The sequence below is a fragment of the Cavia porcellus genome, unplaced genomic scaffold (genome assembly GCF_034190915.1).
Source record: "Cavia porcellus strain 051 isolate PalLab524CR breed Dunkin Hartley unplaced genomic scaffold, mCavPor4.1 scaffold_28, whole genome shotgun sequence".
NCBI lineage: Eukaryota > Metazoa > Chordata > Mammalia > Rodentia > Caviidae > Cavia > Cavia porcellus.
In genome coordinates, this window is record NW_026947511.1 from 4,570,212 (window position 1) to 4,780,192 (window position 209,981).

At 42.4% G+C, this 209,981-nt stretch overlaps 2 protein-coding genes and 2 long non-coding RNA genes across 9 annotated transcripts in view; 2 read left to right on the top strand and 2 right to left on the bottom strand.

Annotated features, from left to right (window-relative positions):
• The window catches only part of LOC134473804 (uncharacterized), a 12,633-nt gene extending 774 nt beyond the window's left edge, over positions 1–11,859 (bottom strand). The window contains exons 1-3 of the long non-coding RNA XR_010044232.1: positions 11,771–11,859; positions 11,280–11,436; positions 1–262 (exon numbers count right to left, since the gene is read on the bottom strand). The exon at positions 1–262 is cut by the window's left edge and continues 774 nt beyond it. This is a non-coding gene — a long non-coding RNA (uncharacterized LOC134473804). The remainder of the gene's footprint in view (positions 263–11,279; positions 11,437–11,770) is intronic.
• A 13,047-nt stretch (positions 11,860–24,906) lies between these two features.
• Positions 24,907–158,592, bottom strand: Myof (myoferlin). 3 transcript variants are annotated; one of them, XM_063239370.1, is made up of 54 exons: positions 158,197–158,590; positions 139,622–139,677; positions 137,285–137,376; positions 128,478–128,586; positions 126,448–126,535; positions 114,828–114,994; positions 114,145–114,273; positions 110,942–111,004; positions 110,814–110,864; positions 109,691–109,721; positions 109,113–109,228; positions 108,326–108,452; positions 106,970–107,073; positions 104,507–104,575; positions 104,349–104,392; positions 101,994–102,076; positions 99,903–99,941; positions 96,830–96,954; positions 96,037–96,153; positions 88,046–88,223; positions 87,593–87,717; positions 83,367–83,473; positions 81,014–81,206; positions 78,942–79,097; positions 77,142–77,273; positions 73,621–73,784; positions 71,948–72,062; positions 70,348–70,453; positions 68,878–69,023; positions 67,432–67,605; positions 66,352–66,460; positions 64,476–64,553; positions 62,372–62,553; positions 62,116–62,274; positions 61,897–61,995; positions 60,760–60,921; positions 58,611–58,776; positions 55,429–55,505; positions 52,133–52,144; positions 50,565–50,663; positions 48,632–48,757; positions 46,310–46,465; positions 45,738–45,829; positions 42,062–42,232; positions 41,188–41,336; positions 39,708–39,847; positions 37,339–37,427; positions 37,157–37,252; positions 33,985–34,126; positions 31,705–31,804; positions 29,599–29,789; positions 27,407–27,516; positions 26,887–27,034; positions 24,907–25,487 (listed from the first exon to the last, which is right to left on the bottom strand). In XM_063239370.1, exons 1-54 carry the CDS (start codon positions 158,282–158,284, stop codon positions 25,449–25,451), a joined length of 6,186 nt encoding a protein of 2,061 aa, XP_063095440.1. In that variant the 5' UTR covers positions 158,285–158,590; the 3' UTR covers positions 24,907–25,448. The 3 variants fall into 3 exon arrangements, with proteins under 3 accessions (XP_063095440.1, XP_063095442.1, XP_063095441.1); XM_063239372.1 differs by lacking the exon at positions 42,062–42,232 and having other exon boundaries at positions 158,197–158,592; XM_063239371.1 differs by lacking the exon at positions 99,903–99,941 and having other exon boundaries at positions 158,197–158,591.
• Positions 107,527–111,197, top strand: LOC134473799 (uncharacterized). The gene is made up of 2 exons (XR_010044225.1): positions 107,527–107,720; positions 108,062–111,197. It is a non-coding gene; the product is annotated as an uncharacterized LOC134473799 (long non-coding RNA).
• Positions 157,328–196,785, top strand: Cep55 (centrosomal protein 55). 4 transcript variants are annotated; one of them, XM_063239374.1, is made up of 10 exons: positions 157,328–157,548; positions 157,706–157,829; positions 178,552–178,725; positions 180,986–181,261; positions 183,646–183,705; positions 189,899–190,049; positions 191,690–192,003; positions 193,303–193,374; positions 194,040–194,165; positions 195,699–196,785. In XM_063239374.1, the coding sequence occupies exons 3-10, from the start codon at positions 178,564–178,566 to the stop codon at positions 195,900–195,902; spliced, it is 1,365 nt and encodes a 454-aa protein (XP_063095444.1). In that variant the 5' UTR covers positions 157,328–157,548; positions 157,706–157,829; positions 178,552–178,563; the 3' UTR covers positions 195,903–196,785. The 4 variants fall into 4 exon arrangements, with proteins under 4 accessions (XP_063095444.1, XP_063095443.1, XP_012999313.2 ...); XM_063239373.1 differs by lacking the exon at positions 157,328–157,548 and having other exon boundaries at positions 157,566–157,829; XM_013143859.2 differs by lacking the exons at positions 157,328–157,548; positions 157,706–157,829 and adding an exon at positions 175,859–176,123.
• Positions 196,786–209,981: the final 13,196 nt, after the last annotated feature.

Here is a 209,981-nt window from a genome sequence, read left to right on the forward strand (position 1 = left end):
CAGCTGGTGGCTTTGCCTGTTCCCAACTCCTCTCCTCTGAGGCCGTGGGGGATGGTGAGCTGACTCCTGGGAGCTTCCCTGGGGGGACGTCATACCTCCTCCAGGTGTGCTCAGGCTTTGTGAAGCCAAACACCCAGCAGGGGTTCTTTTCTGCCTCCGCGGTTGTTCTGCTTGGATTTCTTTGCTTGCAGACTTGTTTGTGATGGAGATAGTGACCAGGAGGGAGCCACAGGAGTCACCTCTTCCCGTCCTGCCTATATTGCTGAAGAATAGGGGTAGGGAGAGGATTAGGGAGGTGTCCTCACCTCCACCCTGGACACTCACCTCGGGCCCAGGGTCCCACCAGGCTGTCTTCCTCTCCCAGCCCTGCCCAGGAAAAAGGTGGAAACAATTAACACCTAAGTGGAAAGGCTTTCACCCGGGCAACAAACCCTGAGGAATTTGCATTTTAAAGCCCACTTGCTAATTGTGGAATGTGAACCTTTGTCTTCCCTTAAAGGAAAAGCAAGCATTGGAAATTGGGTGAAGAGGGGAGGGGTCCTCTTTGTGCTGGCCCCCAAACGTGCCACAGTACTTCCAAGCCTTCTGCAGATGAAAAAGCTGAATTGGGGGTGGGGGTGTCGCCTCCAACAATTGATTTCCTCCTCAGCCACTATAAGGTTTCCGAAAGTGAGCCTGCTTGCTTCAGTGTCACCTGGAGCCCTGCCCTCTCCTTCCCCAAGCAGACTGTGCTCAGCCTGGTACCCAGCCTGTGCACCCAGACTGTGCTCAGCCTGGGACAGGCTGAGTACACTGAACCACCTCTGAGCCCGCTTATAGGCAAGGGGACTCTGGGGAGAATCACTCAATTAGTGTGTTAATTTTTTAATGAGTAAAACATGCGCAAGGTATTAAAATTCTTCTGCAGTGGAAAGCATGTGTCTCTTACCTTTTGCTCCTGAGTTCCTCTCTCTCGCTCTGTAAGTATCTATGTCGCTATACATACATGTAAATAAATATGTGGTATGTTTCATTCATGGTGAGCCACTTGCTCCCCCACCCCCAACTAATATTTTTCAGGCCTGTGCTTGCTTGTGAGACCTGGGGTTTATTTTCTTGTGCCCAATGCGCTCTGTAAAATGGTAGGTGAAAGAGTTTTGGCCCAGACAGGACACTATAGCTGGTAAAGCCAAGGGGCTCTATCTCCCCCACCCCTAGGAATCTACCTCTGGCGCCAAACTAGTGCCAATGGGCTACCTGTGCACCCCTAATGCCCCCTCAGGCACCACCCCTAACCTAAGCTACATATAGGCCCCCACTCCACGTGTTCCACGGAGAGATTCCCCCACCCCGGGGTAGAGATGCTGCGCCCCAGGGTGTCGGGGGGGGGGGGTCCTCTCCCTGCATGCTCGAAATAAAGGTCATTTATATTTCATACTTCTTATCTTTTCAGCCGCCGCTGGTCCCCCAAAGTTCTATCAGTAGGTAGTAAAAATACCTCCCCATTGTGCTGTGGTGGGGATTAAGTGAGTTCATTCATGTGGTCGCTAGACAAATGCTGGACGTGCGCTGGAGCACTTGAAAAGTGTTAACCGCTGGTGTCATAGGGATTGAAAATTACTGAAGAATTTAAGCCTAAAGAAACTCCAAGATCTGGACTCTCTGATGACTTAATCTTGTAAGAAAATAGGCAGACGACCAGAGATATAGTTTAGCAGCACAAGTGCCTACCTGCCTGGCAAGCATGAGGTCATGAGTTCAATCTCCAGTACCAAAAACATAGCAGACAAACAAACAAAAACAGGAAAGATGAAGAAACAATAGGCAAGGGTTGGGGACACAGGTAAGTAGGACATCTCCCGCTAGCATCACGAAGCCCTGGTTGATCCTCAGTGCCGGTGCAGGGTGGGGGTGGCCCCAGATCCTGGAAACTGGAATGTGAACACCATGAAAGTGCAATGCCAACTCCCCTTTGTCACATGCCAGGTGCTTCCGGCCCTTGACAATCGTACTTGATGTTTTCAGTACAGCTTTGGAAGTTGGGTTTTTTATTCCTAGCGTCAAATTAGGAAACTGAGACTTTGGTTAATTTGTAAAAGGAAAAGTTTTTAGGCATAAGTAAAAGGAATGAGTGAAGAGAAAGTCATCCGACTTACAGTTTAAACCACATATATTTTGGTAACTATTTGAGGTTCGATGCCTAGAAGGAAGATCAGAATTGAGAAGAACAAGGAAATTTGTGCCAATGTCCAGCAATACACTGGTTTTTACCTCATGTCAAGATTACTCTAAATAGGTCTCTATCCCCTGAGGAAGCCAGGAGTCACTAACCCAGCCCCTGCTGCTCTTTATGTATGCGTGCTTTATGTTTGTAAGCTAGGTGACTCGATTCCCCATTTGTCCTCCATTTAATCAATTGTACCTGAGCAGTTAGTCTCACTGGTTGGCCACAATTTTGTTCCATCTCATGTCCACCTTGCGAGCTCCCACCTTAGACCTGCCTCACTTGGTGGTTTTACTTTATAAAAGTCCCTAAAATAGAGAGTCTTTGGCAACCCATTTGGGACCCCTTCTGTCTCTCTCCCAGGGCAGAAGCTTTCTTCCTCTCAATAAATATATTCTGCTGTAAATAAATGAACAAATGGACATTAGCAGAAGGAGTGTACACTTGGACTTTTGATTCTGTTTTTGATACCAACCACGTAGTACAACAGTGATTGTGTTTTAGAGCAGATCTGTGCCATCTACAGGCTGCATTTGGTCACGCGTTATTACCATTGTCCTTGTGGCACCGTCTAGGCCTAAAACAAACAAAAATAAATGAGTAGGGGACCCGGAGTGTCATCACTACCTCCCTGATTGACATTCCATAGTATGTGGTTTTCAGGCAGTCACGCAAGCTGACCCCCTCCACGGTAAAACGACAATTTACTCTGCAAAAATGACACAGAGTTGTGCTTCTTAAACCCGACACAAGAAACTTCATTTGGTCTTTTCTTTTTATGTGTCTCTGAGTCCTCAGCTCAGTATCGCCCTTGGCTTCCTGTGCCTTGGACCGAGCTTTCCGCCATCAGCCAGTGTTCCGTGACAGACCCCCAGGCCGCAGTCTTCATCCTGCCGCACTCTGAGGAACACACTTGGAAAGGTTTGTTTTTGTTCTTTTGCACTGCTGGGGAGCAAAACCAGAGCCTGGCACATGTGTGCCAGGCAAGCGCTCAGTCGTGGAGCCACATCTCCAGCCTTGCATCATCTGTCCTGACAGAACTGTACATAAAACCAGAAATGATGAGGGTCAAGGGAAGACAATCCCATGTCTAGAGTGACAATTGTTTGAGAGGCATTTTTATTTATGGGTTCTCTAAGTTCTGAGTAATTGGAAATTGTAGGAGCCTAACTCCATGCTGAGCATTAACAGACCATTTCATATTTATGAGGGGCAAAAGGTGTCAGGCATTAGCAGGTATAGCACTACAGCACAAGGAAACCTGCAGGCCGTGGTGACGCAGCCTGTAATCCCAGTGCTCAAAAAGGTGAGGCTGGAGGACATTGAAGTTGAGGCTAGTCTGGGCTACCTACCAACATTCTGTCTCAAACAAAAACAAAAATACGGCACAAATAGCAATAGCAATAATGTTCATAAGCAAATATACAACTAAAAATTCCACTGATGGATTATCTGATGAAAATAAGCCACGAGACAGACCAGCTGGAGTGGTACCATTGTCACGTCTGCTGGCTCCTTTGTTCCACAAGCTGCCCAGTTACATCCCTCTTGCTTATTCTTCTGTTGAGGTGTACATGTAGATCTGGGTAATGAGTGTGAGTTTTTTGTAAAATAGGAAACTAAATCTTTTCTCAGTGATAGATTGCAAATCGTTTTCTTCAGTGGTTTTCTTTTCTCTATTATTATTTTCTTTTTTGGTTTTATTTTGTTCATAGCATTCATTTTGCCGCATAGAAACTAAATTTTTAAGTATAAATTCTTTCTTTGGCCTTCGGAGTCTCACAGTTTACTTCGAAAGCTCATGTCTACTTTTAGGTCATAAAGTTGATGTTTTCTTTGAGATATTTTGTGGTTCCATTTTAAAAACTTATATATTTGCTCCAACCAAAATTTATTTTGATGTTAACGATTGAAGTAGGATCCTGACTTCATTATTTTTTCCAACTGATTATTGATAGTTCCCAGATGTTCTCTCTTTTATCAAAAAATAAATTTTATTGCATATTCAGTCCCCCCCGTTATGCTGCTTTTCCCACAATAAGCTTTACAGTGCATTTTGGTTTATTTTGTATTTTGATATCTGGTAGGAATATAGTCCTTCTTCATTATTCTTTTTTAAACTTTTACTAGCCATTTTCACATGTTTATTTTTCCAGGTAAATTTTAATAATGTTCTCGCAAGTCCCTCCATTTTTAAATATTTTAATTGAAAATGCATTGATCTGTAAGTTAATATAGGGAGAATAACATCCAGCAGCAGGGCATGTTTTTTTTTTTTCATTTACTTCAGTCTTCTTCTATGAACATTAGAACTTTATTTAGGGTTTTTAAACTTTATTTTTTATTTGTACATATTGATCACATTAATCACTGGGAATTTGTACCTCTACAAACTGTATCCTGACTCTCCCTTTTCCCCTTTCCCTTCCCTTCCCTTCAATCTTTCCATTAAAATTTTCTTGTTTCCATTTTTTCCTCCTAGTCTCACTTTTCCTTTTTCCTTCCTTCCTGTCCTCTTCTCTTTTGATTATGTTTTCCCTCTTCCCAATGTCTTTCTTCCTATAGATCCTACCAACTCTGTTTGATTTATCCCTTTTCAGCTACTTCAGCGAATGAAATACATGCTGTTCATGGTTTCCTTTACTTGTAGAACCAAGCACCTTGCACGTGCGAGGCAAACAGTCTACCACTGAGCTGCACCTCAGCCTAGCTAACGCCTTCCATTCTAACTAAACGCGGGTCTTAGGCAAAGCATTCACCTCTTCTCCATCTTTGTTTCCTAGTTTGTGAAGGATGGAGTGTATCTTCACAATCTTGCCACCTAAAGCTGAAGATTTTCTGAAGCAGTTTTGGGACTTTCGGTGGCAAAATGTTGGGATTTCCAGGGGCAGCTTTGCCCTCATTGCATTTTCATGAGAAAGACCCAGGGTCAGCTCAATTTCTCTGGTCCCAGCTGTACAAACAAATACCTGAGTCAGCCCTAATTGGAGCCCTCTGTGAGTCCCACCCCCCGCAACGATTCACTGGGACTGCACCCCCACCCCCACCGTTCTCCTTGAAGCCTGGCTATGCAGCCCTATTCGACACCAGGTATGGGGCATCTACTGCATGCTCTCTGGATGGGATCATTGGCTGTTTATCTGATGCGAGCAGACAACTGCTTTGGAGCATTCAAGCTTCCAAATGTAATTTGTGTTTTGGGGTTGACTGTGTGATAGTTTTGGCTTCCACAGACTCAGAGCCAAAGAAAGTTAAATAGCTTTTCTCCAGGGTGCATTGAAGACCAGTTGGGGCGTGTTTTGAGATGCAAAGTGTTATTTGGTAATGCTGGAAGAAGAAGATGCTTAGACAGATAGTTTTTCTTAGAGAGACTGAGATGCTTGGATTGACCATCGGGGCTGGCAGCGCAGGGTCACCAGTTCAACCTTCCACTCAAGGTGGGGTCTTCTCCTTGCTTTCCTGCAGCCTGGGCACCCCACCGTGTTGAGGACTGGGTGAGAGGTTTGCACTCCCATCCAATTCCAGCAAAGATACATTCAGCATTTAGCCTAATTGTTTCTTTAATTGAAAGCCAGCAGATAAGCACCAGTTTCTTTTCCATGCAAAAGAAGCTTGAACTAGAAGAAACAAACCAATGGCATAAGAAAGCAAGGGCTGCCCTGAACCCCTTTGTAGAAGGGCGGTTTGTGCCTCTGTGTTCTTGCATCATAATGTATTTGAATTAACTTGACTGGTGGTGGTGCTTAGTTACCCAAACACTTTAATAGGATTGAAGTGGGCTACTCTCAAGCCTTGCAAGGATAAGAATGGGCTGGCTAAGCCCTCTTTTCTTTAAGAAAACAGCTCTCACACTTGTACAGGCCAAAATAATTAAGTAATTAGCAAAGGCATTTGTCAAAATGCCCACTGGGGCTGACGAAAATGACAGCTTTGAGAAGGATGAAGAGCTTGAAAATAGCATTTTCTCCAAGCTCCAGGCTGGGGTCAGGCCTCGAGCCTGTAGGGAAACCTGCCTGGGACTCCGGGGGTCCCCGTTCAACCTCTGGGGTTCAAGTTCACTTCCCCATGGCAAAAGCCAAGCTCCTATTTCTAAGGAGGCAGCCTTGAAAGGCCTTTGGAACATCAAAGGGCTCTCCCTCCCGCAGCAAATCAGTGAAAAATAAGGGAGTCATTTTCCTTTCAAAGGATGGAAACCGTTAAGCAGCCATCTCCATGGCAGAAAAAGCACTTGTGGTTTATTAAAATTAAAAAACAAGAACTAGCTAAAGTTTACAAGGCAGTCAGCAGTGACTTCTGTACCTACTAAGTGCAAAGCAAATTCCTGGGTTTTCCGAGGGTCAAAAGGGTCCCTGCCCTAAAGAGGCTTCAGTGATTGCCGTTTTAGAATAGATTAAAAGCTGATAAATCAAGAAAGATTCTCTTAGAACAAGAAAGAAAAGCAACCCTAAAAACACTACAGTTAATGTGCCCTTGAACATGTCTGGCAAGTGGCATCTCATTCAAGGCTCACAGCAACTGTAATGGAGAGATGTGGCATCTTTCTTCTTCATCCATCATAAATGTCCCAGCTGACACTCAAAACAGGTTAATGAGAGAAAAGCATACATGCACTGAATCAAAGTTTTACATGACACAGAAGCCTTAGGAAATGAAGACCCAAAACTTCAGGGAAAATACTCTTTTTATATCCCTTAATTTGATACAGAATGCATAGGCACGTAGAAGTGTGCCTGGACTCAGAGACTATGACTTAAAGGTAGCAGTAGACTAAAGGGAGAAGCTCGACAAGCTCTGCCCGTTCGGATTCTTGTGGCTTCTCTGAGTGGCACTCCTTCCAGGTGCAGAGCTGGACCCTTTGGGAATGAGGGTTTTATGGCCTCCCATCCTACAGGACAGGCTGGAGAATTGCTTTGTGGTCCATTCTCACACAGAAAGGCAGGGGAAAGATAGAGTAATATATCTAGATTTTATAGCTGGCTTTTGGAGAAAAAAGGGGGTTCTCGTTTCCGTGGCATGTCTTAGAGAAATTCTAGCTTCTGTGGCCTGTCTCTGGGTGGGAGGAGCAGGAGAAAGAAGGGCTGCCTTTGATCTCCCTTCCTTTGGTTCTAAATACTTAGCATGCCGGAGCCTTGTGCTTCAGGTTATACTTTTCTAAATTCCAATTTGTTTTCTTGCTTTAGTGGATAGAGAAAATGAGGCTCAGCAAACTCAGAAAACTTGGAACTGAGAGACGATGGAGAGGAGGGGTCAAGAGCTCTGGATTTGACAGCAGATTCTACTTGTGTAGGTTACTAGGAATGAGAACAGGGGAAGAGCATTAGATTTAGAAACTAGGAGTTGTGGGGGCTGGAGCAGTGTCTTGGTGGAGTGAAATGGGAGGCAGATACTGTGAGAATCATCATACAGAATAAGTCTTCCAAAAACAGCCACAGGGAAGGAGAGGACAGTCACCAGCAGTGCACTGGCTGGTATGTTGGTGGCAGCATGTCCCAGGCTGGAGGAAACCTAGGTAGCTTTGCAGGCTGAGGACAGTGGTTTGAGGAAACAGAGTTTGAAGATGGCAGAAAGAGAATGGATGTTTGAGAAAGACAGGTCCTTCCTGGGGGACATGCAGCTTGAAAGGAGGCAGGCTGAAAAGGACAGATAGAGTGGACAGCTCCTGAGAAAAAGGATGAGAAGAATAAGTCACTGAAATTACAATGGTACCTGAAGTTGGAAGAGGCAAAGTTGATCCAGATATGTTTTGGGCAGGAGAGAAGAGCTGAGAGGACTCAAGGGAGGAGAAATGGCTGACACTGGTACAGTCTATCCAGGAAGTCAAAGAATCGAAGACTAGAGTGGCTGAGTGGGTGGGGGGCTTGGAGGAGGGCAATTTAAGGTTGAGATGCAGCTGGGAAGCAAGCTCTGCAGGGCTGAAGATGGTGGGCTGTTCGGAGCTTGCAGCACCATGCCTTGGAGGTGAAGTTTTTCATAGATTATAGTAGTTTCTGGGCAGGGATTAGGAGGTTCCTTGAACAGGGCATGATTGAAAACTACAAGACGTTAGAAGGCCATCGTTCAAGGGGTTGGGAGACATTGACCGTGACAGGCAAGAGCAGTCAGGTCTGAAGTCCTTTGCTGGAACAAAGCCAAGGAAAGGAGAAGAGGATGGTGAGTTGTGCACATGGTTGTGAGGGCTTCCGGTGGGAGAGGAGGGTAGGCAGCATTGCCAAATGACTTGGAAGACCAAGGAGGAGACTTGGCCTCTTCTTTTTAGAGGCAGTGAATAAGGAGGCTTTGTGAGCCTGTATTTGTGTCCTTTTAAATTGGTGCATTGAATCTTGGTTTGAGGGTATTTAAGTGGGTTTTTTGGTATAGAACTCCTTTCCTGGACCTTGTTATAGTTTGGTGAAGTTTGCATTTGTAATCTCAAGGGAAAGTTATTGGAATTCTAATGAGTTAATTACAATTTACCACTTCCAGGGCAACCCATGGCACAAATGAAAACGCAAATACGCATCTAAAATGGTGGAGGTGTCAAGGGATCCTAGGTCCAGTCAGAGCAATGGCTAACTGGAAGAAAGCCCTCAATCCAGGGCTGAACCCAGTTTTTATTAATTCCTGAACAGAGGAGTGTCTGGGGAGAGTACTGAGAGAAAGGCAGGACCTATGTGAGTGCTGTGAGCTGGGCTAGCTGGGAGGCCTGAACTCACCTCTGCAATACACAGAGAAGCATATGCAAAAAAGTAATCTGTGTAGCTCAGGTGGGGTTAATACCTTGTGTCTTGGGGTTGGTGCTTCAGTTTTGGTGTATAATCTATCATGCCCTGGGATGTCATAACCTCTTTTCTTGAGGCTTGATCTCAGTTGACAGTGTGACATCTCTTGGCCTAGGTCATACTGGGTTATACCAGGTCATACTTCGAGTTACGGGTGGATATCACTGACCTGTCACATTACTTTAAAGAGTACACATCAACAACTTGGCCCGACCCATTGCATTGCTAAAAGCATTCCAGGAGATAAGGAAATATCCTAGCCAGCTTGGAACCTATGCAGACATCAAGGTAGGAATAATGATCTTGTTTCAAGGAGAACCATCAAAGTGGTCCACTACACCTGGCGAAGTTTTGGCCCTCATGAAACAGATTAGTTTCCTTAGGAAAAAGGCTTCCGAGAGCTCTCTCTTCCTTTCAACCATGTGAGGATACAATGAAGATAGCTATCTATGAGCTGGGAAATAGGTCCTCTTCAGACACTGAATCTGTGGGTGCCTTGATCTTGGATTTCCAGCATCCAGAACTGTCTGTGAGAAATAAATTTATGCTGCCTGAGTTAGGGTATTTAATTATAGCAGCCTGAAAGGACCAAGATAGTCAGATCAACCTAACTTCTAATCCTGGCTTTCAATTTGCATGGACTTGGAGAAGTCATTTCACTTAACTCTAAGTTTTTTTTTTTTTTCTTTACCTACAATACTTGTCTGTATATGAGGATGGAAAAAAGTGAGATTTGTTTGTATCAGTCAATTTTCCTGTTTGTGGGAAACAATACCCAATACTCACAATTCAAAGGAAGAGAGATTTAATTTGACTCATGTTCAGGGGATTTAGTCTACTCTTGGCTGTCTCCAAGGCTGAAACAGCTTGATTTCAGCCTTGGAGCCAAAGGGCATGGTGGCATGGTGGCATGGTGGCATGGTGGCATGGTGGGAGACAGCGGCTCATCTCATGGCAGAGGGGCAGCAGAGAGAGCAAGGAGGAAGTGTATCTTCCTCAGAGCCCCACACCCCAGCCACGCATCTGTTCCGCCCAGTGTCCATCTCCTACCAGCACGCGTGGCTATGGGCTGACGAGCACAGTACCTCATGAACCAGTCACCTTCCAAAAGCCCTATCATTGGACATATGAGGCTTTTAGGGGGACATTCCAGATCTAAACCATAACAGACTGTGAAGAATTTAGATTAGCCCCTGCCACACAGTGGACAAGCCACAAATTACACCTTTAGGAGATTTCAGGTCATCTGGTCTGACATACAGAAAAAGAGACAGACAAGGATAAAGAGATCCAGAGAGGTCACACAGTGGAGGACACTGGAAGAAACCACACAAGGCAGGAATGCAGGACAAGAGAGACTGTAGACTCCAGAACTTGCAAGGTGTCCAGCCAGGCCTCACATCGAGAATAAACGTGTGTGTGTGTGTGTGTGTGTGTGTGTGTGTGTGGTATGGAGGAGGTAGCCATATCTCTTTCCAGGTGACTAGTGTACCCAGGGACATGAAGTTTACTCTCTTAAGTGTGTGTGACATTTTAAGTAGCCAATGGAGCAAGTACTTTGTCCAAGCATTGCCCTCTTTCCTTTGTGGACAGGGCATGCAGGGCCCGTTTACCTCTCTGTTCTCCAAACTTGGATGTGGCAGCCCTCTGTATGACAATCACTTTACTCCATGGGTACAGCATTTACCTTCACATGCCTGATGTCTGTCATAGCACAGGTACTATGTGAACACTCATGAGGCCAGTGATGAACGAACCTTTGTCCACTGTGGTGAGGACAAGGTCTTCTATCTGCCTCTGCAGTTGGAGTGCGGTGTGGAGGGTTAGCAGTCAGGAGTTTGACAAATGAGGACTTGAATCCCAGCTCTAGAACTTTCTACTGCTGACCTTCACTTGAATCCCAGCTTTAGAACTTTCTACTGCTGACCTTCTCCCGTCTACTAACCTTTGCAGAGCCTCCAATTCTTTTGCCTATAATATATCTCTGCAATGCTAACACTGTGTCTGCCTAGTCTTTCAGTAATAAGGGGTGTTTTATATTAGCATCGTGCTGGGTATGGACACACACACGGGTTTTCCTTGTCTCCTTTGTTTACAGCTGAGTACCTTTTTGCCTTACGTTCTAGAAAATGATAGAAGGAAGCCCAAGAACTGAAGAAGACAGGCCCCTTGCTTCCCACCTTCAGGCCTCACTAATGCTCACTTGGTTGGGTGCTTCGGTGAGAGAAACCGTCCTGATTCCAATCCTGAGGTGCCTTCAAGCAGGGCAGCCAGGTCAAGGCTTGCCACAAATAGACCTGGTGTTTTGGGGTACTCACCGCCAGCAGGAGAAACCCTCTGCGTGGAAATTACTTTAATTTGCTGTTGACAAAAGGAAAATTGCTGGCATTTTCGCTTGGAGCCTGGAATGTAACCTTGTGAGGCTGCCCCAGACATTCCAGGGGGCAGCTTGCATTAGTCGGCCCAGATTTCTAGCTGTAAAGGAGGAAGAAAGGAACTTCAGTAAACTCTCAGCCAGTATTTAGTACCACCACCTCTTATCACTTAACATTCCCCGCTGCCCTTGTCGGCAGTTAGAGCAGAGTCCTTGTGGACGGCCCAGCACGCGGTCCGTTTTTCTTTGCTTAACCTTCAATCCTGTGTTGTGCAGGCTTGCAGTTGTCTGCAGGACTGCTATGTCTAGTTGGAGGAAAGACGCCTCGTCAGAATCTGCCACTATTTTGTTCATGTGGGAATGGCTCTGAGGTCACACGAAGCCCTCTGCATTATTCCTTTGCAGTAAGCTTGGGATCCAGCAAGGTTTTGGTACCTGTCTGTTGCAGGAATGAATGAATCGATGGATGGTTTCCCATTTTTCACAAGGCCAGAGTGTTTTCTGTCTGTCTAGTCAGACTTCCAGAGCATCCAGAAGAAAGGGCATAATTTAACTGCGGTGCTGGTCACCTTCCACTTAAAATATGTCCCCAAAATGCCTGTCTGGGGTGGGGTTCCCTGGAATGCACCCTGAATGGAATGCTTTTCAGCCAAGTGAGAACCTGAGGCCACTGCTGCCATCCTGTGGACAGTATTCAACACACAAGGCAAGTGACACTTGCCTTTCTCTGGAAGAAATCTTGGCTGAGGATGTATGAAGAAATATTTGCCTTTGCAATGCTTGAGGGTTTGTCCAAAAACCACCCTTCTGTTCTGCTGTTCAGTTAGTAATAATAATAATAATAGAAAACCACATTTATTGAGTTTTTTATTATATCTGAATAAGAGAATTGAGGTATAACCCCAGCCTCTCTGTTAGCACCCAGCTCTTGATCATTATATTGCTCTTTTTTTTCTATTTTAGTTGCATCGTTCCTTTACCTTCCTGGTCATTGTATGGTTCAAAGCTACTGAGTACAGAGATTCCTTCCTTCCTTCCTCCCTTCCTTCCTTCCTTCCTTCCTTCCTTCCTTTTCCTCCCTTCCTTCCTTCTGTTTTTCTTGTGTAGTGCTGGGGATCAAACCTATGGTGTCACATGTGCTAGCAGAGCACCCCACCACTGAGCCCCACCCCCAGCCCCTGAAACACTGATGCCACCCATCTGTGTGCACCAACTATGCACGTGGCAATGGACTCAAGGAGATTATAAACATCTGCCAAACAGGTTTAGGTATCTGCAGTGTGTGTGTGCCAGGGATGTGTAAAGTCACGGGAGACGTGCACAATATGTATTGTAACTGAAGACTGACAAAATGGTGAATGGAGAGATTAATGATTTTGCAGAACCTTTATTTTTATGTGAACCAGCTTCCCAGTACCACTCAGGTGAACTGTAACCATTGCTACGTTTACATCTATACACATTTCCAGAGTTGCCCATGCCTCTAGCTGGCAGAGGGGAGCAATAACCTTTCCTCAGGGCGGAGGGCACACAGTGTCACCCATGTGCCATAGGGCTGATATTTTGAGTCGGATTGTCCCAATCCAACTCAACATCGTTTGCATTTGCTAAAATCTTATACGTGGGTTTCATTCTTTGTAGTACTAGACAGAAGCAAGAGGTGATGAAAATAAAAAGCTTGTGAAATGGAAAACAAAGTTATAATAAAAAAGTTACAATCATTTTATTAAGACATTCAAAGAGCTTTAAACAGCTAGACCCTTTGGAATTTAAGTTTGTTTCTCTATGTATGAGAGAACGTTTGAGTAACAGTTCCCAAAGTGCCCATGTGTCAGTCTTTTATAGGAAGACAGTGTCACATAGAATGACTGAACTCAGGACAGCTTTGCTTTATTCAGGAACCCAGTATGACACACTCATCAACAAGCAGGGACAAGGCCATATGCTCAAGGACACGGAGATAGAAGGAAAGAGAGTCTGCTCTCATCAGGGGTGGTAGATTTCCCAGTTCTGGGTACCAGCACTGCCTGGACCAGAAATAGTAACTAGAGGGGCTGCAGACAAATGGCGAGACAGAAGTTAAGGAGAGGTAGGGAGACAGCAAGAAAGAACTAGAGGGGGAAGAGCAAAATACAGAGACTCCGAGGAAGCGGTAGAGCTGACTCCCAAGCACGTCTCAGGACCCTCGAGAGGTCCCCAGAGGGCTGGCTCAGCTCTCGGGGACTTTCAGACACGCCTGGCAGCAGCTTATCTCCCACAACCTTCCCAAAGCTGCCCCAGAGTGAGTTCTCGGAATTACCGCGGCGATGTCTGACCAGCTGTCCCCGTCTCTGGTACTGGCATCTTGGTTCTGATGTCAAGAGTGCTGTTGAGAAAGTAGTGGCACTAGGATTAGCATTTCTGAATTACCACACTGTCCCAGGTGGTAGGCTTTGGGACAGCACACTGGGGCTTGCACCCGGGTCTGGAGTCAGAATGGGGTGTGAAGGGGAACAAGCCAAGTGAGACCCAACTTCTGAAATAGGATGACAGTCAGAGGACGGCAGGGGGTGAGGCCTGGGCTCTGTCTACGGCCCACTTTTGCTCGAGGGGCTGGCTTCCTTCCAGTGCAGTCCCTAAATGCTGTTCCCAACTGCAGCTAGAGCTCAAGGGACAGCCCCAGTCAGCAGCAAGGGAATGAAGACAGCAAAGCTTTGATCTGTTCACCACAAGATCAAAATTAAAATCTAGTGGAAAGGAATCACATTTGGGAAAGAGTGTAAAAGCTGTACCCCTCACAGTCGGCACCTGCCAGCCACGCCAGTGTAAACCTTCAAAGGGCTGCGCACGTCGACTTTATGCTCTTTTATTTTTAAAATGTTATAAGAGGCACTTCTGCACGATACAAAAAATAGCGACGTCAGTACCAGCTAGCACTGATTGTGGATTAGCAACTGTAGACGCCCTACTCACATCGTGAAGAAACATTCTTCTTATCATTTTTTGGTCAAAGAAATAACTGCTTCTTTCTGAGAACGTGTATGCTTTTATCAGAATAAATGCAACCATAGAATAATTTTCTTTTTATGTTAGTTTCCTGAAATATCCGAGTCATTTTTTAAACCTAACTCTGTAATTATATTGACTCTAGGAATGGACATGTTACCTTTTCTTCTCTTATCCTTTTTTTTAACCTTGTTTTATCTATATTTTATGGTTTGATTCTGGTGTGTGTGTGTGTGTGAACTCAAAGCACTCTCTCTCTTCTTTGTAAAAAGAATACAAAAATTGGTACAGCTTTATGGCAGGCTGGTAGGCTTCATGTGGTGGCCAGAGACTCTTACTTTGACCTGTGGTAAGTGCATTAATGGCTCTTTAGGAGAAATCACATTTTTAGGTGCAAGACTGCAAGTACATGCATGGCTTTGAGGGGTGTTATAGAGGGTTTCTCTGCCTCTGCAGGCGCAGTGGGGAGACTCTTGTCCCCACAGGATGTCCTCAGCAGAGATCCACAGCAGCAGTTCTGCCTACAGCTGCGCTTGAGTCCTGCAATAGGTGTTGGGGAGAGGCCTACAGGGACGGAGAGAGGCTAAGGAGAGGCCGTCGGGTTGGCCTAGACCCTCTCAGACTCTGCTGGGGGTGCTGTGTCAACGGGTTTTACATTTTAAAGAAACAATTGGCAATATGACTCCATGGTATTAAACTGTTCATATCCTTTGACTGAGGCATTTCCCTTCTGAGGATTTAATTTAAGAATAATAAGAAATTAATACACTCATTAGCTGCTCAGTCTCATGTATAAGGCTGAGTGAACTAAACAAAAATCCCTTTTTTATGATGTTTAGAGTTTAATGGATTCGAAGGCCCCAAAACATAAGCAAAGGTCTTTGTCCATGGATATTCAAAGCAGCACTGTAAACAGTAAAGAATTGGAAACATATGTCCACTGCCAGGGGGTTAAATTATAGTAGGTCAATATGATGGGATTATTACTGGGGGTGTTTTAGTGACAAAGTTTCTCTGTGTTACCCAAGCCAGCCTGAAACTTATGATCTTCCTGCCTTGGTCTCTTGAGTAGCTGGGGTTACAGGTACACAGCACCAAGGCCAGCTTGTTTTCAAAGATTCTTCTTCTTTGTCTTTGTCTTCGTGTGTGTCTGCATCAGTGTCTGCTTCTACTCCTCCTCTTCCTCTGCCCCTGCTCCTCCTCCTCCGTCTCTGGGTACTGAAGTGCACTGAACAACATCCCCAGCCCCTTTCTGTGTTATTTTGAGACAGGTTCTAAGTCACTAAATATCCTAGGGTGGGCTTGAACTTGTGATCTTCTGCCTCATCCTCCCAGAGCTCCAGGGTTAAAGTCATGTATCACCATGGTTGGCCAATTTTAAAACTTAAAGGCAACAAGAAGGACAAGCAGTGGGTAATTCCCTGAAAATGTGCTCAGGCTTTCTATTCTGTGGATGTAGGGAGGACACTGTCCCAGATTTTCCTGACTAAAGCATTACTCCTAGAATTTCCCTGCAGAACCTAAATGAGCCCACTAAGGGCTTGTACAGTACTCAGTGCCTGAGTAAGTGGAGCCAGGCACACGTGGAATTGATATGTCAAGGCAATAGGCTTTGCTTTGGAAGTCCTGCCCCTCACCCCATTCACTGAGACAAATGTGATACAGGATTGATCGAAATAAATGTAAATTATGCTAAAAGTAAAACTATAGTCTTTTGGGGAAAAGGAGATCCTCATTAAGTATTTAATTTAATCTGGTCTTTATGTATTTGGCCCTTTAGTTTGATTTTTGTAATATTTCATCTGGCCCGGATCATTCGGGCAGGCCCTCAGGATGTGGGATTGGCTGATCAGAGTGGCTTTGGAGTCAGATTGTCGAGGTCCAAATCCAGGCTCCACCACTAAATTGCTCTGAAATTTTGGGTTGGTTACTTAACTTCGCTGAGGCTTCCTCATATGTCAATACAGAAATAAAATTAAATTAAGCCACGTACACTGAAGTTGCCGGAGGCACGACTCCTCTGTGACTCTCCTTCCATGTGTGTGCTCGGAGCCATCCCACCCTTCTCTGCCTCCTTCTGAACTGCAAAGGGCAAACAGCTTCTCAGACTTAATTTGGTGAACAGGAGACCTGCCAGGAGGGTTAGGGTTAGGGAGGGAGGGAATAAGCAGGGCTTGGGCACTGTTGCAAGCTTCTGAAATCTCTGTTCCCATTGGGCAGCCTACCACTGCCTCTGAGGCTTTCTCTGTAGGTACTTTTTATTTTTGTTTTTTTAAAGTACTGGGGATTGAGCCCAGGGCCTTTGTACCGAGCAGCAGCCCCTGCCTATTTTTATTATTATTATTATTATTATTATTGTTATTATTATTATTATGAGACAGAGTCTCGCTAAGTTGTTAAGTTGCCCAGCCTGGCCTCAAACTTGTGATCCTCCTGCTTCAGCCTCCTAGAGTGCTGGAATTAAAGGTATGCACCACCATGCCCAGCTAAGAGGAGATGCCTTTTATAATCAATTCCTTCTGTTGAAATGCCTGGTAGAACCTTTTCCTGTCTAGACCCTGACACTCTCTGATCTTCTAGCTACCTGCTGCTTTGAGCAATCACACTGGGTAATGTTTACAAGATTTCCTGTGCATTTGTTCTTAGTTAACCTTTGCAACCCATTTGCTTGCATGAACAAGAAGCTCTTAATTTTCAACCTCAGTACATTGTCTAAGGATCCAACCATTTTGAGAGACAATGCAACTTCTAAGTTTTTTCAGACTTAAACGTTGAATACAAAAGAACATCAATATATGATCTTTGTAATTCAAGTAATTCTGATGCAATGAATGGAAATCTGTATCTTCAGCAGCAACAACAACAACAAAATTACCTTTATCTTCGGGTCCTCTTCCCTGAGACCCTCCCCAATTCCATCTTCCTGTTTCTCTTCCCAAATTTCTCCACTCTTCTGAGTCTGTCCTTCTTTTATTTTTCTTTACAGATTTATCATGTCTTTATCCCTAAACAAAACATTTAATTGCTTTTGCTTGCTAATTTGTTTTTTGTGGTACTGAGGAATGAGTCCAGGGTTTGCCTGAACTACATCTCTAACCCATTTTTTAAGATTTTACTTCAGGACAGCATCTTGCCCAGTTGCCAAGTTACCCAGGTTGGAGTTATCTTCCTGACTCATCCTCCCAGAGTTCTGGGATTACAGGCATGCATCACTGTACTGAGCTATTTCTGTAAATTTTTATATGGAAGTAATGATCCTGCAACTCTTCCCTCCAGTCACTCTTTCACTGAGCCACTGTTTTGAGAGGCTTCCCATGCTGTGATATTTAGCTGCAACGTATTCACGTGTACTGCATTCACAGTTGTTATGACTGTGAATGATCCAATCGACTGCTAATGAACATGGGCATCGCCTAGCATTTAGCGATTTCAGATATTCTTACATTTGCCCCTAGATGTGCAAATGCCAGTATTTCTCTAGGGTACAAACTTATATTGAGGATCTGCTGGGGCACAGAGCAAAGGCTGTCACCTTTACCGTATAATGACAAATCTTTTTCCACTGCATGTTTACCAATGTATGCTCCTTCCAGCTACATATAAAAAAAATTGATGGATCTGACTCTTTATGATGTCAGACTTTTACATTTTTCTGCCAATCTGGGGGATGTGAAATCATTTCATTGTGGTTTTAACTTATGTTTTTCCCCTCATCAGTGAGCCTGAACTTCCTGCCATATTGGCATATTTTCATTTTTGAGAGGCTCCTGTTTGAGATGAACTAATTGAGCTTCCCTAGAACCTGGGGGTCATGGCTGTCAGGAAGGAGGAAGGTGGTGCTGCCCTGGAGTCCTGACCGTGTGTGTGTTTGCACAAGCTTGTGTGCACATGTGTGTGGAAGATGTGGAAGGCTGCAGTGGCAGAGATGGGCTGAGAGCCACCGGGGCTGGGGATTCTGGGTGACTCAATGTCTTCAGTAGAGGCCACTAGTCTGGTGACTTAGACAACCAAATGCAACAGAGTTCCACATTCAGAATTCTGCAAGAGATTGGTAGGAAATGTCCCTGGAACATGCAGAGGTGTGTGGTGACCTGGCAGGCACGTGGCTTCAGCCCATTTCTGCACTAAGCATAGCAGACGGTCAGTATGTCGAGAGAAAGGCAAAACATGACTGTTAACTATGACTTTCCCCTCGAGTGACAGGACTCACTCTGGACTACCAGCAGGTATTCTTTACCTTTCCTGGGGCCCAGGGAGCTGCTTTACTGCTGGGTCCCAGACTTAGAAGGAACTTTCGTTCACATAGCACATTTCAATGGCAAAATGAATATAATATACAGTTTACCTTTTAGATGTATAGTTCAGTGATATTAAGTGTATTCACATTGTACAACTCTGACAACCATCTATCTACAGAGCTCTTTCCGTTTTCAAAACTGAAACACTATACCTGTTAAATAGCTCTCCACCCCAGCCCCCTCATTACCATCATTCTATTTTCTGTCTCATGAATTTGACTACCTCATTCAAATAGAGACATATAATATTTGTTCTTTTGTGTCTGGCTTATTTACATAGCAAATGTCTTCAAGTTTCAACCATGTTTTTGTAGCGTGTATTAGAATTTTCCTCCAGGCTCAGTGACACCCCGCTGTATGTACAGGTCACCTCTCGTCCATCAGTAAACACTCAGGTGACGTCAGTCCATGTGGGATGCTGCACCACCACACCGTAGACTGAGTGGCTTATAAATAGCGAAGTGTGTGTGCCACAGTCCCAGCAGCTGGGAAGTCTGTACAGATTCCCTGTTTTGTAAATGCCCATTTCTGGATTTACCCTCTTACTTACTGTGTCCTCATGTGGGGAAAAGTAAAGGACCACTCTTGGGCCCCTTTTATAAGGACATTAATCACAAGCCTCCCAGCGCCGTCCTCATGGACCACTCAGCTCCCAAAGGGCCCATCTCCTCGTTACCATAGGGCTTACAATTTCAGTGAATTTTGTTTTATATAATTTTTTGTTGGTCTTGGGATTCAACTTAGGGCCTCATACATGACAGGCAAACATTCTAACACTGACCTATACAGCCAGCCCTTTTTATTTTATTTTGAGACAGAGTCTCATTAAGTTATCCAGGCCAGCTTCAAACTTCAAACCTCCTGCTTCAGCCTCCCAAGTAGCTAGGGTTATAGATGTATCACCATCCCCAGCTTTACACATAGATTTTGACAGAGAAGGTACACATACTCAGTCTACACCAGGTCACTGCTACCTTTTGATTGTTGTGAATGATCCTACTCTGAATGTAGTGTGTGAAAGTCTCTGTCTGCTTCATGTTTAGAGTGGGCATACACTACCTTAGCATTGCTTCCTCCTTTCCTTGCCTTCTGGTGCTGGGGGTTAAACCCAGGCCCTTCTGCTTGCTACGCGGCACTCTGCCTCTGAGCAATACTCCAGCCCCTACCTGCTTTCTTTATTTCGGATCATGCATTTAGTCTTTGGGGTGGGGATCAGCCTCATTTGGTGCTTTGTGTCCCTTTCTAAGACTGCACTTCAAAGGAGGGACCTGTCAGCTTTTCACCTGTATCTACTTGGCAGCTCTTGTAATGATAATGATAATTTGGGATGATTAGGATGACAACTAAAAGATATTGAAGTCTTACTTTGTCCTGAACACTCTTCTGGATACCTTTGTCTATTTTATATCACTTCATGTTCACGATCTAGGAGGTTCCATGAAGATTATTTTGCAATCTTCTACATGAGGAAACTGAGTCACAGACAAGTAACAAGAAGGAAGGATGAGATCATTTATTTAATTCAGTGCTTGCTTTCACAAATGAAGGAAAGGAGTCTTTTCAAGGAGATGCCTGCCCTAAGGCCCGAGGTTACACTGTGATCAAGCCAGGGTGAGTTCAGATGTTTGGAATCCCCAGGCTCCCTGCTCTTCCGGCTCAAAGACAGGATTCCATCCATTTATTTTGTTTATCCCATTGACCCAGGTGAAACCTCATCTGTGAGGCTGCCGGGCTACATCTGGATCCAGCTGGATATGCCTGGTCCTCCTCCTGATAATTACCGGGGCAGGACTTTACTGAAATATGATGGGAGAGGATTACAGGTTTGGCTCTAGGATTTTGTGAAAACACATTGGCAGTAGCACATTAATACTGATCAGGGACTAGAAGAGCCTTTTTAAGAAGTGGAGATAAATTCTGACAAAACTGGGTTTCTCTAAGAAGCATTTAGTACACCAGGAGAGAGTTGCCCAAAATTTTGATTTATTTTTTTACTTGTGTGATTTATTCAAGTAGTGAAATCCTGAAGTCTGCCTCTCTGAAAAACTTGCACTCACCCTTGAGTCACAAGTGAACCCAGGTACACGGTGGGCCTGTGTTTTTCATTACGTTCCATTACTTGTTAGGTTTTGTCGTTAGTCCATGTTACACGTTTCTTTCGTGTTTTTCCTGAACTTTATGAACTCTGGCATTTCATTTCATGGATGTATATCCAAGGGAAAACTAGCCTCCTTTGATCTTCCTTGGGACCTCATCATGTTTAACCTAAGAAAGATTAGGGGGTTTTCTTTCAATGCTGAACAAACACAGAACTCAGCTGCAAAGATGGTGGGAGCTTAATCTGTTTACAAGGTTGACTCCATTGTGAACTCCTGTACCTCAAGCTGACTTTAGAAAGCATTCCTCTGAATGGATTTCATCTGCCTTCAGAGGCAATACACACACATGGCCCAGAATTCTGGATGTATTGGCCTCACTGGGAAATCTATGCAGAAGGAATACTTTGGCTGTAGAGAGTTTTTAAATCTCCCAAATCACTGGCATGTTGGTTCTTCATTTGGTAGGCAAGTTGTACTTCTTGTTAGTTCTGTCTTCTGGAACTGAACCGATTGTCTCAGGAAAGCACTCTCACCTTCTGGTATTTGTAACAACATCTGCTCCATGAGCGACATGAGTCAGCTACAAATAATCCTCTGAGCTGGAGTGAACACAGAGGGACAAAGAGCTGCCACTCGGCCAGCACTTGGAAAACCATCACCTCAGTGTCCCCTATGCACTGTTTTTGAAGTCTGTAATCTTTTATGAATAACCCTTTAAAGCAATATATAAGTCTAATTGTGACACATTGCCTCTGCTAGCCTCAAAATAACGAAAGAACGAAACAAAATCAAATGTTACGTCCTATGGCATTGATGGAAATTTATTTTCCTAATGAAGGCTCCATCATTAATGGGGGCACTTGCTGCAATCAGTTAGGCTTAAGTGTTATTTAATTCACAATGAAGCAGCAATCTGACTGGACTATGATTAGTTCCAGCTTTTAGCTATTATTTATAGGTCGCCAGCGGCTAATAACCTCAATTGAGAGACCATTATCTTTTGACAAGATGAAGCTTTTTCTGGGGGAGGGGAGGTCTATCCAAAAATCCCAGTTCAATACTCCCCACGGGAGTGATTTTGTTCCTGATAGAGCTTTACTGCCATTTACTGGAAGGAACTACACTAGTGCATTCCAGTTAGGTGTGGTGAAAGGACTCTTCTCCCAGCCAGCCATTCATTCCTCTGTCCACTCAGTAGCTGTTCCCTAGGCTGTGTGAGGCACTGTGTCAAAAGCATTTGTAGGGCTCCCTGGAATGAAAGCTGATACTCCACTTGCTCATGCTGGCATGGTTGTTTTCGTTCTTACAGACTTCGGCCATCTAATGTGTTGAAGCAGCCATTCTGATTGGTCCATGCCGGTGTCATAGTGATTGTGAACATTTTCAAACAACATCTTTCCTTGAACAATGTTCTTTTGTGAAGCTACTTGTTTTCTAAGAGAATGCTATTAAAAAAACTACTGCCTCCCTTTCCTCATTAGAATGTCCTCTAAATTAGATAAAAGCTGTAGACCTACAGTTCCGATCCAAGAAACAGGGCATGGTTTTGTTAGAAAGCATTAGTTAGGGTATAGGAACAATATGACTTGAACGGGCTGGAAGGTTTTATCTGTGTTTGGCAGCCTACACTGTGGACCTAGCTGTCCACTCTTCATGAGACCGATTCAGCCCTATAATGGGGATGGGTCTATTGGGGTAGCCTGATCCAACAAACGGGGGCATATACCTTCTATCATTGAACCACTGCCACCAAACAGAGTAACCATCAGAGCAGTGTAAACTGGCAAGAGTTGACCCTCTTTTCCTACCCTTTGGATGTGGGATCCTCCTTCCTAGGTTTTGGGAACTGAGACAGACTTTCATTTTGTTTTTGCTTTCCTCCTGCTTAGCAAGTCTGTCTCCTAGGTAGAGGTCACCTGGCCAGAAGAAGTAGAATCTATTCTTAGTTCTGTTTTTGGAACTAGGATACCTCAGATCAACCTGTCTAAATGCAGTACCTAAACTATTACATACTGAGTACCTGCTGGGCACTGGATGTGAAGGCACTTACAAACAGATTTCATCCAGCCCTCACTCGATCCAGTGAGGAAGTATTATTTCTTCTAAATGGCAGAGGAATCTGAAGTCTGGCCTACGCTGAAAACCAGGCCTGCTACTGCATGGCGGCCCTGGCGCGCAGACACTGCAGGCATTGCTTTTGCCTTCATGGAGCTTAGAGCCTGATTTGATGATAGCCCACACGTACACAGCTGCCAACCAAGGAAAAAGTTAGCAAGATTGTCAAACCTGAACTAATGGTTTTATAGGAAAAAAATTAGCCTCTAATGTTGACTAATATTTATAATTATCATATAGATAATTATAAATATAAATTTGTATAAATATGAACTTTGCACAATTCTTTATACTACTACCATTTTGAAGAACTTTCTTGTATACATGCATAGGCATTCGAGTATTTTATGTGGGATTTGCATAATGCTTTTCTAAAAGTTTTTCATATCAGCACATTCTATGCTGGTAACAAAGTTAGAAAAATTGGTTTTCTAAATTCATAAACCAATGTATGAGATTTTACCATGTCTTCAGTCATTCCCCTTTTGGTCATTTAGGCATGTCATTATGAAGAACTTTAAATACACATTTTTTTTTTCTTTTTTTGAGACTGAGTCTTGTTGTGCAGTTCAGGCTAGCCTTGAGCTCATTTTGTAGCCCAGGCTGGTCTCGAACTTGCAATAGTCCTCCTGCTTCAGCCTCCTGAGTACAGGGATTACAGGCATGAGCCACCACGCCTGGCAATAAGGACAAGGAATTTGTTTTTTTTTTTTTTTTTTTTTTTTTTTAAATTGGTACCAGGGATCGAACTTACAACTCTGTGCTTGCAAGGCAGGCGCTTATGCAGCTGAGCTAAATCCCCAGCCTAATACACATTTTTATACATTTTGGCTGCCTGGTTACTTTGTTAGATTTAATGAGCAGAATTATTTAGCAAAAAGGCACAAACATTTTTAAGGTTATATATATATAATCCAAATATATATATATTTCTCCAGAAAATTTGTACTAGTTTGTTTTCCTTTGAGATTTAAGGATCCCTTTGGGGCCCAACAGATGTGAGGGAGAGCCTGGCCATGAGACGGAACTTCGTGATGGGCAAGAGTCCTGCTCAGGAGAGTGAGGATGGTGGCCTTCCTTGTAGGTGGAGATGTGAGGAAGGAGGGTACAAAGTGCCTGGGGATCAGCAAGTCTGCGGATTCAGCCAAAGTCTCTTGGTGTTTTTATGACTGACCACACTGACTGCTGGGAATATTTTGCCAGAATATTTAAAGGAATTAAAATAACAAAATCATGGATCAGAGATGTAGCTCAGTTGTAGAGCACTTGCCTACCAAGTATGAGGTCCTAAGTTGTTTGATGGCCAGCACAGAAAACAATAGTAATTTCCTCTTCCCAAACCATGGAACATGTCAGCAGTAATGCCCACACAGACTCTGTGCATAACTTTGTAAATAGCACTGGGCTACTGGACCACTCCTTGCTCCCTTCAGTCCTAAGCTGCTGTGTAAATAGGACTGTATATTGATCTCGCACATTCTAGAAGGCATGCTGTCTTTGGTGTTGGCATGCAGGCACAGCATATGGTTCCTCTTAAGAGATCTCCCACTGGTGATGTACCACTGTTGCTGAGACATATTAAGAAACCAGAATCCATGGGTTCAAATTCCAGCTCCATCATTTGCTGGTTGTGTGGCCTTGGGCAAGTTACTTAACCTCTTTGTCTTCAATTTTTTACTGTAAAATGGGGTTAATAATAATAATAATAATGGTAACTACCTAAATTTATAGGGCAATTCTGAAGGTCCAATTAGTTAATGCACATAAAGCACTGACAATAGTGCTGTGCACAGAATAAGTACCTTTAATAATTGTCCGTTTTTATCTTTTGTGGTGCCAGGGATTGAACTCAGGGTCTCGAGTATGCTGGTCAAATGTGTTGCCACTGAGTTACACATTGAACCAAATAAGTGTTGATATTTGTTAATATTAGTGTTAGTGGGACCCACCGCCCGATTTAGCAGCACACTTATAAAGGGTTTATGGTCAGGTGACAAGCTGGGTATTCCATCCCCAGATCAGGGATCTAGAAGCTGCTTCCATCCCAATTAGGCCCACAGTCACAACCAATGGCTATGGGTAAAAAGGGAAACATTTTAATTGAGTTCTCAATAGAGGTTGAATAGAGTTTCATGATATTTACCCATACAAAATATCATAAAAATGGCTGCAGACATAAATAATAATAACTCTATTCTGTTTTTATAATGCATGCTCTATTTTTTCTTAGTTACAAATAGGAAGTATGTGTTGTCAGGATAGAGAAATTTTTAAATTCTGTTTCAGCAATTTTCAAACCTGCATCACACACTAGAGGAAACAGAAGATGAGTTTTAAATGGAACCAGCCACTTTGAAAAATATTCTGAAAAACATGTTTAAAACTCTAGAAAATAAAACTTTCAATACTTCAAAAGGTAATAAGATAAAAATGTTGCTCATTGGCCTCACTTTCCAAGATTTAGACATTCTGGGAATGGATGGGCCTTGGTAAAATATACTTGGTAATATAGCCCCAAACTATAGTCTCAAACACAGAATCACATTTAAATTTTATCCACAAAAAGGCAGAATAATTCATTGCTTGATGACTCTTGAAAGGAAGTCTTTGTTCTCATTATACGTTTGGCTTCACGATTTTCATTGACAAATAGTTCTGAAAAGGAAACAGAAACAGTGTGTGTCAGTATATGTCAGTGTGTCTCCATAGCTATCCTAAGTTAGGGCTTCTCAGTATCAGCAGTACGGATGTTGATGGCTAGATGATTCTTTGAGTGGGGTTGTTTTGTGCACTGCAGGAAGCTTAATAACAGCACCCCTGGCCTCCACCCACCAACTGGCAGAAAATTCCTTTATTTCTAGCAACCAGAATGTCTCCAGAATTTGACAAATGTCCTCTGGAGGAATAGTGTCCTTCATCACCCTGATTTACATCAGTAGAAACTAAGCCAGGAAAAAGAAATAATGATGTTGAGTTTTAAATGGTCAAAGCAGACTGGACTACCTACAAAAGGAAAACTGGAAGTAATAGTTTACAAACAATGAAAACTAAAAGTGTACCAGCCTGGGAGTGCAGCTCAGGGTAGAGCATGTGCCTGGCATGCACCAGGACTGGGTACCATCAACAGCACCAGCACAAACAGCACTGCTACTGCGGCTCTGTGACCGTGCTACTAGACACAGAATTATCTCTAGTATCTGTATGACGACTGATATGATTGAGGTAAGAACTTATGAAGTCTTCTGTGGCACGTGGTGCCACCCGCCTTGCTTCTGGCCAGTTTTCTCTGCCTGGACCATCTTTTCTTCACTTGTCAAACTGAGTTTCAATGCCACCCCCTTTGAGCATGTCTTTGTCTGTGGATTCCTACTGTCATTTGTTCCTACCTCTGTAACAGTTGGCCTCCCTCAGTATGTATTTGGTCAAAAGCCTACATGTTCCCAGACTGTGAACTGTTCATGGGTAGAAATCATGCTGTGGTCATGTATACATCCTAATTCTAGCCTACAGTAGATGCTCAATGAATTCACAATGGAAGAATAAAGGCAGGACTTCTAGGCAGATGGCCAAATCTCCTATTTGGGTGATTATGGGGGAAATTAAAAAGAGGTTAGGTGTGCTGTGGGCCTTTGACAATAAGATCTTGATAGAGAAAATGTGAGCAAAGCTATCTGGACAAGTAAAGCAATAAATAGTACGGGCAAAAGAATCAACTCTCTGGCTTGGGTGAGTGTGGGGTTGGAGAGCTCCATTACGAGCTCAGGCTGGGGACCCCAGAGTGCAGGAATGCAGTGTACTGGTCTGTACCTGGGTGCCACATTCCCGAAGCCAGCGACTTTTTAGACCATAAAGTATTGCCTGTAACTTGTGAAATCCTAGGTATGTAATTTTAATCACTGGACACATCACAACACATTTTCCAAATGTGTAAGGGTGGCAACACCAAGATGCTAAGTGGGTCACTCTTCTGAATAGGAGCACCAGCAAATACAGGTAAACACTTCAGTACACAGTGACCCAGAGAGAGTCCAGACAAGAGACTCGGGCTTCCTACCGGCAAGGAGTAGAGGAGCACAGCCAGGAAGAGCAGCAGGACGAGCAGGATCAGCAGACCTATGATGACCCACTTGAACCGGCGCCACACGATGAAGCGCATGGTCTTGCATGGGTTGGTGAACCAGAGGAAGGAGGTTTCTGGTCGGCTGCAGTGCAAAGAAATGGCATTACCTCCCCAACTTGGGGAAAAGTACTGTCACTTATCTCAGCATATAACACGGGGTAAAGAGTGTCCTGTGACATCTATCAACTCAGGAAAAGCTACTATTCTCTGCAGTGGCCAAGAAGGGCTCAGCTACCCATTATAGCATCCTGAGATGCTGAGAACCCTGAACTTAGGTTTCCCCAGGAAGGAAAATGGTCAAAGTGAAGCCAGAGCACCCACTTCTTCACCCCCACAGATCACTACCAAGTACTAAATTTGAAGGACAGAGGCTAATCCATCCCGTGAAGCCAACTGGAAGGGCGTTTTCAAACTGCAGGTGTTTGGGGGTCAGAGAACACAGCGGGCCTCTCACTTTGGTGGGTCCAGCTTGGGGTTCATGTTGGGTTCATCCCGCCCCTTTCCTGCTGGCCTTTCGTCGGCTTCCTTCTCGTTGAGGACCTCCAGTGTCATCTCGACTTTCCCCTTCGGTAAAGCAGAACAGGTTAAACACATGACATCACGTTTCACAAATATTTTGACTTCAATCCACAGAGTATTCCCTGAGCAATGATTTTGATTCTTGTAAAACAATCCTTAGATTGCCTTAAATTTTCCTCAAGAGACTTCACATTTCCTCTTCATGTGTTTCTGAACCGACTCCATGTGGGAAATCAAGAGGACAAATTGCTTCCCTCCCTTCCTGTTTTTCACTCTCCATGTCCCTGTCACTGTAACGGTCTCACATCAATCAGCAGCCTGCACACACACACACACACTTTTCTTTGTAATGCTACATGGACCCAGACCTCGCTGCTCCAAATAATACCTGACACGTTTGGAGCAGCAGTGCAGGCTCCGATAGAGCGAGCCCATTCCTCTCACGCTGCTCTCTGCTGTACGCAGCTGTACCAACACTTAGTAGGTATTTTATGAGTATTAGCTGAATCAGTGAGAGAATGAATGAGTGGATAGGTGCTGCTGCCTCTGACAAGTTCCTGGAGGACGTGCCACTGCTGCTCAGGCCCTCTACAGAGGAACCATGTGTAATGCTCCTAGCAACCCTGGAAGGTGCCTATTACTGTCCTCCTGTGTGGCACTGAGGCAGATGGAGATCTAGATATGTCCCCGCTTTGATTGGCTGTCTTAACAGATTTTCCAGGACCTAGGAAAGCCCACTACATCCCCAAAGGACTTGAGGAGCCTTGACGTTCACTTAGGCAGAGGAGTGCTGGTGGTCCATCCGCTTATAATCCAAAGAAAACTGGGCGTTCGATTTTGGCAGGAATTTCTCCAAGTCTGCTTTTGGAGGATGTAAAATGGAGATAATATCTACTTCATGGGATTGTCAACAGAATTAAATACGATTATGTGCAAACTAACCTACAGTGACAGAAAGCAGATCAGTGACATCCTTGGGCAGGGGTAGACGAAGCTCTATTCTAGGATGACAGAAAGGTGCTGGCTCTTAATTATGGGGGTGGTCTCATGGGTACACACCTTGTTCAAAATTCACTGAAGTGGGCAGTTTGAAGAAGTATGAAAATTACACATCAGCCGGGTGAGGTGGCTCACGCCTGTAATCCCAGCACTCAGGAGGCTGAGGTGGGAGGATCGTTGCAAGTTGGAGACCAGCCTGGGCTACAAAAAGTGAGCTCAAGGTCAGCCTGAACTGCATAGCAAGACCCCGTCTCAAAAACAACAACAACAACAACAACAACAAAAAAAACAAAAAAAAAAGAAAGAAAGAAAATTACACATCAATGTTGTGTTAAAAAGAAGATTATGAACATTACGTGGTTAATAACTGATACTGTTAGTTGATCAACAATGATGAATCAGGTAGTGTTTTATGACATGGCATGGTAAACTGCTTTTTTTTGGTCTTTTTGGGACAGGCCCTTGTTATGTAGTTCAGGCTGGCCTTGTGCTCACTTTGTAGCCCAGCTAATCTCAAACTTGCAACAATCCTCCTACCTCAGTCGCCCGAGTGCTGGGATTACAGGTGTGTGCCACCACGCCTGGCTTTGCACTTCTGCTTCTATGACAAAAAAAAAAAAATCTGGTATTCCCCAAATGCACTTATGGGTTATGGCTTTCTTAGCTGCTACCTGTTTCCTCTACTTTTTTTTTTTTTTTAATAGAAAAGCTCGAATTTTAAGTCTCCTTTTCTATACTGAATTGTACTGGAAGCTCAGTATAAATTAATCTTCTTGATAAAGGAGGACCAGAGCATTCTAAAAAATATAATACAACCACTTGGACTCCTATCCCCTCCTCCCACTCGGTGCCACAGATCAAACTCATGACAGACAGACAGACAGACAGGTGCTTGTGTGCTGAGCTAAATCCCTGGCCTTTTTGTTTTCTTTTCAGTGTTTCAACCTCTTCACCTCCCAATTCCAAACACATGCTCAGAGTATCTCCCAGATATTCTTATAGTCCCAGATACAAACTGTTTTCAACCAATTTAACACTTTCCTATCTTATACTGGGGAATTTGTTGATATAGGGAAGGACCTAAATAATGGAAGGAATGCATGATCCCCAGTCAAGAAATACTCATACAGCCATCACGCGACAGCCGTCCTTATCTGTGTAGCATGGCCACCATCCTTTCATGGACTTCTGCTCGAAGAGGGAGGCAGTCTTAGCTTTAAGAGGGTTTGTGGCTTTCCAGTCTGGAATCATGTCTAAATTGCATTTCTCTGATGATTTTGCTGGGATGATTGTGTGATGCAAATCAAGTTCCAGAAAACCTACGCAAGAAAACAGCATTAAGTCCAAATACGCTTCAAGTGGGTTGGCCATTGTTAATGAATGCACAGAATGCTCTTTTCAGAGGAGAAGCAGACAGTGACTTTGAACAGGTGATAGGTGAGCTAAAGAAAGGAATAATAATAGAATTTAAGTTCTTTCTAGATAGGATGGGAAATGGGAGAAGAAATAGTTCTCCACTGTTCAGCGTCTCATAGAGGTCTGCATTTTCTTTTTCAAAGACATGAGCATAAACAGAGTTCTTCTATAACCTCAAAGCAATTAAATACCTATAGCCAAAGTTTCCACTGAAATAGGGACCCTTGCATTTGAAATTTGTTCATTTTGGTTCTGAGCTACCCTGAACAGAGGTCATCTGGCTTTGTGTATAGACAACTTATGCTTGCAACACGGGAAGCTGCATGGAATATTTATTCACATAACCTCAGAAGTAGGAGCTTGAAGCCACATAGCAGAAAGTCTTCACCAGAAACTATGAATCCTAGTCAGGATTCTGGCGTCTGGAGAAGCATACTTTCTCTTCTGTGATGGAAGGCATTAACTCTTTAGTATCTCTGAGAACTCGTATGGATCCTGTCCTTAGGAAAGTGGTGTCTGTGATGTGTAGTTAAGTCAATCCTCTAATGGCACAAGAGTCTGATCAAGAGTAGCAGTAAGAGGGAAGTGGCAGCAGATCCTTTAGAAATACTTAGCTCACGGACCGCCCTTCACCGCGAGCACGGCTTACCTTAGCTCTCCTTGAGCCTACACCTGCTTTCGGCTTATCTTTCCTTCCAGTGACTGATTCACTAGCCATTTTGAAATTCAGTGATTAGATGACAGCTATTCACTAGTCACATCATTTGCTGTAGATTATTTCATTTAAATTCTAAGTGGAAAATACTCTACTGTCTGGAATTTTCTATCCACATGCTTTAACAGTTGTGCACTTGCACACTCATTTGTTTGTTGCACTCTCATTAAGTAGCGACTAGGTGGACAGACTTGTGAGGGTGAAGGGAGTACTCAGACAGTCCCTGGGAGGCCTTTCCTTGGCCAGGAGCATCCTCTGGGAAGCACAGAGATGCTTCAAGGGCTACTGCGACAGTGAATTAAGGCAAAATGGGGTCCAAATTGGCATGTAGGGAGAGCAGGCACGACGTGGGGGAAAATACTGAGATAGATTCACTCATGATACATTCAAGGTGCCAGCAGAGTATCAGGTGAAACATGGGACTGGGAATAATCACTGGAGCGGTTTCTTGTGACTATATACCAGGCACTGAGAGAGGTCAGGCTACAATCCTGGCTCAGATGCCATACTTGGTTAAGAAGTGAAAGTCTAAGCTTCACCTTCCACTGAGATCTCTGGTTGTGGGGAGAGGGTTCTGGAGAAGAGCCGGGAAGCTTCAGGGAAGGCCTGGCTTAAAGAGTGGGAGGAAAGGAGAGCCAGGTAAGGGGGCCCAGGTGGGATGCCTTGAACTAGTGCCTTTAGTGAGAAGAGGACAGGTCTAGGAGAACAAGCAATGTCTGCAGGGCGTGGAGGGGGTTTTTGCAGACCTTACTGACTTTTAAGAACAGAGGGGAGAATGGAAAGTTGAGATGTTTTGGATAACGGAGGCAGGCTATGGCATTTCCTTGTGGAACATGAGTCTTTTCAGAGAGACAAGCTGGTACAAACTCTTCTGTGAGAGTCTTAAGAGTGGGCAACGCCACAGAAAGGGGTGACAATCACTGTCAGGCCATGCTGCCCAGAGGACAACCCAGAAGTGGACTTGCCCTGACTGCTTAATGCCTCTCCCCCATCACTGACAAGCTTACAGATTTAAGGAATTGCTTAAGGAACTGATTAAGGAATTGCTTTCTCCAATACCAGCTACAGTTTCTTAGAGAAAAGTATCTGTATGGAAGCCATACCCAAGTAGTCATCCAGAGAAAACTTGTCATTGTCCCATATCTGAATAATTAGCCGGGGTGGGACACGAAATTCCGTTTGGTCGATACTCCAGAAATGCTCCTAAAATGACAAGACACAGGGACAAATTCAATTACCCTGAGAAGAGGACTCTGAAAAGCGCACCCCTGATCCCCGAAAATAGCTCAATAGTACGGGGCATTTTATCTCCTCCATACTCCCCCGGACACCTCTTCCCTTTGGCCCCATGCTCTCACTCTGTGTATGGAAAGCCATCAGCTGCCCCAGGAAGTTTCAAGGCCACCAGCTGGGTGATGAAAAGCATGTCCCAGGCTACTCCTCAACAGCAGGTTTCCTGTCAGTGTGATTTCCTGCTGCCACCCCTGGGAGTTGAGGAGAGACTAATCTCCTCCTGAAGCCACCACTCCTTAGATCATCCTCCTAAAGCCAGGCCCACAGTGTCATCTGCTGTGGCGTCACCTTTGTTCAGCAAACGCGGGCCCGTGCCACCTCAATGAGTGTGCACTCAGTTTACATGGGGTGGAGGCTGGTGCCTGGATTCTGCTCTCAAAAGGTCCTAGCATTTTTAGCTTTTAAAAAATATCTTGGCTTTTATATGCTTCTGATTACTGAGGTCCTTCAGATCCCTCAGACCAGCAGTAGGCAGAGGAAGGACTAGGAAAGGATCCTTCACGTTCTCACTTTTGGTTCCTGCCTCTGTCTAGGCACTGTTAGCAAAGTAACTCCACAGGCCAACTATACCTCACTTCCTCTGGCCCCGGCAGACAGGAACTCCCCCAAAGTGCTGTGAATTTGAAGGAAAATCATGGGGTTGTGCTCTTGTTTTTCATGACCTGGGCATGCTGGCCTTTGCAGGGCCCAGGGGGCTTAGCTCTGAGGGGCTGGGAAGCCTGCTCTGCTATTCTCATAATCCCTGTCTGACTGCTGTATGTGAAATCATGCTCCAAGTACCACTCAGGGAATGGGGAAGCCTAGGTTTTGATGTAAGTAAACAAGAATGCTTACTTTACCTAAAGACCAGCCTGATCCCAAATCTCTCCTCATCTGAAAGTTTGCATGATGTGGTATCATGGCAAGCCTCTGTGCCTCAAAAGACCCCTTTGAGGCCATCCACCCCACCTGGCATGGAAAAACCCCCTCACAGAATCAGCACTAAGTCAACAGAGGGAAGTGCCTGCCTCAGTGGGACACGGGCAAATGCATTTCAACTGGGTTTGAAACCAGGAGGTGTCAAGGCAGAGGCTGGAAAAGCTCACAGAATGTGGAATAAGAATGGGACAAGGATTCTACTGAAGATATCTATTATTGTTTACCCAGGTTTTAGGTCCTTTTCAGAGGCAAAAAACACCCAGATATTTTTGGGGGACAACTCCTTACCCAGATGGTGCAATCTAGGGAGATCAGTCTGTAACTCCAGAGTCTGGCCAATCAGAGCACTGGATTCCTGGACAACAAAGAGCCCCTGGGCGGGACACATGACTCTAAATGGGCAGAGACTCTGAGGCAAAAGCTAGCAGCTTAGCAGAGCTCCTTTCTTCTCTGCCTGCTGAGGTTTGCTGAGAGGGCAGAACGGGCCAAGGTTTCTGGCTACCATCTCCTCTCCACCAGGGAAGAGCCCTCTGGGAAGTGAGGCCCAGAGAGGGAAGCAGAGAAGAGTGTGGAGAACATGAGGCCCATTTTGAAAGACACCACTTCCACATCAGATCCAGATGTTCCTAAAACCAGCCAACCCTGGACTTTTTTGGAATGTGGACCAATAAATTACTTTTTTGATCTAAGACAGTTGAGTTGAATTCTATATCTGAAAGTTTTACTAATTAAGACCAGGGGGAGTGTGGAGGCTCTGGAAGTGCTTCTGAAGGAGGTAACACAGATGATGCGCAGCTAGGGAGAGGAACAGGGAGCCATGCTTTCCTGTTTGGTGCTGCCCATCACAGGAAAACCAGCCTCTCCATCCCACATGAGACACAGTGTGCTGTACATTGATACACGACCCTTACTTCTGCCCTTATCCTCTACCCAGTGGCCAACGTGTTAGGAGAAAGAGCATTCTCTTGGCTTCCTAATTATACAGATCACTGTCACTGTTTTGTGGCTGTGAGCAAGTTTTACACCTTTGTGGATCTCAGTTGCCCCATCTGTACTAAGAGGGAATTAGATTCAGTGTCCTCAAGGTCCTATGAAGCTCTGACCTCCTCTGAGTTTCTAAGCTGAAGAACCCCCATGATGGCCACTTCCCACGGACATGGTTTGGAGCTTACTTTTTTAGAAACAATACAAAGTTGTTCAGCAGGGAGGTAGTCAAATGGGAAGACAAATCTCCAGTTAAAATTCCCTTCACCATCCAAGGACCGGTAATGCACATCTGTTTTCTGTTTGTTTTCTTCATTACCAGGAATCCACCTGAAAAGCAGAGGCAAACAGACTTAGCTTGATGTGACTGACAAGTAATCTAGCTGCAAAACTGTGCACTGTTTAGGGAAGTGAAGAGCAGAAGAATTAATGCACTGTTCTTGGGCAACTTCCAGTTATCTCAGGAGTTGGAGGGTGATTTATGAAGGAGAGGTGCTCTACTGCATCCAATACAGGCTAGAGCCAAATAAAATATAATCCTCTAAGACCAAAGCAGGAAACCCTTTAGACTGCAGTTAACAGGGTGAAGGGGAAATTTTCTGGAAAATATCAACAATGTAGCTTCTATTTTGGGTCCCTTGAAGCTTGCTGGCTCTGATTTTAGTCTTCACAACTATGACTCACTAGTGTCTGTCATCACTGATGATGGGCTTAATGAATAGCAAGTTAGCTCAAAATTTTAGCATTTCCTTTTCCCATATTTAATACGCAAACAAAAAAGGCACCAGCCAAGTAATCTTGCAACTTCCTTTTTCCATTGTTCTTAAATTCACTCTGATCTTACGATTGAGACTGGCAAGAAAGATGTAAGCTGTTATTTTCACATGGCTGCCTCTGAGCATTCATCTCAGAAACAGCATCTTAACTTTTAACAGTTGAAACTCTTTTCCTTTTGCTTGTGTCTGACCCACAGTAGGGACTATATAAACATCTGTCGAATGAATGAATGTGCCAGGAAGACAGTTGTCACGTTTGCTGCTGGGAAGACTCGGGGAACCAGGGAGCAACATTCGGTTTGAGAGTGGCAACGTGGTACAGTGCAGGCTTCTCGACACTGCACACTGTGTTAGAAGCCCACGAGGACTTTTAAAAATACAGACACTTGAACCCCGTAGGCAGAGATTCTAGGTAGGAGGCAGGCCTGGTCTGTGAAGTCATCTGAGTTTCATTTCCCACTTGTGTTTCCTGGAACATCGTCAGTGTCACAGAATAATTATGGCTTGAAGGGACAGAAGGAAAGGGGACAATCTTTAACTCAGGCTTATGATCATCATCTATGAACTGGGTGCTTATTATGCATTATTTTTTTATTTCTACCAATTGTCTATCTACCTCCATTTCCCAGGTGGAGTTTCAGAGAGGCTGTATTAACTTGTATCAAGTCATGTAGCCAGTCACGGTGGGATTCAGCATGCCTCCCAGCTTATTAAACCCAGTGATGTACATGAGTGATGTAACACCTGTTACACTGCCTCACGGGACCACGGTGATGATGGTGTCATTTGTGGACATTAAATCCTGTTAGTAGTGGTATTAGCATCAATCAACTTAACTGACTAGAGAAATTAGTCAAAAGATTTTTTTGACTGTAAACTTTTTAAGTAACTCACTGCAGAAAGCTAACATTGTCTTGGCTATGAGCCTTGTGGCTTCACCTCCTGACCTGTCCCTAAAGTGCCACAATCATCTATCCTAGGTGCTTATGTCCTGTAGCTCTTCCTCTTTTCTGGTGAATACTTCTATGTTTAATTTTCAGATAAACAAATATTCCATTTGTCTTGTGTGTGCTTATGTGGTTTGTAAGCAACAGCCAAACAAGTGCGGTGCTAAAACAGTGCCTTGCTTTTCCATCTTTTCACAGATAGTATGTACATTTCCTCTGTGTCTGTCTCTGGCAGAGCTGAACCCAGCACCCCAAGAAGGCTAGGCACGTGCTCTACCACTGAGCTACAACTCCAGCCCTAGTATTTGGATTTGAATTCCAGATTTTACATGATAACTTTAAGTTGAGCTTTATTTTTACTTATTTAGTTTTTCAGCAGGGATCGAACTCATGACCTCACGCTTGCCAGGCAGGTGCTTGGGCACTGTGCTAAATCCCTGGCCAGCTTTATTTTTAAACTAGAAAGTCTTTTTACAGTGCAGTATTACTTGAGTTTGTTTGCTTGATTAAAAAATAAACAATGCTTATGGTAGTCAAACAAATTTGCATATATGTGATGAGATGGGATTAGTTTTCCTTGGGGAATGGTAATGAGATCTTAAATGAGAAAGAACAATGAGGGACTTGATGAAACATTCCCTGTTGACAGTGAACCTAAATAATAGTAATTGTGGCTTTAACCAAGTTTTGACTGAAGGCTACTTAGGATCAAAGTGAAACTTTGTTCTCACTTTAAAATATATTACATTTCAGTGAGTCTTATCACCTATAAATCAAAGAACCAAACTCAGTCCAGTGGAATATCAATAATTCTAGCTAACATCCATGTATTGCATACCATCTGCCAGATAGCTCCTAAATGCACCAAGTAACTGGATCTTCTGGATATTCGGGAAGTAGGTATTATCATCGTCTCAATTCTACAGAGAAGGGACAGTGAACCTGTGACCTCGCCCAGATAGCTGGGAAAATGCAAACTTTCAGCCTAGGGAGTTTACTACAATATATGGTTTCTTGATTACTAAACGCAATATTGCACTCATCCTTTATGATCAAGGCATAGCAAGAGACTAACACTGCCATGGATTATCTGAAACTGAATTATGCAAGTAAGAGGATAATGAATAACTATGACACTTTACATGGTGGATATGGACACTCAGTTAATGTGGGTGGAATAAATACTTTTCAAAACCTGTGAGCATATCTTCTCTTTCATAGACATTAATTGCTGGTAATAAAATACATAGAAAAATAAGTTTTGGAAGCTTGTGTTTCTAAACTTAGTTATTTAAAATATCAAAGAGGAATAGAAATAAATAATGTGACTAATAGTCCCAGAAGTAACAAATATGCTGAAGAAATCTGAAATAAGCTGAAGAAAATCTACAGTTAAAAGAGAAATGAAGCCTTATTCATAAGTTCTTCTGTCACTAACGACTCCTGTTCATGTCTTTCTCTTTTCTTTCGGCTCCTGCCTTTGTTTTCTTGGAGCTACCTAAGCAGATTCCATTAACGGGATAAGATTAGCTTCAAATCACCAAGAACCCCATACTAGTCATCTAAAAGAATGACAATTAATGACAAATAGAGTCTGCTTCATTCCCTGAATGGTGGGCTCCCACATCTAGCCTCACCCTTTGACGTAGATGTCACTCATTTCCTCCCCTGTGATGCTTTTCTCATCCAAGATAACGTCCTTCGTGTTCCAGATGATGACACGCAGGTAGTACCTGAAAGAAGCACATTTTGAAAGTACTTTTTTCTGTCCCTGAATCAAGTTCCCAGTCCCGAGTAGCAGAGTCTCAAGATTACTTACTTCTTGGATTTCCGGGGTGTGATGTTGAAAGGAGGGCCTGGTGGTCCCAAACTCTTGGGGAAAACATCCACCCACATCTGAAGCTTTCCCTAAACCATCCACAAGATGAAAAGAGGGCTAACGTTATATTACGGAGGGTAGAAACCATCATCTTCTATATTTCTTAATGGAAACTATTTCTTCAGGCTTGCTAACTTAGTAGCCTATATGGAAGGCAGGCAGTGCAGGAGGAGAATAAGAAGAGATTCACCTTTCATCTGTGACGTTACTCAGGCCATCCACTTTCCATCTTAACCTAGGGGCTCTGATGGCCGCGTGCACTTGTTTGTATCATAGTCTGAGTTTTCCCTGGTTAATAAAATGGAGGATTTCCACTCTCCCCGCTTCATGTGCCCTGCTATATGGTTTAAAATTGGGTCCTTTCCTTTCCAACAGTTCTCGTACTGTTACTCTATTAATCACCACATTGCCTACTGGATATTTGTCCCAGTTTTGTAACACACAAGAGATTCTCCACTTATCTCAAAATGCAGAACCAGAGTAGTATAAATGGTATTTAATTTTGTAAAAGAAAAACATGCAACATTGCTGTCTCAAGGGAAGGACTCAAACAATAACATGAACATTAGCATTCCCAATAGCTAAGCACTCCCTGACCAATGCCAACCACCAGTAGGAGGCTCACAGAAGGGAAGGGGAAAGGCCCAAAGTAACATTTTTGCTTCCGGTTTTTTTTTTTTTTTTTTTTTTTTTTTGTTTGTTTGTAATGGGAATCAAACTCATAACCTTGCACTTGCCAGGCAGGTGTTTATGCCACTGAGCTAAATCCTCAGCCCCTTTGCCGCTGTTTTGATGAGGTCCTACTTAGCTCTTTGCCACAGTCTGTGTCCAGTGATCTGACTGAAATGTTCTTCCAGACAGGCTAGGAACACCATTAAAAGAATATATCAAGCATAAAAACTAATTTATAATCTCCAAACTATTTTGGGATGTTCTATAGCCCCTGTTTTCAGGCAAAAACAGACTGGTCTTCAAGAAAATTCCAGAGAAACCACTAGATTGGCTTCCTAATGTGCTGTAATCAAAATGAATTACCTAGTTCTCTAGAAAATGGATATATTTTCCTACGATCCTGACTCTCTTCCAACTGATCTCTGGTGCTTAGGGCTCTATAACACATCAAGCAAACTGCAGAACTTTAGGGATCCAGATGTCTCCTAAGTCCTATCACAGGCTGTGTCAAATCCTGTGGGTTAGCACATTCCCAGAGAGAAATCTGTCATACCTAGTCATTTCTTGAGACTACTTGTATAACTGAGATTTCTAAGGGAAGAGAGGAAGTCCTGCCAGGCTGTCAGGCTTTTTGTTGAGCAAAGAAAAATAACCTTTCTCCTCCTCCTTCAGCTCTCACTCCTCTTCCTTTTCTTCTTCCTCTTCTTCACAAGTACTCTACCACCCAGCAACAGCACTGGTCCGTATTACTACTATTCTTTAAATGTGACCCAGGGGCTGGGGATTTAGCTCAGTGGAATAAGCGCCTGCCTTACAAGTGTGCGGTTGTGAGTTTGACACTCGGCACAGACACACACAAAAAATAATAATAATGATGTGACCTTTTAACCACTTTGCAGGTACTTAGTGAAATTCAGATTCTTGGTCACAACCCAAACTTATAAGAGCCACATCTCTGCAGATGTAGTCTTGAAATGTTCACTATAACTAGCTTCCACATACAATACTATTTTCTTTACCAACGCTTTGCTTTGCTTCTTTGGAAGGGGTCCCCCAGGGTTTAGGAGCTGACCTGTCTCATTACTATGCATGGTTCTTGTGACCTGGCATCCCATACACTGCAGACCTGCTTCCCTAACTCTTCAATCTCATATAGTAATTGCTCCCCAAGCAGGGCCAACACCTCTGCCCTCATCCCAGACCTTACCCTCTTGATTACAGCTGAGTGGTTCATTAATAGACAATTGGACCAAGTTGGGGCAAACAATCCCTATACATTTTGAAGTAGATGGGGTTACATTATGACACAAAAATTCTCAGGAACTGTCCATATATCTAGACTCAGAGAAAGGAGATCACAGCAAAGAGCAGGTTAAATAGATTTGTAGGGAGGAACAGACAAGAGATAAAGGAGACTCTGATTCAAGTTTGTTCTGTGTTATAGAAAATATCTATTAATATTTAGTGAGCTGACAATTCTTCAATAAATTCCCTCTGAAATGACGCTAATTTGAGTTTTACTTGTACATCTGTATGTAAAAGTATTCAAACACCATACAAGGGGCAAAACTGTGTCAGCTATTGTTGCTGCATTTGGGATGTAGAGACCAGTCTTCAAAAACGGAAATTCCTTTCACCTGAGAAATGTTGGGCTGGAAAGTGCTATGCAAAGTTCTTGTTTCCACGTGCTCAGGGACCAGCCCCTGAGTCCGGAGGATGTGAAGGGCGAGACGCTCTTCAGGGGCTCCGAGGTGCTGGTGCAGAACTTTGTTGACTTCTGGAATGGAAAGTGGATTTAAACAAGAATAGGCATTTGAGATCAGGATAGCCAGACCATCTCAAGCTGCTTGTGGCACTTCATTCCAAATTGTGCCAAAATGGACGGGCACTGCTAACATGTAAGTTTTGACTTGAAGGAATAGTGAACAGAAATAACTCTTGACCAGGGGCCTTGTCTGACCTATGCTCACAGCCAACTTGCAGACTGCCAAGAGCAAACAGAATACAACACATTAAAACGAGACTGCATTTTTGTAGTATAGATTCACAGGCACCTCCTTTGTCATTATGGCAGGCAAATCACCTCTGGACTGGGCTTGTAAATCTGTGCCATGTAGGATCCTCCACATGCCTTTCTCTTCTGAATGTGGCTATGCTGAAGAATAGCAGAGCTACAAATGGAAGGGCCCTGAGTCCATGAGGCATTGCTTGAAACAGGCCTGCCCACCTACAGAAATGCCCATTCTGAATTAATGAGAAAAATAGATGTTCAAGGTGTACAGCCACTAACATTGGGAAGTTCAAATTTTTACAGCAGCTAGCATCACTGTAGCATTCGAAAACAATGTTCCCTGGCTCTCAAATACGTCTCCCACTGAGAAGTGGGTTCTGTGTCCTTTTCTTTTGGACACAAACTATAACACTGAATTAATTATAGGGGAAGGATGCTGTGTGACTTCTGAGGTAGATAGAAAAGGCCACAAAGCTCTTGCTTGGTTTTCTTGGGACCCTTGGGAGAAACTATTCATCTGTAAAGACCCTGAGTAACCCTCTTCCTTTCTGAAGTAAAGAAGCATATCATAGTTCTGTGCTCCATGAAGCTCATTTCAGTTTTGGTCACAGTGGGCTAACTGTTCACATGTCAAGATGGATTGGCTGTTTACACATCACTGCTTGGGGAGGAGTAACCCCCCAAGCTTGGATGTGAGCCAGATGGGAACTCAGTAGGCTCTTCCAAGTGCCTCCTGCATCCCTGAAGCTTTTGGAGAAGGGCTGAAATAAAATGAAGGAGTAAACTTGGACAAAAAATTCTTACACTACAATCTGAAAATTTTTTGAACTAATTAAGTATAACATGGAAATTAGTTAATTACTAGAGCTTCATGTTCAAAGCTTAAATGGTTATGATGTGGAAAGGGCAAGCAAAATATAAGACAGATGAGAAAATGTGTTCACTTTGGCATTTGACAAGACAGCAGAACTGCAATGTAAGGTGACTTCTGTTAGAGTCAGGTGTACAGTGTTTCCTATAGTATAAATAGGGTATGGCCCCTCCTCGGACCCAGCAGTACCAAAGGGTAATTGTACTTTGCTTACAGTCCACAACTATGTGCTCACCAAACTCTTCCAAACTATAGTCTTGTCCTCCATATCTGATCCTACTTCCATCTTCGGAGAGGATGGGTGGAGGGAAGCCTTTAAATCTGGCTACATTTTGAAGCAACTGTGTCGGTCTCAGTTGATCTCTCCAGGTATTTATTCCAGAACTGTGAACAACAGCATACATCGGAGAGATTTATCAGGGTTCTTCTTGGTTTTACACACACACACACACACACACACACACACACACACAGATACATTTTTAGGTGCTCCAAAATAATGTCTAGAAATCTATTTCAAAAGCTAAAATCCACATGTCCGTTTGGCCTCTGCCAACCCATCATTTTATTTATTATTATTTTTTTGCCTCCAGCTTTCCTCTTCTGTAACGCTGAGGAGTCTGAGAGCGTGGTGGCCGTGATAGGCAAATTCATTTCCTGGAATGGGAAGCACTAACTGATGAGATACCACAGAAGACACTGGAAAGCAGGCAAGGAAGGCAGACATCACAACACTGATCAGTTGATGGGGAGGGATCCCTATTTCCAAACAACAGGGAATCCCTGCTGTCCAGCATCACCAGCCCTCCACCCCCAACACCTACGGCCAAGCTCAAAGAAGAGAAAAGAGCACTGATTTTGTGAGTGCTGTCCCCTATGTCACTTGGTATTCTTCTAGCCACCACTATGTTTCATAGACTACTATGTGAATTAGGCAGCAGAGTGACCCGAATTCTCCCTAAGAGGACCCATCAGTAGAAATGGTACTTTACTGATGGAAAGGAACAGTAGCATAGTGAGAGAGACACCAGGCAGAGGACCGAAGCCTCCCTCCAGATGTTAGAGTTGGCTGGCACACAGGGCCTCCATTCCTCGCCAAAGCAACTTACACACAGTACTGCTCAGGTATGCCACAGTGGGCCCCAAACTGGGAAAGGAACCGATTTTCCAGATCAATGATTGTTTCCCCTACTTTTTCATCACGGGTAAAGGTGTCATAATCGTAGACTGAGATTTTCAGGTCCTTTTCCTGAGGTAAGTAGCAATTCAGTTCATACATTCTAAATACAGAAACGAGGGTTAGAATCTCCACATCTCATATTGACATCTTACAAAAAACCAGGAGCCCTCAAAGAATACCCAGGAGGCATCTATGACTACCGGAGGACAAGGACAGATTAGGACAACTAAGGTGGCCAAGGAGACTTGATAAATAGTAAATACTATTAATAAGACTGTAAGAGTATATACTGGATGGGGAGGAAAGCATGGGCTCACACACAGATGTGCAGACCCTAGCTCTGCTGCTTACTGCCTGTGGATTCTAGGCCATTGACTTAACCTCTCTCTACTCAGTTTTCTCACCTATAACATGGTTTATTCACCACCTGCATGGTTATAAGGGACAAGTAAGGAAGTGTTTAGAAAGCATTTGGCAAAAGTGCATTGATTAACACCTAGTAATAAAGTGAACAAGAAATATTATATCATTAACTTGATCATTATCATGTACCTATTAACTGGGGCACCTGAGCGCCCTCCCCCACAGGAAGATCATAGAAGCCCAAGAACTCCCATTTCGAGCCCTTTACACGTGCCCCCCCATACTAACTTCCTCTGGTGAAGCCCCACCTGAGACCTGTGCTGCGTGGGACATCTGTGACCCAGAAGAGCACAAGGGACGGGCACGAGTGGAATTCACCAATACAGTGTGGGGTGCATGAGCTTTGGTTCTTTAAGGCTTTTCTGTAGAATCTACATTACATGAAGAAAAATAACTAACAGTTGTTTGTGTGGCAGATGGGCAGTGTGGCCCAGGGGTGCTGAAGTATACACATCTGCTCCATGAGGGCAGGGTTTGCTCTGTATTTGCACCGTCCACAAAAGTCCTGGTCTCATAGTCGGTGTTTAATAATACACTGTATTGAAAGGAAAACGGAAAGACCCTTCCCTCTCTTCTTCCTCCCTTTCTCGTTATATTCTAGTGTGTAGTCCTGCCCAAAGAGCCGAGGACTTAATCCACCTGAGCAGAAAGGTGTGCCAAAGAGCTGTGGAGTAACTCACTCCAGACGCCCGGTAGATAAATCTCAGGGACTTTTCAAGACTGCAGTAGCTACCTAGAGGCAGTGGAAGGCAGGTAAGCATGTGAGAAAAAGCACTTCCGTCATGATCATAAATAAAGCACTGAACCACACACACCTATAACAACATCACATTTCTGATCCTGGATTCCAAGGGACAGGTAATATGTGTCCTTTGAGAAAAAGATTTTTTTTTTTTTTTTTTTGGTCAAATAAGTTTGAGAACCACTTCTTTCGGTGTTCTGCTGAGCCAATTAAAGACCTTGAGGCATCCCCAACGGTTGTCTTTTTTTTTTTTTTTTTAACGTGGATGTCTTGTTTTCACTAGCCAGTACTTTTTCCCCTTGTAATCTCAGTTAATATCTTACGGAATACACTAAATGTAACCTTGAGAATGCCAACAAACACACAGGAAAGGTCGCTGCTGCCTGAATTCCAGTCTCGGGGGCCCCGAAAGTCTCTGTTGAGAAGAAAATCACCTCCTAAGACAGAGACTGCGAGCAGGCACAGTTCAAGGGGCAGGAAAGCTGCCTCTCCCTGGCTCCACCCTGCTGGGGGGGAAAGTCTGCACACCCGGGCACAGCAACTGGCTGAGTGCAGCCTGATGCATCACTTCCACCCAGAGAGGCTTCAAGCAGGACCTTTCCTGCACTTCAAGCCTGTGTGTGGCTCCTCTGAGATGAGTGTGTAGGCCAGGCTGCCTTTCTTCTTTCAAAGCTGATTTTCCCTGCTTCCTGGTCTCCTGCACATGAGCCCTCCTTCCTTCCCTGCGTGCCTTTTCCTGTCTAGACCTTGGGGCTGGATCAGCAGAAGAAAAGGAAAACGATCACATTGCTGTGCCAGAGGATTACTCCCACTCCCTGGCTCCAGCACAGAGCCTTGGGGTGTGCAGCACAGGGCATGCATGTGTGGGAGTGTTGGTGTGCATGTGCATATGTGTGCTTGTGCCTGGGGCTGAGTGTGGTCTTCTGCATATGTCTTTTAGCCTAGGTGAAAGAACAGTGTGTTTGGGTCTGCCAGATTCTGAGTAAGGAAGAGATGTACACGTGTGTGTGTGTGTGTGTGTGTGTGTGTGTGTGAGAGAGAGAGAGAGAGAGAGAGAGAGAGAGAGAGAGAGAGAGAGAAATAGAGAGAAGAGAGAGACAGAGAGAGAGAGGGAGAGAGAGAGAGCTTCAAAATACAGGAGAGGGGAGTGGAGGGAGTCAGCTGAATACATAAGGTCATAAACCAATAAACATAGTCCATGTGGCCATCTTCCACTCAGCAAGGTTCTAGAAAAATAACACCATTTTCACAAATGTTTTACACAACAACATTTTTCTACAGGTGATGGCTTTGCCGTGATTATAAAGTCCTACCGAGGGCATGGGGGAAGCTTGGTATGGAGTCAGGAGCTTCCACCCACATCTGGGCTCTGTCACTATATGTCTCCACTTGTGAGCCAGGCTGCTCAGCCGTGCCCTGTCCTGCTGATGGATTTGGCAGGATGAACACTGGGCCAGGGACGCAGCAGTGGGGTGTGGGCACCTTGCTGATGCCGGGTCTGATGGCTTAGGTTCTAGGCCTGCCTCTGCCTCTTACCAGGCATGTACCCTGATACTCCCTAAGCATCAGTTTTCTTTGTTGTAAAACAGAGACACAAGTCAGCTCAGATTTTTGAGCTGTTTTGAACTGTGGGATCTTTGAGGTGTTTTACATAAATATCTTGGTAAGTACACAGTAAGTGCCTAGTACAGACTGGCTATCATTATATGCGGAAGTGGTTTACAGGTGGAAAATGCTGCTCCTACTTAGAGGTCACTTAGATTTGATCACTTGTGATGGTTCTTTCCTTTTTTCTTTTTCTTTGAGACAAAGTCTCACTCTATAGTGCTGGTTGGCCTTGAACTCACAGTAATCCTCCTGCCTCAGCCTCCTGAGCACCAGGATTACAGGCATGTGCCATCACATGCAGCCAGGGATGGTTCTGCTGAGAAAAATCAGAACCATCTGAAACAAGTTCTAGATTGTGGTTATGAGGAAAATGGTGTTATTTCAAGAAACTTTGAGAATGGAAGATGAATGGAGCAGGGCATATGATCTCATTACTTCCTGTCCCCTCGTTGGTTTGAATAACAGAGTCAATAATAAATTATGGATCAAAATGGTGGAACCAAAGTGTCACAGAAAACAGAACCTGACTTGGACTCTGGAAGTAAAAGCAGCATCTCACTCCAGCTCAATCCCCTCACCAATCCATGTGCTTACGGGTCCCCCACCCCGTCCAATGTCCCCCTCTCACCACACTCTCCGAGCTGCTCCCTCCTCACACAAGACCACTGCGTAACTTATTTCCTGGATGGCACTTTCTGCTCTTACAAATCCTTTTGCTTGTGCATCTACCTATTTATTATATGACTAGAATATTCATCAAATTTGCGATCAATTTCAGTTCCTAAAACAGGGCTCCTTATTATATAGTCCATGAAAGAAAAATATTTGTTACCTGCCAAAAACTGGGTTGAGAGTGTTGGGGATGTAGTGGTCTCGGTCTTCAATGACTTTTTTGCCCAGAGTTATTTTTATGTAAGGGTCACACTGTGAGAGAAACAGACAAGATGAAATGTTATGTCATCATAGGGTGCACGTTGAAGTCAGTTTCAGGGATAGACTGCTTGTTTCCACACTTACTCCCAGCTGATGATAAGGTGGCTCTGTCACACCCGTGCACTTAAGACGGGCTCTGGGCAGCATTCCCCTTTGGGTGGCAGGCAGCCAGGGTGCCTTCAGAGCAGCCATGAGGGTGAAGAGGCCGTTCTGGCTCTGCTCATGCTGGCCCTGTCACATCTCCTCCCTGGTCACATCAGTCAAATGAGAAGGATGAACCAGAAGCCTTAAGCCCCTGCAAGCTCTTAGGTAAATCCCCATGGGGACAGTCCTCCTAAATACACTGTTTTGATAGAGTATCTTTCCCCCAGTGAGATAACAGACGCCCAGAAAGAATGAACATGACAATTATTGTGGCTGATGACTGTAATTATCTTGTTACAGGAGAAGTCCCCACACCCAAACTCTTACCAGGCCATTGTTGTCCTGAGGCTGGAGCTCTAAGCCTCGAACAATGTAAATCCTAACCGTGCATTCCTGTGGGACGCTGTCAGGTAATTCCCGAAACTGCCTGGGAGGAGCCGGCAGGCTGGGGTCATCCGACAGCGGGTAGATTCGAAAAGAACCCTAAGAGAAGACATACTGGTGACTCACAGGGACCTGGGCACTGACAGAGGCTTCTGAGCAGTGCCTTCTTCACCCAGGGCACTGGGACAGCTGTGGGGTTGAAGGGCTGAGCCACAAAGGGCTGCCTTTTGGGAAAGAAGAAACTACATTTGTCTTTGCAAGTTTGCAATAAGGAAAGTGAAATAATCATAAGGTAATTATTTGAGAGATCACAAGAGGAAAGGAAGGGCAGGGAAGACCAGGAAATCAAGCAGCAGCTTGGCAGGAGTTGGAGGTGATTCTGGGCAGCATGCAGGGAGGTGGTGGCCAGAAGAGGTGAAATGTTTCACATACTTTGGGGAGCAGAAAAAACCCAGTGACTGACCAATGGTGGTTTCCCTTCTCCAGGATCACTCTGCTACACACCATCCCACTCCCAGGAAGTCTCCATTCAGTCTTCAGCTGAAAGGGGCCACCTCTTCCAGGACACCTCCCTGGCCACCTTGGGAGCGGTTGAGTCCTGCCTGTCTCCCTCCATCCCCACATGTACCCCTAGTATGGCACTGACCTCCACACTGAAATGAGCTGTCTACTGTCTATATCCTCCCCTAGACTGTGGGCCTCCTCAGGTGGGACTTTAGGTCTTGTTCATCAGCCCCTTACAGGGTTTAACACAGGGCTGTGCATCTGGCAGGGACATGAGAAATGTGCTTGGAGTGAATGTACCAGCTAGCCCACTGGAGAGATGAAATGAGTTATGATATGATAGTAGTTTTACATCTTGAAACCAGCTCAAGTACAGGGGAAGCACTGCGATTGGAATCAGAGCCTGAGGGTCTTAGTTTGGGCCATCTTCATTTAAGGAAGCATCATGAGGGAAACAACTACTATGTGCTTGGGATCATAGACTAAAGGAATTCTGTGTGCACAAGGATGTTAGCTTAGCTGAAATCTCGTGCTTTCGGTAACTGCTGCAATGAGAAAGATTTGGGACACTGTGTTATGGCTTGATTCGGGATGTCCCCCAAAAGCCTCATGCATCATGGGGACAGGCTTCTAGAGTTTGTGATTGATTCACGGTCCAGCGCTGAGATTGTGTGTGTGAATGCTACACCTACCCTAGGGTGGGTAGCCTACATATAATATAAGGGACAGAGAGAGTCTTCTCTCCTGCTTCTCCTTTTTTTTCTCTTGTTGCTTTTGCTGTCTTCTGCCATTATCAACTGTTGTTCCTCTGCCACGCCACTTTGCCTTGGAGCCAGCAGATTATGGACTGAAACAACCACACACTGTGAGCTAAATAAACCTTTCCTCCTTAACTTTGGGTATCTGGTATTTTATCTCAGCAATGAGAGAAAAGTGACGAAGACACACTGTATAGGATATAATTCCCTGTCCGCGATTGGCAAAGGATTAGGAAGAGGCAGTATATTTGCCCTGGCTTTGCCAAGTGTGACTGGAGGGAGTGGCGGCCATAAACACCAAGGCAAAGTGAAAGGTATTTTCAAAGTGCCATGAAGCCAGACCTTTGGGAGCCCTGAGCAGAGTGACTCATGCTGCCCGAAGCAATCAGAGAACTCTCGACAAAGAGTGTGACATTTGAGCTGGCACTTATAGTGAGCAGGACTTTGTTAGACCTGAAGAAGGCAGGAAGAGCTTCCAGGGAAGGAAGAAGAGCCTGTCCCGAGGCCCTGAGCTGTGAGAGGACAAGGTATGTTTCGGCTTGGGAGAGGTTCTCATGGGAAGAGGGTGGGGCACGTGAAGGAGGGGAGGGGAGGGATACACTACGTGTGAGAGGCCAGCTCTGCTTTTGGAAGGAGTTGAGACTTGATCCTAAACCCAAGCAATGTTTAAGCCATCAAGACTCAGGATCAGATTTGTTTACGTGGGGGATGAACTGGTTGGGAGGAGACACAGGCCAAGGATGACTGGGTAGGAAATTGTCACAGTGATTCTGCTGAGAGCCTGGGGGCAGTGGGCCATGGAGAAGGAACTCAGTACGGGAAAAGTTTGAATGTGTAGGGTTCACAAGCGGGGAGAAAGGGATGTCAAGAATCACTTCGAGCAGTCTGGCTCCTCATTGCCTTTTCCTGCTTAGCAGCTTCTGTTTCTTTCAGAGGTTGGAAGACATGGCTCTGTCCAGGTCAACTGGATTTTAAGCAAGTTGAACCCTTGCATTTTACATACCTTAAACTCTCCTACCACAGATGGATCTTCATTCTCTTCTGATTTTCCTCGGTACAATTTGAAGGTATCTGAGAAGTCTGTCAGGCCTTCAAAGTCAGCAACATCCTCAAGTTCACAATCATATATCTAGAAACCATCAACAAGTTCTTAATTTCTTATTAAAATGCAGGTAGAGTTCAAAATCCAAAGGACTGACAATACCAAATGGGCATGAGGACACAGATGTAGCAGCCAAACTCTGCTAGTACTGGCAGGACTGCAGAATGTTACAGGGAGAAGCTGATGGAGTTAAGTATCTACCTCTCCTAGTACCCAGAAATTCCATTCCTAGATACTTACTGAGGATAACTGAAAATATGTCCCTGTGATACAAAAGTATCCTTAGCAGCTTCATCATTAGAACAGATAAATTGTGGCACACTCACAGAATGAAATATTACCCAGTAATGAAAACGGAAAATCACTGACATGAAGAATTACAAGGATGCAACATGGGGTTAAAAAAGGCAAATCCATACAGAATGCTGTGTGAGTACATTTATATGGAGACAAAAATCCAAACAAGTAAGAAGAATCTATGACATTAGAAATCAGATCAGGCAGGGAGGTGTACACCTCTAACCCCAGCTGAGGCAGGATTGCAAATTCAAGGGAGCCTGGGAAATTTGGAGAGGCTCTGTCTCAAAATACAAATCATGAATAAATATAAATAATAATGAATGTATGCATGGAGCTGGCGATATAGTTTAGCATTTTCTGAATTCAGTTCCCAGTAGTGAAGCAAAGAAAATCAGATCAGCTGCCCTTGGAAAGGTGAGAGTTACGGGGAGCTGGCAGGAAAGGAGCACAGAGGCACTGCTTTCCGTGGTGGAGGGAACGCTCTTTGGCTTGGGTGGTGGCTTAATGAATAAAACCTATTTTATGGCAGGTAAAAACCTCCATAAAGAATGGGAAGAGGAGGAAAGATGACTGAAGAGTAATGAAAGGAAGGGAAGAGAAGGAAGGAGGGAGAAAGAAAGGAGGGAGAGAGGAAGAAAGGAGATGAATGGATGCAGGGAGAGAGGAGGGGTGGTGTGAGAGTGACCCGCCCGCGTAGTGCAATCTGTTTTCTTTCTTTGAATGCTGGTGTTTCTTAAGCTACAGTAGGATATTATGATAATCATACATAAGGATGTAGGTCGTGGGGGCTGCGGATTTAGCTCAGCGGCATAAGTGCCTGCTTGGCGAGTGCAAGGTTTGCGAGTTCGATCCCCCGGTACCACACACACACACACACACACACACACAATAAATAAATAAATAAAAATAAGATAAAAATAAAAAATGTTTTTCTGCTTTGAAGGGAAAATTATTTGAATACTTGTTTTTTCATTTAAAAATTTTCTCCTGTAAATTTCTAGTATTTACTTCTCCTTGAAGCTACTGAAAAACTGAAGAATTGCAGAACCCAGGACATTAGAAGCATAATCAGAGAGAATTATACCTGCCTATCTCAAGAACTTGTCTTGCTGGACACATGTATGGAATTAACTTTACAGCTAGCAAAACCCATCCCTTTTAGTCAACAGAAAGAAGCATGTTGATATCTAGTGTTCTGCAAAGAACATCATAACTTCACGATCTCCCTGAGTTAAACCGGATAATTGTTGGCTTAATTAGTGTGGTGCCAACCCAGTCCCAAATCCCCTGCCAGATGGCCCCAAGTCCAAAGTGGCAGTCAAACAACCATAACTCAACACTGTCCTTCAACCCTGGAAACTTGGCAAAGCCAAGTTTGTTGAAATAGGGCCTTCCAGGAGTGCTGAAGGTACACCTGACCTCCCCCTGCCCCCAACTGTACCCATCACGGGGTATTTTGATTTTCTTAGCTCAGCCTGCGGTCAATTTTAATAGGTGTTGCTTTCCCCACCCACAACAGCATAGGTCCAGATACCTTGAGTTTGGAATAGCCTTTCTGAATGTATTGTCCACATTTTTCATGTTCTCCTGATGAAGCATAAAATTTACTCCACCAGTCAACAACTTCTTCCTCCTATAGACATGTCAAAATGAAAACAATTTTAGCCTTAAACTGGATTTCCAATTTACACAGCAAACCTTCTATGTAATAGGAGAGAGACGTAGGTACTTCCATTCCTACTATCAATGAGATTATATCTCTTTATTTACCCACACCATGGACTAAACATTCACAGTTGTTCTGCTTAGAAGATGGAGAAGGAATGATCGTATCTTAGTCAAAGAAATGTGTTTGACTTTAATGTCTATAATTATGTTAGATGATTTTCTTATGTGTACACACAGTCTATTAATTTTCCTGGCTTTTTTTATCATATTGAGTTATAACTCTCAACAGAATTTTTAAAAAGTAAAATTTACATATACAAATTAATTAAAACGAAACTTCCAATATGTTTTCTGCTAGCTCCTTTGCTTACCCTTTTAGCCAATATTATAATACAAAACTCATTAAGCTAAGAGTTGAAACTCCAGTTCCAATTTAAATTCCATCTTTATTATAAGCCATATCTTTTTTGGGAGGGGTACTGGGAATCAAACTTAGGACCTTGTACTTGCCAAGCAGGTGCTGTGCCACTGAGCTACATCCCGGACCGAAGCCATACTCTTATGTTAAAAAGCACACTAGTTTGGGTTAGTTGTTCAACCTCTCTGAACATCCATGTCTTCATCCATTGAAAGGAATAATAAAACCTATCTCTGTCTACCTCAGAGAGTTGGTTTGGAAACCAATAAGATCATTAAGAGAAAGAGCATGGGAAAGGTTGAAGTTCAAAACAAGTGTGAGGATGTGCAATGGTTCATCTGGCTAGAGCTTTCAATGATCCGAACAGCCCTATGTGCACGCATGCCATAGGTTTGCCACCACTGCACCAATGGCTGCCACCTATCCTTGCATATTCTGACTCAATCAGTCTGGGCTGGGACCTGCCCAGTAAGTTCTCCAAGTTCCTCAGGTGATGACAATGTGTGGCCAGGGTTGAGAACCTCTAGTTTACATAGGAAGTTCTTGGCCAGGTTGAAGGCACACTATAAAGTCACTTACGGAACATTTTCAAGTTACAGAAACCCTCTTACTCAGATTTCTAAAAGGAATAGTTCTTCATCCTATCGGATTAATACTGATTTTAACCTGCCTTGGAAATTGTGATGTTGCCAAAAGTACAAGTATTACCTGTAATTTAGCTCTCTATTCGATCTTGGAGTGAGAAACAAGGAACTTAAAAGGATTATTCCTTATTCACATGTATGTACACATTCACTTAAGTATACACATAGGTGTATGTTAACTTACAGGTATATGAGTATTTGTACATATGTTATCATGCACACATACTTATGCATGAGTTACGCACAGTTCCAAAGAGTTCCTTCCCTTTAGTGCATCAGCATTCCTCCCCCAGACTTAGAAAAACACTTATTTATATATCACTTATAGGCAAGAAATACACGCCTCTTAAATGCTGTATGTGTAATACCTACCTTTTCTGTCAGCTGCACGTGTACACGTGTGACCAGGAAGAGAACATACCACACGATCACACAGGCATGAGGTTAAGACCCCGTGAACATTAAAAAAAGAGGAGAAATTATTTTTCAGATATATTTTATATTATCAGTATTTTCATGGATTAATTTATATTAGTCAAGATGATCTCATCATTGAACACACCCTTTTTATTCTCTGAAATATGTAAGCATTTTCTCTGAAAACATGTAAGAGACTTACCCACAACACTCACATGAAAGGCTTAGAGGCGTCACCTAGGTGGTGTGTCATTAGTGGTTGGGATAGACTCACGGTTGCTAACTCAGTGGTCGGTCAGGAGGGTTATGTGGAGCTGCTCATCTTCCTTCCTGAAACCTTTCACCTAAGCTGGATCACCAGCTGTACCCGATTCTCAACCCTTCCAAAACTGTCACCCAATGTTATCAGGTAGGTACCTAGAGCTCCCCTCCTCTATGTTATAGCACCGAATAAATGCTCATTTACCAAAATTCTTCTCCTGCAAGGACGCTGAGTTTCTCTTTGGCCAAATCCTTCTATCTGAACTTTTCCATAGTACATCTGTGCCATCTCAGGGCATCTCCAGAAGTGAGCGAAGGGACAGCTAGGATGTTAGGGCTTGAATTTTTTCTTCATACCCACTGGAACATTAACCAAGCTCATCCTTGGAGCAATTTAAAGAAATTCTCAGACCCCCTTTTGGAAACCCTAAGTTCGAGGTCACTTCTAGGGCAAGGAGAGAGTGTCACCTCCCGCGGACCCCTCAAACAGGTGCTGCAGGAGAGGCCCGCGCTTCCTCAGTGTCTCGGACTGAGCGCTGCTAACAGAGGCAGAGAGACAGGCAGATGCGCCAATTCTTTCTGTTACATTCATTCCGAAGAAGGATCCAAAGCCAAACCATCACAGCTCAACTGAGATTTTGGAGAGAGGAATTTTTTTAAAAATCAAAAGTACTTTCACATTCTCAGTGGTTTCTGACTTTAGATACCAAACTTAGTCTGTTTGTTCACATCTATTTTCAGCTATATGAAACTGCTTCCAAGAAAAGAACACTTCATGCTTCCAAAAGCACTTTTAGGAGAAGTTGCTGGTTTTAAAAGTTAGAGTTAGTGTGGGAGAATTCACTTGTGCCCACTTGTTCATCGTTTTGCAAGGAAAAAGAATTGAAGCAATTGATGTGACTTGCTTTTCTAATCATGAACTTGCTATGGGAGTCAAATTGTTAAATGGAACAAAAGATTCTTCCTTTAGGTTCAAAACCATTTATTTGTTTAAAAGTCACTTTTCACTCCAAAATCTACTAGTAGAAAAGATCTGAAAGAAGAATTCATGTAGACCACTGTCCCCGGCCCCAGGCAGGTCACACACTTTCTTATCATACATACATGCACTGTCCTTGGAGAAGCCATCCTGCTGAGTGCTGTTGACACACTGCTTAAGCACTGGAATTGGAAGGTAGTCGTTGAGATGGCCATGTAAGGATGCCTGTGTTGTCTGGCTAGCACTTGCTTAATTTGTCCCAGATACTTATTTCTCACTTCCCTCATGGTAGCACTGAGCCCATTTGTTAAGAGCCCATGTCATAAGTTTCTGAAGCATGATGCTGTCACCTAGCGACACAGCCTCCAGCTCCCAGCAATAGCAGTTAGTTTTGACCCCTTGCCTCAGCTGAGCCAGCAACAAGGCCTACATTGAGTTAGTGATCATTTATGCACATTACATATGCAGTATATGTAATAAGGAGATCAGCAAACTTGTCACTGGCTTTTCCAAAGCTTAATATTCCTCATTGGACTTTGCAGAGTTGTACTGTGTTCACTGTGATAACGAGTGGACTCAAGGTTTTTCAATCGGGCTTCTTATTAATATGGTGTACTTCAATTCTATGTGAGAACAAGTTGATTAAAATTATTTAATCGTGTGCTGGAAATACCTGGCATTACCATCATCCCTGAACCTGTCAGCTTTCCAGGTTGAAGTCTCTGGTGCAGACCGACTGTTTTATAAGGCATTCCACAGCAGCCTCATTGTCTGTTAACTGCTGTTAAGAAATGAGTGACAATACTGGTCCAGATGATGGGTTTATTTTTCTGCTGATTCTCCAGGACTATCGAGAACTTCCTGCTGCTGAGTACATAGAGGGCATGTGATAAGAACTGACTGGCAGTGGCAGTGGCCAAGCGGGAGGGCGGTCACCGCACAGAACCTGACACTGCCTTTTAGAGTAATGAAAGTCTACATAAAGAAGCTTAAGTGTACCGTACTTGTCTTCTCCCGAGGCCACTGATGTCTTACTGAGACTAACTGTGGCTGTTTACACAGTAGAAAACAGTCGTTTTACCGTATGGATGGAGAATTTGATATTGTCATTTGTGGTCATATAGAGTTTCCAGATAGGAGAATCAAACACGTTGCTCCACAGCGCGGACTATAAAGCCCATGTGTAACATGATCTAATTTTTAATGAGTTTAATGCAGTGGGAAGGAAATGGATTCTTTTTAAGGCACTGTTTTTGGACCTAACATATTAAAGTGCAATCATGTGCATTTTTTGGCCAGTTTGCACATTAGAACATGCTGTGAAAGTTTATCTTAAATGCCAAAAGAAACAGAGTATTTGGTGTTTTCCTTTTGCTGGGATGAGACACCCCTCTCTTCATGCCCCTTTCCTTCTTGTAGAAATGACTTGAATAGTTTTAAAATAGGGTCCTGAGTGAATATTTGTGTCCACTCCTTCACTTCAAAACCACAGCATATATAAAACCCTGGGATGTTCCGTGTGCTGACAAGTAGGACCATTAAAAATCGTGACATCTTTGCTGCGTGCAGGGAAGAAAATCTAGCATGGCTCTGCATCCCTGTTCTGAAGTTTTAGAGCTGTAAATTTCCTCCTGAAAATTTTCTTCCCAACAAATAACACCACTTGGACTGTCAGCACCAGTAGCTGTCCGACTTGCACATACATATTGGAATCACTTCTGTGTGTGAAAATAGATTGATGTCTGGACCGATCTGCCTCTTGGTAGCTGGGAATAAACCCTGAGTATGGATAAGACTTCCACTGTCCTAGACGACTAGTTAGCTAGGACTCAGGGACTCTAGAATATACAATGTCATTGTAACCACTAATGAGTGAAAGATTTAAATTCTTGTCCCAGTCTTCAAAATCTGGTTTAATATCTATTTATTTTGATTGTTTGGTTGAATTTACCAAATGCTTAGACATCTAGAAGACAAAACTGATGACATCCATTGATGTTTTGAAGCTTACCTTGGAAGCCAGTAACGGTTTGGTGTCTTCTACTTCGATAACAACATCCCGGCAGGGGGACACAGACATAAGGGAGGCTGTAAGGCAAAGAATGTCATAATCTGAGATAGTTAGGAAAATAAAATGGAGATCATTCCACTCCATATCCAAGTTGAACATATAGGGTGGATTGTAAAGTTCATGACTGGGTGACACCCCTGAATGTAGAAAATAATCCAACCACTTGTTCCCTTGCCCAAAATATAATAAGGCTGTAGACATTTTCAAGGGGGCTACATGGCCCATTTTTTTTGTTTTAGACTATTAATACAATGTCTATACATAAGAAGTCCTGAAAGTGAGTCACGTCGATTATGTCAATATATGTCTTTATAGGATGCAAGAGAGGGGAAGAAGCTGAGAAACCTACAAATAAAGGAGCCTCCTGTTCTTAGGATTTGTTCTCAGGAAAAAAAAATATAAAGAAATAGAGAGGACAGGAGGTGGGAAGTGAATGGACAATGGGTGAAGGGGAGAAGACAGAAGAGGCAGGGAGCAGAGTGGACGGCTGCATATTTTGCACCTGGAGCTGCAGTGACCTGTCCGCTCTTGTCTTCTCGGTGTATGGAGAAGGAGAAGGCACAACCCTTAGTTTTATGCATAACTCCCCTGATATTTCTGACTCATGATTTTGGGGTTAGAGAAGAGGCCCAGAAAATGCCTCTCCTGAGCTCATCAGGTTGGGTCAGCTGAATGAACTGTTAAAGGCTCAACCCAGGATGGGGCAGGATGACAGTACAACCGCCTTTTAATGAAGAAGGCACCAGGAAGCCAGAAACGTACCGGGAGGCTGGAACCTGAGCAGAGTAAATTCTGCTAAACCAAAAGAACTTTCTGTTTAACTCAGCTGGGAAATTGACACTTTTTTCCTGTATGATATTTAGAATATCATGAAGGAAGAGGGGACACTTCTTTAGTTACCAACCATGTGTCAGGCATTGGGTTAAGCACTTTACTTACATGATCTCATAAGGAGGCTCCTCGATAATCCTTTACAATATGAGCTATTATCTCCATTGAACAACAAGATTTAACAACAAGCTGAGGCTAAGAGAAAGCAAGTCATTTGCTTCAGTTTAAACAATTAGTAGTAATTGAAAGGAAATAAGGTGCCTTGGTGTATCACCTTATTAAAACACAATGTGTTTTAATCATCACACCAGAGCTCAGAGAACAGCAAATGCTCAATTAATGCTGGAGAAGTGTTTAGAGGGTATCAAGGACACAGAGGAGACTGATATTTATTGATCATCTATGATATACAGTTGCTTAGTAGGTAGTTTTACACCCTACGAGCAGACCTATACGCAGTTGCTATGCTTCCAAGCCATGTTTGCCTGCAGTTCCAGAGAGCTGCAACAACAGAGCAAGAGATGCAGACGGGCAGGGATGCCCGAACACCACTGCATGCACGTTCCCCTCCTCGTTACATTCTGCTCTCCATTTCTGTTCTGTTTCCTTTACTGTGTTCCTGTAAACAAAACTAACACAAGGAGTGGCATTCTGTGTTTCCAGCATTAGGCCAGAGATTTAATTTTCAACTTTTACCCTACCCCTGGTTCTAAGAAAGTACCAGGACTTCCTCTTCTGGGCTTCCCTAAAGTCTTGCATGTTCTGCACCTTAATGATACAGCGTCACTAATCAGGAGGCCTCTGCCTTGGACCTTTCCCTCGTCCTGACCAACAGAGGCAAACAAGTCCACACAAGCCATTCGGAGGCCAGAATTTGTAGCTTCCTAATGCTTTCTCATGTTTGGACCAGGAAACTTTCTCCTGTGAAAATTACAGGGATAATGTTTTCTTTCCATTTCCAGCAAGGCAGAGTATCTGGGGAATTGTACATAAAAACAGGGCTTGTGCCTTCTCCTTTTCCGTACTTTCTGAGAACAAGAGCTGGACTGGTCACTGCAGCTCCTGGCCCCAAACAGGCAGCCATCCTCTCTGCTTTCCCTTACTTCTTCTCCATATGAAATAAAAATAATTCCTGCACTTATAGTAATTCTTGCTGTCATAAAAATGACTATTTTAGGCACCATTAGTTCAGCCCTTTCAATTTTTTTAAGGCAGGCTCTCACTATGTAGTTGGTGCAGGCTGGCCTTGAACTCACTTAGGTAGCCCAGGTTGGCTTTGAATTCACAGCAATCCTCCAACCTCAGCCTCCTGAGTGCGAGACTACAGACATGCCCCATCATATCTGGTAGTACAAAATGTTTTGTGTGTGATACTTTTAAAATAAACACATATAGGGTTTTGCTCAAATAGGACTAGAATTTTTTCTCCTTTTATGCATGAGGGAAGCATCCTACAGGGCAGCTGAAGAACTGTAAAGCCGCTGAGTTTCAGAGGTCTGTAAAATCAAGACCAAACCTTATGGAAGCTTAAATAGGACTGCATCATGGCACAGCTTCTCAACAGATGTCTGCTCCAGTCTTGAAGCTGGCTGAACAGGGTATCATGGTCCTTCATCAGGTCTAACCCTATGAAGCCAGGAATCTTGGGATCTTGTGCACTGGAGTGACTGGCCCTCATCCCCTAACATATTGCATGGCAAGCTAAAAATCAGAAACTACTTAAGTAGTAGAAAAATGCTATATGATTACATTATTTATTATGGAAATTTAAAGTATTAAGCTCCTTTTCTATCATTTACATAATTAATTGTTTTGAAGCTTTTCCTGTATGGACAAAAATGAACTATCTCTTAAATTACATTACAACATTGCTGTTACGCATTAACGAGGCAGGTCACAGATGGAAAGTAATTTAAGATAAAAATCTCATCTTCTTTCAGGGCTCATGGAGGGGGTGGTTCCTGCTGCTTCTTAAAAGGCAAACAGGAAAGTTCATGAAGCACTTGACATTTCCTCAAATAACACGTTCACCTAGAAGCAGGACATTTCAGAAGAAAATTGCTCGGATGTTGCTCCCTCTACCCCCAACCCAGCAAGGATTCCAGCCTTGGCCCACCACTCACTGGCTGCATTTCCTTAGGAAAGTCACTCAACCCCCTGTAAATCAGGCCGGTGTGGCTCGTCTCTGTAGAAGCCAGATGATGAGTACTAAACCTTCAGAGGCTGTGTAAATATTACATCAAATCATGCATGAAAAACCCAAAAATGTTATTTATAGATTTGTGTTTTACCTTTTAGCTGTGGCACAATGTCCTCCTTGCCTGCATAAGGGTCACAGCGAAAGCGGTCCAGGTGGTCAATGGTGCACTGGCCAACAACAGGCTTACGCCCAAACTGCCTGTGGTCGATGACCTTGATCACCAGGGGAGGCATGTACAGTTCCTCCTTAGGCAAGAACTGAGGTATAAAGAAGGGGGTCATTTCTCTTAACAGGACCAGACAAAGACAATGTTTCTGATAATGTTCTCCAAGGGACCAATTCAGAATCTGTTCCCTGGGAGCTTGTAATAAGCAGTCCAGTAACTTACACGGTAGGCAAGAGGCTGAGTGCCACAATCATTAGATCTCGACTAGGCTGCTCAGATCAAGTTCTGGATCTGTCACCATGAACTGCATGACAGGAACTTTTCCAAGCCCTCTGTGTCCCAGTTATTTCATCAATAATGGCAGAGTTGTGGAATACTGGTGAGAGGCCCAGAACACTACCTGATCCACACAGGGTGCTCTGTAAGTACCATGATGTGGAACAGGTACTGTTTACTGCAGACCTGCATTTCCTCTGCACACTCTGCCTCTCCCAAGGGGACCTGCAGAAGGCTAGCAAGCCCAGAGCTTTGACAGTCTGCTAGCCAAGTCCTGAGCAGGATTTAGAAATAGTCAAAACAAAATTAAACCTCCACGAAAAAGAACTGTGGCTGGGAGTCTATTAGCCATAGAATTTCAGTACCAAAATAGGATAGTCAAGTTTTCCTTCACGGCTCCTGTAATTTGGGGACCTTAACAGGCTGCCTGTTCAGAGAGTCACAGGCTGGAATGGGAGCCTGTTTGTGGCTTAGTGAAATTTGTATTGCTGGCTTCGCATGAAAATGGAAGCTGGGGTTCACTCAGTGGCCTTCCTCATCTCTGCAGACAGAAACTAGATTCCACTCTAGAAGTGGAAAAGTAGAGGAGGGTTGGGAAGTGGTCAAGGATGCATGAAGTGGCTCTGCGGCAGCCCACTAGGGGTGCTGAGCTTCTGGCTTTGAGCACTCTTAAAGCTCTCATCTGCACACTACAGGGGAGGAATGCGGCCTTAGGAGCCGGAGGGCCTTGAGTCCAAACTCTGGCCACTCGCTTGTCAGCTATGTTCCCCTGTGCACATTAGTTTGCCTCTTTCTTTCTCCGAAGAGACAGTAAGAAGGTGGAAATGTGCACGCTGCAGAATTAAGATGAAATGTCCTGGACGAATGCACCGGCATTGAGAAGGCTGCAGCTGGAACTGAACGAGGCCCCTGCAGCTCGGAAGGGGAAGCCCAGCACTCAGTGGAGTGTGACCTAGGCCCCCCACCCCCCAGGCCCTGGTCTCAGTTTCCTCATCTGTAAAGTGTGAGGTTAAACCACACGGTCCTAGGGTTCAAGCGCAGTGTGTTGGAGACCTCCAGGACAGGAAAACGATAGGTGGGGAAAGGAAAGGAAGGGAAGGTTCTAAGCCACAACTTTAATTTAAAGAAATGCCCTAGTTTACCTCTTTCATATAGGAAAGTAAAGTGAAAAAGGTTTTTTTTTTTTTTTTTTCGTCTTGTAAAGCTTAGGTTTTATCTGCTTTAACAATAGAAAGACTGCTGACTTCTTTTTGTCCTAAGTATTATGGGGTGTTTGGTGGAGGACCATGAACCCTATCCAATGTTTCATACTTCCAATAATTGGGGATAACTTCAGTGGAACAAGGGGGCCACTGTAGCAGGGACAGTCGTGGGCTCTTAGGGCTGTGGCTCACCACGCTCTGTGGCTCCCTCCACCTCTGCCCCTTCCCCCAGAGAGCCGGGCCCTATCTCGTGGGCCCCGGCCCACGTGCTTCGGGAGTATGACTAGGCATTAAGATTCTGCCCTCAGCAGGCTGACCAGGGGCTTCTAGCAGTAGCTGAAATGATGGAAAGTTTACTAGAGAAATACGTATTACTCAGAGATACTTCTGTATCACTGGAGGAGTTTGAGAAGTCATCACTACCGTGTAAGAATCTGGCAGGATAGGGGCTTAAGGAGCCAAGTATCAGGCAAAGTTCTCTAGTTGTCAGATTTTGGAAATAAATAAATTCTCTCCTTGTGTGGGCTACGTATTCATGATTCAAATGGAGTTCAGCTACTCAGCACACATAGACTATTACAGGCAGGATACTGTACCACTTTCATGAAGAGAACAGAACTTGGAAAGTTGGGCGTCTTCTTCAGGTTTTTGATCACCACTGATTCTACTCTTTCCCCTCCACACTCCACAACAAGACTGGGGGATGTGACAGAAGCCATCTGGTAGTTTTTCATATTCCTTAAGCCCCAAGCTAGAATCTAGGAAAATTAAAGAGAGGAAAGGAAACACAACGTATTAAAAATACTATTCAAAAGGAAAAATCCTACAGTCACTGGCAAAGTCTTTACGACCAATTGGTGCAGATTTGCTTAAAACGCTGGTGAAGGTTATGCTAGAATCCTGTAGGTCATACAGAGAAAGTGGTTTTCCCCGCTTCCTTCTACCTGAACCACTAAGAAAGAAGAGCTGTTAAGACCGTAGAAACCACATACTGGCTGTGCCATGTATCGCCAGGTGAGTGTTAGCCAGTTAGTTAACTTTCCCTGTGTCATCTACAAACAGGACTGAGGGTGCCGTCTATCACAGGATTACTCTGAAGATCAAGCGTTAACTTCTTACCACAGCGTCTGACAGGCGAGTATCCAAAAGTGACAGCTATCTGCCTCAGTCCTTAAGAACCTCTAGCAAGACACTTGGAGAACAGAAATCTTGGAGCAACAGCTGCAAGGAGACGCTGTGAAAGCAGGCCTGTGCCACCAGAGTCGCTCCGTCAGCTTGCATCTGTCACCCCAGATACCTAGGGTGTCGCCTCTGCCCACCCCTCCCTTCCCTGCCTACCACCACTTCCCTCTCAGGGCCCTCTCTGCACACCTACACACACACACACACACACACACACACACACACGCACACACACACACACACAGGCACTATCTTTTAGGCCATCTTCTCTCTCTCAGCTCTCTAGTTGACTGGAAAAGCTCAGAAATCGGCTGGCTCGCAGTAAGCGAGGTTTTAGATCCTCCAGAGATATGAGATGCTGGAATTCACTTCTGCTTATTGCTCCAACACATCTTCTATTTCCACGAATATTTCAAGTTTCGGGACAGATTCCATAGGAAGTTACAGATAGCATGAAAACAGGCAGCAGGACGTCTTTCTCTAAGGGAAAGACTCTTATTCTGTGGCCGCATCCATTTAACTTAATCAGTGAAACACAGAGATCAGGATACCTCAATAGCTGTGAGTTGAACCACTGGCCTGATTCCCTGAGGGACCATGTACAGGTTTGGTGCTCTCTGAGAGGGAAGAATGGGAAGGTTGGATCCATCCTGCAAAGCAAACATAGAATGTCAAATGCCTTCCTTTTCAAGGAACGTGTGCCTAGGGTTATTAACAATTTTTCAACCCGCTGAAAGCATAATTATATGCATGAAAATGCAGCAATGTACCTTGTCCCTCAGAATGAGCTCTGCAGTCACAAGGACATCCCCACAGGGTTTATCTCCATTCATGACTGGGTGCCAGAGAAGCTTGGGTGTGATGTCCATTTCTGAGTTTAGTTTCACCAGAGGAGAACAGATGCTTCGTCCTAAAAATTCATCTTTACCCTATAAAAAAAAATAATCCTCAAATCTCCAAACAAACTTTGCTTTGAAACTTTCTTTATCATCCCCCAAATCATCTTAGAAATTCCCAACTACCTACCACTTGGTCATTGTCGAAAAGTTCTATGATAACTTTGGGTGGGTTCTGTAGAATAGTTTGGGGTTCCCCATAGATTTCAATTTCATCAAATATAATTGTTTGGTCCCACGTGGGGTTCAGGGTGGAGTGGATGATCTCAGTGGTTTTGCTTCGATGGAGGAAAGAGACATGAGCATATGGATCTGTGGAGAAAGAACAGAATGGAGCTGTGGTGAAAGTTAGCTTCCCAGAGTCCTGCATTTCATCTGAATACTTTTCCTCTGGATACAGCCATCGTGGACTCTCATCATCCACCTGGAGAAGGGTTTTACAGACCAGGGTGTGGAAGAGGCAGGTGACATGGTGCCGCAGGAGCACCTGAAGTGAGGCAGGGGATTCTCGCTCGAGAGTGCGCACCCGCCGCGGCTGACTGGACACCTGATCTGTCATCTCATGATGAGAATGCAGCTCTCCGGAAGTATCACCTGCTTCCTAACATGCAGAGAATGAGATGAACACAAAGACTGTGATGGGCTTAGGATGAGCCTATCATCTGTGCTGTGGTTGACAAATGCTGCCTTCACTGTTTCTACTATCCTGGTCATCTGTTTACCCAGCAAGTATTTACTGAGTGCCAGGTCTGAAGAGCACAGTAGGAAACAAGGAAGGCTCAGATACTTAGTGTTTGTTATTTGTGATAGTAGAAAATTTCCCCAAAACTTCTCTGTACTAGAGAACAGAGTGAAAGAAATCTTATATGCTAAGAAGTAATCCATGTGTTTCTACATGATAAATAATTATCCCAAACTTTCTTCAGTTGTTTGGGGGGGGGTTTGCTTTATTTGAGCTACAGCAAGCCAGTATTTAAGGCATGCTGGTGAATGCTTGCAGTCTCAGCCATCTGGGAGGCTGAGACACGAGGATCACTTCAGTTCAGGAGTTTGAGACTATGCTACACAACCCCCATCTCAATACATACATACACACATACACATATACACATAATGTCTATCCCGAAGCTTTTACATATGTAAAGTAGCGCTTAGGTTTTAACATTTCAGGTAGCTATAATATGAAAGGAATACAGTAACTGCTGTTCTTTGCTTATGCCTGATGATATAACTCAAACTGCAAGAAATATACTTAGAGTATTACTAAATTTTAGTAAAAAATTTGGAAGAATTTTGACTTTCAATGGTGGAGTGCCCTCTGGTGGAGGATATTTGAAAATGTTTCCTTTTTTTTTTTTTTTTTTTCCAGTGCCATCTCATTTTGGAGATACATATTTCAGAACAGAGATAACCCTGAATCCGGTATAATTTGTAGGAGGAAACCATTCACAAATACTGGTTAACGTTAGTGCTTGGGACATCCTTTATATAACTGAAGCTAGTACCCTGAAGTGTCAGGGAAATGCTTTAAGAGCTGTTTCATAGAAGGTCCAGGGAAGTTCTGGTTGTTTTCAAGGCCAAAAGTGGAATATCCCTAGATACCCTGAAACAGCCTGAATTAACCAGGTTTCCACAGGCAAAAACACAAATCCCAGGTAGGCAGGTGTCCCTCAGCCTTCCCCATTCCCCGCCCATGACCTTCTCAGAAGCCCTCCAAAGACAACACAGCCATCTGGGTGTCAGTGTGAAGACCGCAAAGCTTTGTGGTTTTATGGGGCTGAGAATGAGGGGACAAGCAGCTGAGGAGGGAAAAGTGTACTCCAAGCTACTCAGAGTCCAGCATATGGGAAGATCTGTGAACTTGTGATCTTTTTGTTGTCTTGAGAGAGCTGCCAAAGACGTAAAAAAATAACAATATATCAATCTACCCAGGCCCAGGAATAAGAACCAAATCACGCATAATTAGAGACAGAAACTCTTCTTGGTACTATTATTTACTTGATGATAATTTAAGGGCCATGTGTCTTCTATGTATTTTTAGAACCCAGCAACAGTGCTAGAAGCATTTAATAATTCTTTAGCTAGCAACTAAGCAGTTTACTTCAAATACATAAACTAGTTTCAACATGAAAAAAGTGGTTGTTGTTAGAAATGACAAGAAAGAATCCACTTAGTGGAAAGAAGGGTCAAGCTAGCCACATAATAGCGTACAGCACGGGAATTTTCCCCTTTACCTGAAAAGCTATCCTTGTCTAGAGCTGTGAGGTTTCTGGCTTGGTAGATGTAACAGCGCAAATGATAGATGTAGACTCCTGCAAAGAACAAGGAGAGGTTTCATGCAAGAAACATAATACTGTATCCTGATATTTCTCTGGATATTTAGGAAGAATATATGCCCCAGATATAACAGAGAATCCATATACAGTGGTACCACAGTTCATGAATGCTTTTATTTGCAAACAATTTGGTTTGCAAACAGAAGCAGTTGACAAAGTTTGATTTTTTGTTTACAAATTCTGCACTGGGTGACAAACACAACCATCTTTTCCAAAATCATAGAACAAATTAAATTTGTGAACAGTGGTATCACTGTAAGAGTAATGCTGTATCCTCCCAAAGTTGTTTAATTCTTGTAAAATGCAACTTAAAGGTAGTTCTCCCTTATCCATAGTCTTCTTGCTACAGTTTCAACTGCTGTCTGAAAATATGAAATGGGATATTCTAGAAACAAATAATTTACAAGCTTTAAGTTGCATGTCATTCTAAGTAGCATGCGATTCTAAGCAGCGTTAAGAAATCTTGGACCATTCTGTTCCATCCCCCGTGATGTGACTCAACCTTTTGTCCAGTGTATCCATACTATATATGCTACCCACTCAGTCACTTTGTAGCTACTCACTTATCAGATTGATTGACATGGTGTCAGTACTTCAGTGCTTGTGAAAAGGTAATTCTTATTCTACTTAATAATGGTTCCAAGTGCAACAGTAGTGGTACTGGCAATTTTATGACATTCAATGCATTGTTATAATTGTTCTACATTTTATTATTGTTATCAACTTCTTGCTGAACTTACTTTATAAATTAAACTTTAACCTAGGTACATAGGTATAAACAAAAAGTATATATAGAGAGCTTGGTATTATTTTCAATTTCAATCATTTACTAAAAGTCTGGACTACATCTTCCACAGATAAGGGGGGGGGATTATGAGGTTTTTTTGTTTGCTTGTTTTTTAAAAATACTATAGTAAGCTCAGTACAAAGTGTGACAACCAGAGAATATTATTCCCATTGTAAAATACAAGGATTTAGGGTACTATTTGTCACATGGACCTTTAAAATGAGACTAGGTCACCAGCAGTTAGAGAAATAGGGCAGTCTACAGTACCAAACCTGGAGTACAGCTATCTGCTAACCAGTTCTTTGACATTTCAAAACCTTTCCACTGCTTCTCTTTATTAGTGTATCATTGCACACACCGCTTTTTCACTCACACACATACACATAAATTGAGAGATCGGGCAAATTGTGAATGAACACAGATTCTGGAAACCCTGGCTGCTTGTACTTAAATCTTGTCTTTAGTGTTTACAAACCCTAATACACTGAGAAAAGTTACTGAATGCCTTTGTGCCTTGATTCCCTCGTCTGTAAAGTGGAATCAATTACAGCACCTACCTTAAAGGGTGGTTATGAGGATTAAATGAGTTGCTTGTATGTACAGTACCTGATACATGTTAAGATCTATGTGAGTATTTGCTGTTATTATTATTGTTTTTGAGGAGTATTGTTTTTTAGTATTTCTGAAATTCCTGAAAATATCATAAAATCCATAGAGTTAAACTCTGATTAAACAGTCTTTGGAGCTTACCGGATAGAATGAGTATGTACTCATGTGTTAAATAGATTCCATTAAAATCAATGACTTAATCATCTTTTACCCCAAATATGGTACAGTTTTATAAACTGTATTTACAAATCTTCACCGAGTTATGAAATGAAAAGTCATGTTCATATGAGGAGTTCTTTACTGTATTTGGGGACTCAAAGGGTTCCCTTAGCATAAAAGTCATGGAAGTTAAATTCACAAAGACACACTCAAACTCACTGCTGAAGCTGCAGGAGACGATGGGAGTGTTGGCCCCGAACACGGTGGTGGCGCTGTGTTTCTGCGTCTCCGGGCTCTTCTCCTCCGCGTCCTCAGAAGTGTCTGCACCCTACAGCGGGCCAGACACAGCACCCAAGCAAACAGGCCAGGAGGTAAGAAGCACAAACAAATGGAGCGGTGGCTTTTAAGAGACAGTTTGTAACCCAACCACCCATTTTTCAAGATGAGCAAGGCCAGTCACAGAGCTGGAGAGCAGCAGAGGGAGGCAGAAGCCAACCCTTCTGCTCAAGGCCAAGTCTACCAGATCCTGCTGCTGAAAGAAAAGGAAAATATAAAGATACAAATAAAAAGATGGAAAGGGTGGACGGAGAAAGCAGGGCAACGGAAGAGTACGGCCAAGTGTGGAAATGCGAAAGCTGCCCGCCGACGGCTTGGCTTGGCTTGGTTTGGTGTCTAGAGACAGGGTCTCACTATGTAGTTCAGGCTGATCGTGAGCTCACTGTGCAGCCCGGGCTGGCCTGGACCTTGCAGCTTCTCAGCCTCCCTCCTACTAAGGTTACGGCCGTGTGCCGCTGCGCCAGCCACATGGTTTTAGGTCACGCGTGGTCGTGCGCTCATCCTCTCCCTCCTCCACAGCCTGCGTCTCCCTGCCCCAGCTCCTTCCCTGTGCTTCTGTCTGGACGCTTCTCTAGGTTTGTGAGTCATCCTTCTGCTCTCCTCTCTCACATCTCTACACTCGGCTCTCCCAGTCTGCTGAACGGTTGCAGTTTCCACGGGCTGATCAAGGAACCTGTGCCGGGAATGCTGACACCTGAAACCTAAGTGCTCGGATGGACTTGCTTGGAAAAATACTGGGGACAATGGGTGTGCCCGCAGGAGTAGTTCTTGGCTCTATTCATACGGAATGTTCTATGCATCTTACAAGAATTGTTAAATACCTAGGATGGATACGTTTGCTCAACCTGTTTATAATCTTGTAGCACTGGGGTTACAAGGATCTCCACGGAATGGGCAGTTTTGCATCCAACATGTGTTTTCTCCAAATCAATATTATTTCCTCTTTGGCTTCTGATTACTTACAAGGGCACCTTCTAGTTTAAAGATGGCAGCTGCACCATGTGTCTCTGAAGGAGCCATTTTTCTTCTCCAGCGTCTACGGCGAAAAGTGTCAGAACTACGCTGTTGCCAGTGAAATTTCCAGCCAATTAAAGAAGCATATTCCCATCCCTCACGGTCTTCAAATTCTTCCATGGCCTAAAACAGAGGTAAAACTTTTAGTGGTAATAATTTCTTTATATTGAAAAAACAGGTTACGGGGTCCATCAACAAATAATATAGCAAGACAAATCTATCCTGTGCCAAAAACTACGCTGGGAACAAGAGACACAGCAAAAACAAAATGGGAGGCTCCCTGCCTTTGCAGAGCTAGTGGGCTGTGGAAGCACAGAACTCCTCAGTTGGTGGGAGATGGATCCTAGGCGGGGCGTCTCATTCGGGGTAAGGATGGGATGACGTGAGGAGACTTGCTCGGATTGCTTTGTTTTCTCATTTATTACCATTGTGATATACCTGAAAAGCATTATTTCTACTTTATATATGGAATCAAAGATTATACCTCCGCCTGAGGGATGAAATGTCTTGCTTAAGCTAATGCCTGCCAAACTGATCATTGGGAGACAGTCACAGGCCTCTGGGAACTTCTCATCCATCAGGCAGGGAGCGTAAGCACTCACTCATTTTTATCAGCTCATTCATTGTACTATCCTCTTTCTGGAAGTATGTTCCTGAGTTAGCAAGAAGTTGCACAGACAATCATGTCTCTGTTTTTACTTCTACTGAATTAAAAACAAAATAAAACAAAACACATCTCATAGCAACTATTGGAGTTAGGCCTTTAGAGCACTTGACACAATTGCTGTTTGGAATTAACCAACCAAATCCAAACAGCAGCCCTGTCACTTGTTCTAGAATACATCCATCTCATCTGTGAGCTCTATCTGTCAGAAATTACAGGCTGCACATAACGCATATGCTACAGCTGACACTGTAGCCCAGAAACCATGTCACTCACTAAATCTCTGGATATTCCGTTAGCACTTATTATTCCGTTTGAAGTCTTGAAATACATTAATTAGATAAATATTACTCTCATTTTAAAGCAAGACAGAAAGCATACCCAGGATTTGAATCTTTCAGTATCTCTTTTGAAGTTCCAAGATACTGCCTCTAATATATTACCTCCCAGAACAGTTTCAGTGATCTCTTACCTCTTCTATAGTGGTTCTAACATTTAACCTGCCTCAGAATCACAAGGAGGCTTTGTTGAAATATGCACCGCCACGCCATCCCCAGAATTTCTAAATGAGTAGGACTGGGATAAAGAAACGTTTCTCACAAGTCCTCAGGTGACGGTCACAGCGGTGGTGGCAGTGTGTAGACTTCGAGAACCTCTGAGAACATGATTAAACACTTGACCTGCAACAGTCTGCAGAAATATCTCTGTAAGTGGAACTCTGCTCCTCTTACCCTTGCGGTGCTTGAAGGAGTTTGCGTTAAATCTTTCTTGCGTTTCCGGACCAGCCTTCGCCGGCGATGAGTGTGATACATTTTCTCTGCTGGGACCCAGGATTTGGGCTTATTATCTGGAGGGATGGTAATTCCGTACTCCCAACCTGGAACAGGATTTGTGAAAAAAGATGCATTTGCCAGACCAGTAAATACTTTCTAGAAAAAATTTAGTCTGAATTTTATGTACTGTATCATGACTGTTACAGGTTATCCCTTATTTGAAAGCCACTCTAAATCTAAAGCTGTTTGAATGCCATTATGTCACAAGTGGAAAATTCCACACCTGACCTCATGCCATTAGGGGCTCTAAAATGTAGGGGCTCTAAAAACGCAGCATAAAATTACTTCTGAGTTATAGGCACGAGGTATATATTAAACCTAAATAAATTTTGTGTTTAGATATCTCCAAGGTAGTTCATTACCTATATATTAAATATTCCAACATTCCAAAATTGAACACACACCGGTCCCAAGCACTTGTTATACTTTAGCCAAACTAAATACAGCTTCACTCCCTAGATCCCTCCTCCAAAAGCTTTTTTGTGACAGTGAGTAAGAGGATGGTATGTACTCACGGGCCATGTTCAGTTCCAAAACCACCAAAACTGGTACTTTTCTAAATAAATTTGCCTATGGCTCAATTTCCCCATTACAGAAGTAAAACATACCTTTTTATAGGATTACTTTAAAATAAAATAATGGATGAAAAACACTAGGGCATGCTTAGCACATAGTTACTGCTCAATCAGTGGTATTATTATTATTATTATTAGGTACCTGGGATCAAACTCATGACCTCGCGCTTGGCAGGCAGGCGCTTATGCCACTGAGCTAAATGCCAGGCCCAGTGGTATTATTATAAGACCTGGTGTGTGCTTCGAGGTTGATTTGAAATCTTCTGCATCAGTACTGGTCTTTTCTATGCACTATTCCCTCATAAGGAAAGAAAAGTCAGATTTTCTCTTTGACAGCTCCAAATACTATAAACATTTCACTTTAGATTACTATTCATAGACAAGGATAAATACCATTACTAACAGGAACTATGTCAGTAATCTACATTATTGTTAAATAGGATTTTACAGGTATTTACAGTTCTCCTTTTTGAGCTAGAAAGTGATGTTCCCAGGGAGATTATGGAGTGTGATGATGACAGAGAAGCTAGCTCCCTCCTAAATTCTCATTTTGGATCCCCAAACATCTCAAAGCCCAAATAGTTGGTCCCATATACCTGCTATTTTCCACTCTTAATATCCCCAAAGAGAACCTGTCCCAGCACTTACTTATGCTTTAGACTGTACATTTGAATAGTCTTGGGTGACAACCTCTGACTCATAGATCAGCTGTCATAGATCTTTCTTCCCAAGGGACGGTAAACCAAGGCCTGCCTGCAGGGCTAACAGTGGGGCAGGAGATATGAAACATTACCGTTCTCATCCACAGCTCGGTTTATGTCATACACCCATGCGTCATCTTCCCACTCCCAGCCTGGAGGACAGGTCAGCTCAGCAGGTGATGAGGTTTTATCACCATTCTTAAAAAAGAAAGGAAGAAGTAGGGGTTAATGAACGCTAGTGTTAATAAGCCAAAATCTGAGGAAAGTTTCTGCATATTTACGTATGGTGTCCATAGGTTGACATAGATACTAAGAGATACATTTTGGCCAGAAAAATGTACAAATGTACAAATAAATTGATTTTTTTTTTTTTTTTGGCACCAGAGATTGAACTCACAACCTTGCGCTTGCCAGGCAGGTGTGTAATGCCACTGAGCCAAATTCTTAGCCCAAGTAAATTGATTTTTAAAATTAGCCTATTTTTACTACTAGGGAATTGTATTAGAAATAGCTTTTTTTGTAGGGCAAAGTGATTAAATATATGGTTCAACTTCGTATTACATAACATGCATCTTATTTTTATGAGGGATTATGCAGGAAATAACCCAACAGAGATTGGATCAAACATTAAAAGCACATGTTTCCAAGTGTTGGGAAATGTTCCTGGAGGTTCGTGATGCTAATTATGTAAGATTGAGCACAGTTTATATAAAATATTGGCTTAAGTTTACATAAGAACTGAGAGTTATGAAAAGAAAATTAGTAATTAAAGGAAATAGAGGGGACCTGTAGCATCAAAAAACATTCAGCTTCATTTTAAATTAAAAAAGTAGAAATGGAAATAATGACAGGGTACCACTTGTTCTACTGTTGGAAAAGATAATACAATGGGGTGCTAAGTGTTCAGGCAAAAAATCTTCCCAGACAATGTTACTGGAAATAGAAATTCACAGACCTCTTTGAAAAGAAATGGTAACATTTATCAAAATTTAAATGAACTTAAATTTTGACCCAGCAAATCCAAGGATCTTTCCTAGCCACAAATTGTCACAGTAAATAAACATGTATGTATAAAATGTTCACTCTAACTTTGATCATGTGACATAACAACAACCCCCAAACCAAACTTTAAATACCTATGAGATGAGTTAAGTAAATTATAGTAGGTACCTATAAAAATACTCTGCAGGCATTTTTTAAAAAACTCATACAGCTGTCAATATGCATTGATATCGAAAGAGGTCCAAGATATATTATTGGATCAAGTCTACAAGTTGTAGAATTATGTATGCAATGTAATTCTGCTCGGCTAAGAAAAAAGAAGTTACATACTTGTATATGAACACGAAATTATCAATGGGAAGTGAAATATCAGTCAGGGAGAATTACTTTTCATTTATCGTAACATTATTTGGGATTATAAAGAGCCTGAGCCTTTCATTTTTTATGATTTTAAAGACTAGTTAGATAATCAATATTTACCCTAGAAAAGTTGCACACCTTAAACTTTACCCTGCAGCAACATCCAGTTACACAGGCCCATTTTCTTTTTAGGAAAGTAATAATTATGCTTTTGTGTGGCCTGAATTAGGAATGGAAGGAAGGCTATTTGGAACAGAAGTGGGGGGAGGGTAATGGTGAGTTTTCAGAAGGTCACGATTCACAGCGGTGACACAGGAGGGCTCCTCTCACCGCATCTGTGTAGGTATCCTCAGCTGGTTTCCACTCGCCCCCAGGGTAGCGACTCTCATTCTGGTAGACTTCATCCGTGAACTCTGTGTGGCCCGCATCTGCCTCAGTCAACAAGCTGCAGGCAAGCGAGCGGGGCACAGTTAGCTGGGGTGAAACACCTGCCATCAACCCCAGCTCTCTCCAGCGCTTGGGAGGCACCTGCACCCTGGGAAAAGTACCCGTTCTCTCCTGCTGGATCCCAAACCCCTCTTTCTAACAACAGTTTTTGGCACTGCTTTGAGAAAGGGCCTGCTGGAACAATGAGACCTAAATTATAGAGAACGCTCCTAATGAGTGAGGTTGGTCTTTTCCTGTAGCGAGCGTGGGTGGCAGGGAAAACGGTCCTGTGGGCAGCTTCTCAGGGAGAGTACCAAAAGCCCCTCCATATTTGTTTCAGCAAAGGGCTGTTCAGTGTCTTTTTGAAAACTCGTGGCTAACGGTTCAAAGAATAGGGACTCATGTTCTGCAGCCCTCCTATTTAAAAAGTGAAGCCTCAAAGCCAAGTGCGAAAATGTCTACTAATGGGTTGCTTGGTCTGTGCAGCCACCGCTGAAGGGGGCTCAAAGGTTCTGGATAGTTCCCAGGCAGCAGCCAGACAATGTCATTTAAGACTCCAGACTCTAGTTGGGTACTTGAGAAACACTGACTGTGGCTTGCTAATTTTCCTCTTGGGTTTGAAAATCCACAGAGAAAAGTCCACAGGGTCTAACACTGGCTTAATATTTCTGTTAGGTTCCCATTCAAACGAGGGTTCTGTTTTATCATCTCTGCACCTTTTCCCTGATGCATCTTCCCTAGAACGGAAAATCATCAAAAAATAAATGTCTTCAACTGTTTATATCAATTGAGCTCACACATCATTTTCTGGGCTCCAGAGAAGAATAAAAACTGCTGGCTGCCATCTGATCCGAGGATTCGCCCAGCCCTGATGCGCTCTGACCTTGTGCTTTTCCAATCACAACTCCCCCTACCTTCCTCTGGCCTCAGTAGTCCTCCTTCCTTGTGTCTCATTCAAGCTCTAGTAAATTTAATTCTCTAACAGAACTAGAGCAAAGGTTAGTATCTGCTATTGTATTTCTATGAGCAGTAAAGTTCTTTTCTCTAAACCAAGAGTCATGTGCCTCCAGCCAGCATCCTGCGGCAGTCAACTTTGTTAATATAAATAGGATAAAATCTCAGATCCACAAAATATTCTTTTGCTGTTTTGTTTTTTGAGAAAGGTCTCATTACATAGCTCAGACAAGCCTTCCACTGTGTATCCCAGGATTCATAATAACCCCAAATTCATAATAACTCTCCTGTCTAAGCCTCCCGAAGGCTGAGGTCAGGAGCAAGAGGCATCAAGCCTGGCTTCCGCTGTTTGTCTGGCTGAGCTGTGGTTAGCATAAATAAGATGATGCTGATGTTCACTGCTTGGCTCATTCACATATAATAAGTTCTCAGTAACCGCCAGTTATCAGCTGCTGTTTACAGTCATCTGCCTCATGGGATACTGAGGACACCTTTCAGCTTCCATGAATTTCTATAGCATTTACAAATGTTATCAAGAATGATGATGAAGATGATTCATTTAGAAAATTCTAAAGACATTTCATTGACATATTTTTTTGTTTCTCAGAATATGAAAAACTTACCTTCTTTCAGGGTCAACTATCCAATCTCCTTCCCATTCCCAGCCTTTTGGAGGCAAAAAGAATTCCCTCTTGAGCTTTATTTTTCCTGTGACATCAGAAAATTTATGACGTCTCACTAGTCCAGAGGTGCCCCATTTTCCAAACACGAGAGCTTGATTTTCATACTACCAGGAAACAAATAAAATTAAAGAAACACCATCAGAGAGCCAGAAATAAATTTTCAAATTCACTTAGGACTTAGGCTAGATAACTGTAGAAAGTGAAAAGGTTTTACATTCAGAAAGTATGAACCAAATTTGGAAAGTTGTTGACTATAAAACATTGGATAAGTCATTTGTCTTTCTAAGATTCAGTGTTACCGTCTGTAAACTAGAGACAATACTACGTCTTTTATGGAGTTATTTTGGAGTCCAAATTAGCAATTATGAATGTGCTTTGCAAACAATGATATATAATGTTAGTTCCTTTGATTATTATTTTGAGTAACTCCAAACAGTTCTCTGAGCCTCATTTTCTTTTTCTTTTCTTTTTTTTTTTTTTTACTGGTACTAGGGATCGAACTCACAACCACAGGCTTGCAAGGTAGGTGCTTATGCCGCTGAGCTAAATCCCCAGCCCCCGAGCCTCATTTTCTAAACACCTATAAAAATTCTCAATTTATGAATGTGAAGATTGCATAAAGTTTATTTGTAAATTAACATCTTAGAACTTGGGGCACATTTACCCACAGAACAATATATAATTGATGTGTATTTCCTAGGCAGTCTACCAAGAATACAATTGAAACCTGGTGTTTTTTTTAGCATCCAGTCCTCATGGGGTTTAAGAATTTGAACCTTAATTCTCTCAGAAGTGGGCCAGTAGACCAAGTCCTTCGTGGGAAGAAGGTTCCGTGGCAGCGGCAGACAGTGGTCCAGAGGGCACCCCTTCCTAAGTTCACACTTTACAAATCCATAGTGTGTGCTCTTCACACTCACATTTGTGGAAGTGTTGAGATTTGTCAGTGTGGTAAATGTCCCTGTTTAGTCCCAAACTGTAATTTCCATTTTCCGCTAATGACTCAACCAAGAAGAAGGTTAGCAGAAGCCATAGAAAAGTTTTTGGTTGAAGAAGAAGGGAGGCAGTTGGAGCAGTGGCCTTCGGGGAAATAGGAACAAGCACACGCAGCCAGAATGCTGTAGGGTGGCCTCAAATATTGCCTCTGAGCCTGGGAGGAAGATGAGCTTTAGGCAGAAGTTAAAGGAGCTCTGGTCCCCAAGTATAATGAGTTAGAAGCACGTGACAAGGCACAGGACGGAGGAACAAGGCATGCCTGCTGCTTCTGCTTTGAAGCCAGCACGGTCCCTGTAACATAGTACAACCTGAGCAAGCCCTACCACACGGATAAAGGGCATCAGCGGCAGCGGAGGTGGAGGTTACTACTGGCTTTGAGCACTGTGCTCTTTGGCCAGCAGCTCCGGGCAGGGCAGTAAGAAAAAAGTATGTGTGAACAAGCACATGTGCAAGTCCCTAGAAATTTTCAGGAGAAGTTTTTATAGCGAACCAAGGTCTGGTATTAGCCCTTGAAGGCAAGGCCAGTAAAATTCCCATTATTTTTATTAATATGCCAATCCCAGTCCTGACAGGCGGTGAGAATGTGGAGAAACTATAGAGTCCCGGAATGACTAGAGTAGGTGGATCTTCTCACTACGTGAGTTGAAGCTTGAGTTCAGCTCTATGAAGTGAAGGATGCAGAAGTGGGAAGAGTGGAAGCAAGCCCTAGGCTGGTTGACTGCTGCTCAGCAGCGCCCTCCCGGCTTAGTCCCTGCCACGGAGCTGAGGGCAGGCGGATGAAATCCAGCCAGGCAGCGGGAGCCAGCCTCTCTGGCATGTGTGCCCACACAGCTGGATGTCAGCAGCCTCTGCTCAGGGCCTCCCCAGCGGCCTCCAGCAAAGCCTCTATTTACCTCCACCCACACTTCCAAGTCTGAGTTGCAAGGACTTGTGTGTCCCATGTGTCCCTACTATTTCTTAAAGTGGTCCACAGATGCCCATATCCATTTACCTAAAATAGAATCATCTCTAGTGGTAATTCCTAGCTCAAATATAGAATCCAAATCCCCAGGATGGTCCTGGGAGCCTACATGTTCAACCAGAGACTCAGTTTTACGATAATTGCAATAGGCATGAGATCCTTGAGCCCGAGGCTTGGCTTCATCATTTTCATCATAAATACTCAGTGAGTATTTATAGGGCCCTCCTGTGTTCCAGGTATCACTGAATGAGCAAAAGGTAAAAGTAAAATATGGCCACGGGTTCTTTTGTCTGGCTGTTACAAGCTCAAAAACCCAAAATGTGCTACACTCACTATAACTTGTTCTCTTCCTATAAGATTTGTGTACTTGCCAGTTAAGCTGCAACTTTGTAACCCCCTCACCACCACCATGTAACCCCTCCCTGCCTCCCGGTTCCTGTGACTGCTTGTTCCACCTCCCTCCTTCCTTTTACGGGGACAAACTGATCCTAAGACCCTGACCCATCCCCTTGCGATTCCCTGCAGCCCCTGGCTCAGATGCACCCTTCCCTAACTGTTTTTCTGGGACAGTGCTGCCGCTGAGCTCAGCTAATAAAGCACTTTTTAAAATTTTTTGGAGTCCATCATTTTTCTGCCTATATCACTGGCAAGTAGATCAGAACTACAATGCTGAGTGAGGGAAACATTGATAGATTAGCAGAATGGAAACAGTCTTCTTGATTTGAGCAGAAGGCTGATTGGTTGAATGGAGTTCATCTGAAAATTATCAGAAAAACCCTCCAATACACCCAGCAAATTTAAGTCAATAAACACTTTAAGTTAAAAATAGTGTATGAAAGAATCAAAGTGATTCTTTTGGCTGTAAAAATTTGTGAAAATTGTTTTCAATATAGTGAGACTTTTAATTAATGAAGTGGTTTTAAAATTCAGTGAATATTTTACAAATTATCTCTACTGTTTTCAGTTAGAATGTTCTCACCCTTAAGCCTTTTCCTAAGTGTGCAATGTGTCTTTGGTGATTGGCAGACCCCAGCCCCATGCAAAATTCTCAGGCTCTGGACATCTCAAGCATTTCTTTGCCTGGATTTGGGGGAATGTGTGTGTGTACACTTAGTGTCCCACCATCAGAGACCAATGTGACTCGCTATTACTGAGTTCTAGTGCTAAGAGCTGGAAAAGCACCATGTCAGTGTGGCTGGCTGGAGTTACCACACAAAGCTGCTAACCATCCTGGTGTGTTCCAGGGCTGATGCACCTCCAGAGGATCGGTGCAGTGATGTGAGCCTGTTAGCACTTTCAATGACAACAAAGAGCCAGCGCAGCACACATGCCATAGGTTCCCCTCCACTGGGGTGTGAGTTAAAATCACTGGAAGAGGTTTTATGTGGTAGACAGCTGTGGCTGTTTTTTGTAAGTGAATATTTTCCCTAAAATGAAACAAACAAACAAAAAACAAACACCTTCTTCCTTGCCAAAAAGGAAAAGATAGTGATGCCATTAAACGTACCATTTCAGCAAAGACAGTGAAGTTCCCTTCTGCGAAGCTGTTGAATCTCTTCTCCACAGCACTTAAGCCCAGCCAGATGTTCACTCGCAATTCTGCAGGAACCCTGGGCCCATTCGCTTTCTCCTGTGGATACTGAGAGATGAGAAATAACGTGTTACATCACACCGAACACCATGTGGACTGTGATGTTAAGCTAAACTCAAACACAGCCTGACCATCTAACCGTTGCTCTCGCCAGTCTAGTTAAAGTATCTCCTAACGATCCCGTAATAGACGAGAATAACAATTTAAGCAGTGGGTCTCAGATAGGTTCTTGCCTCTCCCACAGACCTATTCAGGAAGTCCACAAAGTCAAAACAATTTTCATTAGAGGATTTCACATAATATTTATCTTCCTCGTGGTACTGACATTTGCACTAACGGGGCCAGAGCTGTGGTGGGTAAAGCTGGTAATACAGCAGGAATCAGGGTAGTGACACCGAAACGTACCCAAGGGTGTGACAGTAACCGGCCTCATGGCCATGTGCTCTCAAACAAAAAAAATGAACTTCCGACTTCACTAAAGAGTTCTCTTAAACCCTAACAACTTTACCAAGTTAAAAAATTTAGTAAAAATCACTAGCATTATTAAGTCTCTCTCTCTCTCTCTCTCTCTCTATATATATATATATATGCATAGGCCTTAATACTTAGCGTGATGAAAAGTATGCACAAAGCACCTCAGTTACATGTTACTGTATGATAGTTGTCTTAGGAAAAGCTCTTGAGCAATCTTTAAAAAATTTTGTTTTTGATTTTTGGTTTTCTGGAGACAGTCTTGCCATGTAGTTCAGGGTGGTCTTGAACTCACTATGTGGCCTATGCTACCCTCAAACTTGTGATCTTTCTGTCTCCTCCTCTTGAGTGTGCTACCATGTCCAGCTTGAGCAGTCTTTTGCGTTGTGAACTGAACTGTAGTTTTCAAAGAAATATTTTTATTTACCATAGCAATTGACAGACTAATTAGATTTGGAATGGAGTGGACATTTTCTTAATTATAAACAAAGCAGCCTATCGCTACAAGGAAAATAAGTATATTTGTTGCCAATGACAAAATTGAAGCTTTCAAGTAAAAAATATAGTTTTGGAAAACTTGTATCTGTTACAGTGAGCTTACAAGTCTCCCAATACATAAAGATTTTTCTAATAAGATAAATGAGATTTTTTCCAATTTGTTTCATATTGTACAATGAAATGTGCCAACTTGAGGAATTTCCTCCCAGTGACCATGCTTTTGTTATGTGAATAGATAAAAGAGCCACTCAAACTTAAGAAAGACTAATGGATTTTTATGTAGCTGATTATCTGAAAAGGCATCCTCCCTTTTCCAAATAATTTTCTCAAAATGTTCAGAACCCCTGCCCTGAGGCAGCAATTATCATGTATTTTAAGGCGGAGGCCCCATTTGGCTAGAGCAGTAGATCCCATGGGCTCACTATACCACTTTCTCTTTCCTTGCACACCCTCACTAGAACTGAAGGAAAGAGAGGCATACCTTTGCATGAGAAGGAAGTAGAAAATTTGTACCATGTTATAATACTATGTTAGAATTACTGTCACAGTGTCATCAAGGAAGGTGTCTGTGATGAATGCCAACTCACTACAGATGACTCTAAGAATTACCACCCTAGAATGAGGTGTTAAATGGGCTAGCACTGATCAGTCACCCTGGCCATTCAGTGGCAGGTAAATGATAAAGCAAGCCTTTCCCCAGAACACAAGTTTGCATATAAATACTTCACATCCCATGAAGACACACACCTTCAGAAAGATGGTTTGGGTTTTCCCACAGTATTTCCCAGATGCTTTCTCCCCACTGGTGGAGTACAAAACATGATGTGCAGGAACTCGTGCATAGGCCAACCTTTTCTCTCCGCGGATCATCCAGATGATAACGTCAGGCATGCTGTTCTGCGGCTGGGCGTGTAGGTAGGAAGGAAAGGTTAGATTAGTCTACATGCAGAGGGACGGGAGATGGTGCAGGCTGGCCTGTCTGGGTTCCGCTAAGCAAAGGGACGCTGTGACTAGGGGTCTGTCTCAAAGTCCCTGGGACCTGCATCTTCTCACAAGACCACATGGTGAACGTGAAGGGTTGGGAGACTGACTGAAACTGGCCAAGTGGAAGAAAGAGGGGAAGGGGACAGATCAGAACCACTGCGAACACCTGACTGAATCTTGTCTTGGGCTTTTAGGAAATACTTCCTCTTAGCTCAACCTAAGGAAGACGTCAGCATAGTCAAAGGGCTAGAACTCGCGTATGTTTTACAAACCACATGGAATGCACCTGTCTCCCCAATCCAATGCTTGCCAATTCTGAAATATTAATTTAGTTTTAGAAAATATTCTTTTCTCTGATTATGAGTTATATGTTCACTAAAAGAAAACTCAAAAAGTACCAATGCATGCAAAGCATAAATAGCTATTACCTATGTATACATATATAGGTATATTATGTATATATTTTCAAAAGTGTTTTTGCCTGAAAACATATTACCACCCACGTGTGATGTTTGAATGTGTCCTTTCAAGGTTCGTGTGTTGCAAACTTTATCCCCAGTGCAACAATATTAGGTGGTGTGGCCTGGTAAGAAGTAATTAGGTCAGGAGGGAGGAGAGCCATGTCTTTATGAATAGGTGCACTTTGTTATCAAGGAAGTGAGTAATTTATCATGAGAGTGGGCTTGTTACAAATTCAATTCCCTCTTTCTTGCTTGCTCTGTTGCCTTCTCTGTGCTATCTGCCTTATGCCATAGCCCTCCAAAGGCACAGGTCCCTCAAGTTTGTACTTCCTAGCTTCTAGAATGTAAGAAGTAAATATGTCTTCTTTATAAATTACCCAGACTTTGGCATTCTGTTATAGTACTGACAGAAACTAAAACATTACTCCCTTAACATTGGAAGGAAAGGTTGTTCTTGCTTCCTTGTTCTTCCAGTCCACTAAACAATGTAACAGACAACATTTACCCAGTGCTCACCAAATGCCCTGCACTGTGCTAAGCATTTTACACTCATCATCTCCTTTAAATCTCCATAATCAGTGCAGTCAAGTACTGTTTATTTCCATTTCTGAAGCTTAGATCAAACAACTTTTCTAAAAGTAACACATATCAGATCTAGGATTTAAATCTAGGTCTTTCCAACCCTAATCAAAGCTAACATTTTAATTCTCTGTGACACACAGCTCTGTTACTTCATCACTCAATATATTTCAAATTTTTGGAAAATGACAATGATTGGCCCATTTTGGAAACCTTTCCAGGACCCAACTAAAACTAAAAATTCTTCTCTTGCCTTGTGTTATGATTTGTGTCTGGATGTCCCCTCAAAACCTCATGCAGTCATGGCGGGGAGCCAGGCATTTTGAAAGTGGCTGAATCTAGAGTTTGTGATTGATTCATGGCCCAGTGCTACGATTAAGGCTGTGAGTGCTACACTCACCCTAGGGAGGGGTGCCTGCACACAATATAAGGGACAGAAAGAGTGCTGTTGCTTGGTTGTTGCTTTTGTTACCCTGCTCCCCACATGAACTGTTGTCTTTCTGCCATGGAGGCAGTCTGCCTTGAGCCAGTCATTCATGGACTGAAACTTCTACAAACCTTTCCTCCCTTAATTTGTGGGTGTTGGTCATTTTGTATCAGCAATGAGAAAAGTGACTAAAACACCTTGACTTTAGTGGCTTTTGCCCCGCCATCATCCTCAGCCCAGTAACTCCTTGATTTCTATCTTTGCTCAGACAATGTGTTAGATATTCCATCTACCACTCTGTCCTCAGTACCATTCCACAGAATCCTTCCTCCCTATTGTGGGACATTTGGGTGGTTTAAAGTTCTTACCTCTTCAGTCAGTTGCATCAACCTATCAAACCAGTCCTCAATTTCTAACAATGTGGACTTCACGTCTGTGGTTTCCGACCTCATTCTCACAGCTGCCTCATGTATCTGGGAGAGAGATCTGGACCGTAACTTTTGGATCTGAGTATCAAGAATTGTGATGTTAGGTTTTCCTTCTGCAAGAGGCAAAGTGTGTCTAAAAAAGAGAGAGAGAGAAAGTACTTTCTAAGCCTCGAAACTCTCAAGTTCAAGTTATGTTTGGTTTCCATCTTGCAAATCACACCAATCTCCTAGCTGATTCTACAAATATTGCCTGGTTTAAAATGCATTTGAGTGTATCCGGTACTAGCAGAACAAAAAGGGATCCCCCAAATAATGCCTTAAGTTAGACCAAGGCCATTGAGTCACTGGGAAGAAGATGGAAATTGCAGCAGCCGGGAGACACTGGCCTGCCCTTGGTGGGCATCTTACAGTCCCTGTATGGATGCACACCATGATTGGGGTGGGGGCAGAGATCACATAGCTGACGTGCTAACTTTAGGACTCTGAGGTGGGCCTCAGGAGATCTGTGAAGCCCCGTAACCTATAAGGAAAGGCACATATGTCTGTGTCAAGATGCAGGCTGACCTAATGATGAAGAACAGGCTTTGCAGGCAACTACTGAGGTCAAAGTGTGGCTCCACCATTGAAAATCTGTGACCCTAACCGATTACTCACCCTCTTGCTTTCCTATCTCCAAGTGTGGGAAAATGATGCTCACTTTTTAGAGTTGCTGTGAAAAGTGAACAGAGAATACAGCCCTTGCACAGTAAGGTCTGAGTAATGCTGGCATCATTGTCATCCTCCTCCTCCTCATCTCCGTCACATCAGATTCTCAAAGGGCAGTGAGCTCCAAAAGGAGTAAGAAGCAGTTTGTACAGGCCAAGAGCCCCTTCGGGACAAGGCCCTGGAAGTCTAGTGACAGACCCGAAGGCCTCGCAGACAGTGGCTGGGCTGGGCCAAAGCCCTTTCCTCTGGCTACAGCGCCTGCTGGGAGTCCAGCAGGGGCCGTCACCAGTTCCAGGAAGTTCTATTCACATTGTGCCCACCTAGAATTTCCACTTATTTGAATTCACCCAATTGCTTGAATGAAGGAAATCCTAGAATTCCCTCAAACACTGAATTTCCTGTTCATAAAGTTAAAAAAGACCGTATCTGATTCTTCAAAAACAGCTGATGTCAGGAGTATAAGTAGATACATCTGTGTTTTGCTAAACAAATCTGAAGATTCACATGGATTTTCTACATGAAAGTTACTACTAAATGTTTCTGTGCCATTTCATTATTGTGGCAATACGTGTGAATAGTTAAGGTGATTCTGTGAGGCAAAAATACACTTGAAAACTTAGTTCAAAAAACACACTGAGACTTCTCAGTAGACAGATGTTGACTGCACCATGAAGTGGTAGCCCTAACTCCAGGCATTACTTCCCCTCGTCAGCTGCTGTGTTCTCATCGTTAAGATAAGGAAGCTCAGCGATGTTGCCTCAGGACCCCATCCTCACAGCCTCTCAGCAGGGACACGCCCAGCAGCACCTTGATTTCAGCTGCTTTTCAATGTCCTGGCCACACCACTAGAAGGCACAAGAAGACAGGGAGATTCGGGTGGCACCGCGGGGGCGGGGAAGAAGCTACATCCAGGGCTTCTGCTGCTCAGGGAAAGTACTGTTTTCTTGCTGAACTTCCCAGTCCGCCTCTTTATTAGCCAGTATTTAAAGCAGTCTTGGAATGACTCACTTCCCTTCTTGGTTTCCAAATGCCAAAAGATCTGAGCTGTTTTCCTACATCACAGCTCTGGAAGGTCTTCTGGCACAAGACATATTTACTGGCTTTGCCTAACAGGTTTGGCCACGGTTCCTCGGGCACTCGGTAGAAGAATGAGTTCAAAGGACATTTCTAAAAATACGTTAGGAACACTGTTCTAAATGGTAAAGCACAGCTTCACTCTCAGACCCCATTCCTGTAGGATCCAGGAGTCACCTCTTCAGGCAGTGGACACCCACGGATTGCTGAGAAGAGGAAGCACCAGCCTGCTCCCCGCAACCCCATGTCCCACCCCACTCGCCCAGGCAGCCCTCGGTCTGTTTCCTGGAGCGCAGCCTTGGCCTCTGCTGGCTATGTTAGCACTGGCACCAAACCAACAAGCAGAGATTTTCCTGACAGTGATTCAGAGATTCCTCCTCCTGAGGGCTGTTAAGAGGTCCAAGTAGTTCGAACTCATCTTTCAAACAAATACTTGAGATGATTCTAGAGCCTCTTTCGTCAGAATTAAGGGAGGAGGGCACGGCTGGGAGTGCTGAAAATAAGATCACTGTACCTTGTGTCTTCTATGACTTCATCTATCAGCTTCAACCACAGTTTGGCTGACTCATTTGCAGGAATATTGCCTTGTATCCCTGATTTTAGAGCCTCTATGTTCGATTGCTAAAGAATTTGGAAAGAAAAAAATAAATGGTAACTTTGCATTATATCATTATACCTGGCAAAGGTTTTACTGCTGACGAAAGAAAAATAGAGACTTAATCACATAAAATCTAGAGAAATTTTTACATCTAATAATACTATCGCTTAGCACTATTTATTTTTTTCAAGTTGTAATAAATATGAGTGTGTTTCAGCAATAGAACAACTTTATATAGTCTGACCTTTAAACCCATGCAAATATTTTCTGTATTCAACAATAAATACAAAGAAACCAGGTAGGATAGGGGAGAGAACCCTAAAACAGAATATAAACTAAAACAAAATGGATCTAATTATATTTCTTTTCTTTAACTTTTAAAAAGAATTTTATTAGTACATGTTTGCAGTACATGCAGTTTACAGCTGGGTTTTTTGACGTTTTCCCTTTAATTCCCCCTCCCTTCCACCTCCTCTAATTCTCTTACCCAGTTTTCATTCTTGTTGGCTTAGTCATACTAGGCCCCTAACGCTTACATTCACCGTGGGTATCAGGCTCCGCGCAGGGCACGGCTCTAGTCTACTCACTTCTCCTTCCTTCGTCCTCATCCTTCACCCTTTCCTTGCATCTCTTCCCTGTTGCAGGAGATCCGTCCCCTTGTCTTCTATCCATGCTTGATTACTGTCTTTGTTTTTCTTTTGCCTCCCACAAATAAGAGACACTACCCAGTATTTAACCTTGTGTGCCTGACTTCCTTATTCACTGTTCTGTTCTCTAGGTGCATCCATTTCCCCACAAATTTCTCAAATCTGTCATTATTTATAGCTAAGTAGCATTTTATTATACGTTGATACCACATTTTCTTTATCCAGTCTTCTGTGGGTGGGTATATAGGCTGTTTCCAGGATTTAGCTGTTACAGCTGGTGCTGTTATGAACATAGGTACATGCGTATAGCCACGGTATGATTTAAGCTTTTGGGGTAAGATGTAGCAAAGGGATAACTGAGTCACATGGAATTTCTAATTTCAATTCTTTGTGAACTCCATGCTGATTTCCATGGTGACTATGCTAGTTTACACTCCCATCACCAGTGTGGGAAGGTTTCTTTTTCATCACACCATTGCCCACATTTGCTCTTGTTTGATTTCTTGTCATTCCTTTCAGAGCAAGATGGAATCTTAGCATTCATTAAATCTGAATTTCTTTAAGGGACATAGAGATGTTGAACATTTTTTCATGTTTGTTGACTATTTGTATTTCTTCCTCTGTAAAGTGTTCATTTCTATTGCTTGTTTATTTGTCTTTCTTTCTTTCTTTCTTTCTTTCTTTCTTTTTTGAGACATGGTCTCACTATGTAGTTCAGGCTGTCCTTGAACTCACTATGTAGCCCACACTGGCTTTGAACTTATGGTGATCTTTCTGCCTCAGTCTCTTGAGTGCTAGAATTATAGTTGTGGGTCACCATGCCTAGTTCTCACCCATTTCCTGATGGGTTCTTTAATTTTAGGTGGTTTAATTTTATGAGGTTTTTATATATTCTAGACAGCAGATAATTATATTTCAAATAAATAATATAATTACACTAAACCAACCTAAGTAACATCTGAGCATATTTTGATTATACAACCTTAGTCACAAGGCAACAATAATCATAAACATCTGGTTGTTTATGATTAAACAAGAAGGCTTGTTTTTCACAGTTGTTTATAAGAATTTTAAGTTTGAAAATGAGTGACTACATTGAGGATAATGGAGGTTTTACCCTGTTAGAAAGCACAGAAAAAACTAGAATAAACATTTGTGTTGATATTATTTTTATAAACTAATGGCCCCTAGGATATCAACATAGATATAAATGCACATATCTTTGTGCAAGTGTGCAAGTCTATCTGCTGACAGAGCCTAGAAATAATGATGTGTTAGTAGCAGTGAGAACTCCAGGGCCCAAATCTTGTTTTTTAAATGCCATTTCCTACTGAAGGAACCAGAGCTCCTTCAAGAAATGCTAGTTCCTGGGCTAGGCAGAGAGAGCACAAGATAAGCCTAGATCATATTGTTGTGTCATACTGAGCATTTGCCAGCAGAGAGGTTGGGGAGGCCCCACCCTGAGTATTCAGAGTCCTGGCCATAGGAAGTCACCTTTCATCTGAACATAGCATGGAATCAGAGCAGCTTGATCAGGGGAGAGAAAACAGGTAAGAAGAAGTGAAAAAAAGCTGAGGAATATTCAAGAGGTAACTAAAAAAGAGTTGTGATTAATTCTCCATCAATTTCCCTAGAAAGGAGATTTAAAAATTAATATTATAACTACATTGCAAACCAATAGCAGCTTTACTGCATGAACAATTATATTTAATCTGAGTGTATGTTTATCCTTCCATATTGTCCTTATTAAATATTATTTTTAGATTTTCTGTTGCATCTCAGATCAAGCATGATCCTGTAAACCTTGGTTCAGTCCTGGTAAACATTAATATAATTTTAAAATATTTCCTTATTTATTTGGAGACAGGGTCTTGCTATGTAGTTCAGGCTGGCCTTGAACTCACTGTGTAGCCCAGGCTGGCTTCAAACTTACAGCGATCCTACTGCCTCAGCCCCCAACACTGGGATTGCAGATGTGTGCCGCCACATATGGTTTAAATTTTTATTTTTATTGACACAATACACATCAATTGTACATATCAATGGGTTTCAATGTGTAATGGTTGATACACTGTGTCAATCTGAGAAGTTCAGAAGCTTAACTAAGTGACTCGGCAGTTCTCTATCTTAGGGTAGAGAGGACATTCCCTAGAGTGGCTGTTATGCCCTAGGATGTTACAATGGTTAATTCATTGTGTCAACCTGAGAAGTTTAGAAGCTTAACCAAGTGACTTAACATGGGGTCAGGGTCTTCACTTCATAAATATCCTCAGACTGTGCAAGAGGAGGGCATGGAGATGGTGTGAGTGTCACACCTGCCCCATTGCAGGTAGCCTGCTTAAAAATAGTAAGGCAGGAAAAGAGGATCGCTGTCCTTTTTGCTCTTTGTTGCTTTTTCTGTGTTCTACCATCATGAACTTTTGCTCCTCTGCCACGCCACCTGCCTTGGTGCCAACTGACTATGGACTGAAACCTCCACAAACTATGAACTAAATAAATTTTTTCTTCCTTAATTTTGAGCATCAGGCATTTTGTCTCAGCAATGAGAGAAAATGAACTGAGATAGAGTGTGACTATATATATATGTAGCATTATTTCTATCCCGTCAACCTTTTTCCTAGCAGACCCCTCTGATACCTGACATTAATTAATATAATGTGGAAATCAAAGCACTAATACCAGACAGATTTTATCCATAAGTGATAGAGATAATTTAGCATTGCTTATTTAATCAGAAATATCCCAAACATGTCTCCTTTTTCCTCATCAATCTAGTTGAGCAATATCAAGATGGATAATCATGGTCATCCTGCCTATACAGTTCCACCAGTAGAAACCAGCCTGTAACCACCAAACAAGGGAAGTTCTTCACTGTAGCAAGAGTGGGAAATCCCAGACACTGGTTCCTCTGAGGCACTTCTTATCACAGTGGAGGTTTTTATTACAGCACTAACAGCAGACCCGAAGGGCTCCATAATGCTACTGGAATAAAGCACTCTTCATATGCAAATTATGACAGAAATTATGAATCCTCTCTTTTCTCAGCCCCCACTTTTTGCATCCTCTATTCTTCTTTTATCTAGCCATATGCCTGCTCAGGAATAATACTGCATTCTACAACTTCCTTGACATTAAATACAGTGGTGAGAATGGATCCTGCCAATGGAAAGTGACTAGAAGTAGACAATGTTTCTTGTGGTCTTCCTTATCACGGTTTCTCCTCCTTTCATGAGGGATGTTGAGTGTTGCTGTAAGTGGCCTCTACCGGGCCGACAAAGGTGATTCCTTAGTTGCAGCAGAACAAGGAGAGGCAAAGTGATCCACAGCACCACTGCAGCGCCTGCTAGCTTTGGTCCACTTAGCTCAGCTGTCACTACAGAAAAGGTGCTTATGCTACTGACCATTGTGTTTTGAGATCTTGTGTTATGGGGGGTAGCCTGTATTCTGATACGTAATTTACCCTGGTGAAATGAAATGTAAGAAAGATAAACTTACCAGCCTCTCTGCCATGACTAGGAGAGTGTTCACCGCATCCAGGCGATGACTAATATCCTCCCAGTACGAAGTCAGGGTAACGACTGGCTTTGTGTGGGCCCAGGGTAAATAGTAGTAGTGGTTTCCTGGTGTGGGACATCAGGAGACAGTGAGCACTGGACACTTAGACAACAGGTTTACTAAGGAGATGTGAAGACTGAACTACTGAGTCATCTACATGCTCGTGGAAGGGTCTGGGTAATCCATTCTGTAATTTTATTCAAATAAGCAACAAAGGAGCAAATAGTTCTTATTCTTTCAGCATTGTGAAAATCTCTCTTTCACCTTTTCCTTCCTCTGCCAATACGCAGGGATCAGGGCTGCCAGAGTGAGCAGACGCACCCACCATAAGCTAATGCTAATGCGCACCCACCGTAAGCTCACAGAGGAGAGAAAGGTCTGTGTCAATCTTACCGTCAAAAACAGCACGGCTGTACTGAGTTGTCGATGCCAAAGGCTTACAGGTTGTGTCAAACTTGTTGCCGTAGTTCCCAATGCTGACTTCAAACTGAATGGCCTCGCCAACATCTTGCAACATAGTGGCTGAATGAAACACTGCAGAAAGACTGTACTTTCGCCTTCGCTGATATTTCTGTGAAGGACAAATAGTTAAAAAAATTCTTCTGCCCTTATTTACACATGGATTTCTAGCCGATGTGATTATAAATCTTAATTAGTGCTGAACTAAACACCAGAGGTTGCCCTGATACTCACAAGTGGGAAGACAGATGTTGACTGCATCATTGATTGAAACCAAGGGGGAAAAATACAAATGGCCATCTGTAGGTGTAGGTCACTGCTTAAACAAATTTTGTTACAGCCATGTAACAGAATGAAAGCTCACAGTGACTTAAGTGGATCCATATGTGGGAACAGAAAACATCTTATTTTACTTTCCTAGTATTATTTTGTGGTTTTAGAGATCAAACACAGGGCCTCGTGCATGTTAGGCAAGAACTCTATGGCTGAGCTTCATCTTTGGCCCCTAAAATGGTATATTTTAAATGAATTCATTAAGTGGATGTTTAACAGAGGCGTATGCATGAAGAAGGAATGGAAGAAAAGGACTCAGGTTGTTAACACAGTACACAGAAAAGGTTGAGAGATTATGGCAAATTTTGTTTTCTATCTTATATGTGCTTAATTTTTTGAATTGCTTTATGTGTTCATTTTCTAATCAGAAAATGTATTTTAGTGTCAAATTTAAAAATAAGCAGAATTAGGTCTCCATCCTTCGTTCCCTTTTTTATGTCACGGTTTACTGAGGATATGTTGTGAGGCACAGGGCTAAAATTAGGGCTCTGAGTCACCATGCTGAGGTCTATCAGCTAGCAGAAATGAGCCTGAGCCCTTCAGTCCTCCTCTATGGGCCTGAATACACAAAACCTCTTGAATTCGTATCCTGACCCAAACCTTGGCTGGGATGGCGTTTCTCCCTGTGGTCCACAGCGCCCTGACCTTCAGCCCTTTTGTCTTCTCTAGTCAAACAGGCACACAATGGCCTGAGCAGCTGTGCTCTGTTACGTGCTAGGCACTCCAGTACTTAGTACTGTGCACACTCGGGGCCTGTTCTGGAACCTGATGGGATCGTTCTGTGTACACTTACACTTCTCCCCGAAGGAGGTGAGAGCGCTGCTGTGTATCGCAGGCGTCACATTGCTTACGTGCGCCACTAATTAACTTACAAACCCACAAATAATTACATAAAATTGCATGACAAATTTCTCACCAGAGCACCTTTAGTTCAAAAGCCGCTTGAGAAGTCCCTGAACCCTGTACTCCTGTGAGAGCCTCGTGGTCACGGGGACGTCGCACTTCGGCATATGATGCCTTTTGTTGTATTTATTTTCTTCTAATTGCTACCTCACTACCAATTTGATAGCGCAGTCCAGCAGTAAAACAGCAGTGTCGTTCACTTCTGGAACTGTAGTAAAAGTTATTTTTATGGCTATCATGTTCAGTGAAATTAGCCAGACACAGAAAGATAAGTACCGCAAGTTTTCTGTGGAAACGAACAGTAAGAACAACAGAAAAGATGAGCTGAAAGCAGAGGGCGGATTGAGTGGCAGAAGTCAGGCAGGGCAGGCAGGTGGGCTGCAGGGCGTGCAGGAGGGTCCAGTCAGCTGGGCCCAGCACACACGTGGACGGAAGTGTCGGGGGAAACCTATTAATGTGCGCATTTCATACGATGGGATAAATATGAATGGAATACACACAAAAATACTTGGTCCTTGGAGGACGCTTACTACATAATTATCTTTTCCTTCACTGTCCATCCACATTATGGCTCTTACTGAATAAAACGAACCATAGTTATGGGCGAATCTTTAGGCTTGTGTGAGGCAAGGATGTGGTCACATTTTTAGAGAAGTACTCAGATGAGCATTTTGAAAACCTTTGAAAAAATTGTGGACAGTAACAGATTTTACCATTTTAGGGTGTGAGTCTGTGGTTTTAGGTCCATTCACACTGCTGTGCTAGTATTACCAAGCGCCATCCACAGAACCTTTTCATCTTTCAAAACCGACACTCTACGCTCATTAAGTAACGCCTCACTTCCCCTGCCCAACTCCACTGTACTTTCTGTTTCTATGAATTTGGCTTTCCGAAGTACCCAGTTTAACTGGAATCACACAGCTTTTGTCATTCTGAGTCTGGTTCAGCTCCCTCATAAGCTCTCAGTATCATCCACGCTGTAGCACTGTCAGAATTTCCTCCTTTTTCCAGGCCAAATAACATTCCAGTATAGTAATACACCTCATTTTGTTTATTCACTTATCCACTAATGGACATGTGGGTTGCTTTCACCTTTTAGCTAACGTGAATAACACTGCTTTGCATATGGGTATACCAATATCTAAGTCCATGTTCCCAATTCTCTTGGGTCTATATTCAGGAGTAGAATTACTGTATTATATGGTGACTCTAATTTTCTGAGAATTATTGTGAGAATTTCTGACTATGAAATCACTTGTGGTCTTAGGTGCACAGGCTGTACAGTGTCCTATACATTCCATAATTATAAAGTCTTCATTTTAGTTAAAGGAATTTTTGACATGGTCTAAAAAAATCTCCAATAATGTTTTGTCAGAAATCTCTCAGCATCCATCTTTTTGGAAGACTTTTTAAAACACTGGTTTATACCCTACACATTGGCTGCACACTGAGTCATGTAGGGAACATTAAGTTGGGTGTCGTGAGTTTAAAGCTTCCCTACATTCGTCCAGTCTCACTTTGGTAGAGAAACTCGTCAGGATCTCTGGTTAACTACTCACCACCAAGTCCAGGAATTCTGTGGAAATTTTGTGTTTTCAATTGGATTGTGTAAGAATCAAAAAGTAGGAATTTATTGGTATTAGTCAGAACTTATATATTCAGTGTAACTTCTTTGTAAACCTCTCAGGATGATATAAGGAAGGGAAGGAGCCAAAAATAGGAAGCATAATTTGGGACCCACGTCAGGACTCAGAAGAAAATGAGCAGTATGTAAGCTAGAGGCATCTCGTAAGCCAGGAGCTGCAGAAGACAGAGAAAGTTCCTGAGGTGGCCAGGGAGGGACAGGGACATCGCTTCTGGCTGGGTCTTGTCTGCCTTGCCAACCTCCACTTGAGCCAGAATCTCGTTTGGCCTCCTTGGTGTTCCCACACAGCACATGCATAATCTCCCACAGAAGCCCTGATAGGATCCTCACGCTGCAGAGAATGAACTTCGAAAAGAATAATTTGGGTTCTGGCCGTGACTCAACTCCCAGCAGACTGGTGCACTCTGGGAGGATGCTGCTGAAGGTGGCACGTCCCGGGGACCACATGCAAGTCTGAGCTGCTGGACAGTGGTCATCTGCTCACCTGCCCCCGAGCCCCACTGTACCAGACTAGGGCAGCTGAGGATTCCGCCTCTCCTCAGCTCCTCCCCACTTCCCCTGTGCCTTCAGGCCACAGAGGTAGCAAGAGGAAGGAGCAAGAAACATCATGTAGAGAAGTTGTTTCCAGTGTTTATTCCGTCCCCCCCACCCCCCGCCACACACTTAGAGCAAAACTGCCCACACTGGTCAACTATCATGTGTTGGACACAGGGACGTTTCTTTGCTGGGGCAGAAACTTGGGCTCTCCTGCTTGTCAGTGATCAGTGAGGACTGTGGACGAGGTGACCCAGGCAGAATTTCAGAAGTAGATTTGGGGAAAAGACGAATTTTTGTCAAGCAGGATACTCACACAGGGTAATGGTTCTTGAAAGTGGCTGTGGGCACACAGGCACAGGACATGGACATTAAAGGGAGATATGCACCAAAGAAATTGCCCAACTTATCCCCTTCACTGAGGATGACTGACAGGAATGGAGCTGATGGAAAATGGGGACCTATTTTTTTCAGCAATGTTTAATGAGCCTAACCAAAAAGAGGTCATATGGTTCCAGGTGAGAAGGGTCAAGATTTCAGGTTCATGAAATGTTAGGTCACACACAGGAAGGCTGGGAAGGAGGACAGGGGAACACAATTCAAGAACAGACCTTAGATCACAAGGACAAAAGCAGGGCTCCTGTGGCAAAGCAGAGGTTTCAGAAGCCAGGAGGTGCAGGAATAATGCTGGATCCTCTCCTGTCCTGCTGGCTCCTTTCATGGAAGTAGCTAGGACTCTGCTGTCCCTTCATGCTGGAGCAAAGCCAACCTGTGCTCCAAAGAGAGAGGGGGGAGCTCTGGGAAACCATGTTGTCTTTTTGTTGCAGCTCCTCAGCTCCTCCAAAAGCTTTTGTTATTTGCTTATGGCCCAGGCCATGGGAACTTTTTAAGAGGGACAGAATCATAGCCATGTTCGAGGTTGACTGCAACCACTTACTCCCAGCAGGTGGCACAAATATTTTCTCATTTTTATGTGGGGCGCCTCATTTGCTTCTCATAGCAACAGGACCTTAGAATCTCAGCTCCTCTCCTGACTTTTACTGCTCTTGTTTCACTTCATTTTTCTATTTAATTTTGGTTTTTATTAAATTTATTCCACAAGCTATTTAGTTGCCTGTATTTCATTATCTGGAACAAACAAAACAAGTTCTGTTTTACATACCAGTCAATAAAACATTATTTTCTTACACTGTTGACATATATTGTAAGCAATGTATATTATTTGCTGTCTTATTTTTGCTTTTTTTTTTTGTCTTTTTCTTTTTTATCCGTACCGGGGACCAAACTCATGACATCACACTTGCAAGGCAGGCGCTTATGCCGCTGAGCTAAATCCCCAGCCCCTTTTTGCTTTTATTTTTACCAATGAATAAAACAAACTTCTTAGTTTATATGTTTGTTATTTTCAGTAAAGGAAACTAATTTGCTTTTGCATTTCTGTTAGTAAAAGATTTTTTGTTTTGTTTTGTTGGGTCACTTTTCTCGATCCTGCCTTAATAGTTGTTTAAAAATAAACAAAGAAAAGGAGCTTAGACTTAAATTATGTTTTGGTGATGAGCAAATTAAACAGGCAAAATAGGCCAGACATGGCACACACCTGTAATGCTAGCACTCGGGAGACTGAAGCAGGAGGATTGCTGTGAGGTTGAGATCAGCTTGGGCTACATTGTGAGTTCAAGGCCAGTCTGAACTGTATAGTGAGACTGTCTCAAAAAACCAAAATAAATGAATAAATTGAATTAAATTTAAAAATAAGCAAGCATAATAACAATTGGACATCTGTCCATTATGGTATTTTTTAAAATTCTCGATTCCAACTGACATCATTAAGAGTCAAGCACAATCTGTAATCACTCAAGTCTAGAATCACCACACCACTGCCATGGATTTCCTTGGAGGCCAGCAGCGGATTCTAGGCACCTTCCTGTGTGATCCTGGCAGTAGATACCACATAAAAACTGCTTCATTCTTCCCTCTCCTCTTTTTCCTTTTTCTGAATATATCCTCAAGGTCTGTTATGATTCCTGAACTTTATATACCGCTGAGTGTTGTGGAGTGGATAGAAAGACACTGGCTGGGATATTTTTGACAGGGGATTCTGTGCATTTGGTTTTGTCTTTTACACAAGTAAAAAGCAACACAAATGGCCTTGCCTTACATGATCTCAGTGTAAACCCCTAATATATCTATCAAGGCTCTTCTTGATTTATAGCCTATCTTGCAGGATTCAGCTTGAAAGGCAAAATAAATCCAGCATTCTAGGTCTTCGGTAGTTTAATCTTTTTTCGCTATTGTATTATGGTAGACTCATCATTTGTAGCTTAGTAAATTTGAGCTGCTATCACAAAATGAAAGTTGATGACTTACGAATAACAGTATTTCTTTCTCATAGCTCTAGGGAGTGGGCAGTTCAAGATCTGAATGCCAGCAGATTTGAGGCTGACCAGGGCCATCTTCTAGGTGTGTCCTCATATGGCAGAAGGTGCAAAGATGTTCTCTAGGGCCTCTTTTATGAAGGCACTAATCTTACTAATGGGAATAGGACTCCTGTGACCTAACTGCCTGCCCAAGTCTTTACCTCATAATACCATCACCAGGGCAGTTAGGTGTCAACATAAGAATTTTAGGGGGACACAAACACCCAGATCATGCCACTACGGAAAGAACCTTTTCTTGAAATAAAAGTAACTCTCAAAATTTGAAAGTATCATCACAATCTATAATTTCTCCATGAACTATAACAATGTAACCAAACGTTTGGAGGGGGTCTCTTTCCCATGCTAAATGAGAGTTGCTGCACCAGTGTGAGGAAGAGTAAACCACACAGCCTCGTCCTTAGTCCACGCACTCCACGGCTGGCTAGGTGCACTTACTAGCAGCCCCATGCCTCCTCTCAGAGCATCTGCTTTAAAACTGCTTAAAAATCCTGGGATGACTCAAGAGTAGCCAAACCCTTAATGTTATACTCAAGAATGCTATCATGGTGCTAACTGCACAATGGTATAAGTTATCAGAAGGGAGCACGAGGATTAGGGTGGTGGAGCCGAACTTGATTTATTGAGCAGCATCCCCCAGTACATTATTGTAAAAACCTGGCCTTTGTAAGAATTTGGCCCAGCAAAACTCAAATAAATAACCTAATTTTTAAAAAGTCACAGTAAGACTTTTAAAGTTGCAACATTAATGTGCTAAAACTGGAAAAGTTGCCACGTAAAAGTCACAAGCAACTTCTGACTCTAGAGGCAGCAACATGAGTTCACATCCAAGAATTTGTTTTAGGAAAATTCTTTTGCTGCATTCCTAACTATAATGAAAAGCAAGTACCTACCATAATTCTTTCACAATTTAAATAACCGGACTTGAACAGTTACATGTGGGCATGTTTCAGCCAGAGCTATGTTACAGGGCTTAGTGACTTGGAAAACTGAAGAATCTAAACATACTGCTTTGGCTATTGACCTAATATAATTGCCTTCTTGGAAGTCAGTGAGCAAAGCTACATTCTTCTGTGGGAGAAGGGACAGTTTCTGCTAGGAGGAGTGGATATTTACCCTTTCAATCATACCGAAAAGGGGCAGACATTAGACTACTAGAAGGAAGAAGCAGTCCTTGGATGGATGATAATTGTGGCGGTTGGACCTGGGTTCTGAGATGAAGGAAGATGGGTTAGGTCTGGAGAGGAGGAGAAACTAGTCCCACCAAGTAAGACACACTGAAGTAGACAGGAAGGCTCTTCTGAGGGACTTGGAAAGCTCATCTGAGCTCTAGAGTTCACAGAATAGGTTCTTTGTGTAACCCATTTCACTGCTTCCTTACTCCTGTGCCAGAGTTGAAAGTTTATTAAAAGTTGTTGTTTGATTTCTCCATAATGAGTGCAAACAAGAGAAAGGCCTGTCTTTGCCCAGAATGGAAGATACAAGCAGCCCAAGGACGGGAAAGAAAGGACCAGAGCAGAGAAGCATCAGTGACTGTTTTTCTTGCAGATAATCCAGACTTGTGGGGCCCAAAAGCATACACTTGGGATTCTCAGAAGTAGGGAAGTAACCATGGAAAACTGCTTGTCTTCAAGGAGAAAGGGGAGCTCAGAGCAATTACAACAGGCACCCTAAGTAAACATGCCCTGAAAGCTCTGCAGCCTGACATACACACCTGTCTGTGAAAACACGAATAACTAGTGGCAGTGCTTATAACGTTGAGTGGCAACCTTTATGGTTAGCTCCTCACAACACCTATGTCCAGTTAGCAAATAGAGTGTTTGTTCTTGCCAGTTTTTGGTAAGGTGACATCTCAAAGAATGCAGCAGGTTTCGCTGCACCCACCCAGGGCTGCTGCAGATACAAGAAGTTACTGGAAGCACTTGCTGGAAGACAGGTCTTTGTCCAACTCTACCACTGCTGACTGTTTACCCCTGGGGACCCCTCTAGGTGTGCTCGCCCAAGCCGACAGTGGCCACCTCCAGTCCTTTAACTGCCCTTCCCATGCCATGTCCGACTCACAGTCTAACATTTACCTCAACAACCAGCAGGTCGTCATTTGAAATGCGCTCAAGTTTCTTATCTGGTGGGGTCTTTTCTAGCAAAGTGCTTAATTCAACCAAGATCCTGCCTCTGTAGGCAACTCCTTCTCCCTGAAAGGCAAGCATACAGGATTAGGCCCCTACTCATGGAAAACAGCAAAAAGAATGGTTTTTTTGGACTGTCTATGGTGGGAAGAGCTTTTCTCATCTCTGCCCTTGGTGTTCTCATGCATGAAATTAAAAGATTGAACCAGATTAGGAATAGCAGAGGGCTTTAGCAGGTACATCAGTACCAACTATGTGGAAAATTTCTAGAGTATGATAAGGAAAAGTATTCCAAGGAAACTGAACCCAGGGCTAGTGCACGCTGGGCCAGCGCTCTACTGCTGAGACACACTCCAGCCCAGCATGAATTATGATGCTTTCTGTAAGTGTAAAACTTGAATATGTAGTCTATTAAGCAGTGATTTGTTTATTTTTTTTTAATTCTGTATTACTTGTACCCTTTTACTGTTTTTTTTCTTTAAATAAAATTTTAAAAAAACTTGAAGGAAGGAAATGCCATTTGCCACCACCAATTTAGATAATCTCCATGATCCTTGTCTATTTTTGCACTCTAAGACTCAAGGAGTACAAGATTTCTAGCCTTAAAAACCTATCAGCAGTACAGTAGGTCTCAAAATGAATTAGGAGGATGCTCCTAAATACCACACTTAATTATCACCATTTTAAGAAGGAATCACATTGGCCAGTGCTCATTAATGGCAATTTTAATTGAAAAACCAACCTTTCCAGTATTTAGATCATCGTAGGGGTCTGGGAATCCTGTGTACTCTCTGGGACTTCCATAAAGGTTCAGATAACAAGGTCCAAACGTTGGAACAAACCCCACCTCTGTTTCTCCTGTATTTGCTAAGAAATAAATATCATCATTAAATTTTTGGCTTCTAAATTGGACTTGTTGAAACAAATATTAATTATTAGCTAGTTAGATGAGATGATTTTCCTCTATTTTTTAAGTTAGTTGTATTAGTGTAAGTTACAAGCACTCACAAGAATTTCCATATTTACCCTTTATTGTTGCTGAAAATATGTGAGAAAAATGTTTTAGGGATATCTTGGTTAAATATATTGTTACAAAAATACTATTTAAAATGAGAGAATAATAAGCTCTTTAAGTTGCCTTTCACATTTTTTGCAAGTTTATAACGTATTAAACATTGTATTGGCAATTGAGGTAAAAGATTATATTGCTTTGAGAAATCATTTAAATGATATATCACATTAATTTTATTTGTCCCCAAAAGTTATAATTTGACCTCAGGTAGTTCATATAAATCTGGCAGATGCTATTAAAACATATATTTGAAACTTGTGTATGTAACGACAAACTACCTGCCTATGGTGAGAGAGCCATACGGTGATCAGCAGTGATAAGAACATTACCATTCATTACTTTCTGTTTCTGATGATCATCTAGTAAACTCTGTATTTCTTCCACTTGGACTCATCAGTGAAAGGCACTGAGGGCAGTGTAAGGAGATAGCTATATTAAGGAGAAATTGGGGCTGAGGGAGAATGTAAGAGCTGACTTCAGTAGTCTGCACGGTTCCATATGGAAAAGAAACACATTCGTCTGCCAGAAGCAGAGTGAACACTGCTGCTGGAGACACACGAAAGCCAACTTTGATTCGTTCAGTGTAAAGAAGAGCTTTCTATGAACTACTGATGCTAAACGATGGGACACTTTATATTAGGCGTAATCAAAAGATACTTTAAAGCAAAACACATCATATCTGTTTTAAAAATCTCTTGTGATTCATATGGGGATCAATATTTTTCCCAGCAGAAATTTTATTATATTCCAGATAATTGGGCAGGCAGAAAAAAGACTAATATATCTGAAAATATAAACTGGTTAGGCTTCATCCACTCTGCAAAATTAACTAACTGATCATTAAGAATATAATTTTTTTCCTTGTGTTAAAATATTTGATATAAGAGAGGGATACTGAGTAGGAATAAATGGTTAAAGTAGAAACACACAGAGAAGAAAAGAAGTAATTTTAGAAGTTCAGTCACAGAATGTTTAAGTTAGGTGGGACGTTCCAGCTAGTGCACCTGGTTGCGTCACATTGTAGATGGGGAAAACACAGCCCACAAAAATGAGGGGACTTGTGAAAGATCTTACCATTTTGTAGACTTAGGCTCAGACCTTGAGATTCAAAGCTCGGACAAGGTTGCCTTTCACTCGGCCGTGCATCCCTCTGGTCTAATCCCACCTCACCCTACCAGCCCAGTGACCGAGTGGGCGGCCGTATTTGCCTTTCATTAAAGATTCCCAGGCACTGAAACACGGACGACTGGACTCTGCTACCAAGGGATTTATTCCTTTTGTTCAACCAAATCTCTTTTCCAGTTTAAAATACTTAACATGCCCTTTGATTTGTTTGGTTGAGCATTAACGTGAAGAACTGTCCTTCCATATGCTCATGTCTCAACATGGTTGCCTGGGAAAATCTATTCTCTCACAAGGCAAGTGTCTTTCTTTCTCCAGACATTCATAACCCATTTTATGTACAGTTGCTGCATCAAGCTTCCCAGTGTTCTTCCTGAAGAGCCAGCACAAAATAAAATAACATGTCTTTCGTCTGACTACTAGGGTTTCCTGTAATCTAGGTAGGACCCATTTTTGAAAACAGTATTTTCATGCTTCCCTCAGCTCTTTGAAATCCTTGGCATCTTGGAAATCGATGAAACACTTTCAATTTTAGTCTTCATATTTGTTTATTTACTGTGCTGTTAGGGATCGAACTCAGGGCCTTGTGCATGCGCAGCAAGAGCTCTACCACTGAGCCCCAGCCCCAGCACTACATTGTTGTTTTTAGAACCTCAAATAGCAGCTTGTTTCTGTGACTAGAGTACCAAATCCTTCAGAGGAAGTGACAGAATTTAAGTATGTTTTATTTTGTTTCCCTAAATATGCAGTACTGGTTCTATCATAAATATTGATCAATTGACTGCACAAATAAATGAAGAAATAAAGCATTTCCAGATCTGCCATGTCAGTCACAAACCTAAGGACTACTTTGTATTTATATGGAGTCTGATAAGATAATGAGACTGATTTTTTTTAAAACAAGTAAGAATTGGGCATTTACAATTACGTAAAAAGCAGATTATATCACCTTCCATTTGCACATAGCTTGAGAGTTTGCAAAGCTTTCCGACATGCCCTCGCTTATCCCTCTCACTACAACCCTGGACAGTTACCACCACACAGATTTACTTGGCAGAGGATCTCTATATCTCTGAATCCTCATCTATTTGGGGAACAATAATATCTGCCTCAGGAGAATTATGACAGTCACAATAAGCAAACTTGCAAAAAATGCTGAATGCTGTACAAACCAAAGATGCTGCTTCATACTTGGAAGCTGACCTTCAGGGCAAAAAGTGGAAAATGCTCATATCTTACAACCTAGATATCCATGCTGAAAGTGAGAGAAAGAGACTTCATACATTGCAGGACAGTTGATTTAGTGCTTCATATCTCTGCTTACTGAATATAAAAAAATACCAATGCTATGTCTCACAAAGAATTATTTGCAATGAAGCCAGATGGGATGGTGTGTATCCAGGTAAAAACCGAAATCATGTAACACAGCCTTGTTAGTATGTTTGTTTTAAGCTTAGCTATGCAGGATAAACATACAATGTCCACAAAAAAATTACTACTTGCAAAACTATTTGTGAGCTAGCAAAATGTCAAAAAAAGATTCTAGAGACAATCAATTAATATATTTAGTAAGATCATAGATAGGAAGCTCTAATAGACAGCAAAATTACAAAGCATAAACCTGTGTATGATGCAGCCCCAGTTCCTGAAGATGAGAAATCTATGTAGTAAAAACATGATTGGTTAAAAAACAAGAGAAACATGAGCATTATAAAACAGACACTGAAAAGTTAATCAAATCCTGTGCTAGGTAAGTGGTTTAGCAACATCAGAAAAATTCAAAATTTACACCCAAATCACATGACCCTTTTGTAAATGTAAAATGGCTCAAAACTTTGTGACAACTGGCAGTATCCTCACACAAACAACCCAAATTTGTCAGTCCCAAGGAACCAGGTACTTAACTGGAAGAGTTAGCTTTCCATAGCCAAAGGAGGCCCAGTGAACTGACACTTTCAGTAAAACATTTACTTGTCTTGGGGCCGACTTATTTGGGACTGAGGCCAGAAAATCCAGATTAATTTAGACTGAAGCTGTGTAAGCAAATGCCTGTGGTTAATTGTACATCATTTCATTTGTTTCTTGTGAGGGGTATGGCACTTCATTTTATTCTGCAAACCTGTGACAGACTGCTTGCAGTGAGAGCTCTCAGAGACAGGGAATGAAAGTCTGGTTTTAGTTCCTGTGGATGTTATCATCCTATCACTAAGTTAAATACTTACACAAATATTCTTTGAATAATTATCTTTAGATAATTTAAGTCACTTCCTAACATTAAGTGGATGTTTTGCACATGATTTTTGTTCCAGTGAGGGAATCAAGCACAGCATGATTTCAAATCCCGCTGCTGGTTCTCTCGGTGGTTTAGGCCGCAGTCCTTTCTCCTTTCACATCGGGACCGCTTACTCGGTGGGAAGAGGCTCCTAGTACTACTTCTGGGCACTAAATCCCAGGAATGGGTTCTGGATATCCTCTGTGCATGCAGATGTATCTAGACTACACGTGAAGGCCTTTAGCTTCCATCAGTTACACAGCCACCTGGCTCTCTTGCTCTCCACCTTCATTCTCTTTCCTCTTTCACTTCCGAAACCTAGTTTTGGGACCTTTACATTATAGCGGGTGATGACATTTACACTTTGTTCAATGACTAGGCCACGAATTTAATAAAAACGAAATAAGTAGTATTTTGCCTTAGCAACTGTTTAAATATTGTTCTCTGCGAGATAAGGAAAGGCTGAGATGATATTCCCCTCCCTGCACCCCCAGCATCATGTTCCCGGTGGCACTCAGTAGAAAATGTTCAAATGGGATCTTCACTTCTACCATTTGCTTAAAATGGCTTCATATTTGAACCTGTTTTGTTACTTGTTTTTCAATAGATTTATAGCAGCCTGTCTTTCTTGAGATAGGAAACTGATAACTTCTTTGCCCCACCTCTAATCTTCCAAATTCTTATTCATACTATTGCTTGGGTTAACACTATTTTAAGAAAGCCTATAGAGTCATCCCTTAAAATGAGACAAGAGGAAACCTGAGTTTTTTAAGATAAAATTTTGTCTCAAATTCTCTTCTTTTACTCTGTATATTTGGTCTATCAGCAATTATAAGAATTTTTGCTTTGGTAATAAAATTGAAGATGCTAGTATTAATGTGTTACCATTAAATATTTTCCCTTATCACCCTTCGTTCCTCCATTATCTACTGCAATTTCTGATATACGCACTAAATGTCAGACACAGATATTTCTCCAGTATGCAAAATTATGAAAAGAAAATGTATGGGTTTTAATTACTTGTTAAAATGAAAACAAAACGCACATTACATAGGTCATTGTCATCTGGTCTCTGTTTCTATCAAGGGAATCACTTGAGAGGGGAATGTTATTTTATGTTTAGGTGGACTTGTATCAGTGCCATTCTTTAAAAAAGTAATGTGTTAGAATTCTATGTTTACAATAAAAAATTAATAAAATAGCTACCGGCAAAGGAGTTTTAGATGTGAGCAGCAAAGCTAAAATTGGTAAACTGTTAGTTGCTTCTATTTTTAATTATTTTGCTGGATACCACCAAAACATCATTGAAATTGTTCACTAGGTTCCTCAATTTTAAGAAACTTTAAAGAAACTAAGCCTATTGCGAGGTGATTCCCCAAGTTGATGTTTTCCCTGAAAGTTCTGTAACCTGTATTGTTTTAGGTCTGCTAAGAGACTCACCTTCTACTTCTCCACCAGAGGCAGCAATTTTAGAGAGGTACAGATATGTTGTTCCAACTACATCATTTTTGGTAAGACGATCCCTGTGTAAAAGAACAGGTTAAGGTCTCTGTCTATGAAATATGTCTTCATTTCAACAATCAAACTGAAAGATCTGGAAAATATCACAGACCTCCAAGGTCATCCTGTTCAGGGATCCTTGGGCTTTACTGTTCTCAAAATCACCTGGCAACTCCCCACCCTCATCTCCTGCTCAAGGTTTTAACTCTCTCAAAAAGCCTGGGTTAAGGATCAAGAGCATACATTTATAATAGTATATCCTAATGCAGATGGGTCTCTAACCACCTGTTAGAAACACTATCCAGTTGGATAAGTTATTCTGCAGTTGTAACTTGAAATTTTACTGAACGATCAAAGGATGTGTCTATAATCACACTTAATGCCACTGCCATAAAATGAGTTGACCAGTTTAGGCAAAGTACAAATATAACGCAATCCTATTACTAAAACAGTTGTGTGGAACGGGTGAGTAAATGATACAGTAAATGTTTAAATTGAAAAATATTATTGCAGTCAAATGCACATTATCATTAATCCTCTTCCAAATACTCTCCCTCGTTTTCTGCACACTTAACCTATCATTCCTGCCACTCTCTGAAGCAGACCCTCCTCTGTGAGTATCTTTAGGAGGTGCGATCAGAAACGTGCAGACTGCTGCTGCCGGCTGCCATCCAGTAGAAAGGCAGACGTGTGGAAACATCACGGGGTGTCCTTATCCACCTTCTTCATCAGATCCAGCACTACACAACTTCTGGCTCTTGCTCAAGTGAAAACGACAGTTACAAGTGAGTATTTTAAATCAATTCAGGACGTCAAAGCAGTCTGAAGTGCAAATAAAGCCCAAAAACTCCTCCCAGAACCGCATTAGGAAGTGAGGATAATGATGGAATGAGCGTGCCTTGCAGGGAGGGCATTATTCTGAGAGGCATTAACAACATTGTATCCTTTTACAGCAATAAAATGTATTGTAAATTGAAATATTCACTGTATTTTTGCACCACACCGTATATCTTATTTGACCATGTTCATACTAATGACTATGATGACTTTTTTTGTGTGTATGTGTAGTGCTGATGATTGAATATTGAATATTTTCTATCTGTTTCATTCCTCTTATTTTGTTATTCTTACCTAGTAGCATACCCACTCTGAGGCCTAAAACCCAATGAGAAATAGCAAAGGCTCAGCTTAGGGGAAAAGATTAGAACATACTATGTTAGATTATAAGGAGTGACTAATTAAACACAATTTGCCTAAGAAAAGTATTATTTATGGGCATTAAATCACACACCTGAGTTTTGGATATTTTCTTTGCATCCAGGTGAATCTGGACTACAAAGAACCCTTAGCTTTCCCTCAGTTACACTACTGCAAGGTACGCAAGCCACGGTGCCGCTCCAAGCACTGTCCATTAAACAGAGCCTCTCTGTGCACCCTAATCTCTCCTACGGCATTGAGGACAGAAGATGAAGTGAGGTCAGAAAAGCAAACCTCCACTTGTAGTGACAACAGGTAATGCAGCCCATTGCAGAATTTATAGTTCAGAGTCGTCGTCCAAGCTAAGTCCCAAGGGACCTGAGATCCCTAAAGCACAGTTAATATACAGCCTGAGGTGCTTACATGCCTTAGCACAATTTTTTCCTGTGGTATTGAGAATAAAACCCAAGACCTCGCACATTCTAGACAAGGAAAACTCTTCCACTAAGCTACAGCTCCCGACCTTGAAACTTTTCACACTAAAGGAAGGAATATTTTGTCCTTGTAGCCCCACTTTAGTTCTCAATTAATGATGATATGGTCATCAAATAGAATAAGACCCATTCTTCTCCCAACATGTCCTCTTCCCATAACACCAACAGGGTACTAACATGCCAGTCAAGCGCCTTTGTCCTAAGGAGAAACCTTCAGTCGGGTGGCTTATCCATTTTTCTTTCTAGTAATAACAAAGACTTGCTCTTGAAATATTTTATTTTTTTCTGAGAAATAATTCTATTTTCAAGTCCATTTTGGACAGCCTAATGATGTTTAAATCCTTGATTTCTTATCTTTGAGCATTTTCAAATAATTTTCCCCTTCTGTTGCTATGAAAAATGGAACCAAGCTATCCAAGCCATTTCCACCACCACCACCACCATCTAGGAAACCCCCTATTTCCAGCAGAGATTTATTGGAATGAAGTAATTTCTTCCTGTGGAAGGCAAACTAAAAAGTAAGAGACTAGCAAGAGTAATGTATAAAAAACCCAAATGTTTAATTCTTTCAAGTACAACTAGACAGATTCTATTTTCAACTCACCAGTCAAATACAGTTAGTTTTATTTTTTCACACATTGAAGGAAACTGTTAAAAGGAAATAGAAAACAGTAATTATTTCTCCAGTTATTTATTAAGCACTCCAGTTATTAGTAAGTACTAAAGTAGCTGACTTTTATGAAAGAAAAAAAAAAATCAAACCTTGATCTGAAGATTGATAACTTGATTCCACTCAGGGTTTGCATTTTTCTCGATTATATTTGTGCAAACCTGCAATATCACCAAAGCAAAATTACAGATGCTCAGATTTCTAATTTCTAACAGTTCACAATATGTGCATACTCTATAGAGATTTTATCAGTTTACTTACTGTTTATATATTTAGTAACCTATTTAAACTCTACTTTTTTTTTCTTTCATGCTGGAGATTGAACTCAGAGCCCTAAATATGCAAGTGTGTGTGCTTCATCACTTGCTACGAACTCACCACTGAGCCTTCAGCTTTATTTCTTAGTATAATTTAGTACAATATGACATGAGTTTAATATTGATCTTAGTTGTTCTATGCACAAAAAGTTTTTTTATAAAAAAAAACCCCATGTCTTCATCAGTTTCCAATTGGCAGATGTCTAATAATAGATTAAGGTAATAAAAGAAGAGTTTAAAAGTTTATTGAGCACTTATTACACACTGCTTGATAAGCCTCCACTCCCTCTGTCCAATTGCATCTTTGGAGAGCTGCCCACCAACTTCCTCCCTATCTCCACGATTCTTGTCCCAGCATTTCTGCCTACATTTACACAATTGCTTGAGCAAAGAACCAGAGTTGGTGTGGCATCCTCTTGCCCCTGATGTTCCCCACCCAGTCCATTAGTAAATCCTGATCCCTTTATCTTCACACAGATACTGAAACATTTCTCCCTCCACACCTGCAGTTGCTCCTGGGGAATCCCCACCTGCATTGTGTAACATCATCAGTAAGATCACAAAGAGGGCCTGTCCCCCACCGAAGACCTCTCCCCTCTGGACCCGGCCTGCTAGTGTCCTCCTGCTCTTTCTCCCTCAGCCACACAGATGTTCCTGTGCTGCCAGTGAGCTTCTGCTTTGTTTCCCTCCACTGCTCTTCTCTTTACCTGAAGCCTCTGTAACCCAGATCTCTGCACGTCAAGGTCTCTGCTTACCTGTCTCTTCCAGAAAGGCGGCCCACCAGGTGACTTCCCTGAGCACGCCTCCTCACACCAGTCATCCCAATCACCTGCTTTGTTTTCAGTGTAGTTCTTATTACTGTCTAAAATTATTCAGTTTCTTGTTTCTTTGTTTATTGTCAGTCATGTGGTTTCAATACGTTTCCCAGAAACTCATGTGTTGGAAACTTAAGACCTAAACTCATGTATTATTTGTGTTTTGAGGTGAGACCTTTGGGAGGTAATTAGGATGAGATGAGGTCAAGAGGATGGGACCCCTCTTAGATGATGGCAGTGGTGGGATTGTTGGAAAAGGAAGGAACACTTAAGCTAGCATCTGCTCTGTCTCCTCATGTGATGCCCACGCCGGTTAGGATGCAGTGAGAGGGCCCTCACCAGATGCCAAGTAGATGCCAGTGCCATGCTTTTGGAATTCCTAGTCTCCAAAGGCACAAGCTAAATAAACATTTATTCTTTATAAGTAACCCGATCTCAGGTACTTTGTCACAGTGACAGAAAACTGAACTAAATCTGGCTCTTTTTCTAGGCTCCACATGAACCTGCAGGAAACAATGGCTGTCCTGCGTGCTCATTTCTGCATTTCCAGAAAATAAGGCAGTACCTGGCACTTAGTAGGCTAACAATAATTTCTTCTCAAGTTAATTAATCCCCTCAAAAATTCTACAAGATTAGCACTTATAGTTTAAGCAATGGCAACGTGGAGGTTAAGGAACATGTCTGCCTTGGAGTGGGATGAAGCCTGAGTTTAAATCAGAGGTCTCACCCCAGAAGTGAGAGCTTTTCCATCACCCCTCTGATGGCCATCCTAGGAAACAGAATCCAGTAAGTGTGTGTGGTTTGTTAAATCCTGCTTTCATAAGTCAATGGCCCAAACACATGGGGGAGAGTGGCTGTGTGTGGACACAACTGTCCATGGGTATGTTCTTATTCTGAGAGATAAAACTCCCAGTTCGGGCCATCTCTGTGGTGGCCACAGTGTCTACACCAAGAGTCTGCCAGCTTTTCCCAGGAGCTGAGGCTGAGGTGTCCAGGCCAACTCTCCATTTCAACTGCTCCCTGGAGCAAGGCAGGCAGAATCATACCAGGAAGGGGCAGCTGGAAACTGTGGGTGGGTGGGGTTTCACATCCTATTATATTTAGCAAGGTTGTTTCTGATTTGCTTGCCTAAGATTAAGATAATGCTTGAATCTAGGAAGTAATCTCAATACTTCAGTGGTAGTTTTGACTACTAATGCTTCAAAAGACTGAATTTTTTAATTGAGTCATGTATATTTTTTACTCTAATTTAAAGCCGCGGAGAAGCTAGCATGATCATATCCTGATAACATGAGCTCCTACAGAACAGCCTGCTCATCAGGGAGCTATTTGAACGAAGAATAAGCAGACATCTGTTCCAAAGAAAGCACAGTGCTTTAAGTATTTAATCCAAGAGGCACCAGCATTTAGATGACCTACCAACCTTTTTTCCGGCAAAGGAAACTTCTACAAAAGGGTCCACAAGATTTTTCTTATCAGCAGTGCCACCAAATATTTCCTTTACCGTCTGTGAGAAGGCGTCATCCACTGGAAAGTAATATGTCACAAAGCAAAAATGAAAATTGATTCACTTAGAGGAATGGAAAATATTCAGCAAAATTTAAAGAGGTCTCCTATAAAGCAGGAAAACCAGAATTGTTCTCTAGGGCAGCAAGCAACAGGAGGTGAAATTCTTTTTATCCCATTTGAGTGAGAAAAAAATGTCTTCTCCCTACAAAGTTTTGAAATTAATAGGAGCACCTTAAAAATAAACAAATAAGTTATCATGCTCAGAACTGATCACTTGTGGAAGAAAAAAGCAGAAGTTTAAAAGCCAATTCAGTCAGAGCCAATTCTCAAATTCAAGCATGGTTTTGATTTGCAAAAAGGAACTTCAGCTCCAGCTCCTTTTTCCAAAAATCATATAGGCTCAGTCCTACTTTTCAGAGAAACTCAATGAAATGTGGCATATTCATAAATATCATAGTTGTAAACACAGAAACCACTAAAAATATAGGACTCTCGGTTTCACCGAATTCCAACATAGACTGAGGTCAATTGAACAAGTCAACATACGAAGTATAACACGAAGCTTAATTTACTTTATTAAAGGTGCTTCTGACAAAACCCAGTATGAGGCACTCCAGGGCCTTAACGGAGACACATTTTCTGAAGAAAAGTGGCCAACTGCCTCGGTGTGTGCGTGGGTGTTGCCTCCTGGGAAGTGGGGAACGGTCTGGGCCCCGGGAGTGGCGGGTAGGAGGGGGAGCTAGACTGGTCCCTTTACAAGGAACAGCCAAGCCGCCCCCTTAAGTGTGTCCAGCCTCTTGCTGAAGTGGAGACTGTGTTATAAGACAGAGTATTATAAAACCGCAAGATTAGACTTCTAGTTGCTAGGACTTTCGTGCCCTTTGCTTGGATACTTTTAATAGTCTAATAGCAAGCACACTAATTTGATGATAAAATTTTACATTTGCATTTGCATCAAAAAATGATTAGAAGTTCTAACTGCTCACCTCTCTTTCATATTGTCTAGAAGGAGAAGACAGAATGCTGATGGAAGAAAGGATAGAGCAGAACGGGCCAAAGGCGGGTACTCAGCTAGGAACAAGAACCAACAACCAACTGGCTTCCCCTGGGAGCCTGCCCAGGAAGCTTCCATTGGGCAAGAGGAGTGAAAAGAAGTCCATGCAGTCCTTTCAGGAGAAAACCTATGGCAGGGAGCATCAGAGTGTGGCTGTAACACATCACATCAAGCAGATATCTGACCATTTTCATGCAAAACGAAATCCGTACGTACTCTGGGGGATGTCCTCAGCCCGGTAGATCTTCAGCATGAAGGTCACCCACCGGAGAGCAATGCCAGCTGGGAGAAGCAGGTTACTTTCCACATCGTCACTGTCATTATCACGGTCCCGTTTCTCAGGCTTTTGGAGACATGTGATTAAAATTGTACACATGCAAAGGAGCACTTAAAAAAAATCCAAGCGACACTTGCAAAATGAAGCAACTGAAACTGTTCCACTGGGATTTTCTGTGTTTGGGGCTTAAGGATTTCCTTCAACCTCAAAACTGTTCTACAGAGTGACTGCTCGTATGTTTCTATGTCCTTGTGTAGTCATGAATATTAAATGGTCAGGGGAACGGGAACAGAGAGGCCGAGACAAAAACAGAGTCAGAGAGAAAACACATGTGGATGTGCTTTTAACTTCTCTCTGGTCCCTTTCCCAGTGTACTGCCCAAATTCCCACAATAATCACAAACCCTTTAAGTAATGGTACCGAATTCTGAAAGGAAGTCATGCTCTGGCAGATAGAATCAGTCTTTCTAATAATGCAAGAAATCATGAAAACACACATGTTCTCTGAGTTGCTCACTCGTGGACATCAGGGTGCAGGTGAGTCAGGGTGATGACCTACGATGGTGGAAAGGTACCTTTTTGAGAATCGGAGGAAGTGGAGGCTGAGGGTGGCTGACTGGATGAAAGCTACGCTCCCTTCCACAACTATTGGTGCCAAGTTGCTTAAGCCCTAATCCTTTTTTTTGTGTGTGTGTGAAAAGAATAAGTTCAGAATCCAGGGACTCACAGGAGGCTCATCTCCAGTTCCCAGGACAAACATGCTGACTTTCATGTAACCTTTAGCACCGGAGCTAGCATCTTCCGGGTCATTGAGAAGAAGCCACTTTCTCATGACAGCATGACCTAAAACAAAGAAAGCAACAGGACAGAGACACTCTACGGCTGTGCTGGTGGGGCTGCGATTTCCTCTGTCCTAAGCAGATGTCTCTGGCAGCTTCATACTGGCAGCCCAGATTCCCCAGAGAAGTCCTTGTGTTAGCCTCCTCTGTTCTCATCCTCCTTCTCTCTCCATCCCTCCCAGGGTGACTTAAACAAAAGGCTCTAATCTTTACTAATTGACTTCATAATCTCTTCTTGATAAGGTAGAAATTATTGTCATAAAACACAGAAATTACTTATTTATAAATGTCAAATGGACATTCACACTAAGCTACTGTTACTCATTTTAACCAAATACTCTCCCCCAACAAGAAAAAAGCTTTTTATCCTTTGACTTTGACTCCTTGACCTCCTGAAGGATTCTTAGAATCAGGATAAGAGGAATGAACTCCAGACTTCAAATTGATGGGGGTGAACATTACTCACCAGGCTCATCATAAACAAATCCAACATCAATCTGGAAAAACAATTTACAGTAGGTTCAGTAGGTTTTTAAGTCAGTCCCATCACTTCAATGAAAGCATCATCATTACATTTAAACACAGTGCTCCTGGCTAGACTTAAATCTCTTCAATTAAATAGGAATTTCCATCTTATTCTTTCTGTGCCTTCCCTGATGCATGAGGTATAGACAGCTCCCAGTCAATCACTGCTGACGAATGATTTAGTCTTAAAGCTAGAGGGGCTGGAGATTTAGCTCAGCGGCATAAGCGCCTGCCTTGCAATCAGGCAGTCGTGAGTTCGATCCCCGGTACCGATAAAAACGAAAAAGACAAAAAAAAAAAAAGCTAGAACAGACCATGAAAGTAGAGGTGACCAACTTGTCTCAGTTTCTTGACTCTCTCCCAGTTCTGGCACTAAAGTCCAAAGCCAACTGTGACCATTAACCACCCTCAAATTCATCTAGCTCAGCTTCCTACCCAACAATCCTCCTCCTCCAATCACTACTAATGCTAATATTACTGTCACCATCAATCAGGCACCTTCATGTGCCAGGTGCTGGGCTGGATGTTTACACACACAGGTCTACGTGACCGGGATCATCCTTCAGGACTTTCACTGACTGAAGTTTCTTCCTTCAAGAAGCAGCTGCCCATTCCCTGGAGAGCTGCTGAGCAGCCAACCAAGTCTATCTGTCTGTTACTTCCAGTGTAAGTTTCTTAGAAAACCAGACTGACTGCTTTACCTCCTCGGCTTTCCTTTCACGTTCCAAATTTACAGCAATTGGTTTTATGGGAGGAGCTCTGGGGCCGTGGTTAAATGCAGCTGAGTGATGGTTTCTCACCAATGAGGCACCCCTGCCCTTTGAAGGAATAAGCGGGCTTCTATCCATGGGGCAGGCTAGCAGCAGCTGGAGGGCACCTTGCTTTGAGGGACTGTTAGTGTGATATTTTGGAAGAAGACAGGAACCAGATAGCCCTCTGCAAAGACCACATGACCCTAAGATGTCACCAAGACAAGCGCTCCTAGACTGCGCATGAATCAATTTCTCTATTATGAGAGTTCTGATTTTTATGTCAATTGAAGGAAGCAGATTGTTGTCACCTACCTTAAACTCCCCCATTAGACAGTCTGCTCTCAAAGAATGGGAATTGTAAACCTGAGAGAGAGAAGAATGGTGAAGGCCAGCCACCTTGGCGGGGGGGGGGAGCCCTCCCCTCCTACCCCCCCCCGTACCCGGATGCTGATGATCTCATCCATCAGTTCAGAAGGGGTCATGTGAACGTTGTAGAAAAACAGCTGTAAGACAGTGAAGAACACGTTTAAACATTAGCAGGGCTTCCGGGCTAGTGGGAATCTGTGTTAGAGTTGTGAATTTTATGATTTAGAATTAAGCATAGAAATGTTTTTGAATCATATATTTATAATACATACACTCCACAACAGATAAATTCTTAAATTCCAAAAATAAATAAATAAATAAAATGAACTACACAGTGAGTCCTTGTCTCAAAATAAAAAAGTACGAAATAGATTCAAAACAGGTTTGATTCAGTGGTGTGAATACCCCCTAAACTTCATGAGAAAGCCACTAGAGAAAAGTAATAAATATTGCATTTACTTAACTAAATAAAGGTTTTGGGGAGTAGACATTTGTTAACTAAATGAAGTAAAGATCTGGGGTCATTTCATGTTGCCGCTTCTTTTGTTTGTACGGGGAATTGACCGCAGGGCCTTGTGCTGCCAGGCAGGTTTATGCTGCTGGGCTACATCCCTGGCACTCACGTGGCCACTCCTACTCAAGTGGGTCCTTAGGGCTGATGTGACCAAGCATCCATGTAATTCACTAACATCTTTAGCTCTAGCATCTTGTCTAGTGACTTCGATTTTACTTTCTCTAACAAAACAGCCTAAAGGAAAATTTTGTCCATTAGAGTATATTAATGTCTTTCAGAGTCAGTTTTAACATATAACAAGAGCTAAGTTTAAGAAAGTTGATTACTGGGAGATCAGTATCAGGTATATAGAGGTAGCAGCATGTCCAATAAATGTGAATTCTCAAAGAAAAGCACTTATTCAAACAAAAACACTTTACTCCAAACTCTTAGGGATATTTCAAACCTACAGGCAAATGGTGACAATGGTAGACTAAACACTGTCTTTTTTACCTGTGTTTATCAATTGTTACCATTTTGAGACATTTGCTTCAGCTTTCTCTTTTCAACTAAACTACTTCAAAACAATTCTGAGTATCACAGAGTTCACCTTTTCAAAATACATTTGCATGTATCACCTAAGGTCAAGGACATCTCCTACATAATCACAAGACCGTCATCATACTGAAGAATCTTAACATCTATATATGTAGTCATTTTTTAAATTTCTCCATTACTTCCTGCTTCCTGAAAAAAGCTCTTTAGCATTCTTTTTGGAAAAAAAGTCTCGGATTCATGGAGGAGTCATACAGCATTTAGTTGTTACATCTCTGTGAAAGGTTCTTGCCCTAGCATAAATTACTGTTGGGTTATGGTGCTGGTCTAACGTGCCGGAGGGCCAGCGCGGGAACCCCACCACTTCCTGCTTCTTCTCCAGCCCTATTTGCAGCTCCCCTTTCTGTTTGCAGGCACAGAAAATTCCAGTCAGCTCCTCTCGCATCATCAACGTCTGCCCCACGTGCCACTTGGATCAGGGGCCACATAACCCTCTGCTTGTCTGTATCTGGTCAAAGGAGACCGCCTGGCCGCCACAGGCTGTGCTCCTTTCCGCATCCTCAATAAACCAGTTCTTTTCGTTTGGTACTTTTTGCTTCTCTGTCGTGCCAGAAAACTAATACTGTGCATTTCCCTTTATCTAGAATAGTACTACTGACTTTTTCTTTGGCTTGTGTCTTGATTTTCCTGCAGGAACTAGTTGTTCTGTGAAACACACACACTCTGGATCCACGTGAATGCCTCTTCACTGATGCAGCTTAGCCATGTGACAGCAGTGACTTCCCAGGTGTCACATCCACACGCCCTCCTCACTGTGCACCACTCTCAGTGACAGCAAGTTCAACCCCTTGGCGAAGAAGATGAATATAAACTAGGAGATTTTTAGCAATCTTCTTTTAGTGATTTATGAATTCGTCTGTTTAGAAGTTCAATAATTTGGTTTCTCTGTTTGCTAAGTGATATAATCTCAAAACAATTCATTAAAATGACAATTCTGAAGAAGGAGATTCTTGCTTTGCTCCCCAGAGTGACCACGGAGCCTGCGTTGTAACTGTTCTCGGACAGCTGGACAGCTGTCAGGCCTCAGGGCGAGTCATCTGACAGCCTGCTCCAGGTGACTGGGCAGTCCCCCAGAGCCCCTCAGGTGCCCCATCTCAGCAGCTCCAGCCTCTTGGGCGTGTCCCCATTGCCTGTGACTCCGTGTAAGGTGAAGTAGAGGTGAGAAGTCAACGGGACGGAGGAGGAGACTGAGGAAGGATAATTCATGCAAACTGGTACAAAGTGAGTTCAAGGCCAGCCTGAACTGCACAGTGAGACCGGTCTCAAAAAAATAAATAAGGAAGTGAAGAAATAAAGAACAGGGCCACCGGCAAAGCCTACAGAGGACAAGAAGCAGGAGCACAGAAGAAACCGGTTTCTTTTGTGAGTGAAGGAACAAAACAAATGACCAAAAAGGGGCTGGAATTAACAGCTATAAGGAGGGAAGAGAGACTGTGGACTCCGAGAACACAGCACAGGATCCAGGCCCGGGGATCGCAGAAGTGTGCCCGGGCAGAGAGAGGCCAGACCCGGAGCAGTCCCCGGGCGTACGCTCCTGCGTGCCCATGCACAGCTTTGTGACGGGGTGAGAACTGTCAAGGTATGTTTGAGGAGTGTCACAGAGGAGGCCAACACAACCAGGCAGCATCCTCAGGATGGGGGAAAAGCCCTGTTTACTCAAAATTGCTTTCCTTTAACATACTTTTTAATAGCAAGTCATTCTCACACCTCTTAAAAATGAATTACATGGCCATGCAGGGTCATGCACTGGAGACGTTCTGTAACTAAAGCACTGTAGCTGCTGGTGACATGTGCTCTGTCACTGGTGTGAAGAGGACCGTGAAGAAGTTGCCGTGGAAACAGCAGAAGGACATAGACCCCTCTGAGAACCAATGCAAAGCCAACCAGGTGACTCAAGGCCAGTGGTTCTGAACTCCTATGTTTCATGTTTAATGCTGAAACTCTGCATTGTCTTGTCCTTACCAGTTGGTTGCTCACAGAAAGGCTGGGCATGTGACACACTCCTATAATCCTAGCACTTAGGAGGCTGAGGCAGGAGGATCATTGCAAGTTCAAGACTAGACTAGGTTACAAAGTCAGTCCAAGGTCAGCCTGAACTGCATAGCAACACTGTCTCAAAAAGAAAGGCAGAGGTGGCAGGAGCTGAGAGTCCCTATGAACAATCCTTACCTCATCAAAAAATGGGTTGTTCCCTCTCTTGATTCTTGTTCGGTGTGTCTGGCCACAGACGTGGACCTTGACCACAGGCTTTATGTTGTTGCCACTTAACTGTCGGCCCTCAATCACCCTGACACGGATCTGTAAGTGCAAAGGGGGTGTTGTTACTGACCCTTCCCAGCATGAGGGTGTCAAGGTGTCCTCAGTGTCACTTCAGTTCTGTGGCGTGTAAAGATGTCTGAAACTGGGCTGAGGCTGCTGCGTAGCGGGCTGGCGCTCAAGGCAGGGTCATTCCTAAGATGGGCACCAAGCTTCCTGGAGCAGCTAAAGGGGTGAATAGTTCAGAGCTGGCCCAGGAAAGGACAGGGCTGCAGTCACTGATCTACCCCCTGTCCTTGCCCTGGGCTTCATGAGCCCTGATCACATACTCACTGCAGGGCTGCCTCCCAAGTCCAAGGCGTGCCGGAAAACCCGTGATTCTATTTTTTCATTATCCCAAAGGGAAGGGAGATTCTAGTTTTACTCCCAGGAGGGACCTCCTCTAACCAGACCTACTCCCACATGCAGAAGGAAAAACCAGGAGGTCTTTCGTGGAGTACATTTCCTAACATCCCTTTCTCCGAGAAGAGCTGCCGCCCAGAAGAGCAGGGGATACTGTGGCCACTGGGCAGGACGCGGAGCCCGGCAGTTTGTACCTGGAAGTCCTGTGGCTTGTTGGACAGCATCCGCCGGCTGCTCTTTCCCTTGGTCACTCTCCTGGCAAGCTGTGTTTCCGACGCTGTCCCCACTGGCATCTTGGGCCCAGAGGTTCTGACAGTCCCGTCCAACCTCTCTGCAGTGTCCTGGTCTTCTTCCTCGTCTCCTGACACATGAAAGAGACCCAGCGGGTTAGAGACAGTCTTGGTCTGTCTGGACCCTCCAGGGTTTTGCCTGATGTTACACTGTCAACGTCCCCAGGGGAAGGGATGTTCTTGGTGACACTGACTGGGACTTGGTGCTCAGACACAGTTTCTTTACAAAATGCATCGGGGAAGTGAGGAGCCCAGAGTCTGCTCAGCCTGCTCCTGCTGCGGGCTCCCGGAGGCGGAGACGGAGGAGGTGTGCACTGCTGCTTCTGCTCACCGTCCTCACTCTCTCTGCCTGCTCCACTCCCCCGGCAGAGAAGAAACTCGCCCTCTTTTTTTTTTTTTATTTAAAGAAAAGGAAACAAAAGAATACATGGAGATAAAAAAGGGTAGAAATAATACAAACTTACAGAAAAACAAACGGTAAGAAATTGCTGGTTGATAAGTTACACATTGTCACCTTAGAAATAGCTGTTCATGTTATAGAATTAAAGTATTTAGAATGATATTCATAAAGTGACACTACAAACCCTTCTGCTCTATGATCGAACAAGAGCTCAGTAATACGGTTATCAGTCCTACACATTTGTTTTACATCTCAAAGAGGGTAAGATTAAACATATCAAAACAGAACAAAGCAGTTAAAAAAACAATTTAAAGAAATACAGATTTCGCAGCAAGCCCATTGGAGATCTTCATTGTCTATCTAATTGTTTCTAGTTTCTTACAAATAGTTGTCCCCATCTTCACCCACCTTATATACTTATTGCATATTATAGAACTAATCAAATCATTGGAGGCTTTTTAGGTCCTCAAGTTCCAAATTAGGGAAGACAATAGTAACTACCATCGCATCTCTCATTCTCTTTGTGATAGCCATCCCCATCTCTACATATGCTGAAATTGAACTCAAGAAACCAGTCCAATGTCATTCTAATCAGTGAACAATAGTATTGCTAAAATTTCTATCATAATGCTACAAAATTAGCCTCGGGTTTCTTAGCGTCTCTTCCTCAGAGTATCTGTTCATTACATCTTGCATTATATAATCTGTTCCCGTAAATAATTAAAAAGAAGAAGAAAAAAAAGACCCATGTGTGAATTTCTACATATATATATATATATATATATATATATATATATATATATATATCCTCTCTGTATTATAGGGAATACCAAGTCATAGCAAGACAGCAAAACAATTTCCTAGCAAAACATGCAATGGATAAGATATATAAGACCACAATAGAGATGATCTTCCATAGTTACTATGTTTTCTCTTGTTATTTTCAATAGATTTGATCACCACACTGGCTTATTATAGTTAAATATAGTATCACCTATTTTTATAAAAACTTTTTTCTTTTTTTTTGGCTTTTTCGTTTTTATCAGTACCAGGGATCGAACTCACGACTGCCTGCTTTCAAGGCAGGCAATTATGCCACTGAGCTAAATCCCCAGCTATTTTTATAAAAACTTAACTTTGACAGCATTGTAGGATTTGAGAGCTGTTAATAGTTAATACCAGTATGGATATCCTTTACATCTTGTCATCCTCAGAGTAGTTGCCTCTACTTTTAGGGTTGATACCAACAAGCATACCAATTTCAAATAAAATCAGCCAAGGCCAACCCATAGTCTTATGATTCAGATTCAATTAAGTTCAGTCACAGTAAGACAATGTAAGTATTGTAGGATTTCAGTTTAAGTTAATAGGAAAGTAAGGATAGTTACCATGGTATAACCTGCTATTTTTGGGTCAAGATGTCTGTGCCCTCAAATCTGACATGAGTGGACAGACCAGAACAAATTAAATTCAAACTAAATATGGCGATAAGACTACTATGTCTTTTAAATCCTTATACACCATTAACAATGACCTCTGCCTTTTTCTTTTTTTTATAGAGTTTCAGAGCTGTCTATACTAAAGACTATAGCTTTCTGTCTCTGCCTCATGCCTGCTACTCCACTTTCCTGCTATAATTTGTCCACCTTATTCCCTCATTCCACTGTCTGCCCTGTTCACTGAGGCCTCTCTGCCACTGTTGCTGGAATCCTGGTATCTCTTCCTCTCTTTCTCTGGAATGTCCTTCAGCACTCTCTGTAGGCTTGGATTGGTGGCCACGAACTCCCACAGTTCCTCCTTATCTTGGAAGCATCTTATTTCTCCATTAATTTTGAGAGAGAGTTTTGATGGGTATATGAGCTTTGGTTGCATATTATTTTCTTTCAGGACTTGGAATATTTCTCCCCACTCCCTCCTTGACTTAAGAGTTTGTGTTGATAAGTCTGCTGTTATTTTGATAGTTTTCCCATTGTAGGTAATCTGCATCTTTTCTCTGGCTGCTTTTAATATTCTGTTCTTTTGGTGGATTTCTGGAATCTTGATTATTATATGTCTAGGCGTAGATCTGTTTTGGTTGTAGGTAGCTGGTGTTCTGTATGCCTCTTTTTTCTGGATATCATTTCTTTTTGCTATACATGGGAAATTTTGCTTTAATATATCTGTGAATATTCTTTGTATTTCATTTTTGGTTGCTCCTGCTTCCTCACTCACATTCTTTATTCTTAAGTTATGTATCCTTTTGTCATCTTCTAGTTTTTGAATTGCTTCTTTCTGGTTCCTTGTTATTTTTAAGAGGCTTTTTCTTTCACGATCATATGCCATAAATCTCTCTTCAAGTTTCAGAAGGCTGGCTTTAGTTTCTGTCAAGGCATTTTGCCAGTGTTCAATGGAGTTTTTAGTTTCCTGGTATTCTCTTTGGATCTGTTTCATGTATTCTAAGTTATGCTTAAATTCTTCTTCAGATGCTTCTCTTTCTTTTCTGATTTCCTCAGTTCTTCCATCTGTGTTCTCTTGGGCGGGGCTTGTCATTTCTTTAATTAATCTCTTTATATCTTGCCTCACTTGGATCAGGAGTACAGGTTTAAATTCCTCTATGAGATCATGTAGGTACTTTTTAATTTCGGCTGATGCTGTGTCGAGCAATGGATGCTTACTGTGCTTGTTCTCTTCAGTGTTTAGTTCTCCTGGGCTTATTTTCTCATGTTGGGCAGCTGGAGATTTTTTTTTATTTTTATCTCTTGTCATGTTTCTGGTTTCTTTCAGACTGTCCTGGGGTTCTCTGGCCCTCTCCGAATTGCTTAGGGCCTTTCAGAAGCGTGCTGACTTGAGTTTTTGCTGTCCTCCCCAATTTACTGTTATCTGGGGTAGGCTGGGATGCAGGGGCGGTACAGGCTAGTCTCCAGCCTCTGCGCCAGTCAATCCGTAAATTAGGCTGTACTTTCTGGATGTCACTGAGTTGTGACTATTTTGTATCTGCTTGTTGGGCCCCAAGCAGAGGCTTGGTTCAGCCCCAGCAGATCCTGCCAGTTCTCTCTGTGCCAGAAGCAGCTGACTAATGTCACTATGGCACAGGGTCCTGCCCAAATCCCGGCTGTTCTCTTCCAGACCTCTCTGTGACAGGAGCACCAGAACGGCAGAACTGCCCAAATTCAAGATGTCTCCCACTAGTTCTCTGTATGACGCTGAAGCCAACACGTACTCAGGCTCTGCCCAATTTCAAGATGTCTTCCACCAGACCTCCCTACAAGGGGGCTCAGTGACGCCATGGAGCTGTAGGTTCTGCCCAACTGTAAGATGGCTGCCACCAGACTCTGTGTTATTGATATCCCCGTGGTAGCGGGCACTGCCCAGTTCCAAGGTGTTCTCTGGCCAACCCCAGCAGCCTTGGGGTTCCCAGGACTCACCAGGGTCCACGCCACCAACCTTTCCCATGCTCCCGGCATGGCGCGGAGTGGTCAGGAATCCATGCTGCGTGCACTCCCGGCACAGTGCGGAATGGTCAGAAATGTGCTCAGTTTTCGGCTTTGGAGCTCGAGAGCCTTTCACGATCTCCTGCAGTCCTGGCTGCTTCTCGGGATCTCAGGTCTCAGTTTCCAGCAGTCACCAAAAGCCAACACAGCTTTTCCTGTTGGGTCCACGGGTCAAATTGTTGATTTAAAGGCACGGGATTTGCAGCCTCCCGTTTTCAGCCTTCGCAGTCTTAGCACGACTTTAAATCCTCCAGCTGCACTGTCTTGGTTAATAAGAATCGTTACCATTTGTCTGGCCCTCCCCATGTTGTCATGGTCTAGCTTCTAATATGATTTCTCCGGAGAGACTCTCCGCCCGATCCCCTACCAAGCCGCCATTTTCTGGTCTCCATAATTCAAAAACCCCTCCTCGCCCTCTTTTCCTGCTGAACAACCCTGGCTGTCCCTTCCACACACACGTCTGAGCCCTCACTTTACCCCAGCCCACCTCAGCGTCCTTTCAGGCTCAAAGGGAAACGCTTTCCTGACGCCCCCACTCCCGCTGCCCACCAAGCCACGGGTTCTATTTCCTCCTCAGCCTTCGGGGACTCTGAATATCCCCTCTCTCTCCTGGGGACTCCAGGGGTTCTCCACTGGGACCTTCCCTCTGCTTTCACTATGTAGAAATCTTCCTTAGGAGGAAAGAAAAACCGCTCTGCCTGCTAGCTCTCCCCTTTCCTTTATTTACCTTAAAGTAAACTCAAACCTTAGGGGTTTTTTCTTCCTAGAAAAAGAAATGATCATGCTTTTGATAACCTATGCAATATATAATTTAAGAAAGCCTGGAAGAGTAACCATCTTGTCTAGAAAATATCAGGATTCATTCACTCTATCTTTGGATTCCAAACTCTTCCTTCAAAATGCAAAATCATGTAAGATATTTAATTTCAACATCTAGCCACCAGTAGTCATTCACACCCTAGTATGAATTAGTTCAACCAGCCTGCAGTGCAGCACAGCTCTTTAAGCTTGGGCTTTGGAGCCATGCTGTCTGTACTCAAAGCCCAGTTTTTAAGTATGAGTCTAAGTGAGCTTCTTAACTCTTCTAAGCTTCAGTTTCCTTGTCTGTAAAAAGGAGGAAACAATAGTATTTACTACAGGGCTAACAGAAGGGTAAAATTAATCTCTATGTAAACCCTTTCCCACAGGGTCTGACACAAATCAACTATTCTTTAAGTTTTGCTAAGCTAGATTTTGGTTGGTGTTTAAAGCCTCGAGGCCCTGCCGGACACACCCTCCATACAAGTGGGGGGCGTTACCAAAGTGTCAGTGGCTGTGCTGGCATGCCCTGCCCCAGGGAGCCAGCTGCTCACGGCAAGTGGATCTGCAAAGAGTGACTCTTACATGACCACAGAGGGCACCGCTAAGCTGGGAGCTACTAACTGATGGGAATCAGCTGCTTTTAACACCTTTCTAGGGCTGCCGTGGTGAGGACCCACAACCAGAGTAGCTCAGAACAATAGACGTTTATTCTCTGGCCGTTTCAAATTCTAGAGGTCCAAATGAAGGCGTTGGCAGGCACACACTCCCTCTGAATCCCCCAGAGAAGGATTCTGTCCCTGCCTCTTCCTGGCTGGTGGTTTCTGGCCCTCTGTAGCGTGCCTCGGCTTGTAGCTCTACTGCAATACTCGACTCTCTCTCTGGAGTGACATAGCCTTCCCCCTTGTCTGTGTGTCTTTGGCTCTTCTAAAAAGGACGCAGGCCATAAGACTTAAAGCCTCTACTAATGTAGTATCTAACTTTATCTGAGCCGATTACACACGCAAAGATCCCATTTCCAGATAAGGTTATATTCTGAGTTTCACGTACACATGAATTTTTGAGGGACATCATTCAGCGCGTTGAAGAGGCCATTTCCTGAGTGTCTCCAACTTCACGGTTTGCGCTGTTATTCCAGCCTCACAGGGAGCCTCCGCCTCCTGGCCGCACCCTGCCCCTGCTGCTTCACCCCACCACTCGTTTCCGAGCCCGTGCCTGGCTTCACTCCCCGCTTTCTCCGGCTTTGCACCCGGCCAGCTGAGCTCTGCTGAGACCGAATACCCCGACAGGTCGCGCTTTGATTTTAGAAGCACACACCTCAGGTGGATGCACCGGACTGCTCCATCGAGCTACCGCAATTCTAAGTCACCTCTCAGAGCTTTCCTGGGTCCTGACCTGAGATGGCCCGTGAGGTTTAATTACTTTCTCTTTCCCAACGTCCAATTATTTTTTAACCTTGAAAGCGTCTAACATTCTCTTTGTCTTCTCATTATCTGCTAACGACTTTGCTTCTTAGGGTAGCATTTTTTCCATTTAGTCTCTGAAACGTTTCCGCTCTTCGATTCAGCCTGTTAAACGAATGGCTCTTCCTGCTGCCGCACTGCAGGTCCAGGAACCACCACACAGCTTCCAGCTGCCGCCTTCTTACTTGCACATGAATTCCGGCTTTGACCGAGCCATTTTAATAGAATCCTGTAACTCCAGAGCTGGAGGGACCCTGTGCATTATTTAATAGTCTTTTAGTGTTTTAAGTGAGGAATTTGAGTATTAGAGACATTAAATGACAACTGGCTGCCGAATCCAGTGCTCAAGTTCAGCTCTGCTGCCTCATGAGGGTTCGGGGTCCTCGTGGCTCGTCTGGAGTTGTGACAAACTCTTCACACTTCTCTTGTACCAATGCCATCCCGCCTCCCCAAAATTACAGCATCGTTTAAACTCCTACCAAGTTTGACCACGCCAACACAGACCTGTCCCTTCCCAAATGTCAGTGACTCCTTAGGTAATCCTCCCTTGGTTACAACTGGTGCTCCAATTAACACCGAGGAATGGCTCTTCATCTCAGCTCCAGAAACTCAACACAAGTCTCTGCATGTCCTGAGACTCCTTCTAGAAGCTCTACAGAAACGTGCCTCAACACTGCCCTGTGTGCAGTTTTCACCTGGGACAGTGACCTTTCTAGGTAGCTTCTGTTTGCCCCCTAAGGGACTGAAGACTTGACCACATGAGGACACCTTATGCAACCACATTTGCCTTTGGTGTCACCAACTCTGCCTTTCCCACGTGGATATCAAGTTCTCCACCCTTCTGCCAGGCTCCCATTCTCTTCTCTTCCAACACTCCTCCCTCTCAAGCAGAAGCAAGACATGGTTGTCGTCAGGTCTGCAGCCCGTCCTCTCCTTCCTCCATCATCCCGGTCTGTCTACACCAGCCAGCAAGAGACAGCCTGGTAGGGATTCCCAGTGGAGAGAAGGAGCCACAGCCACAGCTCCCCTGGGATCCGGGACCCAGAACACCTGCCTTGCCAGAAGGCTGCCTATCCAAACCCGCTCCCCCATCCACTTCATCCTGTCTACTCCCACCTAGATTAAGAGGCTCTTTCTATAATATCTTACTTGTTTCTCTCTTGGTCAATATTTACTATTCCTCCACAGTGCCCTGTTTTTCTAGAGCCTTGAAATGCCTCTCTCTGCTTGTGATATGTACTCTGTTTCTCAAGACGAAAGTCTTGTCAAGTGGTAGGACTGGTCAAGGCGGACTTTTATTACTTTGGGCCAAAGGTCACTGGAAAGTCATAACAAAGGTCTGGTACAATATTATCTTTGGTGTAAGTTAAAGAGCAGAACACAGAACAGGAGAACGTAGGTTTTGAAGCATAAAAACATGTGATGTTTTTGGTATAACACGATGACTTGGCTGGAATGTGGATTTATAATTTTTATGCGTTTGCAAAATGTTAGAAGTTAAATAAATAAATGTGTCTGGTTATAATCCATTCATCATACCTCTACCCCAATTCTTATACAAATAGCACACCATGTGCCCTAAGCGTGGTCCTACTACACAGACTAGATAAAGGTATCTCAGACTGTGCTGGCAGCTCCTGTCTTTCGTAACCCTGGGCCTGGACCCAGTCTAAGAAACACCACCCACAAGCCCCGCCGAGTCGGGGCCACATATGCTAACCATGGGAGCACACAATAATTTGCTTGGTATAATTCAGTATGGTATTCAATTCTAGGCTACTGTGATTCACATTTGTATCTTGTATCCTACCAACCGGAAACTGCTTGGTGGCCAATCGGTGTCTTTTTCACCCTGCATGTGGCATAAACAGGTGTGTTTTATGAAACAGACCAAATTTAATTTCAAGCAAAAGGTGCCTCAGTGTTCATGGGCTCAAATGCATTTGAAGCGAGGAAGTCTGGCTATGAATGAATTGTTGCATTTCGGAAGTTGGATGGAGCGCAAATTTGACAGATGGCTCTTTAGGAATAGATCAAAATTTTAAAAATAATTCATTCCTACTTCAGGAATGTAGTTGCTAGTCAGGCTGACTGGCAGCTGGTGAGTCAGTCACCATGGTAACAAGTTTTCAGGGGGTCAAGCCTATTGCCTGGGTCAGTCACCCCTTTGTCATGAGATCAGTTCCAAGGTGGCCAATGAAAGCGACATCTTTGACATCGCCCACCTCCAGTCACCCACCAGTGTCCTATGTAGTACATCTTCTGTCATCTGACATCAGGGTCGAAGAAGGAACTCCTTAAAAATAACCCCTGAGGCATTTCATTCCTTCATCTATTGCCAGGTTCCTTAATGTGCAGTGGTTAATTTTTCTGAAAATCGCACTGTTTTGTTTTCTCATTAATATTTTACATTTCTACTTGGTGAGAACCACTTTGTAAATCAGGATTAATGGTTGCTCAGGGAGATGGGCAGCGCAAGTTGTTACTCTGGTTTTATGGTGTCTTTTCTGTGATGCTTACGTTTTAGTAATCACAAAATTCTTTTGTATTCAAAGAAAAAATAAGCAAGCTAGAATTTAAAAACTGGAAAACATGAAAGTTACAGGAAGCAGGCATTTCTTTCTTTTTTTTTAACCAGGAATTGAACTCAGGACCACACACTTGCCAGGCAGGCGGCACTAGGCCTCTGAGCTGTTATCCTTGGCCCCAGACATTTCTTTAATACAAAACAGTAAATTTTCTGAGTCAGTCAAAGGTAAAAGAACAAATTCTGGACCAGGTGCCCCCTGTATGCCACTAAGGCAGGACCGCCTTCCTTTTCTTCTCTGTCTCATAATTATTGATCTTATCTTCCCCCAAACAATGTTGATTCATTGATTTATTTATTTTGATGTTATCCTTAGCGTGGATGTGGTCCTCACAGCAAAGTTTCTTTTCATCTGAATGTGATGCCAATCCTCCGAATACCGCCCATGACTCAGCCTTGCTGAATATTTGTTTTACTGAACAAAGAGCATTTCCAGTACAGACAGCCCTATTTAGTTGTTTTTTTCTTTTTGATATTTTGTTTTTCTAATCAAGAAATTTTATTTTGTTGTTTCATACTTGAAACTCACTTGCCAGGAAAAAAAAATAAGAAAGAAAGAAAACAAAGAATTTACACTCTCCTGTAGGTACAGCCAGTCCACTTGCAGGTCAGCATTCTTCCTTTCCAATGCAAATGCAAAGAACCCCCATTCCAGCTCCCTCCTCCTCAGGCCGGCAGGCTCAGGGATTCTGATGTCTTCCGGAAGGCCTGGGCTGTGCTTGCCGGTGGCCTGCCTCGGTGCCTGCTGGGAGTCCGCTTCTCCAGCCCAGGCAGACTTTCCAGCCACGGTACTGGGCTCCAAGGCTGACCGCCCCTTGAGTGGTAAGGGTTCTCCCAGTGGGGTAAAATGTTCGAGACTGGTGCTTTGCCAATTCCAAGGAGGCAGAAATTTGTTCCAGAGAAATGCTTGTGATACTAGAGTTTCTGGGTTTGGGCTCATAAAGGTCCTCAGAGAAGATAAAATCCCCTCACTGTGCTTCTGAATACCTGAATAAACTGATGTTCTCAGCAACTTTATGCTCCACTGAGACAAAATTTTTTAAAGATATTTATCCAGCCAGACATGGTGACCCATGCCCATAATCTTAGCATTCGGGAGGTTGAGGCAGGAGTGTCACTGTTAGTTTGAGATCAGCCTGGGTGGGCTACACAAGCAAGTTCAAGGCCAGCCTGCACCACACAGTGAGACCCTGTTCATTTCTTTCTCAACAAAGAGATAAAAAGATATTTATAATGAAAGCAGGACTCAAATCAGGTCGCACTTTTTTCAAAGCTCCTTTTTTTAGAAGAAACAATCTAAATGCCTTACAAACCATGCTACTTGATTAGCTAAGGTTATAGGCTATATAGATTTGCTTTTGTACTAATAGCAATAATAATAAATAATAATAAAATACTAATAGCAGTAGTAATAATAATAAAAACAGAAGCTAGCATTATATAGATATACATAGCATTACATAGACTGTGTGCCAGGCACTAGTCTAAATACTTTCTAAACAATTTCTCTCAATCCATACAAGGTGTAGTGCTGCTACCATTCTTGCTTTCCATGAAGAAAAACTTTCCTGAGGTCACAGAGCTGACTAACAATAGACACAGTAGCCAGCCAACGCCAGACTGACCCTGAAGCTCTTCGTATTGTGAAAGAGTCTTGCCATGAAACCTGCTCAGGGGCTGGGGATTTAGCTCAGCAGCATAAGCGCCTGCCTTGCAAGCAGGCAGTCGTGAGTTCAGAAAAAAGAAAAAAAAAAAACTGCTCAGAAAGTTTCTTTAGCGCAGGACCTGTATCCTAAAGCATGTGTCACCCCCCAGTACAACAACAACCAGCAATGACACCCAAGAAACCACAACAATCTTTTTTTTTTTACTCCATGTACACTAATACAGAGTGGCACCAACACTTACAGGTTTGCTCTTTACTTGACTGCACCACAGTGTTATGTATTCCCTAAAGGCTTGGCTGAAGGCATACTGTAAAGGGCCCCACTTAATTTTTGGCTCTTGAAATAGAGTATACTTTATGAAACTAATCTTTTATCTGCCAATGTACTTGGTTGAATGCTATTCCTCCAAAATTCATGCCATCTAGAACCTGAGAGCATGTTAAATTATTCCAAACCAGGGTCTTCATAGTCAAGTCATGGTGAGGTCACACTGGATTGCAGTAGACTCCAGTGACCACTGTCTTTAAAGGAAGTGAGAAATCTGAACACGGTCACGTGCAGAGAGAATATCATGTGACAACAAAGACAGAGATTGGAGGAATACATCCACATGCCAAGGGATGCCACAGGCAGCTGGCACCACCAGAAGCTAGGAGAGAGCATGGAACAGCTCCTCCCCCAGGGACTCCAGAAGGAACCAGAGCTGCTGACACCTGCTTCAGAATTCCAGGTCCCAGAACTGTGAGATGACACATTTCTGCAGTTTAAGCTGTGCAGTTTGTGGCGCAGCAGCCAGAGCAAACTCTTACTCAAGGTCTATCTGGGGAAATCACCATGTACTGGAGCACAAAGCTGAAGAAAGATGATGCTTGGGATATTCTTTCGGAGCCTGGAGTGTGGAGGGTTCACTGTGGGCTTGTTATGCAAAGGTCTCTTTCACTTTGCCCTCTACCTGGAAGGCATTTCCTAGCAACTGCCATGTCCCAATTCAGTCTGCTCCACCTGCTTACAGAGCCCCAGTCTGGGGGGCAGAGAGCAACAAATGGTGTACTGACAGGGCTGGACCTCTCTGCGAGGTCCACTTGGGTGTCTCAGCGAGTCCTCTCAGGCTGACTGGGCCTTCAGAAGGGCCAGCTTACCTCCCATTCCCGGAACACTGGTCCCACTTGTGTCACTTGGATGTGGAGCTGAAGGTGGGTCATAGCCAATCACCAAGTCAATGGTGGCCTGGATAGAAATAAGTAATGGGAGGAAGAATTAACGAGGGTGCTGGAACACTGCAGACTCAAGGCAAAGCCGGTCAGCGGGAGCAGGTGTGCAAAGCAGGAGGCAAGTGAGATTGGCACTGAGAAGGCTGAGGACGAGCGCTGGACTGCTGTCCCCACAAGGGAGCCACCGGGGAGCCTGGGAGGACCAGTTGCTGCAGGCTGCAGTACAGTTGTAACATACAGATCGGTAACCAGTAACCAGTCTCTGCCCTTGAGGCCTCCTCTTACCGGATGACAATGACAGACAGCACTTTAAATGGTTGACTGATTTGTGGCTCACTGACTTAGTTTGTTATAATTGCTGAGGTTTATTTGCATGTTTTTCTCTAAACTAGTTTTCATTCGAAATGTATACGGTTTGCTAGCAAATATCAACAAGAGCTGCTGGTTTTGGCCACATACATGCCCACATCCACCATTTATTACCATCACTTCACAAGAGAAAGACATTTTAATGTCAAAAGTGAGGAAAGCCAAACCTCAAAGACGTCCTTAGCAAGTAAGGATGGCACATATGCACACACACAAATATATGCACACACACACAAGCACACATACCAAGTTAACAGAGAAAATGCAGGACATGCTACTATTTAGGATGAGTTTAGACTAAAAACGCATACGTTGTTTACTTGAAATGTAAATTTAAATGAGCATCCTGTACTTTCACCTGCTACTTTGGTCACCGCTAACATGCACACATACACAGACACCCACATCCTGCATCATCCGTTTTTTCCCTTTGTGTGCTCACGACGGTATACACCCTCCAGGATCAGCAACACTGCACACTGAGACCTTCCAGCTGCCTGCCAAAGACCACGCTGCAGTACAAAGGTCAAATGCAGGGAGCCACGTGGGGGCCAACTGCTGAACTTAATCTGACAGCCCAGAACAACACATAGGTGGCTCATCCTGTGGGCCAGTGGTTTTCATGCACTGTGTCCAAAGAACTTCAAGATTCTCAGAGGTGCTGAGGGGGCCCCACAGGGCTGGGGAGGAAAAGGGCAGAGCCCGGGCCTTTGCTTCCCACTCAGTCCCAGCACCTCTTCAACTTTAGGGCTCTCCGTGTGCTTTCTTCTGTACTGTAAAAATGTAGCAATCAGAAAATACTTACAAACCATCTTTTCTCAATATTGCTTCTCTCATTCAGGTTTTGGGTAGACGATAAATGACATTTTAAATTTGTGTTTTATACTCAGGATACTGATTCATAGCAAATAGATATTTGTAGAGACTTGATCAGCAAAATTGGCATTCCCTCTGTTATATTCAGAAGGCTCACCTCTATGCTTGTCTGCAGGGATGTCCTCTCTTAATGTAAGTTTTTGTTCCCTTTTCTCAGGTTCTGAAGCAGCTAAAAGTTGTGGGCCAACCATGGTAGCTTCTTAAGTGTTTGTTGGTAGTTATATAAAATCTAGAAGCTCAGAAGCTTGAGGTGAATTTTTAAAAAGTACACCTGAATTCTGTTCTTATATCAGACAATATGTACTTACTTATAGATTCTATGATCAGAAAACATTAATCTGCTAGTGCAGTGATAAAGATATGGTATTAACATCTTGATATTCAAGGTATTCCCATGAAGGAGCTTCTAATTCACGGAGCTATCCACAATCACACAGGCATGAATTCCATATAACTGAGCAAAGAACTACACTAGTGTGTTCTTTCCGTTCTATAGCATTCTGCAATGCAAGAATCAAATCTCGATTTTGCTAGTTCTGTAACTGAAAGTATAGAATAAGGCCCGTATCATATGCACATAGATCCACTTATCTCAAAGCCAGATTTCTGCTTTTTACGCAGTGAGCTAATAATTGGTCCAAACTCTTTTCTAAATGAACTTTTGCTTCAGCATCTCACTTCCACATCATTTCAACACGAGGGAAAATCCTTACCCCAGTGTCTTGTCCCCTCTCGTTTAGCAGGGAGATGAGTTTGTAAGGCAGTGATCTACTCTGGTCGCCAGTGAGGTCCTTCAGAGCGACAGTTGCAGTGCCAATTAATCTGCAGGAGAAACAGAAAAGACAGCAGCCTAAGTGGGGGCTCTAGTAACAAGCTGTGGGCTGGCATATTCTGGAAGTAAAAATGGAACACCTGCCACGACTTCTCCAAGATAAACTATAATGCCTGTGGATTCCAACCATCATGCATGCCAGGAGGAAAGACTAAAGGCAGACCCCACTCCCCAGAATCCAAGCAGAGAGAAATGTAGGACAAAACTCAGTAAGAATGACATTCTCCATAATGGAAATTTTTAAAGGACCCATAAAATTTTGCCCTGTAAAAACATCCTCTCAGGTGGACCCTAAAGTGTCTCCTTTGAGAATACATTGTTAGATTATTGATGGGGCTACCTCGCTCCCCCATATATTCTGATTTAAATGAAGGCGTGTGCAGCGTTACCTCCTCCTCGGCCTTGGGGTCCTATCATGTCCCCTGCGGCACATGACAGAAGCTCACTGTACGGAGTCACACTTGTGTCCCTGTCACAGTGCAATGAACCTAGAGGCCAGTGTACTCCTACTGTGTTCACTCCTGTGCTCTATGAGCCCAAAACACTACAGGACTTAAAAGACCTTTACTGAATAAAGGAAAGAATAAACGAGTCTATGTAGATTGAGAATAAATACCTAAACTATCTTTATAGCTAAAAGAAATGATCCAAAATACTTATAGAACACACATCATTAGGGAGTTAGGAAACATACAAATGTAATCCATGGAAAAGTAGTCTGTAATTTAGGGAACAGAACACGGAACATGAATGAGAGCAGGGGAACCGAAGAAGTTCTCTTTGTGAAATGCAGTTGGAGAGGAGGAAAGCCCACGGGCTGCCTTCACCTCAGTAGACAGTGAGACAGGAAAAGAGAAATAGTAGTATGTTTAAGGATTACTTATATTTTGCCTACAGTTGCAGCCACTTATACTAACATGCAGCAGATGTGATAGGACAGAAAATTATCAGCATTAAAACAGAAAACTCAGCGTCAAGCCCTTAAAGTTAAAACAGATTATTTACAGTATTTCAGAACACCCACAGTGAGGAAAGCAAGAGTGGAGTATTTTTATGTAACTCTCAGCTATGGAGGGAAAATAATAATAATCAGGAAGTTTCATTTTGTAGAGAAATTATTTTATCTGAAAACTTGGTATGGTATCCTTAAAAATCAGGAAAAGTTGAAGTCAATGTAGGGCTATCATTTTTTAAGTGACTATAAACATATTCTTCTCCACCACTCAAACCTAGAAACAGAGCGAGGTCACAGAACTGGAATCTATGATCCGAGTCCTCTGTGAACAGACACGTTGCACAAGACCAGGAAGCCGGGAGCCTCCTGTCTCATCACCAGTTTACTCAATGATATGGATAGTTTGCATAGGATTTCTTGGAAAAGCACAATTCTCATACAAAGCACTGCCCACAATGCCCCAAAACCATGATAGATTCTCATTTTTTCTTAATACCATGAACAGTCTGTAGTTGGTAAGAGAAAATACAAATTTGCCTCCAAGAGATGACTGAAGTCTTCATCTCTTTCAGGTCAATATGAAGATTAGATCTACCAATCAATGCTGCAAATTGATTGGAATTTTACAGAACGTTGCTTAGATGAGTATGTTCACACAACATACTTACTAGAGTATTTTTCTATTGCTGGGTTTTATTCCCCTAACCTGTTGAGGACAGAGGTCTATGTCTCATTCTAACTCTATCACACAAAATAGTGACTCCCTAACATAAAGTAAGAGCCCTGTCCTTTTCCCAATTCCTTAGCCCTCAGAATGCTTGAGCAAAATTTCTTACCATATTTTTAAAAATAGAACAGTTAACTAGAAGATTGACTAATTGCATTTTAAAGAAGAACAAAATGTGCAAAGTACGTTTTTAAAGTGATCTGACTGGTGATAAACTTCAAAATGAGATTCCCACTTTGCAAGACATGGAAACAAACGACACTTTACTCCTCACAGTTACACGCTTCGTAGCCCAGATCCTATCCAGATAATAACGCCGTACGCGTAAACATGCATTGTTACTGCTAAACTCAGAATAGCCTCAACCTCTACCTGTAGTAAACGTTAGCGAAACCAGTGCACCGTCCTGAGACACTGTGAGCTGTGAAGAGGCCTGGCCAGCACTTCTCCACCTCTTCACGGCTGAATGTTTTGATCCCATAAATGTTTCTGTTGAGGGGGCTGCCCTGTGCTCAGTCAGAGCTCAGTAACACCTGGTCCTTACCCATGGATGTGTCTCCACACGGTGCCAGTTGTCCCCTGGAAGGCAGGACTACCCAGTGGAGGCTAATTCCTATACAACTGTCTCACGTTAAGTATTTCCTTTTTCTTAAATTCATTGCTTTCTAACTTCTGGGAAAAGCTATCTAGAATATGATTGTATTGGAAAATCCAAAATGATAGGCAAGGGTTATGTCTTCAAGGATGCTGGCTTATAAGGCATGGATCAAAATTAATTCACCTAAGATATCTGGAGAAAGATTGGGCAGTGAAGGGAAACGGCGATTGCTAGGCTATGTGACGGGGAACGGGGCGACCAAGGCCAGCTGCCTGACACGCAAAGCCCTTCCACTCACCTTTTACTGTCTTGAATGGTTTTACAACCTCCATTCTGACTCAACCATTATTTCACTTCCCTAAGAGGGTAGAAACAGTTCACTGACCAGAAAGGGAACAAAATAAAAGAAGTCAATAATGAAGCCTAACCTCAGATCCTTGTTTTATAAACCTCTAGTCCCAGTTCTACGACCCACTTTCTTACCATAATATCCTGTTACTTTTGCTCGTCGGGGACATACGAAGAAGATATGGGGGTTTTTTCCCCTTGAAGTAAAAATAGTGATTACATGATTGTAATCCCAAAGTTATTTTTACGGCTATGTTGAGTTGAAGAAAAATGAAAATAGTTAACAACTTCTGGAGTTTTAAGGGATCAATGGAAGGCTGTGGTCCTGAGGATAAGTCTGAACTCCACAGTGACGCCTAGGCCTGCCTTCCCTGGCCTGTTTGCTATGACGTTGCCTGGATACAGAATGCTGAGAAAAACTGGGGATGGTGACTTGGCCTCCTACACAGGACATCAGGACAGCTCAGTGTGACCACAAGACATGTTCCTTTAAGGGGGGTGACACTGAGCCAAAACCCTTTTTCCTTTTGTGTCACTATTGCTACAAATAGGCCAAAAAAAAACATCACAGTAACAGGGAAGCTGCTCTTGTGGAAAAATAGGTCTTCCCTTGGAATCCACTCAATACTAAAACAGACAAACCACAGGCTCAGAAGAAAACTCCAGGGAAAGTATCACAAGAGCCTTTGGCTCTCCTGCCTTAGTTGTGAAATTAATAAGCTACAGATGTATTTTAAAGTGAAAAACAAAACTAGTCATGCTCCTTTTTCTTTCCATCCTTGAAAGTCTGAGCTGGGTATCAACTTGACAAACAACTACTAAGCACAGAAACTACAGGACAAATGCTCTAATGGGGGGAGTAAGAGTTTAATGGTAAAGTAGTCAATTTGTTTATCCAAGTAGCAGTTAAGAACTTCTTTAACTCTTTGGCCCTCTCTTAAAGTGGATTAAATGTGCTTTTTTTTAAAAAAAAAAAAAAAAAGGAATGGAAAATGTTCTCTGTTAGCACTGGTTCACTTGTGAACAGCTACATGCCTCTGCAGTGAGTAAGGGCTTTGCTACTGGGTTGTTAAGCAGGGGCGCTCACGTCTATGCAGTCAAGACACAGCCCACATGGATTACTGGAGGGGAGCTTACTGGAAATTCTTCCATGGAGCTAAGGATAAATATGTTGGAGTTTGGAAAATAAATCACATATGCAATGTTTTTGCCTCTGGGGACTATATCGGAGTCTCAATGTGCCATCCGTAGGGGATAACAATCTGCAGCTGGGCTGGGACAGACTCCCTATCAGGGCCCTGAAGCGATTATGACCTGCTATCCCTTCAAGCACAGGGATGGTCCTGCAGCTGGCTGAGCCTTGCCATGTTAGCCAGGCCTGAAGGGTGATAGGGTTCCCAGGTTGGAGCCCATTTCCCTTCCCCACAGTGATCCATTCCTTGGCAGTATCCACCAAGTTCCTCCCTGGTCACAAGCCAACACGTAGGAGAGCCCAGCATGCCCCTGACTGTAAGCCAGACTTGTGGAGAGAGGCAGCTGACAAATGCTCCTTGCTTAACCAAAGCTTAGTCACCCTCTCGAGCCTTCTCCTCGGTCAGTTAGGCGCTTCCTTATAAAGTCAGCTTTAACAAAGGGCCTGGCTGAGTTTAGCAAGACATGCCCCCATACCTAATCAGCCTTCATATCTGATCAGATTCTTCATCCTCGGCTGTCTCCCAGCAAGGGTCTGACCACACTGGGCTGCTTCCGCAGGAATCCTGCTGGGGCTGTTTAACCAGAACCCCCTTCTCCTCAGGTTTCCTCCTAGGAATTTTCCTCCCACTGACTCCCACCCTGCTCCTCGGCTCTAAATTTGCACCCACCCCTGCTGCATGTGGTGTTTGTCCCCATTTCCCCCCACTGCAAGACCGGGTTACAGTGACCCCTCTCCCTTGGCAGATGCTGGATAAAGTCTTTCTTTCCATGACTCAGCAAGGATTCCTGAATGTACTGTAGCACAGGGACCCCTGGCTGGGCACTTCTAGGTTCTCCGGGGCCCTGCACACCCACAGCTCCCGCTGCCCACCCTCACTCGGCCTCTGGATTACCTCCCAAGTTGCTTCTCGGAAGCTGCCTCCCCAGAGTTCTTTGCATCAGAGTCACTGGGGCTTCACAGGTTCCTAAGACCCCAAGTCAGACAGTTTTTAGTTAGTTCGTACACCCAGCAGCTGTGCGAGAAATGTGCAGAACGGTGACTCTCAGTGAAAGGAAGTTAGAGGCTGGGTACAGCGCTGGGGTAGGAGGCTTTTAAAAATATGCACTACAGCGACACAGGTCCACACCTAATGGACGGTAATTAATTATTAATTATCTATAGACTGTAGCCCGTAAAACTCCATCTGTGTCTCCTCGGCAGGTGCTGGCTTCCCTTTCTCATTCCACACAGGACTTTTTTTTTTTTTTTTTTTTTTTTTGTCTTTTTCATTTTTACCGGTACCAGGGATCAAACTCACGACCGCCTGCTTGCAAGGCAGGCGCTTATGCCGCTGAGCTAAATCCCCAGCCCCTCCACACAGGAATTGTCAGAGCCTTTTTTTCTGTTCAACCAAGGGTGGCCTGGGCTTTGAAAAAGCAGAATAAGGAGCCAGGTATGGTGGTACACGCTCGTGCCTCAGCACTTCGGAAGGCTGAGGCAGGACAGTGAGCTTGACCCCAGATTAGGCAAGTCAGTGAATCAGCCAGACACTGTCTAAAACAATGATGATAACAATCAGGCTGGGGATGGAGCTTGCTGTAAAGGCCTGGACTCAGTCCCCAGCACCAGCACCACCAATTCAAACCAAAAAAAAAAAAAAAAAAAACCCTGAAAAACCTCTACCACCACCTGCTGCTAACTGAGTGTTACAGGGATTAGAAGGATGGTGTGGCACCTTTAGAAGTCACTCAGTCTTAAATTCCATGTCTATCTCCAACAGGATGTGACCTTTGTGAGAGGCATTGCTTCTCTTGGATCCTGAGTCTTTTATGTCTTGAGCCTTTTGCAATTTAAGTCCAAGCTGAAATCAAAGAACTATTCCAGACAACTGAAGTGGACAGAGCCCCATAAACAACCATTAGTAGTTTAACATGACAGGCACAGGTGATGTGCAAATTTTAAATTTCATTCATGTAGAAATATCATAAACTCACTTGTTTGCCCATTCATTCATCAAACACTCACTGAGCGGGCCTGTGTACCAGGTAGTGAGCTCACTGGTGTTACAGATGGGAAAGGAGGGCAGATGGTGACACCTAGAAAAGCACTGCTTGGTGGTGAGTACTGAGCTATACACAGCAGAGCAGCACTTAGACTGCCTAACACCCACCCTACCACATGGACCCGTCCTCCACTCTGATACTTATTAGCGCTTTGTAACTAGAGAAGCTCTGAAGAAATCAAACGTGCTCACGAGGCAGCCACTGCGGAAGCTGCTGCATGCTGGGTGACCACAGTGCCGGGCCCAGCACAAGGCTCAGCCTGCTGCACCTCCAGACGACGCCCGCCCACGAGGGAGGAGCGGCGGAGGCCGAGGTCCTGCTTGGCGTCTCGTCTCTTCCCCTGGGCCTGTTGGCTGTGCACGTGCGCGCGCGCGCGCACACACACACACACACACACACACACACACACCTGAGGATGTGCGGTACCCCTCATTCCTGCACATCCGGACCTCTGAAGGGGGAGGACGGCAGGTCAGGGTGCTCCACCACCACAGTCCCAACGCAGCCCCGACCAAGTCAAGTCTTGTCCCCACTTCTCCAGGTCACGGCACAAGGGCGCAGGCCAGGACACATGCCTGCTGTCCTTGACAGCTTACTAAGCCTCCCTGAGGAAGAAAGGCTCTGCTCCCCCGTGTCTGCGAGGATGAAGCGGGACGCCGAGCGCAGACCGTGGCCCATGCCACGTTCAGGGACAGCCGCTGCTGAGATCTCAGGTAAAAGTACCATTTTGGTGCATCACGTGACCAGGAGGTCCCTCTGGTTTTCTATCACCCACATTTACTCTGGGTGACTGGTTGGATGAAGACGAAGAGAAAGACAAGGCCTAGCCCAGGCAGCTCCCAGGCAGGAGGAGGGCTGCGAGGTGTGCACGGTCACTCCCAGCCCGTCTGTAGGGCGAGGCCACGGCCCAAGGCCTACCCAGGCTGCAGGGTTGCTGAGCCCAGGGCAGAGGACGCGGAGACAGGGCGGTGTTGGCACAGCCGATCTCCATGGCAACAGGCAAGTCGGCTAGCAGGACATTCCTCCACAGCACAGAAAAGTCCTCTGCCCACTCCCTAAGCTTCCAGGTGATGGAAGCAGTCCCACACGGGCAGCAGGCTGCTCCCCAACCCGGATCTCTAGAGAAAACGTTAAGCAGAAAATCCACCGCCCAAATGTACGCATACTTCACTCAAATAGTTTATTACCAGATTCCTCCCTGCTAAAATGTGCAAGTAGTTCAATCGACTACCCGTTAGTGGAGGCAAGCATCTTAGTACAGTGAGCACAGAGGCCATGCACGGATGCTATCATAAGGCCCTGCTTGTTACAGAGCTGACTCCAAGCGAGCCACAAGACAATAAACCACCCCAGAGAAATCTATAGAGCAAATTAGCAGTCTCTTCATCAAAAATAAAAGCACCTGCCCAGTGACCTGCCCTACGACCCCAAAGCCCCACTTTGTTCATGGCTTCAGTAAATCCCTGGTCCCAGGGCCCCAAATGAGGGTTTCTGGAAAGATCACGCAGTAAACTATTGTCAGCAGTTACGCCTGCACTCGGGGCAGTTTCTCAGAAAGCACAGTAAACCACGAGCCTGAAGTATTGAGCTGCAGGCCAGGTAAATCTTATTGGGAGAAAGAAGGTCCACCTGGTCCACATGGGAGCCCTGGAACACAGTCCCTTGGGGCCTGGAGAAGTCAATGCCAGGAAGATGAGAGGGAAGGGAAAGACCGAAAGAGTGATAAAGACCAGATTCATATTTTGCTTAGATTTTACTTTTCTTCTATTATGCGTATATAGGCCCCTGATGTCATTTGACCATGGTGACCGCAAGCTCATTTGGTTTTTATATCTAGCAGGCATCAAAATACCAATTGTCACATATCTCATCAAGATCCAGATTTCAGCAAGATCTCAGACGGAACTTCTGTAAATCTATCGTATGCTCATTCAGAATTAAATAGAAATATGATTACATTCAAATCAACTGCCTGCCCAAAAGCATGTATGGAGTATTTGAAATGTAGGGTGCCTGAGCCGAGAGGTGCTGTGCGTGTAAAATACATTTCAGACTCCAAAGACTTGAAAAGATGCAACCATCTTGATGATTTCAACATTACATGCTGAAATAACATTTTAGATTTTCTTGATTAATTTTCACCAGGTGATTGTATTGGAAAATGGCAAGTAGAAATTTTGGTTTTAAGCTATATTCTCTTGTAAACTTAGTTACTTTAACTGGTAATGCAAGAATGAGTTAGTTCTGAGTCTACAAGAGCAAATCCCAGATTCAGCACTGGCGTGAATTTACTGAGGTTATTCTGTCGCATGAAAATTTGTTTGAAGCCCGCTCCCTGCTCCAGGTTTACCCAGAAAGCAATCCTCCCTCAGTGTGGACACCACCACGATGCCAACCCTTGTGAAGGGGAGGAAGCAGGAAAGTGGCTTACAAGGTGACTGAGACATTGAGATGAATTCGGGATGAAGGTGAACTTTAATGAGCACATTAAAGCACAAGAGTAAGCACAAGAAAAGATGTTGGTGTGTCTGCTACAGCTACAGCTCACATAAACCACCGAAGCTAGGGAGCGACTACTTGCAGGTAATGAAGAAGTTACCAGACAGCCTAGTGCTGGTTTGTGGTTTTCAGCCTCTCTGGACTACTACAGTCATTAGGAAAAAGTGCCATAATTCATTAGCTATGTCCGATATTGGCTCATAAGGGGGTAGGAATTAAAGCACAATTATATTCAAAGTGTTACATTAGTACAGATGTATTCTTTAATGAAACAAACATCACAAGATAATACATAAAAAAGAAAAATCACTGAAAGCAACTTACTTGTTTTGTCCAATTGTCTCAAAATCTTTCACAATGATCTCAAGAGAAGACGAGAAGTCCAGGGGTGCACCCCTCAAGTCGAACTCCAAAATCTGTTCTCACAAAGGTCATGAAAACAAACAAGGTGTTAAATGGATGCAGGAATATAATTAAAATGCACCGTGCTGCATATTGGAAAATTACTTCACCAAGGACAATCTCCAAGTTACTCAATTCTATAGTTAGAAATTATTAAATTCTAAGCCTGAAGGCAGCTGAGGATTATGAGAAAACAAACCCCAGAAAAATATGAAGGATGCCTACTTCCCATTTTCTGGGTTCTGGGTTCAGTGGCTTTTTCTAGGTCCTCAAAACTCTGACTCAGTCAGAGGAACTGACCTAACATCTACCTCAACTGTTGCAAGAATACAGTGAAGTGTATCTGTGAAAATGCTTTCTTCAATGGGTATTTCAAAACTGCTCGCTCTTCTTAATTGTATTCCTATCAAACAAAGGGGAATAATCTAAGAAACCATTTTCTAAAATACATTAGCCTACTATTTTAAGTTCCGCTGGGGTCAGTTTTGTAGTCAGATGACCTTTCTGAGTTTTTCATTTTAATGTAATAAATTGCTTTCTAGTACTAAATGGAAAAAAACCCCTTCACACCACTGTTGCCTTTGACTGATTGGGTAATACATGAATTAAATAAATCAAGTAATGTTTTGAGGCTCTTTGCAGTGGGTTGGGAATGGAATGAAAACTTGTCCCATAGCTCGTATAAGAAAACACTCACCCATCCCAGTAGGTTTGGGGTTTGTATTTCACTTAGATTTGGTCTCAGTTATACAACGGAAGTTGAGATAAACACATTTACAGTGGGAGAAACAAGCCATACAGGAAACACAATGACATTGGAAGCCCTGCTGAAGGCAGGCCAGCTCATGTCAGAGCATACCTGCCTGCCAGGTAGAAGTTATAAAAACATGCAGAATAAATGCACTTTTCTTTGTTTTATTCTTGGAACTCTGTGTCAGGTGCAAGGACTCCACAGTGATCAGTCAGTCAGGTTTCCTGTTCTCCTGCTGCTGGGGTGTAGCTGGCTGCTCTGGGTTCCAGGGAAATCACAAAGAAGTGAACTTTCCTCAAGGCCTGCGTGAGACCAGCAGGACTTCTCAAAGGCAATAAGAAGCTTTTCATTTCACCTCACTCAAAATTAAGGCTCAGCCCTTATCTTATGAAAGGATTTGCAGGGGGTGGAAAGGAACTCTTCATAGCCTGATAACTCAGTGTATCAATTATTGTCCTTGTCTTCAGAGGTTTCACCAGCTTTTGAAATAAACAGTGGGACTAATCATCAACTTTTAAATAATTAGTCAGTATATCACAATTTTTTAATGTGAAGAACTAAAATTTTCATGTATCTATGAAAATACTAAATACAGAACCACTTATAAAATAGGTATAGAGTCAACAGCAGGGGAAGTAAGTTACATTGCCTTCTTTCAGTGGAATATTACACAGTCATTAAAATACTTTTGAACTGAATGATACAGGTATATGCTCAGGATATAGTAGAAAGGAAAAATAGAATAATAAATTATATTTCCTATTTGGTGCTAGTGTGTATTTTAGACCTCATATTTTATTATTTATTCAATAAACATTCAGTGTTATACAATAGTTGCATTCAGAGAATGGATCAAAATTGCTTTGATAGTATTTAAAGTTTTCAGAATCTCTATGTTAAGTATATATATTTTTGTCTACATAAAAAAAGTCACAACTCAACTAGAAGTATCATGTAATATGGTCCTAATCAATCACACTTAATTGTATGCAGTTTGGATCCTTTGTTTTACTACTCCGTTGTTTTGTCTCGTTCTATGGGTCTCTCCCCCTTACTAGGGATGGAATCCAGGGCCTCCCGCATGCTAGGAAAGGGCTGTAGCTGCACCACCCAGCACCATCTCCAGCTGCAGATGTGTTTTACCTGTGGAGCTTCCCTCCTGGGACTTGGAAGACAATCTAACCTTTCCCTTGTCCATGGATGTTCCCTAGACATGTCATAATGGTGGACCAAGGCACTCAGTGAGCCGGGACTGAGCTGGGGGAGTCTCGGTCCTCCTCCCTGAGGTCCTGGCTCTGCTCACCACACTGCTGCTCTACTGCAGGCTGTCATTTGTGGGTTTCTCTTCTTCAGCTGCACTGCTCTCTTGGTGGGATAATGAGAGACGGAGGACAGAGGTGAAACACAGAAATTCCCTTTCCAAAGAGAAGAGTTAACCTCTGACCAAAGAGGGACGATCAGACCCATCTTATCCTTTAAAAATAAAGTTGGAAAAACAATGCAGTCACCTCATTCCAGACAGGATTGAGTTCATTATCAATTTTCTTTGTTTTCTTCTTCTCATCTGCAAACAAAAATAAGAGATTCAATCAACTAGAGATAAAGTGCGTATAAAATGCATTCACTCTCTCAAAGCACGTTTTCTGAGAGCCTATATTATGCGCCCACATTTCCCCACTTATCAGCCTGCAGTGGGGCTGGATTTCCCCAGCAGAAGGGCATTTGTTGGCCTGTAGCATTTTCCCCATCCCTGAGTGTACAGGGTGTTAAAAGATGGGATCTGAAATCATGGGAGTGCCGTAGTGCTCTGCCCATCTCTTACCCAGCTCGCCCAGGACCTCTGTGTCTCCAACTTACTGCTGAAAGAAGCCGGTCGCGCTGACCTTTAAGGTGCTGGTACCCCATCTTACAGGTAAGAATGCCATTCAGAGCTATGCGATGTGGCTGAGTTACGGGTGGTGGTGGAGCCCTGATAGGAACCTGGCATCTCAGCTCTAAAGCCCTCACTGCCTCCGAATTTGTTAAAACCCAAACACAGTACAGGTGAGGCTGAACTTTCTCTCTGAGGCCTTAGACAAAGGCATGAGGAGAGGACACTACCTGGGAGCAGCCTGCTGCTTACTCCTGGCCTTTTTGAAAGGCCTGGTCTTTTGCCTTTGTCTGAGCCTGGGTGGTCCACCTGTGCTAGGGAGCCAAGGAGTCCAGCCAGCCCGTGCTTCAACTTGCCCTGTAGCAAAGTCGAAAGAGCAGGGCCTTTCTTGGGTCCTTGTCCTCAGATGCTTACCAAATGAAAGCTAACCTTTGAGCACCGAACGCTGGTAAGAGTTACCTCACTTCCTTAGAAACAGTGGGTATTTCTATTGCCATCCCCCTTCACAGCTAAGGAAACTGAGGAGAAATGTATTTAAAGTCACCCACTCAAAGCATGAGGCTTTGAACCCAGGCAGTTTCTTACTTTGGGGGCAACACCGTGAACCACACCTCAGCTTTATTCCCCTCTACTGCTATGGAATGTAGGAGGCAGTGGGCTTTGTTTAGCCAAAAGTCTCACTGCTCCCAGCACAGAGCCGCTGTGTGTCTAGCTACCTCATTCCTCCAGACCACAGCATAGCAAAGCTCTGAGTCATGGCCCTTATGCGGCTAAGCACTGATTTTTTCGCCTGAGTGGGCATCACATAATCTAACTGGCTTCGTTTCCCCTCCTGCAAGACGGGACAGCTGGGAATAACAAGCAGCCAGCTCAAGCCAAGGGATCTCCCAGCTTAACCTACAGAGATGGTCCATAAATGAGTTCTTCACAAGCATTCATCAACTTCATTTTCCCACACAAATATTTTTGAAATACTATTTGGCAGCCTTACAGAGAGCTGTGAGAGACATGGTTCCTGCCTCAAGAGACAGATGTATGTCTGATAGAGAAAGCGTTTCAGTCAGCACCACAGGGACATGGATGAAAAGGCAAACTCACAGGCAAGAAAGCTGACTTTAAGCCTGAGTACCATGAAGGGCTCACGTGGGAACAGGGGCAGCACTGGGGATGGAAGGATCAGGAGGAACTGCAAGCAAGGGGCTGAGAAGACAGCTCACTCCAGGGAGAAGCAGTGAGGAGGGTGATCGGCCTCAGAGCAGGGGCCAGCTGGCCAGGGCTGAGACTCCAGAGGCCAACCGGCTGGCACTAAGGGGCACAGCACCCACTAACGGGCTGTGTGGGAAGCTCATGGTCAGACTGCGAATCTTTGACCACCAGGCTAAGCTTCCTATGGCTGATATAAGGCATTTTACAAAAAGCATATTAGAAGCCAGACTTAAGTTATAATCCAATGAGAATAACAAGCTGCTCCACAGCTCTGCCAGTGAATGGTTCAGTTGTGTATTAAGAACAAAAGGGAACAGCTAAATCCATGCAAAAAGCAGTTCACCACAGACCAGGTAGAAGGACTCAGGTTCACCTTCCTGCAGGTCCCAGCACCACCCATGATGCCAGTGCTTTGTGTGGAACCCTGGGGGGTGCTTCCTGCACTCCAGGCATTGCAAGCCAGTTACCTGTGTCACCATATTTATTTCTCCTAGCTAGCCTATGAGGTAGATAAAACTATTACATCCAGTTTGCAAATAAACAGAGTCCAGAACGATTAGGCAATTGGCCCAAGATCACAGAGCTAGGAAGAAACCCACCAAGCAGTCCGCTCTGATTCCAGGCCCTTACAGCTAACCCTGCACTCTCTTGTTTTTGGCTAAGTCGGCTGGCACTCACCTCTGCCCTTCTCAATAAACCCAGCTCAATGTCTTCTAAAAACAGGGGTTCTGATTCGTATGACAAAGTGAATGTTATATTTGATTGAAATCTTATTCTCACATATAAATATGTCAGTCCAAAAAAGATGAATTATTTTATTATCAGCAATCAGAGTTAAATATATTATTCAATTATTTGAGTTTACCTCTTTTTTTAAAGAGCAAAGTTTCAGGCATTGTTGTGGTTTGTGTCTGAATGTCCCCCAAAGCCTCATGCAGTGTTAGAGAGGGCTTCTTCAGAGGGGGCTGAATCCAAAGTGTGGGAGCGCTTTGTGATACAGTCCTGGGACTAGGGCACTGGGACTAAGGGTGGGTGACTGTGGGCAGTCCACTGATTGAATTGGCACCGCCCTACTCTCGGTAGACCAGATACAGCAAAGGGAAGAAAGAGGCTGGTCGCTCCCTTCCCTTGCTTGCTGTTGCTGACTTCCGCTGCCATGAACTATTTCTCCTCTCCCTGCCCCTCTCCCAAGCCTTGACCCACTGACTGAAATCTCTACAAACTGTGAGCTAACCCTCCCCTTTAACTTTGGGTGTGGAATATTTTGTCTTAGCAATGAGAAAAGTAACTAAGACAGGCACTAACCACTCAAATAAATTATAGGACATTCCCTCTCTTGCTCTCTGATTTTTCCTTCCTATGGAAAAGAATTAAATGCTTTAAGCCTAGAACAAAACAACTGACTCAAATACAGAACACTTTGGACTTGAAGGCATTATTCAGAATGTTTCCTGTTTTCTGATTAGCTGTGCCTGCCTCTCCCTAGTTCTGTGAAGGTCACCATTGAAGTTCTAACTCAAATGCCAGCCTCTTGACAAAGTTCCCCGGCCTGGACAGCCACCTTCCTCTTCACAGAACTATTTCCTTTCTGGTCACCTACCAGACAGTGTGCCAAAGCCTGGTTGAAAGGATATGCGGACTCCTAGATAACCTACAACACCTAGGCCAAATCCTCACCCTGAGACATAAGCAGGACTCATGTTTTACAGTCAGTTGACTGTAAGTAAAGTGGACTTGCCCTCCAGAATGTAGATGGGCCTCTTCTAATTAGGGAAGGCCATAGGCACACAACCGAAGCTTCCCAGAGGAGAAATTCTACTTCAAAATCCATAAGGCAGAAACTCGGTCTGAGTTTCTGAGTTTCTAGCCTGTTGGCCTCCCCAAGAGATTTCAGACACAGGACCACAGCATCAACTAGTACCTCAGTTTCCAGTCCAACCTGCATCCGGCACTCAGCTCTGCACACGTTACCCCGGCCAGTCTCTGCCATGATGTGAACCAGGTCCTTAATCCTTCCCCCCACTTCATTGGTTGTTTCTCTGGAGGAACCAGATAATCAATTCCAGAGGAACAACCACCCATAGCAGGTGCCTCTGACAGTAAAAACACCCACACTATAACACATTTTTAAACCCTTCCAAGCATATACCATCTCACTGTTCCTGATAAATCTGCAGGAAAGGAAACTGATGGCCCAGCTCTTCTGACTAGACTTTCATAGTGAAATTTCCATTGTTCACTGTTATCTCCAAAACACACAAGGTTCAACCACCTCACTCAGAATCCTCACGTGTGAGTTGATGAATTCAGTCACAGTAATTTTTAAATTTTCCTCCAGTGCCAGCAGAGCGTGAGGCTTAGGAAGAAATCCCAAGTCCCAAGCAGTCAGCTGGTTATACCTTTCTGAAATGGCCCAGGAGAGGTAGGGGTGCTGTTCACAGTGTTTTTCTCATTAACTGTTTTTTTGGTGAGGAAAGTAAATAATAAGATCTCTAGGTTCAACCATGCAGTTAAACCGGACCCCTTAAAAGTACTTGTGCATTTTTAGGGGGCCCCCCTTTTCCCCAGAAATGAACAATAACCCACAAATTTATCGACTACTTGCCTAAAGCTTCACTGAAGCTAATTCACACGTGGTTAATATTTATTATGCTCCCAGCAGTTCGCATGAGCTCTCTGTTGTAATTTTCAGAATGACTCTGAGAGGTGACTTGTATTCCCGCCCTCTCAGCCACAGAGAGAAACCTGAAACGGGAGGTTCATCAGCCAGGAAGGGGTGCAGCAGGGATCCAAGTGAGGGCAGACAGCCACAGGCCTTCCTGAACCCGGAGGATCAAGACCTCAGAGGGACTCCTGAAAGTCTGCAAGCATTTTATTAATAATTTGAGTGAACTGAATTTCATTCATTTGCAAAGTGTTATGTGAAAGGTTGCTTTAATAATTAAATGAGAGCATGAATACAAAATGCCCAGCACTGGACCTGGCACACAGTAAACACTAATCAAGTAGGAACTGTCCTGTCACTCCTTTTGGCAACAGGGCAGTGTGCCCTGCATGGTCCAGGGTGGTCCAGGGCTTTGAAGCCCTGCAGGGCAGGATTCCAGTAAACACAGGAAGTGCCCGTGAGGCTGGGGACACCCGGGTAGAACGGCTCTTCCACGTGGCTCCACTGTAGGTCTCAGAGGCCTCCTGGGGCAGCTGCCATGTGGGCAGTGACGGTTCTCCCCTGCAGCCACAAGCAGTAGGTGCCCTTAGGAGCCAGTGAAGGCTCCAACAAGGGCCAGCAGACTTCTCAGCCCTCAGGACTTGAGCAGGACTGGGGAGCTGCCCTGGGAGTGTTCTCTGGAGGAGTGGCCCTCACTTTAGGCTTTCTGATTCCTGCTGCCCTGGTCTTCAAGAAGGATGTTGCCAAACAGGTTTCAGAAAGAAATGTCCTGGGGCCAAGCAGCAGCTGCGGTTCAAAGGCAGGCTGAAGCAGCTCCGGATAGCACTGCCCAGTCCAGGCAAGGGCAGCCGGCCCACTCCCTTTTCTGTGCTCTGTGTATCCCTGGCTTCTGAGGTGCCCTTTCAGGCCTGCATATCTCCAGTCAAACCCACATTCTCAAAGAGAACTGCAGTCAAGCCTGTAACTTTGAGGGGCTCCTCAGAAGCTCCTCTCTAAAAGCCACCCCCAGAGTGGTTTTGTCCATCTTTGCCAATTACCAGGAGCCGGATGATAAGAGCCAGAACTGACTGTCTTGGTATTGATTTTGTGAGTTAGCATCCACTTTTAACCCACCCATATTCAGTCTTTACACAGGGAAGAGCTTCCACACTATGCCCATTTTATGGGTGGGCAATCTGAGATGAAGTGATGCTAACTGGCTTAGCCCAAGTCTCAGAGCTGGTGAGTGCCAAGCTTCAGCCCAAGTCTACTTCCTGTTCAGACTGCTCTCCTAGCTACACCTCAAATGCAGGGCAGCCTTCCCTGCCATGACCAGGGACATCTTGAGCTACTAACTTTCACTACCTAGAGTTCTTCATTTAAAAACATGTATCTAATACCTAGCAAAAATAGCTACCACTCATAGAATTGAGACTTGCCAGCATGCTCCCTAAGGCTTGCTAGACTGTAACCATTTTCAGGTTCCACAAAGGAAAGTAAGGAATAAAGCCAGGGTTTGAACGGGGGTGTTCTGGGTCCTGGGCCTTGACTGCTATAGCTTCTGACTGGAACGCTTCAGTGACATAAATTGCTGTAGAATGAATTAATCCTGGTACCCAGCAAATCCACTTCCAACCCAGGAGGAGGGTTGGGCCAAGAGGGTCTTGTAAAAGGGGATGAAAGAGTCCGCACAGCAGAGTGGCAGAAGGACCAGCGAGGAAGAGTGGGGCTGCCCAGAGCATTACTGCATTTGAGTTAGAATCAGCAACTGCTCCCCGCAGACCAGCCCTGGGAGGATCAATCCGCTGCTTACCATACTCCTGAAAGACAGTATCAAGAGAAAATAGAGCAGTCACATACAGGAATTTTAAACACAAAAGCAAAGCTTGGAATCAAAATCTTGATAAATAGATCCTATCACTTCCAGCCAAAAAGTGATGATTGAATTTACTCTGGACCTCAGATTCTGGTGTTCTGTAAGCAGTTATCTTACTCCATAGTTAGCCGTCCCTTTTGGTGGGATTGACTCCACGGCCGGCAGCTTTAAGTCACTTTGCTTGGCCATCCAGCCTTTAAATGACTTTGAGCTCTGGGCTCTTTAGTGAGCAATTTGATTGTTTGCTGAGGATGTGAGCTCTGGGAAAATTGGAAATAGGAGTGTTTGTGGACTATTGTTTGTCAGTGAAGCCTGGGACAAGGAAATGGTATTAAAGCAAGAAACATGTCAAGTACAAGGAAATGAGCCATGCATTTTTCAAGGAATGAGAACATACATGGCACTAAGAGTCTTGTGATCCAGGTTCTATTCCTACCCTGCCTCTTCCTGACTACACATCTTTGGCCCCGCTTGATCTGAGTCTCAATATATTCATCTGAAAAATGGGTATAAATGTCCCTCTAGTGTTGTGAAGAATAAATGAAATCAAGCCAAGGAAAGGGCTATCTCCACTGAAAGCTCCCTGGGAGATCCCTTCTCCAAGGCGCATTGTACGTGAAAAGTCATTATTAGGTGACCAGCACCCCATGGTAGGCTGGAAGGCAAAAGGCATCAGTGCCCCAGACCCCCAGACTGAATTGGGGAGGAAGTACCAACAGCCCAAAAGTGACAGGGTGCTGTACTGTCTTGTGAGGAGCAAAGCTTCAGAAGTGCAGTGGGCAGATTGCCGGCCACACGCGGACGACATAAAGACTGAGTACGCGGCACTGCTAAGGGACAGCAAAGGGAGATCACAGCCTCAGCTGACAGTGAGTGTACAGCTGCGACCTGCCTGGACTTTCAGGAAGGTGTCTACCTCACTCTGCCCAGGACCAGTCTCTTCAAGGATAAAAGAAGTAATTATGTATTTATTAATTTCTGATGAGTGAATTAAAATTAATAAGTAAATGCACGAAGCAGTGCTAGGCCCCTGTTACCATCAGTACAATTTGCAAATGATTTAAAGTGGGCTTTTTAGGGCTTGAGACGCTTTGCCCTCTTCATTCATTACACCCCGCCTCCGTCTGAGGCATGGACTGAGCTCCGTGCAGGCAGGGCTCACACACCGCCTGTCCTCCACCCTCTCCACACAGCCACGGGCTGGATTCAGGTTTCCGAGGAGGGAGAAGGACAGGGAGTGCCCAGGGGCGAGTGCGGTCAGTAGCGAAGGACAAGCAAAACGTAATTTTTATATTACTTGCTGAAAGAAAGAAGGACAAGAGATTTTTTTCTAAGTCATAAACCATGATGTAGGGATGAAAAAGATGGCAATAAACCAAGGAACGGGGATGAAATGAAATGCAGCCTCACCCTGGCAGTTAAAATCACATCTTTAACACTTATAAATTAGGGCTTTAAGTTGCACAAATGAAATGGTTCAAACTTGGTTATCAGTGGAACTGATTCACCACTAAACTATGTCACCTCTGGTCCTCTGAGTCATCAAGATTTTTATTACCCTAGGGAGGCTCAGCCAGGAGGTCTTGCTTGCTTGGTCTTGTCTTGTCTTTTCTTTTTCGTTTCTTTCCTTTCCTTTTCTTCTGTTCTCCTCCTCCTCCTCTCTATCTTCTGTCTCTCTCTGTCTTTATCTCTCTCTAATTCCTTTGTGCTCAGTGTACTTTCTTCCTTTCTCAGGCTGAGCCAACAGAACCCAGCACACAAAACAACTTAGTCCGTCCCGGGGCAGAAGCTTCAGTTGACGGGGGTCAGGCCTGCACGGAGGGCTGCTGCCTTGTGGCACCCGGACCACTGCGTGTCCGCATGACGGGGGAGCGGGAGGAGCCCACCCTGCTCCTGCCTCAGTCCTCCCACAGGGAAAGTAAGTGAGGAACAGCATTTCTTTCCTCCGACTGAAATGAGGCTGAATAACACACACAAGTGGGGTGCGGCATAGGACTGAATAAAAGGTGGAGAGCAGGAGCTGTTAAATACTCAGTCTGTCTGTCTGCGCCAAAACCTACCGGGGACCTCAGCAGCAACTTGGAGCCCTTTCCACGTGCTGCCTTCACTAACAGTGAAGATTAGGAAGCCTGTGATGGCACTTTCTGGGATATCCAAGGCCATCAGTAACCATGTGCGATCATGTACATTTAAAGTAATTCAAATTAATGTCAGCATTTCAACTCCTCAGCCACGTGGCCACATTGTGGTGGTGTGGCTGGTTACTAGCATAGTGGACATGGTAGATCTGGACTATTTCCTTCACCGTAGAAAGTGTGCTTGGACAATACTGCGCTAAATAATCTGCCATACTGAAGACTCAAAAATTTCTTATAAAACATTCTAAAAATTAATTAAATGATCTGTTCTATTTTCATCAACCCGACTTATTATTTTGATAAAATATGAACACAGTCTAGTTCTTTTTTCCCGACTCACAGCTTTTCCTTTCAGAGGAGAGCTTACAAGGTCTATGTCAGCTGTCTTCACTTGATTGACAAGCAATACGAATTTCTTCAGTCAACCAGCCCAGTATGTTTTCACTTGGCAATGTGCAAAGAAAGTCAGACTTTAAGAGACGAAGTGAGAGTAAGCACCTATCGTAATTCCTGGCACCTTAAATATACCGTCTCATTTGATTTTTCTAATCCTCAGATGCAGGTGATATCTTTCATTAGATTACTGAAAAAACTGAGATTACAGAGTTTTCTTGCCATTACTGAGAGCAAAACCCCGCATCAACATCAGGGGTAGTCTGGGGCTCCCCTGTTTTCTTTGGGTTACAGTTTCATGGATCCCAATCAACTTGTGGAAATTTTGAAATCTTAAATACAAAAGACCAGTTATGTAGTTTATGGGCACAGAGATCTGGTCCCACATAGTCTGTCTGGTTTGAAAGTCATTGATTCAAATGAATGGAGGAGCCAGAATCATTCATTCAATAATTATTCAATTAACTATTCACAAGGCACCGAGCTAGACACCAGGGGAAGAGATCTGGGCCTGATAAACTTTACTGTCCCGAGGAGAAGAAGATAGCCAACAAACATACAATCGCACCTTTCAACAGGCACCGTGAACGGGTGAGGCCTTTCACCAAGTGACGATTTCAGGTCATGCTGATTTTGGAGAGCTCAGGCCAGCCAGATGACTAGGGAGGGTCCCTGATAGTGCAGGGGCCCAAGTCTTTTTCCCACATGACTTTAGCATTGCTGTGGCTCCCAGCACAAGTCTGTTATAACCACTGTCACTCTGAGCTTAACAAGCAAGTGTGAGGTGAGAGTTCAGGTCCATGGAGAAATCCTAAGAACCTACCAGGCCCCCACTCATTAGGATGGCTCTTAACAAAACATCAAAACATAACAATTGCTATCAAGGACATAGAAAATTAGAGCTCCTGCTCTGCTGGTGGGCACGTAAAATGTACAGCCACTGTGAAAGCCCTACAGAGGTTCCTCAGAAAGTGAGAAATAAGATTATGCTCTATCCAGCAATTCCACTTCTGGGAATATTCCCTAAGAAAATAGGACGCAGATATACAAAGAGATTCTTGGACACCATTGTTCACAGCAGCATTATTCACCATCGCCAAGGCGACAACCAACCCAAGTGTCTATCAGTAAGTAGACACACCGAACATGCTACACACATGTGCTGGAATATTATTCATTGTTAAAGATAATTCTGATAGACATCACAACATGAATGAACCTTTAAAGACATTATGCTAAGTGGAATAAATCTGGCACAAAAGGACAAATACTCTTTCATTCCACTTCTATGCAGTTCTTGAAGTAATCAAATACAAAGACAGCAGAATAGTCATTTCTGAAGGTTTCGGTCTTACTAGATGAAGAGTTCCATGGATAGATGGTGTCGATGGCTGCACAACATTATGGGTGCAAGGGAACTTTACGCTTTGAAATGGTTAAGATGATAAATACACTGCATTTCACCACAGTTAAAAATAAAGGACCTGCTACGTGCCTCTTGAGAGGTAATAGTGCACTCTCCCCGAGAAGTCAGATACAGACTGTGGCATCATGCTGCTTGTGCAGACATGGTCAAAAGGCATCCAGTTTATTTCGGACAGCTCAGCCTGCTGACCCGCAGAAATGTCTCTGAGGATATCTTTATGTTCCCCAGTGAGGATGCCACTAAAGGAGTCCAATAAAGGTGCCCTAAAAAAGTTATCTGTCCAATACCACGATAAATGCTTTAGACATTTTATCACTATTGGTCCTTATAATATCATAATTAGATGTATCTCATTCTCCCCATTTTATAGATGAGGAAATAAAGGCTCAGACATAGTTGCTCAAAGTTCCTAGTGATAAAGCTGCCTAATCCAAAGATCAGACCTTTCAATATACTGTGTAGATTTTATAAAGAAAAGGGTTTTTAGCCAGGAGTGTTGACATACACTGTAGACCCAACACTCTGGAAGGTTGCCAAGTTTGGTACAGTCTGGGCAAGTTAGGGACTTAGCAAGACACTGTCTCAAAATAAAATAAAAAAAGGACAGGGGATATTGTACAGGGCAAAGGCCGTAGGTTTAATATCTAGTTTAGCAAAGTGGTAGAAGATTTTGGTGAAGAAATAGGTTACATAACAAATTAAAGATGAGAACGAACAGGTCTCATCTGCAAACTGGAAAGAGACAGGCTTAGTGGTCAGTGTTTAGGTCCTCAGAAATTTGCCTATGTAGTAAACACATCTGGTATCCCCATTTTGATCGATCTGGGGCTTCATGCCTTCTGGTCACAGCCGACTGGACCTGTGGTGAACATCTGACTCAAACAGAGCCAACTGGAGTCTTCTCTCAAAGACTGTCAATTAGGAGACACTGATATTGCACTTAGATATAGAGCTTGCAGTAAGGCATCTGGTGGTGACCCGAACTCCACGAGAGGCCTCAGGAAGGTGGCCGTGTATGGGAAGGAAATGGCTGCTGTGCAGAGACATGGAGGACAGAGGCGACACCGACCCTGGGGACGACAGAAAGCAAGTGATTCCTTCCTGACGTGATTCTGACTCCCGAGAGGCCCACAGTGTGGATTTTGGAGGTTTCTCTCAAGTTTAGAAAAACTTTTCCCAATATTTCCTCAAGCAAGCCTGAATGAGTATTTTTTCCATGCAATTAAAGAATTCCTAACCATGACGCTCTACACCACCAGGTCAGACCCTGGCGTGGAGAAGAATCTTGCGTGAGTGACACTCACGTATTAGTTTGACTGAGGACATGCTCCCCATTTGACCTTTCGGAAAATAACAGTGTTTGCAAAGATCACTTTGAATTTCTAGGTCTTTCTTCTGTCCCTGAGGGGTCTCCCTCCCTTTCACCTCAGATGCTAATGCCGTCATGATGACCTCTTCCATGATGACCCCACCCAGCCCTGTACTTACCCTGGGCAAGTACTCTGACCGGGAGGAGGACACTAGTCTGATGTTCCTTTAGCCTCCCCCCCACCCAGTGTGGTTTTCTTAAGAATGTAATTAAATCAGCCTACTTCCTTAGGTTTTTTTTTTTTTTTTTTTTTTTTTTTTTGGTAGTTTTCGTTTTTTACCGGTACCAGGGATCGAACTCACAACCGCACACTTGCAAGGCAGGCGCATATGCCGCTGAGCCCCAGCCCCTTCCTTAGTATTTTCATTAGTTCTTTCTTCTGATTCTGGTCCTGAAATGAGCTCTGTCCACTCTGGGAACCACTTGCCTCAACTAGTAAACCTTCTAACTAGTCGGTCTGGCTATTACTAATCTGTCATGTTCATTACTGCCTGCAGGCTTGTGAGTAAAGTGCAGTCTCCAGTCATGCCAGATCCTGCGTCTGTCCGCCCTGTGACAGGCCCATAGCCCCTGCGACCTCACGTAGTTCTCAGTCCTGGAATGTCTTCCCATTCTTTCTGTTGGGTTTCTCCTTGTCCTTTACGATCAAATCAAACACCTTTTTCACAGACCTTTCCATTCTCCTATCTACACTCACACTGAGCTTTTGCATGTCTATTCTGGTCTGTGGTCATCCTAGCGTTCTAGTCATTTTCTTGTGCCTAGAAGATCAATCAAACTTTGTTTAACAGTTTTCTTTTTTGTCTTTTTCCTTTTTATCAGTACCGGGGATCGAACTCACGACTGCCTGCTTTACAAGGCAGGCGCTTATACCGCTGAGCTAAATCCCCAGCCCCAAGATCAATCAAACTTTGTTATAAATACTTTTCTAGTCTTGATTCTTGACATGCTGTCTGGTGCTTTGCAGGGCTCTATGAAAGTCATTATTATCAAATGAGGAAACAAATTATTATCCAATGAGGAAACAAATTCAGACAATCCACGTATAGCCAGGAGATATTACTAAAAACACTGAGGCTGGAGATTTTATTTGCTTATGAATAATTAGGGAGTAAATAATAGGTGGCAATTGAAATTCTCAATTGTAATGCACACTCCAAAGCCCAGGGATTTTGCTTCCTAATAAACAATAGGAAGTTACCTGACAACACTTAGGATACCAGACGTCCCCCAGCTATTTCTGAATGAAAACTGCGTTCAAAGTGCACCTGTGTTCACTAGAACAGCTGCTCATAGGAAGTACACAGCGAGAAAGGTGACAGTTGCTACACCACAGCCTTCTAAGTAGTACAGATCATGGAACCTCACATATGAACTTCCACACAAAAATAGGTACCTTTGCACTTTTCTTGCCGTGAACAAGAATGCAAACGGCCTCAGACGCCAGTTTTGCCCCTGCACAGCAAGGGTCAGAATGCGTGACGGAGCTCCTTGTCAAGCCTCATCCAATAAGCACCTCCAAGAATATTAAGTATAATTCTTCCTAAACAAAAGGAGGTTGATTAATTTTCCATGGTCCCCTCAGGACTAAGAATCAATGATTTTACTGTACCAAGATGTCTTTAATCTCCTGCCAGCTCTTGGCTTCCATGGTCCACATTGGAAATGTATATTCAGCTTCAGTGATGTGTTAGATGTTGCACAAGACAGAAAATATTGTCAAGTCCTAGGTGGTCAAACCCTAGGGGGATGGAGAAATTCACCAATAATCTGAAAAGAAACTGAAACCAAAAAATATCCCAAACCCTGGCTGATGGCATGCAGATAAGATATGCTGTAGGAGAAAGGCAAGCCAAGGCACACTAATTAACTTCTGCAAGGCATTTGTGGCTTTTATAAACACCTGGCAGCCACAGAATGTGCCTTTGGGGAGTGTCCCTGTGTGAGTCCCTCTGCTGTGATAAGGTGGGGCCACTGTCCTCCAGCAATTCCAGGCCCTGTTCTCCAGGAAGTAACAGAAATGACTCAGTAGATTAAACACTTAGGCCTTTCTGAGTTTGGTCAACACAATACCCACAAGACCCGACCATCATCTGAGCGGGTGAGACGTTACTGGACTAGTCTGAGGCTGTACCTGGGTGAGTCAAGTTTATGTCTGGACAGGCCACATGGTGCCTTCAGAGCCCACAGGAAGTGAGACCCAGGAGAACTTCCTCCCGTCCCAATTCATCACTCTGTAGTGGGGTCGCACAGTTTTTGTGTTCATTTGAATGATTCTTTTTTTCAGATTATTTTCTTTATTAGTATGTGTTTCTGGTACATAACATTTACATTCCTTGGGGAGAGCTGGTACAGGAATATAACACACATTAAAGGTTTTTTCATCTTCTTTCCTTTTTCTCTCCCCCCCTCTTCATCTCTTGACCCCCTTAGGTTTTTCTCAGTACATGTTTGCAGTATATAATGTTCACATTACCTGTGAGGCGTTGGTACGTGTATGGAATACATCCTAATTCCTTTTTACATCTCCCGTTCTCCTTCCCTCCATCCTTTGATCCCTTCCCTTTTGAAAAAGATCTATCTCCCTATCTCCTATGATCCATCTTGTATTTTGCTATTTATTTATACTTTCGGTTTCTTTTTTTGTTGTTGTTGTTTTTTGGGGTTTTTTGTGGAGGAGTCTCATATAAGCAAAACTATGAGAAAGAAAGCTAGTTTAACCACTATGGAAATCAGAAGAGAGATTCTTCAAAATTCCATGTCTAGGTATCTTCTTGAAAAAGTCAAAGACATTATATTACAGTGATACATGCATGGCCATGTTTACAGCAGCATAATTCATAATTACCATATTGGAAGCAGCCTATATGTCCATCGACAGATGGATACAATATTTACACACAACAGAGTATTACTACTCTGCCATAAAATTGAGTCATTTTAGGAAAACTGATGCATCTTGAGACTGTAATGTTAATCAGATACACACGCTTGAATCTTTCTTTCTTTCTTTCTTTCTTTTTTTTTTTTTTTTTTTTGGTACCAGGGATCAAACTCGAGACTTTGCACTTGCCAGGCAGGCATTTGTGCCACTGAGCTAAATCTCTGGCCCACAAGCCTGAATCTTTTAAAAAGTGTTCATGAAATTTTGAATGTTCCTGAAGTGATAGATATATCAATGACTCTAATTTGATCATTACATATTACATATATGTATTGAAATGTCACACTGTATCAATAAATAAATATACACAATTACTGTGTCATTTAAAAATTAAAACCCCAACTTGCAATTAACTATATATGTACATGCATATAATATTCTCAGCATTAATGTCTCCCCCTCCAAAAAAACTCCAAGTAGTAGAGCAATTCTTGCTAAAAATAAGCAGGTTTCTATTGCATAGAGGAAAGCTTTGGGATTACCCACAGATTTACTGCCTTTCAAATAAGCTACTCTGGCATCATTATTTGAAAGAAGAAAAATTCTAAGGGAAGTGACATAGTTATGCAAAAGCTGCAAAGTTTGTTATGCCACATGGAAGGAATCGCTAGGAAGGAATCCTAGCAATATATAGGCTTGTACTCCAAAACCCCGCCCAGATGAAAGAATAAGATCTAGAACATTAGACATGGTTATTTGGACTGTGGCAGTAACCATTCCACAAAGAAAAGATCTGCAAATAAATAAATGAATAAATAAAATCTCCATAGAAAGGTTAAAAAGGGTTAACCATAGAACGAATATAATGGTTAAAAACATCAAAGGCAAATTACATTAGGTGCTCATCCTTAACCAGGATATTTTCTTAGCTTGGGCTGTCATATAAAGTGCTTTATAAACTGGTTACCACCTTCCCATGATCAATGTATTTATAATGCATTGCAAACATGTACTAATAAAAAGTATATAAAAAGAATATTAAAGCATGAAAAAAACAAAAAAGAGAAGATCTGCATGAGGCAGAATGACAGTGAATTTTGGCAGACAGAATGGATGTCGAAATCAGGAGGAAACTGCTACAGTGGCGACAGCTGTGCCCGGCTGGAACTGATGTTCTGTAGGAATGTAACGTTGTCACACTGTAAAGGCACAATATGAAAGCATAAAAGAACTTAGCCTTTGCAAGAAATTTAATACGAAGGCAATGAAAGTGTTCAAGGTGGTGATGTGTAGGTAGTAAGAGAGAAGGAGCAGGAAGGCGGGGCGGATGTTTTGACTTTTTAGTCGTGTATTTCTTATAGATTGTTTTAATTTTACATGCACTACTTTTTATTTTTAAATACTATATTACTTAAATTTTTAAATTAAAGAAGTGGTTATGTTTTATTATAACACCTCAGCGTGGAGAGAGGGCTCAGAGGTCTGTGTGGTTTAATTCCTGCTGGACCCGGTCTCAGTTTGGCTGTCTGTGGAACACAACGGGGTTGCTTATCTGACTCGTAGGTCCCTGGCCTCGAGATTCAGAACTGGTTCCCGGAGCTGCATGTACTCCAAGAGTGAAAAATTACGTAAAGCTCTGTGGCTTCTACAACCTACCCCTGCACTGCTGAATACCAATGATAGGTGCGCCGTAGCCCAAATCCTCCAGGCTCGCGCCAGGTCCTGGGGTCACTGACAGCCTTGGGAAGGGTTTGGATGTAGCACACTCCAGGGCAGCACCACTGCGGATTGGGGAAGTGTCTCCACTGGCCCAGCTGTTAAGGGCCGTTGCGGCTCTACTGGGATGTGATGGAAACTGTCAGAGATGGAGTCTGGTAGGAGGTTTTGAATCACTTGAGGTGTGTCCTGGACAGGGATTACGAGACCCTGAAACATCCTCCTTTTCTTCGTGACCATGATGTAAGCAAGTGTGCTCTGCCATGTGCTCTGCCACCCCTTCTTGCCACTAGAGGCTAAAAAGCAGCAAGTCTGCCCAACTGAGTGTCCAAGACTGGGATAAGCCTTTGTTCATGATAAGCTGGTTCCCCCGTGCAGCTGTGACAAGTAACAGAAAGCTAACAAATCCAGCCTCACGGTGTCCACAGAGGCATCATGGTTCCTACACCCTGCTCTTGGCGGACTTCCTGCTAGTCCACAGTGTGAGAAGAGCTGCGACTGCTCTGATCTTACTGTTTTAGACATCAAGAAACAAAATGTTGACACATTCCAGTCAACACAGAGACTTTCTGTGGTAGCACCTTGATCTTCTGTGAGGGCTTTTACACCTTCCCAACCACACCTGACCCACAGCAGAAGTACAAGGGGCTTTGCTCCACGTTCCGCTGATGATCGTTAGCATGGTACAAGGACCTTGGTTCTATCAAAACTTACTGTTACTTAATTTTACATGGTACTCAAAACTGGGCACATGACTGGGAAGGATTTGCTATCACCAGTGTTTTAAGATGCTGGAAAAGATTGCAAATAAGAAAAATGCCATACTCATTAATATAATCAATCCCCTCTGCTATCTAAGGCATTGCCTTCTATATCTGGATGACAGCAGATATTTAATACATAGAACTAGAAAATCCTAAAATCACAAAGGACAAAAGCAATCAGTCCCCCATATTCCATAGCTGAGAATCTAAGACCCAAGTGGTTAAAATTGGGTTAGTCAAGGTCATCGGCTATTTAGCTAATATCAGCTAGAGTCCAAATATTCCTACACCAAATTCAGTGTTCTTCCTTGTGCCTGTTGGATGGATGAATGAATGACTTCACCAACTTTCTGCAACCAACAATCAGAAAAAAAGGCTAAAAAATATCTAGTAAGTGTAATTGGTTGGATAGATTGTGTTTGTCAATTTAATTGATTCTAGTTTCTAGTAAGCATTTTCTCTATAGATTTAGATATATTTTTAATATCTTAAAATTTTCAATTAATGTTTACAGGACCAGATAAATCAGATTTCAATAGTGTAATTCCAGTCCACTTATAATATATATGACCTGCTTCAAGTAATAACATCAGCAGAATGAACCCATATGTTTTTACTTGTCTTTACATGACAATGCAAAGGATGCAAGCACTTCATGTTATGCCCCTGTTGTGCAACTTCTTGAAGAACAAAAAGATTAAAAGAAAACTAATACGTGCACATAAATTCTGAGGTAATACGACTCCCAGATATTCACTCGCCAGATTCTTAAACCACATCTTTATAAACACAAATCTTAACCTCCAGATCCCTCTTTTTAAAAACCAAACAACCATTTGACAGCTTTGGAATTCATTCCTTTCATTTTCTTGCTCACCTTAAGAAAGAGAGGTTTGAGAAGAGAAATAGGGGGGGAAAATGAAAATGAGAATGGAGAAAGGGATAGATTATCCAGAAACCAAAAGGCACAAGTAGCCAGGTTCCCGGAAGAAAGAAAAAATGTGTCAAGGCGTGGCCAGGAAATGTGCCTGCAGAGGTTCCCACTCTCCCTGCCATGCTCCCTGCCAGAGTGAGCTGGCAGACTTGCCAATCACCCCGGACAGACAGAAAAATGGATAGAGCGCCCAAACCCATATTTAGACGCACCGTGTAGGTCAAAACTGAAACGCTTAGGGGCCTGGCAGGGTGCAGCCCCTGCACTGCCTCCAAGGCAATCACAATCAGATGTCATAAAAGTAACTGCTTGGAATTACAATGGGTTTTTAAAGGCCAATTAAAGTCTAAACCTTTCTCACTTACTTTACAGGAGAAAACTGACATATACAGAAATGAAATCAAGGCACAGAGTAACTGGATAACAAAACTAATTGAGAATACTAATTTCGCGGCCAGAACCCAATGCCAACAAAGCCCACCTCAATGGAGCAATAGTAAGTATGTTAGTAGATATTGGTGCTTCCACACTTTACCTGCTCTTTTATTCACTTCTCACAGGTAGAGAAAACTTTAAATACGAACAAGACTATCCAGACACTCCCTTTGGGCCAACACAAACCTTCCTGCTACCTAAATTAAATAGATTAGTGATGCATGTTTTCCTTTAGCCATCTACAGAAGCCATGTTACAGCTCATCAGGTCTTTGAAGGAGTCGCAGAGGTCTGAGGGCCCTGAAGCCCGTCCGCGGCCGCCCTGGCCGGGTGACCAGGAGCTGGACAGGCTTGGCGGTACCAGTGAACGTGACCCGAGCAACTAACATGCCAAAGCAGGACTTCAGAAAAGAGGAAAACTGCTCTTACCCTTAAAAATAACAGAAACAATAGGATCCGGTTTTCCAAATTTCGTCTTAGGGATGTTGCTGGCGGCCTCCACAATCACTCGGAGCATGGCTGTCCGCTGAGGCCAGTTTCAGCAGCCCGGGTTCCGAGACGCCCAGCCGAGCTCCGGCCTCGCTGCAGCGTCCTCCCGGACCCGGAGGAGGGCAGGGCAGGGCCGGGCAGGGCGGTGGGTGGGCCTCCGGCGACTGCGCCCTGCGGGCGCCCTGTAAACTGACACCCCGGCTAGGTGAGCTCCACAGGGCCGCGGGCTCCGACTGACCAACTCAGAAAACGTGGGAGCCAAGAGAAGGTTTTGACCTCCGCGAAAAATTAGTTTGTGCAACAAGTGAGTTAATACTGATTTAGAGCTCACACATGCAGGCAGGTCAGCAAACCACTGAAACCACTTGTGAAATCAAGATAATTGGTTTTCTGTCGCCTTTTTTGTTTTTACTGAGTTTCCTGGTGCTTAAAATTTTAACTTGATTTTTTTTTAATTTTACTTTTGTCATTTCTTCTCATGCTGTTGGACACACCCACTCAGCAACCATTCAGAGGCAATGTTTAAAAGCAGTTGCCAGACGCCCTCTACTGTATGGCTTTATTATCTCATTCTGCGGATGAGGGGCATTTGGACGGTTCAAAGCTTGGGGCTACTATTTGAACACTGCTTAGAACATTCTTATGCACGTTTACTGATACACATTGCATGAGTGTATGTAGTATCTAACCTATGGGTGGAATTGCTGGAGTGTTTGCATTTCTTCACCCGTGTTAGGTAGGTAATTCAAAATTGTACTCCACAGTGTAATATAATTTGCGCTTTCAGCAGCAGTGGGTGCCGCTTCTTTCCTGTACCCCTACATTCATTTCTTTTCTTTCTTTCTTTCTTTTCTTTTCTTTCTTTTTTTTTTTTAGACAGGGTTCATTATGTAGTGTAGGTTGGACTTGAGTTTGGTTATGTAGCCAAATTAACCTGGAACTCACAGAGATCCTCCCGACTCAATCTCCTGAATGCAGAGATTATAGGCATATGCTCTGTACCGCTAATTCTTGTAACATTTAGCAGTGTTACTGGAGTTTTAATTTGCATTCTACCTATTCATGTGAGAAAACTGAAACATGACCTCCAACCTTACGTGATAGATTACAATTATAGTGAGAGTTTAAATCTAAATAAGATAACAAAAAATTAAAAGATAAATAGAAGAACATCTTTATGACTCAGGATAAAAAAGGATTTCTTAATAGAAAAAAGTATGCAAATCAAAAAGGAAATATTGCCAAATTTAGTTATATTAAATTCACAACCTACAGAGAATTAATAGAGCATAAATTTTTCTCAAGAAAATATGTAAAAGATTTAAACAGGCCGCTTTACAAATTCACAAATGTAAATTAAAAAGTACATGACCTCATTAATACATTCATATCTCAATGCTGGGCAACTCTGACCAACCAGTGGCATAGCACGATTGTCCCATTGGGCAGCGTGGGCCAATCCCATTGGATGGTGGAAGTCACTCAACAGGACAGTCATGCTTATCCCACTGGTGGTTCCAGCCAGCAAGAACATGTCAATAATCAAAAAACACAAATTATATCTCCAGAGAGATACTATTACATGCTCACCAGGTGGGCTAATACAGGGGTGCTAGACCAATGGCTCATGTACCCCAACAAGCTCAGAGAGTCCTCTCTGTCTGCCCACAAGCCATGGTGCTCCGGGAAAGCTGTGGCAAATTATCGGCATGTATACAATAGCACAGATCACAAGAATTGTGCAAAAGTAGGCTAAATGCAAACTTTTACCTTTCATTAAAAAACCATTTGTATCCTTGAAAGCTCTGTTATTTTGCTTTTCTTTTATGACAAAAGATGCTATAGTGTTAATTGATTTTTTCTCAACTAAAACCTCAATATTCAAGTTTAATTGCAGTGTTGGCACTTTTAGATAAATAAGTGGGGTTTTAGGTTGCAGTTTGGGCGCTTGATCTCTAAAAAATTGCCATCAGTGGGCTACTGTGTAAAAGTTGAACACTGCCAAGTGTGATAAGGATGTAGATGTAGGTATGATGTCACTTGCTTATAATGCCAGCACTCAGGAGGCTAAGGCTCCAGGCTAAGGATCAAGAGTTTGAGGTCAGCCTAGACTTCATGTCAAGATTCTATCTCAATAAAAAAAATAAAAACAAAGCAAGTATGGAAATCTTTAACTGCTAATGACAACATAATCAGTAGTATATTACTGTAGATTTTCTCTCATGACAATCATATAATCTCCTAATTCTATTTCCTAAATCTATTTTCCTTTTTATTTCTATTTTGGTTAGAATTTTCATTACAAAATTGACTAGAGGTAGTGATAACAGGCATCCGTACTTTTTTCATGAGTCAAAGGTAAAGATTTCCATATTTCACCATTAAGCATGTTTGCTATAGGTTTTCCATAACTAGTCTTTTTAAGATTAAGGGTATTCTCTTTATTCCAAGATTGCTGAACATTTGTTTAATAACAATAATATATTGATAGTAATTTTTCAGGTTGTTTTCATTTATTGTATAATTATATGATGTTTATGCTTAATGTGGTGAATTACATTTATTTTCCAATATTAAACTACCTTACTTATCTTATGTGATCAGAATTTTGATCATAAAGTTTTGCCCACATCTATGTCTTTAAAGTCCTACCTGTTATCTCTTCCTGTTGACTTAGTGTTTCTGTTTTGATATTTAGATCTTGGATCCATTTTTGTTAGTTTAGAGTACGGTGAGAGGCATAGCTCTAGTTTTGGTCTTCAGCATGTGGAGAGCCAGTTTTCCCAGCACCACTGATTAAAGAGGACATCTTTCTCCCAGTGAAAGTGTTTGTCAAAGATCAAGTGGCTGGGTGTGTTCAGAGTCATTTCTGTATCTTTTAATATGTCTGTTAATCTTTGTTTTCCTGCCAGCATCATGCTGTTTATCATAGTATCTCTGCAGTATAATTTCAAGTCAGGGAATGTGATACCACTTCCCTGTCCCTTGCCCAGAATTATTTTTGCTATTTTTAGGTCTCTTCTGATTCCAAATGAATTTTAGGGATGTTTTCTCTGGTTTTGCGTGACATGCTAATGGTATTTTGATTAGGATTGCATTAAATCTGTGCAACAATTTTGGGAGTAAGAACATTTTCATTATGTTGGTCCTGCCTATCCAAAATCAAGGGATATCTTTCCATTTTTTCATATCCTCTTTAACTTCCATTTTCAGAGTACTGTATTTTTCATTGTAAATGACTTATACTTCCTTTGTTAAATTGATTCCTAACTATTTCATTTTTTTGAATGCTATTGTGAAAGGTGTTTCTCTAATTTCTCTCTGTGGATTTGGTATTGATGTTTGAATATTGACTTTGTATCCAGCTATGCAACTAAATTTGGTTATTAAATCTCAAAGTCGTTTGGTGGAGTTTTTGAGCTCTGCTATGTAGAGTACCGTGTCATCTGCAAATAATAATTTAACTTCTTCCTTTCCTATTCCTTTTATTTTTTTCTCTCGTCTAATTGCCCTTGTTATTGTTTCCAGAATTATATTGAATAGGAATGGTGATAGTGGAAATCCTCATCTTATCCCTGATTTTAGAGTGAAAGCTTTCAAGGTTTTGTCCATCTAGTATTATATGTTGGCTGTTGGCTTGCTCTGCATGTCTTTTATCAGATTGAGATAAAGACCATATAATCCAACTTTCTATATGGCTTTTTATCATGACTGGGTTTTGGATTTTGTTATATGCTTTTTCTACATCTATTGAGATGATCATATGATTTTTCTCTTTGGTCCTGTTGATATGATGTACTGCATTTATTGATTTGCATATATTGAGCCATCCTTACATCCCTGGGATAAATCCCACTTGGTCATTCTGTATAATCTTTTTGATGATTTGCTGTATCCTGTTTGCCAGTATCTTATTGAGGATTTTTGCATTTATGTTCAAGGAGAATGGCTATAGTTCTTTTTTTGGTTAGGTCTTTCTCTGGTTTTGCTATCAAAGTAATACTCGCAACCCCAAATTACTTTGAGTAAATTACTTCCCTTTTAATACTGTTGAAGAGTTTGAGGTGTCATAGCATTAGATCATCTCTAAATTTCTTGTTGAAGCCATCAAAAACTGTGCTTTTGTTGATAATTTTTTAAAATTACTTCTACAATTTCACTGATTGATATTGGGTTATTTTAGAATTTTTATATTTTCTTGGTTGAGCTTTGGTAATTCATACACATCCAGGAATATATCCATTTCTTCTGCATTTGCCATCTTATTATAATAAAGCTTCTTGAAGTAGGTATTGATGATTTTCTGGATTTCCACAGGATTCATCATGATTTCACCCTTTATATTCCAAAATGAATGGATTTAGGCTTTTCCTTTTTTTTTTTTTTTTTTGAATAAGATTGGCTAAGGGTTTATCAGCTTTCTTTAATCTTTCAAAGAAGAAATGGAACTTCATTATTTACTGTGATCAGAAAAGCAAATATAACAAATATTTAATTTATGTAACATGTGCAAAATTACTTCATGGTTACCTGTGGTTGCAGTAAATGAAATATAATGAATTAGCCTCTCTTCCACCTTATGTCATCATATGTGGTTTGAACTGTGGAACAGAAAACAGAAAAATTTGACAAAACAGCTGGATAATTCTTTGCTCGGTGATCAAGAATCTTGTTCTCTCATTTGTTTGATTGCTTTTTGATTCTTCTGTGTTTTTTCTTTAAATAAAGGATCATGTTTTTACAAAAAAAAAAAATAATCTTTCAAAGAACCAACTCTTCTTTGGGGGTCGTTAAAATTGGAAATTGATCACACATTCAAGGCTGCAGCATGACCCTCCCAAGAACAAGAGTGTCTGGGGTAAGCCACTTGAAGAAGCTGGTTCAGTCCAGAGAACACCTATCCCCAAGACAATATGAACAGTGGGTTGGAAGGACAACAGGGTGTCATGTGATATTAAGTTGCTAAAATGTATAAATAAATGCCCCAACACTGAAGGCCCTGTTCCTTTCTTCCCATTAGATGGGTAAGAGTTCCAACTGACCCCACCTTGTCTTTTTTTTATTTTCTCATCCTCTTGTGGTCTTTTACCCCAAGAATCTCCAGGGCCTCATGGGTCATGGCACTCTTCCATTCATTGATTCTTTGTATTGTTTTCTTAGTCTCAATTGCATTCAGTTCTGCTCTGATCTTTATAATTTCCTCCCTTCTTTTGGCTTTGAGTTTGACTTGTTCTTTTTCTAGAAGTTTGAGGTTCAACATTAGGTTGTTCATTTGAGTTCATTCTGTGTTCCTGATTTGAGAACTCATCACTATAAATTCCCCTCTTAGGGCGGCTTTCATTTTGTCATGTAAGCTCCAGCATCCTATATTGGTTTTATCATTTAATTGTTTATATTCTTTAATTTCTTCTTTGATTTCATCTGTGACTCATTGGGTGTTCAGTAGGGTGTTATTTACTTTCCATGAGTTTATGGAGTTTTTATGGTTTCTTTTGACATTGACTTCCAATTTCATTGCACCATGACTTGATAATATTCATGGGATAATTTCAGTTCCTTTGCATTTACTTAAGCTTGTTCTATGGACTAGTATGTGGTCTATTTTGGAGAATGTCCCAAGTGCAGCTGAGAAAAATATGTTTTCTGATGTTATGCAGTGGAACAGTCTTTAGACATCTACTAAGTCCATTTGTCCACAGGTTTGGTTCACTTTGATGTTTCTTTGTTGATTTTTTTTTGTCTAGTACATCTATTTGTGATTGTGGGGTATTAAGGTTCTCGCAATTGAAATCATGTTAGTGCTTATCTGATTTTTCATGTCCATTTGTATTTGTTTTCTATACCTGGGTATACCAGTATTTGGTGCATAGATATTTACAATCATTACCTTTTCCTTTTGGGGTCTTCTGCTAACAAGTATGTTGTGACCTTTTTTGTCTCTTTTGATCAGACTTGGCTTGAAATTCACATTGTCTGCAAATTAGCTATCCCTGCTTTTTCTGGGTTCCTGTTGCATAAAATATTGTTTTCCTTATTTTTACTTTAAGTTCATGAATTTCTTTTTGAGTTAAATGTGTTTCTTGGATGCAGCATATTGTTGGATCCTGTTTCTTGATCCACCTGTCAGTCTGTTGCTGTTGATTGTTGAATTGAGACTGTTTACCTTGATGTTAAAACTGATATGTGTTTGCTTATTGTCATCATATTATTCTGTTGTTTCCCTCTGTTAAATTGTTTGCCCTACCTGCTGACTTCTTTCTATTGATATTCTTGAAGTTGTGTTCTTCATTATCTATTTCTAAAGTATCCTCACCTTGGTTCAGTTGCATATACTTTCAATAGAATTTTTAATCTCTTTTATAGCTGAATCTGTTTCATGGATTCCATCAATTTCCTAAGCTCCTCTATTTTTTAATCTGTGTCCACTCTAGATTCACTGAGCAAGTCCTTCATTTTAATCATTTCTTTTTTTACCTGACAGATTATTTCTAATGTGACTTTCTCTGTAGCCTCATTCATGTTATTATTTTTTAAACTTTTGCTGTTATCATTTCAGAAAATTCCACTTTTCTCTGTATCATTGTCCCTGGAGCTGTGTTGGGTGGGCTGGAGATCTGGGGTTGCATTTTGCTTCTGTCTTATCATTTTATATTTTTAAATTTTGTTTTCTGTGTTAATGCTTATAAATTTCTTATGGTAGGTAGTTTTATTAATAGTATTGAAGTTTCCACAGGAAATGTCTATTCATCAGAAAAAGTCTTCTAGCTAAGTTGTTCTTGGTCTTCGCATCTGTCCCAAAATCATATCTGCTCAATTTATTAGAGATGAGAAGTTGCTATTTGGCTCAGAACCCAGTCCTTTAGTACTGGAGTAAGGTAATGATTATGACCCTAAACAATTACAGTTGTTGTCATACAAGGGAGAACAATTGAGTACAACAGTGTGACATCCTGGCTAAAGTAGTACCATTAGCAATGACAATAGCATGAAACACAGCCTAGAAAATGACAAATGGTAATAACTATTAATTAGTTATCTTTAACCATAGGAGCAAGATCTAGTTATATAACAAAATCCAACATAAACAGGAACTTGTGTGCAATGAATTTCCCCTTAGTGGAGTTTTTTAATCCTGTGTATTGGGAGGCGGGTTAACACAGACAGATTAATGAAGAGATATATAGTAGAAGCAAAGCTGCAGGAAAAAGGATAATCACCTAAGTTTAACATTTTATTCATTTATTTTTTGTCTTTTTCGTTTTTATCGGTACCAGGGATCAAACTCACAACCACACATTTGCAAGGCAGGCGCTTATGCTGCTGAGCTAAATCCCCAGCCCCAATCACCTAAGTTTGAAATTCTGGAGCAGAGAATAGGAGAGAAAAAGTGAAGGAGAAAGCAAAAGAATATCAAAGCGAACCAGAAAGATGAGACAATGTTCACTCTCTTGAAGCTATCATATAAGATCAAGAAAGACCATTGAAGAAAGAGAAAAAGACAATGAACGGAACAAAACAAACCTAGAAGTAACACTCTGTGTTTACAGCTGGTTCTCTGAGTAGCTCCAGTGTCGCTGCTCCTCTGTTCAGCCAGGTTTCTTCTCCTGCAACTCTGATTATGTGTAAGGCCGGTGTCATTGCTCCTCTGTCTTTTATCTTTGTTAGGTTTTGATATCGATGAGTATGCTGGAATCACAAAATGAGTTGGGACATAGTGCTCCTTTTTCTATTTTTTAAGAGAGCTTATGAATTTGGAATGCTTTTTTTCTGATAAGCTGCTTTTTATAAAAGTCATACTTCTGTTTGTTTTAAAGTATCAAGAAATCCACTGGGCTTGTTCTCACAAGCCTCCCTCACTCAGAAGGCAGACACAGGAGAACCAAGAGTTCAAGGCCCATCTGGACAGCCAAACCCTGTCTCAAAATAATAAAGGCTAAGGGTATAATTCAGAGACAAAGTAGTCCTGAATTTGATTTCCAGTGCTGTAAAAACCCAAACCAAATCAAAACAAAAGCTGACGAAATCTCCCAGTCCATTACAAAGTTAATATTCCTCTCTCCTTACCTCGAGCATGTTCCTAATAACATGCCCACTCTCAGAGGTCCCCACTTTTTACCTATTTGGTGTTTATAGCCAAGTAACACGTATCTACTTCTACTTCTTTATTTTTCTGTTCAAGGCTCATCTATTTGTTTTCCAGCAAGGAATACGAAGGTTTCACTTTCATTCTCCTCCTCCTCAGCTACTCACCTATGCATATTTTTTCTTCCAGGTAGATACTTTTAATTTGGTATCGTGACATTTCTATTATTTGAAATTCTGTATCTTTCTCTTTCTTGTATTGCTGAAGAATAGCTGGTCCTTGTCTGAACAGCTTATTTTATTTTCATATTTGACTGACAGTTTCATTGGTAGAAATCCTACAACCCAAAGCATTTTCTCCCAGCATTTGAAAGCACTGCTCTGTTGTTTTCTGGCTTTCCATGCAGCTGTCCTGTCCCTGTCTCTTCACCTGTTACCCCATGACTTGTAGCAATTTATAATGCTTTTCTATGAGAAGCACATTGTCCTTCATCTCATAATGGCAGAGCTGGCCCTGGGACTGGCCTTAGTAGGATACGAGAGTATGGTGGATGCTTCAGTGCACCATCAGCATCCCCCTCCAGGAATGGAGAATTTATTGCCTCAGCTGTTGCCAGAAAACATCCCTCAGCCATCAACCCTTTTTGGAAACTACCCACACTGAAGAATCATATTTCTGTCCACGAGCAGCCTATTTTCCATAATTAAAAAAGCAGGGATATAAAGATTTGCCCTTCTTCTCCTAAGTGGTGACAATCAGCAGGTCATCCTTCACACTGACTGGGCTCTCTACGAGGTCTGCTGAGCCCAGTGACAGGACTGCATCATTGCAAACCCTGCTTCCTTCTCCACCCTTCTATGGCATCAATCTTAAGAATACTTCCTAAGAAATACCTTGAATATTTATCTCAGAATTTCCCCTGAGAAACCCAGTCTGTCACAGTTGATGTCAGGAATAATTCAAAAAAGTGGATCCTCACCTAAGATTTAGGATTTGACCACCTGTCAACCAGCTGGCAATGGAGACCCTGCCATTGGCAGTAGATATATCACTGAAAATCTAGGGCACCGTACAGTGGTAAAAAGTGTCATCAATGAAAAGAGCTGATATTCTAATAGAAGGGACTATGTTGGCATTGGTAAGTTGGTATGATATTCCTGGCATAGTGCAGTTTGTATCTAGAATGTCCTCCCAGTTCTCACGTGTTTGGATTGTGAGGGTCCTACATTCATCAATAGATTCATCCACTGGTGAGTTCAGTAGTGAAATGTGCTGTTAGGAGGTGGGACATGGTGGGAGGTGGGTCAGTGAGGTTGTGACTTGGATGGATATATTCTTGTCCCTTTTCTCTCTCTGCTTCTTGGCTACCATAAGTTGAATGCCTTTTCCTCTATCATTCTGCTTCTGCCTTAGAGTGCACTAACTATAAACTGAAACCATGAATCAAAATAAACTTTTCTTCCTTTCAGTTGTGTCAGATGCTTTGTCCCAGCACTGGGAAAGTGGTTAAAACAAAGCAGTTGAAGTTTATGGAACAAATAGTAATGCGAAGGGTTTGGATTTGAATGATGAGGGCTGGACTCAGTTGACACCCTGGAAAAGAGTAACAGAAGACTTACAATGATTAATCAGCAACCAGAAAACCATGAATGAAAGCCAGAAGGCTTCCCCTCCCCCACTAGAGAGATGATGAACACTCAAGACTAGCGTAAGAACTTAGTTATGAAAGAAGCTTCAATGAAGATTGAGCTCCCAACCCAGGCAAGGCTCCCATAACAAGATCAAGGTTCTTTTGGGGGAAAGAATGGAACTCTGAGATATGCGATGGGGATATCTAACTGATACCCTTAAAAATCTTAAATTTCCAGATTACCCCGAAGCCTCTGACCCTTTAGGAGTGGCATGTTCCCTTTGAATAAGGACCACCAGCTCTCCACCTTGTTCAGGAATAATTCACAGCCTTTTCTCCTGCATGAAAATATGCCCTTCTCTCAGCATCAGCCTATACCTCCCCTGCTGGTTACCAGGGTGATAACTAGGGTTGCGTCCCAGCACACCTCCACTGGGGATGTGCTACTTCCTGAAGATAGAAGGGAACAACACCCTGAACACATTTCAGGACACAGTGTGCACTGGCAGGAGCTGGAAGAGTGCACGTGGCTGTATTTTAAGTGTGCTAGATCAAGGGGCAACACAGACATAAATTTGGATAAAGGAGAACTTGTGGAGCCATATTCTCCTAAGATATTAAATGTCATATGCCACAAGACTCTGGAAATCTTCTGAGCATACTAATAGGATAACTCCTGGAGCATGGAGAAGATAATAGCCCATCTCAAGTTAGGAAAAAAGATCTGGATTGCTCTGGCAGGCAGTAGAGAGTAAGATTTAAAATGCCTAATAAAATGGGCATGATAGAGTGGATATACTATGAAAGACAGATAACCAGATGACTGTATTTTGTGTAATGAGCCCTAGAGGACATACCATTTTTAAAGCAATAGAAAACAGGCTGGTTGAGGTGTACCAGAGTTCTTGGTTACTTTTTCATTTCTGGGACAAAATACTGAACACCCACAAGTTAAATGATGACAGGTTTATTTTAGCTCACAGTTTGTAGGCTTCAGTCTCTAGTCAGCTGGTTCCAAGAGAGGGTACTATGACAGAGGCGTAGAGGAGAAACAGCCCACAGTAGGGCAGGAAGGAAGCAGCACGCAGTGAGCCTCCTGGACTCTTATCCCATTCAGGGTACAAGCCTTTTGGGTGATGCTACCCACTCAAAGGTGGGCCTTTCCATTATCTATACCCAGAACTATGTTAAATCAATTAGTGGACCTATCCAGTACTAAATACCCTAGATTTAGCCCTCTCTGAAAATTCCTATATAAGGCTTTGGTGGGACATCTAGATACAGACCATAACAACTAGCTTCACTAAGACGTTCAGTGTAGAGTTTGGCTGAGGTCAAAACTGCACTAATAGCAAGTAGATGATAAAACTCCAGGATAAGAGAGAGCAGAGGAGCGATGCATAACTGTAAGAGCAATTATCATGATGAACATCCAGGCTGGAATAGCAGCCAGTGTAACACACATAGAGTTATGGAGACAATTAACACAGAAAAAATTGTGAATCGCAAACAAGGGCCCTGCTCAGTCAACATAATCCAAATAAATTAGAAGACCAAAACCAACTATCCCTCTAAAAATTTTTCTTCCTTTACTCAGTTTCCAGATCTGAGTTCGCCACAGACATGGAGGCCACTGACTTGTCATCAGATCCCCATGAGGAAGGCCTTCTGTCTTCTCAGCAAGTATACTGATAATGACTTTCTAGCTCTTCTTCAAAGAGATGTATGGTCATTTACTTTGGTAACTTGTATAGTGGAAAAAGGGACTATCAAGACATTTTGAGGATTATTGGATAAGACTCAAGTTGATATTGACACTTGGAGACCTAAAACTTCATCATGACCCCTTTCATTGCAATGGGAGCAAATGGAGCCCTGTATTAAGCATGCTGTTGGCCTAGAATTGGTTCATTGAGGATTTATTGGTCCCCAGACACACAGGTGGGCATTTCTTCAGTACCTGGATATCCACTTGCAACAGGCATACTTGGTTGTTGGCATAACCCCTACGGACCTTGACCTACGGGGAAATGCCTTGGCGTGAGGGATGTTTCCTTCCCTTTTACAGAAAAACTCCTTTCTAAGAGTACTCCCTAATAAATATCTTAGAGGAATGAATACACGAACCATGATACATCTAGAAAATGGGATACTATTCAGTACTAAAAAGAAGTGAGCTATCAATCCAAGAGAAAACATGGAGGAATCTATAAGGCATATGATTAAGGGAAAGACGTGAATCTGAAAATTCTGCATACTGTAGGACTGTAACTAGAAAAGGCAAAACTAAGGGCACAATACAAAGACATTGGGGCATATATGTAGAACAAAGGATTTCTAGAACAATGAAATATGATATTATGTTTATCTGCATTTGTCCAAACTCATGGGATGTAGAATATTAATACTCACATTGTTAAGTAATGCTAATGTAAACTACAGACTTAAGGTGCTGATGTGTTAATGTATGTTCATTAATTGTAATAAATATGCTACTTTGGTCAAGAATGCTTAGGGAGGGATGGGTGTATATGGAAACTTTATTTTCTGCTCAATTTTTCAGTGAAATGTAAAACTGCACTAAAAAATAGCCTTTTTAAAAAAATCTATGACAAAAACAAAGCAGGGATGTTTGCTACATGAATACAGGGGTTTTTGGTATTTATAAAATGTTGATTTCACTTAACCAATTTTTGTACTAAGAAAGAAGTTGTGAATATGCATGATAAATGCCAAGAAACTGCAGCTTATTATAAGTGATTTAAAATTTCAACAATGTAATTATTTGAAATCCTGTCAAATTTTTTACAGCAAAAATATTATTTTAAATGCAGCCTAAAATAAATTTAATTATGTTTAATGAGATACATCCAAAGGAAGGATCCTGTCAAATTGTTAAGTAAGCCTTGACAAAGATTCATTCTCAATCTCTAGCATTTCCTGGAGTCTTCTCTCTGGCACCAATTTATCTGATTCTGAATTAAAAGGTAGGAGAGGAGCTAAATTGTCACATAAGTCAAACAACCTCAACCCTGTACAGCTTCAATGGCTGTGCTATGGCAGAAACATCACTGTCATTCTCCGGAATAAATATAAGAGGAGAAGACAGGATCCTTGGAAAGTAGGGACTTACAGATAATGGGTAGAAAACATGACCCTGAGGGGTGTGGCCAGGAGCCAGAGTTTCTGTCCCAAGGACCTAAGGGAGAGATCAGTATAAAGAGGCTTGAGGCTTAGACGCCAGGAGGAGCTGAGTTGTGTTTCATTGAGAATAGGAAAGGGTGAGCATTATGACAGGCAAAGTTAGAATTAGGCTATGTGGTCTTTATGGAAAGGGAGAGGTCCTCAGAGACTGCCAATCAAAATACTTCCTTTTGGAAAAACTGACAGTAGCAAAGTCAAGTGTGGTGCACACCTGTAATCCCAGCACTTGGGAAGCCGAGGCAAAAGAATCCCTGAGAGTTCAAGGCCAGTCTGAGCTACCTAGTGAGTTCAAGACCAGCCTGAACTACTTAGTGAGACTCCGTGTCAAAAATGAACAAAAAACAAAAGAAAACCAAGACCAGACAATCATTTATTCATGAATAATGTGCTCATTTGTTCAACAAATTTTTTAACCAGACCCTGAGTTAGATACTAGGGCTTTCACAGACTCATCCTGCCTAGGTGGCACTCCTTCAATAGTGGAGACCATGTATCATGCTTACACATTTAATGTTTTCAACAATGCCATGAGCTAGGATTCCGATGCACTTCTTTAAAGGTGAAGAAGTTTGGTCCCAGAAGAATTAAAATCTCGAGCCAGGATTCAAATGTGGTGTCTTCTGAGTTCAACTCCCTGTCCAGTTACATCTTAGCTAAGATTGCATATTTCTGTTTCACGATTCCTTACTTCACTCATTAAGCGAACCCCTTGTGGGGCATGGAGAAAAAACATATGCAGGGGGAAAAAAGGGAGAATTAACAATAGCAACAAAAAAATCTAGACATGTGGAGCAAAGAGAATTTAGCAGAAGATGGAGTCATAACATCCTATTCTAATTCCACTTTTACAGAACCTTAGGACACATTACTTAGCAATTTTTAAATGGCAACACACAAAGATGTTTGCCCATTGTTAAAATCCATTTGCTGAAATACTTATTCAATACTTATTTAAGTTGATACCTAAAATGCCTTCTAGAACTAAAATGCTATTTTAAGTAGCTTAATTACAGGGTTTTGCACATCAATAAACACTATTTTAAAGTAATGATGTAGTCATCTTTCAGTATCCTTGGGGGAAATTGGTTCCAAGATCCACCTCAAATACCAAAATTTGTGAAAGCTCAAATTCCTAATATAAAACAGTAGTATTTGCATATAACCAATGCATATCCTCCAGTAAATCATCTCTAGATCACTTATAATACCTAAAACAATGTAAATACTATGTAAATAGTCATTATACTGTATTGTTTAGGGAATACACACAAAGAAAAATGTCTGTACATGTTCAGTACAAATGTATTTTTCTTCAAATATTTTTGATCCTCAGTTGATTAAATCCATAGATTTGGAACACATGAATATAGAGGCTCAATTGTGGGTAGTATACTTGAATTTCATTTCTTTAAAAAGCGATTGGCAAATTCATGTTGGAGACTGGAGGAAATAAAGTATTTCATAACATTTGGTATTACCATATTGAGATTATACAAAACTAAAGGTGCTAAAAATAAGAGGAATGAATATGACCTTCTCTAGGAAAATATAGTATTAATATATATTCTCTTTGTGTGTTGTTGGTGGTGATAGTGGCAGTGTTGGTGTGGTGCTAGGGACTGAATGCAGTGTCTTGTGCATACTAGAAAAATGCTCAGCCACTGAGCTATATCCCTTCCAGATTTTTCTTTTCTGAAATCCAAATAAACCTAGAAAAAAAAATGTGCTGTATTTAAAGAAACTTTATTGTGTGCTGTTCAACAGAAATGCAATATGAGCCACATTTATAACTTTGAATTTTCTAGCAGTCACATTAGAAAAGTAAAACACAACAGGTGAGACTAATTTTAATGTTTTACTTAGAAATCCAAGATATTATGATTATATCCAATGTATATGGTGACATTAGTATACCATGTTATATTCTTTTTTATATGAAGTCTTTGAAATCTTCTGTATATATCACACATGTCAATTTGGACACAAAATTTTTATCAGAAACATTCAATCTATATTTAGACTTCATAAAATTTGCAATTGAAAAAAAGTAAGTGTGGATACTCAGGTTGTCCCTGACATATTTAAAAGTTCTCTAATAACTGAACCAACAATCAGGTTTTAAAAAAACTTATTTTAAATGTGAAACTCAGGTCTTTAATCATGGTGGCCACATTTCAAGCACTCAGCCATATGTGGTTAGGGCTCCCATATTAAATATAGCTTGGGGGGAGGTTTCCATTGCGGCAGAAAGTTCTGTTGGACATGCATGTTTATTAAGTGGAGAGACCCTGTATTTTCATCGACATCTCTTTGGAAGATGTCACCCTTCAAGGTGACGGACATTGTTAATTACAACAGCCTCCTTATTTCCACTTAAAATCTCTAAAGTCACGCAACAGCCTTTTGATACTGTTTTGGTTTCCCAAGAACATTTTCCTACTGTGAAGAAAATGAGCTTACCTGCTGAGATAGACTCCTTGTTCTCTCTCCATGAATAAAGATGAGTTTTGAATTCTCCTCCTAGGTTATCCCTCAGTGGACCATCAACATTAAAGTATTATCACCTTGTGAGACCTTATGGAAACCCCACAGCTTCATGACCCGTAGCACCTATCTACAGAAGAACAAATACAGATTTGTCAGGTCTGGCAATGACAATTAAAATATTAAACAAGCCTCCCACTCCACGGAGCCTCCTGGCTGTTTCACCTTTTCAGGGTTCCTGTTCACAAAGGAATGAGCCCCACGAAAAAGAAGATCCTGTGGAATTAGAATGTCAGGGCCGGTGGGTGGGTCTTTCTTCCACCCTAATCCCATCCGATATTTTAACATAACTATTATGAATAGACTCGAGACTGTTTAACTTTTCCACCAGAAACATGAGCTCCTTGGAAGTGGGTACCAGACACCTAGCATTTAAATTTTTATTCTTTAAAATTCACTTTGTGATTTCGCGTTCATTCTTTTCAGTAATATGTTTGCTACCCTTTAAAAAACAGTTTCTAAATCGGGAGTGGTGGCACACACCTATAATCCCAGCACTCTGGGGGGATCACTGCAAGTTCAAGGTCAGCCTGGACTACAAAATGAATTTGATATGGGGGAAAGAAACTCCCAGCCTACTAGATGTCTGGTAAAGGTCACGTTTTCAAAAATCGAAGAACGAATTTTAGGAACAACAGAGGTCAAAAGCAGAATATATTTACTGAGAAAATGAAAGCTTCTGTCTGAGAGACAGAAGGGGCTCCTAGTGAGTTGCCAAGAACCCTTCCTTTTCTGGGATTTTTATAGAGCAAAACCACGAGGTGAGGCTGGTCTAAAGTGGGGGAAAAAAATGGGAATTTGCAAAGCAGGGGGGCCTGAGATGGGACAGAACTATGGCTAACCAGTATGATGACAATTGTAATTACTCAGGTTAAACTGATTAAATCGGGATCAAATGGGGAGGCCAGTCTTGTAGCTGTTGGGGGCTGCATGAGTGACTCTTGGTTTCCTCAGGGTGATAGAGACCTATTTAGAATATCAATCCTTAGGATGTGGGTGTATTTGTTTGATCTTCTGTCTTGGGGTCTGGCCCACACAGCAGGAGGTGGCTGTTTCCTTCAAGGTCACAAAATATCTGGCCTTCTGCACTGGCTCCTTTGATGGCCTAACCCTGTCTGACTGTCTATAATATTTCTAATTAACTCAGCTACCTATAGCAAGCTCAAGGCCCCAGCCTGAACTGCACAGCGAAACCGTTTCAAAGATTTTTTTAAAAATCCCAATAACAATTGAGCATTTCTTAAATGCCAAGTACTTTGCATTGATTCTCTCATTTAATTTTTCTAATCACATTGTGAGATAGCCATTTTACAGATTTGGAAACAAAAGCCCAGAGAGGTTAAATAATGTATGTAGGATTACACAAGGTAAGGAAGCAGTCAGGAGTTAAACTGAAATCTGTAGTCCTAATTAGAGTTTAACCGGTTTATACAGCCAGTTTTCCTGAGATGATTTGCCACTGATTTATCTACGTTTTAATTTCCCAGGGAGTTTATGCTTAGTCCAGGAAATAAACGCAGGCCCTGCCAAACACTTTCTGTGTTTCTCTGCAACAAAACTCCTTCTTAAGACAGCTAAACTGGATTTGACGCGTAGATACCCAGGCTGCAGGGAGCTAATGGAATTTAAAACTGCGTTGTGGCGTGCTGGGGCTTGAAGTCTCCTCTTCCATTCGGGCGTGCCCATCAACCCGCCAGAGTAACGCTTCCTGCCGCTTCACCCCACATTGCTGGTAGTATAAGGGCTCAGCCCACGGGGCAGACAGGGACGCTTGCGCACCCTGGTGGAAGCCACGAGCCCCATTTTACACAGTGCAGGAAGAAAATGGTCCTCCGAGGGATGAACTAAGCTCCAGGATTTAACACGAGTTCCTTTCAGTTCAGCGTTACCGGATTTATCACATTAAGAGTACAGTAGCAACGTCTGAGTTCGCGAAGAAACTCCACAATTGAGTGGGTGGGGGACTGGGAAGGAGGCGTTTCCTTCCCCTGTTGTGGACTTCAGGTCCGGCCCGGCCCGGCCCCCGGCTCAGGGCCCCGCCCCCCGCGGATAAAGGAGCCTCAGCCAATCCGGGAGCCGCGCCCCGCCGGCAGTGACGTGCCCCGCCCCTCGAGCGCGGGATTCAAACTCCCGGAAGCGGTGATTGCGCTGGAGGGTGTGGAGCGACCGCCGCGAGCTCAGTGTGTCGCCTGATTGCGGACTGGCCCGCCGGGCTGAGCGGACGCGGAGGGTTGCAGCCGAGTGTCCAGCGTCTGCTCCCTGGGGTGGGGCAGGGCAGGGCCGGGCCGGACCGCGCGACGCGGGCTCAGTGACCCATGCCCCTTTCTCTGACTCCCGCTTCATGCCTGTCACCCGGCTGGGCGCCTTTCCATCGCTGTCTCTTCAGTTCCTCCTTTTGACCTTGTGGTATGTATTATCTACTTACAGAGGCAAATGATTCGGCTGGAGGCTTTCTTACCATTAGCATGCGTTGTTTCTTATCCTTTCTACCAGTGTCTTCATTTTAGAGGTGAGGAAACTGGTGCCTATTTTTGCAGTTTGTGTTTTCCTGTCTCTTCTTCCGCCTGAGATCTTGGGTGAAGGGTTTTTTTTTTTTTAATTTTATTTTTAGTGAAGGGTTTGTAACTTGCCTCCTCTGTGGAACACACGGCCTATGGCAGATGCCCTGTGCAGTTTACAGGGTTGGAATGCAACCTTTGGTTGCCTCTGCCCACCCATGACTTTTTAGTCTCTTCAGCCAGTCAACAGATGGTTTCTGAGCCCTGCGAATTACTGAAAACCCCGAAGTGCAGCCTCTAAAACAATCGTGGGGGGGGGGGGGAGATTGAGGGCCAGTATAACTTACTACCAGATTGGAGGGTGCACTGTTTCTCTTAGAATTTACAGAGGGAGGACTTCTTTTTTAGGGTACCTTTGAACTAATCTTGTAACCCAAACTGTCCTCAAACTCACCGTGATCCTCTGCCTTCATCTCTGTGGAGCTGGAGTTACAGAGGTGCACCACCAAGCCCTGCCGGTAGGGCTTCTTGAAGTTGCCATTGAGTAAAGTCAAGTCTGACCAGGGCAACTCTGGGTGACTAGGATAACAAATACAGGAAAAGGCCAAGAGGACTAGGTGTTAGTCCAGAGGCTAAAAACAGTAGCCCTTCATCACAGTCGTTTCTAAAGGATTCGAAGCAAATGCCCTGAGTTATTTCAGGTTCTGCTGGTCTGTATGTCCACTGTTTTGTCTATCACAGTGACTTACTATTTTACTGTCTTATCAACCCAGTATATCAAATCCACAGAGACCAACCAAGCATGTTAGAAGGAACTTCCTAGGCAATAGGTTCCTGAGATATGTTGCACTAGTTACTTTAACCTTTGACCTTACAATAGGCTAAAATAGGGGGCAGGTTTGCTACATGGTTTGTTCAACTCCGTCTACACAGTTCTAGTATTTTTAAAGCTTTCTGATTGAACACGGGACAACTTTACAAGTCATTTCTCCACCTTAAGTAACTGTCCCATTTTTACTGGTATCTTTATCACTACTGTTTATTTTCTATAAGAAATAATTACAATTTGAGAATTCACAGATCTGTTTGTTTCCTGGTTATTGCCTGCCTCCTTTACTACATTAATGTCAAGAAACATCCCCTCCTTGCCTCTTCCAGTACTAGGGGTCAAACTCAGGACCTTGAATGTGGTAAGCAAGCACTCTTCCACTGAGATACATTCCCGTTCTTTATATTTTATTCTGAGACAGACTGTTGCTAAGATGTGATCCCCCTTCCCCAGCCTCTTAACAGGGATTACCGTTTTTTTTTGGTTAACCGGTTTATACCCAGCACCTATTAAGAGTTCTTGGTAAGTAGTGTGAATCCATTAAATGGTTTCATACCATCTAGATTCTTTAATCACACTACCATCAGTTTATCTCAGGATGCAAGATGGAAAAATGATTCTTTAATGTCTCTAATGCAAAGTACCTTTATGTACTATTTATTGCTAGAGTTTGTGTTATACACTTGCTACTAAACTGTCATCTAGTACTGCTAGTGGATGCTAAGCTGTTTATTTAATTTGGCTTCTTAATTTCTTTCATTCCTCAAACCCCTGTATATTGTGGGTCTTTTCCTCCAAATGTCTTATCTTAGATTGTCATTTCCTCCCAGTGTCTGCTCTCAAATGACTAAGATAGAACTGAGTTAGGCCTGTCTTCTGAGACGGAGGATATCCCATTATAATTGGTAATGAATTTCAGTGCCAATAGACTCAGATTACTTAGCATCAGCTTTTTATTCTTGAGCATGTCTTTGATTGTGATCTACTTCTTTCAGGCTTTAATAGTTGGAGACTGTTGTATTTTAAACAAAATGTTTTACTAAATTACAACATACATATAGAACTGCACAAAACATGCAAGTTGACATGTTTCTCAAAGGCAGTACTGCACATGCGTTCACCACCTGAGGGTTTGTTGTTGTGTTATGGTGCTGGAAGGTGAACACTGCACTCCATCCCCCCCCTCCCCCTGTTTGTTTTGAGATAGGGTTTCACTTGGTTGTTCATACTTTTGATCCTCTGGCTTTAGCCTCCTATATAGCTGGGATTAGAGGTGTGTCCCACCATGCCTGCCCCTACTTGAGATTTTTCAAAAAGTTCCTCCTGTCTCTGCCTCCGGAGTGCTGGGATTCCAGGCTCCAGGCCTGTGCCACCACACGGGCTCCTCAATCTTCTGCAACACACTGATTTGAATGTATCAGTTCTGTTTAGAACAGAATTGGTTATTAGGCCTATTTCAAACCTGAGATTTAAAATTTTAAAATATAGTTGATTTTTATTTTTACAGAGCATTTCAGAGATGTCCTCCAGAAGTCCTAAAGATTTCATTAAGCGTAAGTGGGGATCAAAACCTAGTAACACCAAATCAGAAACTGCATTAGAGAAATTGAAAGGAGCGATGGATGAATTCACGAATGGAAAAGGAAAATTTACTGAAAAAGAGAGACACAAACTTTTGGAGGTAAATGATCTTTAACCATTTAAATTGAAGTAAGCTTCTTAGAAAACGTATTACAAATTCTTTTTTTGTTTTGTTTATCACTAGGGATCAAACTCAGAACCTTGAGCTTAAGAGGCAAACATTGAGCTAAGTCTTGTTACAAATTCTTGATGCTGCTTCTTGCTCTCGTCATGGTCCTTATTGTATCCTACTCATTACTTTGGGAAAGTTGAACTTAAAATCCTAAATTCCAACTTTTCTTTTGTCAACTTTTAGATACACTTTAGCTACTACTAACTTTTCAAATATAATTGAGTGTGTGTTTTAAGGTTATCAGTTAGTAAGTTTTTTTCAGAAATACATCTTAGCAAGGTATGATGGTGCAGGGCTGTGATTTCAGCTACTTGGGAGGCTAAGACTGGAAAACTTCAAGCTTAAAGGCAGCCTATGCAACTTAACGAGACTGTCTCAAAAAATAAAAAAGGCTTAGATACAGCCTAGGAGAAGAATACCTGTGGATTAAATCCCTAGTACTAAAAAAGGTTTGTGGGGCTTTTGACTCAGGAAACTCCTGCCTGTGGTGCGGATCTTTATGCTGCATCACAGCGTGTTGGAAGGGCAGGCACACACAGGAGACAGCAGGCAGATGGAGACAGAGACACAGAGAAGCAGCGAGGGAGGTGGGGAATACCTCAGGGGCTTCGTTCACTTCCCTGATGGCTCATTCAGGATAAGTGCCCCAATCTCATGATAGATCACAGCAAGGCGCTCATGAGGGCTCTGCCTTTGTGAGCCAGTCATCTCTTACTAGATCTCCTCTTGTAGATTAAGGGAATTGGTGGGAACACATGCAGACCACAGCATTCCATATTTAAGATCCTAAAACATACTGTTTTATCGTTTTCACTTTTTTATTTAGTGCATAATTTAGAAGTGTTCTATTTGTGTGCTTTTTGCAATACTATAATATTCATATATACACTTTAAGAGTACCATGCTGTTCTTAAATCTCTTTTTTACTGTAGAAGGAGAAGAAATTATTTAGCTAATTAATAAAATAATACAATTTTCTATTAGTTCACTAAATGTAAAAAATTGTATCTACTTAAGACATCTTAAATCCTCTATCTACTTCAGAGTGTGAAATAGTGTTTGCATGTCCTTATAAAAGTTATTTTGCAACCTGGTAAAAGAAATCTTACAGATTTCCTGAGAGACAACTCTAATTCATTCTACCTTCAACAGCATTGCATACTTTTTCCCTTAATAATTGATCGAAACTAAGCTTTTATAATTTCTGCCCATTTTGTCTAATTGCACCCACGAGAACTACACAGAACACGTCTTTTTCTCATTCAAGTTGACAATTTCTCAGATATTTGAGGAAATCATGCTTCCTGTTGGAAATTTCATATTCTTTAGCTCCTTTGACATCTTATCATCAGCACTTTATAGTTTGCCTTTTATCCCTCTAAATTGTGTACCCAGAATTGAACCCTGCTCCACAAATTGTAGGACTCTGTAGCTATATGGTACTACTGATTTGATTCAAGCTTGTGGTTAATTAAACTTTCCTTTTCATTTTTCATATTAACAGTCATCCACCTAAACGTTAATTTTTCCATTAGTTTTTGGACTACTCTTTTTCTTCCCTAAGTGCATGATTTCACTTACATTGTTTTAGCTCTTTTAGCCTACTCATCCTAATCATTATTTCTGTCATCATTCTCTTGGCTGGGTTTACCTCATGCTGGCAGCAGTGTAGCAAGCATTACTTGCTTATCTTGCAAACCTGAGAAAGATTACCTTTCACATGCCATACCAAATCGTTTATCAATAGAAAGAGATTAATGAATGCATCTTTATCCTGCTGTAACGTTCTGTACATTTTAATCTCTGTGGGTTTAAGCTCTTAAAGGACATGTATCTGTGGGACCCACTTTTAGCCTTTAGGTTAATAAGGTCCAATATGACAGAAGGAAGATTCTCAAATACTCACGTGAGAGCTAGACTTCTTTAGCCTTCTGTCTCTACTTTTGATAGAGTTAGTTTCTCCTTTCTCTGACCATTCAGTGTGAATGTATGCATGTGAGTTAAGTACTGGGTTCTGTTTTTCTCTGAATTGTCTGATCACAGACATTGGCTTTATCTTATTTTAGGCTGGATATCATAAAGCCAATATGATATCAAATAAACACTTCATAAATGCTTTTTGAAGTATATTGTTTAGCTGGATGTTTGACCTGGCTTTGTTCTAAGATTTGTCTTAGTTTATTTCTAGAAAATTCAAGTTCTTCAAGCTGAAAAGGAAAAGAATGTTTATCAGCTTGCAGAGAAGGAAAAAGAAATACAGCGACTCAGAGACCAGCTGAAGGCCAAATACGGTCCCACCGCCTTGCTTGAACAGTTGGAAGAGAAGACGAAGGAAGGTGACAGAATGGAGCAGTTGTTGAAATCCTTATCTGAAGAGACAGATTCACTGAAGAAACAGTTATCTGCTGCAATGGAAAGACTTGGTGAATTTGAAAACCAAGCCAGTGCACTTCATTTATCACAGGTGCTAATGGTGTCTTCAAACTCAAATTTTTTTTTCTTTTTAACACCATTTACAATTCCTGTCAAGAATGAGTTTGTCAAAGCATGTTTGCCAAATGATGAGACCGCATAGTAACTTACAGGTCATTTACTTTTTTCCCCCCAGTCTCTTCTATGAGCAATAATGTGATTCCCTCCATCCCACACCGTCATTTTAACCAAAGGCAGAGTCTTCTGAACTCCTTTGTTGAACGCCTTTCTCTTTTGCCAGTCAGGCACTTACACCACTGAGCTAAATCCCCAGCCTTCCTTTTTCTTTTGTATCATGAGGACACTAGGCTTTTTGGTTGGTTTTTTATATTTTAAATACATAATTATAATAGCAAGTATACTTTTCCTAGCTGCACATACATCTCCTTCAAACAAAAGTTTGAAAGGCACTAGTGTAGCTGAGTGCAAAGCTGTAGAGGGAAAGATCTGGGGCCAGGTCTTGGTTTTGCCCCGTGATAGCTGTGTGACTGTGACTTCTTGAACGTCCAGCCTCAGAAACAATGCTAGTACCCACCAGACCGCCTTTCCTGAGCCTCAGTTTCCATATCACTAAGAGCCGGATAAAAATAATAATGACTAAGTATCACAGCATTTATAAGTGGCCTAGCATAATGTCTGGCACATGCTAAATAGTGTGTAAATGGTTATTTATTGATCAGTCTTTGATTCTGTTGACTATTTGAACATTTGAGTAAGCTAACACAACTATTAATACCTGTAGAAGATAATCGGGGCCTTCCAAATATAATATCTTAATGCTGGGGGGTTTTTTGTTTTGTTTTGTTTCTGGTGCCGGAGATTCAGCTCATAATCTCGTGCTTGCCAGGCATGTAATGTTACTAATGGTCTGTCTTTATCCTTTGTATCCCCTTTAGGGTCAGCACAATGATCAGATCTGTATATTTCCATGTACTTCTATAGACAGGCAATTCAGTGTTCTACAGATAAGTTAAAAAAGGTGAAGATTTTTTTTAGAGAATTCCACAGGGCTGAAACTCATAAAACATTTTAGTCAGGTCCAAAATGGTTAAGTAAAATCTTTATTTGAAGTTCAAGGATTAGTTTTTCCACTTTTAATATGAATTATAAATCTCAGTAGAAAGTTGAAATTTTGAAAGATATATTCTTATATATTTGTGGATTACTCAGGAGGATCTTTGCTCATTTCATGACCAAATGTTGTAACAAACCACCTTCAGATCTTAGCATCTTAACACGAGAACTGTAGACTTGTCCTCATCTCGCAGACCAGTGCTAGGTGGGTGGAGGAAATGTTGCTCCACAGAGCGGGAGACCCAGACCCCTCCTCTCTGGCAGCTCCACTGTCATTTAGGGTGGAGGCTTCACCAGGTGCCCCATGTATTGGGACTGGATGTGTTACTTTGCCCACACTCCGTCAGGCAGAAGTCAGGCGCAAGGCCCCACTGCCTGCAGGGGAGGCTAGGAAACAGTCCTCAGCATTTGAGGAGCAGGAGTCGGGGGAGCCAGCAGGGTAGCAGTTACTGAAGTCTCTGCCATACTTTCTACTTGGAGGACTAAACAGAGAGAAAGAACTACATACTAAGGTAGAGTGAAGAGGGCGTCTTTGGAGACAAAAAATACTTTGAGCTTCCTTGGCAACAGTCACATAAATCTCTTACGGCTGATTTAAAAACAAAATCCTGAAAAACAGCTTTTTCTGAGTTTGTTGGCTAACCTGGGAACATAGCTATTTATTTTCTTTTTATTTTTTTCATGAGAAAATGAAAGAAAAAGGAGAGAAAATATGGTTTGAGTTCCATATAACCTATGTGAACTGAATTTTACAGGTTGAACATCCTAGTCCCAATACTCTAAAACAGAAAATATCGATGAATTGAATGTTTAAATTTGAGTCCCATCTCTGAGATATCTCATTCATGCAGATGTTCCAAACTCTGAAATATAAAACACTTTCGGTCCAACCAGTTTTAGGTAGATGTTCAACTGGTACTAATACAATATATACTTCTAGGGAAAAACCCTGTTTATCTTTTGTTTTACAATTCATAATTTCCAGATTTCATTTAAATAACCCAGTTGTTTGGTTTGGCTCCTTTTAGTGAAAAACCACTGAGCTCTTTTTAAATCTTATTCTGGTGATCCTGGGTCCAGACAATCTCAAGTCAGATTAGATCTGAAATCTCAGTTTCCAGTTTGTTAGGAAGCTTCCAGGAAGTCTAAATTCTGACAGTGGTCCTCTGGTAGCTATCACATGTGCCAGATCTGGATTTGGGGATTTTCCTGAGAACATATTGTATCTTTAAGGAGTAAAGTATAATAAGGAAACTTCTATTGTTAAATGTATGATATTAACTAATATTGGGTTGTTTACAGAATATGTCTGCAGGCTCAGCAGTGAGTAATGCTCGTGAGTTGGAAATACAGCTGAAAGATGTAAGTTTACTTTTTTCTTACATTATAAGTAAAGAAGACTAGCTTATTCTTAAATATGGAAATTGCCAGCATTAGTGCTCTGACTTGAAAAATAAAAGTCTCGTGATGAGACAAGGGAAACAAATGATTTGTAATCATTGTGTAAGTCTCAAAGCTTGGTCTCTTCTCCAGAAAGCCCTCGAAGTCACCTGCCTACAACTGTCAGATGCCTCAACAGTATCATTTGTTCACCTAAGCCTAATTTGCCCAGTTGGTTTTTTTTTTCTTAGCGTAATGTAATTTCACTTATAGTTTTTCATTTTTTGTTGACCCATACAACATGTACCCTTCAGTTTAAAATCTTGGAAATGAAGTTAATTTAGATATATGGTAAAGCTGTGTTATTTCAAATGTAGGTCTCAGATGGATAGTTAGGTTTCATTGAGAACTGAGTGACACACACTCGGGACTGCTATTTACCATATATGTTTTCAATTTTTTTATTAGATTACAATATAAAGTTTTTGATTTAATCATTAAGTCACTAGGAATTTTGATTATAGAAATGTCACTGACCTCTCCACTGATAAGCATGCTTACAAGCTGCTTGCTTTCTGCCACCTGTCAAGTGTTTCTTGAAGTCTGTTTGATCTTTAAGAAAGAATTTAAATCTTCTGAGCATCTGTATACAGGTGTCACAGTATGTTTATTAAAGTGACTTATATAAAGGTAGCTGAAATAAAGAGACAACATAATTTTTTAAAAAATTATTAAAATGGGAGTTTTGTGTTGCATGTTACACTAAACTTCATTGTTTTGCATGTGTTAGTGTGTTATTGTGCATATTTATGGAAAATTTATCTTACACACTTCCTGTTTTCTCCTTACTTCTACCATGCTGGCTTATTGAAGATACTACGTTTTCTTTTTTGGTTTCCTGTGCTTGGAAAATTGTTCTGCAGATACTTTCATGACTCCCAAACTCTACTCAGATGTTTGCTTTTTTGTCATTTACCTGGCGAGTGGCAAGAACAAAGGATTCCCTAGTTACTTGATCTAAAACGTAACTCTCAGACAATTCCTGGCCCCTTTCCTGCATTTTCTCCCTCATCATGTGTTACTGTTAAATTTAGTCTACGTTACTTCCTTCTGTTGCTCATTGACCTCTTCCATTACGATAAGATACATGAGGGAAGGGTTTTTGCATGTTTAGTTCATTGCTGTCTCCCCAGAATCTAGAACATTTGAAAGAATGAATGGGCTCTATGAAGTTTCTTGGGTTTCCTTAGTGTTTTTCTAGAAAAGAACCTGAAAGTAGATACTGTTGTCTTAAACTCATACATAAATTTTAGGCTTTTGAGAGCTAACTGCTTCAAATAGCAGCTAAAGTTATTATTAGCTAATAACCATCCTTTCTGTAGAATTAACTTTAAAATGTTACATTTCTCTGCCCAGAAATGTTTTATCTTTGTTTTATCTTTATTTTCCTGGCTTATTTAAGGATCACATTGTGCACCTCTGTTCTGGTTACTTTAGCCTGACTCACCTTCAACTGGTTTAGCTCAGTGTATGAATCTAGGGAATCTTTTTTGGGGAGGAAGGGGAATTCTCCAGGATAGAATTCATGACCTCTGCTTGCGAGACAAGTGCTTGTGCCGCTGAGCCAAATTCCCAGCCCTAGGGACTTGAAAACAAGTGCAGATCTGATTTATGTGCGCCAGAGTAGGGCCTGGCCTGAGACTCTGCATTTCTGGCAAACCCCCAGGTCATGCTGTGGCTACTGCTGCTAGAGAACTGCACTTGAGACTCCATTAACTTATATATGAGGAGCCAGAGGTGGTTTAGCTCTGCTTGCATTTTCCAGATCTCAGTAACTCTTTGAGTCGTGGGAGAAAATTGTATTTAGAAGACTTAGGGAAGACACATCTCATTCCTCAGTCCCCACACTGGCACTAGAACATTATTTGGCTTTTGAGACCTTAGCAGTTCTGGTCCCATCACTCTCTTCAAGGTTCCCAGAAAACTTCCTGTAGAACTTTGCTCGTTTATTTTGAAAATCTCCGTTTCTAGGTTTTTTGGAAAGCCCTAAAACCTGCGCATAGCTTTCTGAAGGCCTAATTGTTCATTCCTCAGATCTCACTGACATTTTGAAATATGTACCTGCAGTTGTTAATGCTGCAAACATGGCCAAATGTCAGTACTTTCAGTATTTAAGAATTGTTTTAGAATGGACTGGATTAAGCCAAATAGCTAGAAGATAGTTTAACAGGCATTTCTTGCCCTTAATTTAAATAAAAATCTGATTTATAAACAGAATTTAGGGAAGATAAATAGAATTTTTTTTTTAATCGGTACTGGGGATTGAACTCATGACTGCCTGCCTGCAAGGCAGGTGCTTATGCTGCTGAGCTAAATACCCAGTCCCCAATAGAATTATTTTTTTAAATCTGGAAAAAAATTAACATAAAAATTCTAAGAATAAAAATGGCACCTGTAATGTCCATATACCCCTTACTAAAATTAAACCCTTATTAACATTTGCTATTTTTCTCTTTCATACCCCTTACACACTTTACTTTTTTTCTGAACTACTGGGGAGTGAGTTGTACATAACCACCGCTTTTTAACCCTGCATGCTTTGGTGTATCTTTCCTAAGAGTGAGAATAATTTCTTACATTACTATAGCCCAGAGAGCAACTCAGTAAGTTTAATATGGACATGATATTTATCAACTGATCACATTGTTTATTCTTCCAGTGCTGGATTTCTTTTTTCCTATTTTTTTGAGGGTTCAGTCTGGCCTTGAACTCACTTCTTAAATATGAAAAAATGCAAAATTTGGTATAAATTAGGCATTTACTCATCCAATGCATTACAATTTATGGTACTGTGTTTGGATATATACAGATTCTGAGTCATATAATGCTGCCTCTCTTAACAGCTAAATCTGAGCACAAACCCAGGGTCCTTGTGAATCTTTGAAAGATGCCTAGAGAATGCACAAGGGTCTCACGGGGGATGGTGGTGGGTCTGATTGAGATAATCACCATTGCAGCTTACTGTGAAATAGACCTTGAATCTTAGTTATCCTCTCAACTCTACTAAGATCGTGATGAAGTTGAGATGTGATTATTCATATTTCTTTGAAACTGATTATTTTTTTCCCAACTTCACGGAAAATTTCAAACATACAGAAAAGTTGAGAGGAATTAAACAAGTGCAGATCTATCACTCAAGATTCAGTGAGACAGACTTTTTAAGTAGAATTATGCCAATGAGGATAATATCCATGAAACTTTGTGTCATAAGTCTCATACTGGGAAGCTTTGCTCACGAATGTGTGAGATGCTTGTAGAATCTCACAAGGATAGAGAAAGACCTAAGAGTTACCATAAATACAGCCTTCGTGGGTATTAGGCTCAGCCACCTTTGTCTGTAAAAGGTGGATGCTCCTACTGGAAAGCAGGTGTTCTGCTGCACAACCAAAATCTTAGGCTTCTTTGTTATTCTTCATTCTGTAACTAGAAGTCTAGATTATCATCAAAAGAAATACTATAACTCTATTTTCAGATTGAAATTAAAATAGATGAATTTTGTCTGATAGATCATTTTAAGATTGAAATGAGAATCTGTATAGTTATCCAGTCAGTCTGAAATCTTGAAAAATGAAGTCTATGAATACTGTTGCAGGTCATTGGGGGTGCAATTTACGATAAAATCTGGATTTGTAGTGGGTCCCATGGGATATAAATAAATCAGTTTCTGTCCCTACTGTACAAAGCTGATGTTCTTTTTCTTTCTTTTTAATCGGTACCAGGAATTGAACTCACAACTGCCTGTTTGCAAGGCAGGCGCTTATGCCGCTGAGCTAAATCCCCAGCCCTTTCTTTTTCTTTTTTCTTTCTTGCTTTTTTTTTTTTTTTTTTTTTTTTTTTAAAAAAGCTGATATTTGGGGGGAATAAATGGTACTTACCACTTATCCTGCCTTACCCCTTTGGAGGGAGCCCCAGCTCATGGAGGAGGGCAGCCAATCTTTTTTGGTATCCCTATAATGCATGTAAGGTAGTTCTAAAAGAATTGAACCCTTTTGAAGATGCATTCCATTATGTTTTACTTCCTTGAAATTCTACCATGCAACGTTCTAGTCAGGAACCTTGTGTTTATATCATCTCTTTCTGGCAGTCTTGAAGAATATAAAGTTACATATGGTTGCCATGTCAACTGATAATAACAAAGTGTAACAGATCTTGGGCAAATTATGCCACAAGAACTACATATTAAACACTTGTGACTACGGAAATGTTTATGGTTCCGTTACAGAGGGGTTTGATTACGTTCTCATGTATTGCTTAATCAGTGACTAACAGACCTTAGCAAGTATTTGGTTCTTTTTGAACTGCTTTAAATTTATGGTTCTTCGGGGCTGGGGGTTTAGCTCACCGGCATAAGCGCCTGCCTTGCAAGCAGGCAGTCGTGAGTTCGATCCCCGGTACCGATAAAAAGCAAAAAGACAAAAAAAAAAAAAAAAAAAATTTATGGTTCTTCTGGGTGTATCAAGCTGCTAGATTCATAGCTTCTCTTTCTCTAAATGCTCTCAGCTTTAACTGGGGCTAAAGGGCCTCTTCATGCTCGCTGCTCCTCGCAGCCATTGTGTTCTGCTCCAGGTTGCCGACCTTATTCATCAACATTTATCAGGTGCCCATCGCACCTGACATGGAAGCACTTAATACACACATGGAAAAACTTCTTCAATGCCTACACAAGCAGTGGGGCAGTTGGGGGAACTGAGGAAGAGGTTAAACTGAACTGGTTTGAAATAGCTGTTCCCCACCAACACGCACACAATATAGAGCCATCATTGTATTAATTTATCTAAAGCTTATTGTGACGGCCTGCAGCTCCACTAAGATGAGAGATTATCTGTCAGCTGAGAATTTCTGTTGTTCAACAAAACATCAGTAGACACTTTTTTTTTCAATTCAGAAGCAAGCTGGGCTCACCAAGACCCAGCTGTGCATGATTCCTCTCACAGGCTTCCTCCAAGGCAACAGGCCACAGTGGGCAACGAGGCTGAGGCTCAGTACAAAGGAGCTTGATCACTACGATGCTGGGCCCAGGGCACACGTCATGCCTGTGAACGGCCTTAGGTTCAGATGCACACCTCCTCTTTGCACAAATAGTCACCGACACTTATTTCCCTGCCTCTCAGGAATGTAGAAGAGGGGGACAGTAGAGTTAAGCAACCAGATTAAGGAGAATGAAGTTTTAATCTCAATGTATGTTGGTGTTACGTAAGAACTTCTAGTCTTTTTCTTCTTTCTGTTAGCAGACTTTGTCTTTATTTGTTTTTGTTTTGACTTTTAGACAGGGTATCACTGTGTAGTCCAGACTGGCCTTGAATTTGCTAAGCTGTCCTTGCCTTCTCCCTCAGCCTCCTGAGTGCCAGGGTTGCAAGCTTGTACCACCAAGTCTGCCTCCTCTCTAGGTTTTTTTTTCTTTGTTTTTATTTTTTGATGTGGGGAACCGAACTCATAACCTTGTACTTACTGGGCAGGGACTGTGCCACTGAGCTATATCCCTGGCCCTTCTCTAGCTTTGAACTTGAATGTGTTGGGCTACTTACTGAAAGAAATTAAATCTAACAATTTAAGTTTGCTTGTACTGCAAGTAGACAGTGAAATGGAGTCAGGGATGGCAGTGGTTTATAGTGCACCTACATTTAACAGGGAAAAAATCAGGAATGCCAGTGGCGACACACAGGAGCTTCAGAGCAGACTGCTCCAAAGCGGAGTCCTGTATGCAGTGCGAATTGCTCATCTCTGCCTTGCTATTGGTTGGAGCCATGCAGCTCAACCCTCCGCAGTAGAGAGATTTGAAGGCAGTAACCATAGGTAAGGCTGCCTGTAGCTGGGAAGGGCTTTTTGTTAGAGTGGGATCTGAGCAGCTCATTTCCACACCTAGTTTACAAAATAACATCTACACAGATACAAAGCAAGTTACCTGTAGGACGCAGCAAACAAACCTAATCCCCCATGAACTACGACTTTGCCACGCTGTATCTATTCTAAATACGTGTGATGTACCATGGTTGCCCCTAATTATCTGTGAACTGTAAGTGTTGGTGTGTTAGAATAGACATCGCTTAGAGTTCCTTGTTCATTTTAAGATTTTTGGTTTTATTATACTGTTGGCTTTTTTCATCTTCACCTCAAGGCTCTGGAGAAGAACCAGCAGTGGCTTGTGTATGATCAGCAGCGAGAGGCCTTCGTTAAAGGACTTTTAGCAAAGATCTTTGAGCTGGAAAAGAAAACAGAGACATCTGTTCCTTCACACCCACAGCAGACAAAAAAGGCTGAATCAGAAGGTACTGACTAGTACAAAAGTGTTCTTTTGGGATCGACTGACATTTCCCCAAAGGAATGATTCATCAAATTTAGATTTTTATAGATGTGTTAGAAAGTAAAATAAGAGGAAATCTTCTAAGCTTCAAATAAGAAATAGTGTTTTGCAAGTCTGTTTCATTTCCTAATGTTTTCAGATATAAGCAGGGCACATGTCACAGATTAGAAAGTCATCACGAAATTTCTTCCGCCCATGTCCTTTCTGTCCCTTAAAGGTCTGCCCCCCTGTTATGTCCCCAGAGATGGCCTTCTTATCACTCACCTTTTTATTCTGCTTTCCCTTTAGCCTTTACTCATAACCACCGCAGCAGAAAGAATTTTAGGTTTTTTGTTTTGTTTGTTTTGTTTTTTATTTTGAGAAAAGGTCTTGTTACATAGTGCAGGCAGGACTTTGTGATCCTCTTGCTTCAGCCTCCAGGGCAGCTGTTGTTATAGATATGCACCACCATGCTTGGCTAAGGATACATTGTATAGCTGATTCTTCAGTTATTTGAACTTCACTGTGGATTTGAGGTTTCTTACTCATACAGCTGTCTTTTGGCCTAGGGCTTTGTAGCCTGTGTAACATTCATCTCAGATGAGTTTGGCAATAATTCTAAGAGGTAGGGTAGTCAGGGTCCAGAAAATTAGGCTCATTTTACAAGTGAAGAAATAGATTTAGCAGCTCTAAGTGACAAGCTGGGCAAACAAAGAGAAACCTCCAACAAAGCACTACTAGTAAGACGTAAGACCAGCGGCCCTACGGGGACAGCCACCTTGATTTCTGCAAAGAGACAACTAAAGCAGGGCATCTCTCCCCATCACCTCGCAGCTTCATCCTTAATGTTTAAAAAACACTAATGCTAAAGAGAGCTATAAAGGGAATGTTTTTAGAGATAATTAGAAGCTGTTCATCTCTAATGGGACGGAGCCACTACTGTAGTCATGTGTTTATTACACCTAAAACAATCTTCATTATAGGCTAAGTATGATTTTTTTCCTTTGGTAATATAGTACAATTTCTGTCTTACCTTCTTCCTTCCCCCTTTCCCCCCCTTTCCTCTCATGTTTTCTCAGAGTAATATAGGAACATTTTAATAATAGAGTCCTGCTCTTTCTTTCTCATTCCATTTAATACTTCTACCATTTTTTTTTTTTTTTTGTCTTTTTCATTTTTATCGGTACTGGGGATCGAACTCACGACTGCCTGCTTGCAAGGCAGGCGCTTATGCCGCTGAGCTAAATCCCCAGCCCCTAATACTTCTACCATTAATTTTGGTAACTTTCTCCCTGTCTATAAATAATGAGTTATGTCCCTGTTTTCTGATTCATCTTTAGAAATTAGGAACTTTCCCTACAAAGTAGTTATATAATTGTTTTTTGTTCTTTTGTGTATTTTGTGACTTCAATAATATGCTCAAACTTCTTAATCTACCACATATCAATTATACCACTACCATTCCAAGTCTTCATTTTGTAAGCTAAAATCATTCATTTTAGCTTCATTTTGTAAGCTTTGATTTCATTTAAAGAAACATGTTTAAAGTTTAATGGCTCAAATGCCATCAATTTCATAAAATAAAGTTTCATAAAATGACTTGTGCCATAATATTATTTGTCACAGACAGTCTTCAAGAAGAAAAGCAAAAATATTACAAGCACCTCTTGGCAAATGCCAAAAGGGATCTTGAGGTTGAAAGACAAACCATAACTCAATTGAGTTCGGAACTTAATGAATTACGAAAAAAATATGAAGAAGCCCAGAAAGAAGTTCAAGGTTTAAATCAGTTGCTGTGCTCACAAAGGAAGGCAGAAGTACAGCATCTGGAAGATGACAGGCATAAAACTGAGAGAATAGAGAGACTCAAGGAAGAAAACAGTCTCGCCAGGGAGAAGCTGGATGAGGAGAGGAGGCGATCCGAGGAGCTGCTGTCCCAGGTGAGCGAGTGGCCTGGTTCTCTGCAGGTCAGCACAGCACGCGGTCTCGAGGAGCCTTGCTGGGCCCAGGCGCGTTTTAGCCAGGGGGGAACTAGAAGGAGCAACAACTGAATAAACTAAAGAAAATAAAGTGGAGTGATGTGGCTTGTGGAGGCCTTTGCCAGGAGGGGGTATTTGGACAAAGACCCAGTGAATCAGTAATTATCTGTGGGAATTCCCTCCCAGAAGGAAAGTATGCACATGGGAGTTCTGAGAGAAGGAAGGAGGTATGTGTGAGAAGCTACAAGGTGTAAACTAGTGGCAGGAATCCCGGCTGCTTTCTAGCCGGCATCTTGTGGCTTCTTGGTGCTGGTACTGTGCTCAGGTGGCTTCGTAGAGCTCCTTCCATATGGTCGTTACACTTGCAGCTTTCAGCTAGGCTGTGGGTGAGCTATGGTTTGTCTTTCAACCTCAAGATCCCTTTTGGCATTTCAAAGAGGTGCTTGTCATACTTTTTCTTTTCTTGAAGATTGCCGATGACAATACTACGGCACGAGTCATTTTATGAATTTCTTTTTTGCTCCTTCTAGTTCTGAGTTAAGATTATTAGAACTGAATACTGCTTTGACAAAACAATTATTAATTTAAATTTTCCTTGGCAGCATTGGGCCCGTACATGGTCTCTAGTTCAGGATGTGTAGCCTTAGGCAAGTTACCTACCTTCTCTGACTCAAAAGTTAGTATTATTCATTGTCAAACGACTGACAGCCTCTACTTCCCTCAGTAGGCTCTTGTAATGCAGAGTCAATTGTGGAACTGTGAGGGTGCTTTGAAAACTAAATAAATATCAATGTTAGCTATTGCTATTATTATAATGTAATTCTTCAAATCCTCCAGAAGGCAAGAGATCACCTGTACTGGTCTCACATGTCTTGAGTAGGTATGAGCAGTGACTTTTGGAAAGGATCAAGCAGAAATTATTACTTTGCCCCAGCTCTTCAGCGAGGGAGATGAGGCACCACCCGCTTTGTCACCCTGGTCTGAAAGGACAGCAGAAGACAGAGCCCCCAGGAAAGGTGGTGCGACCCCTGCAGAGCTCAGGGCTGTTAGTGGCTGGTCAGGTGGCAGGCTCAGGAGCTCCACCGGGCTGTTCTGCTCACTTGCCTGTGCCTGGAGTGGTGGAATGACATCTGGAGAGTCACCCTGCCTCTCAGGTGGCACCCGGGTCAGCGACGTGACTTGTGTTGCATGCGTGTCGTGCCTCCCAGGTAGGTGAAGAAGGGCCGAGTGGGACAACACTGAGTCTCTTTGCACCCCCAGGTGCAGCTCCTTTACACGTCTCTGGTGAAGCAGCAAGAGGAGCAAGCAAGGGTGGCTCTGCTGGAACAGCAGGTACTCACTGGGAGGGCTTCTGATTCAGGTTGGCCTGTTAGAAAATGAAATCTTCCTTGTTTTTTATACTGTTCTGTGGAGAACTGTTTGAAAGTTGTGGGAAATATCTTGGAAAGACTTTAATAAAAGACATTGTGGAAGACTGTATCACTCGTGTTTCTACTACCATCTTAGGCTAAATTAGATTCTTTGAGGTGTGATGGCAATTTTCTTGGCCTTGGCAAATTCTGTTCTTCCCCAGTGGCTGTAGTTTCCTTTCTAACCTTGCAGGTTTTCTGAATAGGGCCATCTTAAAGCTTCAAGCAGAACTCTGAAAGTGACACAATTTATTCTCAGAATACAGAGCAGAGATTCTTAGTATATTCCAAGCCAGGGAGTATCCATCTCTTTCCCTTCTTCCTCTCTCGCCCACAGAAAGAGGATTAAGGAAGACTATTTTCAGCTAGCAACTTGCTAAACTACTGTTCACTTCCCTAAATCTCAGGCCTTGGATTTGTGTCTGCATAAACTGAGTCCTTGCCATAAACTCCATGTATTAACATCTCCTTGTGCTCAGGGCAGTTCTTTTTATGATAATACAACAATATTTTTTTGTGCAAACATTCAGTTAAGTGAACTAAGCTGGGTCTACCAGTTGTAATTGTCTTGTTCTGGGCATTTTCCAGATGCAGTCATGTACTTTAGACTTTGAAAATGAAAAGCTTGACCGCCAAAATATGCAGCACCAATTGCATGTAATTCTTAAGGAACTCCGTAAAGCAAGAAATCAAATAACGCAGTTGGAATCATTGGTGAGTTTGGAATGACTAACCTAAAACTCTGCTTTCTCTTTCTGCCATCTTTAAGTTTATATGTCAAATCAGTTCCCAAACCAGGAGGATACAATTTAAGGAAGAGCTGGCTTTACTTCAGATGAGTAGGCAGACCTTGCCTAGCGCAGGCACCTTCCCTTATTGCACCAATTCAGAGCTCAGAAAGAAAGACATTGTCTACCTTTCGGTAATAATTACACCTGTGTCTGGGATCATTCCCCACTTGTCCCAGATATCATGATTCTAGAGGTACTAAACAGTACCAGGTCTAGAGGAGAGATGAGAGAGGGTGTTACGGAATTCTGAACTAAAGTGAGAAAGAGATTGGCTGGCTGTTTTAGGGGTATTGGCTTATTATTGTTAATAGGCTCTTGAAGGGTGTTATAAGTTAAACATTGTTGAGTTGCCGTAAAACAGTCTTTTAAATGATAAGCCTTTTAAATAAAGAAGTTTCTATAAGGAAATGACTTTTTACTTATCCTCATCTTACCTATAAGTTTTTAGAGTGAGCTTGTTAAGGGTGTGTGTGTATATCTCATTAGTCTATGTAGCTTCTATTATCCTAGTACTGAAAACTATTTGGAGGTGGTAAAAAGTTATAAACGTAACTTCTTTGCCAAGCATGGTGGCACACACTTCCGGGCCCAGTACTCAGAGGCTTAGGCAAGATGATTTTTGCGTTCAAGGCCATTCTGGGCTACATGGCAACAGCCTGCCTAAGTAAATAAATAAATGAAATGACCTGTAATTTCTATGTGAATAATAATAAAGAAAATATAAGTCTGACTCTATTCTTCAGTGTGTCATTGATGTGGACCATTTGTAACAGTGGTGGTGAACCTTTTAGAACTTTCATTGGTAAATAGCTCACTGTGGCCTCTGTCTCATTCATAGCTTTGTCCCCACTGATTTATAAGATTTGAAATTAAAGATTTGAATCATTTGTTCATTTTCAAAATATAGGAAACCAGAAGATACAAAACATTTTTCAGTTTTTCTGTGTTTTTCTTTATGTTCCTGTTGTACACTGTCCTTGTAGGCATTATAAAATACTTATTTTTGAGCTTTCTTGCTTACTCTAAATTCTTCAGGAGAAAGCATGGAAAAGCAAAGTTTCAAAAGTATTATATAATCTCTTACTTGTTTCTGTGCATAATATGTTAAAATTCTTAATTCTATGTAGTTTTTGTTTGCCCCTGTTTTACGAAACTAACAAATTTAGTGAGCCTAGTACATGAGCCTGCCCTTTATCTGACTCCAAGTCTCTTAATAAAACCTATCTACATGAACCTTCAATTTAGTACTTTCTTGGGCAGTTTGAGTAATAATAGTAATTATCTGGGTAGTTTATAACCACCTCATATGTTACCACCAAAATATTGATGAACAGAAATTTTAAAAAAAATAATCTATCTGCTAGGACTGAAGCAGCTAAGGAATCTATGAAACAGTTAAAATTGGTGGACAATGGGTCTGATATACAATGGTGTCTGGTTGAAATTTATTTTTCAGAAGCAACTTCATGAGTTTCCCTTCACAGAGCCATTAGACACTTTCCAAGGAGAGACTGCAAACAAAATGAAAGTCGCCTCACCAAAAAGTCCCCCCACTGTACTAAACGAAAGCCTGGTGGGATGCCCCAAATGCAATGTGCAGTATCCAGCCACGGAGCACCGCGATCTGCTTGTCCATGTCGAGTACTGTTCACAGGAATAGAACAGTCATTTATCTCTATGCCAAAAGGGTTCATGCTCTATCTTCTGTTTGCTTGTGGCCAGTGACAGCTGCATATTCCACCTCTGGTTCACCGCACCGCCTGTCGCCTCTGACACTCTGGCATGCGAGTGAATCATTGTATATTTTGGCTTTGCATTTTCCTTGGCAGTGACACTCCACAAGATGGTTCGTCCTGACCACAGCGACAGAATGTGGTGAGCAGTGTGCACTGAGACTGCTTTTTTGCATAGTTAAAGTACTTGATAAAGGGTATTGATTGTGGGTTAAATCTATGGTGCCAGCACAACAAATATTTTATATTACGTGGAATTTTTAAAAATCAAAGGTATTTAATTGTTGACCTATATATCTAAGTTCTTAATGTAGCAATAATTCTAACAACCACTGGCTCATTTTTTTCTTTGCTATTATAAAGCATTTAATAGAAGTGTTGGGAATTTTATAATCTTTTATTGCTGCTTACTGTTGAAACTGTAAACTCAGCCGTATACTAAGAACAAAACTGATTCTGCTTGAGGAATACTCTTAGTAGCTACATACAATGTTTTCTGTTGTGGTATCTGGCTATAACTTTTAACTTGAACATCATTAGCACACATTGGTTACCTAAAATGGTTAAAATTGATTTTAACAAAACCATCCAGCCTTCTTTGATTTGGAGGTTTTTTGTTTTTTATTATTTTTGACACTCCTACATCTGGGCAATGTAATTATTAAATATTTGCTATTTGAATAATATTTTTATATATTGATAAGCCAAAAAAAGTTTTTTTTTTTAAATTCATATTTTCTACCATACTTAACACTGGGCTACTGTTAACAATGTAAAAAAGAAAAGAATAAAATTATTTAATAACTTTGACTTTGTCTAGTGTATGCATATACATTAGCTAGTCTGATTTCTACCCCACGAGGAGTGTTGGAGATTCCACATTAACATATATGGCAAGATGATGAGGTCAATAAGGGAATATCAGAATCAGCAGCTCTGTGAAGGTAGCAAAAAGAGGACATAGATGCTTGATACTCTTGATCAATGAAGATGATTTTAGGCTTATTCATTATAAAGGCAAAACAATATAAGCATGCTCTGTCATATACTTGGAAATCTTTTGACCTTAGAAATATATAGATATGTTAGAGAAATAAAATTTTCCCTTTATTATGAATAATCCCAGGATCACAATATCTTCAGCCACAGCTAGCAAAAGATAACAGAAATACTCTTCAGTCAGATGATTCTTGTTTTGTTCTACAATGTTATGGTGAAGACCACAGTATTTTATATGCGGTAAGTATTTAATTATTGCCCCGAGGAAGTTGTTCCCTTACAACTTTTTAAAAGAATTTTAAAGAGAATGAAACCAAACAAAATGCCAATCAAACCAGAATAAAGCCAATCAAAACAAAACAGTGAAAGTGATACAGGACTTCAAAACAGGTAATAGGAAATCAACAGTGGTTACCATAATGCCTCTTGTTATCTTCAAAATTGCTGCCTATACCATCAGTAAAGTAAAATAAAATAAACAGAACAGAATAAAACCAATCAAAACAGAAAACTAAAGAAAACAAAGCAGTGAGAACAATATTGGATTTCAAAAACAAGACAAGAAAACCCCGTATAGTTGCTATAATGCATATTATTATCCTCTAAATAGATGCTTAGACTACCAGCTTTAGGCCTGCAAAACCAATCAAACTACAAGAATTAAGTTGTTTTTGTACCTCAGTTGCTATCAACTCAGCCTGTAACCCTCCAAATCAGCCAGTTGCCTGCTCGAGGAAGCTGTGCGGATTGTCTTCTTGTCTCCCAACCCATGTGCTGGCTGGCTCACGGGAAGGGTGAATTGGCTTCTTGCCGCTCCCTGCCCCACATGGCTGCTGGCCCACAGGAAAGGCAAACTGGCCTCTTGTTTTGTTACCCATCCCACATGGCCACTGTTCTCCCCTTCCAACTTTTAACAGGCCAAGTATTATTTCTAGTCTATGGACATGGAAAATGCCTTGTTCACTGGAAAGTGGTGTCCAGTGGAGAGCTCAGGCATTTGGTCCCTGCCTGTGTGGGCTCGGCTGACAGGACAGAGCCATGAGAAGCTCGACCTGACAACCCCAGAATCATTCCTGGAGTGAAAGGTGATGTGGAGCTTGTCTCAAGAACCTCGCTTTCTGTGATTCACTGAAGAGCTGGAGTTAGTGCTTTCCTTTTCCACTCCAGCCACCAACATCTGAGCACCAGTATCAAAAGTATATTTGGAAAGATGTCAGGAAAAATGAGTGTTTCTGCTGTGAAGCTCTCTCAATATACAGGGAGTTCTAGGCATCCCTGATTCACAGATCAGGAACAGTTCTTTCCTGCAACATTTATTGAAAAAAGGATCAATAAAGGGTATTTCGCAAACTTGAAAACCTTCACTGTTCTCATAATTAAACACCAGTTTTTTTTCTTTTTTTTTTAGTTTTTCTTTTCTGTCTTTTTTTTTTCATAGCAAATAATCAGCTACCATTAAGAGTGTGTTTGGGTGTGGACACTTGGGGGGAGGGACTGTAAACTGTGTACCACAAGATCTAACTGCGACCCTCTCAGATCCTCCCCTGCCACTTGCCATCTGGCTGTCACTGCATTGCAATTCCGTGAGGAGGAAAAGTGCTAGAACCAGTGTTAATTCAGATGAGAAAACTAAGATTCACAGATACTAGGTAATTTCCCCAAGATTACCACTAATAGGTAAAGAAAGGATATAAATTCAACTCCGAGTGTCTCAGCTAGGGAGCCTGTGCTCTTTCACTATGCTGACACAGTATTTCCTACCAACAGATGCTGAGCCTTCTGTATCGGGCTTCTTTCTCTTTTTAATATTTTATACACAATAAATTATACAAATCAAGATGCTCTGACAAATATATATTTGTAATCTTCAACCAAATACAATTTTAGATGATTTCCATTACCATCCCTAGAAGTTTAGTTAATTCTTTTTCTAGTTGAAAATCTTAGAGACAGTCTGATTCCTATTGCCAAAGATGAGTTTTACATGTTCTTGAAATTTAGGTAAGTGGAGTTATATATTTGTGTTCGGCTTCTTTAAATCATCAGAACTTTGAAACTCCTGTACATTGTATATGTAAATAATTTAGATATTTTTATAGCTGGATAATATTTCATTGTAAATATATACCATAAATTTAGTATTCCATCCTTCTTAAGGAACACGTATATTATTTCTGTACAAGTTTTTTGTTTTGCTTTTTTGTTTCTTTATGGCCCTGGGTGGAACTCAGATCCTGGAACACAACTAGGCAAGCACGCTACACTCCAGCCCCTTAGACAAATATTCTTGTGGACTTATTTTCATTTCTTAGAAGTGGAATTGCTGGGCCACAAGACAGGTAATACTTATTTTTATTGAAAACTCAAAGAACAAGACTGAACAATTCATTTTGCCAGTGTACCTCTATGAGAAGAAACCATGAAATATAATGATCAGCAACTTTGCCACAAACAGCAGTGAGTTCCATACCACTGACTTAATATCTTTCCATGCCTGTGAAAAACTGCAGGCCCAGGCCCAACCCCCTAACCCTCAAGGCAGGTGCACCCCGTCCTCTACAATCAGGCTTATCCCAGAGTACTTCAGAGACTGAGGGTGCCTCCCGTCAGGGCCTGGCCCGTAACATGAGTCAGGCCGGCCAGCTGCTCCTGGGAGGCAGGAAAAGCTGCCCAGCTCTAGCCCGTGGCCAAGGTCAAGGAGTACCATGTGGCTGATCTTTCAGATTTTCCAAGAGGAACCTGGAATTCTTAAATAAGAAACCTCCCAACTTTTAAATGTCAGGAACTAATTTTAACGCTGTGGACCAAAATGAACTTCGGTTTATGATCTTTGAGGTGCCTGAGTGGGGCAGGAGAAAGTGACTCAGTCAGAGGCGGAGTGAAATCCAGGGAGCACTCCCAGTCCTGCCTGTTCTGAGCACTGCGCTGTGCCTGCTTCCACCACACTGCACAGGTGCTGGCTGAGAGGCGTGACAGTGCGACCCTCTCAGACCCTCCCCTGCCACTTGCCATCTGGCTGCTTCTGAGGGCTACATTTCTTAGATAACGCTGGCTGGCTGGTGTTTCCCGGTCACCTTCTGCTCCCCCAAGCTGAAGTGGAGGGAATGACACGGCTGCAAAGGGACCTGACTACCAGACTCCCGTGAATTAGGTCTGGGAAATCCCCTCAGCTCTGCAGGTTCTTGGAAACACTGATTCTTGGCCTCCTCATCTCGTTCATCAGAACATCTAAGGGATATGTTAGGACCTTCTGACGTGTGTTATCCAAGACAGAACTGCTGATCCAGCCCTGACTTAGTGATACAGTGGGGTCCCCAGAGGTGAGCGACTTTCCCAGGGTTACACGGTGAGCTCCTGGGAGTGGAGGAAGCCCAGCTCTCCAGCCTGCCAGCTGTCAGAGCCTCTACCGTCTTGGCCTGTGCCATGATTTCAGCCAAAGTACTGTTTTCCAGGGTCCTCAGTATCTGTTATCCTAAGGCAAGTCTAGGGGTTTGTCGGCCTGGTTCTCCTTTCTTCCTCTTCTCCCCCTCCCCCTCGCCCTCACCCCTTCTCCCTTCCTCCCTTCACTCCTCCCTCTCCTCCCCACCTCCCCTGTCACTGCTTTGGATTCTGATAATATTTTGGCTTCAGATGATTGAGTAGAAAATAGCAGGGTGGCATCCAAAGGGAGTCTCCTGTGCCATAGAAGAAATGGCCCAACGAAGGTAAGGTCAGGACTAAGCAAGGGATTTGCACAGAATACACAGACAGGACTAAGTCAGGAGAGTGTCTCAGGGTCAGGAGAAAGGTAGGAACCTTCAAAGTGAGCATACAGTGTCACCCAACCCAAGCACCAGAGAAGGAAGACACGCTGCCACGCCCACCCCAATGGGCATCTGGTGATGAGCTTTAGCTGGCCTGTCTGACTCACTGTGTTAACCCCAAGACCAGCACCTCTCCCACTGACGCATTCTGACAAGTGTTAGCGGACGCAGGTTTCCACCTACTGTTTGCCTCTGGGGTGTCCCTGAAGATTGTTCCCCCGAGTGGCACTGTGGGGAGGTGCAGACACTTTAAAAGGTGGGACCTAGTGGGGGGCCTCAAAGGGGACCCTGGTCTAACTTTGTGCCTTTTTTCACTTTTTGGCCATAAAGCGAGCAGCTTTGCTCCACGATATGCAGTTTGCAGATGTTCTGCCTCACACCAGACCCCAAAATTCCAGATCACCAACTAAAATCTCTGAAACCAGTGAATAGAGCTTCTCTCTATGTAAATGGATTATCACAGATATTTGCTCAGGTGGTGGAAAGCTAACATTTCCTGAAGAAATCTCAGCCATTTAGATTGATGCTTAGTTAGAATATACCAAGCACTGAGGTCATCACTTGGTTTGGGAATTTTTAAGCCACATACAGCAGGCAAGGTGCTGTGCGGACTCTAAAGATAAAGAGAGGAGAAAAGAGCAGAGCCTGCCTTACGCAGAGCCGTGACCAGGCAGACCAATGACAACGCAGTGACGGTAATCACCAAGCCTGGAAGGACAGACTTTCCAGATGAGACAGTGAGCGACTGGTTTACTCAGGTTCAAATTTCAACAGTATTTGTTTATGGACTTGCGTTGCAAGCGAGCTCATAGGAAGCGTGGCCGTATTCCGTGTGTCACTGTCTAGCATGAGGTCTGAGGCTGCAGGCGGGGCAGTACTGTCACTGGCCCAGATGGCAATCCAGCAGAAGGCTCCCCATATCCTGAGTGACTGACGTTGAGTCACATAGCCTCAAAGGTACAAAAGCAAGCTTTCCATAAAGTTCACTTCTACAGAATTATGTCTCGTGTATGCATCACATAGTTAATTTATATTTATAGTGATAATATTTCAAAAGGTTTTTTTCTTAATAATCTCCCCTCCACTTACCCCCTCACGTTATAAAAATCAAGTGAAAAGGCACACTTTCAGCACGATAAATGTAAATTTGCTCATTAAACTTAAATCTGTTAATGAATGTAGCCATGTGATGTATACATGAGCCATAACTCTCTAGAAGAAGTGAACTTTATGGAAATGATTCTGCTGTAAACCAAAAGGGAAGCCCTTCAGGTTTTAAATTTTCTTTTTGTTTTACATCTTTGGCAATGTTGCTGTGAAAGAACCTGGACATGAGAGCCACCCCAGTTCTGACAGGCTAAAGCTCCAGTTCTGACATTGAGGATTCATTTAATCTCTCTACACTTCCTGGACACTTCAATTTCCTCAATTCCAAAATAGAAATAGTAATGCCTGACCCAGGTACATAGGGTGTTATGAAATTAAAAACCAATTTGTTTTGGGGGCTCCTGTGTATTTAGTGTTCTAGATAAGTTAGGCACTTTGTATGTGTTATGTCATTCTTACAGTAGTGTTATATGCAAATTTCTGTAATTTCCCCCTTATACAGATAAGAAAACTGTTTTTGGAGAGCTCAAGTCATTTGTTCAAAGTGACACAGAAGAAAGAGTGGCAGAGTCATGAATCCACGTGCCTGCTTCTCCGATCTTAGCTCTGTGTTCCATCTTGCACTGCCACCCTTCTGTCACCTTAAAGCACCCCAATGCATCGCATATAGGAAATACTATGCACGATTACTTTTATTTTTCAAGCATGACTGTAGTGTAGATGGGAGTGGAAAGAACACGAGTTGCCCCAGGAACTCACTTCACTGGTCCATCATAACCACATTCCTCATCCTCATTTGTAACTGGAGTAGCAGCAAAGATGCATTCAAAGGCACACAAATAGAAAAGACTACACCAGCAAGACATTTGTTGGCTTCTTTCTTTATTTCTTTCTAAGTATGGAATATGCAAATCCTTATTAGGCCTACTATTTCACAAATGTTATGGTTCTTGGCCTCTCCATAACTTTGTTGGCCCTCTCTTCATCCTCACCTTAGGGCTGCTATAGTTCCAAACATCACAATCTAAGAGTTTTCTTCAAAACCAGGAAAATAGCTAGCCAAGCTAATGAATGAATGCTTTAATGCTTCTGTCTTTTTGTCCTGCAAATATTAAAGAATAAATTCCACGGGACAGTGGAGGCTGAGAGTGGGAAAGGTTTATTGCGAGATAGCTCTGAGAGGGAGGAGGGGTCCTGAAAGTGGGCTGTCACTGAGGCCCTTCGTCAGCGAAGTCACAGTGTGTGAACACTGTGGGTCAAACTACAATCAACCTAATGGATGGCAAATGTAGCTGCTTAGCTAATATTGATCCAATCAAGAAACGAGTCACGCAACAAGGGTACATGGAAAGAACAAAGGCATTCTGGGGAAGGGGTGGACCCCGATTCTCTGCCCACCCACCTGGGTGACTGATGCTGATCTGGACTTCTGGAATCAGATAGTGCTAATTATAGTCTGGTTCCAAATTACTGCTTCTTTTAGGAATCAGTTAGACTTAACCACTGAATTTTTTAAATTTTATTTTACAGAGAATAAAAGCAAAATAAAACAGAATAAAGCTAATCAAAACAAGACAGTATAAGTGACATAGGATTTCATAACAAGGTAATAAGGAAATCAACAATGGTTACCATAATGTCTCTTGTATTTAAAATAGCCGCCCATACCTCCAGACACAATAAAATCAAACAAGACAGAAACAGACTAGAACCACCAAAAGCAAAACAATCAGTGCAATACAGGACTTCTAAAATAACATAATAGTAAATCCAAAATTACTACCATGATATGTCTTATTATCTTTGAAATAGCTGCCCATGCCATCAGATACAAGGAAATTCAACAAGATAAAACAATAAAAAACCAACCAACCAAAACAATGAGAATGATACAGGATTTCAAAATAAGGTAATAGAGAATTAACAATGGCCAACATCTTCGGAAGATCTTGTGATCCTCTGAGTAGATGATCAGACTACCAGCTTTAGGCCTGCAGAGTCAGCGAAACACCAAACACTACAAGCATTAAGTTGTATGTTACCTCAATAGCTGCCATCACAGCTTGTGTTTCTCCAGATCAGCCAGTCACTTTCAGGGGCAAGTGGTGGGGAGGGACACTGGCTCTCCTTGGGTCCCTCCCACACACCAGAAGGGGCTGGCCTCTGGCTCTCCCCCAAGCAGCCCCAGCCAACTCACAGGAGGTCTTAACTCCTTGTGGATTTCTTGCTCTCCTCCCCTGCAGGCTGTGAGTGGCACAGACTCCCAGGAGATGCCTGGGGTCTCTGACCATTGCATCTTTATCTTGGAACCTGGCCTTCAGAGGCACCTCCAGTCACAAGTCTGATGTTATTTTTCTGCTGACTTCCTTGAGAGCCCAACACTTCTCTGACTATATTAATTTCCGTTTAACTTAGCTGCCTATAATAAATTGACACTTTTTGTTCACATTTGTGTTGGTAAGGACTTGGTCCCGCGGCCCCATCTACCTCAAAGGTGTGGGGCAGCACGCAGCCCAGGGATGGAAACGGCACGAGGAACACAGTGCCCAGCTGCCACGCATGGCCACCCCTCGGTGTCAGGAAGACAGAATCTTGAGAGTGGCTGGGTGGAAGTATGTCCCCATTTCACGTCCAGCTGTTCCCCCTTCAGATGGGTCTCCTCCACTGGGCTTCTGTGGCCTCCTGTTGTCGCTCCCCCGACAATCCATTTCTGTCAGTGCTACAGTGACCTTTCATTTTCTGTCACTTCCAACATTCACCACACAGACTGTAAGCTGCTTCCCCCCCCCCCGCCCTTTTTTTGAGACAGGGTCTCGCTCTGCAGTTCAAGCTGGCCCTAAGCTCACTTTGTAAGGCAAGCTGATCTCGAACATACAACAATCCTCCTACCTCAGCCTCCCAATTGCTGAGGTTACAGGTGTGCTCCCCCACACCTGACCACACTGGAAGCTTCTTAAGGCCAAAAGTTGTGTTTCATTCCCTTCTCTCAAGACTAGACAAAGGTCAAGACCACATAAAGGTAGATGCTTTTAGAGGAATTGACTCAAGATCCTTTAGAAATAATCATCTCAACTATTTGTGTCTATGGAATGTCCAGTTTTATATCCAGAATTTTTAGTAGGATTATTGAGGAACAAGAACTATGATTCAACCTTTAAACAAACATGGGTGTAAAAGAGACCATAAAGCCACCTCAAAATGTGGCCATAAATTAAGTAAATATTTAATCAATGACATCAACCCAAATAAAACATTTCATCAAGGAAACTGACTTTTTGGAAACCCACTTAACATACCTTAAATTGTCTAACTTTAAGAATTTAACTGAAACTATGTCTCCAGAATAAAAATGTTGAGCGTCACCTCTGTGCCTAGAAAAAGCATAACAGTGATGGCAACTGAGGCAAATGGTAAAAAGATAAGGTAGTGTGAGCGACACTCAGAAATTTAATGAGGAAGCTCTAGGTGGGATGTGTTATTAGCAAGGACTAGCATCACTGTTACGGCTGAAACGCCCTGAGGATTAACTCTGTAGGAGGCTTATCTAATTCTCAGCAGTGCCACGGAGTGGGGATTATTATTATGATTATTTTTATCAGTACCAGGGATTGAACTCACAGCTGCCTGCTTGCAAGACAGGCACTTATGCCGCTGAGCTAAATCCCCAGCCCCTGGGGCAGGCCTTATTTTTTACCAGTACAGTTGAGGTACATAATGATTACATCCATCCTGGGGAGTTGGTACACGCATATGACAATCCCTTTCTTCAGTCCCCTCCCGCCCCTCTTCATCTCTTGAACTTTGGGGGGGGGTACTTGTTTGCAGTGCACAGCAATCATGTCCCTTGTGGAGACTTACTACATACATAGCACATCGGAATTCCTTTTTAAAAAATTCCATCTGGCCTCTCTCCCTCCTCCTTCCCTCTGTCTCTTTGTTCTCTTCTCATATACTAAAGATCTTACTATTTCCTCTTGTCTGTTTTCACTTTGCTCTTTACGTTTGTCATGTAAGAAAAAGTGTATGACATTTAAGCTTGTGGTGATTTATTACACTGAACATTGTGATCTCAAGGTGCATCCATGCACCTAAAAATGACTCGTTTATCTTTTTATGCCAGAGTACTGTGTATGAATATCACATTTTCTTTATCCATTTGTCTGTTAATAGGCATAGAGGCCACTCTAAGATTTAGCTATTATGACTTGTGCAACTATAAACGTGGTTATTCATGTATCACTGTAATATTGTGTCTTTAAATCTTTCAGGAAGGTGCCTAGAAGGGGCCTAGCAGGATCAAATGAAATTTCTAGTTTTAGTTTTTTTGAGAATTCTCCATACTGATTTACACAATGGTTGTTTTAATTTACATTCCCACCAGCAATGAAGTAGTGTTTCTTTTTTCCTGCAGCCTCACCAGCATTCGGTATTATTTGACTTCTTGATGAAAGCCACTCTTTCTGGAATGAGACAGAATCTCAGTGTTGTTTTAATTTGAGTTTTTCAAATGACCAGTGATGTTGAACATTTTTTCATGTAATTTATTAGCATTTGTACTTTTGAGAAATGTCTATTCATTTCAATTGCTTATTTTTTGATTGGGACTTTCATTCTGGGGTGTCTAATGCTTTTGAGTTCTTTACATTTTCTAGATATTAGTCCTCTAGCCAGGGAATGGCTGGCAATTTTTTTCCCATTCTGTGGTTTGTCCCTTTACTCTATTGGTTGTGTCTCTGCTGTGCAGAAAAATTTTTAATTTACTATGATCCCATTTGTTGATGCTTGATATTATTTCTTGTGTAGTTAGGGTTCTGTTCAAAAAGCCTTTCTTATGCTTATGTGTTCAAGAGTTTTAGGTACTTTAGCTTGAGGTACTTATTTTGGGACCCATTTTATTGCTTAGCACAGTAAGGCTCAGAGAATTTAATAAATTACCCAAGATCATTGAGCTGCCAAAGACATAGTGGGAAAAACTGAAAGCTCAGCTATGTGGCTCCAAAGGCAACAACTTTTAATCATTAAGGTTGAGATTTGTTCACAGATTTGAGTTACTGGAAACAAATTGGGCAAATATCTTACTTATCCATTACTGCATAACAACACATTCCAAAATCTACTGGCTTAAAATGAAAACGTATTATTACCTCACATGGTTTCATGGATTAATGGGCTCAGCTTGGTGGGTCCCTCTTAGAGTTTAAGCCAGATAGCATTAGCCATCTAGGTTAGGAAGACATGAAATACACTTACCCTGCATTTTTTTTTTACTGGAAAATGGGACACAGGACGGGTCCAGAGTCGAGGGGAGAGGGCTACACATGGGATAGCCATCATAGCACCCTGTGTTGGAGATGGGCTACACCACAGGTAAAACCACATGAGCAAAATGCACAGCTTCCCTCAAGGGACTCAGGACCTTACGTGTTAGAAGCACATTCTCTTCTACTTGTGGGGAGCACTGGGTACTGCCCCAGGGCCTTCACACTGAGCTACCCTTCTTAAAATTATTTTTTATTTTGAGGCAGGGTCGCACTAAGTTGTCCTGTTGGGACTTGAACTTGCCTCAGCCTTCCAAAGTCACTTCCTCTTTGTCTGATCTTTTGTAATAGGTGAGGTAGGAAGGCCAGTGTCAGAACTAGACTTCTAATTTTAAAATATGGACAAAAAGTCACAGTTTCCAAACACGAACATAGAATACAAATTCCTCTGGTCTCCTAACTTTATAAAATGCCCCCACTGCTAAGGTTCAGAAATCTCTGGCACTTCCAGCAAAGTCAGAAGAACCTCACTCTCCATCGGCACAAAGTAATTAAGAGAAAGATCCTGTGAATTTAAATTTAAAAAGAAAAGGCACATTATTGTTGTAAAAGTCTTACCCATGATTATACCCACCTAAACAGATGCTGAGGTACACATTTGCACACAAGGCTGTGGAATTTTCCAGGTATGCAGTAGATACCAGAAGCCTTGGAATTTTGGAAACCTTTGACTCTGACTTCCTCTAGAAAATTTTATGTAACATTTTTGTTAATAAGGAAAAATTAGAAATAATTAAATGTCTAATAAGAGGAGTTTGGCTAAACAATAGATTATTGATTAATCTATTGAATTAACTACAATTAAATTGATGTTATAGAAAAGTATTTGGTGATTAAGTGAATATGTAAAAAGAATATATAAATGATTATTTTAAAAATATTAAGTGATTACAACATTGTTTATAGGAAAAAAGCAGGTTTTGATATATTATCCTATTTTTATTATAAGCACACACACAGGATCATCCATATGAAGAGATAAGAACACCAAAATGCTAATATCTTTTATCTCACAATGGTGAGATTATGAATGATTTTTCTTTTGTTTTACTTTTTTCCCATGGTTTCAAATTGTATTAGCTCATATTGCTTTTGAAGTGAGTTTTGTTTGTTTGCTTGCTGTTTGGTGCTTGAGACAGAGTCTCCCTATAAAGTTCAGGATGGACTTGAACTCACTGTGCAGCCTGGCTGGCCTCTAACAGCAATCCTCTTGCCTCAACCTCCCAAGTGCAGGGATTATAGTGTGATGAATTTTTGAGAAGAAAAATAAGAAAGAATTTGGAAAATGCAAAGGATTTTAAGGTAATTTCAATAAACAAAATGGAAATACAGTATCTCCTATTTGACTCTTCAAAGTACTTTTTAATTCAAGGTATATTTGATTTCTGCAATAACTCAGTGTAGGAGATAGGACGGATATTATTTTGTTATGCTGATGGAAAAGTGAGACTGTAAAGTCATTCCAGCTCGTGAGCGCCAAACTCAGGCTGGGAGACAGACCTTGGCCTTTCACGGATCTCAGGTGGGGTCACAGTGCCCTTGCAGTCATACCTGGTTTCGGATTTGGAGAGTGTGTGGTCTGCGCCACTTTATCTCCTACCTGCATCGTCGTGTTGCTTTGGTCTCTCCAGAACCCTTGTCTTATCTTTGGGTTTCAGACTCACACTTTTCTTTTGGAACCTGGCCTCTCTCGGCCTCAGTCTAGATTGCAGACTTGCCGGTGACCCCAAGTCCCCAGCAAGAGCCACTCTTGGGGAATTCTGCCAACACTGTCAGAAAAGCTGCTCCACTAGGTGAAGAAAGGGTGCCTGACATAAAGCCAGGTCAGAAAACAGGGTTGGCTGAGGGGCAGACAGATGCTCAGCCAAACTGTTTGGCCGCTTGGCTTCAGGTGCATCCCTGAATTTTTCATTACTGAGCCAATGCATTTTTGTTTTTTTCTTCTTCTCCTTCCCTTCCTTCTTCTCCTCTTCTTTTTTGTTCCTTTTATTGGTGTTTGAGTGAATTCCTGTGAGTTGTAAACAAAAAGACTCATGACAGCCATACTTCATGCCTTAGTTTTCTTTCCTGTGAAATGAAATTAATTATAACAATGCTCGCCTTTTGCACAGGCTTGTTATGAGACTCACATGAGTTAGAAGTGCTTGTCACATAGTGAGAAGTCAGTAACTGCTACCTATGATCTCTGAGGAACTAGAAAAATCCATAAATTTTCAAAGGAAGAGGAAAAGAAAAGGACAAGAGAAAAGATGTCTTCACACATAAAAACATGGGCACAGAGACCTAGAATGCAATTACAAGAAAAGAGAAAGCACTGTGTTAGCGAGTTCATAAAAGAGTCAAATGTCAGAATTGAGGGCAGGGAGGTCACTCACACACACACACACCCACACACACACACACCCGCCTTCGTCCTGCATACACACTCATGCACCCAGGCCTGTGCACCCTCTTACCTGTCAGGTGATGCTGGGCCCGAGGGAAACCTGATCTACTTTGTGTTAACAACAGTTAGCAACAGCAGGAATTTCAAAGAGGAGAAAGAAAGGGAAGTGAAGTGGTTGGCAAGACAGAAACAGCCAATTTTGCAACCCGGTCTGGGGAAAGGGAAATACACTAGGAGAAAGTTAGCCGGCCCCAGAGTCTCCTTTGCGCATGTCTCTAATTAGCACATCCTCAGTTAAGGTTGCTGGTTTCAAGGAGTCAGGAGTTTGATGAAATCACACCAGCAGGCTGAGGGTGGCCAAGATGTTAGCACAGGAAGACTGTTATATTTTAG

What these genes read in the sequence shown, in the direction of transcription:
- Myof (XM_063239370.1), bottom strand. Translation starts at nt 158,284, where the DNA reads ATGCTCCGAGTGATTGTGGAGGCCGCCAGCAACATCCCTAAGACGAAA. An exon ending in TTCAACTCACAGCTATTGAG is followed by an intron (nt 60,922 to 61,896) that starts GTATCCTGATCT and finishes TAATTTTCCTAG; the next exon opens with ATTCTAGCTTGGGGCTTAAG. An exon ending in CTCAACCCAGTTTTTGGCAG is followed by an intron (nt 42,233 to 45,737) that starts GTAACAAATATT and finishes TTCTGTATTTAG; the next exon opens with AATGTATGAACTGAATTGCT.
- Cep55 (XM_063239374.1), top strand. Translation starts at nt 178,564, where the DNA reads ATGTCCTCCAGAAGTCCTAAAGATTTCATTAAGCGTAAGTGGGGATCA. An exon ending in TGGAAATACAGCTGAAAGAT is followed by an intron (nt 183,706 to 189,898) that starts GTAAGTTTACTT and finishes CTTCACCTCAAG; the next exon opens with GCTCTGGAGAAGAACCAGCA. An exon ending in TAACGCAGTTGGAATCATTG is followed by an intron (nt 194,166 to 195,698) that starts GTGAGTTTGGAA and finishes TTTATTTTTCAG; the next exon opens with AAGCAACTTCATGAGTTTCC.